Raw genomic sequence first — 288,358 nt, 5'->3', positions numbered from 1 at the left:
TAACCTTAAATATCATTTGACTTTTTCTTAAATATAAAAGACCAACTTTTCGTTAGTAATTGATTAGTTTTTATTATTATTAATCTGCTTTCATCCAAATTGTCCGGCTCCATTATTTTTTTAAATTCTAATAATTAAACATTTTTTTATTTATACTTGTTTTCAAAAAAACATATCATTAGTCCTAACTCCTATCTACCTATGTTAAAAATGAAAGGAAAATGTTTGTATATTGTTATAGTAATCACCAATATTTTTTATCGAAGATCCTCAATAAGACAGGACCCGACAAGTGGGGTGATGGTTGATCCTCTCGATTGTATGATAAACTCCCCCGATTTCTAAATCTAATTTATTCTCTCAATGTTACCGCTTACCAGCGCCGGCCCAAGATACGGGCGAACTAGGCAGTTGCCCGGGTCGCTTCTTTTTTAGGGGCGCTCTTAATATACGAATATTTTACAAATTTTAGCGTAATATTTATTCAAATTGACAATAATATAGCTAAATTATCTATGACGGAATATTCTGTTATATATATTTTTTTTTATAGATTTTACTCCACTTTCCAGTTTTTATCATTATATTACAAATGATTAAAAAATAATATACAATGATATAATATAATCATTATCTCGGGAAAACCAAAAAATTATTTGTTACCTACAGCCGATAGTTCTATAAATTGTATCCAAATAAGTTTTGCCGTCCTTTACCTATTCATAAATATAAGAATTTTAAACAAAATATGTAGGTAAGTATAAAAAGTATTAAATGTATTATGGAGCATTTGATTAAGGGCGTCTTTTAAAAAATTGCCCGGGGCGTCAAAATACCTTGGGCCGGCCCTGCCGCTTACGCTCTACCGGGTCACCGTTTGATAAACCTAAAAGAAACATGTAAATCATTTGGAGTTGTTTTAAATGTTATTGCCACTAAATTTTATATGTTCGTATAGTTATAAAATGAAATTTAAATATTTATTCAATTTTAAATATATGTATATTATTATTATTATTACCAACTATAATATTATTTATATTATATTTTTTTATATAAATATTAAATTTAAAAATATATATGTTCATATTAACTTCAAATTAACATTAAAAAATAAAATAAAAATTATAATGTACAAAATAAGTTATTATAGACTTAGAATTAGTAGAATTTACCCGACAAGAAGTAAGTACTGAAATAAACCCGGGAAAGTTTCCATGTACTCAATAGGTGACTAAAATCGAAGTAGACGCCAAAGAGTTTCAGATATTTAAAATGGAGAGAATATTATTAATATTTACAATCGTCCAACTAGTGAAGTAATTATCTAAAATAATTCAGGACCAATAATGATACACCTGTGATCTACCCTTAGTATCCAGAAACTGACATGTACAGCTTAAATCTATAAAGAACTGAGATATATTGATACATTATTTACAATAAATCGTTTACTGTCTGTACTTTGCATAATGTATATTCGTATATAAACGAATTGTTTATTGGTATAAAAATAGCTCCATATAGTTGTATGGTTAATTTTTATACGAATATCTACTAAATTGAATTAGCCATAAAATTCAGTGAGGAAGTGTAATATTAGTAACTAAACGATTTATTTCAAAAGGATATGTTTTTCTTTAAACTATACATCAAGCATTTAAACATACTACTTAAAAGTTATAATTAAATGTATATAAGCAGAATCTGATTGACTTATCCATTTGAAAAGACTGAAACTCTGGTTTAAATTATTTTCATTAGATTTATGTTGTATTTAAATGAATAAAATATAACTAAATAGTCTAGAAGGAAATAATGAATTGGATATATTTAAAATGTATGTTACCAAACATGGTAGAAAAAAATGTTTAAGTTAATTTAAAGTATAATATAATATAAGTTTTATAAACAATTTCGGGGAATGTCTGATTCATATTGTTAAATCCATAATATTGTGCTTATACTTTATTCCAGCACTCAAATGTTGATTACGTTTTGAGGCAGCTATTTTACCTAAAAAAATTACGCTAATTATGGAAAAAGATACTTTTATTTAAGAAAGCTTTCGGAAAATGTACAAATGATATTTTTGTATGTTAAAATAATATAGTTTCACAGATATACAATGTAATAATTTATTAAATAATACTTAACTTATATCATTTGTTAGGCGTAGGTAAGTATAAATTACATATTTTATATGATTCCTCACAGTGGCGTATTTAGGTTTTTGTCATGGGGGGGGGGGATATGACTTTTTATGATAATTTCTAACTTGAGGGGGGCTACGTCCCCCCCCCCATAAGTTTCCAGGAATTATAAAAGCTTATTAAATATACTTTCTACGTTTGCCAAAATTATAATATACAACACATTACTTGAGATTAATTATTTTATTAAACCAAAATCATGTTAATCGTGTTATTACAATACAAGATACAAAATATGAACTTCAAATGCTCATAAAAATTTAATTTGACTTCCAGTAGAGATTTTTTTCGATAAAATTTGGCATACTTATGAAGAAACTTATATTAAATTTTTAAATTTTAGATTCAAAAAGAAAAATTTTTATGAATTTCTAACTCAAAATAATTTGCTAATTTTCGTGTTTTTCCGTATTTTGTCAAGATTTGAACTTTAAATGGTTATAAAAAAAAACTGTAACTAAGGATTTTTAATATTTTTCAACCACTATTGTAGGTAACAATATAATAATAAGAAGCATCGTATTCAATTTTCAAGCTCTTTTATCCAACAAATAAAGTATTATTGACATTCAAAAAAAAAAACCTACTAACCTAACCTCCAAAGTATTCTCCATATTAAGAATTTTTTACTTTTGACCCCCCCAAAGTACCATATAGGTTCATCTTCCTATCAGAAAAGATACTTTTGAAGAAAATCTAAGCATTTTTACTATCCTAAAACGTGATGACAGACACAAAAAAATAAAAAAAACTCACATCATTGTAAAATCAATACATTCATCGCTCCGCTCAGAATCTAAAAAAAGTATTTGATTACCTATTCATATTATTACATTTATTCGAATAATTAACAATTTTACAAGACTGAACTGCAGTATGCAAGCATAAAACGTTATTTTCTATTGGGAATAATAAAAGTCTAGCCCGTCTGACTAGCAGCGCTCGGCGGTTTTATTCTTGCAAATTTAATTAATTATTGATAAAAAAAAAAAAATAATCATAATATTTTAAATAATAATCTCAAATTATAACGAATAACGACTATAATTAATTGTGTGTATACAGTCTATGGGAGGGGGGGTTGATCCCCTTGATCCCCCCCGTAAATACGCCACTATTTCCTCCACACACATTATATATCTTCAATCATTACAATATTATTTTGAATGAAGACCGTTAGATAATCGATTGTTTAAACTCATTAAATAAATATCCTTCACCAAATGGTAAGTTAGACGAACGAGAATAACTCGTATAATTATAATTTACAATACACACTTATTTGTCTAATATACACCGTCCATAATATAATTTGTAGGTATATGTTACATATACTCGTAATATCTAGAAATACTTAAGAGAATGTCAGCGTAATTATTGCTTTCTCCAAGACCCACGATAGATAAAATAAAATACATTTATGTAAAATATTTTTATTTGATTTTTGAGTAGTATTTGAGCAAAATTACCTTATAAAAGGATAATAATTTTAAAAGTTTGATATATTGATTTATTTTAGTTGTCTTTTTATTCAGCTTTAAAATAAAATAACGTTTTTTTTAAATTCCATTAGGTCTTAAATTACTTTGAAACAAATCGATATTTTATCTCTCAATAACATCATTCTTTATAATTTTTGCGATGGGTAATTTTACTCTAAGGTTAATAATATTATAACCTAACGTTTTTTCAAAAAAAAAAAAATGTTTTTGCATGATTGCATTTATTAACAATATATGGAATGTATTTTCCTAAAACGTTTGATGCACCTTAGCAACTTGATATGCTGGAAATATGATATTAAATTAAAACCACTCTCATATTATATGAGAGTGCCTAAACAAACTAAAAATGTTTACTCCGGGGTGAAACTTTGTTTAACAGTTAATTCACATGTAACCCTGATATGTACTCAATATAAATTAATTGATTTTACACAGTAAAACTTTTAAAAATGTAAAGTACTTTATAGAAAGACGAAATATTATATTATGCGTTTTCTTGGTTGTACAATGACCCTGGACAATAATATATTATGCATATTATATTAAGAGGAAGTTGCACCCGCATTTGTTGTCTCAGTCAACTATAGCAAAAGTAAGACATAGTAGCTTACCTACTGAGCTTAAATTTGCTATGTTACGTGTTTGTAAGACTGAGACAACAGATGCGGGCGTGGCGTCCTCTTAAGGGCCCTAAAATACTATATTACGTATATTATAATAACATCGTGTTTTTCAATTTTAACAGTGTTAATCTCAGACTGATAATATGACTGTGTGGTCAGTCTTTCCAAAACACATTTATAATTATGATTGGAGGAACAACTACTATCTCCAACTGCAACAGCCACGAAGGAATGCGGCAGAAGTGATAGCAGCAGTAAGTCCATCCAACTTGCAGACACTTCCGAAGGCCACAGTTCCTAACCGGACACTTCCAGATGGGCCACAGGGAGGCAGAATCCCTGAAAATTAGTCGGAAAATATGTTAACCAATAAACATAAATTAAACCTATTATAATGCCAATCTCGTAGTCAAATTGTTTTAATGTCCTTACTAATGTTAATACCATGACACTACGACAGATATCAATAAGTTATTCATTTCATCTTTTTCAAGATTCGTGCAGAACTACAACAACCCCATTGCAGAAAATATCATTTAAAAATAACCAATTTTGGTTACTAGTTATGATTGTTAAACATCATCCATATATTTGTATTATACGCCTACTGTTATACAATAAGTAGGCCGTGATATCCTTATATTGATATATTATTTTATGAATTTTAAATTTGTAAACCGTGATATTACATTATACTACCAGCTCAATACTTTGCATGAACATAAAGTTTTCATTAATTCTTATCCAATAAGTACTGTCATTTTTTATAATGTATGAAATTCTCCGAAATTATATAACACTTAATACTACTCTGGATAATCGTTGTACTTTTATCCATACATTTTTATAATTTCTTATTTACTGGTATTTCTGTGAGTTTGTGAACTATTTATGTTTCATACTATTAGAAATTTCAATTAATTATATTTTATGGATGAAAAATTATTTGTTTTGATTGATTTAAGAGTTTAAAATTAGTAAAACAATTTTAAAGTTTAAAAAGTGTTTTTTTATTATTAAGTTTGTTAAATTATTAGTTACGGTAAATTATATTTGTTCAAATAATATTGATGAATAAACAACGCGCAATTAAAAAAAAAAAAACTATGACCAATATATGGTCAGCCCATCATAGAAGTTTTCATTGCAATAGAACATTCCTCCTCCATATTTTTAAAATTAAACATTATAGACACATAAAAAAAAAATGTATTCATATTCATATAAATGTTTAAAAAATATGAGAGGGAAGGAAAATGTCTGAGTTAGAAAATACCTCTGTGTAAAATGCCCTTCTACACCTAAAATAGTCAGAAAATAATTGTCCATGATTTATATATTATAATATAATATCTACATTTTGTGCAATTCATAATAATATTATACATAATTCATAAAAATCCTAAAATTACTGTTAAAATATTAATTTTTTAATATTTTAAGAATATGATTTATTGAAATATTATTATTAACAATAATTTATTGATTCGATTAGAGATTTGAATAACTGTAAATACTTTTTAAACTTACATATTAAATTTGTATATTTTTTCCTTTTCAAAAAATTAATCGGAAGGTTTTTGTGCACACAGGATAATTCACCAAGCCTGTTCTGGCTGTTCTTACTTTTTTTTTCTTCAATGGTGTTTTTTGGTTCAATTTGAAAACTCATTTTTGAAATTTTTAAATATACTTAAATATCATATTTTGAAATTCTTGTAAGTTTATGTACTATTTAAAGAGAGTCTTATGGAGATAAATCTTCTTTTTTTCAACTGAAAACTCTCCTTCATCCACTATCTTTTCAAATGTACATTATTCAATTATTCAGTAAATAATATTTTGAGTATGCGCACCATAATTAGTGCAAAAATATTCATGAATTTGAAAAAATTCCGAAAATCTAAATTTGTATAAAATATAAATTCATTATTCAAGAAAAAAATGGGGCGAACATAATTTGTGAATCACCTTGTTTATACGCTTATTATTAATATCCATAATTATTCTTCAATTGTATCTTTTTATGTAGAAGGGCGTATATTTCGATTAATAAAATAAAATAAAATAAAATAACTTTGGGCCAATAGTTCTAAGACAGAGCGTTAAATTGTATCCGTAATAATATGCTTTCTCTATTTTATTAGTTGGATAACATAAATACAATTGAAGTTATCGTTTTGAGAACATAAGATTTTTTTATGCAATTAGTAATGCTGATTCATGAGTTAAGTTAGTAATATCAATAAAATAAAATCTATAACAAATATAAAGTTCTTCCTCGTGCGTTGTTTAATTTTGGTAATTCTATTATAAATACAGAGGGAGTTAAGTTGTTAAGTTGGCCTGCGCAAAACAGTTTTTGAAATGTTGTAGGTTTGTAAAAAAGAGACGAGCTGGTCTCAATTTTTGCGAGGTGATGAAGGTTACAAAGAAACAATAATACGTATCAACATTAATTGTAGAATAGGTAGACTATTTAATAATTTTTTTTACTAGTATTTTTCCTGGTTTGTTTATCGAATAATAACCAACTATAATAAATAATACTAAAATAATAATTATTTTTGGTTTTTTCTACTCAGATTTCAATAACATGAAAGATTAAGTTTCATTATAGTATATTAGTAAAATGTACTAATTAATGCTTATTTTTTGCTATCTATTTATCGAATAATAACTAACTATAATAAATTATACTGTAATGCCTTGAATAATTTAGGTACTAAAAACATATGTTTTGAAGAACGGACGTTTCAAATTATCGGCATGTAGTAGGTTTGATGTTTCATAATTATTCAAAGCAGCGGTTCCCAAATTTTTGTTCCAAGATGCTCTTTTATGGACCAAATACAGCCATGGTGTCCTGCTATGAACCACATGGGAGACAGGACAAATAAATACTCAAATTTTTACTACTTGATATTTAATATTATTGAAAAAAAATTCTATAAATTTTAAATCATTCCCTTCAAAAGTGCTCGTGGTACCCATTTTGGGAACCACTGAGTTAAAGAACAGTAGTGGAATTTTTGAAGCAAACCCTAACACGTTCAAATACACAACATTTGTTCAAAGATGGACACTTAGATATTAAGAAATGTGTTAGTTATATCTAAAAGTAGAATCAAACATAAAATTATATACAACGAACATACATAAAAATATATTTTTAGCAAAATAGGTATCTTTTGAAAGAGAAACATCTGCATGACTGTGTTAACTGTATAAACGAGAATATAATACAATATAAATTGAATATATACCTACCTACTATTTTAATGTCAAAGTGATTTATAATTATTAGAATACTCATTTTCCAGGTAAAAAGGTGGGCTCTCTCAAAAACTACCTACCTACCTGTTATAAATAGGTATATGAGTACAATTGTACAATACATGATGTTATACAAAAATATCAGATAAATATATAAATATATCACTATGCCACTCCTTAAATAATTAAAATTCTCTGGTCCAACAAGGGATACCTAACAACCACATGTTGAGAAGGACCCGAGAATAAACACATAATAAAATGTTAAAAAGGGTATATATAATTCGTAGAATTACGAATTCGCTTAATGCATAAATCCCATGTCGTTTAGATAATTTCAACAATAGAATAATTAAATGTACCTATTTAATATGTTACTGGAAATATTGACATTTAGTCAATTAAAATAAATTTCTGGGAAATGATGACATTTCCTAAAACAATAATTATATTATACACATTAAGTACAGAGTAAATAGTTTAAATAACACATAAAAGTAATCTGTTTAATTTTAAATTTTTTTCCATATTTTAATTTAATTTGTGTAATTTAAATCTTGCTTCCATCATACATCAATACCCAACTCAACCCAAACTAAATAAACGCTAACCAATGTTTTTTTTAAAAAATGAATTGATTTATTAATATTTTGTATCCTTTTTAGTTTTTTGTTTGATACCAGAGAGTTTTAATTTCATATTCCAAAATAAAATATTTTTCTAAATATTTTAATGCATATATTATTGAATTCACAATCAAATTTACTATTAATAGCTTAAAAGTAATGAGTATTTAAGTCTTGATATATGGTTTTACAAATTGCAGTATAACTGGGTACTACTCCACTTTGACCACTCATCTAAAATTTTAAACTTTAAATCAGCGGTTCCCAAACTATTACCCATTGCGTTACATTATTATTAATTATTATAAGTCACGGCACACTTTTAATAAATATTATCTATTTATTGAATAATACGTATGTAATGATATGCCGGGTATTATTGTCATTATTAGATAATAATAGTATTATCTCTCGATAGCTGTACTTGTATATATATATATTATATATATATATATATATATATATATATATATATACAGGATGATTCATGAGGCATAAAACAATCATTATTTATAAAAACTATTTACTTTTTTAAAAAATTTAGATACATGCTGTTCTAAAACTATATACATTTTTAATATTTTTCACCATTATATTTATTAGGTAAACCACCATCAACTTTTGATTTTTAAATGGCAACCTATATTAAAAATATCATAAATTAATAAGGCTATTTTAAAAAAAAAAATGTTCAGGTTTAAATTTTCATATTTCGTTAATCCATTGACGAGATATAGTCTCCCAAAGTTGGATGGTATTGGGGTGGTGTTTGTCCAATGTAAATATGTTTACCTGTTTTGGGGCACAAATTAGGCTTAACTATCGTACTTACTGAATTTATTTGAAAAGTGTATTATGTTTTACGATAGAGTACAAAAATCCCAATTGCTGCGGCTGCGGTACTGACATAGTGACATGGTATAACACATTTATACACAAACACCACCCTAAAACCATCCAACTTTGGGAGACTATATCTCATCAACGGATTAACGAAAAATGAAAATTTAAGCGTGAAAATTCATTAAAAAATAGCCTTATTAATTTATGATATTGTTAATATAGGTTGCCATTTAAAAATCAAAAGTTGATAGTGGTTTACCTAATAAATATAAGGGTGAAAAATATTAAAAATTTATATAGTTTTAGAACAGCATAGATCTAAAATATTGAAAAAAGTAAATAGTTTTTATAAATAATGAGTATTTTACACCTCATGAATCACCCTGTATATATATTATATATCAGTTGAACAAGAAATGCTGATTTGTTTATCGTCAGTTTGTCCTAGAATTAAACTATTATGCAAACAACATTAGGCACACGTTCCACACTAAAATTTATAATTATATATTTTTTTTTTTGTAATTTTAAAGTTAATTTTTGTATTAATTATTTTTACTTGCATTATATATTTTAATAAATTGAAAAAAATCATTTTATGTTTTTTTATAAAAAAAAAGTTCAAGTTATCGTGGCATACTATTTTATAAATTATAAATTTATAATACATTTTCATAACCCAGTACTATGGATAATAATTTTTTTGGGAAAACGCACACTGCACAGACTACCTATCCTGAATAAACCAGATGATTATAAACGAGTCCTATGGGACAGCCGTAACTGATCACTAACCACCAACGTCGTGGTATATTTTAGGTAATATACCTAGGTAGCTATACATAACTTGATCCCGGATCTTCAAGGCAACGCAATCAATGTACATGTAAAATGTATAAGAGAAGTGATTAGGGTTTTTGGGTATTAGAGAGTATATAAAATGGGTACATCATAATAACTATAATAAGCCACTGGAGTGAAAATTATATAACAGCGCAATTATTACGCCCGTCTGCACGACTCCACAGCTTGTTATATACCACTTCTTACATACTATAACTATAAAGTAGCCGCAGGAGGCCAAGATAAAGGGATAGATACTGGGTAAAGATCGATCCAAACCCTGAGTCAGTTTTTACTTCTTTGTATGCACATCGCCATATTCCAGTACAATAAAATAATAATAAGTACCTATATATCATAAATTAATATAATCTGGCATTCAGTTTTTGCGACCCCGACCCTCTCACACAATACAACTACACACCATAATGCGTAAAACCATTATAAATAATAATATCTTCGTATCCCGTCTATTATTGGTCCCTCGAAAAACACCGAAACGAATTGTGATGGAGAATACAATTATTTACATTATAACCGAAGGTTTTTTTCTTATAAAGATATTATATATAGATAGGTAGGTAAAGAGTTTCATGTATGGTAAAATTTATTTGACCAGACACCAGACTTCCCTCGTGGTAAATACGAGAAATAAAGGTATTTTTTTTAACAATCGGTCAATGTGTATTATGGTATTAAACATGTACCTATATAGCTATGTGACTACACAGTATTATAAATTATAATAATTTGTGTTGAACTGTGGCCATTGTACACTATTTTTTAGATTTGAAGAAAGTACCAATGTGCTTACCACATACCAATAAAAGAAAAAATTAAAAACGTTTAAATATAAAATATAAAACTTCTATAACGATTTCTCCTAATTAACATTATTTAACATTTATATATATAATTATAATTATAGTATTATTTTACAATCATGTTAGTAATAAATAAATACCCACACTCTAAAAATTAAAAAAAAAAAACGTAGACAATTATTTTAGAACCTGAGTTCAGAATTTCAGATCGATATAATATATCATTTGGGTGTCACATCAGTCGAAAAAATATACATAATTTACCTATCATAATTAAAAAGTACCTACCTACATTTATTATGTTTTAATAAATTATTCGACTGAAATATTCAATTTAGCAGCTCAGCATTTATTTCTTAGTTTTTTCCCGTGTTAATTTTTTCCTACTACTTTTGAATACATAACATTTGCTTGCAATTTATAAATGATTTCAAGTGAAATTAAAATAATTTAATAAATCTGATATATATTTATTTCCTGAATAAATAACACAATACACTTATCAAAAATGTATTGCTATGTTTAAGGTGTATAGTCTATACTGTATAGATAGTTTGCTGTATATAACTAGTACCAACAAATAATCATATATTATTTTATTACTGAACTATAAAAGTTATTAATATATTACAGTAGGCGGGTTAGATTAGTTACCAATATCGCACCTAAATTCTGGAAAACAAAATTAAATATAATGCTCATTTCGTTTCAATATTTAATATTAGATAATTGACAATTTTCTATTAAAAATCTTTAAAAAAAAAGAAATTAGAACATAATAAGAGATTAAGAGCATTTAAAATGTTTTCAACATAATCTTAATCATTTTCCATCAATAAACCGGTTAGTGCCTAGAGCGTGACAAGGTATTGATTCGGAGTTAATCGATTGCGTATACCGGATTCAGGTAAACGGGTTTTTCCTACCTATTCTATCATCTATGTTCCAAATGCATCTTATTGTATTATAGTGGGTTAGCATTAATGTTACACATAAATTGACATATTAAATCTTATTTATTTCATCCATATTTTAATATTTAAACACGAATTGGTTTTTAATTGATAAGTTTACGAACATTTTATCTTAAGGCTGGTGCTCTCATCGATTTACGATCACGTAGTGATTTAATATATAAAATGCTTTAGAGTCGAGAGATAATTAAAAATTATAGTTTATATTGAAAATTCAAACGAATAACATTTTTATTTAAAAAAATATAAAGATAAAACAATAGCCCCTTTACAATATTTTAAAACTATTTCACGTACAAACCATTTTTTGAATGACATATGAACTGTTGGACTGGCTAGAAATGTATTACTTAAATTATTTAATAATTATTATTATGACTATTTATTTTCCAATTTATCTATCTTAGAACAACTACTATATTCAATATTAATTATTAAAATCATATAAAATAGTGTAATTGAATGCTTATACATTATACAATAGGACGCAATCAAAGTATAAAAGGTAAGAAAAAAAGTTTTACCTATCCGACTTGTATACGGAATCAATACGCTGAAAAGATTGAAAAAATTGAAACAAGACGTAGTCGAATGACACCGGTTGGTTTTTCGTTATTAAAAGGGTAAATGTATGGTTTTTGTTTTGAACAAAATAACTCTTGACAATGGGCATCCAATATTCACATAATATAACCATTATCATAATCCGTGGCGTAGTTCGAGAAACATTTTTTTGTTAAACATCTGTCGTCCTACATTCGACAATAAAATATACTATACTATCGTAAATGGACTACATACAAGCAAGTAACACCAAAAACATGAGTCATATACATACAGGGATGGACTATACCAATGTGCGGGGGTGCGGGCGTATATCGATTCCGCTGATTTTATATCGACTCCGCCGGCTATTGATTCCGACGGCTACTGTTTAAAATATCTACATATCGACTCCGCCGGACACTGTTTATCCAACCCTTCCCCATTGTACCTACTACCTATATATAATTTAAAACGTATAGTCTATTTAGAAAGTTACTAAGTTCACTTATTTAAAATACGTGGCCAAATATTATCAAAAGTAGTTACTTATATACATTTTAATTTTATACCTACATACAATTATTACTATCAGTTTATTCAATTTAGACATGTGACCAAATTTGATCAAAAGTAGTAACATTTATATGTTTTTATTTTGAACGATATAATTATTATCATTTTATAAAATTTAGATTATACATTTTATTATATATTCACATTAATTATATTATGCATTTTCATTTTGAATTATATAATTATTATAGTTTTATTCAATTTAGACGTGTGACCAAATTTTATGAAAATATGATAAAATTATACATTTATACATTTTAAAATAGACATATACAATTGGTGATGGGGGGATGAACAGTGTCCGGCGGAATCAATGTGTAGATATTATAAACAGTAGGTAGCTGACGGAATCAATATAAATCTTTTTCCTAAGCAGGTAATTTCGGTGGAATCAATAAATCCCCCCAAAGCGCTACTGTGTAATTCGACAGTGGGTCGATTCCGTATTATGTCCCTAGGTTGATTCAAAATAATCCACCTGGTATAATATTATTATTTTTGGCAATTTTTTAGATTTCTGTATAACACCTTAGTGACCAACATGGTCCACTATATTGAACTAAAATTAAAATACTAGGGCTAAATACTAAATAATTTTTTAATTAAAAATGCATTTTTTTTTAATAAGTTCCCAGCAATGCTTTTTAAATACAAATCCATTTCGTACTTAAGGTAATTGAAAACTTTTATTTATTAATTTTCTAGTGTTTAAGTATAATTTGTATTGTATATTTTTACTATATTCATTATACATTTTTAAATTGAACTTAAGAGAGGATTGGACGTCATCGAAACTTTATAATCGATTGTCAAAAATTAAGGTACTTAAAATGATTAGATTTTAAAAATTTAAAGATGTTTGGATTGATGTACGAGTTTCCATTGAATAGGTCGAAGTATATTATTAAAATATTGAAAAATTTTATCATATATTATTTAATAACAAAAATTAACAAATTTATAAGATTAAAACTTATTATTCTGTTCAATATTTTGTTATCTTGAATAAGTGCTCCAAGTGATGCAAATAAATTTGTTTATACATTAAAAAATATTGAGATTTTTAAAATCAAACGACTGGAAGCACTTGTTAGACGTATAGCATCCTTTGAATTGGCTTTGTATTATATTTTGATCTTAAAACTAAAGGGCATGTATAAGTGGGTGCGCTTATAATATGTATGATACTGATGATTGGTGGAAAGTATACACACACTAATGATCATTTAGTGTTAACTACGCACACACTTGCTCGTATCAAATGTTAACACCTATAATATTGCATATACCCCTTAAAAAATGTTCGTTTGGCGTTTGCAATTCCCTTTATTGGCAATTCAAAACATTTTGCTCAAAGCATTTATCACATTTAGTAATTCAACTACCTAGTCAAAATATGTGTGAGGTGTATAGCTGAAGCCAATCAATAAATTGTCCTTAATGTAGTCCGATGGAACTTTACCTCTGCATTCTGCTAGTCATTATAAATCGTACCTATATGGTTAGGTTAGGATAACAGCTCTATCTAATTAAGAAATTGGGAAGCTGAGAGTGTCAGTGTTAAACTTACGCATTAGTTTAAAATAGTTTGGCAGCAGTAGATGGCGTTGTCGTTATGGAATTAATTTAAATCTAAATGATAATACCGACCAGCGTCGTTAGTAGGGTTAGTTTAGATATAGTAGGGTGAATGAAAAGTGGCCGCTGGCAATATGATAGGAACCTTTTTTTGATAAGCCATGGGTTCTCAAAGTATTGGAATAACATGTTATATGCATTATGATTAATAATTCAAAACGCGCACGCTTTTTTCCATAATTTTGCGGTACAATGATGAAAATTCACAGTTAGGTGTGTAGGCATCAACGGCCACTTTTCATTCATCCTACTATAGTTAAGTCTTTACTCGTAAACAATTATTGTGGGCACGATTGTCGATACGATTACGCGCAGTCGTAATCGGCGTACCTTATTAGTTATTAGGCGTACGATTGAGCACACTACGGTCGATGGCAGTTGTCCGAAAAATGATAAGGACCCGAGAATCGAAGGGCTACCAACAATTGCAATCAAAATGTTGTAATATAAATTATTATTATTATTATTAAATTTCTATTGATAAAAGTTATACTATGATAAAAATTATACTATGATAAAAGTTATACAATTCCCGCGTATTTCACTTTTTCAGTTTTTCACTGTTTTCACTCAGTTTTGTACTGTTTTCACTGTTTTCTCTGTTAGTTACAGTTAGTATAAGTTAGTTAGTATACAACTTCTAAAAATGGATCTTGCAGGTAATTTATTTGACCTTTGTAAAACATTGTAAAATATTGTCAACATTTCAGGTTATTCTGCATATTATATAGTTTAATGGTTTAAAATAAAATAATACTACTTCAATAGTAATCAATAATCAATTAACAATAACCAAACAATATTTTACCAATATTTACTTGATGATTTTTCTAAATCCCCTTGTCAATTGTCAAATACAATTAGATTTAGATCAATTTGTTGACAAATGACATTTATTAATTAATTGGTACTAAATGATAAGTAGGTTTACTTCTAAATGTATTCACAATAATTCAAAAGGTTGTTATAAGAATTGTTTCTGTTACTGTTTAAACATCATCATCAATCATGATCATAATTATTTTGGTGTACAAGAACCCGTTGTTTATCATAATGGTATGTATATACAATATACACATTTTTAATTGTAAATAAAATATTTTAAATGTAAATCCTTCATCTCCTGAACTTATTGCAAGTATTAAACTATTAATTATTTCTATTATTAACCAACTATAGTAAGCAGGGTCATATTTAAGAGGTGGTCTGGGAGGGTAATAGTCCACCCTGGCTTATGTTAGGGGCGGCAACATTTTTACGGCGATTATAAAAAAGTAAAATTATGTTTACGAATAAGCAATGGAAAATTATAATTAATAGTGAGTATATTATTATAAATAAATTGTGTAATACTGGTTCCCAATCAAGAACTGCAAAATTTTTTTTGGCGAAGTGAAAAATTGTTTTTTTTTTTAAATGATCTCTTGTTTGTCTAAGTACTAAATTGGATACCACAAATCCATATAATTAGTTTGTGGCTTATACCACATAGGAGTATGCTATAGAAATATTATTTTATAATACAATAGGTAGGTATCTAAATATTTAACTCTGAAAAGGTTACTCGGCAGATTTTAGTACAGTTATGTAATAGTTAGTTTATTCATATGGTTGACATTGGTTACATAATATATTACTATTATAATTAATTGAAATGTGGCATATACAGTTTAATCTTCTATAAAAGTTTGTTATATATTATAATTTACAATTATATTTAATTAATTATAAGACACTTATTTTTGATTTTGTGTGAGTAATAATAATTGAGTAAAAATGCTGAGATAAGAAAATATTTCCAAAGCCAGTAGCGCAAAAATATTGTTGCCAACAGCGACAACATCTTAAATACAGTCCCTGATTGTAAGTATTTTTCTTTGATTAAACCATTAAACCACTAGTACAGAAGTTTTATAACCTATTTATGATACGGATTCCGGATGGCCATTTAGTATGCTTCTAAGATAACATGTTATTTTTAATTGTTAATATTAGAACCTCTGCTTCCGGTTGCTGTAGTAAGACCACAGTCCTACACTGTAGTTCTAGGCATTCAAAGAGGCACAGAAATTATAAGAGATGATCTTGGGTACATGTACTATAAGAATAAAGTAACAGATACTAAAATGTGAGTATTAACTATAAAATTTATTATTAAACAAAAGTATATTAAATTAAACATACATTCTAGTTACTTGTCATGTTACAAAAAAAAATTGGAAGGACAGTGCCATGCAACTGCTCATATATCTCCGGACCGCAACAATGATAGGTTGACACTGTCAAAGCGCCATTGTCATGAGTTCAACCTCAATGTTCCACTGCTTCGACAGGAGATAACTGAGAGAGTTTTAGAAAAAAAAACAAACTTATATACTCCACGTGGAATTTATATGCAAGCAATTGCAAAGTTAGTACCTACCTATAAACTAATTTTTTGCTGATTTTGTAAGTTTTTTTTTGTACAGTTTTTACAAAAGGTATGCAACTATGCATAGGTGATGGTTAGTTTTGATATCCTTATTTACTTGTTTTTGATATGATGTATGAATTAGCTTTCCAGAGGCTGCAGAGAACTATACATTTGTACAGAGTGTAGAGAGGATGCGGCGTTTAAGACGTACGTTTTTCCCTCAGACACCACGAAACATGGCAAACTTGCACGATTTGTTGACGGCTGTAGATAATGAATGTTTTGCCATGACACTACAGAATCCTCCTAACAGGTTAAAAAATATTAATTATTTTCATTTATTAAACAAAAAACATAAGAAAAGAATTAAAACAAACCATTTTAATAGGTTTTATCAAGGTCCATTGCTGATAGAGGGAACCGTGAGTGGAGTGATTTTATGTAATGTAGCCAATATAAATGCAATTGCACCAGATTTGAGAAATGTTGGTCACAGTAAATCAATAATGTATATGAGTGCAGTGGCGTAGAAAGACTTGTTAGCGCCCCTGGCCAACCTAGGAAAATGCGCCTTTTAAGCGATTAAAAAATTGACGAAAATACGAAATGATATATTTTTTTATTTTTTATATATTATATAATTAGGCAATACAACATTATATAATTATAAGTTATTATTACAATGTAATTTTGAACTTTAAAAATTTTCTTTTCTTGCTTTAAGGCTAGAGAATTCATCGATGATTTCGTCATATGAAATTTATCTAGAAAATCCATGTTCTATGGATAAAAGTTCCATGCTTGTGAGTCTCTCTTGTCCAATAGTTGATCTATTTGCGCCCCTTCATAATTTGCGCCCCTGGCGTAGGCACAGTTCGCCATACCCTTGCTACGCCACTGTATGAGTGTTAATTAATGAATTATTATTATGGATTTTTAGGTCTGAGTAGCAGGATGCGATGGCACATTTAAAACTGTACCAAAATTTTTAGAAAATGACGCCTATCAGTTATTTTCTTTTCAAGTTGTATTCAAGGATGTTGTAAGTTTCAATATACCTGTGTAGTGTACTAGGTAGTATATTAATTTATTATGACTAGCATAATAATTTAGTATGACTCAAATTAAGTAATAATAATAATAATATCCATATTATTTAAATTAATATTTTATTCCACTACTCATTGGTTAAAACGTTATAGTATATCCTGTTAATTCAACAAATACTAATATATTTAATGACAATTATTTAATTATTATTATTTTTTCATTAAAAATTATTGATTATCTCTACACTATGACTATACAATAGACTTTTTGCTACAGTAGATCGACTCGCATACCGCATACATATATTAAATTATATTGATGAAAGTCACCATCGTAATTTTTAACATTATTTCTACATTATTATCTGGCGTATAATATTATGTATAGTCGTATAGATACTACTGGTGATGATAACCGCAGCAACGGTAATGACGATATCCACAGGCGCCCTCAAAAATTTTTCTAGGGGTGGGCAATGTTAGGATTTGAGGATAAATATTATAATTAGGGCTCCGATTTAAATGCCCTAAAAATATCAAAAAAACGCCCTTTCAAAAAATGCATTTATGACCTAAAAATATCAAAAAATGTCGTTTCAAAAAATGCATTATTTATTAAATAAATTCAAATTTAACTATTATTAAAAAATAATCCGATAAAGTTTAGTTGTGTGCAATAATATCGGCTAATTGGATGGTGTGACATAAAGGTTGTAAAAACCGGAAATCCTGATGTTAAATTAGTTCAAATAGTTCAAAATGAAAATAATTTTTATTACGTAGTACTATATTACTATGTAGTACTTATATTTCAATGAGGTCAATTTTTTTAGTCATAATACGACAAATAGGTCATAAATGTATTAAAAAATTAATAAATGCATTGAAACCGTCTAAAAATGATGAAATCCGCTAAAAATGCAAAAAAAAAATACCCAAAAAATTATTGTGGTTAGATTGCGAAGTACTTGAAACACATTTGTAGCTTGGAAAGCATCGCGTAAGATATCCCAAAAAAAAGATGCAAATGCATTGAAATCCGAGCCCTAATTATAATTTTACTTATTATTTTAAAATAATAACCTTTTTAAATTTTTATTATACTCGTATACAATATATTATATTTTATTATATTACAACTTATTTTATATTTTAAATTTGTTGTTTAGTACATATATAGTAATTTATCTTAAAACATTCAATTAAAAAAAAATATTTTGAAAAAGCCAGGGGGCAAATGCCCCAGCTCCCCCCCCCTGCGGGCGCCTATGACGATATCACTTCGGTTGCTAGTGCCATGGTGTCTCGGTTGACGTTCATTACAAGCGGGACAAGACCCTGCGAGTCAGACGAGAACGTAGAATACGAGGCCCATAACGTTCAGGTGACCACCTGGATGACAATGAGACATGACAGCGTCCTCTACTTGGCCGTAACGTGCATGTGCATTAGCACCACCAATCCATCCGTGAAGCTGTAACCTGTCCGCGTCCACCTACCGGAACTGCACACGGCCCGACTCTAGTACTGGTGCAGACTGAACCTTGATCAACGTGGCCAGAGTACTTACACTTGGACAATGGCGGTGTGATGTAGGCACTGGATATTGGTATGTGAACCTGCTCGAGGACGGAGTAGCCGACATCTTCAACCCGTCAATGATGTTTGCATTCGACATGGATACCAAAATTAAGTGAGTACACCAATACGACAATACTGCAATAAAATACCAGTGTCTTCACCCTAATGGATGAGTTTGTGCAGTGGCGTATTTTGGGGGGTTGTCCTCCGTGTCTTGACCCCCCCGACATTTAAAAAAAAGTCCTAATATATTGGACATTAGTGTTGTCATTTATTTTATAGTATACTATTTTTATCAAATGTAAAACTTCTTGTCAATTCCTAACATATTAATTTGTTAAAAAATTAATTCAATGTCTTTTTACATTAGTAAATAATACTAAAAATTTTGTTTGTGAGGTTCAATAAATGTTGACACCCCCCGAGAAATCACCCAAAATACGCCACTGAGTTTGTGGTCACCACAAAGTTATATTAATTAGACTTTATTAGACTTCAGCATGTTCTATAATTTATATCCAATTTAAAATCTTTAAAATTTAAAATTAAAATACTTTAATAAAATATGAAATGTTAGTAGATAGTTGGTTTTGCCCAACCAGTTGCTTGTAAAATTAATAATTAAATATTATAACTAATCGTATGCGTCATTCAAATAGCATAGAATCGATAGGATCCTACGCGCATATCAAGTAATATTATGGAGTCCGACAAATTTATTAATACAACATAAAAGTTTATATTATTGATTTCAATATTTAAACCTTACGAAAACAAAATGTAAAATTACTTATCTCATATTATGGTATTACAATAAATTTAGCAAAAGACTTGACTTTGATAGTTCAATTTCAAATAAGGATGACATGCAGTTTTGTTTTTGTTTTTGTTCATTATTATTATTTATTATTATTTATTAATCTCTTATCATGATCTACTACGATTCAATGTGATTTTACTGAGTTCCGATATCCTTATATCTTGTTCTAGATGACTGTATCCTCGAATTAAATACATCAAGAAATGGAGTTTTACTGAAATTTGTATCTTCATATTTCCTCAATAATAAGAATTATATTTTATAGTTATATTAAATAAGTTCTAATTTACAAATTTGGCAAATTGTTTGTTATATTATTTTTACTATACAAAAAAAAAAAAATAAAAAAAAAATAAAAATAGATTAATAATATTCAAATGGGGTACCTACTCATCATTTTTGGTATCTTGAAATACGAAATTTAATAATTTAAATCTATGGCGAGAGCCTATTCTTTGAACGTCGATTTGCGAGAACGGCCAAATTATAAACGTTGTTTGAAAAGATTGACGATAGTATTTTTGGTGATCGAAAAACTGGTACGATCCAAAATAACCGGTGTTTCCCAAAATGTTATGAAGAAATAAAATAATAAAATATGAACTAATATGAACCTAGTCTAACCGATGGGAAACCACGGGTGACTGCAAGTGAAAATAACCACTATTTTAACCAGTTTTGAATAAAATATATACAATACTGTATGTAGCCCCCCCTCAAGTTATTTTTTACAATGATTAAGGCGTGTACCCATAAATTTTTAGGACCTCTTAAAATTAAATTTTAAAGAGTACCAATATTCCGCGTTTTTTATTTCTTTTGTTATAAATTCTATGGACCATACCATTACTCCGACTATCAATATTTTTGGCGAGTCCGCGAGTGAATATAATTCAATTTATCAAAGGAAATGTGAATTTTCGATTGTATTTTTTTCTTGTTATTATAATAGAACTATATGATCGTACCTTGATCAACCACGATATTGTTTTTGTTTTCGTCATGAGAATTGTTTATTTTGTGTTCTCTGCTGAATTAAAAAACAATTTACATAACTATTATCTCATGTGTTTAAATATCTGGGTACAATGATCACCCAGTCAAACAATATAGAATATGAGATACTTATAGGTTTCAAATGTGTAACAAGTGTTATTAAGTAACGGGAAATTTAAATCAAGAACACACCCAAAGAAACAAAAAGTCCAGCTATACATCACGCTAATCAGATATATAGTACTAATATAAGTAGGTACTATGTAAGACTATGAGGAAAAGTGACGAGTCAAAACTGAGGGTTTTTGAATGAGAAATATTAAGGATATATGGACCCTGTATTGATCCGCAAACAGGGGAATGGCGTAAAAGACACAATGAAGAGTTATGTGACCTGAACATCAGGCCGGATATAAAAGCCCCTTGGAAGACCCCAAATGCAATAGGAAAATTGTGTCAAAAAGGATGTAGCACACTTTTACCAGGGTGAAGATTAACATATGTTGGCGCAAAATCGTAAAGAATAGTTAGTTAAGTTTTAATGTGTGGTCTAAAAGGTTGTAAATAAAAAAAAAATAATTAAATTAAGAACTAGCTATTAAAGCTATATTAATAATGATATGAACATCATACTCCACAGAAATTAAAAACTAACAAAATAAAAAATAATAACCAGAAAACATAGTTTGAAAACCTCTCCTGTAATATAAATACTGCAATGTTTATTTTTAATAAAAATAACAAATAAAAAAAAAGGGGATAAGTGGGTATTGCTCTGCTGTACATTGGGGGTTGGGTGAACCTCTGACTAGGGTAGGTTAAATTTGAATGCAATGATAGGTATCATTGTATACGAAAAACGATTCTGAACGGAGACGGTTTATCTATCTAGGATACATTATAGATTATTAAAAATTTTCAAATCTTAGATTTAAAAATAATTTTTTTATGAATTTCTAGCTTAAAATAATTTGCGAATTTTCGTGATTTTTACGTATGTTGTCAAAATTAAAATTAAAATGCTTGTAAAAAAAAATATGACTATGCATTTCTTTTATTTTTCAACTGCTATTGTAAAATATGATAGGAGCCTTGTATTAAATTTTCAAATCTTAGATTTAAAAAGAAAAACTTTTATGAATTTCTATCTAAGATAATTTGAAAATTGCCGTAATTTTTACGTATTAAGTCAATATTTCAACTTCAAATGCTAATTAAAAAAAATTGTGCCTATGTATTTTTATAATTTTTTAATCATTATAAGAATAACTTATGAAGAACTTTGTATTAAATTTTCAAGTATTTTAATAGGGCCAAAAAAGTTTTATCGACATTTAAAAAAAAAATTTTAAGAAAAATTGAAAATTTCAGTTGTCTATAAATATCTCAAAAAAATTCAAAATATTTTGAAAATTAAATCATGTAAAGAAAATGCCAATCTAAATAACTTGTGAAATTTTCAAGTATCTACGACTTATACTTTTTGAATAATTACAAATATTTAAAATCGTTTGAGGATAAATCGTTATTGTTACGCTATTTCGTAAAAATTTAAAATTCAAACGCAATTAAAATTTTTCCTATGATGATGTTTCGAGTTTTCTCTATTTCGAAGGAAAACTAATAGAAAACTTAGTGTTGTATTTTTAATCCTTAGTTATAAACACAAATAAATATGATATGATTTAAAAAAATGTATTTAATAAATTTATATTCAAAAAATAAACATTAAATATTTGAACAAAATATTAAAATTGTATGCAAATAAATAAACTTATTTGTGAAATTGATTTATTTATTTTAGTATATAATTTTTAAAATTACAGCAAATTATATTTAATTTTAATTATCATATTATTATGTTGGTTGTGAATCATTTGTTTTTTTAAGTCTTCTGAATGGCACTATGTGAGGTTCTGTAACAAAATAATGAGATAGCATAATATAATATATAGTGATACAATATTCAATATTTATAATACGTAATCAACATTAATAATCTTGATCAAAATTCTATAAAATATTTTTATGTAAATAATAAAATAAACAAACATTTAAAGTATTTTAGTTCAATATTTGATATTAAATTTTCCATATTTTATTGTTTAAGAGTAGTTTATGGGAGTAATGAAACGAGAAATGTCCACAATTTAAACAAACTGAAAATACAAAGAAGAAAGTTTAAATAGCATATGACTGCCTACATGATATCATTTTAATGGTCAAGTCGTATTGAAAGAGTTTGGCATGTTGAAATATATCTATTTCATAAAAATGTGATAAAAAAGTTATTTTTTGTAAATCACTTATGATTATTTTATTTCACTGGAAACTTATTTTTAAATATTTCAAAATGAAAAACTTATTTTAACACAAATATAAGTACTTTATGAATATTAATAAAAAAAATCAATAACCAACTGATAACATCAATTCACCAAGAAATTGGGTACAATACACAATATATTTATTTTAATTAGTCTAAATAAACTGAACTATATTAAACAAAATTTATTTTAACCTATATAAATGTATGTTTTTGTAATTATTACAGTAGTCTTGATAATCCGAACGAGATTGGGGAAAGGGGTCATTCTGATTAGTGATTTGTTCAGATTACCTAGGGCTTAAAAAAAAACATCAATTTTACTGTAATTTAAACTATAAAATTTAATTTTTATTTCTATTAATCGTGTAAAACTCGTAATTTCAAAATACAATGAAGTATAAAAATATTAATATAATAATTATGAGTATAATAATGAACTTCAGTATTTAAAATGTTGATTTTTTTTTTTTGGACACTAGTTCCTATTATGGATTGGTATGCCTTGTCCCGAATTATCAAAAATTTTATTACAGACTGGAAAATATTATTTATAAATACATACATGTGTACATATTATGGCGATAAGATAATTTTCAAGCCCGTTCTCTACTGTACCTACATTTGAATTATTGTAGAATTTATTCTATTATCAACAATTTATTTAATTTATCACTATAAATTTTAAGCAAATTCAATGCTTTTATGTTTTTTCAATAAAATAAACAGTATGCAATATTTTGCATATTATTATTACTTAATATCTTTTATAACATATATTAGATGCAATTGTACTTCAAAGTTTTTTTTATACAAAATACCATTTAGGGTTTTGTCAAGGGGGGAAATATGTTGGCAAACATTTAATTTCTTTAAGGGGAGGGGTAATTCATTCATGATTGACATCACAATCTCATGAACGAGAAACAAGTAAGGGACAAGGAAGGGAGGGTCTATCTCCCATATCACCCTTATAAATACGCCACTAATTCATATATCATTATTTGTGATAGTAATTTTCTGAAATTTGATTTTAATAATTTTATAGCGTTCTAAAAAAAAATTTTAGAGTATAGATTATAAAGAATAATATATCTAGTATATTATTTAAGTAAGCATAATATCATTTGTGTTAAATGAGTTCATATTTCATAATTTTTTTTTTTTTTTAAGGTGAAATTAAAATATTATATTATATTATCATGTCTATTATTTAAAATTAAATTATAGTACATAAATATCTTATTTATTATAAACCAATAAAATCAACACTAAAATTACTATTTATGCATACCTGGATCATATCTCATGTAATGCATCCAGCCAGATGTCATTTGAATACCAAGATTTCGCCATTCAGTTTCAGTCATCAAATGAGTCTTAGGTAAGAGTTTGGCCATGTCTTCTGGTAAGATTACATGCCTGCCATATAAGTTGTTGAAGGTTATCCAAACACAAATTGATACATGAATAGTCTTAAATTATGTTACATTAAATACACATACCTGTAAATGTACATATTGTCTTCATATTTTGTTGAATATTGTATGTCTCCTCTAGACATATTGGCTGACAGTTATTGAAATATGATTAAGTCACAGAAGCGTTAAAATATTAGAATATATTTTATATAATGAATTATGGTAGCTCCAGTAAAATAAACCAGTAGATGCTTACAGCTTATATTAAATTATTAACACCAAATTATAGCACCAAAAAATATATCACAACAATACATTTAACTTTTAAGTAAGATCATGGTTGAAATATACCATACCACCATGGATAAGACGTATAAAGCATAATAAACATTTTGGCGGCAAAATGAATAATAAAAAATGAAACGCACTGCCGGAACTGATAATAACAGCTGAACACGTGTTGTTATTATGGTATCACATTTGTGAAAAATTGATAGTATTATCAGATATTTGAAAAGTGAATGTTATGCATTATGGTCAAAGAATTAAGATTACAATGAAAGCATAAAGCTGAAGTTCAAACTTCAACCTTACCACAGAAGACAGAACAAATTGACCTTAATAGTTACTTATAGCTTATAAGTAATATTATTTTAATTATTAAAAATCGAGGTGTTGTTTAGATTATTAATTTTTGGTATCTTTCAAACATACTGCCATGTTACGTTTATGTTGTATTAAACAAATAAATTTGTCAAAACTACAGTCTTTTATTACTAGGTAAGTAAGTTACATTTTGAAAATTTCAAAAATAGCTGGGGTTATATCTATAAAATATTAATAAATAATTATGAATTGTTTAAATAGTCCTATTTGTACATTTTATGTTTTGGTTCTGGTAAAATAAGACATGGATATCTGAAATATTGTCACTTACCCTATTACTGGACAAATTACAAAATACAAATCCATCACTTCAGACCCAACCTATTGCTCGGAATTTTTTTTATTTTGTAAATTCTTGAATTTTATTTTATTTGACTCAGCATTCTAATAATTTAGAGACACCTACCTATTCTAAGTATTTAATTACTTAAACTATTAAAATATTTTATTTTTTGTTATTTTATAGACAACCAACTAGGGATTATTCATCCTTCATAAAAAATGTAACAAGTAAAAAACCAATTCCAGTATCATCAATTAATTTAAGCAAATTTAATCCAAGGTGGATGCTTATGGGATCTGTTGGATATATTGGATATAGATATTTACTTAACGGAAGTAACATAGTTTATTGTCAACATATAGAGCCAGAATCAACATCTGACAACCATTTTGATTGGAATAAGTTGTTGTCTTATTTGTCACCAGATTTACTTAGCTTAATAGCTGCTATTGCTGTAGGTATATTAGTAATTTTCATGGCTATTTGATAAAAGATACTGTTACTACATTTGTATACTTAAATATATTTATTGTATGAAGTGTTATAATATTCATATACTTAAGGACCACTGGATTTTTTAATGATTTATTATTTTATTCATTTTTAGACTGCGTTCATTGTTGCTCTCTGCAATTTAAGTATTCCAATAAATTTACAACATGTTATAAATACTATACTTCAGTTTGCTAGAGATGAAGTACCATTTGATTTTAAAAAACTTAGTGATCCATTATCCAAACTGTTAGCACTTTACATAATGCAGGTAAAATTGTAGCTAAATATTTTAGTTCAAAGCACAAGTAATTTTTTAACAATCTTTTTCTTAGGGCCTATCAACATTTATATGTATAAGCATGCTGTCAAAAGTTGGAGAAAATGTTGCTATACGTATGAAATATAATCTTTTTTTATCTATACTTCAACAAGAGCTAGAATTTTTTGATAAAACTCGTACTGGAGATATTTTACAAAGGTAAATACACAACTCAATTAAAAAATAACTACAGATTATGTTGAATATAAACATTTTTTGTTTATGAAAAAAAAGTTTTTTTTCATAACAAGTGGGTTACTGCATTAAATTAGTAATATAATTTATGATAGTAATGTGTTATTTTCATACTTTTTGTATTTTTAAGATATTTTGAACTCAATCTTAAAGTGTATAGAAAACAAATTATTATTAATTCTAGACTAGTATTATTACATATGTTTTAAATATTTTTTCATAGGTTAACAACCGATGTACAAGATTTTAAAAGTTCATTTAAACTTGTAATAATACAAGGTCTTAAAAATGCTACCCAAGTACGTAGGTTAGAAATGAGTTTCTTTCAAAGTTTTTTTTTTATGATTTTGTTACATAGTCGATATATTTTGAGATATTATTTATTGTTTATAATTTAGTTAATTGGCGGAGTATATGCTCTATATAACACATCACCAGAAATGACTGGAGCTGTAGCTATTATTTTACCAACTATTATTGTTATAGGCACATTTTTTGGTTCTATTTTGAGAAAACTTAGCAAACTGGCTCAAGAACAAGTATTTACATTTAAATAAAATAAAATGGTATATGTATATTATGTTTATTTATTATGTAAACAGAGTACTAAATCCACAATTATAGCTGAAGAAGTAATTGGAAATATGAGAACTGTTCGTGCCTTTGCTTCTGAATCTACAGAATGTGAAAGATTTTTGACAGAAATTGAAAATAACGGATTATTACATAAAAAGTTGGGTTATGGTATTGGGCTTTTCCAAGTATGTACATCAATAAATTCTTAAAAAATTTAAATCGTTGTTCAAATTTATTTTTTCTTTTAGGCTAGTAGTAATGTGTTTCTCAATGGCATTGTTTTGGGAACAATATTCCTTGGTGGACAACTTATGACAACAAGTAGTCTTGATCCTGGACAGCTTATGTCTTTTCTTATGGTTACCCAAATGCTTCAACATTCCTTAGGGCAATTTTCATTATTATTCGGTCATTATGTAAAAGGTGTTGCTGCAGGGTCCAGAATATTTGAAGTAAGCTATAAACATTTTTCAGGTTTTTGCTATTGAGCTTCGTAACCTATATTTTATTTAAGATAAAATCCCACTTGACTGGCAAAACCCTAAAGTGTTCGCTCATACCTGTTGCCAAGGTAAACACTGTTGTGTACCATAAGTAAACTACCAACAACCATAGCTATTTAATCTTGTAAAGCAATGAATATTCTTGTTCAGTATACATATGCAGGTTTAGGCGTTATCAAACTGAATAGTCTATAGTTACTGTATAGTCAGAATTTTTAAAACTGTTTATTTTTTATTTTTTCTTCTTTAAATTAATTGCATGTATTTATGTTTTTCAGTATATTAACAAGAGTCCTAAAACACTGATTAATGAGGGTATTAAGATTCCACATCATTCTTTTAAACCAGAAATTGTGTTTAAAGATATTACATTTTCATATCCAACCAGGCCTGAACAAGTAATGTTGACATTGTTATAAACAGAATAATGAATATTAATACTTTTACATGATTAGGGTACAATATTTTGAGTCATAATAATGTATTGAAAGTGAGATAGTAAAAAGACAGATTTATGGAATTCAATTTCATGACAAACACTCAAACACTATTATGTAATAATTAAGTTACCATAAACACAATTATTACATATTTTTTGTGGGAACTAAGTGTCTAAATAATATTTTTTAAACATGATTATTTAATACAAAGAATTAAATTTTTAATTAGAGGACCAAATCCACTCCAGCCCTATCCAAATTTTTAGTATCTGAACTTCAATACATTCCTATCTCAGCGCATTTTTCAATTCAGAAGATACCTTTTCATGCTTAAATATGATTTGATAGGTTATATTAAAAAATTTCAATCTTACTCTCCCTCCTGGAAAAGTGGTTGCTGTTGTTGGATCTTCTGGCAATGGTAAATCTACTATTGCTGCACTTCTCATGAGGTATGTATTTTTGTTGTTTTTAATTGTTTTATTTTAATAAAATACATTTTTTTTTTTTAAATTGTTCAAAGATTTTATGATGTTAACTCGGGAAGTATAATAATAGATGGCATAGACATTAAAAAGCTTGATCAGACTTGGTTGCGCAAAAGAGTAATTGGATTAATTAATCAAGAACCAATATTGTTTGCTATGTCTATCCTAGAAAACATACGCTATGGAAAGCCTGAAGCAACAGACATTGAGGTAAAAAAAATAAATATTGATTAAGTTGACAATTAAAGTCTTAATTGTAATTTGAAAAATCATAGGTTATTGAAGCTGCAAAAATAGCAAATGCTGATTCTTTTATCACTTCTTTTCCCAATGGCTATAATACAATTGTTGGAGAACGAGGTGTAACAGTTTCGGGAGGACAAAAACAAAGAATTGCCATTGCTAGAGCTATTTTGAAAAATCCAGCTATACTTATATTAGATGAAGCAACAAGGTCTGTTAAAATGCCAGTTATGTATTTTCATATGTAGGTTAAATATGAAATGTAAAATTCACAAATTTATAGTCTGGTAAAAATGAGATCAATCTTCTTTGCTAATTGTTTTTTAGTGGTCAGGTTGCACCATTTAAGAGTGCACTACTGCTGGCAATACTGTACGTTGTTTTCTTAAATTGTTGTGAAATTAAATTTATAATTAGATGCATCCGTTGGTAGCTTCAAATACAATGTGTTTTTGTATGGTCATGCTCATCAGCCATTTCATATTATATGTTATCAATGATTGACCTGATTTTGAACTGACTTAAGAAGACGCCATACCCACATATATTTTCTCTGTCTTACAACTGTGTAACATACCAAATTTTTGCTCAGCAGATCATGTTTAGCTCCTTTAGTTTAAAAATTAAAATTAATTGATTAGTGATGGGCATATTCAGATTTCAAAATTACATAATTATCCGGATTATTCAACTTGATTTTGCTGTTCAATGACTCATCTTTATATACCAATAATATTTTAATACTATAACATAATTTTTGGACATAAGTAGGTATATCAAATTTCAAACACATTTTAAGTACCGGATAATATAGAACTTGATTATTAATTTATTGATACATTTTCATTGTAATAAAATAATTTATTTTACCATAGGTATATTAAAATTAATTGTAAGTCTGAAGTCACAAAAAAAGCAAATTCATAAATCTGGATAAGAATTTTGATCTAAATCCAGATTTGGATATTCGGATATATCAGATATTCATAAATTTTAAGACAAGAACATGATCTGAATGTTGGGTTTTTACAATAGATTAATATTTAGCAAGTTTTGCGTATATAATATTATGTAAATTATAAATTCTCATAACGCACTTAATAACTGAACTATCGTAAAAACCTAACATACAAACACAGATAATGTTCTTACCTTATCAAAGGTCAATTCACTTTAATTTTAAATTAACTAAGCCAAATGTGATCTGCTGAGCTTAAACTTGCAATGTTATGCATTTTTAATTATATAAGGTAATTACTGATTTCAGCACGAAACTAACTACCGGTTTCAAAAGCAACAATTAATATAAGTATTATTAATAAAATCAATATTAATATAATAAAAATTGATGATACACCATATGTTCTAGTGATAGTGAGAGTTTCCTAATAAACTGTATGCTAGTTTATTAATGATCTGGTTGAATATGTTATGAATTAAAAATTCTATTTTTTATTTTATATTATTAGAGTTGTAAATTATTATACAACAAAACAAATACATTATAGTTATGAAAAATGTTTATATTTTTACTTATAGTGCACTTGATACAGAGTCTGAAATGCATGTGCAATCAGCATTAGAATCTGTATCGAATGGAAAAACAGTTTTAGTTATTGCTCATCGATTGAGCACTGTGAAGAATGCAGATGTGATTGTAGTTTTGAATAAAGGGGAAATTGTTGAAGTAAGTAATTAAAATAATACTTAAAATTCATAAATGCATAAATGAATTTAATGATAATCCTCAAAGTTTATACATAAATTTAATTTTTAATGTTTTCCAAAACAAATGTAGTTACTAATCTAATGAATATAAGCATAGATTTCTATTAATTTTATTCATAATTTACTTTAATGTTGTTTCTTTTTTTAAAGATTTTACTGATTATACATATTGAAGGTTGAGTACCTATTTGATAAAAACTTATATTTAAAAATAAAATTACTGTAAATAAGAAATGGGTAATTGTTTAATTGACACCTACATAGAATATATTCCCTTACAACTCATATTTAGTTAATACCCGCCAATTAATTCTCTTTATTTTATTTTTAATTTTTTATCATATATTTTTCATCCAGATAGAATACCTGTATTATTATATTTTCAAAAAAATCTAAAACCTTAATTTTTTCTATTACTTTTATTTTATAATTACATTTCCTTGATAAATAATTATGTTTTGTTAAATTAATTAACAATAATTTTTTTATTCTTAGATTGGGAACCATAATAGCTTATTGAATAAGAAAGGTTTTTATTGGAATCTGATGAATCAGCAAACATCCGACAAAGCAAATGCTGCATAAATTGTTAGAAATAGAAAAGTGAAACTGTAAAGAGACATTGTTTAAGTAGGTAATATTGTTAATTATTTATGGTTCTAAATATCTTAGTAAATTTAGTTTAAAATAATTGTGTTTAAATGAGTTATATTTAGTTATATTTTATTTTATATTTGTTATATATCATTGGTTGTATAATAATGCAATATGTTCTTTAATATCATAATTAATAAAAATTATATTTACTGTAATTAAAATAACATGGAACATCATTAATCATAAATTATTTAAGATATTATTAGTATAAATTATACTACTATTTTTGATTTTGATTCTGCAATTTTGTCTTATCTCATTATATAACCTTCCAAATTATAAAGTTAAGTCGCGAACACCGCTCACTATTCTGTAACACTTTTAATATTGTATTTTTGTATTTAGTAATAGTGAAATAAACGAATGGTTTTTATAAATACATCAGGTATTCATTCTCACATTGATATATTTATTTCCATATTGGTTACAGTTGAGACGTAACAGACATTTGGAAACATTGGTTTCAATATTTATGCTGCTGCAGGATGGGCTCCCTTATATCCTTAAGCAATCATAGGAAAATAACAGTACCTTTCATTATTCTACAAGTAGCACCTATCCTCACATCAGTTGATCGGTAGTGCCACCATCTAGATTCTAGAGGATTAAAATAACTGTTAATTGTTGACTAAATAATTATAGTGGAGGTAGTTCTAAAAACACGGCACCCGTCAAATTTTTACTTAGCGCCAATATACATGTACTATACTTTTTTTATTGGTCTTTAGCGATTAAACAATTGTAACTGACAACCATAAGTCCATAACCATTAACATTAATTGGTTTGTGTTTTGGTGGTTTAGGTATATATGGGGTAAGGAATCGTCTTTAAAAAACCGGGCGGTCATAAAACCACCTATATATATTTTATTAATGGAGTTACACTATTAATTTCTATCTTTGGTAGATCATTGTGAAATTCATCGTAATGATGTTTTGTAGAAAGGCAATAATTAGGTTATCCCTATAATTCTAAGATTATAAACTTTAAGGTATAATATTATTTGGTAAATATTTTGTTTATTTTTTAAATTCATTTAGTTTTGTAACTAAATTAATGTGATTATTGTGTGTCATAACTGATTAAATTTTTCTTACTCGTTACTCGCTAAGTAGGAACTATTATTGTTATGAGTCCGTTTAGTCAACAAACCATTACCAATTAATGGGTATGACTTTTTCTATCATAGTCCAAATAGACCTATCTTCAATAAAATATTGACTCGGCAGGGTTCAATAACTACAAAAATCAATCAACTTACATTTTCAAATTCATATTTTATTCTATTAACAGCAGGTTTATAAGATCACATTAATTTCAAATCATCATTATTATTATTATTAATATTTTTTTTTAGGTTTCATTACGCATATTACGTATTTATTTTATTTTATTTACACCATAAAATTAAATTAAAATCTAAAATGAATCAAACTATACTATATATTGATTCAAATAAACTATAAATAATACAATGTACAAGCAGTAATGTCAATATTCTATAATTTTGAATAATAATAAAAAAAAAAAAACGTTTATTTACATTTATACGTTTCTTTCCTGTTTGTCTCAATTAATAACCTAATATTCAACGCTATAGACATTTTTAATTTTACATTTTATGTCAATTTTTGGTATAAAATTACCTTATTCGTCCAATCATATCATGTGGAAAAATAAAAGTCAATTAAAGATTGCATGAAGTTCAATGGGTATCCCTTTGTGTATCATTAGTGGTATGTGTTTGTGCCTGGTTTTTCAGGTTTAATAGTATCATCAGTTTGATATGGTATCATTACAGATTAAATAAAACAATTTTAAATTAATGAAATTTTATTTGATCTGTGTTTCGATCATTAAATTATCACAAATTGTGTGTTAGTTTTTTTTTAAATCCTCGCTCTAATATGAATTATTTTAAATCTTTTATTTATTTTTCATAATTGATTTGTATTTAATTGTTGCTATTATTTTATCTGTAACTTGAAGATAATCAAATTCCAAAACTAGAAACTACAAATTCTATTTTTCAATTCATAATTCTATTAAACTTATTAGTTATAAGTTATAACTTATAACTTATAACTTATAAGTGATATTAAGTATTATTTATTTACAATTTAGGTATATTGTGTAATAAAATTTAACTGATGGAGAGGGGGGGTATCCTGTATGATGTTCCCATTATGTATAAAAACAAACTTTTAATTTGGATGTTATAGATTTTGATTGGAATGTATCAGGCATTTATTAAATATTACCCTGATAAAAATTAATAATTTTTTTTGGAAATATTACATTTTCTTAAATTAGTTAAAGTCGTATTAAAAAAATTGAGACTCCCTAATGATGGAGGCCATAGGCGTGCGCACGGGGCGAGCCGGGTGAGCCCCGGCTCGACCGGAATCTTTTAAGGGGCATATAATAACATAATTTCAAATGTATGTAGGTATATATAAATATTTAATTATAACAAAATGTTCGAGGAGATCATTACAACTTGACGATTTTATTTGTCGTAATAGTAAAATAAAATTACAAATATTTGTGTACCATTAAATCGATTTTATTGATTTATTCATTTAACAAAAACACTGTGCAAAGTAATATGTACTATGGTCTATGAATAGCGAGTTAGCTGGTTGGTTAGCTTAGTTAACTCGTTAACTGTACAATTAGTTCAATCTGTAGCAGGAATGATTTGTCTAGAGTTTACACCTAAAATTATTTCAATTCTATCAACATTTGCTAATATCCCCGAAGAGATGTTAGTATCTGAGATAAAGCTTTTAAAATATTTACCCGCTACCGATGGTAAACCGAATAGTAACACTAATAATGAATCAATTCATGAATGGCTAGAATATATGAAAGCAAATAATTACATAAAATCATTTAATGGATTTTTTACTCTACTGAAATTATTCAGTGTAATACCAGTTACAAGTTGTTCCAGTGAACGGGTATTTTCTAAATTATTAACAACAGTAAAAAATAAGTTAAGGAGTACTATGCATCAAGACCGACTTAATAGTTTATTATTAATGTTTACTGAACAAAAACTAACATCTGTAGTATTAATATTGACATGGTCATTGATGAATTCAAAATTATTGGAAATAGGAGAATTAATTTATAATTCTTAAAATATTGAATGTATTAAGTAATAACTAATAACACATTGTAATATATGTAATATATACAATATATGTAATATAATGTTATGAATGTACAATTTTTTGTTCATTAAGCCAAGTTTTTTTTTTTAATTTTTAGGTATTGTGTTTTCTTCATAATATTTTATTTAAAAAAAAATATGTCTAGAAATTAGCTTATTAATGTTGAGTGCACGTACATTGTACGTCGTACAACTTGATTTTATTTACTCAGTTTTTAATTTACAATTATAGTATAAATTAATAATGTGTTTTAAAAAAAAATATATATATATATAGGGGCACTGTCCAAGTATTGAGGCATTAATTGTTGCTAGGCTCAACCGGAAATTGAAGTCTGCGCACGCCTATGATGGAGGCAATAGACCAGCGTTTCCTAATCAGTGTGCCGTGAAACAGTGGCGCCCAGACAGGTTAGCAAGGAATGGAACTGCATGTGTTCTCGAGGGGGGTGGGTGTTTACTATTGCAGGTTTCACAGGGAAATTAAAAAATTTGTAACATAAACTATAGTCTATACTAATTGATTTCTTTGAATTATAGTGAATAATAAGTGAAAATATTTGTTATAAATAAAAAATTGGGTGGGTGGGTGGGTGGGCAGCTAACTTTTTTTAACTGCATGTGCTCTTAAAATACCTCTGTGCTCCACTGCCGTGAAATACTCTGATGATCAATACGCTTACTTATAATTTCGATTAATAAGTTAAAATATTTTTAATGATTCTATTAATACTCTGATATGAAGGTGTTCTTCTTAACTATTCGACTATCGTACGTTGGAAACTTATAATGAAGGGAAACCAGTCCCTAATTTCTCATTATAACTAAACTTGTTTGTCTATAACATGTAATGTAATGTCTCTGTTTTTCATTATAAATAAATTTCATATTTTTAATTAAATTAAAATATAATTTCAAATGAGTTTTTCAAAACCTAAATACTAAATAAACACACTTTTTTAAATTATTATTTGCTAGTAATTTGCTGATAATCTATTTTTTGTATTAATACAAAAAAGCCTATTAATAATGATATTTAAAAAAAATATAGGTATGTATTAAACATATATAAGTCAGTGTCAAGTGTGCTACGGCAAAATATTGGATAGGAATAGTGTTCCGTGAAGGAAAAAGGTTGGGAAACACTACAATAGACAGTTGCCTATGCTGTCTAATGGTAAATATGATACTGGTTGTGAGTTCATTCCTAGTTCCCACGTTACGTACGTTTAACTTCTAACTTTCGATACAAATATATGACTAAAGATTCCACACACTTAATCATCGCTATACTTCACTGCACTATTGTTGATGATGTGAAACTAATAGTAATTTTTTGTAATAGCCGGTATGAAAAGTTGTTAATATTATAAACCAATAATATCTACCAATCTACCTAATTAAAAAGTTAAAAGTTAGTTATAAATAATATTGAGGAACCACGTTAAGCAATATTTTTTATATTTTTATTTATTTATTTGTTATTAGGTACTTGAAATTGTATTAAATTTATTTTGTTTTACTAATTGTTTACAAATTCTTAAATAATAAAATTATGCTACGATGGTCGATGAATGCATGAAAAAATGCAATCAACAATGTCGTGTATTTCGTTTGGTCGACAGACCAACATATTAATATATTATTGTTGACTTAATACCTACTTAAATTATATATTTTTGTTAATAAATTGCATCTTATTCAACATTTTTTTACCATAAAAACTTACCGGAAGTTCTGTAATGTATTAAAGGTATATATAAAACGTCTGACGAGAACAAAATATATTAAAATATCAATATAATACCATAATGTATAATTCATAGTAATATATTTCGGTTTACAAAATTATTTATCAATAACATTACCTATGTATTGACGTTAATTTCATTTTTGTTCTAATAAGCCTAACCAAATGTATCATGTGATGTGATTTCATATAAGGAAGTTCTTTCAAAGAACCATCGATTATGTTACAAAAAATTTTATTCTCATCAACTTGAACACCAATTTTGCATTTTGCAATTTAAAATATTATTTATGACCCTGGTGCAACATGATAATTTTATATTTTGTTCATAACCATTATTATTATGTAATAGATAATATATTATTGATATCTATATATGTTTAAGATAATATATAATATATCATATATATTTAATGTTATTTGCATTTATATTTTACTAACGCAGCATGCAAATGGGTAGATAGATATTGTAAATTCATGATATTGAAATAATTTTCAGTCATAATATTTATTTTTTATTTAAAAAACGACATGATGAATTCAAACTAATATAACAAATATGAAAATTCGTGACAGTACAAAACATTAACTAGTATTATAGGTATATAATATACCTATATGAAACAAAGTATCAAATTATTACGAACATCTAACTAAAACAGTTCCGTGTGCCATGACGCAAATCGAGGTTAGTGATCGCTTCAATACTTCTTGTATTCGCTGCTGCCTGAATAGCTTGTCGACGGTGGTCCATATGAGGAACTGATGCCGGATGACGAGCTGTATCCGTTACCAGACTGGACACTGTAATCAGATGAAGCTGAAGACGACGAGTATGATGAAGCGGGTGCGCTGTAAGATGTGGAAGAGTAAGACGGTGCGGCGGCACTGTAAGATCCTGAGGAGTAAGACGGTGCGGCGGCACTGTAAGATCCTGAGGAGTAAGACGGTGAGGCGGCACTGTATGATGCTGAAGAGTAAGACGGTGCGGCGGCGCTGTACGACGCTGAAGAGTAAGACGGTGCGGCGGCGCTGTACGATGCTGAAGAGTAAGACGGTGCGGCGGCGCTGTACGACTCAGAAGCATAAGATGGTGCGCTCAAGGCGATGCTAGCTGCTGGTGCGGAAGCGTAGCTGATGGCTGGGGCTGGTGCGGCGGCGTAGCTGATGGCTGGGGCTGGTGCGGCGGCATAGCTGATGGCTGGGGCTGGTGCGGCGGCGTAGCTGATGGCTGGGGCTGGTGCGGCGGCGTAGCTGATGGCTGGGGCTGGTGCGGCGGCGTAGCTGATGGCTGGGGCTGGAGCAGCGACGGCGTAGGAAACCGGAGCTGGAGCGATGACTGGGGTCGGGACAGAGTATGGGACAGCTTGTTGGACTTCTACTGGGTATGGCTGTGGCACTGGGTATGGCACTGGTCTGCTAACGGAGACTGGAACTGGGTGGGGTACGCTGACTGGGACAGCCCTGGGAACATCGACTGGGTATGGCTTGTTCACAGTGACTGGTACTGGATGAGGTACGCTGACCGGGACGGCTCTGGGTACGGACACTGGCACGGGTTGGGCGACCGGTACGGGTACGTTGCGGGTCACTGGAACGGCGTATGGCTGTGGTACGGATACGGACACGACATGATTGGAAGTGGTGACTCTAGTTGGCACGGCAGAAGCAGCGGAGATTCCGTAACCGTAAGACGGAGCAGCTATTCCATAACCGGAAGAGGCGGCGTTACCAAGATTAGCCAAGGAAGAGTATCCGAGTCCAGCGGAGGAAGCGTAACCGAGACCGATCGGGGCGGAGTAACCTTGACCAGCGAAGGAAGAGTATCCGAGACTAGATGGAGCGGCGTATCCGTGACTGATGGGGGCGGCGAGGCCGATGCCTGGTGAGTATGAAGGCAGACCAGAGCCGTATCCGTATGATGACGACCCGGAGTATCCGGACAGACCGGATAATCCTGAAAGGCCTAAGCTTCTCTTGTTGGTCTGTTTGTTATCGGTCTTTGCATCCTCAGCAGCGACACAGTGAGCTATTAAAGCCAAACCGACAATGCAAGCCTGAGAAAAAAAATGTTATACAACAATTAATGATAGCTATGATTCACAAAAACCAAACGTAGTATTCGAATCGATTTATCAAACACAAATTATATTAAAAAATCAACCGAAAAATGTTTGGATTTGAAAATGTATTCAATACTATTCTGTTTTACTAAGTAATTTTGCGCAGTGCACAACTTACCTTAAAGAATTTCATGATGGTGGTTATGATGGTATCTGTATGATTTCCACTGATACAACTGATGCCAAACACTTGCTCGCTGGGGTTTTTATAATCCTGCCAAAATACCGGTATTGTTTTTTTCTTTTGCTTCACACTCCCCTCTGACTTAGTTAATCGGCCGTAATCGCCAAATGACACTTTCTCCGCGACAAGAATAAACCTATATGTACACATTATAGTTACGTCATGGTGGGGTGGTCAGTTTAGAACAGGACCAGTTTTTGCGATTATAGCCATCGCGGCATCGCATTTCGAAGATGTCACCCGGCTGTATCCGAAATTGTGTAACCGATTTATTTCAATAGAGATTAATACGTATATACAGACATACAGTGTTCAGTACCCACCTTCATATCTGTCCGACGAGTTTGGCAACAATTTCACATTTTGTTTTTTTAAACCTAGTAAATCGGTATTCCCATTATGCTTATATCTTAACGTGAATATGAAATTATTATGCGCGGATGTTTTAATGTTATAAGCTGAGTAAAAATTATGTTATTATTGATAAAATACCATGCGAATTAATCATTAATTTATGACTATGTGGAGATAGTTAAATTCAAACGATTCGCCTAATATTATACCTTATACAAAAATTTTGTTTTATGTTTAACAATACCGAATTCTATTATATAATTGATTCTATAAAATTTAAAGTTAAATTATCGTTTTCTTTAGGAAGTATTAGCATTTTTGTAAATATTTTTTCTCCATTTTAATTTATTATTATTTTAGTTCAAAACAACATATTAAAAAAAAGGTATATATTTTAAATGACAACATAAATTATTTATTATTTATTCCAAGGAATATTTTTCTAAGAATATGAAAATTCTATTCCGAACAAGTAATTTTAATTAGTTAGAAATTTGATATTATAATTGAATATAAGTACATCAGTACATTTTACATAAACTGCATATGTAAAAATAATTAAAAATTAAAAATTAAAAATAAGTTGTAATCTAAAACTTGTAATAGCATGCACATTTATATGCTGAAAAATTTTAATTTAATTTTTTTAAATTTATAAAAAAAATTTATTAAGAAAAAGACAATCTATACACATAATCTGTGCAATAAGTCATTATGATAACAATTAGAAATAAACATAATATGATTCACATGATAGGGGAAAACACCCACTGGTAATACCCCTCACACAAATATTTAGGTTTTATTATATTATATTATATATCTAGGTGTAAAAAAAAATTAAAAATTTTGTAACACAAGACGTATTTATACAACTTGTAAGAGATGAAATACAAATTCAAATGTATTCTAATGTGTGATTTGTAAAATATTTTTTACTAATTGTTTGTAATCATGCATAGGGTTTTAATACAATAGTGCATGTCTACGCAAATCATACTTAATATTTAATATGAACTATAGATAGGTACTTACACAAAATATATTGACGGATAAATTATTATTACCTATACGGTTTTAAAATATAAACATTTGTATTTATATATTTCAAGTTGAAATTTTTAACCTACATAAAAAAATATGATATTATCATATTTTCTGATTCAATTATTATTTATTTAAATCGACATTATTGCTACTAGTACCTATATTATTTTATAATTTTACTACACAAATATATATTAAAAGTCGACGATTTCTAGCATTGTACCACTATAGTAGAAACAATCAAGTTCTAGTGATTCCGGTCGGAAAAATACAAGTTTAGGTACAAATAGAAAAAAGTAATATGTTTTGTAATGTGGGTTTCCGGTCTGTTGACTTAGACATAAAATAATATTATATAAAAACTAGAGAGTAGATTCGTATAAACTGACATACGACGTTATGTGTCAACATGATGATATACATGCACATCTATTTACTAAATATATATTATAAGCAAAATTAACACAAATTCAACAGCTGTAATTAATTATTAATGATATTAATTTTACACAGTCTTTGTCATATTTTATCACTTGTTAATCGTTATGATAATATATTATTTCAGTAGAGTGCAATTTAACAATGTATTATTCATCTAGAACCAGTGACTTAATTAAATATTGGTGAAATTCATTACTAAAAAATATGAAATTATATTTTATGATAAATTATCAATTGAATATTGGTATTACAAGCAACACCGAGAAAGACTTAAAATGTCGTATTTTATTCTTTAACATTTTGACTTTCCCAGTTACCTATGTCCTATATCTTTTTTGTTTCATATTTAAAACTAAATAAAACAAAATAGAATATAATGTTCAGTAAATATAATAATATATTTATCGAATATTTTATCAGTCGTATATTTTTTACAAATTTCACACTTTTATCTACTCAGATACCTATAGTATACATATAAGTACCTATAAAGACAAACTATACCTATGTAACTACATTAATGATTAATGTATATTAATTAATCAATATATATTAATTACAAAATTATATATATTATATATTTAATAGGTATACCTATCTAATATGGCCATTTTTATGCAAAACCATATTGGGATGAAATTTATATTGTTTTTTTTATTATAATTATAAAAACAAAAATTTTAAATACTTGAAAGTTTCATCAAGAGTTTATATTATTATCATATACAATACACAATACATGATAAAATGTTCTAAATATTTTGACTACCTATTTTAGAGCTATCCATAGGCATTTCAAATATTCAAATTTTTTAATTCTTTTTTTTTAATGTTGATATCAAATTACTCGCCAGAATCACAAAAATGTGCATATAAGTTTGTAGTTAAAATTGAATAAAACGTTTAATTTCCATACCTAATGATTGAAAATTTAAAACAAGGTTTCTCATAATCTGAAAAATATGTTACAGGTGGCCAGGCCAGATGGGTTATCTTATACTACTTTTTGCAATAAAAAAATATTTTTTTATCAATGTTATCAATAAATTGCTTCAATAAAAATTAATAGGTATAACTCACTATCGTTTATATATAATATATATATATATATATATATGAATACCAAAATGCTATATCCCATATATCTTAAAAAAAATCTAGGTACTCAAACGTATTTATAAATTATATAGTATTTTTAGCATAATTTATTAATATTTTCTCATATTTACTGTTATTAGATATTCAACTTTTATTTTTTTAATCCCGTTCATTATTTATAACTTATTTGGCATTCGCTTGTAACGAGCGACTTGTTGTATCTCTTTTTGAAAGACAAAACAAATACATGTATACGAATATGATGTTTATGATCTAAGGAAGAATTTAGTCTTAAATCACTTTATATAGTTGTTTCATTTTCACCGACAGCATAGGGAATGGTACATATAATAGTGTTTCGATTTCACATTATGTGATAAAGTAGTTAATATATAAAATACCTCAGTCAGGTTGTCCAAATAATGGTGAGTGGTGAGTTTTATGAACATGATAAATACGGTATTCATTCGTGCAAGCAATTTTTTAGTGGACGATGTTATACACAATTCGCATACCTATTTTAACTAAAAGCTATCAATAGCCCACATTATATTATTACTTATATTTACCTATATTTTAAAGGTTAGGACTCGTATTATATTTTAGTATTTTACATCATACCATAGTTTGCGGTGCAGGTCGTCTTATTATGTGCTCCTGCTTGGTACGGATTAGTAATGTAATGTATATTCGAATAATCGAATTCGAATAGTTCTATCGTAAATAATTCGAATATTTGAATATTCAAACATTCGAATATCAGTATTCGATGCTACAATACCTAATTTTTTTATCCGTTTTTCCATGGCAAGCTTTTTATACTATTTATTATTAATAACTAATTCATATCTACACAACTAAAGGTAATGTATGTCAATGATTAATCGACATAAATACGAAAATAGTTCTTACTATCTTGCAGGTGCCATTCGTAGTTACCATTTATTTATTATTATTTTTTGTAACTTATACATTATTATTAATAATTTAATTATGATATTCCAGTATTTTGCACAATTTTTATTTTTGTATTTTAATAAATTGCCCTGTCAAATAGTAAATATCACTGGCTTCAAATCCACTTCTCGCAGGCCTTTATGCGCCATATTATATTATTATTAAACGTTTTATGTTGCTCGAAAACTTAAACAAATAATTTTCGTTACGTAGTATTGTATTGTAGCATCGAATACTGATATTCGAATGTTCGAATATTCGAATTATTTACGATATACCTATCCGAATTCGAATATTCGAATAATTATTCCCATCACTAGCTAGTACGGATTTCAGAGAAATTGTATCCCCATAATGTAATCTCAAGGATTGCTAAGAATATGTTATACTAGATTTTATTTTTTTTAGCATTGTATTATAAGTATAATAAATTATGTAATATGATATCGATTCGTTTTGTATTTGTAGTGATTTAAAATCCATTATATCTTTATTCGATTTGATCTCTAAACATATTGTGATGATTAGGTATACTGGGTCACTGGGACACACTATATTCTTTATCTTATATACCTAGATAAAGATCCGTATATAATCGTAGTTCAATTTTGAAAGTTGAACTCATATTTCTCATTAATTTCCCAGAATATATTGATTTTATAGTTTTACAAAATGACTTCTAGACGATCCTCCACTATGCGACTTGTGCAATGTACTTTTAACGGTCAACCATATCATTACAGAATGTCAAAAATATAACCAGTATCGAAATCAATACCACATCTCAGAACAAATTTGTCAAGCACTATAAGAACCAAACCCACAGGACTTAAAAGCTTAATCTTATTCTTAAAAAAAAAACAGAATTGTACAAATTAATTTAATGTAATCATGTAAATACTAAAATACTAACAATTTAATCAAAATTCGTGAACTAATGGCCTAGTTGTCGATGTATATTTCAGATCAATAAAAAAAAAAAATATATATTATATATTTATATCGCATATTCTTTTTGTGCCCAAGGGTACAGATTGTATATTTCTTGTTAAAATGTTTAAAAAAAAAGTTTACAAAATAGTAAAAATTAAAGTTAAGTAAAAATAACTGTCCATAGTTAAATTATTTTAAACCATTAAAACCATTGAAATACATTTTGAAATTTATAAATTTTAAATAACATCCGTCAAAAACGTATTTTCAAGGAATTTTTAGATAAGTGCAATGCCCCCACTATGCTAAAAAAATATTTTATCGTCTTATTTAATTTCGTTACTATTTTTATTGTAATTTAATTCATCTAATTTAGAACTTATACATATTATATATGTATGAAATTAAAATGTGAGCTATATAATTATTACTTAATATTTTTCTGTTTCCGTATATCGATAGATAAAAATCTAAATTTCAGAACATTAACATTTTTACAAGTATTTCGTACATTATATTATTTAGCCTGATTTCACCCAACAGGCTCATACAGATTTTTTTCCCTTAAGTATTAAACTTTCAACCTAAGATATACTTTTATTTTTGAAATTGTTTTAAGTTTATTAAATTATCAATTATTAAATAATTTAGACTTTTATCCCTTTTTTTTATATATTTTTTAATAATAATAATTTAGTTTATTCGATATTTTGACAATTTTATTTTGTACATCAACCAATCATAAATTAAACTTTTTATAATTGTTTCACATTATTATACCTCGATATCCATAATTTATTAATATTTTAAGCTATAAAATAGTCATTATCTAATTAATGAATGTGATAATTCAGACGACTTTTTAAACATAGACACAATGGCATCATTATCGTTTTGAAGTATGCGTGTTTAGTTTTTAGTGAAAGCGTAACTGTTAACAAGATTTATTGAAAAAATTCGCTGAATTAAAACAAAAAATAGTGATGACCTTCACAATTTATTTCATTTTAATATTATAAATTAATATTGAAGCTGATGTCTAACGACCATATTTACCGTGCTTATGATCAGTAAAAAAAAGTAATACATTGTATTGTTTAAATTGTATTAAAATTTATATTCTTCTTGACTTTTAAGTTAATAATTAGGTACCTACCTACATATCTACTCAGGTAATATATCGTAGTATTATACTAACATTAACTTCTAAGTAAATTTAAATATCACTTTCTAATTTATATAAAAAGAATGATTTTTGTTTACTTATGATAATCTAATTTGATTATACGTATACTAACAGAACTGAATTTGATTTGCTATCTAATATAAGAATAATTTATTTAAACAAATTTTCTATTTTAAAGTATTATACCTATACCTTGTATAAAACTCAAAGAAAATATTGCACTTTTTAATATCTAACTATTCAGTGTAGGGTGCCTATATGGAGAATGTCTGGAACTTATATTTTACAAATAAAAACTACAAAATAAATGTTTTATCAAAATTTAAATCTGAAAAGTGAACAGTAATTCTTTTTAATATTAATCTACAATTAAGTAAATACATTCTCATCAATCGATATAGAAATAACTAAAAATGTATATTTACATGGTTGCATATTTACATGATTTTGAGTAAATAATTATTTATATTAGTTATAATTTATAGATATTAAAATAAGGGGTGGTACATTTGAATCCCGCATATATAGGTAGATACTAGGTAGTAGGTATACAAAGTATTATGTAGTTATATTTTGTTATAGAACAGGACCTATTTATACAAGCAATGGTGAATACCAATGAAATTGATTTCCATCATTTCGAATTTTGTATGTTCGAATGTCAAGTGTGTCATCCGAAAGTATAATTTTCACGACCTGTTATAAGATTATAATACATAATTTATAATTACACATACTTTCATCGCGTCATGCTAAACATTATAATTATGGATAATATTAATACTATCGTAAAAATATACAGTCAATAGATGTCGAAAATAAAATAAATTTAACACTAGTCCTTGAATTACGGTCGTCAGCTTCTTTAATATAGGTACTAGGTAGTAGGTACTCATTCCGTTACCGCTGTTGATCGGAGATGAAACGGAATTAGAAGACGCACCATAAGAGAAACAAGATATCTAAACGCACTTTTATTTGTATTTTTATACTTGCTTACATCTTCATTCTTTATATATAAGGACATACATTGAAGTAAGGGAAAAATCAAAGGATTAGATCTATTAGTTTTACAAAGTTATTTTTTTTTTTGATTTTTTTAATTTGTTGTCTGTAGACACTTTTTCTGATAGCACCTAAACTTCTTCTAAGTCGCATTCAGTCACTTTATAAAGATTAGAAACTTAAAAATTATCCCTTTGACAAATATTCAAGTGCAGCATTTAAAACATTAAACTTAATATATCCACAGTACAATGTTAGTTTTATATCTTTTCATAATAAATATGTTTCATAATCTATGTATGCTTAATATGTTATTCAACAAAATATTATTTTATTTAAACTATTTTGCATGGGGCCCCGTAATATGTAGCGCCAGCCCTGCTTCAAAAGTTCTTTTGTATATTATGTGGATAAAACGAGTGACTTGTTAAAATTCTGTTACCCGTTTTCTGATTGTAGATGACCATAATCGTCGGAAACGCAAAATCCACTGCGGATGTCACGTCTGTTAATCATCACACGTTAGTTGATCTTCGTGGCCAATAAATAAATATTCATCCCAACGTTAATTATATGTTATAGGCTCAAGCTCGTATAGACACCATTTGGGTTAAACGTATGGGGGATCGAGATGTATATTGGCTAGACAATTATTTTTGATGAACGTCTGAAGTTAGAATTTTGTCGAAAACCTTAAAATAACCAACATTTAGAAATTATTTTGAGTTGGAAATTCATAGAAAATTTTCTAAGATCTAAGATATATAAAAAAATGTCATAGATGATTCATCATAAGTTTTCCTACACATAACAAAAATAAATATTTTACGGAAAATTAAGTAAAATTAAATTTTTTCGAGCGTTTTAAGTTCAAATGTTTACGACATTCGATTTTTCAATGAAAGATTTGCTTATAATTCAAAAATGAATAACCTGCATAGGTACTTGCAATTTTCAACAAATGCTTATACTATAGCATTATTTATACGCACTATAATTTTCAAAAGATTTTGAGCTGTTTATAAACATTTTTTATTTTCAATTTTTCGTAGTTTTTTTTCTATAAATATCATTAAAAAAATTGTTATTAGATTTAAGATTTGAAAATTTAGTATAGATGCTTTATACATTTTTATAATAGTAGTTCGAAAATATTAAAGTATAGCCACATATACGCATGATTTTTTTTTTAGATAAGCATTTTAAGTTAAAATTATATTCTATGGCACAAGAATTTGGTAATTATTACATACACAACCTGACATACACTGAAGATTTGCAGCGATGGTTTATAGAAAATATTTGAATCTACAAACATTTACTTTCAGCCGAGAACTTTATTAGAACTTTACAAATAAAAATCAATCTTTCTGAAGCCACGCTTGATATTATAAAATAACATAATATTAAAATTATAGCTTATAATGTATCTATTATATAACCTATAACATACATATTACGTAAAATTGGTATAAAAAGTATTTAATTACAAACGATTATTGATACACGACGACTGGGCGTCGTAAGCTGGAAAACTTATAATATAAAATATAAATAATAATAATAATAATATTGTGCAGCGTATGAAAACGCAATCAATGGTGGATAGCGTAGCTGCTGCTGTAACCGAAACCATGGTCGTGGCCGAAGTCGTAGGTACCGTATCCATGCCCGTGATGTTCTTTGACGTAGACGGGCACGTGTTGTTGCACGTACACTGGGTAGGGCACATGGTGAGCGACAGGCACCTTAACAGGCACCTTGACCGGGTACGGAACTGGGCGGTCAACGTGCACAGGGACGTGCTTCTCGATGTGCACGGGATACGGCACTGGTTTCTCAACGGCCACTGGGTACGGCACATGTTTCTCGACCGGAACGATGACCGGTCGGTCAACGATGACCGGCACCTCTTTGGTGACGTGCACAGAACTTATGTGCCCATAGCTGTGGTCGGCGCCTAGCAGACCGTAGTTGGAAAGACCGTCCCACTCACTGTGTCCACCATACCCATAGCCCAAGCCCCAGAGACCTCGTTTGCCCTGCTTCTTTTCCGCGGGCTTCTCATCGGCGGCGGGGGCGGTGGCCTTCACGGTGTCGGCACACACTAAGGCCGTGCCAACGCTCACCAACAACAACATCGACATCTGTGATAGTAATCAACACAAACAATCCATCACAACATTTTTCACGGATTTAAACAAGATTATCAAATATTAATATAATGCATGGTTATATATTATTACGCGGCTTTCCAGTATAAAATACTAACACTTAACATCACTGCATATAAAGGTTCATATCCTCCCCCTCCACCTTACCAATATTCAAACTACATGATAAAATTAAATTTTTTAAGTTAAAAGTGAAGGATGCGATGAAATTCGATCAAAAAAAAGACGAGGAAGTGGGTACCACATGTTGTGGTACAACATAAGAGTCTGGAGAGGGTCTATTTAATGCATGTATTAAATTTGAATTCAATGATATGAAATTACTATACACGAAAAACGAAATATTATGTAGGTACTATACTATACTGAGTATACTTTTAGATATTGTTACGTTCAAATAATTTATTTTCCTATTACACATTAATAATACAGAAGATTTATTTAAGTTTTTCCAAAACAAAAAAATCACATGTGAAAATGTCATTGCGTGCATACAATATAATTATTTACCTTAAAAATTTCAAGTATCAACGAGTAGCTTTTTTGAATTACAACAAAATAACTTAATTCTTTATTTTTCGTTAAATATCTAAGTTCGTATAAATTTGAAATTAAAACATTTATAAAAAAAAATCATACATAATATTGTACTATTTTATTATGTAGTTTTGATATTTTTCAACTGCTATTATAAAAACTTTGAGAAACTTTGTATTAACATTTTAAGTTTTTAATTATAAAATAACTAACGTTTTTGTGATTTCGACGAATTTTGGTAAAACACTAACTTCGTCATAGTTAAGTGTTACAAATTATTGTGAATTTACGCTCAACTTTTTTCTTAAGCTTTACACTAAAAACCGATCGAAAACATTTTTATCGATATAGTAATTTAAAAAAACTCATAAAATTCTTAATTTTTTCATGCCTATAAAAAGGTAGCTCAAGAATAATTGAAAATTTTGAAAATTTTAAATGTTTAAAAATAATAAAATATACTTTCGTAGAAAATGTCAAGTATTTACGGTTATTTGTTTTTGAGTTACACCAAAAAATAAAATCGATTTTGTCGAAAACAGATTATAAATTTTAAAAAAATGTTGATCTGTCGAATCACCCAAATGCCTACAGACAGAAATCAAACAAACATTTTTGTAAAATCAGTATCTCTTCTATGAATTTAAAACTTAAACTAACCTACATTTAATATGTAATTAGCATTAGTATATAAAAATAGATTTAAGGTATAACGATTTTATCGATAATTAGAAGTAACAATAATATCTATATACTTCTAGGTGCTATAATTTGGATGTTTTTTTTTGACAGTTTATTAATTAATAGTCAAATAACTCTCCTATCGGGTATAGGGATCAAGGAATACAAATCTAAAATTGTAACTCGAATATCTAAATTCTAAAGACTTAAAATAACATAACATTAACCTATTTTCTAGTTTTCTATAATTTGTAGTTCTTTTTCTCTAACTATTCTATGGAATGAAGAAACAAATATTATCTTAAAATTGAAAAAACTATATTTTACAACATTGCAAAATATTTTCTTTAAATATTGTGTGCATTTACTAGCGAAAATCTTATCATTCCCATGTCGAACACCACTCAACAGGTCATATTAAATTATTGATTTATTTTTTTTGTTTTTATCAAAACTCAGTTGCCATTGACATATTTTTATTGAAACGATATGATTTTACAAGAGTCAAGAATATATATTATAAATATTTTGTATAAGTATAAAATAAAAATTTCAATAATTCAGTTAAAAATATTTGTTTATACTTCTGTGTGTTAAATATATTTTTAAATATTTATTTGTTGTATACTATTTGTGAATTGGTAATTTACCTGTAAGATCTCGAGCCTAGAGTTTTGATACTATCATAACTTGAGTAATCAGTAAAACTGGAGACGCGTACTTACCCAAAACTGCTGCATGTTCGCGTCTTGTGATGTGTCTATGTATATATATATATATAAACCACCGTAGCTACGGGGGTACGGCTATTGTAATGTCGTGTGTTTCAGGTATGCCTCGTACTGGTCGGTTGGACTTGTGTGGTCCAGATCGATCGAGCAATATCCATTTTATACGGACTTGCCGAGGCCTCGAAAACGGTAAACGACGTGGCTGGGTGGGGATGATGTTCAGTGCAACGCATACTGTGTAGTGTATACAATATATTGTTGTATATACTTCCACTGTGTCGGTGTACTTTACTGCAGTCCAAGGGACATTTCCCAACACGCGCGCGGGGCCGTTCACCGCTCGCTCCCGGTTGACCTCTGCCGCAGCGCTTCGGTCTCTTCCAGCGCGTGGCCCCGGCATTGTTACTTCACGGTTCGTTCTCTCTCGTCCAGATTGCATCATCGCCCTCAGACGTATACACGATATCATGCCCGTGCTATTATTGTCATTACCATCGTCCTATTATACGTTAGAGGTATAGGTACTGCAAGCTGCAACGCGTTTCTATGAAAAAATACAATGTTTATATGCACACGCCTTCGAGTATATAGAGTCCACGCTGCATGTATACATTATTAAAGTATAATATCTAGCCTGATATGGCGATCAGACATTGTAGTGTGCACATACCTACTTATTAATATCATTTTTCTTACAGTCACGGCGCGTTATTATCACTAGCTATAACACGGCCTTTTGACCATTCAGCTTTGGTCCGGTCAGAAAATGTGGTAACCATTGACAAAAAAAATATTGAATGAAACAAAAAATTACAGTGATTTTACAGACAATCATGTCTTCTTGGCTTCAGGTTATGGTGTTTTCGAAACCTATACGACTATTACCTATTATTATTGAGTATTATCATATTATACACAACTCGTATGTAGTAGGTACAATAAATATTGAATGATAATGCATTAGTACCAATCGTTATATTACATTGTATTCAGTCAGATCCTCACAATTATACAATTATGTCCATAGACATCTTGACCACGATTTGTGTACGGTGCACGTTAATACGCTCGCATTCATAGACCACATTGCATGCTGCCATTAGCTAAAAAAAACCCAGTAAAACACGATTGCGCACATTTTACCTTTTTCATAATACGATTGTGTACGTTTTAATGGGACAATAGAATATACATTTTGTGTTAGATATATGCACGATTGTTCGTAAAGTCGTAAAAATTCATGCAAAGTTACCAAATTAGGTGTAATTTAATTTAGTGATTGTAATAAAAAAAAAATTCAATGTGATTTAATTTTGCTCAAACTAAGTGTTATTAATAATTAATATATTGATATAGCTACTTCGTGTGTGCTCTGCTCTGCACAGTTATTAAATACCTATAGCTCAATTTTGTCTTCTTTTTCATGTTTGTGATCTCCATTTGTTCATAGAACTGTGTAATTCGATTTTGTTAGGATATAGTTGCTGAACACATTTTTCTGGAACATCTTCATTTCATCAAATTATCTTTTCGTTTATTAATTAAACAATATTTGAATTCTATTACCACGAGTAAAGTTTTTTTCTTTCAGACAAAATAACACGTACTTCGTTTACTGGTTCCATGTTGATAAATTACATTATTACTGCAGATATTAGTAAGTAACGCATCTTCATATATGTGAGTGCTTATATGTACGTATATTCTACCCAGAAAAACGTCGTAACCCTGTGTTCGAAGTTATTTCGTCAATATATAATAAAATAGTATTATGATTATTGTGCCATAAATAACTACGTATCTGTGACCTGTTGGCTATTCTATAGATACCATATACAATAAGCTAAAGATTATTTCATAATATTATTATGTTATAGCTGAGATCATAACAGCATAAAGTATACCTATTATATTCTTAAATACACAGTACATTTATAGTACAACATTTTTGAAATTAATTATAATATTTCTTCAAAATATAGTAGAAAAAAGCTTTTATTTTTGTGAGGTACACAATTCCCATATTGTGCAAGGTGTAACCCCTTGTTGTGGCAATAATTTTCATTCGTATACACTTTATAAATAATGTATGGTATATGTAACAATATTTGACTGTTGATGTTTGTTTATCCTTAAGAAAAATATCTTTCAGTAGCCATTGGTACCACCTATACTAAATACTCGTATACTACAATAGCACAGTTTCCCTTTTATGGATCGATATTCGATATTATTATACAAAGTATAAATGCATAAACGCTATAGGTACCGTATACTGTTGATGGACCTTATGAACCGTGGGCGACATTATCGTGACTCTCGATTAATAATGACCGCCGCGCGCCGATAACAACGGTGATTAATAACACGTATTATATTTATGCATTACAAGTATTACCGTGTTACGCACATGTTCATCAATCACATATTGAATAGCCTAAATTTAGTTGAACTTAAAATAAAATATTTTGTATTTTAGGATCAGTGTACCAATAATTGTGTTAATTTTATGGCCACTAATGAAACAAATGGCATATAATTTTTTACCTTCAGCTATTGAAATATGTTTTTATCCAATTGAATTTCGTCAACATTTATAAAAATTAAAATTACTGATAAGTGATAGTTATAGTCATTTAACCAAATATTGTTGTTTTATTTAAAAAAAAGTCTTGAATTTAAAATTTTGATTTTAATCTACATTTTAAATGAATTATAAGGTAGGCTGTGGCCAACTTTTTATGACAGTATTAGTACTTTTATGAAACGTTACTAGAGCTAGGATTTATCATTTATATGCACATTATTGGCATATTTTATGCAACATCTTATTACTAATTTTGATAATAATGTCCATGAATCAATTTAATTATGAGGTAAATGCTGGTATTTTTTTTTTGCATATTTTTGCATATTTTGAAAAAAATGAATATAATTGCATATTATCTACATGTTTTAACTAAGAAAACGCAAAAAATTCACGTTTTATGGTAAACTTCGTTACAACTCGTTTCATCGCCATACAAAAATACTAAAAGTATTAGCTTTAAAAAATATACATGCTTTGGCCAAACGAGATCAAATTTAATATAATAAAGTTTTTTATTTTTAACTGATGCTGCGCCATATGCATGGTGAAAACTGCCGATTCTTTAACTGTATTGTATCCAAATATAATGATAGGTACACAATTATTATAGGTACATGTAACATGCAGTGGTGTGCCCAGGAATTTGGTATGTGTGAGGGGGGGATGTCGTGTATAAAAATGTATTATTTTCAATCTTTATAATTATACAAAAAAAAAAAATTAGAGATCCAAAATTCAGTCATATTTGAAGACTAAAAAAAAGCCCATGGGGGATATATCCCCCATCATCATACCCCCTGCGCATACCACTGGTAAAATATGTAGCACACGGTTTTCACAGATTGTGTGAAACAATCAGGCTTTATTAGTTTAATATAGTAAGTTGTATGAAAAAAGTATTTTTAAAAGCTCCTAGTCGTGTGTTCAAATTTCGAGAACTATTTCCAGGATTAACTTTGCCTCTACCCATATACTTACCCGAAACATGGTTAGAAGCCATATAATGCATATGCTACGAGTAATAAATTCAACCTCATAAAATCGGCGGTTTTTTCTTTAGACGAAAGTTCTGACAAATCGATAAAGAATGTTATAGCTTTATTTAAAAATATAAATATATATAAAATGACATGGTTAATTTATATAAAATTTAACTTTGGCTTTATCACTCAATCTTTATTAAAATTAGAAAATGCCTCATTTTTATTCAACAAGAGTTTGGAAATCGCTGAAAACACAAAATTTGAACTTAGCACAAACCAAGGACCCATTGCTGAACAAATCGACAAAAAATCAAAAAATGTGCAAGAAAAAACTATCAACCCTAAAAATGACCAATTGAAATCAACCGTATATATATATTGAGTGCTATAAGTATATGAAAAGGTCGTTTTGACGCGATTGATAGACTTAATGTTGAACAATTTACAAAAATATCAGTTGTTGTTAGAAAAATGACTATAAAATAAATAAAAATTTTAGTCTTAATTTAATTGATAGTAATTTTGAGCAAATTTAAAGCAAAAATATTTATTTAAAAAAACTGTATTAATTATTTTTTTTTACAGTATGGACTACTTTTGATGTAACAACTTTGTTTTAAATTTTTAATTCTTAACTATAAAATTGAACATTTTATAAATTTTCAATTAGGTACAAAATAATTTCCAAGTTTTCATGATTTTAACAAATGTTTTAAAATTCTGTCTTTAAACGCTTATAAAAAATATTGACAATATTTTTTCAATATTTTTTTATTTATGCATGAAAATACTATCAGGAATTTTGTATTCAGTTTTCAAACTTTCTAACCAAGTAAAAAAATGTTTATCCACATTAATAGAAAAAAAAAATCAATATGTCTATAAATACCATTAAAATATTATAATATATACCTTGTAAATTAAATTCTAACATCAAAATTTGATGACAATTTTAAGTAACTACGGTTATTTTTTACTGCAGAGTTACACACTAACGCCAAAAAAAAACAAAATCAACTTTGTTTTTTACAAAAAAAACTGGTTTTGCGTGAAATTGCTGTTTTCCTTAATTTTTAATTTTTTTCCGATTATATAAAAAATTAAATTAAAATATTACTAAATAGCTCTATACTAATTTTATTATTCTTTTTTGGATTCAAAACTCAAATATGGTGCGATCATGCGCCATATTTATAAAATTATAAACATGACAAAATGAGTTGTTATATGTGTATTGTAACATTTCAAATTACTAACTAAAATAATTATTGTATAATTATTGCTATACGCTAGTTAAAGATGATGATAGCATTGTGTTTTACGTGGTAATATAATAATATGTCGTGATTCCTTCGACATCAGTTCACTCAAAATAAATGTCCAAAAAAAAGTCTAGTTTCTAGAATGAAATAATGTAAAAAGAAAAAATACATACTTTAGATAGGTTCTTTTACTAATTACTATAGATTTAACCTACATAATTCCTAAAATATTTATTTATATAATATGAAATCAAATGATAAAAAGTTATTTAAACTATATTTATATTTATATAATATGCAATAAAATGTTTATTCAAAAAAATTGTATTGCTGCTTTTATTAACCACCGTCGAATATTAAAATTCATTAAGCCGTCGCACACACTTCGTTTAACCTTCACTATCCACACGACAGCAAAGTTATGATTGCTGTTCACATGGAAACCTAATAGAATTTTCTAGGCAAATGATTAGGTACTGTGTTGCTAAATCAATGTGTGTTTGTGTGAATTATCGTGGACCAATTTCCCACAACACGCGATGGGAAAAATATTGCAATTGTGATTGTACGCAAGTACGTAAAAAGTAACCGACAATGTATATTATAGGTCATGTATAGTTGAGTAATCCAGTATAGGTAGGTATATATGTGTGTGCGTGTATAATAATTTTTTCGGAACGATCGTATGCGATAGGTAGGTATGAAGGTGATGTACCATAATTTTTATTCAATAATAATAGACTTCGAGTTTGACAAAAGTGTGAAGAAACTGTTGAAACCTCCAAAACCCTATTCCTATTTAATATGTATACTACAGTATTAAAATATACGAAATTAAGATGTTTTACTGCCGTTAGAAACATAATAAGTAAATTATTACAGATACATTTTTTTTACTAGTAAGTATATCAAAATATGCCTAGTCTAATAAATATTAAATTTTGCCATTCATAATGTATGATCAGTATGGTTCAGGACTTACTTATTTTACTACTTCTATTTTCTACTATATTCGAGTATATATACACGACACTTGTCTAGGAAAAATTCATTTTATGTGTATACACTATTCGATATTATAATTTATAATACAATTTTATAGTTAAAATATTTGTATTTTTAAACGCTACAAATATATATATATATATATATATAATATATAATATACACACTCTAACTCGAAATAGTGTCGGTCATCACATATAATAATGCGCCAAATAGGTGGATTCTTTATTTCTTTTCGATCAACTTGGACAAACAATGTATATTTCGAGTGCTTCGCTTACTGCACGTGCAGTGATGATTGATCGCGTAGGCCTAAACAGGTCCTCATCTCTCGTTTTAACTTCGCGTGGTACCAAGGAATGTGCATTAATGTGATTAAAAAATATTAAGTATACAAAAATCGTGATACTCTATAATACAGTAAAGCCGTGAAGGCACTCATGACCGCCGAATTCGAGAATGAATTTTTAAAATGCACCGTGATACAGCAATAATTATTATGTAACGAGTATAATAATACTATAATGATATTATAATACCTATGGACTATGACCCCTGTAAGCGCAAGCAGATCGATCGACGAATGCCACGAATCGTATCGATATTCTGAGGTCTCCGACCACACATATTTCTAATGCGCTGGCCACGTGGTGAAGGACGTACGATTTTTGTACATTACAATATGCGAGTGATCCTCGATCGGTAAATTGATTTTCAACATAACATAACATTCTGTACCAATATCGTACCTACTTGGGAATGAAGATGAAATACAAAATAATAAAAATTGTTGTGTATTGTTATTTATTTTATAATTGTTTAATTGGTATATTGAAATATATAGCAATGGGGTGAGCTATAGTTAGTATGCACCACCTCGTGCCACTCGTTTTCTATATATACGATGGGCATTGTTCATTTGTTGATGACAGTTGTGAATCCTGTAGTCTTGGGCCCCAGATAGTCGTTGTGTCCGGTCGCGTAACCATTGACGCTGCCACCAGGAGATATCAACGCTTGCATCACGTTGTACGCCGCTCCTAACAGGCTGCCTGCCGCTCCTCCGATGAAGCCGGTCCCACCGGTCCCATCTGTTCCACCTGTCCTACCTGTCCCACCCTGGCCGCGGCCACCAACGCCAAGCCCGATAAGAGCGTGGTTCACACCGATGCTATAACCGGATGGGTATTGACCACGTTGGTAACCGGGCTGGTTACCTCCATTGTACACGGGCATGCCGATATAGTTTTTGCTGTTGTCCACGGTTGAGTAATATGTAGGCTGCTTCTGCCACTGCGTCGGTGGCTGTGCCGTCACGTATACCGGATATGGTTGTGGCGCCGAAACCTTCTGCCAAAGAACAGGTTGCTGTTGCACCATCACCGCCGCTGGTTGCTGCACCAGTACGGGATAAGGCCGGGACACCTCGACTGGTACCTGCTGTACCACTGGAACCTTGACAGCCACCTGAACGGGATAAGGAACCGGCCTGTCGACCGGGTATGGTGTAGGGACAGGCACTTTCACCGGATATGGCCGGTCCACCGGTACAGACACTTTGTAGGGAACGTGCACCGGATACGGCACCGGCCGGTCCACGTGCACCGGGTACGGTAGAGGTTTGTCAACTTGCACTGGATACGGAACGGGTCGGTCCACCGGATACGGCAACGGCTTCTCTACTTGCACCGGATACGGCACCGGCCGGTCCACATGCACAGGGTACGGCAGTGGTTTCTCCACCTGCACCGGATACGGCAGCGGGCGGTCCACGTGCACTGGATATGGGAACGGTCTGTCCACCTGCACAGGGTACGGTACCGGCCGATCGTATGACACCGGATACGGAACCGGTCGGTCGTATGTCACCGGATACGGCACCGGATATGGTACTGGTCGTTCAGTTTGCTGTACCACCGCGTATCCCTGCACCGGCACAGCAGACACTCCATATCCTTGCACCGGCATCGTAGATACTCCGTATCCTTGTACCGGCGTGGTGGGCACTCCATACGAACCAACTCCATGGGCACCCCACCCCATCGGATTGTAATGACCGATACCTCGTTTTCTTGTATTTGATTCTTTAGTTATGGTGGTGTGGTTACCATTCTTAACATGAACTTCATCGTGGCACCAAACGTTGTTGACAAATGTCAACAGGCATATATACAATACCTGTGGACAAAATTATGTTTTATATGTTTTAAGAATTATGTGCAGGTTTAAGTCTTGTACAATATATTTATTTATTATTCCTATTAAATTATTAGCTAGATACGTATAATATTATATTATTATGTACATTATACATTTATTATTGGCTCGATATAGGTAAGTTACTACAGCATTAATCGAATATATAATGATTTTTTTATCGTGTGCTTTCATATAATACTTGTAAACTTTCAACTGAATTCAAACATGAATCGAGTGCAATTTAAAGCACACAAATATCATAAATCCATCAGAATTAAAAGCAATATCGGTCCGACGGTTTGGTTTCAGGTATAGGTATACACGACTGCAATGTTTTGGTTTATGTTTCAGTTGTAAATACATTAAAACAATAATAATGATTTTCATTTTTATTTTTATCGAGATGCGTCCAACGTAATTTCAATTGTATTCAATGCCATCGGCAATCTATTATAGTTGAAAGAATTCACTTTAAACAATATTGTTTACGGGTCGTTTTACGTTTTCGTACGCTCAAAACGAATTGTAGCTGCTTACATAACGACCGGTACGGTATTAAAAACGAGGAAGAAAAATTAATAAAAGTAAATAAGAATTGAAGGTCAATCTCTAATCTGGGTGACTCGAGTAACTTTTAACACTTCACTAATTCACTGACAATTTTATTATACCTAATCATATTATACTTAACGGATTAATTGACCACGCACAGCAAAGCTAATCATTCAAACGAGAATAAAAACTATCAGAGGATATTTTCAAAACATCTTACTTATTAGTAGTATTACTTATTTCATGTTTTTGTTTTTGAAAATCCAAACATAATGACCGCACCAACATCAAATACAAATTTTATATTAACATTAAATATTAAAATTAATATAAATACCTATTAATCCTAAAAGTTATCACACAATCTCATAATACTGACTGATTCTTTTTTCGAATAACGCTCATTATTTCAAAAACTCTAAACATTAAAAAAAAAACATATACGCATTTATTTACCATACAAAACAACTTATTTGGAAAAAGATTACACTATTCACATTATCTATCGTCATCAATTTATCATATTAGAATAAGTAATTACTTTTTTAAATGACAGCATATATTTTACTTACGACTTGTACGCATGTACATTTTTTTTAAATTGTAAACATAACGTAGCTAATACACTAATACGTAATTTAAAATATTATTATCCAAACAAAGTATCTAATATTTATTTTATAAAATGATTCACTGAGCATGAACCATTTTTCTTTAATAATGCAGTTATTAAAAATCCTAATTTTTAATTTTTAAATATACTTATTACTATATTATACTTAAAAGTTAAGACCATATTTTAAAATTTTAGGAAAAGTTTATTTTACTAAAGAAATATTCTCTAAAGCTACAAACTTCTGTTTTAAAATATGATCCTCTTACTTCTACTGCTAAATATTTAGTGGATTATTATTTTCGAAAATTGATTACGTATCAGAATCCAAGGATGAATGAGTACTTCCTCAGGAGTTATTGAATTTTGTGTACTAATATAAAGATAATAGGTCCAATGTGATTATGGTATTACCCTGTGTTATGTATTAAAAAGATATGAGATTGTCAATATTCCTTTATTAATTTAAATAAAAAAATGTTCATAAATTATCGGGGTGTCAGAACATTCTATCACAAATTTAAAATAGCTTAACTTGACTAACCAAAAAAATTTAAAATTAAAAAAAAACAATAGATACTTAAAATAGTTATAGTCACTAATGAGTTGCTTCTTCCCTCTAAATATTCAATATTCATGTAAATTACTCTGTACACATTTTCTTATTGTTCTTGATAAGAATAGATTGTACATTTCTTACAAAAATTAAAAATTAAATAGATAATCTTAATGTAGAGGCAACTGGTAAATAGGTCTCTTGAAAATTATTTAATCACCAGGTTAGTTACTTTGCTCATTAAAACTCTAAATAATTATGTTATAACTACTTAACTAATCATCCAAAATTCAATTTTTTTCTTTATTGAAATATTTCAAATAATATTTTGCTTAGAACTTAGAAATATGAAATTTATAACATATGTTTTTATTCAAATGTAAAATGATTAAAACATTTTAAAATGTTGATATGGTATTCTAAAATAGCATTTTAGTATTAAATGAATCAATTGGTGTAGATTGCTCTTGAAACGTCCAGTTTTACATACAAATTATATAAAAAAAACCATAAAAGAAAAACTAGAATTACCTAATTACCAAAGTTTCAAAAACTAAAATAATATTTGTTGGATAAATTATAACTGTACTCGTAGTATTTCCATTAAATTAATCAAAACAATAATAACGAACATTATACTGTTTAGTGAAATTTCAGTACAAAATTGATTTTACTACAGCAAAATGCATTGTTATTTACGAAATATAAACTGAAAAAAAATTGTCTACTTACTTGTAACCTCATAATGTACCTTTCCCGATGATGTCTATAGGAAAACTACGGTATTGCTATTTTTACTGTGGACATTATAAACAACCACGGAATAAAGCTTTATGAAACCGTGAAAATTTCAATTTCCCGGCGGTTATGTCACCACGAGGTCCTTTTTTGTTCTTATCGGATTACACCTGAAGGGTAAACGAATTGTGTCCTAATGCAAATACAACGTTTGCTATTACCATTTAGTTTTAAATGTCACCATGGGTACCTTCTTATAATCCCACAAAAGTATCCCGCTTGATTCGTTACTGATGATCTAATATATCCATATAATATTTTTAGTCTTATAACATTGTGCTAGTAAACATAAAAGATATACCTAGTTTGATTTGTCGTATAATAGATCGATGAACATCTGTTAATTTAATCGACTTGACTACTCGAGTAAACATTCAAATACTGAGTGTTATAAAAAGATGAGTATAACTGTATAATTGTATAACTATTATTGTTATTAATTTAATTAAAATGTATGTTTTATATAATACTATCTGAATATTACCCAGCTTCACACGTGTGTAGTTTTTGCTTTCTCAAAATGAAATTGTTAAATCAATACGCATGGCGCATTGCTGTGTTTTAAAAAAAAAAATTATTTTACTTATTAATGCTATCAAGTGCTAAATAGTAGAAGTAGCTGAATTATAAATAAAACAAAAAAAAAGCGGGTAAGTCGTGGATATCGCTCTGCTGAACAGTAGTTTACAAGTGGGTTACTGCAATGGATGAAATTAAATTTAAATCCAATGATATTATATCATTGTATACGAAAAACAAGTCTGGGCGGAGACGGTTTATCTGCCTAGGATATATTATAGATTATTAAACATTTTCAAATCTTAGATTTAAAAAAAAAAACAATTTTTATGAATTTCTAGCTGAAAATAATTTGCGAATTTTCGTGATTTTTACGTATGTTGTCAAAATTAAAATTTGAATGCTTGTAAAAAAAAAATTGTGACTATGTACTTCTTTTATTTTTCAACTGCTATTGTAAAAATATGAGCCTTATATTTAATTTTCAAATCTTAGATCTAAAAAGAAAAACTTTTATTAATTTCTATTTAAGATAATTTAAACATTGCCGTAATTTTTACGTATTTAGTTAAAATTTGAACTTTAAATGCTTATAAAAAAATTCATATTTTCAACTGCTATTGTTACAATGTGTAAGAAGCTGGCTTGTATTAAATTTTCAAGCTTATCTACTCAACATATAAATTTTTATCGATATTAATTATAAAAAAAAAAATTAAAAAGTTGAAAAATTTAAATGTCAGTAAACAGCTCAAAACAAATCTAAATATTTTTAAAATTGTATCAAATATAGAAAATACCTATATATAAATTCAGTGAAAATTTCAAGTATCTGTGGTCATTTGTTTTAGAGTTACGCCAAAATAAGAAAATTGCTAAATTTAAAATCCAGTGAAAATCCAATATTGTAAAAATTTAAATTTCAAATGCTCATAAACATTTAATTTGAATTTCCGGTGGACATTTTTTTATGATAAAGATTGACAAACTTGTAAGAAATCTTGTATTAAATTCTCAAATCTTAGATTTAAAAATAAAATTTTTTATGAATTTCTAGCTTAAAATAATTTGTGAATTTTCAAGATTTTTACGTATTTTGTCAAAATTCAAACTTTAAATGTTTAGAAACAAAAATGTAACAATTTCTTTTTAATTTTCAATTGCTATTGTAACAATATGTTAGGCGCTTTGTATTAAATTTTCAAGCTTTTCTACTCAACAAATAAATTTTTATCGATATTAATTTAAAAAAAACTAATAATGATTGAAAATTACAAATACCTATGAATAATTCAACTTAAGTCGAACAATTTTGAAAATTGCTTGATGGATAGAATATACTTATATAAACATTCGTTAAAAATTTCATGCATCTATGGTCATTTGTTTTAAAGTTACATCAAAAACCAAAAAAGATTTTGTCGAAAACTGATTGTGCGTAAAATTTCCCGTTTTTCCCTTAATTTTTTGTTTGTTTATCTCGTTTATTTAGAAAAGTATTAAGAATTTTTTGCTTTTAACCCCCCCCCCCCAAAAAAAAAAAAAAAAAAAGTACCAACTAGATTCACTTTCTGATCGAACGAGATACTGATTTTCGATTTTTGAAATCGATGCACTTTTACTGCCCCAAAACGTGATGACAGACACAAAAAAAAAAAATAAAAATAAAAACACACATCATGGTAAAATCAATACATTCATCGCTCCGCTCAGAATCTAAAATAATATCATTTTCAAATGATTCTATTTCGTATTTCGATAGTAAATGTATTTATTTTTTTTTAGATAACGCATTTTCTTTAATAATTGAGCTAGTCGGTGTTTTCTATACAACTCATAAAATATATAGCTTCGGAAAAATTCATATCAAATCGTTGATAAATTATACACACACAAAAAAAAGGTCAGAGTATAGGTAGATGGAAACCCTCGGGCCACCGTGTCGGGCGTGTCGTACTCTATTTCTCGTTATCGGTCGACTGCTATTGTTATTATTAAATGAATATAGATCAACAAATTACACATAAAAATTTATTTTTGCTGATTCGATCCTTTAAATTCAAAATTTTGAAAATCGGGCGACATGGTGACACTCAAAAAGGGATTTGGAACAACTCTGTGAAAAAAAAATTGGTAAAAAGTTAAACAGCGCCGTCATAAAATTGGTACATAAAAAAGACCTGTTCTTTTGTATATATATATAAGGATTAATATAGTTGAAAAATAATATATTCAACGACTTTGTTTTGTTTTTATTTTAGCTTTTGGTACTTTATAGATTAAAAAGACTTGTCCTAAAAATGATGGTATACATATACATCTGCATAATCGATTATTATTTATTACTTATAATTAAATAAATATATCAACCTATCTAGTGTCTTAATTTTAATTTTGAAAATAATCCAGAAATATCGTTGAACTTTCTATGTATAAATAATATAATAGGGAGCTAAGCAATGTAAAGGAGCTAAGCAATGTTTTTGGACCTAAGCAATGTTAAAACAGTTCGGCTCCCATGTGGTGATTTAATACGGAAAAAAAATAATATAATAGTAATAATATGAGTTATGTGACATTTCAATTTCATATTTATAAATTGACGTTTAATAGATTCAGTATGTTCTGGTTTGTAAGCCTTATAAGTCACTATTATAAGATTCAAGTTTTGAACTACTTTTACGAATTGAATCTCACTGTCTTTTGTGTAGGAAGTAGGAACTGAGTGTCTGAGCCACAGTATCTTATAAACTATAGTTTATAAATAAAAACTATTCATTGAAATAAAGTTGCAAATCTATACGCTATTATATAATACCTATATTGTATTGAATGTACGAGTATATTGAATAAAATATAAAACGATAAAATATATTTTATACAATACACCAATATACCATGTTAGTTATGTTAGTTATTAATGAATTTTGTCCAAAACATAAATAAATATTAAGAAATTAACTAGACTACCTAGTCATTTTATAGTATAATAGAGTTCAAGGGTACTTTGTTTTGAGTAGGTCATATATTGTAGATGTAACTGATGTAAGTAATGCTTACGCTGTCCTATCCTCAATTACATTAACTCAGCGGTTCCCAACCTTTTTAGTTTCGCGGACCACTAATTTTGTAAAAAAATATTTGAGGCCCACCCATAGCATACATATATACGTTTTCATAAAACTATAATATATATTATATACATATGTATATACATGTATGATGTATATATAGTTATGAGGAATAAAAAAATTAAGAAAATTTAAAAAAAATTTTATTAGAAAAAAACTTAATTATATTATATATATAATATATAATATTATACCTATGGCTCACGGCCCAGTGCCATGCTGATTGGGGCCCACAAGTGGTCCGCGGCCCAAGGGTTAGGTCGGTATATATGATTAACTAATCACTAATGTCATGTTTTGTAAATTTAATGAATGTATTAAATTTGAATTCAACGATAAATCGTTGTACCTATACGAAAAGCAATTTTGAGCGAAGAGTTGGCCAACAATTTTAAGTATATTTTTCTATGTATTTATATTGCTTTAAGTTTTCTGAGAAATTATACATAAATATCTTAAAATATTTTTAAAAAAATATTTTGTTTTTCAATTTTAGGTATTAAAACTCGCACGTAAGTTTCGGTTATTTCCTAAGTATAAGAAAAACTCGTGAATCTATAAAAAGATATTTTGAAGAATCGTGGTATGAATAACTTTTCAAATGCGATTAAATATAAAAATAATTATATATTACCTATATCACTATTAAACCGAACGAAAATGGGAAGTTATATTCTAAAATATTGCTGTTTTAATTGTATACAAGAATATATTATTTATTAATTCATGATTAACATATTATCTAAAACCTTAGAGCTTAGAGGGCAGGATACGTATAAATAAGTGTTTAACAGTATAGTATTGTGCTTAGTTTGTATAGATTGTAAACTTTCAAAATAAAAATAATAATAAATAAAAAATAAATAAAAACAGTCGTATAGTTCCGCAAGTATACAAATCAATATTATATATTATTTTGAAATGATTCATTATTTAAAAATAGATTAACAATAAAAACAATTAATACTAAAATTTGAAATTCCGTATAAATAATATATATAAATTATTTTTTTAGTTTTTATTATTTTTTATGACTATCAAAAAATCCTCAACCTAATTGTTCAATGTCAAATTAATTTCATACTTAATTATAAAGTCTTTAATTAATTAGCTTAAGACAATGAAAAAATAGACTGTAATTTTATAGAAACTATATATATTTTTGTTTTTTTTATATGAAATATTCAATCTGTACCCTGAGGCACAATAAGAATATGTGTTAATTTACAATGACATGAATGAGTTGTTGGAAGAAACCACCCAGTAGTGACAGTTCCCAGTAATGACACTATATATTTTTTAAATATTCATGCATTTTACCTTTTTTGTATAAGCTTAGTAACAATATAATATACAACTGTTATATTGGTACAATATTTAAATTTTTTATTACATCATGAATGGATCTTTAGAACACCTAATTATTTTACAATATTTTTTATGTTTTAATTGTGTCTGAACGTTGAAGTCACTTTTTAGTAAAAAACATGTTTCGATTTTCAATTTCAATTTCTTTAATATCTAAACATAACACCATGTTTGTATCAGTATTTTTTTACATATTATAACTTTGATTCTTTTCGAGCTATTTATATTTATATACAATTTTTGACTAGATATAGGTAATTGGTAAATAATATTCAATTTTTACAAAAGTTAAAATAATATTATGGGCAAAAATATATGAGTAGATAGGAACAATAATATATAATAACAATACAACATATTATATAAGATATAACAGACAACTGTATGCACTATATCTATAATATTAACTATTAACTATGAGTTACCTAGTACCTAGTATATTATACATAACAAAATGCAATTGGAAATATCGGAAACACTTTTTTTTGGGTTTAATGTGCCTAAAATTGGGTTTCTTAGTTGTGATAATAGTAATTATATGAAATATTATTTAAACCAATAGGTACAGATATTTACAATCAAAAGACCTAATATCTTATAATGATATTAACTCTATGATTGAATTGAATAGTTGACAGTAATACTTAATGTTGTATAATGATTAATGGCTAATGTTTTAATAATTTAATAAATATTATTATGATTATGAATTGATTTTTTTTTAAATCATATTCATAACAGTTTTATTTGATTTCATCAAAGATGCGTGTAGCGTGTAACATATTTAGCTATTTTTCTTATTCGTTTATTTAATATAATTATTTATTACATTATTTATAAAACCATAAAAATGAATAGTCATGATTCAGAATTAGTATAGTTATGCAGTATGCGTTAACTCTTATAACGATTATTTCACCGTAAATTATTTTAATTATCACTGGTTCTCTTTAATTAAAGTGTACTATACTAACTACTAATCATACTAATATATAAGTTTTTAATGAATTAACATTTTGATGACTTGTTTCATCGCAAACCATATTTGTGTTTAAGTAGGCATAACTGAGGGTGTAGAGTACTAGAGTTACAGAAATTATTATTATGTTAATGAAATGAATTTATGAAAATGCCTGTGAGTGATTAACATTTTTAAGAGTACCTACTTTGTTCATAGTTATTCGATGATAAAAAAAGTTATGGAATTCTATGCAAGTTACTCAACTTTATTCCCTGTACGCCTCAAAGATTAACTAATTGCAATATCCATACTTTATTTTCTTAAATATAGGTACTGTACTTATTTACATTCAACTTTCATCCTACAATATAGGTAGATACCGTAATACAAGTTATAATTCGCCTACTTATGAGTAAGTTATGTAAGTATACATATTTTATATACAAAAAGTAATAATGTTTTTCTGTGCATTCGATTATATATTGTACATAATGTATGTAGTGCGGTATTGGCTTAGTAATATGTACACTATACTATTTTAATTCACTTTTACGCCAAGGTTTTTTTTGTATTGAATATCTAGGCAAAATCAAAAATGTATTACTCAAAGCTATGTGTTGCAATAGACAAAATGTTAACATGCTGTCCCAATTTTTCCCTGGATTCTGACCAATTAGAATCCACTAGTACGTAATATTAAGATAGGCCTCGTTATTTAACGTCATTTGAGCATGAACGCTGACCCGGGCGGATGTCCCGCAAGGACTGTATACAATTACGTATTATTTTTATAACTTGCATTAATTTCAGACAAACACATAGAGTTTATTTTTTAATAAAATTTTATTCAAATTGTATTGTACAATTAACATTTTATTCAAATATAAAAAGTGTAATCTAAGTATAAAAACATAATAATATTCAATTTTAAAATAGTAATTTAACAGGTTCTGACTTGATAGTTGAGCAATGTCAGAAGACTAGTCTCTTAATTAATTAGAGTTACGTTTTACGATTGGAGTCCAACCACCGCTTTCGTATTTTGAATGGCTTCCGTGTCCATACGAAGAGGAGGATATATCTGATCCGTAAGATCCATATGAAGAAGAAGAATGAGCTGGTCCATAAGATCCGTATGAAGAAGAAGGCAAAGCTGATGCGTAAGACCCATATGAGGAAGCAGACGACAGTGCTGGTCCATATGAACCATGTGATGAAGCTGAGAGTGCTGGTCCGTAAGATCCGTATGAAGAAGCGGAAAGTGCTGGTCCGTAAGATTCATATGACGATAAACCTGATCCGTATGAAGAGACACCGGATCCGTACGAAGATAGAGATCCTAGAGAAGCGGATCCATAACTGGCGTCGTTAGCGGAAGCTCCTAGACCGTATCCTCCGTATGCAGGAGCTGAAGCAGCAACAGCGATTGGCTGAGGTGCTTGGACAACAACTGGTGTGGCAACCGGCACAGGAACGCGTCTTACAACCGGAACCGGTACTGGACGGGAAACTGGTACAGGTACATTCTGGACGACTGGGACTGGGTAGGGAGCGGGAACTGCTTGTGGTACCGGTCTGTCTACTGGGTATGGAACAGGCCTCTCAACTGGCACTGGGTACGGGGCGGAAACTCGGACTGGATATGGACGTTCTACTGGGTAAGGGACTGGGTGTGGCACTGGGATGGCGACGGTCCTCTGCACTGGAACTGGGAACGGGGCAGAAATGTGTTGGGCATGACGGTTGATGATGTGTATATCCTTGGAGATTGGGATCAATGGGCCGACAGTCGGTGCTGGGGCAGCTGAGTATGCGGAAGGAGCGGCAGCGACTGCGACTCCACTGTATGCAGGTGCAGCAGCGACTGCGACTCCGCTGAATGCAGGTGCAGCAGCGACTGCGACTCCGCTGTATGCAGGTGCAGCAGCGACAGCGACTCTGCTGTATACAGGTGAGGCGGCTATTGCAACACCACTGTAAGCCGGAGCGTATGAGGATCCATAAGCTGATCCACCGTAAGCTGAGTAACCAGAGGCCAATCCGGATGATAAGCCAATGCTGGAGCCCAATCCCAGACCAGAACCGTAGCTTAGACTGGAACTATGACCCAACCCGGCATCGAAATCGTGTTCAGCGACGATACCGCGTTTTTCGGGTTTGTGCGTCTTGCCGTCTTCTTTTTCGGCCCTAACGAGGGCTACGGCCACCAAAACAACGACTAAAGCTGATGTCTACAAAAAAAAAAAAATTTAGTCAGATGTTGTCATCTCCAACGAAAAACGGCTGTGCGGTGTATATATTGTGTACTAATGAGCTGAGCTATTCGTATATTGTAATATACGGCAGCAAATATTGGTATACAATACAAATGCATGGTTACAAATAAATGACACTGTTTGTGTTTTGTTATCCAAATACTTACGAATTTCATGTTGACTGTTCTGTGTTGCTCGGTTGAATGATGATGTTTTGAAAACCAAATTGGCTATATATAGGTAAAGTCACCGATGGCACTCGTGCAGACGTTCAGGACGCTAAACCAAGCATGTGGCTGTTACAAAGTATAGGTAGTGGGTACGTTGTGTTGCGACTATATGAAAAAAAAAATATCGCGAAAATAACCAGTTTTGAAGTGTCAATAGTCGTAATACTCAACTGCAAAACTACTTCCTCTACATAAATAGGTACCACCGATGTGTTGTGTCATCGTCGTCTTGGTCACAGACGACAAAAAATAAATGTGGAACTATAATAATATAATCATATAGGTAATATTGGGTATGACATTTATATTGTATAGGTACTCTCGCTAAGTGAATCATCTTGGCAATCACGTAACATAATATGCAATACAATATTAGATGTATTTTTAAACGCTAACTTGTTCTTAAAGTATTTATATAGATATAAACGCGTTACATAATTACAAAACACAACATATGTGACTTACTCAACGATTTATAAATTATTATTAATAAATAGTAGCAAATATATTATTTTGGTTTTTGTAGATTGTATCACGATTTTGACAGTTGTAGACTGTAGGTTGTGCATAGTTTTTCTGCGCTATATATGTATAATGATAATAATATGTGATAAAAAAAGTGGAACTATAGCTTGGTATTTATATCGATTTATGAGAAAAATCAATCAATCAGATATATTAGTTATATATATTTATCTGCAGGTCTGTTTTTTTGTTTTTTGGTTTTTCAATTATAACCAATAGTATTAACGTAATAATAATATCATGCATTGATTGTTAGAATAAACCTACATAGTGGTAACGTGAAATTACAAAGTTTTAGCGAAAGATCCATCAAGATTAGGTAGGTACCTACGGAAAATTTGTATCCAGCACAAATACATCTAAGTTATTGTAAATAATTCACAGTCATATTAACTTTATACTTTTGTTACATGTCGTTAAATCAAATAAAATTGATCAAATGTCAATTGATTTATAATAGTTTAAATATAATTGGTAATAACGATTTAGGTAAGTGGTAACGATTAAGAAAATATTAGAAAATATATTATTATTATTATTATTATTGGCGAAGACATTTAGACATTTGACCACCGGTGGAAATCCATTCAGTGGAAGGAACTGAGAATTTAAATTTGCAGTATTTAACTAAAATATCACGACAACAACTGTAATTTATACGGATTAGAAGTTCCCAGATAATTTCGATGATTTAGTAGACGAGAGTGAAATTTTTTAAAATTATTTCATGTAATATAAACAATACCTAGTAATTTGACAGTTTGTCTCTGTGATTCAATTAAAAAATACATAGTTTGAATATTATACTAAATAAATTTATTTGACTAAATATCTAATTATAGGTATAATGAGTATTGAGTATATAATATGACATTTGAAGTTAAATTGTTAATATTACAGACTACACTATATCTGAAACATTTTTTTTTTTTAATGTGTTAATAAATATATTTGTTTTTTGGATTGTTAAAAATATGAAAAAAATATATATATTATATTATATGCATATCCAAACTTCCAAACACAGAACTGCACGCGTACGATACAAAATAAAATAAAATTTATGAATCTAACATAAATTGAAAATATAATTTAGATAAACATACAATTTTATTATTAATTATTAATGATATTTTATTTATTATTATTAATTAATTCTTCCCAAAAATGGAAATTCATGGCTCAGTGACTCACATTAATCTTGTGTCAATATGATATACAATATTATGCGGATGCGGATTGAGCGAAGCTGCAAATGAGAAAGACAACAAATTTCTAAAAACTGGTCTTTGGACTTTGACTTCTGTATAATATACATATATTAAAATTCATCGTTTTTCTTTCTATATTTTTAATAAATATTATTAATATTTAAAACTAATATATTTTTTAAGAATATACTTTTAACTTTTTTTCTAATTGTGATCCAAAACACACGAATTCAATATTTAACGATTGTATACGCTTTATTAATCGTTTATTTTAACCTGAACCATTTCAATCAGATACATGATATATGTGATGGATTGCAATCTCGTCGCTTAACCGACATTAGTACCATATTATCAATGACCCTAATTATTCTAACACATACTTAAAAAATATCTATGATATGGCACCTTGGAGTATACAAATGGAATATTAATATATCATTATTATTGGTACACGGAATTTATATATACGTTCTATATACTTGTAAAATCTTAAAAAAAATTGAAATGCTTCTTAAAATTGCCATTTAGATAAATCTACTTATTAGTTATTTAGCAATGGAAACTGCTAAATGAGAAAATATTTTTTAAGAACATCCTGTACCAGTATTGTCAGATTTAAGTATTGTGACAAATATTTGCATTCATTATCATTTTTAATAGCTATTGTACAGGACAATTTTTTTAATTTTTTACAACTTAAAAAAAAAGCGGGTAAGTCGTGGATGTCGCTCTGCTGTTCAGTAGGTTACAAGTGGGTTACTGTAATGGATGGAATTAAATTTGAATCCAATGATATTATATCATTGTATACGAAAAACGATTCTGAGCGAAGACGGTTTATTATCTGTCTAGAATATATTATAGATTATTAAAAATTTTCAAATCTTAGATTTAAAAAGAAAATTGTTTATGAATTTCTAGCTTAAAATATTTTGTGAATTTTTGTGATTTTTACGTATTTTGTCAAAATTCAAACTTTGAATGCTTAAAAAATAAAAATTGTGACTATGTATTCCTTTTATTTTTCAACTGCTATTGTAACAATTAATATGTTAAGAAGCATTTTTACTGCCCCAAAACGTGATGACAGACCAAAAATAAAAACACACATCATGGTAAAATCAATGCATTCATCGCTCCGCTCAGAGTCTAAAATTGGTTTAATACATATTTCATTATTTCATTTTACTTCTTTTGAAAAATTTTTAGGAAATATTTTCCAAACCTATATACTATTTTTACGACTGTAGTGCTGTAGGCTGCGTTTACTTATTAATACCTATCGGACTATGATTGTTAAGAAATTAAAAAAAATATCCATGATATGTGTATATTTTGGAACATTGAACAATTTAAATTGAGTAACGAGTTCAGTTTTTACGAATTTATTATAATATGCAACAAAATATTATTTTTTTTTATGAAATCACAGAATATTATACTTATAAATTAAATACTTTTAATTTGAACTTATTAATCAAAAAAAAAAAAAATTGCAGCATTTTTTGAACCTTATTTGAAAAATGTATTTCACTTATACCACAATCACACAATTAATTATGATGAACTGATTCATTTATATTCCAACAATAAACTATATGGTATAGTAATATTGTCTATTATACTACTTAGGTAATATTTATTTGAATATATCGCAGTAACTAGCGGTAAAGCACGATTGAGCATATAGGATATTTTATGCGACGTTGTCTTATTCACAATGCCGAAATGTTGTAATTTATTATTTTCATATATTATTATTAGTACATAAATTATTATGATACTAAACTTAATCGAGCCTCGAGCAATGAGCAGAGCTCAGCTTTATAAACTGTAATGTTACTACTTACTGATTAACAAAATATAGATGTATATTTTTGACCATTGTTATTAGAAATAATACAATTTGGTATTAAATTAAAAAAAAAAAATAATAAGTTATGTTTAATAATTTAATACAAGTATTATAATACAAAGTATTTATATCTATGGCATATTTCAATATTTGACATAAAAATTAAGGGAAAAGGTCATTTATCAAATAATACAACAATAATTTTACCGGAGACTTTCGACTCTTACTATATTTTGTATATTTTGAATTATTATAATTAAATTATACTATATTAACTGTAACCTAAATATTTTCGGTATAATATAGTTCAAAATTGCTAATGAAAACATTGAAGAGTTTTTTATGGTCAACCTTGTTGGCTATCTTTTGTTGTTATCCTTTAATACACCGACAAATTATTAGCCATTATTAGGTACCTACCTATATAAGCAATATATTATAATATAAGTATGTAAAAGTTATAAACCAACCCACAGGATGTAAAAAACTTAATTTTATTCTTAAAAAAAAAAACAGAATTGTACAATTTAATTTAATGTAGAAAATGTATGCTTAAAATACTAAAAATGTAACAAAAAAAATTATTTTACTAATGGCCTAGTTTTCGATGTACTTTGATCAATAAAAAAAAAATATTATAAATATTTGAGAACTTCTCATAATCAAGAATGTGCCTTTAATACTGTTAAAAATTTAAGATTACATAGAAACAAGAAAAAGCTTAGAAATGCTTGTTAATCTCTTCGGAGCCTTTATAGTCCAATCAAAGACAACATCAACAAAATCATCTTATTACCTACTTAAATATTGGAATATACAACTTAACCTTAAAAAACCTATTCTATTTATATGAAACTTATATTTATTTTGTTGAAAGCTAATAACTTTGTAGTTGATGCTGTATCACGAATAAAAAAAAGTTTTACTTTTTGTTAAATCATTTTATAGGTATTGTATAGGTATAATATTTATTTTTATTTTTATTAAATGCACGATGTACGCTATGACTGTTTCAGTAAAATGATTAAAATAAAATTATATTAAGTTTAAACCATGATACATAGTGAAAATTAAAAAATCTAAATTAAATTTGAATATTAACCAAATTTGAATAATGCTTACGTAATTGAATGCACTATACAGTATACATTTATACTGGTTACACTACATTATAATATATTAAGGAAAATTGATATGAATATTAAAACGTAGAAACGTAGTCTTATCTTAAAAAAATGAAAGTATTTTAAAGAATCTAAATGTCACTGGAGTACTTATATTATTAATACATATAAATGCGAATAAATAAAGTAAGTAGCTCTTCAATAGTTTAAACTTGTTTTATAATATATTATTATAGACATGATCATATAAAATGCAATATTATAATATAGTCTCAAATCCCCGTTTTGTGGTTTATTTATTATGTTTATAAATGGTAGATAATATTGATCACGGATTCACGGGCATGCTTACACGTAGGTACCTTTAATAAACAAAATATTTCCGAACTTTTTTTGAAGTTAGTGATCCACAAAAACAAAAACTGAGCTCTATTTCTGCTGTATAATATATAGTTGCCTGTGTAATGGATATTTTAAGTTAATTTTAATACGAAAAATCATTGTGAACGAAGTGATAGAGTGAACTTATTTTGCCAATAACAATAATTGCATAGTTTTTAATAACTAAATAATTTGCAAACTTTTGTGATACTAGCGAAATTATTAATGCTAGCATGATATTAGGTGCTAGGAATTAGGATGATACACGAGGGTTCTCTTAGAATCATTTTTCTTATACAGTGCGATTTATTAAAGTATTCAAATATCACATATCCATTACAATGACATATGCACTTGACACCAGAGGCTGCAACTTGTTTGTGCACAATCTATAATTTTTACCTAAAAAATCGGAACTAGTTTTCGCACATGGTTATATTAAATATTTAAACGTACAACTGATTTGCTCACACGAGAATAATTATATTATTTTATCTCGGCGACAGACGCGCATTGATAATTATTATCGATAAAGAGTACGGAAATGTAGACCAAATTAAATATATACAAATAATGCGGGAATCTGTTATTATGGAAAATAATAGACACGTACCTATATTTACCAATCTTGTTATATTAAAATTAAAATTAACATGTATTTTTAACTTGAACAAGTATTAAATATTATATATTAACAATTATTAATAAGCAAGTGCTTACATACATTTTTAACCACATCTATGAATACATTAATAGACAGTACTAACTACTAAGTCTGATAAAGGGTAAGGAAAACTCAACTGTTCCCAAACAAGGTAGTTTTGTGCCCAAACCATGACCACCCACACCAGAACGGCATCTACTTATTCTTAACTTGTTTTTCTATTATTTTAGGTACTTATTAAATTTTCAAGTCTTAGGTGTTAAAAAAAATTTTTATTTCGAAATAATTTAAAAATTTTCATAATTTAAATATTTTTTATTTCTTGTTTTTAAATTCTGAGCGGAGCGATGAATGTATTGATTTTACCATGATGTGTGTTTTTATTTTTTTTTTTTTCGTGTCTGTCATCACGTTTTGGGGTAGTAAAAGTGCATCGATTTTTGACTTCAGTACCTCGTTCGATCAGAAAGTGAATCTAGTTGGTACTTTTTTTTTGTGGGTGGGGGGGGGGGGGTTAAAAGCAAAAAATTCTTAATACTTTTCTAAATAAACGAGATAAACAAACAAAAAATTAAGGGAAAAACGGGAAATTTTACGCACAATCAGTTTTCGACAAAATCTTTTTTGGTTTTTGATGTAACTTTAAAACAAATGACCATAGATACATGAAATTTTCACCGAATGTTTATATAAGTATATTCTATCCACCATACAATTTTCAAAATTTCGACTTAAGTTGAACTATTTATAGGCATATGCAATTTTCGATCATTATTAGTTTTTTGAAATTAATATCGATAAAAATTTATTTGTTGTGCAGAAAAACTTGAAAATTTAATACAAGGCTCTTAACATATTGTTACAATAGCAGTTGAAAAATAAAATAAATTCATAATCACAATTTTTTTTTATAAGCATTCAAAGTTTGAATTTTGAACAAAATACGTAAAAATCACAAAATATTTTAAGCTAGAAATTCATAAACAATTTTCTTTTTAAATCTAAGATTTGAAAATTTAATACAAGATTCCTTAAAAGTGTTCAATCTTTATCACAAATAAAAAGTCCACCGGAAATTCAAATTAAATTTTTATGAGCATTTGATAAAATTTTCAAAATATTTAGATTTGTTTTGAGCTGTTTACTGACATTTTAATTTTTCAACTTTTTTAGTTTTTTTTTCTATTAATGTCAATAACATTTTAGTGGTTGGTGTAAAAAGCTTCAAAATTTAATACAAGGCTTCTAACACATTGTAACAATAGCAGTTAAAAAACATTAAAAATACATGGGCACGATTTTTTTTTATAAGCATTCAAAGTTTGAGTTTTGACAACATACGTAAAAATCACGAAAATTCAAAAAATTATTTTATGCTAGAAATTCATTAAAAAATTTCCTTTTATATCTTAGAATTTAAAATTTTATATAAGGCTCCTAACATATTTTTACAATAGCAGATGAAAAATAAAAGAAATATATTAGCACAATTTTTTTTTACAAGCATTCAAAGTTTAAATTTTGACAACATGTGTAAAAATCACGAAAACCACGGAAATTCGCAAATTATTTTAAACTAGAAATCCATTATCATTTTTCTATTTAAATCTAAGATTTAAAAATTTTTAATAATCTATAATATATTCTATATATTCGCTCAGAATCGTTTTTCGTATACAATAATATAATATCATTAGATTCAAATTTAATTCCATCCATTACAGTAACCCACTTATAACCTACTGTACAGCAGAGCGACATCCACGACTTACCCGCCTTTTTTTATTTTGATTTTTAATATTTTATTTTTTAATTCACAATACTTGATACAAATCTAGATTCTAGATAGTTAATAATAAATAAAGTTAGATACTAAACATATATTATATACTATTAATATATATTATAAATATAAAAGGAATAAAAGGATGTATGATATACATTCACAGTAAGTTGTAAATGTTGGGGAACTATTTTGTTAAGTATATTCCAGTCAATGTTGTTACCTATATAATTTATAAAAATCAAACATATTCCAAAAAATAATATTATCCATAAGAATTCTAAACATACTGTATACTAAACACAATACTTAAATTTCCAATCTATGAGTTATGCCACTGCTATATATTATTATAATAGTTTTTTCAAATAATATTATATATTATATATTAAATAGGTGATTTTCAACGAATGCGATCAGTTGCGTATAAAACTGAACAGAAAGTATATAATATAGATATAATATTTTTATTTGGTTGTGTCATTGATGAACGAAAAAACGGTGGATGTCTGAACATCTTCGTCGGATTCTGCACAAGTATTTTTTTCTTCTTTTCCTAGAGAAATCGTTAAATCAATAAAATTGTACAATATATAATATTGTTATGATATTGGATGCGGACGGACCGTAACTCGTTAACATTTGATCAGACATAATTATTACATAAACTATCAACAAAATATACCTGGCGGGCACTTAACTGGCGCGCGTGGACATAATAATATTAAAATCTTTAAATGTCGCGCGTGGTACACATGATTTAGAAACGTAGTTACAACTGATACAGCTATAACATACAAACATCCGAGTATTCGACTGCAGATTATTATTATTATTAATGTGAATAAAAGAATACATCACATCCTCGTGTCTACTTCGTCGTCTAGCGCCTACCATTATAATATATAGGTAGGTAGGTAGGTAGTATTATACATATTTTATACATTTTTGTCCGTTACGGTTACCGGTTTGTGGCTCTCTTTCGTTTCGTTTTCGCCTCCGCCATATTATATACGAATATTTATTTGTATTTCATAATATTGCATAACAAATGCACGTCTGCCGCTTGTAGGGCACTAGCCACTAGCCAGTGTTGATAATCTTTTCATATATTCGAGTAATCGAGTCTGTGACTCATATATAATATGTAGTGTACGAGTGTACCTATACAGAAACCCGAGGAAAATAATACAGACGATCGAGAAATCAAAATTGTCACACAAATTGTGTCTGCAGCAAATGTAAAATTATCGATGAGCTCCACTTGAATCACTTTTTATTGTTTTTATTTTTTTTTTAATCAAAAATCTCATTAGGGCTGCACTGCACCATAGTCCTATTGGTTAATATCCCTGTATCATGTTCAGATTCCCTTATTTTTATAAATAAGATCGGACTCGAGTTTAAGACTCTGAGCTGCAGATTAACAAAATATGTATATTGGTCTAACAATCATACATATTTTATTTTTTACTATTATAAAGTTGTGACAAAAATTCATCTGATTTTAGTGCTATATAGTACAGTATTTTTTTTTGAAATTTTTAACAATTGATAATATTCAGGGGCGTCACTTCACATTATTTCATAGGATGTAAAACCAATATTGAAAATCTATAAAGTAATATCAAAGTTGCTCACTTCGCTCGAATGATTGTGTACCATTTTATTATTTGTATCACAGATTATATACCTAATGTTATAAATTATAATAATCTGGTTGAATTATTCATGTGAACAATATTATATTTTTTATACGTAGTGGTGCTCCACAAAATATTGTGATAAATGAAAAAATAAAAAATAAATACCAAAATTATTGTTATTTGTTTTAAACTATGATTCTATGAAATGATCTATACAAAAAGTGTGCTAAAAAAAAAATTCATAGGATGCATTTGCACACCCTTATTGCATCCCGCAAATGACGCCACTGATCAAAGCCGTATATGGTGGGAGGGGGGTTTAGGGGTTCAACCCCCCCCCCCCCGTAATATTTTACAACTAATAAATTTAATTGTATAAGTAACTTAATTATAATAATTTGCTATGTAGCCATTTGGCCATTTGGATACCTAATAAAGTAATAATATAGTAACTAAGTTTGATGGCGATTTCTATAATACCTATAGGTAATATAATATTATTATATTATACATAGATAAGTCATACAAGATTAGAGACGTTTTGTCGATAGACGAAACGTCTATAAATACTTAATATATTATCAAACAATAAATTATCGATCGTATTGTCAATTGTCATTTTATCTCAAAAAACTCCATGACATTGTCCATAGTGTCAGTACTACACAGTTAAAGCATTATTAATAATTTTATCGTGAACATTAAATAAGTACACCACTACAAATATTTTAGTACAAATTAGTATCAGTTTTGTGCACGCTGTGTAACAATCAAATATTTCTGTATACTTTTTTATTTGATTATTTTAATAAAATGTCAAATCGTAAACGTAATAATTCCCTTACAAATTATTTTTGTAAAAAATAAAAACAACCGAGAACGATTACAGACATTACCACTGTGTAAGAACTTACAGTCTGTAAATTGTGATTTGACCGAAGCAATGGAATACGTTGGTACTGTGTTACACGAAATACATGATATGCGGAATAATATGGATACTACATTTTCCAAGATTTTGGAAAAAGCAAAGGATCTCATAAAATCGATTGACAGTGAAGAAGACATAAAAATACCAAGAATCGTTGCACGTCAAAAACATCGAACTAACGTCATTACAAATTCACCTGAAGAATATTACCGCATAACAATAGCTATTCCTTTTTTCGACGATTTCATTGAACAACTTCAAGCAAGATTTAATAATCATAAAAAACAAATTTCTTCACTGCACAAGTTGTTACCAAAGATATGTAACAAATATGAAATAGATGCAAACGACTTCGAAATATATTCTGAATTTTTGGATATGGAAGTTTTGCCAACAGAAATTCAACTTTGGAAAAGAAAATGGTCTAACAAACCAGAAAAAGACCAACCAAATTCAGCTATTGAAGCATATATTAATTGTAATTATTATGAATATTTTCCAAACATACCTATCTTTTCTTTTGAAGCTTTTAGCTACATTGCCAGTTTCGACTTCTACGCCAGAACGTACATTTTTAACTATGAAAAGATTAAAAAACTATTTACGCAACTCATCAGGCCAAGAACGACTTACAGGTTTAGCTCTTTTGAGTGTTCATAGGCAAATTCATATCGATCCGGCTGAAGTTATTGATCGTTTCGCCAAAGAAAAAAACCGACAAATAGATTTTGTGCTATAAAATATTTTTAAAATTAATAATTGTATATAATATAAATTTACTTTAAAATAATTATAATGCATTAATAACATAGTAAAATGTGATTTTTTTTTTTAAATAAATGTTTTTTTAATTACTTAAAATGAAAATATTATTTGATTTAAAACCCCCCACGAAAATTTGTTCCAGCTACGGCCCTGCCACTGATGATATTATAGGTACCTACGATTATTAACAATAATTTACAAAGAGTGATGATAATATACATAGAATAAATCATACCTACTAAATATTAAAATAATATGATGTACGTTACAATTTTTTCAAATATAATATAATATACAAGCACATACATTTTCATAACGCCAAAACAATACATTTCAGAGCTTAGAATCATTTTCCTAGTAGGTACAATACAATTTGTACTGCTTTCAGAAGTTATTTAACGGTAACACAACACCGCCACGCCTGCATAAAATGTATAGTGTTATGAGCCTCAAGGAACTAAGTGAGACAACTATACGGTCACTATATAGATGAGTGTCTAATGCCAATAATTATCTTGTAGCCTGTAGACTATAATATGTATTCCTGAACAGACATTTTATTTTTAATCGTATCTATATATAGTTAGGTGTGTAATATTGGCATAATGACTGATACAAGATATAAAATATGTATCATAGGTAGGTATATTATCATCATAATAAAAGTTATCAAGTAAATATACCATATTAAAACATATAATATAATAACACTAGTAATGTCGTATAATATAAGACTAGTTCCGTAATTGTATTATATCACGTATATACTCACAATTTGTACCCATTTTGATATTTATCACTACCTGCTATATAGGTATTTATCATATTAGGTAGGTACGTGTATGCGAAATTTCTACAATGCGTTTCACGTTATTTTCTAACGAAAAGTAACTTCAATAGCAGTTATACACTCACACGCCTGCACAATATACCTACATAATATTACATAAATGATGAAGAACCTATACCGAGCGTGAAGTGTGGACGCACCGGTCAACTATAGTGGACGCTCATTTATAATAAGCATAAATACAAAGATATTACTGACATTTAACTACACAAGAGCGTCTGATTCGAGAAAGTTTGACGGGTGAATATTATAATGTACAGGACTGCAAGACAGTACGCGATATTAAATCGTAGAGCGTTATACAACGTTTCCAATTTTCAAATATTATGCACAACTAGATATATTATATTTATGGTGATATTATTATCATTTATAGTTTATCGTCCATCAATATATGTTTATATAAATATCGTGCATATTTCGCAGGTACGGCCATGATGCTATAATGTGATACATGGACTACGGAGCATCGAAGGTAATAAAATATAATGTCGTGTATACTATGTATATATAAATATTATAATGCATAGGTCCACGCGCGCTCACATAATTTTTTAGAAATATAATTAATAATCCATAACAGGTGGTCTGAGTCGGCAACAGATGACGGTTGCATAATAATTTATCATAAAACTCGTGCTTTCCCTAAACAGTAAAATACGTTCATATTATTAAAATATAATATAATTTAGTATAGCAGGTTCAGGTTTAAACGTTTTAAAAACTATAAACGTAAAACGCATTAAAAAAATTACTGATTACTCCAATAGTGCCATTAAAAAAATTACTCAATAGTAGTTTTTTCTATTTTTTTTTATTTTATTACAAAAAATCATCGAAATGCATATTTTAGTAGGTATACTCATGGAAGTTGTTAAAATAATTATAATATAAAAAGAAAGATTGATAAATGCATCGGAAATTTCTTGTTAATAAGCATTCAGAACGGTACCCATCATCATCTATATTGGTATTTTGGATCATTATAAGTGATTATCTATTTAATTGTATACTAAAAACTCGGTAAGCGGAAAAAATGACCACGGAAAAAAAACCCCAAAAAAATCCAACAAAAAAAAACCCACGAAAATAAAAGTGTGTTTTATATTATTTTGTTGATTAACTCAAATACCTATCATAATGCAATCATAAAGTTATTTTACTTTGTGATAAACAGTAGGTACATAATATTCAAACTATAAATATAATAATATTAACAAATGTTATCACAATATTACAGATAATATAACATGATCATAATAATAATCGCAATAGTCGCAAAAATAATAATTGTAATAGTAATTGTGTAGGTACGACAATTACAGACAACAACCAAGTGTATACTAATGGAATGCTAAAATGCTAAATACTACATATTATTTTGTTAGTACCTATTTGGATGGATACAAATACCTGTCATTTGTCAATAAATTTCAATTTTATTACCCAACTAATATTTTGACTGGTTTAAGCAAAGTTCAATTAATATAAACTTATATAAACTAGATAAAAAATTAAAAAAATATTTTATAATAATTTTATTAAATATATAGATGTATTAACATTTATTTTTAATTTTAATTTTTTCGGAGGGCTTTTTTTCTATGGTTTTTTTTTCCATGGGCTTTTTTTCCGCGATTCTAAAAACTCGCATACAATACAATAATCAAAAATGCATACAATTAATAATTCAATTATAAAAGTTTCGCGTTTTGAGTAGGTAGGTAGTAGGTACCTGTTTGCTGTTACATGAATCGAATTACTGAACAGCTCTTGAAAAGTAAAAAGTGTCCTAAAAATTAAAATTCTCTTTGAAATCCAGCCTCTATGAATAAATATTACAGAACAGTTTCGTGTAAACTGTAATATTTTATAATAAACAATATACTAAAATACATATATATATTTATGTATAGTAATAGTCTAATATAGTTCATTATTATGTGAACCCTAGCTGGTGGACCAGTGGAGGTAATGACATTACAATACGTAGGAATACGATCCGAAAAAACACAGAGGTGCCTATAAATATTGATACAGCGTTGTCAGCATAATATGTTAATTATTATTGTAAATTACATTATATATGATAATTAATAATGAAAGCACATTGCCGAGAAAGAATTCAAAGAAAAAACAACCTGATGGGACTATAAATAATTATTTAACTACCTACCTACATCAAAACATTATTATATAAATATTGCCTATACACCGCGAAATGTTCTAGAACTGCAACGGCTTGACAGAAGTCAGAAACTATTAACCAGTAACCAGCCTATAGATATATCTTGCAATAAAATAGGTTACCTAACGAGGTTTCTCAGCCTTCCGTAAGCATAGGTAAAATAATATTAATATAATTAATAATTATAGGAATTATTGTTGTAATTCTTATTTGTTAAAAAACGATTTAAAATACGTGCTTTGTAAAACGTACGATACCTGTAACTTTATAACGAATACCAGTTTCTTGTATATAAACTGTGAGCTAGTTAAAAGTAAGTACTTATATTTTGCTTTTATAATTAAGTTTTAGCATCAATAAGACAATAAGTAGTAACTGCCTGTATTTACCTACCTTTAACTTCTGAATATAACTAATAAATTATTCAATTTATTTTTTTAATGCAATGTTATAAATGATTCATCTCATATTAATTCATTTGTCATTTCTGACTAAATTTAAACACTTCAATGTACAAAATGAATAATATTAGACATTTTTAGGTAACTTTTATAGGAGCAAGTTGATTCAATTTGGTTGGGGGAGGGGGGCTTAAGCCCGGGCTATTAATACATTGAGTTTTTAATAAGTTGTGGGACACTATAATAGATTGAGAGGCTAAGCCCCATTAGCATCCTGTGATTTGCGCTTACAGGAATTTCCTAATCATATTTGATTTTTACAACATTGCCTATGTTGTCAGCTGTCAGTAAATAACCATATTACCATAAATAAATGTCTACTAATGTTAGGAGTTCATGATATTGGCAATGCATTTACGGATCTACGAAGTTACATTTAACATCATCAACTTTAGGTATCTAATATACTGATAATAGGTATATAATATATATATATATATATATATGATACATACTATATGTATAATTCGCCGATATTTTAGTTGTGACTGGTGAGAGTACTAGTATACCCATATGCTTAAATTGATTCAATTATCAGCGGACTGACATTGTGAAGGTATAAGAGTCAAAATAGTTAAAGCTAGGTATCACATTTCAAGAAATACTTACCGATATTTTTTTGCTGAGGGCAAAACATATTAGTTTATATTATGTACTAAGTAGGTACCTAGTATATCTGTTATAATTTATTATATTATTTACGATTTTTGAGTTTATGCCGTTTATGGTGATATTTAAAATACAGTGAAACTCTCTATAACAAATCTGAAGGGACCATGTGATATCTTTCGCTACCTATTGAGAGTTTTCGTAATAGAGAGTAATTAATAGGTTTTAAATCAAACCAACCATTATAATATGAAGTTAACTTAATGTTATTTACGTAATATACAGGGTGATTCTTTTATCAAAGAACACTCATTATTTTAAAAAGTATTGACTTTTTTTACATAGTTTCAAGTTGTTAAATCCAAAGTTTTTATTAAAAAATTATATTTTTTATCCTTATAATTTTTTGAGTTTTTTACTTTTTTGAATGACAATATAGAGTTTTAATTTCATATTCGAAAGCAGAATATTTTTCTAAGTATTTTGATTCATAAAAATCGAATTTAGGGCTAGTAGTTTATGAGTTATAAGTATTTTAAGTTTAGACAAGCGGAGTAGTGGACAAACATTTTGCAGGGTACCTATAACCCCGTACCACTCCACTCTGCCAATCTAAATTTTAAATACTTATAACTCATAAACTACTAGCCCTATAAATTCGATTTTTATGAATAAAAATACTTAGAAAAATATTCTGCTTTCGAATATGAAATTAAAACTCTATATTGTCATTTAAAAAAGTAAAAAACACAAAAAATTATATGGATAAAAAATATTTAAAAAAATAATTTTTTAATAAAAAAGGTTGGTTTTTTAACAACTTGAAACTATTTAAAAAATATTTTTAAAAAGCCAATACTTTTTTAAACAATGAGTGTTCTTTGATAAAAGAATCACCTTGTATAGTTTTTCGTAGTAACGGGTTTCCTTATAGAGTTTTCACTGCAATACAATAAAAGAAATAATTGATTGCGTATTTTTACTAGCAAAGTAATGTAGGTATTTATATTTATAAGTAAAGAACCCAGCACGATTTTGTGCTTTTAATTATAACATCTAATGAATTTTTTACTACTCAATGTTACGAGTGGCCTCTGTGACGCAATGGCTAGCACATTCGGCTGTTAACCGCAAGGTTGGTGGTTCAAGAGCCACCCCCCCGGGGGCGTTAATTATTTTGCGTATTTTTTGAAAATGTTTAATAAAAAAATTGCGATACAAATAACCAAACGACGCCAATTTTTCCATTTTTTTTTCATTTAAAATATTATACCAACATGGAACTTGTCCGAACATTTTATTTAAATTTTTAGGAACATAGTTCATTTTTCATGTGAAATGTGAATGAATGAATGCATTATGTAATTTCGTTTGTGTTTTGGATGCACATCGCACATGAACTACTTTTTTCATATATTATCCTTAAATGTAGGGGCATTTAAATTTTTATGGCAACAATAAGTAAGGAAGAATAAATAGTATAGGTAACCACATTTTTGAATATTATCAAGTCTTTAATTTAACTACTCAATTATTTTTGAACTGATTGAAATATTGTTTTTGTTGTACTATTTGAATTTATAATAAATTTAATGAATCTAGTTTATATAGCAAAATATACTAAACGTATGTTCAACTGAAAAAACATAGTAATTTAAATACTTAGCAAATCAAAATCTTACGGATGTAATACATCAACAAAATTATCATACTGTTTATCTATTCTGTAATACCGAATATATTCTATTTATTTTAGTAATGATAAATATTTTGAAATTTGCCACATTCAATTTACAAAGATGAAAACGGTAGCTTTATTTAAATTATAAAAAAAATTGACTTAACTGTTGGGAATTAGGCAGTAGACAGTATTGCATATTTATATATTATGTTATAAACTTTAGGAAATGCATAATATAAAAGCACAGTATAAAATTTTTTTTTACTATTAGAAGTATTTTGAAAATTAATAGAAGATATATAATATATTATATTATATTTTATATTAGCTAATGTATATGTATATAACTGGGAACATGTGTAATATATAAGAATATGATTGTTGCTAGTATAGCATTACAAAAATATACATAATAAAATAGAATAAACATATTTTTAATAAAACAATTTTACAAATAAATAATACCAGACAAATATCTGGCCAATAACCACATAAAACAATATTTTAACTGTGTATATACTACTTAACATTAAAAATCATTGTACAATATATTAAATAATTTTCTTTAATTTATGTACAAAAAAAGAAAACAACTAATTATAAATCAAATAATTTCATATTATCTATTTGTAAAACTCAATAAAATAAAATAACAAATAATTGATGGATTATACAAAATACAAATTTAATTTATATCATTATCTTCAAATAAATATTTATAAAGGAATAAAAAAAACATTAAGGTGTATATTAAGCATCGATAATTTATTTCAATTATTTTTAATAATACTCCATTACCGAACTTGTTGACTGATCCGTTGTAAAAATTCATAATAAGATAATGATGATTCAAATTTATCTTCTATTAATCGACTGTAAAAACGTAGTTTATGTGGTCCATTGTCCCTAAAATAAAAATAAAATAAAACTTTAATGATGGCCCAAAAATACTTATCTCAGTAATCGTGAAATTCCTATTTTTTTCCTGAAAAATGTTTTTCACTCCAAAATTCTTTAATATTATCATTAGTTTTCCAAATACATTTATGTACAAATTGATATAATGATATTATATCCAACATTTTACCATTAGAATGAAAAATTGAAAACTGATAATTAAGTCTATTGAGCAGGAAAATGTTTAACAAGGATATATCTATGAATCAACTGAGATGATATTAAAACATTTCACATTCTATTTTAAAGATAAATATAAATATCATTGTATCTGTTAACTATTAGAATCCGCTTAGATGATTAATTCATTTTGTACTTTCATGATTCATTTTTATATAAAATATTAGTTTAAGACGTTACTACCACAGATTATATAATCTTTGTTACTACTCTAAAACCTAGGTTTAACAGAATCGCTCAGTATCAACTTATTTTTCTATTAGAAAGACTTAAATATTCAGAATATAAGTTATATGAGACTGTTGACATTTGTTGTAAGATTTTTATCTAAAGAAGTTTAACTGAATATGGTTCTGAAACCAAAATAAAACAAATTCTTAATGTGTTTTATTTAATTGGAATTTAACATTGAATACAACTTCATAATATCTTAACACGTTTTACTTAACATGTTCAAAACCTTTGAGAATTATTAAAAAATATTTACAAAAAAAACTACTTACTTGATAATTTCTATTGGTAATGGATATGGCTTAAAATGTTGGAGATAAGAAATAAAACTACGTAACAAATATGATGGTTTGGAGTCCACTTCTGCCAATGTAGTCTGTAAAAAAAAAAAAAATTAATTAAATACAAATACCATATAAAACTAGACACAAATATACATTATTTGTCAATAATCAGTTATATTTATTTAGTATTTATTATTCATATATTAATTTATATTTTTTTTTTTTTTTGGGGGGGGGGGCCTTTTATACAAAGATAGAAATATACAGTTTGTATTTACATTTATAACATAATATCCTTAAACAATAAATAGTTCAGAAATAGAACAAAAGTAAAATAAAACTAAACAAAAAATAAAAATGAACATCAAAATTAAATATTAAAAGAGTACGAAATTTAAGTTTGCAATGTGTTACACATTACTCGCCTCAATGTAAAATAATTGATGGTAACATGTTGGACATAAAAAGGATCAATGAATCAGGTTGAACACTGAGATGCCTTTAAACAAATTAAAGATAAGATTGAAAAAAGGCGTCATTCAATTGCGTCATTTCAACCTTTTATACCTTTTCTTGATTAGGTTAGGTTAGGCACCCACAAATGTCAAATAGGTAAATTATTTTTTTTACCTTTTTATTTTTCGATTGCGACCTATTGTATAATTTATAAGCATTCAATTACACTATTTTAATATGATTTTAGTTATGACTATTGAATACATTTTTAGTTCTAGGATTGATAAATAAATAATCATAATTCGTTATTATTAAATAAGTCATCAGTCGTCAGTGTTATAAATGCTCGACATCATTGGCTAACATATTGGGAAGACAAAATTTAAACTAATCAATGATTCAAATTTCATTATTTTTTAATTAAAAATGGTATTCATTATTGATTTTCAATACTATAGCACTATAAAATTCAAAATATCTTTTGACTAAGGAACTTGACATACTGAATCATAAATCGATAACCAGCCTTAGGATAAAATTAATGTAAGCTCATCAAGTAAAACCCAATTCATGTTTAAATATATCTGCACAACATAAGTGACAAATAAATTAGATTTATTATGTAAATTTACGTTTACCTACTATACAATTACTTAATCAGAACACAGAAAAGGAAGGAAAAAAATTATTTACCTGCGTCTGAGACGCAATCGATGAATTCTGTGCAGAAGAATCGACTTTGACATTCAATAATCTTTTAATGAATCTAATTCCCATAGATGTCTTAGGTTAGCTAGTGAAAATAGAACAAGTACATTGCTACCTAAGTATAATCATCATGTGGAGGACAGGCAATTTTTAATTAGTCACTTGTAAAACGCAAATGTTTTATTGATTAAATATAGTATTAGTTTGTACATCAATATTTGATTAATGCTACTTATAGTGTTTTCTAACATCCTGCACTGAGTTGCAGCAGTACATATTTTTATGTTCCATTGGCAAAATTAATGTGCACTGAGTGGACTTTTTATGTTTCACCTCAATGCACTATGCCAGTTTTTTGCACTCAGTGCATTGATAATTGCACGAGCTCCAGGAGCAGCTGAATTATCAGCCTTTTCGTTATCATGATAAGTACCACAATAACCATTAAAAATTTTATTATCTTTAAATATCATTTATAAGTATAGATTTAATGTTTCATCTACACTTGCACCAGCCTGCACTAGGATGATTATTAGTAAATTGACTAGTGCTGGTGTGGTGGAAAACACTATTAAATTGTATATTCAATAATAGTATTTAAACGTGATAAGATGATACTAAAGAATATCAATTATTTATTTATTCTTGTAACTATTGTATACTCTAAGATACTAAGATAAAATAAAATTTGTTAAGTGTTGTGTATTACTTACAATTAGTTCTGGCATTGAATTAACATTTACATAACCAAATAATTGTTGTATAAGTTTATCTGAACACCTATGCCCAATAAATATAGTTAAAGTTTCACTGTCATCCATTAAATAGACACCATTAGATTCAACACGTTCTGCAGATAGTTGTATGACTGGTGGAAGGGGAATTTCAGTCAACTTTTCATAATCTATTTTTGGCTACAACAAAATATAATATTACTTAACATAAATAAATAATACTTAGTTATACATTTTTACTTCTATTAAAATAAATAATAAAAAAATATTAAGCTTTAAATTAATTTTTACCTGTTCTTCTAAAGCATATATAGGATATAAATCTGGATATATGTACTGAATAAGATTGTTTAGAGGTAAACTTTTCATTTGACACATACTAAACATTCTTTCATCAAGTCGTGTTGGTTGATTAGTTCTAAATGCCGCCTGTATTTAAATAATAAATATGAATTATAGTATATAACAATATAATATATTATAGTATTTGGTACTAAAAAGATATACAGTCGAACCTAGAAAACTTGGACCTCATGACTCAAAAAACCTTTATATTTTAAATATTTTTTTTGCCAACTAAAATATCAGTTAGTAAAATTTATTTTATGAAGAATTTAATTTGAAAAAAGCATTGTAAAATGAATTTGTTTCCACCTTGAGATTTGAATTATTCACGCTAGACTGTACTAATATATAATGGGACCTTCCGTTAATTCACTACCACTATTTTATTATATATTTTTAGTTTTTCCGTTTTTTTTTTTTTAGATGATTATATATATTAATGGAATGATTCACGGAAATATGTTGATAAGTTAGATCAAGCCTTTGGTAGGAGCGCCACTCATCAGCAATTATTGTTGTGCCTGAAGCAACATGTTCAATAATAATTGGCAACAATGTACTTGCTGATCTGTCGGGAACAGGAACTAGAAAAGTTTCTTTGGCTTATTAATTTTGTAGATCCTAATACTTTGGCTCACATTAATACTATTGGGAGTTCTTGGAGCAAAATAAATTTCGAAATAAAAACAGTACTATTGACCAATGCTGAACAGCTAGTTGGTCGAGTACATGTGGTGTAAGCGTTATGGTCCTAATAATTTATTTGAAACAATACTACAACATATTGTACACTTCATGCCCCAAAATCAAAATAATATAATATATATATTATTATCTAAAAAAAAAAAAACAAAGAAACCAGAAAAAAAAAAGGTAGTGAATTAAAGGAAAGGTCCATATAATGAATGAACCATTTTTTAAACCATAAAATAAAATACTCACGTGTTTTAATGTAGCTAGAATATATAATGGAAACACTTTTAATGACAAAGGAGACAACATTGTTCCAGGACCATTGTAAGATGAGCAACCATTTTTGAACGCAGAGAGAGAATCTGAGATAGCATTGAAAAAGGCTTCACGTGCATCAGACAGTGATTTTTCTGTACTCCGGTCAACAGCTTAACAATAAACAGTTTATAATTATTATAATTTTTAAATTGATAGAATTTATTTTTTCTTTACACTTTTTGATATTCCTTACCCATTTTAGCTATCAAACATGTTATTGCTTGTTGATCAGCATTGTGAAAAACATCATCTAAATTTTCGGTTACTGGTATGCAAAGTGTATGAACTCGAATTCGACGTTCCGCTGTAACATAAATATTTTTATAAAATTTAAGTGTAATTAACTTAGGAATAGAAATTTTTACCATTACTAGAAGTATAAAGTAATGCTGCCTGGAAACAAACAACAGAAACACCATCCAAACTGTCTTCAATAGATAATTGCATACCATATGCATTGTCAGGATTAACATTGGGCAACATAAGCAAATCAGAAGAGCGTACAAAGAAATTTCCATGGAAGGAGTGTATTGCCACACCGCGTGTACATCGTAGTCTCAACAGAGCTTCAAAACCAATTTTACGAGACAGGTATCGATCAAAACAATTTATGAAACGTGTAACTATAGTTGGAGATTTTACATCAAATTGAGGGAAATTATGTATACATCCAGATGAGTATTTAGATATTCCAGCTAAAAATAACACCATTCAAATGTTAGAATGTTCAAATAAGAATTTTGTATTTACTTACAGATAGTAGCAACATCTAAATATTGCGAAGACACAAAAAACAAGTCAACAGCAATCTGTTCACCACTACATTCAAGAGCTAGTTTTTTATAGAAGTCAGTAGATGGAGCCATATGCTGAACACGATCACCGGTGTGAGGATTTCCATCATCTCTTGATTCTAAGCTTCCTGGCCCACAATTTGGTAAACTAGCTTGGAATACTGTAACACGGCCTCCACGAGGAGCCAATATTTTAAAAGCTGCCTGAAGTGCAGCTCCTAAGGCACAACCAGTATTGTATGACTCTCTATAATTATTTGGTAAGCTAGTCAACAAATCTTTTATAGCTGCTTTATTTTCTTCCAAATTCACCATAAGACCATCAGGCAATGGTAAAAATATTTCTAAAAATTAGAAATATAAATAGTTAAAAATCTAAATTTTACAAAAATATATATTTTAATGCTTACCAGATACATCACTAACGATAAGCTGTTTAGGCTGTCCTCCATCACTATTTGCTATTTGGTAAAAATGAACAGATGAATCATATGTGATGAAACCTATGTTAGTTCTGGAATCTCCAGGTATATCATCTGCTATAATTTTATTTAAAATTCGATCACATACAATTTCTAAATATCCAGTCAAAGTTGCAGTACGAGATACATCCAAAAGAAATAGATATAATGCTGGTTGTGGAGGTCTAACCTAAAATTAATAAGTAAAACAAAAAATTAATATATTGTATAACGCTGTTATATTAAGTACACTCACTAACCATATAATCTTGGGAAGCTATGTATTCAATAGTAGCGTTTTGTATTTCTGGTCTTCTAGATGGATCACCAAGTGTTTTAGTATACGGATCAATTTGAAACTCTCCAGGTACTATAAATAATACATAAAATATTGTATAATTTAAAAAGGTTTATTATATCATATTTTACAGTATACATACATTCATTAACTCTATAACATAAGTTACATTTCCAATGGGCATTATCAATAAATTGAACAAATGGATTAATATATGAACGACAATTCCGACATCTTGTAATAGTTTCACATTGTATCACAGTTAAACGCTAAAATAATTCAATTCAATTAGAAGACAATTAGTTTAAAATAAACAAAAAATAAATTATACTTACGGAAAGATCTTTATAAGGATGTATTAAAATCCCTAGTGGCAATCGACTTTTATCAAGCAAATTTTTAGAAGACGGAAACTTATTTAGTGTACATCGGAATATACTAGATTAAATAAATACAAATAGTTAATAATTTATATTTAATACTAATTTAAATCTAAAAACATACTCTGGAGAACAGTTATCACAATTAGCATATCCTTGAGGAAGTTTTATCTCTGGTGGATGAACTCCGTCACCTGGCAGCACATCTCTTGATTTTAATAAGTCCAGATTGTCATACCCCTTTTTTAAATACATATAATTACTGTGGTTAGGTTGTTTAATTTAAAATATACCATAATTTACATTCATTGCATACACAAATATATAAGTAAATAATAGGCAAAAGTTATAAACTAAATCTTTAAATGTCTTTAAATTTACAATAAAAAAATTATAACACTTAATGTAAAAATGTAGTTTTTCAAAAGTGTTAATTTTTTTATAACATATTTAATCTAATTATCTGTATGATGATTCAAGAAACAGATGCAGTGAAAATGTTACAAACCTAAAAAAACTTACCCATGCCTTGGAAAAACCTTGTTGTAAAACTGAAGGATTCTGTTCAGGTCTATACTGGTCTTGCTGTTGATTATAATATCCTTGATGTCCATGAAGAACGTTTGGTTGCTTGTAATTCATTTGACTAGAAAAGCCCATGTTACTTTGTGGTGGATACCCTTTTGATGCTAACTGTGCATGCTGACTTGAAGACTGAGGCTGTTGGACATTTCCATTTCCTTCAACTTGATTGTAATAATTATTAGAAGGCAATGGATTTGGTGGCAACATATGAGTGCCAAGCCTTTGATTTTGTTGATTAACACTGGGAGGCACAATAGACAAATTAGAAGCTGAGTTCATAGTTATTGGCTGCGAAGAGATTAGGCTAGGCTGGCTTGGAAAATTAGCTGGTGGCCACTGATTTTGAACTGATTGGGTTGAATTTGATTGATTACTAAACTGATTACTGGAAGCCTGTTGAAGATTTTGTTTTGATAATACTTGTTGACCAGGTTGTTTACTAAATGGCTGTGAAGGATATTGATTTTTGACTGTTTGAGAAGGTGGAAAATTGCTTGGTTTGGTTTGTTGATTAAATGGTTGAGATGGATACTGATTAGTTGCTTGTTGAATTGGTGGAACACCTGATACAGATTGGTTAATTGATGGTTGTAGCTGATATTGGTTGGCCGTCAGTTTATTTGATGAACTGGGGTCTAATCTAGGTTGATTAGTGAATATTTGAGAAGAAAACTGATTTGCGGCAGACGAAACTGGTGGAATAAAATTTGGTGTTTGTTGATTATTGGGTGCTTGTAAGTTATACTGATTTGATATTGTTTGAAGAGGTACAATATTTGATTTATGTTGATTACTGAATGGCTGTGGTGGTAATTGGTTAACAGCTGATGAAACAGTAGTTGGTGTATGTTGACTATTAAATGGTTGGAATGGATACTGGCCAGTTGGTGATCGAATAAAAGCAGCATTTGATTTAGGTTGATTATTTATTATTTGCGAAGGTAAACGACTTGCTGCTGAAGGAACATGTGGACTCATATTAGAATTTGTCTTGCTATTGAATGGTTGTGATGTATACTGATCAGACGATGTTTGAAGAGGATAGACATATGATTTAACTTGACTATTAAATGTCTGTGGTTGAAATTGATTGGTAGCTGAAACAGGCCTTGTTGAACTTGGTGTGGATTGATTAATAAACGATTTTGCTGCAGTTTGAGGAGGAAACTGGTTAATTCCTGATGGTTGAACAGGTGAAACTGTGTCTGGTTTTGAATGATTGTTAAACATTTGTATTGGATACAAATTTGATACAGTTTGAAGAGGTGGTATATTATCTGATGTTGATTGATTACTTAACATTGGTGATGGAAATTGATTAGTGACCGTAGAAACAATTGGCGTTGAACAAGAACTTGATGCAAACTGAGGAGGTGATACAGTATTAGATGTTGGTTGATTACTGAACATTTGTGGCGGCAATTGATGTGATGCTGATGAAATCGTAGTTGGAAATATTTGTTTATCAAATGATTGTGTTGTATATGGATTTGATGCGGACTGAAGAGGCTGTATAGTATTTGACTTTGGTTGGCTATCAAACATTTGAGGTGGCAACTGATTAGATGTTGATGACATTTCATTGGATGTTACTTGATTATTTAAATGTTGCTGAGGAAATTGATTAGCTTCTAATTGACCAACTAGTTTATTATCTGGTACAATTTGATTACTTATTGACAGAGGAGAAACCTTATTTGTTAGTAGACCTGAATTTAAAGATGGCAAATTTGTTTGTTCACTTGATATTGCTTGAGATTTGTTAATGTCTGATAGTTTAGGTGCTGAATTATCATTATCATGCATTGTAGAAGTGAGGTTTTGAAATGCAATAGAATTTTCTTCTTTAACAAGAGATATGTCTTTTGAAAAATAAGAAGGTGTTGATTGCTCTTGAACATGTATTTTATTATCAGAAATATTGTGTTGCTTATCAATGAACATTTTGGAAAATTGATTATTAGGTGTCAATATTTCCACATTTTCTAATTGTTTAAAATTCAAATTATCTGATTCATTAAAAACATGTTCTGAAGAATCTACAGTTTCCTTTGATATTACATCAGAATCTAATTTTAAACTTTCATCTGTTTTGAATTCAGTTTTTACTGACAATGGTTGCTGGTTTGAAGACAACAATTTTAATGAGGTATTTTGTGCATTGGAAAATGTCATACAATTGTTCAATTTGTCTGAAGTAGGATTAACTGAAACAGTAGGTTTATCCTGTATTTGCACGTTTTGTAGTTGATTACTTGATTGTAAATCACATGACTGTTGATTAAATACAAATTTATTATTTTCATTTGATGAATTAAAATAATGACTAACACTGTGACCTGTAGTAGGTATAGATTGTTGTACAGTCACATTTTGGTTACTAATTGATGGGGATACAAAATGTATGGGTTTATTAGAAAATTTATCATTTGAATTATCATCAATCATAGATTGTTCTGGAGAAAATTTATTTCTTGATAGTGGCTGATTATTTAAATCTAGCTGAGAAGTCATACTATTAGAACTAAAGAAATCATTAGACTGAGTAACATTTTTAAAAGATGGCGGAGACATCAATTTTTCTTCATTATGTAAGTCTTCTTTAAATTGTGTATTTTTGGGTTTAGATTGATCAACTGTCGTTTCTTGCGGATTTCCAGGTATGATATTACTTGGAGATTGTGAAAGTTTAATATCAAACTCAGATTGTACAACTTTTGTAGAGTTTTGATTTAATACATCAATTGGACTATTTTTAGTAGCATTAGATACATTTAATAAATTACTTGCCGGTTCATTTTCTGATTTTTGATACAGTATATGCTGATTATCTTGAAGTACTATTTCAGATACAGGAAATGATTTTTTTGAAGGATCTGCAATGGTAGCTGAAGTCATTGAACCAAGAGACTGAGTATATAGTAATGATGAACTTTGAGTTTTAAACTCTTGGCTAGCTATAGGTTGATTATCGTTCAACAATTCAGATACAGGTGGTTTTGAAGAATTATATATAGATTGCTGGCTAGTAGATTCAATACCTTGTTCATTTTGGTGATTATACAAATTGGTACCATAAGAATTCATAGATTGACTACTAGTCTGATAATTTAATGCTTGAGCTGATGATGTTATCTGTTCAAAAACTATTTTGTCTTGTGAATTATTAGTAAAATTGGATTGTGATTGAGAATTAATTTGGGGAGCAATTAAATTTTGAATATCAGGTTGAATATGTTTATTTTGTTGGTTAAAATGTTCTGACTTAGGGTCATTATTATAATTTTGAACACTTAATGATGCTTGTTGATGATTAAATAGTTCAGTATTGCCATTAAGGAATAATGGTTTGCTTTGTGAGTGTTGTAAAACTGAACTATTTGATGAACTAGTTTGATTCGAAGTGTTAGTTTGACTAAAATATGAATTTTTACTAAACTGAGAATCATTCTGAATGTTTGAAGATTTATCAGTATTATAAGACAAATAATTAGTAATACTATTATAAATAGAAGAAGATGAACTTTGTTTATCCTCATAATTAAATTGTGTCTGTTCAAAATCGTTTTTAGTAGGGTAAGAATCAAATGTTTGAGTTCTCGGCATGTTTAAACTTTCTTCATTACAGCGAGATTCAAGATTTTCTATGCTTGGTTCTCTATCATTCTGGTTAATATTGTCAAATAAAGGAATGTCTTCAATAATATCATCATCATCTTGATTATAAGCACTATGTAAAATAGAATGTTGGTGATCATCAACATTATCATTTTTTTTAAGACTCAAATCAGCAAATTGGCTAGGTACAGGAAACTCATGATTTAAAGTTGTAATTGTTTTTGATTCCTTTGTTACATGACACTCCGTACCTTTATTTAACGTAAGCTGTGGAAATACATTACTTGGATGTGTACTTTCTGAATCCTGATCTGTACTTTCAGAGTATAATGAAGAAGTATGTTGTGGTGAACTTTCAGTAGATGTTTCTTCCATATCATACTCAATAATGTTGGGTTCAGGATAAGGCTTATTTGAAGAAAAATAGTTTGTATTCATATTTTCTGCTATGGATCCTTTACTAGTATTGTATTTAGTTACTGGATAAAGTTCTGGAACTCTTTTAGATTGTTGTGGTAATAAAGCAGTAAGATGAGGTTGTAGCTGAAAATCTGGATTTATTGAATAATTTTCAGCATTATTAGATTGAGCTAGATTTAGAACATTCTGAAAAAAAAAATGTATAAAAATAAAATATTATAGATGGGTAATTGAAAAATTGTCAACACAATTTAATATTTTATGAACAAATAAATTGTACCTAATTGTAATTATAAATAAGTTAATAAGTTTCTTTTTATTAATTAGAACTAAAATAAAAATACTTAGGAATTCTTTAATAATATGGCTAATGAATGGTGTTTATTTAACATAAAATATATGTTGTGTAAAATATATAGAATTAGCCAGAGCTATGAAACTCAGATGCAAGGTAAAAAACTCTGTTTCACCATTAATTAAGATTACCTAGTATGTAAAACCATTTCAGATCAGGAAATAGTTTCAAAACTCACCTAATAATAAAAACACTTTAGATAGTTTATGATTTAAAATACTTGATAAATAGTATAACTTAATTGTCAAAATTAACTAAATTTTTTAGTTATTAAAAAAAAAAATTGGCAAAATACATTTTACCTATTTGGGTACCTATTAAAGTATTAAACACATGAAGTCTAGTGTTTATGTGCCATTAACATTAGTGAATGGGCATCCATAGTCAGTGTCTATGTATTATTTGTCTACATTAAATCAGTTTTATATTAAGTCCTGATTAAGCGGCAACATTTTATAGGATTACAGAAAATTTGAAAATCTGGGATCAAATTAATAGGCTTCATTGTTTTCAATTCAAATTAAGAACTTACTGGAATTGAAGATTGAGAATTTTCATAAATTCCTTTAGCATTAGTCCTAGGTGGTCCAGACGAGTGCGGTGGTTGATCAGCTGAATCCATTTGATATGAATAATTATTAATTAATGGAACAGCATTAGGATTTGAATGTATTTTCTCATGAAACAGTGATTGATCTGAGGGAGACGTGGATGGCATGCTTGCTAGAATGATAACATTTAATGTAGGTTATTAAAAAATAAAAACTCAATAGGTACTTATTATTTAAGTTGAAAATTGTATTGGGTATTAGTTATACAATGTTGATAAGTTTTTTAAATAAAATACATATATACCTAGAAAATATTTTTATTTAAAACTTGTAAACATTAATTAGGTAATCCATTCAAAATCGAATGAAATTCTATTTCATGGAGATAAATGGTTAATGAAATATGGCTACATGAGCTCTGCATAACTACTAACTCGACTGACTTAAAATATATTAAAATTAAAATACGTAGTTAGACATAGATATATTTAATGAAGATCACTAATTAAAATGTTGTCAATAAAAAAAAAAAAAAAACAGGCAGGAGAACCTATATATTAATTTTTTAATTATACATTTTTTAACTAATAAATATCTAGAATTTTCTATCTAGTAGAATCTACTCTAGAACCTTTTAAAAATTATTGTATTGTACTGATGTCATTCTTGATTATTTTCAATAGGAAAGTTAAAAAGTACCTAAGTAAAAACAATGTCAAGTATCTACCATGATCAAAATAATTTAACAACATTTTCCCATACCTTTGATATAGGATTAGAATTAATTGAATAAATATTTCTGATGTTCAAACCAGTGAGATCTATATTGTATGATGAACATGATCTCATCATAAAAGTACAAAAAGAACATTTACCTAGCATATTATTCAATTATTATAATATATTTGTGTATTGATTGTATCTAATAGGTACAATTAAATATAAAATTAAAGGTAGGTAAGGTTTGGGTACCTATGTATTAATTAGTGACAAGTATTACCAGCGTTATTATTGGTCGACTGAATCCCATCAGCAGATGATTGATTGAACGCTGACTGTCCATTAACAAAGGAATTAGCTGAGTGAATAAAAAAGAAAATGTTTTAATCTAAACAAACTCAACTCTAAACAACAGTGACATTATGGTACTAGAGTACTACTATTATAAGTTTTGCATCAGTAGGTAGGTACACTTACGGTTTTGCTGGAAATAGTTATATCTGTGTTCCATGATGCGTCCGTGGTACTAGTCGGAAACCTGAAAAACGTCCAGGACACGCGAACTTGACACGGTTTGACAGTACTGTTTGTAGCTCAAGGTTTTCCAGTCGCCAGAAGGGAGAGAACACAGAGAGTAGAAAAATCTAATCACGTAAGCAAAACGCAGTATCCGTCCACCAACCACTGGTGATCACAATATCACAAATTCACAACATGCCTCTACTCAAAATCCACACGTACCGCTTGCGCTGCCTAAACCTTACTATCTCCGAATCTCCGTTTCGTCACACTGATAATGATAAAAGAAGTATGTGCCTAATGCCAATTTCTTATTAGTAGTATTTTACGAAAACAAGTCTGCGGGTGTCGCTTCTGTACTGGGCCGTACGCGGTGCGAACGGTGGTCACGTAAGACAAGACGACGATGGACAGCTGATCTCTGCGCGACGAACAAGTAGCAATCGACGACGACTTCAGTGTTGTAATACCGTGATAATTAATACAATAACGGTTATGACATTTTATGCAACGACGACATTTTAATAGTAAATAAATACCATGTATCTATTGAAAGTTGTAACGTTAATAAATCGTCGTCTCCATCCGTCGCAACTTACAATAACAAATTATTTTTGCTTTTGCAACCTGCAATGGTCGATTAGGATTCCGTTTTGCGCTATCTATTCTTTCGCATGTGTGTGCGTGACGTGTGTGCGTAGACTATAGAATATACTGTATAGATTCAATGTATTAATTGTATTACTTCTTTTGGTTCTTTATCTCTGTTGGCATAGACACGTCACGTTCACGAATCACAGGTTAGTATAGTAATATTGTTGGTCACTGCCCGCTGGTGATAAGAGTGGCGGCAACTGAACGCGCCCACAATTTAATTCACAGATGTTACGTGGAACCCTCGAATTATATTATATTATATCATAATACTATTATAGAAAGAAATCACTAAATCAGATTATTATTTTGTAATGATTTAATTTATAAATTATAGTATTATACAGTATACTGTATACACACATTTCTATATTGTGCATGGTGAATAACACTGTATAATTGTATAATATTATGTCCCACGGTTTGTATTTTTCTGTGGTACAAGCACGATTTAAGATATATTATATATATTATATTTATATTATATAAGGTATGTCTTAAATCGTGGGTACAAGGTATATCTTAAAGGTAATGTTGGTCCTAACTTTGTTTATTTCATAGACCTTATACCATAGAACATCTTAATATACTAGTATTATTAAGGATATGGTTTATTTAAAGCTAAAGATACTAAAGTTAGCGATTAGAGGCAATTATTTGAAATATTTTGAATTACTCAATCCAATCTTATAGATCAATAGATCAGATCATAATAATATCACATACTATATATGTGCCTATTACGATTTAAGATTACATTATACTGTAAGATATAATAAATTCTTAAAGTGATGTGAAGTAATAGAGCCTCAACTGACAGCGCTTGCTAAATAATGGGTATTGTAACTTATTGTAAGACATGTTAAATATACTAGTATTTTCTTTATTTAATTAATTTTTAGGACTGAAATTTATAGCCACCAAATAAAATAAAAAATGGAGATTGTAATTCTAGGGTTACTAGATTAAGTAGAATGACGATGAATGTGTTTTTGACTCTTTTTCTTCGTATTGCCAATATTGCTTCAAATAAGGTTACCATTTATGGTTGACAATAAAAGAGGACATTTTTTTCAAGATCATGAAGATTATTAATAAGTACATTTTATTTTATTTATAGGTAATGTACCTATACACCTACTGTAATAATAATATGATATACATAATATATCATTAGGTATAAATTATATTTAATTGTACACATTTATTAGTTGATATTTAGACTTAAGAAAATAAATTAAATACTATAGAATTTCTTCGTGATTTAGAAATAAATAAGTACTAACACAGAATAAGACAATTATATAACCTATTATAATACCTATTTACTGATATCGAGGTGATTATTAAGAAAATTCACATTTCATGAAAAACCCTGACATTTTCCAATATTGAAAAAAAACTCCCCAACATTTTTATTTAAGCTTAAAAAGAGGACGTCTGGTAATCCTAGCTTCAAAGCATGAACAGTTGTGCTGAGAAACCCGCTTAAAGTTGAGATTGCTTGAACAATTTGTTAAGTTTTCAACTAAAAAACATTTTAGCCTATATTCAGATAAATACTATCAAAATGGAAGATTGTGTATTTGTTATTTATGAAGTATACTTTTAACTTTTAAGAAGAACCTATGCTATCAATTATACACTGCACTACTGCATTTGGTTAGTCAGTTTAGATTATGTAACACATATTGTCTATAGCCCAATAAAAAAGGTTCATCCATTAAATTGGCCAAGTGCTAACAAATGACATTTGGATTCAGTATAGATGTATATATGCATAAATTACTGCATAAAACTGCGGAATGTGGTTGTTTTTTACTAATGTCAGCAAATCAGTCTTTTTATTATCTTTAATTTTTAATGGCACCCTGTATGCATGCTTTAAATCTGCTAGGGGTTGTATTGTCGAGTTCCCTTTACTTCTGTTTAATTTAACAGTTTGAAATTCTTCCGAATACGAATTCTTAAAATAAAACGTATGAATTGAATCCTTTTCAATCTTCCACGCCTTTACGGGATAAATCTTCACCTGATATCTTATAATGATATCTATCATATTCATCATATCTATTAACATCTCCTATTTTTTATAGGGAGTTTAAATACTATATTTTTTCCTTATAAAAAATTTGATTTTTTTTGTCATGATATTTTTTAGATATATAAAACTTTATTTTCAAAATATTGAATGGTATGTAACATTTATTAATTATTTTAATTTGTATAATATTTTAAGAACTTTATCAAAATCAACTATTTGGTATAGTTCTTAACATGAGGGATATTCAAAAGTCTTAAGTCTCATTGGACTTGGTAATTCAGACATACCATATATGTAGTTTGAGAGGTAAGCATATTATAAAGCCAAAACATATCATTAATTAAACCTTCTATTCCTTCAAGTAATAAAATTTTTTTTCAGTTCATAAGTTTTGCAAGTGAAGATTAGAAATAGCTTTTTGATACCTGTTGAAATGAAATGAAATATTATACATTTAGCTATCAAGAAGATACTCAATAAAATTAAATTTAACAATATCACTTTAATTGCATATTTAAATGTACGCTATACATAAAAATAAATAAATTTATAGTGTTATATTATAATAATAAAAACAATTTTTTATTTTGATATCATCAAATATAAATAATAAATTCATTAAAAATATAAAATAGCTATAATAACAACAACACACCAATATTTTAAAATAATGAGAATTTTAAATAAGATGTTTTATATTCCATTATAACACAGAACATCTTAACTGATTAATAATAGATGGTGTGGAAAAATAATATATAGACAAAAATATAAAATAATATGTTATGCAAAGTTAATAAGTGATTCACAATTATAACTATATTGGGCCCTTTTAAGAATTTTAGAAACACCAAAAAGTTTCTTAAGGAACATTGTTTAAATACTAATAAAAAAAATCTTATAAGTACACCTTAATAATAGACAAAATCCGTTAATATGATAAATAAAAATACATAATTTTGGTTCAATTTATTGGACTTAACAGGAACTATAAAAATATATTTTCTTTTTGTCTATAAGATAAAAAGATAAAAATAGAATAAAAACATTAATTTCAACAGTAGAGTTTAAAAGATTTTTGTTTTTAGGTAATAAATACATAAATAATAAATAAATTTAACTATTATAAAAATAGTAAATACTGTTTACAATAAATAGCAAACTTTAATGTTGTTATCTTATCCTTTGGCGTTGGCTGCTACAGGTCTAGATCTTTGAACCAGTCTTTTACGTAAGGATTCGGTGGGCGCATGCTGGGTAGGCCTCAATAGTTGTCGGAAGTCAAACCCTTCTGGCAGTTTATTAATGTCAGGAGGAGTTAACCTTTGAGGTACAAATAAGGGGAAATAAGATTAATTATTATTATTGTTTAATAAATATTATAAACATAATGTTTTCTTGTTATCTCACACGGGTAACTTACCTTAATGGAGAAACCCATTTTGGTTTATTTACTGGTTGGACATTATTTGTTTTTGAGTTTATTGAGTTCAACCTAAAATGTAATGTAATTAAAGTAAAGATATAAGTTAACAAATTTAGTTTTTTTGATGATAATTTTACCTGTCATCTGAGTCAAATTTACAATAATTTTCGCTCACAAGCTTTTTAATGGCATTGTGTACCAAACCCTTCTGTAAAATAAGAAAAACAATTGTTTAGTTAAAAATCAATAACATTTGCTGTGGCAATAGCTATATATACAGTAATATATTGTAGATAAAATTACATTCAGGAAATTGGACGAAAAATAAATATCTCATGAAACAAAAATACAGTCAGGTGTTCTAGATGTTCTTGTAGTACATCTACAAGGTAATAATAATTTCTAATTATAATGATTTCAAAATATTTATAGGTACTACTGGACTAGCTTATAAGTATACAAATTAAGAAATATAATATAAAATAAATCAAATTACAAGGAAATTAGAAAGCCGCTATTCAATATAAAAATTAAAAATGTTTTAGTAATTATATTATGACATTATGAGCAATTGAATATTGAGAATACAAATCCATATTATGCTTAAAAAGGAATACTGAAATATGGAATAATATAAATTTCTGTATATATTTATGTTTAAATTTAAAAACCACTGCATAAAACTTTTTGAAGGACTCTAAGTTTCTATTTAAATGTGGAAAAAAGTTAAATAATAAGTAACATTTGTTAGTATCTAAAATCAGGTGTAACCAGCATTGTTGATTGTATTACAACATTAATTCGTATTTTGTTTCCAATTCGAATGTATACATAATAGTTGAAATATAATTTTTGAAACCAGAAGTTTACTTATATTTAAGAAAATTAAACATAATAATATACTCAGTAATTCACCAATTATTAATTTTGATTTTTGGAATTTTTAGTTTTTACGTAAATACCTCATTTTTAGATTTTTTAGATTTTTTGTACAACTTAGGGCTTAAGTTTTAAGAATTTCTTGTTGAGAAACAAACGTAGGTTATTATTTTATTAATACCATTTTCTACTGTAAATTATTTAGTGGAAATTACTATTTATTTTTCTGAAATTCTTATGCACCAAATTAAAAATTAGAATGAGTATAGTTTCTTGGTTATTGAAATGTGTATACTATGATACTAGTTGATTAAAATTGGTTTTACAAAATAGATCTATTGTTAATTTGAAACTAATATTTAAAATTCTTGGATCATTTTGACAAATAATAAATGTTAATAATTAAAATGTTCAAATCACCATACCGGCTATATTTTGCAAATCCATTATCATAAACCTATTATATTCGGCACACAAAATTAAAAAACTCAAAACCTACTCATTTGATTTTAATACGTCAAAACTTATAACTATTAGAAGAGTTATCTGCTAGAATTTACAGTAAAAAAGAGGGGGGGGCTTCATTAGAAAAAAGAAGTTTATTTAACCACTGAACGCATTAAAAATTCAAAAATATTGGAATACCTAACAGTTTTATTAAAGAAAAAATTTGGTGAGCATACTTGTTGAATCGTCCTGTAGAGAAACACTAATTTCCAAGATAAATAAACCAACAATTTTTTTGGTTCATTAGTATTCATTTATTTTTAACAACCAGATATAAAATTTCTATCTTCACTAAACACTTAACATATATTTTTAGACCAAGTTAATTAGTAAATAAACAATAGTTCTCACTCGAACATAAGACTGAGCGATAAAGAACTCAAATTTTAAACAAGAGTAAAATTATAGCATTGTTGGGGTTAACAATATCAATTGGGTTAGTGAATATATTTCAAATAATGCTGTATTTATAAGTTCAACATAATATCAATGCATATTATTTAGACTTAAAAGTCTGTTAGGTTTTCAAATTTTAACATTTAAATCTCCATTCCAAATATAAATTTTTAAAAATCCTTAATATTGTGAGTTATTACCATAATATTATTACATTTGATATTATTCAAAGTCCTACACAAATAGCCAATATAATTATTATTATTTGTTATGAATGGCTTGAGTCTACTTTTCTAATTGCGCACATATTACATGCATCAAATGCATCTAATTGAATTATTTACCATAATTGTACAAGTGCGTGCATACCTGACCAGTTGTATTAAGATCTTTCAAATTGTTCAAACAAACAGAAATGTTTGTTTTCTTAATCAACTTGAAGAATTCTTTGTTGCGAGCGTGAACCTTTTATTATTCACGACATATATGTATTAAAAATAATAAATTATAACCATGATAGGTTTAATAAAAAATACTTACATTTTTTGAAAAATCAATCAAATGCTTTTCTCTTTCCACTTTTTGTTGTACTTTACATGGCAACACCTTAACACCATTTTGCTGAAAACACATTATGAATAGCATAACAACTAGCTTAATTTACAATATTCATACTACTCACTTGGATATAGGTTTTTTTATTTTCTGCTACAATAACTGGGCTAACTTTATTTTGATTTTTAATAGGATGATCGTTTTCTTTAGGTTCCTGCCTGTATATTGGGGCCACTTCACCAACAGGTATTTCTCCTTTCGACTTTTTCTTCTTTTGTCTGGCAAGCCATCCTCTGGTGTGTTTCTGTAATGTTAATGCTCCCCATGACATTTGTCTAGCTAACACAGTTTCCTTATAATGTTTCATTGCTAGCCACCGCCGAACACAACTTTGTACAAATATTATGTGACGTAGCTAAGGACAACAAACAATAAGATATATTAGTATATCAAGAATACAAATATACCAAAAATATATTATTTCTTACTTGTTTTTCATGTAATTTAGTTAAGTGCTCAATATGATAATACTTTAAGAATACTTTTGTTTTTCCAATTGCCCAACCATCTAATTTTAACTTGACCAACAAATGTCTACAATTATCTCTAGTTGGTGGAACTTTCTCATACAATCGAAACCCTAAAATTGAATACCTAAAAATTGAAAATTAATAACGGATATACATCATTATTACTATTCATAATTATTACAATGTAATTATTAAAATTATTTTAAAGAGTATAATTTACCTGTTTATAAAATCTTTAAATAGTAGCCTATGTGAATATCCATTTCGTCTTATTCTAATCGTTTCCATGACTCCACTACAGCGTAATTGTGTAACGACTTTAAGAGGATCAAATTGTTTTGGTTGTCGTTGATCATTTGGTTTGATACAACGAACAAACCTAGGCAAGCTTATACCAGAATTGTTACAGCCCATACGATGTAACAGTTCAGCTAATGAATGTCTAAAATATGTTGCTGCAGTTTGCTGGCCTCGAGATTGTGAAGCAAGTCCAACTAACCCTGTAGATGAATCCTGAAATTAGATGAATATTATTTATATACTTCATATTGTTACAAATTATGAAATTAAAATATAAGTATTATTACTTGAGAATAAAGATTGCCAGTTTTGGTAACTGGACTTTGGAATAATGCTCGAACAGTTTTATTGCTGGATTTTCTTAATACCTGAATAGCTTCTATAGCTAACAGGTGCCTATTCTTTTCTAGCATCCCCGAAGCTTGGTAAGTAACATTGCCAGCAAAATGTTTCACTTCAAATTGTAAAGCATTTGATTTTGGCCGTACATAATAATTACATTTGATGTTGCAATGGAATTTTTCTAAACATTAAAAACAATATAAGACATTATAGGAATTTACATAAATCATAAATTTGGCAGATTAATACTTACCAACTAGTGATCGATCTGTTGCTCTAGGAAAACGACTTTCCTCGTCAAGTAATGCCAGTAAGCCCATTGGTCTACTTACAAGCATATCTAATACAGGTCTGTTGTCACAAAACCCAACATGTTGAACAGGGACACCCTCTGATTCGTATTCCTAAATATATATAAATTTACATAGTTATAGTACTGGTTATCATAACCATAAAGGAATTTAATTTAGTATACTCACAGCTTGTTCCAAAGCAAAAACATGTTGGTTAAAAAAATATTGAAGTTGCTCATTAGCAATATTTATACAAAGTTGTTCAAAAGAATTGTACGTAAAATTTTCAAAACCGAAAATATCAAGTATTCCTATCACATTGTATTCTCCTCTGAAAAAAAAAATTATATATTTACCTACTTACTTATTATTTAATATTTCCTGATAAGTTCCATTACCTGGTATTATAAAAAGACAATAAGCTATTGATTGAGTTAACCAACCAATCAAATAATCGACTGTACAAAGCCCGGGCAATTGCATCTCTTGTAGCTACAGCTTCTGATACAGAATTATTCCTTTGAATAATCTCACCTCTTGTTACTACACTGTTAACACTCAAACATTCTAATAGATCTGAACTTTCAATGTCTAACAAACACGAAGCTAAAAAAAAGATACTTAAGTATATAATTTGAACTTATAGATTTTATTTAAAAAATTGATGATAAAATTCAATTACTTCTATGGATTGGTGTTAAATCAATAACAGTACTTTTGTTGTCTGTATTGTTATCAGTGATGATTTCTCCAAATTCTATATCACCCAAGTGCAAGATCGCTGCTAAAATGCAGTATATAGAATTTACTTCTTCGTCTTTGAAACCAACTTGTTCAAAAGCATTTTTCAGTTGAGCAAACTTATCCACATTATTCTAAAACAAAATAAACATAATAAAATATTTAAATATCTACTTATATAAAAGACTAAATTAGGTAAACTAATAACCAGAAAAAAAAAATCCTTACTTGTTTTGTTTTGTTGTCTTGACGGTCAGATGGAAGATAACTATGCATTTGCCGTAGCTCACGATCCAAATGAAACTCTTTGAGCCTTTTATCGTGTTCTAATCCGTCGTAAATATAGTAAAAAGCATGGAAATTACTCTCTCTACTGCAAGAAAAATAACAAAATGTTAAAATGTATTATAGTTATAAAAACAAAATGGAAAATTTACTTCGCTTGTTGAATGACTCTTGACTGTTCTAGTAGGTAAACTGACACTCTAGCTCCTGTCAATTGGCCGCTTTTGGTCATGCTCAGCTCCAAAAATTTACCGAATCTTGAAGAATTATTATTGATTCCAGTTCTAGCATTTCCGAATGCTTCCATAATTGGGTTCATCTGGAGTATTCTTTGTTCTAGATTTCTGTTTGGTGCCTGTGATTAATATTTATTTAATACTGATTAGTTTATGTTTTTTGGAGACTGTAAAATTTATTTCAAAACCTAAACATGCTTAGAAAACTTTTAAAAAATCAATTATGTTTTAGTAGAATAATGTAAGAAAAAGTACCGACAAAGCAAGCATTTTGTACCTACATGGATATATCATATTATATTGAAGTGGTAAAATATTTAAAAATAAAATACTAATGAATAATGATGTCAATCAGAGAACTTTATAAACATTATAATTTTCCTACATTACACTTAATCTTTTTTACATCACACATTTGAAAGCATTAGTTCTACCTCACTAACCCTCTTATACCTGGAACTATAATGTAGACTCCCAGGTTATTAAATATGTACTATTATTTAAATCTCTCTAACAATTTAGTAAGAAATAAACTCCTTCAACATTACATAATATATGATTCAATGGTTATAGGACATTTAGACTCACCTTGCCAAGGTACACGAGTTGTTTGAGCAACAGGTTACCAGATTCAGTTTTTCCGGCACCACTTTCTCCACTGATAACTATGGATTGGTTGGCCTTTTCATGGAGCATAAATTGATATGCTGAATCAGCTATCGCAAATATGTGAGGTGGATACGCTGCTCTCATTTGGTTACAGTATTTCATTTGCTCCTGCATAGAACTCATATTATACACTTTTTCCATATTGATTAATTAAATACATATGTGTACATTTGTTTCGATAACTCACCGCTGACGTGTATAATGGAAGCGGAGTGAACGGATTTATGGCCAACAGAATATCTCCAATATAAGTATAGATTAAATTCATCTGATATCTTTTTTTCAGTTGATTGACTATTCTCTCCTATATGAACATGATATTGTAAAAGATAAAACATATTTAGTATTTATTGAGATAAGTATAAGTGTAGCAAATTAATAATACATAGTGAATAGGTACTATGCTATACATCAGTGCTTCTCAACCTGGGGGCCGTGGCTATATGATTGAGGGGCCTTGAAATATTTTTTTTATTTAAAATATTTTTGGTTATTCAGTTATTATATAACCATTATAACCGACCATATGATTAATCATTGTCGATAAAGTCTAATGTTAGATTACTGTTATTAAATAATAATAAAATTGTTATTACATCGGGAAAGTTTATCTCACATTAGAATTATTAGATTACTTTAATTTTACTTACTTTAACTTTTTACCAATTCTTTTTTTGTTTATAATATATGTTTTTAAGTTTTATACATCTATACATTTTAATAATTTATTTGTGTGAAATTGTGAAATTAGTGCATGTAAGTATAGTATATTAGTATATCATTGAAAAAAATAATACTGATGACCTTTTTTTATTTATTTTTTGCTTTTACATCCATGGAAGGGAGCCTTGACAGTTTTACATTAAATTTAGGGGGCCCTATAACAAAAAAGGTTGAGAAGTACAGCTATACATGATGTAATATACTATACCTCTGACAGACTGTCTAGCGCGGCTAAGTCATCGACATAAATGGTAGTTGGAGGATTTTTGCGTTTACTTTTTAGTTTACCATGTTTAGTGGTCACGTCAGGATGCTTTTGCACTCTACCGCTGACTTCTCTTTGATATCGTATTTCAGCTTTGAGTTCTTCACGCACCTGTAGATAAATAGATCAGTAGAAAAACATTTTTTAATCAAGAACAAAAAAAAATGTATAGCTAAAAATTAAATTTATTTATTTAAATGATATTCATATAAAGAGTGATTCACCCCCATTTTTATCGTTAATAATAAATTAATTTGGATTTAGATTTCATGATTTTCCGTTGGGTACTTAAAGACTACGTCAAACATGACGTATATTATGTTAAAATCGTTGAGGTGTTCTTCTATTAGGTGCTTATTTAAAGAATTTCTTATGGCGATAAAAACTTTAGTTTTTCAAATAAGAACCATTTTTTTTTTGAAACATCTAAATGACTTCGTTAAAAACACGAGTAACTTACAAACTTAAGATAGAGTAAATTCACTGGCATTATTTAATTTGTCACAAGCAATGCATACAGGATCAACTAGTAATATACATATACATATACCCAGGCACGTAGCTAGAAATTTATAAGGGGGATGTTACTCAAAATTAATTGAAAAAATTATAAACACAAAATTAATAACTTTACGTAGGTATACAATACTTCATCATGATAATCAAATAATCAATAATTAAAAAGTTGTAAACGTTTTCTTACACGCTGCATAAAAAGATATATTAAATCGTGCATGAAACGAGTAATCGATAAAACGTCACAGAACAGTCTAAAATAGTAATTAATGCCGGATCCCGGCTTTAGTGCTTTACATTATTGTTATCGTAATATAAATTAATATACTTAATTTTGATAAATAAGTGTAAATCACGATTTAAGATAATTCGTGCTTATGATGCATCTTTATCTTGATAAAAAAATATTAAGTATACCACGGCTGAGGGGGGGGGGTGTTATTACACCTGTAATACCCCCCTGGCTACGCGCCTGCATATATCTAATATAAATTAGGTATACCGTGATGTGTTAATTAATTGGAAAGTCAGGAACCCTAGTTAAGGCTATAGTGCAATTTTTAATCATTATATGAAATAAAAGTATGAGTTTTACAATAAGTGTCTAAACGACATCCCCATGACTGAAAACATACAATATTTTGCGCAGAGTCAAGAATTATGAATTTTGTTTTATTGTCTAGCTCAGAGGTATTCAAACTGTGCGTCGCGAGAGTTTGCAAAAGGAGCCGCGTCAAAGCACCGAAAACCATCATCATACCCTAGGTCTTGTATAATTATTATAAATATTATTTGCAATCATTATGGAAATGAAAACGACACACCTTACTATCCGACCATTTGAGTTTTATTTCTAGTGCTAAAGTCGCTGTTATTATCACCCATATAACATATTTCCCATATTGTATATCCGTTGTTGTTTCAATTTTTTCATAATAATTTGGGAGCCGTAAAAATATTGTGAACACCCAAAGGAGCCGCGTGCTGAAAATGTTTGAATACCTCTGGTCTAGCTAGCTGTTATACTTTGGAGTTAGGTCAAAATGTTTTTCTGTTAGTTGGATATACGAATTACATATATACTTTATTAATGCATTAAAATAATTACAATGAAAATTCGAGTTACATAAAAGAAATTTAAGTATGACTTTTTCAATTAATTATTATATTCTGTATAATATATGATATAGGTTATAAAACTATCTAAATTACTTATTGTATATTTTTAATTTTTTCTACTTTAATAAAAAAAAAAAAAAAAGGTTATGAAATGTACCACACAGCACGTACCCTGTGGATGCACTTTGCCCCGTGAACGACGAAAGGGTCGTGTAGCAGTATGGCGGTGGTCGGTCGCTGTTCGAAATCTTTGATCAGACATCTCGCCACGAAGTGCGTCAGTTTGGGCGCATCCGGTCGAGCCGACAACGGCAAGACGGGTGGCGGTTCCCGCGGTATTTGAAATAAAGCCCTCATCGGATGCAATCCACTGAGCGGAGGATCTCCAGTAGCTAATTCTATGGCCGTTATGCCCAACGACCATACATCACATCTACTATCGTATGACGAATCCCGTTGTTGTTCACAAGCAATCACCTGGAAAATAAATCAAACGATTTATAATTATTTTTATACCAACACTCCAAAATTTTATTATTAATAATACGTCAAAATAGATATATGACCAACAAGAGAACTATATTTTATTGGAAAATAATTGTTTGAAACGCAAGATTTCGGAAAATGTTATCTATTAATCATATTTATCTATATAACTGCAGACCTAGGTACTTGTTGATTTAGAAATGTAGTAATTGTAACCACATATATATCTATATCGTAACCCAATAATATAGGTACATTTTCCACAAAAATAAGAGTCTAAACACGCGTTTCCAACGAAACATTGTTAAGTGTAATTTATTATTACAGTTCTAACCAAATATATTAAATCCAACAGAATATTTGAAATTTACTTATGATATTTTGAAGAATTGTTGTTAAAAAAGAAGGTTAAAAGCCAATGGTGTTAGTTATATCATCATATAGCATATAACTTATATAAAATTTTAAAGTATAAACACTGCAGTATACATATACCATATGATCACATTCTATACAATGAACTATGAAGTTATCTAATATCTATTATGCACCGATATTCATCTAATTAATTAAAAATTGTTGAATACAACATTAATAATTAATGGTAAAAATGTATATACTCTATACTGTATAAGGAGATGGTGTACATAAAAGTGAAATTCGATTAAAAATAAATAGTTTGACACGACCTCTTCAAATTATTTTATATTAAATATTTATATAATCTCCGTGATTGAATTTTCTAATATTTGCATGACACCGTGAAAAAACTGTTTATTAAGATGCTGATTATCATTTTAAAAATTACCACTAAACGTGTATTAAAATTAAATTATAGGAAGTATATATAGTGTTATATGACTTTATCGATAACGTACATAATGTATGCAAAAATACAGTGTTTTTTTATTCACTTTTTCGTCATTAACTCACCTACCACGTATAATGAGTTCACTAAATTTGAACTGAAAACTATAAAATTAATCAAATACAGAAGATGCATTGCATTTCTATAATTTATAAAAATTATGGAAAAAAATTACCGACAGCCTATACGCAATTAATATCCCATACAATAATATTTCGTATTGATTGAACGCTGTAACCTAACTTAATTAAACAATATACATTATTTATAGATTACTATATATTATATACTATATTATTACAATTTATTTACTATATATAGGTATATTATAATATAATAAAACTGATGTTTGTTTTAGTTTTGGTTGAAAGCGCTAATCTCTAGAAGTATGCCGGTCGGATTTGAAAAATTATTTTTGCATTTGATAGCCCAATTCTTGAGAAAGGATTTTAAACTAATTTTTAGTAAAAAAATGTCAGAATGAATGCTAGGCGAAAACGAAGTAATATATAACATGGGTTAGCGATTCAACGCTGCAGTGGATCGAAGGTCAACAATGTCCCAGATGCTCATTAATAATGAATTTAAGACATTTTAAAAAGTGGATGAAGTCTTATTTGATAGTCATGGATCGACCCTACCTGAGTTAAAAATGTATTAAATAGGAGAGGCAGATGTTTACGAAAAAGTTTATTCGAAACATTAGATAGGGTAGTCGTGATCAATAAATTAACCCTAATATTTTTTTTCCAAAAGTTTTTTGTTACTGATAGTGCAGGAACAAAGTTTTAATATTTCCGGCTTGGAGAGAGTTAGAAGTTAGAACATACTTGCGATTTTTATTATATATATATGTTAGCGATAATATATGAATTTCATTGTTTTACAAGTTAATATATAGAATACCATTAGGGTTTTCATTAATACTTAATATGTAAGTTATTCAGTATTCTTTGTTAAGTTGATAACCACCACTGGAGTAAATAACATACGATATTTGTAGCCGTTCTCTTTATATTAAGAAAAATGGATAATACGGATTCTATCACTAAGGATTTTTTTTTTTTATTTATTTATTACTGGTTTGTTATACTAATACAAAGAATTTTTTTTAAAAACTAAATATAGTATATTAAAATAACATTACTTGAAGTCACAGTTTAGCATATTATAATAATAGAAAAATTTATTACAGTGACGTCTCAGATGAAGATATTTGTCTTCGAAGGTATCTGAATCATTATCACTAACTATTGGTCAAGTGTTTTTAAAATGCACATGCCAATAAAAGTGCACCAAAAATGATATATATATGTTTAAGAAAAAGTACTTTGTAACTCCAAATGCCATCCAAAAAATTTGTATACTAATAAATAAAATAAAATAACAATGTACATTGTGTTTGACTTAATATTGATAACTGATTTTTTTATTTTTTTTTTATTGTAAATTGCCAAACATTTTAATGATTTAATAAAATGACGTAAGTAGCACAAATCAAATATTATTATATTATAAAAATGTATACATTTACAACATACTAAATAATTTGTGTTGGAGGTGTTCATGCAAAATTGAGTTGTTAAGTTAGTTATGAAAATGTAAATAATTTTTCGAGTAGGTACTACTACATAGATCTATGAATACATTTATCTTTTCAATGGTAAGTTGAAATCAATGTATGTAGGTACTGTAGTATAATAATAACGTAGAGGTTGTTCACCTACATTTAAGTCGCCGTTTTAATGATCAGCAACGTATGGTATTAATTAATTTTTAATTAAAAAAAAATCTATCTTAGACCTGTTACATATTCCAAAACCGGTCCGTGCATCATTTTACGCGGCATTTATAAGCGCACGTGAGTTTCTCTAAGCCATTGAGGTATTGCGCGCACTAATGATGAACTATTGATGCCCACATTTGAAAATAATGAGATATCAACAAGAATACGTGAGTATGTGAGCAGTTAGTAAATCGTGACAAGATGAATCTTTTTATAAACCATTGATATTTTATCGATGACAAAATAACAGTATGTATCTTATAACATAATTTCGTTTAAAATGTATTATGAAAATATAATATAAACTCCGTCAACCGACAAATTAACAAATTATAATATATTATAATATTATATACCTATACTTCTTATAATTAAATCTATATGGGTACTATATCTGTTACAGAAGGGCATAATTAGCATGTGGGTGGGTATTTGAGCTTTAAAAATAATTATGTCATGGGCGTTTTAAAAGACATCGGCGATTCTGTAGATTACTATTGGGTACAACTGGTACTCGTATGATATTTTATCGAAAACATCATACCTATGACTATAAGTGGTACATGAATTTAAAAGACAAGAAAAAATCGCGAAGACTACGTGATGATAATTTAATACTTTGTTAAGAGTAATAACAGAAACTGTATGGAAATATAAGTGTCCAAGTACTTGTATGTCCAGTACGAAAAACAGGCATTATGCGCATTAAAAGTTGAAAATTGATGAAGGTACCAATGAATGTAATTATTTTGTTAATTTGATTGTTCTCCATAACATTTTACTAATAAATATGTACGATTAGGTCAAGTTTATATTTTGGCACATTAATTCAGTGATTTTTTTACCAAACATCAGTTTATTTTAAGTATAGGACATAGGTATACGGTTGTTACCGTTATACACTTATATACTTGGACATATACACTGAAGTATTTTCGACAACAGAGTAACATGTATAGATACAAGCAAATCGTAATATCGCGCACACGACCTACCTACTTATATAGGTGGGTAGGTATATGCGGTAAACGGCCACGAATCTTTTCATTCTATCTTCGAGGGAATCTTGTGTGCTGACAGTATAGTTATCCACGGTCGATTATATGCGGAGGACATGATGTATTGTTAATATTATTATATTTTATTGTGTAAAATATACACTAGGTATGCGGCAAATTATATTTTATAAAATATAGCTGTTCCTATCGGCTATCATACAGACGCGCATCAGTAAGGCAGCGAAAGCGATGAGCAATTTTCACTCAATTATCCAATCAGACAGGTTCGAGAGAACTGCATTGTAGCCGATATTTAAATTGAACGGCACGCACGCGATATGAATCATGAAAGACGTATTTTAAATTTTTTACAGCGGTGGCGGTAAAAAAAACAAAATACTACCACGTCTCTCGTCGCTGCAATAGCAATTTATAGTTCGCCTGCAAGTAATATTTATTTTGTCAGTATACATAATAACATAATATATCGCCGTGAAACGAGTAAACGACCGTTGTCGAAAGTAGGCGCGAACGGAAACCGTAAAAAAAAATTGTGATTTTGAAAATTATGCAGATGAATATCAGACAGTCGCGGCCGCGTTGTGTGAACTGGTACATAGCTGCTGCTAGTCTGCCACTGCACCGGTCTCGTCCCCTGTAGGTATATTAATCGTCAGCCAAACTGGTCGTAATACCTATCATAATATTACTCTACATGACGAATGATAAGCTACGATGATGCGAATATCGAAATATTATATTTCATTAATAATAATATTATATTATAATATGCTATATGCACTGCAGCTGTTATTGCGCTCACGCAACATTTCTGTTGCAGTCAGAACTCTCGACTATCGTATATATAACAATAATCATTTACTGCGAATATAAATGTGGTTTAGCTGCCAATTGATCCTCTCACCGACGACGGCGGCCGCGTATTAATAATATAATATTAGCAGTGAAACCCGAAAAATATTAGGAAACCAATTATAGTAAATTAACCTACGTCGCGCGTCGTGTTTAGGACGTACCAGCGGATTTCTTTTTTATCCGTTGCGTCTCAAGAAAAGTTTTTTTTTATTTTGACTTATTTCTATCTTTTCTCTACTTCGAACGCTATAACGATTCACGTAACGATTCTTAAACAGCTACCACCTCAGCCCACTGTTTATATTACTGTGGAGTGTAGGTCGTCGGGTCGTGAGTAAATAAATAATTCAACGGCGATAACCTAAGTATTTACGTTACGAATATTATATTATACTATAATATATACGTACTGTATTATGATTACTATTATCCAAAGTACGAGAGAGTTACAGGATACACTAAAAACGACGTTTACGACACTGGAAAAACGCAGCGACCAGATTGAATGAAAAACGAAACGGCCAAGCACAAAACAATAACAGTTTTTTCCGCCCGTGGACTTGATTACAAGTTATTAGTTAAACAAAACACATGTAGACTGTAGATCAGGAGTCGGCAAGTAATTTCTATTGGAGTCCTAAAGATTAAAATAATAAATCAATGAGGTCCAGTGAAAAAAATCTTTTTCAAATCTTTATATATTAAAAATAGCAGTATAAAAATAAAAATAATTATTCAGTTATTACAATTAATTTATATTAAAAATTACAATACTAAAAGTATGAAAAAATATATATTTATTACAGTAAATTATTTAACCGATTATTACCTGCCCGATAAAATATTTTTCAATAAATTATGATATAACTATAATCTGAGTTTGATAAATTAAATAAAATAAATGTCTGTATTAATAATAATACTATTACAGAAAATAACATAATGAAGTACAATGTGTTGACAGGGTCCATAGTTTTGCCTTCCGCGGTCCGGATCCGGACCGCGGTCCGCCAGTTGCCGATCCCTGCTGTAGATCGTCGTACCACAATTGGTCATAGAATCAAAACTTTACCCTTTTATACGCAAACCTAAAACACGCCTCACTTGGGATCCACATAGGTACTTAAAAACCAAACGCAAAGCTCTCATTCGAGACTTCACCTTCTTACATCTTTACTCCGCTCTAAGCTCTCCCTCAAAATCAAACGAACAATCGACATGGTTCTTCTAAGACCTATCTGACACTATTGTATCTAATTTCGGGGCTCAGTCAAACTATCCAATACTAGAATAATAGCTACAGGCTTTTCAATCTATTTGTTTATGTTTACAAACAGGCGCTCCCTGGTACATCATTAATGAATCATTACATAAAATCATTTGTATTCTACCTTTAAATAATCTATTTACAACACTTTCAATACTCACACAAATTCCAGATAACCCACCCAGACACCTTAAAAGAAACTGGTGTAGCCGTGTAGGGATCTAGTCTCTCCCTAAAATGAGGCCGCTACGGGATGCCACTAATGAGCGACTATTCCCATTCTCATTCAGACTCATTAAATTTACCTTATACCTTATATACCTAATTGTATAACATTGTAAATAAAAATGTTGTTAAAAACTTTACATTATGTAATATATCTATTTATTTGTCTTTAAAAACGTTTAACTCTTGGTACAGTACATCGTTTTTGATTTTTTTTTTAGCCCCCTTCACCCGAAATAAAAAAATTATTTCTATATCTATGAAATTAACGGCAAATATACATTTGGTAGAGCCGTACAAGAATCGAAATCCTAAAACATAAACATTGGCATCAGTTTGCTAAACTATAATTGGAGATCCTATAGGATACTATAGTTAAACCAACTCTGTGTTAACACATTATCAGCATCTCCCTTCCCTCAAAAAATCCTGGCTACGCCATTGAAGGGACGAAGAGAAGTTATTTATCTTCGAGAGAAAACAATAAGAAACGGAAAAATGATAATATAGAAGGAATTTTTAAAACGCCAAATAACTATTTGTTTGTAAAAGCAAATCGAATGTTGGGCTGGTCATGTCTGGCGACCTGGTAAGACTCTCGTACCTAAATATCTAAATGTTTTGATCAGAAACTCAAAAAAAAAAAAGATAATAAAAGGGAAAACTTTTCCAGCGTTGGTTAGATAGAGTGAAAAAATAAATCTGAGACACCGACGAGTCATGGCATAATGCTATAGATCGGAATGGATGCAAAAGTTTGGTAGAAACGTGCAAAAGGTTGTCTGAATAGCACTAAAAAAAAAAAGAATAAATATGATTTTTTTAAGTTTTAATAAAAAATAAACTTAGAAAAACATGTTATTGTATTTGTTTATCTATAGTGTAAACTGTATAGTTAAGTATATGCAATTAAACTATATTAATTCTAATATAGGTACTGGTTTTTTTAATCACGAGTCATAAATCATTTTAAATCAAAAGAAAATTATTAATGGCACCATTTCCAAGACAATTTGCATTCATTTTTCTAACAGTTTATATGAATATATTATATTTATATGGTATGAAAATGAAATACATCAAACACTCGAGGAATGTACAAAGAAAGACGCCAATTCACAGTAAGTTGTTTGAATCCCGAATGAAAAATTGACGATTTCTGTTTTTGTTTTCTGAAGAGTCATTCAACTTTCACTATTTAAGTAAATTCCAAAAATCGTTGGTTCCATACCAGTTATTTATTGAAATTAGACAATATTGCACTTAACTTATAAGTTAGCAGAGTACGCATTTAAAACATTGTAATTTATTAATACAAGCATATAAGAATAAGGGATGATTATTTATTCTGAATTTTATTTGTAAATAGAGAAATCATTAAAAATTAGCCTCGCCAGTAACCAAGAAATGACGATTTAATTATGTATTTCAATATTTATCGAAATAAGGACGATTGTTAAAATAAATTGTTTTTGCTCTTCAACATCGCCATAGATACTGAGAATATAATTCGATAATACACTTCAAAATTGTTTATTGTTGTATTTAAAAAAAATAAATATCTAAGTGACCAGAAAATCAGTTACTTTTGGGAAGGAATTGGCTGTAGTTTGTTTTTAATAATATGCATACATTATTTAATTTATGTATATTGTGAGAATATCTTCATGATTGTACATCTAACTTATTTAGAAATAAGACATTTCTTTTTTTGGGATCACGTAACTTGCGATGAGATAAAATCGATAAACAACTTCAATGAAACTGGGAAAGACTTCAACATCCCTGACAACTTGTACGAAGCAATTGGCCCATTTTCAAACTCCCAAAATATAATTGTATACCTTAAAAAAATCGAATTGTACAATAACACGCAACGTTGTAAAAATGTAATACTTTTATTAAAGCTAATAACCTATGTATAACTGATGCTAAACCAATAAAAAATTAAAAAATCGATAATGAATGTAGTAGGTATATAATATCACACATCATGTCATTATAGCTGTACAATTAAGTAATTAAGTAATTATGGTTGATGAATTATTATTTTTAAATTTTGTACCGATATTATAAGGATGTGCATTATTATTTAAACTGTTAACTGTTGAACGATCATAGATTATATTAGTATGTACTAAAAGTTCTGAAAATAATAGGAAAAAAGGATGGTATAAACTTTAAGTACCTACATATACTTCTTTATAATTAATTTATTAGCACAGTGCAATATGAAAGTTATTATATAATGGTGAACAGTATTTATAAAATTACAGGAGGATTTAAATGATTTTCACAAATATAATTACTCTTAAAGAAAACGATTACTTAAGTTTTTAATAACAATTTTTTTTAAATTGCTATATTCAGAAAAAGGACGATAAACATATTTAATAAGAATAATATGTTGATTAAAAATAATTTGATTTTTCAAACTTCAATTAATTATAATATTTTTATTGTAAATAACTTTTTTTTTTAAATAAAATAATCCTAATAATATATGTAAATAATTAATACCATATTTTATAAAGTTATGATGGATTTATTGATCTTTGCTTATTGGATTTAAATAGGTAGATAAATAACAATATTTTAAGTAGGCAGACTGATCCTTATAAAATATAAACTATTTCTTAACTCATAAATAGGAAATATAATTGGATCAAATAAACCCAATAATATGACATTTAATTATATATTATAATCCATGAACTTATTTTTTAATAAAAATTTAAAAATAAAGTTAGTTCCCAGAATGAAAATTATGAAAACTACTAATTTGTCATTGAGTTTATTCTAAAAAATTTTCTTCTGAGGATTTATTCAAAAAAATTGATAAAATACGCTATATGATTTAAAATTAATTATTTTAAAAAGAGCATAGCCCAAATATTCATCTATAAGTATTCACTAAATATTAATGCGAACAAATTTTAAGAGCGAATACAGAGAAGCCTGTCTTAACGGACACCTGCATGGCTGTATATAACGGATAAAATAATAAGGTCCCTGTAAAAAGATTTGCACAGACAGAAAACTTTCTATAACGTACATCTGTCTATAACAGACACTTTTGTTGGTCTAATGAATGATCTTTATAAAGATAGGTTTCATTGTACCACATTTAATATTAATAAATATATGCTCATTGGTTATTATGTGAGCTATTATCTATTATTTAAAATGTTTTATGTAAACTGTCGTATTTGTTATTTTGTACTTATAGGTAATCTATTTTTATTATATGTTTTATCCATTGTAATTATAATGAAAAAATATTTATTATATAATTCAATGCTACCTCCCATTCAAGCTTCACTTGACCTTAATATAATACCTGATGTAATATTATTTGTATGATATTAATAAATGATTTTATTAAATAAAAAAAATTAAACTTTTAATATTAAGATGACCAGAAAAAAATAAGTTGGGGCTTCAATCAAATTTAGTTATAATTCTTGATGTAATATTATAATAACTAGTTGGTAAAACACATTTCTACACACCCATGACTCAACGAAATAACTTTTTAGAATTATACTTCATGAGTAATTAATTAGTAACAACAATGTTTCTACATCAGTCTTATCAATTTATTTTCTATTTTTTTGATACAAAATTTACTAATAGTTAGAACGTCTGAAAAGGAGTAAATCATATTTTATATATTTTATGGTTGATATTAATAACAATAGTAATAATTTTTAACAGCCCCTCTACAATAACAACAAATATATTATAATGTTTATGTTGATAAATAAATTTGTATATTATGAAAATATTAACTTAGTCTGGCTTCAAACACAGTTTAACCTGCAGAGAAAGTTTTAATGCATAGTTGATATTTTCCGGTGTGTTTGAGCATACTTTGAGATTAAATAGTCCGTCACCGCACGAACATAATTTTACTATTCTAGTAACCTAAATTTTGTTTTAAAAATGTATATATCTACAAAACAAAAATTAAAAATAGTACTTAACTATAATCAAGAATAAATAAAGTTTATTCGTCAATAGTTTAAATCTAAATATAATACACTATAATATATAGTTACAATATGTATATTGTGTTATAAACCACGAGATATAATATAATAAATAATTCGATTAAGTACGCTACCTATCCAACTAAAATTAAAGACTTATTTTAAAGTCATAGAGGACGTAAAAAAAGAAATGAGCATCATTAGTTAATAGTAAGGTTTCTAAAAATAAAATTTACTAGAATAATATGTTTGTGTAATATATACCTAATATACAATTTACATAATACGAACCTATATTCATATAATTTTAAATATAAAATTAAATACACAGAACACATTGATACACTATATATAAATAATAAATATATATATTTTTTTTTTACTCGTAAATAAAATGGTAGAGAATTAGTGAGAATTTGCAATGTTGATTTAAATACTGACTGATTTATCATAAAACATTTATGTTTAATTTAGTAAAATTATTAATCAGGTAAATCAATTAATGTTAGGTATTCTAAAACAATTATGGAATAATATTTTCATCAATTCATAAATACTTAATAAATAATTAGTGTTTTATGTTTAATTATTATAGAAGAGTATTGTTTTTTTATTAACTTTCTTTAGTTTGCATGAATTATAAGAAAGTACAATTTTTAGATTATGCAGGTCAAATATATACAATTACACAAAAATAATTAAACCATAAAGCGTAAAAACTGTCTGTACATTATCCAAGCTATAATCTTATCTGTTGAATTATTAAAATATTCAGTGAACCTTATCTTAATGATCTAGCCTTAGACTAAAATAGGGCTAATTCAGTAGGTATATAGTATATTAGTATCTAAACTAGTAATTTTTAACACCATGCTAAAAACATTTAAAAAAAATAACGGTGAATATCAGTGTTAAACAAAAATTATATGCAATATAAATATTTCTTTGTTATGTTACGATTCTAATTAATAAAAATGAATAGTTAAGAATAGTTAATAATCCGTACTAAAAATATTTTCGATACGATATAACTGTTTCAAAATTCATTTTTTTTTTTTTTTTTTTTAATGGCAGTTTAACAATTATAATTCTAAATTTTCAATTTGAGTTTTGATTTTAGATTCTGAGCGGAGCGAAGAATCTATTGATTTTACACATTGATGTGTTTTTTTTCTGTGTCTGTCATCACGTTTTGGGGCAGTAAATGTGCTTCGATTTTCGACTTCAATACCTCGTTCGATTAAAAAGTGAATCTAGTTGGTATTTTGGGGGGTTAAAAGTCAAAAAATGTTCAATATTTTTCTAAATAATCAGGGTAAACAAACTACAAATTAAGAGAAAAACTGGAAATTTTACGCACAATCAGTTTTCGACAAAATTGATTTTGGTTTTTGATGTAACTTTAAAACAAATGACCATAGATAAATGAAATTTTCATAGAATGTTTATAAAAGTATATTCTGTCCTCCATGAAATTTTCAAAAAAATTCTGATTTCGACGTAATTTGAACTATTTATAGACATTTGCAATTTTCGATTATTTATAGTATTTTTAAAAATTAATATCGATAAAAATGTATTTGTTGGGTAGAAAAGCTTGAAAGTTTAATACAAGGCTCCTTACATATTGTTACAATATCAGTTGAAAAATAAAATAAATTCATAGGTAGTCACATTTTTTTTTTACCATATACGTATACTATTTGTTTAGGGTGATTATATTTTAAACCAAGACAATAGCTAAGTACCCTATAATAAAAATCTAAATACCTACAGAAAGTTTATAGAAAAAAATTAATCTATTATAAATTGTAATTAAATAATTTTTAAATAATTATAACCTAAGAATGATTAATATAATTAATCGATAATAATAACTCCGTATCTGTACCAAAGCCGAGAGTGATGGGTTAGTTTTAGTTGTTATTGTAACATTATAATAATTATGCAACATCAAATATAGTTAATAAACCATAAAATACCATTGATTATGTAATAATACGGTATTATAACCAGGCAAACACTGCATGTATATACCTGTATTAATATATATATATATATATATATATATATGCATATAATATGTACGTATTCGAATAATGTGTATTTAATACACAATGTATAATATACTGTTTTTAAATTTTTTATAACATAGGTATTGAATAACAATGTCACAGCCGTAAAACAGCTTTTAATAGTATAGAAATTGTTTTTGTAAGAACGGGCATTGGCGAGTAAAAAGGGTAGGTACCTATACATTATGTATCTTAGAAGTGAAATTTTGGTGGAAATGTGTCACGATCCTGAGATAAGTAGAAATGGTATAGGGCAATGGAGTTAAAGTGATACAATTGAGGGTTTTTTCAAATGGATGATATCGATTAGAGATAACTGATAAGGAGCTGAATTAGGTATCGATAACAATTTTAATGGTTACCCTTCTGATAACTCTTTACTCCAGTAGTTCAGTACCTTGAGTTCGATCATTACGTTATACTTTACACAATATACGATACATAACACATGGCAATATACAATAGTATGTGTCACACGCACACACATATACTATTGTATATTATATTATAGTATGCATTAGGCGAGTTATGCCCTATATGGCTATATGTATACTGTATATTGCACGGTGTACACGGCCACATGGGGGGAGGGTGACAATTTAACAGACCGATTAGATATTGGAGGTTTGTTAAAATCATAGATTTAATATTAAGTTGTACAAAAAGTAAAAATCTTTTGAATTTAAATGTAACATAAATTACGGTAGTTAATCTTTTATTATTTATCAATTATAATATTTTATGTTCATATTTTATATATTAATGTTCAGTTTTCATAAAATTGTTGTTAACTATACTTGCAATTTAAATTTTTAATTAAATTATGTTAACAATACAATCAAATTCGCTTATTATTATGGCATACCTATATAAGTATATTATATAACAATATTAAACATATATCAAAATATTTTCTTATTACTTAGAAACAATATGGTAAAATTTTCAAACGCACATTTTTTGGCATGTGTAATTACAATATAATATATATTTATAGAACGTGGCTAATTAGCAGTTCGTAATTATGTATATTATTAGAAATAATGTATAAGTTTTGTTGAAATCTACCAAAGTATTCAATAATTAGTGGGTAACATATTATTATTTTTTTAGATGCTTTTTTAAAAATTTATAAAAAATAAAATAATAAATACAAATTACGGACTACTGACTACAGATGATAAAACAAAAATATAATAATAATATATTTTACGGATAATGTGAATTTTACCCCTAGGAATCTTGAAGATCTGGCGGAAACAGACAGAAGATGATGATATTGGTAGGTATATGTACCTAATATAATCCACAGAGATAACCAGCACGGGAAAAATCACATTCACACAAACACAACAGTGAGAATATAATACGACGAGTAAAATATAATAAAAAATAAAGTTATTCTATGTGGAAGAAAATCTAATAAGTTACAAAGATGTGCCGACAGACGAGGTAAAAGACTTCAGTCGCGAAGACAACTGTACGCGGTGGACGACTGTGCGATAATATTACATTATTCACATCGACTGCGGTCTGCATCGAAGAAAAAGAAACGCGTGGCGGTAGCGAAAACCAGTCGTCCGATGGCGATGATGTTCTATACCGATTTCTTAGCAAAACGGAATAATGTACGCACGCGAATATTATTTTATTTCCTCTTATTATTTTCCGCCATCTAAACAGACAGGAGGAGACTCGATGACCTGTTTCGATCGCTAAACACTATTACCGCCGCTTGCGCGGCATTTCCGTTTACCACTACTTGAAATTTTCGTAATTGGTAACTGGTAGTTGGTGTTATTACCTACTGCTATACCCTCCATTTAGTTTAACTATCTTTTTCGTCATTGATTATGTAAATATAATGTTTGCCGCTATGGTTTCAAAAACTGCAGGACTATTTTCAATAAAATATAGCTCTTTTTTTTCAATCCCTGATATATAGAGTGGCTCACATAGGAATTAAGTTTTGACATACAAATATCGAATATTTTTTTAATTTAACTAAACAGTTGTCATTGGTTACAAACATGGCTATATTCAGGTGGGGGGGGGGGGGGGGGGGTACAACAATTGATTCCGCAACAAATCATTGGAACAAATTATTCCAAGTAAATGTATACATTCCACTATTGAAGAAATGAATGACTGTGTACAGTTTTATTCCCGGATATTGACAGAACCTACTGTTTTCAAAGCTGAATTTTCAATATGGAAATCAAAGTGGATTAAAGAAGAGTCACGCCCTAATACAGCAATTGAAGGGCTTGGCAATTGTAATAACATACTTTTGTGAGTTTTGTTTCCAAACATATGGAAACTATTACAAGTCTTAGCCACTATACCTATGTTAACAGCGACACCAGAAAGAACATTTTTTTCTTTAAAAAGATTAAAAACGTATCTTAGGAACTCGACTGGTGAAACTCGTCTCAACGGATTAGCATTAATGTCAATACACAGGGAAATAAATGTTGATCCAGAAAAGGTGCTTAATCGATTTGCAAAACAGTCGAGGAGAATGATGTTACTTTGAAAAATGCTGGTTTGTTGTAAATTTAATTAAAAAAATGTTGTTAAATACAGTATAAATAAAAATAATGAGGTTAATTTATTCTTGTATTATTGGTACCTTGAACAATGACATGGTTATATTAAATTAAAATTCATAAAAATGATGGTGTTTTATATTATAATGAACCCCCCCCCCCCCCAAAAAAAAAAAAAAAAAATGAATCCTGGATACGGCCATGCGTAACTATTATAATTATTATCAGTAGAAATAAGGGGCATCATAAACATTTAAAAAAAATATTAAAATTAAATATTTATGTATATGAACACATGCAAGTAGAATGATTACTAAATACTTTACTTAACTTATACAATCATGATTTGCTTTCTTAATTCTGTAAATATTTTTTTATTTAACACAAAAAAGATAAATACCAATTTTAATGATATTAGATTAACGTCATCTTAAAGGATTTGTTGAATCAGTTTTTTTTTATGTTTACATAAAACATATTTCCAGAATTAAGAAGTGGAAATTCATAAAATTAATCATAGCAATATTGAGTTTATATTATATGTATATTCAACTGAAGAAAAACGGAAAACGATAGAAAAATAGATGATTAATCATTAACCACTATTATTATACTCATTACTTATTATATATAATATAAACGTGTGTGCGTATTGTTAGTAGAGCGAAAATTAGAACTACCGTAATTTACGAATACGGCCATAAGTCTATTCGTGTATGATAAGTGTTTTAAACCATCCTCAGTCTTTATCGACTTAACGGTCTGGACGACGCGTATAATAAAAATAATTAATAATAACTTGGTGCTATATTATACACAGAGACTTTCTTGATAGAAGTCAATAAAAAATATAATTTTTTGTTCAATTTCACTCGTGTTATCCTATTAAGCGTGTTGCGTATATACTATACATACAGTAAGAAGAATCTCTACAATTCTAACGACAGGAGTGAAATTTAACAGATATAGTTTATCATAGTATCATTTATATATAATGGAATAAGGGGTGGGGCTATGGAAGCTTACATTACTTAGCCTTCTTTAAAATCCTAGAATATCTATTAGAGAAATTTAGTTTGTTGTCCAGTAGAAATGTCCACCAAGCTGCATAACTTGTACAATACAATCCTCAAGTATAATTAAAATTAATTCTTTTTAGAATGAGTAGGATTCTTTAAAATAGCAGCAATAGTTTGCACATAATTATTTGATGAAATACGTACGTACAGGATAACGATTTTTTTAAATTCAACCGTTAACCCTTATTTATGAATTTACCTACAACTTGACTTTTATTTTGATATGACATTATCATGTAGGGCATAGTAAATGGTATCATGTGTAACATTAAAATAGATACCTAACTGTTATATTATTATGTATAATTGAAAAATACTTAACAATTACTTGGAAACATCATATACAATCAAAGCACCTATATATATATATATATTAAAATATTATAAAAATAATAAAAATAAATTATTTGGCGTTATGCAAAATATAGTGTTGGTATTTTAATTAATAAACGTAAATTAAGAATAGAAATACTTAAATATAAACTTTAAGTCAGTTCTATAGTATAACAAAACCATGACTTCATAAAATCTAAACGTAAGTCATTAATATTTATCGTTTCCGGTGAGTCAATATGAAAAATATAGAAATTAAGGTATTTTAAACGCTATATTTTTAACAGGAGGAATAAATAACATGATTTTTGTAAGTAGCAACTGGCAAATTAATTAAGTTTTAACATGTTGATAAAATAGTGGCCTATTAATTGAGTAAAAAAATACAACTACAATACGAATTTACAGTAATGTAGGTAAATAATAAAGAGCAGACGTGCAGAACACTTCCGTTAATAGTCATTTTACAATAACTTAGCGTACCTATGTGTACTAAAATAAAATACAGGTCAGCTGTTAATTTATAGAAAATATATATGTATATATATATATACATGCATTTATTACACATAAGCTTTAGTTAATCATTTAGACAGCATAAAATAAACATGCGCAAACTAAAAACCAAATAATATTACGCACACAGCAATAATTATATCACTGTTATGGATTAGTTTATTTTTTAAATAGCTATTGGAAATTTAGTAATTTAAACGTATTCAAAGTATCATCAGCAGTATCCAAAATTTAATTGTTGATTAATATGTAATTTTTAGAATAGGTACTTTATACATAGGCGTATCCACGTATTACTATCACTGGCAATTGGATTTAGATGAAAACAAAGAAAATAAAACGTTATAATCTTATTTTTACATCGAATTTAAATTTTATACTTAAGTAGGTATATAAAGTAATCATAATTTGATTTCCAGGGTTTATATTTAATTATACTTGGCATCACGCACAGCACTATAAGGAGGGAGGATCAGCAAGGATTCTAACTTTCTCCAAAATTGTCCAGCTAGTTCTGCGATAAAAAATTATTCATTTATAGTGAATTAACCTCTTATAAAAATTAAAGGGGTTACATTATTATCTAGGTTATCATAGAGGCTTTTTATTATATCTTAAAATACTCATAACTCACTTTAAAATTAAAATATAATTAAAAGCTTCTGGGATAACTTAGATAATATTGTTATCCTTAATTTTTATTAGAGGTCAATTCGTCAATTCACACTTAATTTTAAACTAACGGAGCTAAATTATAACAACTGAGCGTAAAATTTACAATGTTATATGCACTTGTAAGACGGAAACAACACATGCGAGTGTGGAAACGATTAATGTTAGTATATGTTGGTACGATTATCATGCGCAATTTTACAGAATACGCATTGAACATTAATATATATACACTATATGATTAGTCTGAAAAATTATATATTTTAGATTCTGAACGAAGTGATGAATGTATTGATTTTACAATGATGTGTGTCTGTGTACAGCATAACTAGTTGAAATAATGCTTCAATTTCAAACTTTGGGGGTGGTTTCCGATGTAAAAGTGAATATCCTTGGTGCATAATAGAGGTCAAAAGAAAACATTTTCCAACAGTTTCCAAATGTTTTATATAAGTATATTCTATCCACCATGCAATTTTCAAAAATTTTAAAATTTTGTATAAGGCTCCTAACATATTTTTACAATATCAGGTGAAAAATAAAAGAAATATATTGGCACAATTTTTTTTTACAAGCATTCAAAGTTTGAATTTTGACAACATGTGTAAAAATCACGAAAATAAGCAAATTATTTTAAACTAGAAATTCATAAAAAAATTTCTTTTTAAATCTAAGATTTGAAAATTTTTAATAATCTATAATATATTCTAGACATATATGATATATCGTATACAATGATATATCATTGGATTCAAATTTAATTCCAACCATTACAGTAACCCACTTGTAACCTATTGTACAGCAGAGCTACATCCACGACTTACCCGCTTTTTTTAAGTGAATAAATAAGTGGTTGTGATCTTGTGGAGGATTACTTTTCATATAATATCAGATGGGAGCTATAGCACCCCCACCCCAACATTTTAGCCCTAGTTGTGTCACTAGTCCAGATCTAAATGTGCACTACTATAATAGTAATGTTATGTTCAATTTAATTATATTATATATTTGAGTAATTTATTAGTAATCATAGATAGTTTTGAAAAATCCTTAGTTCAAATACAAAACGTATCTACTCCAGTCCATACTCTGGGGAACAAAATTCTAGCACTGTGCCTGATTGGCATTTAAGTAGTCGAAAATGTATATTTTATCTTGAATATAAGTTTATTTGTGATCATTATAATAATCATCCGAAATTTATCAGAAAACAAATTAGTAACATTTCATCCTTAGTCAAAATGTTTACAAATGTATTAAAACAGCTTTATAATATTAATTTTTTACTTAGCTTTTATTATTTAAATGGATATTATACCCAATAGTACAATTTATCACAAAATACATATACATTTATGATTTATGGAACAATTTAACTGAATAGTATACACTATACACATGAAAGTAATACAATAATTATACACAATCAACAAACAAACAAAATGTATTGTACATTAAAGACAAATTTTAATAATTATAAATTACAAACTGAATAATGTAAGCAGTGCTGTAGTCCTAAAACAAGCAGAGGGTATACTATGAGTTATAATATTAAACATTCATACTATCATTAGGTATTACTTTAGTAGAAGGTAAATAACACAATACACATATTAAATTAATTGTACAAATTAAAATTAAAAATAAAATTTTTTATTTTAATTTTAATCTGATTGAATACTTTGGTAGAGGGTAAATAACACAACACACATACATTAATTGTGAAAATTAAAATTAAAACTAAACATTTTTTTCTAAATAAATTTATTGAAAAATATTCCATAAATGTTGTCTGGATTCCGATTTTGTTAAATTGTTTCTTTTCAATATTAATAATAATCTAATGACTTTTATATTTATATTATTTGGTAATTTCATTACAACAGAGAGTATATGACCATAATCAGCAGGTATACGGAGTTTATAAGAAATAACCAGAAAGTATACGGCGTATACCGTCGTATACCCTCCACTACAGCACTGAATGTAAGGGACTTATATTCCAAACACACCAAACGATCAATTGGATTATTCTTATCATAATGAATAATAATTAGTATCATAAAAATGAACAACAAAAATAAATCCAGGCTAATAACCTATGTTGTTGAAGCCTTTTCCTTTAACTAAAAAAAAAAAAAAACCTGATTAAGAGGAATGATCAAACTTTGAATGAAAAGAAGTATCTACCAACTCTTGCATAAACACTCTTTGCATTTAATTTTTTAAATATGTACAAACTAAAGATGATTAAAAAATGCCTCTGAACCCACTTGGAATAAGTTGCCGTAAAAGGACCACAATTAACTGACATGTGTTTCAGTAAAAGCCGAACCAGAGTACAGCACACAGTATGAAGTGAAGCAGACAGCTTGAATATTTTAAAATTACAAAACATTCTACGGTATATTATTTCTGATATGAGAAGATAAGATCCCGACAGAAATTAAAACCTAGGCGTTTTTAATGACTAAATATAAATATATATATATAATATATATATAATATATACTTAATAAGATAAAAGCGCCTATTGTGAAAAACATGGGCTTATAATTATCAACTGTAAACTAAAGAACAAGAGTATCCATCTTCTCCAGTAGTCAAAGTCAGTTATAATATTGAATTTATGAAAACATTTTAAATTATCTTCATCATAATTCATAAGGAATCTACTGTCAGGGCTCAGGAGTATCAGACTTAAACTAAGTAGATAATAAAGGTAATAAGTGCCTTCCTTGAGAAACATTCAAAAGAACACTTTTCTTAGAGTTAGTATAATCTCAAATGTATCTTTAAAAATCACCAGCGTTAAGCTCTCATACTTTAATAACCATTAAATATAACTAATACATATTAAATTTGTAAACTTAAAATGTTCAACCTTACATATTTCAAATACACAGCATATTTATGAAGTAATGAGATGTTTGAAATAACTTATTTGATTAAGAAATATTTTTCCCACATTTTAGAAATAAAATTATTATTAACCATCATGGTCAGTCATTATTTAGTTACTATAAGGTATAACTAAAAATGTCTAATATACCTTAATATACCTTGTTTTCTAGTAGACCCTAGTTTTGATGGGATCTGCATGACATACACATAAACCTTGTAAAATACTTGTCTTGAAGTAAAAATATTCCACATTGATTAATTTTAGTTTATCGTTAGTTTTTATAGTATGTATATAAGATATAGATGAACCTATAATATGTTCAAGACGAGACTGTTCTTAAGCAGCAGTCAGTTGTATTGACAGACACTTATCCTAACAAGTGGATAGAAGTGGAGAGAAGTATTAGGTGTTTTATGCGATAGAAGAATCTCAATAGATAAAAGATAAATTTTATAAAACAGTTTTAAGGCCGGACATGATGCAAGATCAGAATTTTAGAATATACAAAAAACAATGGAGAGGAAAATGAGTGTTGCAGAGATAAGAATTTTAAGGTGGATGAGTGGAGTGACAATAGAGGACAGAATAAGAAATTATTTTATTAGAGGTAGTATAGGAGTGGCTCCAATAATTGACAAATTTCATGAGAATAGGTTGAGGCTAGGACATGTTTTAAGAAGAGATAAAACTGTGACGGTGACAAAGAACAAGAGTGCGAATGGAAAAAGATGAAGACCAAAAAAGAGATGGTTTGAAATTATATAGTGTGATATGAGAATGGACTGGTGTCAAATAGTTGGGAGAGAAGGTAAAAGAAAAGAAGAAGAAGATATAATTATAACAATATCACAAACACATTGTTATTTGTAATTAGAAAAGTTAATCAAACTTGTGATAGCATGTAATATGCTGAAACATTTTTAAATTAAATAATTAAATAAAAATAAAATTATGTTTAACATATTGTATGTTCAGTATTTTAAACGGTGAAACACACAGAAAACTAAAAGGCCTACTATATTAAATAATTACTTATCAGCGTCATAATCCTTTTAAAAAAACTATTTGAGCAACTCTACTTCAATAATTTTCAAATTAAAATTTATTGTTTATATATAATATGAAACAAATATATTTTAATTATTTTATAATATAAGTTATAATTAATTAACTGATTGTTCGAAATTTAATTTTTATATTTTAAAATTATTGGACAATTATTCTGTTGCAAAATATGAAATAAAAAATTTGCAATGTATCGGTCAAAAAAAAATTTTAAAATGATAATATAAAAAGTTAAAAAAATATATTTTTTAATAAATTACATTGAATTTTATAAAAAATTACCATAAATATTAATTCTTACTTTTCGAGAAAATTAGTGTTCACCCTTAAAAGAATCATCCATAAACAGGATAAGAGGAAAGTATCATATTTTAAAATTCTATACTAAAATTAAATTTGAACACATCTAATCTCTCTGATACATTTTGTTACTTTATATCTTGTTAACACATATCAATATGTAAATAATTTTTTTATTTATTTTTGTAGATTAAAAATTTGAATGAGTAAAAAGCAAATACTTTTATCTTTTATGTGTATTGGACTGGTTTTTTTTTTGTGTGGGGGGGGGGATAAGAATAGAAATGCTAAGAGCGCTTCATGTATTTTGTAACTTTAAGATATTGTGAATGTGTACATCAATAAATGGCTCAAAAAAAGTTAATACTCTTAATTTATAATATATAAGAAATATTAATATAAAAATTTCATGAAAATTGCAAATTTTTAGTTAATTGATCTACACCAAAATCTTTTTTGTACAAAACTGGTTTTTCAAAAATTTCAGTTTGGTTTTTCCAGGGTATTTTGAAGTACACTGAACATTTTTTCACATTTGACCTCTAAAAGTAATAAATAGATTTTACAAAAGTTAAACTTGTTTTATAGTAAAAATATTGAAAAATGTCTTTTATAATAAATTTATATTCAACAGTTCACATCAAGTTATTTTATTTTTAGTATCAAAACTTATCAGTTGACATTACCAAAATAAATTCTCATAAAGTCATAACATACCATTTTTATTTTTTTTAAATTAAAAATATAATAGTTTTACTGTTTTTTTATCTAATAGAAAATGTGAGATAAAATAATGCCATCAATTGTATACTCTATTCAAAATAATAATGGTAGTTGGCAGCAACTAGTTTTCATCCGCAAAGGTACAGATGAGTTGTCAAACGCGTCTCAGACGAGTTGACACACAAGGTCAGCACTTTGGAATGAGCTACGTCTCTGGCCAAAAGTTGACTGTCGACACCATTCCTATTTTGAATGGAATATAGTAACATTTATAGTATGACATAACGTTAAAATATTTTGCTGTCAAACCAAATCAAACTTAAGAGAAGTGGGTGGTTGATACATTTTTATGTAGATAACATACAACACGAGTTCCAAACTTATAACATAGAGCTGCAAAGTAGTGCAAACATTTATAATTTTAAGACACAACTAACAATTTTTATTTGGATATTACTAACCTCTGGTGCCATCCAATAAGGTGTTCCTACTGATGTATCACGCCGTCCCATTGTAGCTCCTAAATGTGAAGAAACTCCAAAGTCGACTAATTTCACTTGTCCATCTTCAGTTAAAAGAATATTATGTCCTTTTACATCACGATGCATACAGTGATTACGATGTAAGAATGCTAAAGCCTTATGAAACAAAATAAATATAATCAATAACTTTATGATATATAATAAAAATTAGATAATATCTAACTAGTAGATTAACTATGAAAATTATTTTGCATCAAACAAATTTACCTGTAATGTTTCATGTAAAATATATGCAATTTGATCTTCGGTTAATTGTTTTCCTTGGGCTTTTAGTCCATGTACCAAATCGGTCACCGATCCTCCTTGACATAGCTAAAATCAAGTTTAAAACTAATATAATCGATTTTGGAAATAATATAAAAGAAACTTAATTAATTAAATTTGTTACATTTAAGCACATATTACCATATTTTTAAATCAAAAATGTTTAGTACGGGGATCACCAAATGGAGGCCCATAAGTCTTAGATTATATTTACCTACAGTATATGTTGAAATAGATACATCTAAATATCTAATGTGTTGTTTTTAAAATGATAAATTAATTCAATTCAAAAACCAGTGACAATCTTTGGATCATTACATTTACATATAAGATCATTAAAATTAACTGTCAATTTACTTATTAATCACTAAACTGAAATAAGAGAATGCTATTTTTAATGTAACATTAAGTTTATATTATAATCTTTGTATATAAAGTCAAAAAAGAACACATATTATTTGAAACATCTCTTTGTATTACTGAACTTATCTAGTAAATAACATTCCTGGAATATTCTTATATTTTAATTTGATGAAATTTAAATTAATTTTAATATTAACTGAAATATTTTAAAATATTAAAATTTGCTATTTATATTTATTAGTATAGAATATGTATGTAATTAAGGACTAAACAAATTATGATTTAATTAGGTACATTAACCTAATTTATTCATAAATTCAATAAAACCTAATAATATAATAGTTTATTCATTATATATTTAAAATTATATTAATTATAGGCATATACATGCTATTATGCCAATATGTTAACAACTTTGTGATACACTGCCCATATGCCCATATACTGTATCTATCTTAGTTCTTCATTTCCATATTATAATGATAATTACAATCAATCTTATGTGGAGAATTATGAGTAGAGAGATGGTATCAAAAATAATGGGGATGTGCTAATCAAACAAAAACTAGAATTTTCCTAATATACATATCAATCGTACCCTCGATTATACCATAGGCATATAGTAGAAGGTTATTTTATATTCCAAATTAAATCCTTATTATTATTTCACATATCAACACATTATTTTAGTAATCAGTCAAACTGCCAAACATAATATAATTGTTTTACTAATTATAGATTTGTACTTCGGTTTATAAAAACTACATTTGTTAGTTAGGTAGGTAAAAAATAAAAATGTAGGTATACCTATTTTAAATTAATAATGAAGTTGGTACTTTCATAATTTTATATTTATTTTATCTATGTAAAAGCTTATCTACACTTTTCAAACTAAAGTATCTTATAGGTAAATTTTTATGGTAAAATGTAACTAAAAACAAGTATATACTCAAAATAAGACTTACTTCCATAACAAACCATAGTTGGTCATTGAGTTGTTTAGAACCTTTCACAAAGTAGATTCCATGAAATGAAGGAATGTTTGGATGCAGACTGAGGTCTCTCAATGCTAAGTATTCATCTTCAATTTCTTCTTCGTTGCCCGTAATATCTTCTAATATTTTAATGGCAACGAATTCTCCTATAACAATAAAAAAATCAATTTAGTATCTACATAATCATTTCTAAATATGACATTGTATCTAAGCAAAAGCGTAAAATAAGATTAAATTACATACACTCTATGGTATTGTATAAATACTATACCCTATAGGTGTGCAGTGTGCATACTTGGCAGATATGGTTGATGGGGATGTTTGACCAACTCCAGAACTTAGAAATATTGAAGACCATTATTTTATCTATTGTTATTAAATAGAATGCAATTTTTTTTTTAAATAGATAGCAGATAGGTAGGCATGTTATAAAAAAATTAACATTAGAATAATTGTTCTGTGTTACCCACTTAGTATTGAGTCTAGATACCTATTATATTATATGATGAGACTTAAACAGAATACTTTGCATATCATTATGCATCTAAAATCTATCGTAGGTACAAAAAAGAGGAAATACAATGAGCAAAAACTGTTTGTAACAATTTATTATATTTATAAAACAGTAACTTTTAATCTTGATTTAGATTTAGTAATTTAATAATTAATATGTCTCTAGGTGGAGCAAGGCCTAAAATGTCATACAAATGTGTGAGCTCTGGGGTGAGGTCTATTAGTATAAATATGAATTTAACACTATGAATATTGCCTAAAATTCAGGTTAACGCTTTCCTCAACTATTTATTGGCTTAGGTCAATAATTACCAGTAGTTGTGTCTTTAGCTCGGAACACTTCGCCGTAGGTGCCTTCGCCGATAAGCTCATCAATAGTGAATCGGCCGTCAGGACTGGGCACTGAGCTCAAGCCAAACCGTTGACACATCCTGTAATAGTCCATTAGAGTATCCGCTGTAAGAAACGATAATCATTTAGTACGACGGAACAGCGTATGCTACGAGGACCAGCGGAATACAATGACGACTACAAACGACGATGACCATTGACAGTAAAGACATTAACGATACATTAAAATATATAATATAAATATTTTAACAAGTACTCAGATACTGGTGTCTGTTGTTATTAGTAATCTATAGCTGGGGGCCAAAGAAGCGGAGACGTATCAGTTATCACAAGTGTCACAACTCACAAACAACGAAAACACTTATGGTATTACGAATATTACGATTTACTAGAATATTATAAAATATTTAATTTCAAATATTATATTATCATCAGACGAACACAGATAAGTGATTACCCACGATATTATTATTATTATTATTACTATAAATGAAACTGTTAGCGCGTATGTGTGTGTGACGACTGTGACGGTCCCGCATGTTTAATATTATTGTATCAACAGGAGGTTTAAAGAGGACATTGTAAACAAAAATCACCTGGCCACCGCGGCTGGTCTGACTGTGCGTGTGTGCGCGCGCCGCCGTGTGCGTATTTCTCTATTAACTACAACGAGTGATGTACGACCTCGCACACCCCCACCACCCACCACCCGCGATGCACATCACAAAAATTGTTGGCGCGGAACGCATTACAGTGATGCCATTGCGCCGCCGCGAGCGCCGGAAGTGCATTGTACGCGATTTGATTTTGTTTTGTTTTTCACCGCGAATCGCACGTACCAGCTACATAGCCATCACGGACTAAGTACTATCTTAGTCCGTGATAGCCATATTATAATATAGTATAATATGTTTGAATTGTTAGTTTATAACAATACTAGCAGACTGTACGTGCGTATTCATCACTATAGCCTATAGGTCTTAACAGGGTGATTTTTTTACAGGAATCGGTCAATATCATATTATATTAATATTGTCTCCGTACTACAGTGGCGTAATTAGGAATTTGTCTTAGGGGGGGATAAACATTTTTTTCCACACAAAATACTTAGATTTTCAAGTGCAATATCTGGGAAAACTATTTCATCAAAAATTCTTAAACTAATATATATGTACACAAAATGTATTAATAAATGTGCTTTAAAATTCTACACAATTTAGTACCTATACAATATTATAATAATTTCTTCAAAATGTAGATTTTGAATATATTAGAATTAAAATTTACTTTTAAATTAAATAATAATTTATAGATTTCTTGATATTAATTATATTTAATATATTTCGTCGTGATGTCAGCACGATAAAACATATAATTCCATAAGCTTAAAATTAATATATAAATATACACATTATATAGGCTCTGGGGGGATATATCCCCCTCATCCCCCCTTAATTACGCCCCTGCCGTACTACAAATATACTTAGATAATTTTAATATTCTACATTTCTTATCTCACATAGTCCCTAGTATAATGCAGTGTTGATTCCCGACTTTCAAACGACTCAATTTTATGTTGACGATAATAACATTTTATGAAAAATGTGTTTAAAAATATTATAATAAAGTAAATGATTAACTTAACTACAGTCTGTAATCTACATAGAATAATATTTAAACAATAAGGCACCAGGGCTCTGGAGGATATAGAGAAGTGTCACCCAAGTAAGGTATCGGGTCACTTCCCCATCAAATACACTACAGTACAATCATATAGAACAATAGTACAATTTCACATGATAAAATATTTGATAACAAAAACAAAAATCAATACCTTATATTTGTAAATTATGAGTAATAATTATAATAATAAAAATTAATGCTACTGGTATTCGTATTAGAGGCACATAAAATAATTCGAAAATACTACTTAGATTAGTTAAATATACCATAAATAAACCAATGACACTGGTCGGAAATTAATATTTTAAAATTTTGTTCAGTTGAAAACAATAATATTCGATTAACATTATCAGAACCACTATCATAGAGGAGGAAGGTTTTATTGTTTAATGTAAGTGTATACGGCTTAATAATAGATATTTCTGATAACATTAACGGATTTACGGAGGTGCATTTTTACAACGCCTTAGTCTTTGGAAGGTAAAGCGCCAGACATTGCTTGAGATGATAATATAGTAGATATAATATTAGCAACTATTTGATGAGGAGTTGAAGTTACTTGACTGGATGCTATCCTTTTCAACTCGTTAATAATAGTTTTAGTACTAATTTCTGTTATGTTGCAGGGTGTTTGGTTGTGAGTGTTTTTATGCAGAACAACTTCATCATTTACCGTAAGTGCCCGTCCACGACACTTGTACATATTATATTTGAATTTGATGCATTTCCAATATGTAGTTTTTTCATTTTTCGTAAATAGTCATTTTCAAAAATATATTCCGCACATACTTTTTTCGTAAGTCATTTTAAAATAGTGAGTAAAAAAATAATAGGTTAACTGAAAAAATCTTATGCAACTATTATGAATGTGATGACGGCGTAACGGCGAATAACAAAAATATAACGACGCGACAGTTATTATCGAGGGATCGTTAAACTATTTCAATTTCAATTTGTTAGTTTTATTACCCGATCCATTTTAGGATAATGTATAGGTATTGTACATCGATAACGTATATCTTTAAACGTATATGTTTAATTAAACATATATATATATATAAGTTGATTTGTCCGTGTACAGGGTGCTAGGGTGCAATTATAAGATATATAAGCATATTATACAGCAAGAAATTAAAATAAATTGTGTTATATTTTCGTTATTTGTTATATCTTATATCCTTCTTTTAACGGGGAAACGGTGACGGTGAAATGTATTACGGGGATCTGGCCAAGAACCCCCCCCCCCAGTATAACTATGTTCGATGTGGGTATAAGTACTACTCTCAACTTCATTACCTAGTTTCAAATATTAAAATTTAAAACGGTGTTAATAAAATAATAAATATCTATGTCCTTATGTATCATTATAGAGTCCATAATAATTAACTTATGAAGCTTAATCTATACTTTGTACATTATTGAGAGTACGAGAAAAACATTCTCTTCTTGAATATAAAATTTAAAACTAAAATATATATATATATCAATACGTACTCTATACGTACAGGTTTCTAACATACATATTATACATATAAGAAAATTGAAAGCTGCTGCACTTCTTATATCAAAATATAAGTGGAAGTGGGAACGTATAATAGTTATGAATAAAACATTAAAAGTCAATTTCGGCACACAAGTGTTTTAAAATTATTATTAAAAAAAAAAACGCATCTCCTGATAATGTAGTCCCATGAATATGTTTACGTTCAAAATTCAAATTAGCTTTATACATAATTATAATATTCATACAAATATTAAATTACAATAGAAAATGTAAGTAACTATCGCCATTCATCTTACGACACTAGGCAGCGTTGTTTTATTTATGCAAACTACCAAAATTCTCATGGCATGGTTTCGTTTTGATGAACCTTAATTATTTAAATTTAATGACTGGATGGCGATCATTTTTTTTGTGTTCTAAATTCTAATTTTTAGTAACAGCTGATTTCTGATATTATATACATATAGACGTACCTATGCAGAATACATCAAATTATGTTGTCAAACCAGGGTAATATGTACAATGTATATAATAGTATAGTAGCGATGGCGTACACATATATTTTCAACGATGATTGGTAGGGGTTCATTAAAAATTCTATGTCTACCTATATTAAAAATAAATATTTGTAAACAACATAATTTTATATGTTTATATAGTTTATATACCTATATATAAGTAGGTATCTATATCAGCCATCTGGCGTATAATGCTATTATTGAGAAAAAGATACGAGTATACAACTTATATCACTATATCAGTTATATCACTAACTTGCAAACCACTTGAAACAGTTGAAACCTTGAAACGTTTTAAAGTTGAATAAATATGAAATATTATTCCTACTAGTAGTGAGTCATTACTCGAAAGGGTGTCTTTTAAGTTTTAATACTTTTAGTACTGCTATAATAGAAGTAATTTAAATGTCTAAGATCTTAAATGATTTAAACATAATGAACAAAAAGAACGAAACGTAAGGCAGGTAATTATTTACTTAAAAATTCAATTCGCAGTTGTTTTGAAATGTGTTGTGTCTAAACTCAAATTTAAATTTATAAATATTATGGTATTTAACCACGTCATGTCCACGTCAGAATTATTATATACAGTGCATAGGTATATAATATATATCTATAAAATATTAAAGAAATTATTCGAATATATGTTTTTAATGTCTTTCAGTTATAGTTAGTAATTACAAATAACTTTTATATTAATAAAAACATTAAAAACTTATAATTTGATCAACTTTTTAATTTGTTCTAAGTTATAAAAATAGGATTGTATAGTTGTATCGTTGTATAAAATCTACTTGTGGTATTAATAATATGTTTATGTATTATATGTGAACAATATTCGATGAGTCTAGATGTAATTTATTACTTTACAGTTTCACATATTATAATATTTGATTATAATTTAAAGAACTCAATTTATTAGAATATTATCATATTGTATATCGTGTTTCATAGTCAGTCCTACGAACTCAATTATGTATTTCGCTTTATTTATAATTTTGTAAAGAGTTTAAGAGTTTTAAATAAATTGTATATTTAATTAATAATATTTCAAACATTGAAATCACGTGATCCATAATTCAAATAGAAAAATTATTTATTGTAAAGATTTTATATTTTATAATTACACCGTAAATAGATATAGCAAAAATAAATAGTATGCAGGGCACATGGTGATCCATTTAAATGGGTACACTAGTTATCTTGAAAAATGAAAAATTAAAAGTATTAATTTTTTTTTTTAACTTTTAGGTTAGGTGTTTTTTTCTAAAACCCTTTTATTTTAGAAAATTTTTTCACCCTTATATTTACTGTTGAAACCCTTTCAACTTTTGATTTTCAAATGGTAACATATAATAAAAATATCATGAATTAATAAAACCATTTTTTTTTTTATGAATTTACGTGTCAACATTTTTATTTTTCGTTGATTGGTTTGCGAAATACAGCTCCTAAAGGTATTGGTGATTTTTATTATTTTTCCAATAGTTGTAAAAACCAGGAGCTAGTGATAAATTCGATATCGTTGAATCCAAAGTAACAAAATAAGGAACAATTAATTAAAGATTAATGTTGTATTTTGAACCTTAATCATTTATTAACTTATCGACTAAGACACTAGGTTAATAGGACATTAAATTAATCAGGTACACAGTACAAAAGTCATTAATATTGTTACCTTGTCTGACGGTATCGAATTTATCAGTTATTGCTCATAGATTTTACAAATGAAGAAATACTATAAACAATGCCGTTACTATAACACCTCACGATTTTAGAAAAACATAAACCTAAAAGTTTAAAAAAATAAAATAAAATAAAGCTAATACTTTCGAGATAATTAGTGTACCCACTTAAACACTGAATAATATATATATATTTTTAATGTACACAATTAATGATTTAAATGTGTTTTAAAATACTGTATACTCACAACTCTGAAGTACGTCGACGTATGACATGACACTGCAGGATATTCATTGATTTTGCAGAAGTAAGTAATAATCTGAGTTCATCAGAATAATTGCATTATTTGTTTACAATTACCTAGAAAGTTAAATAGTACTGGTATAAACGATGGTCGCTTGAATTAATTAATCATACACACAAGAACAATGCATTTTATAAATAAAATAAAATATTTAAATATAACTACGTATTTTTTTAAAGCTGATGATAAAACTATACACAATAAACTGCAGGATACTGATGACAAAAACATTTAAAATTACACAATAACTGCACTATTATTGTCGGAGTTCATTATAATAATAATATTTGGTACCTGCATTGCCGACGTCCTTTGTGCCTCTATCCAAATAAATCAACTAGATTACTATAGAATATAGATTCTATATACAAAATAAAAAACCATAATGTAGGTATTATTTCAAGGTGAAATTTCATTATAAAAGGTTAACTTTGCAAAGTTCATACTGAACAAGTTTTGTTTAGAAAAAAACATTCAGACTGTTGTAAAGCGTCGCCTGTTTATTAGATTATCGTCAGTTACAAGGCTGCACTTCTATAAGAGGCTTATTGTACCTAAATACTGAGGTCTGACACGGCACATGTCAATGGTAGTCTGTTTTTTTAAATTATTTCCAGAAAAATGAAATTTATAAGTATCTGCTTAAAATATAAATAAAAACTTTACAAACTAAATTGGTTAAAACTTGAATAGTTATAGGTATACAGGCGTACAGTTGTAATTATAAAGCATACTTATTGTAGTAATGTGCACCATGAAAGGTAGGTAATTAAAACTGGTCTTGTGAAATGTTTTTCGTTCTCTATCTATCGTTAACCCCAATACACAGGCCCAAACATAAATATATTATATTATATTATATTACCTATATAATAAACCTATTCACATAATCCTATTTTGTTCACATGATCCACCCATATTAACTATATGAGCACCTATTGTGTCCACAAGACTCGGAAATGGGATTTGGCGCCATTGGTGTACGGAACATAAATCGAATACATGTTAGTAACAAAAAATTAAGTATTTCTATTAAAAGATATAAGAATCCATTTGTTTTTTTTTTAGGAATAAAATGTTTCAAAAAAATAAAAAAGCAGCCTATGCGTATAAATTAATTCTTGAATCAATATATCATAACTATACGGCTATTATACGGGTATATAAGGTACGGTCTGTTATTACATACCATATAGATACATACCTACAGCGTAAGCCAGTGGTACAAAAATCTATATCCGAGTAACACAGATGACAAATGCCCTAGCTCATAATAATTGAGGCAAATGGTCCAATGCTTGGTTGACTGGTTGTATAAATACGCAGTAGGCTTATTATTGTAAAATATATAAATGTATAATGTATTATAAAGGTTTTTTTTAAACACTTATTATCTATTCAGCATATTAACGACTCACGTTTGTCAGTTAAGTTAGTAGCACATTTGTTTTAAAAATCAAACGAGCTTCAAATATAACACTAAAATGAAATTAAAAATATAATTTGAATAACATTAGAATTATTGATGAAGACTGAAGAGTATCAAAGCGGTACATATAATACGCGTAACTTTTAAACATTATTTTTAATACGACAGATGAGGAAACTTTCTAATAAATGATTTGAATGTAGTTATATGCATTCCATTTAAGTTATAAAATCTACGTGGCTATACGTTTACTTGTAAGTTTGTTAGAAATATTTAAGTGCTTTTATTTGTATACAAACTACAAATCAAGTTAATATACGTTTATATTAATTTAAAAAAATGCTAACTTAATTTTTTTCGTAGCGAGACAAAAGTTTAGGTTCTTTTAAAAATAAATTCGATAAAATCATAAAGTTCAGTCATCAAAAAGATATTTAAAATTTCAAGGTTAGTAAATAATAATTATTGTTTTAATGTGAATTAAAAATAATTAGTAATAATAATTAAAAATTTTATGTGAATACACGCTATATAATAACTAACTTAGATAAATAAATTATATTTTACTTAGGTAATTAGATACTTAAGTAACTTATTAGACTTATTATTTTAAATGTTTATAACTACAGAAAATTAACAGTTCAAATTTCGATATTGCGATTACAAAAATATATGTGTGTGAAAATCACGAAAATAAAAATCGCGAAAAGTTATAGCGGTTAAAACATTTATAGCGAAAAGTAATAAATTATGTAAGTTAGTATACTTTATTATTACTAATGATAATATTATAGTAGCTGTGTAATAATAATCAATGTAATTTTGTACTTTTGCGTTTCGTATTATAAATCACGTATTTATGTACGAAAAATAGGTAAGATAATATTGAACATAACCATTACCGAGTCACCCACTTCCCGATCTGTTACCAATGTCGTATCAAATCATGATTTATATTCTATATTATACTATGAAAGCTTACATATTATATTATTATATTAAGTAATCAGAATGTTAGTAAGTGGATCAATAATAAATACTATATACAATACACGCATAATATATAACAAAGTATTGTTTATGCAAGCTGTTTGCTGAACATAAAATGTTCAATAGTTACAAGACATTATACACTTAAAGTCAGTTAAACTCGAGTGTACACAATACCAACCTGGCATGTAAATTGCCTAGATCTCTAAGGTTAGGTTGGTCCTCTTCCTTCCACTCACCACCAGCTAAAATGTTAAAGAATTGTATTTTGTAAGCCAACTAATTGGTGTAATGTCAGAATTCAAAGTTAAATAAATATGTTTGTAATAAATAAAAATAAAAACACGATTTAAATAAAAATGTTGTGTTCGTGTATGTGACACTCCTAAGGCCCCACTTGGTGGAGGCACTGCTTATAAATTAAAAAGAAAAGCTCAAGCGCTCGTGACCACGGTGCCCTGGCCATGCTATGCTGAAACTAAATGTAAGTATAATAATGTGTTCTATTATTTATTAAGTAACATTGTAAATTAGTAATCATTGGGGAGTAATTGACTTAAAAAGATTTATTTATGTATTAATATGTACCTAATATTTAATGTTTTGTATTTGCAAAGTCGATTTTTGACTTAATGATTGACTCATAGCAATTACTTGATTTTAATTGACTTCTACCGATTACTTGACTTAACTCAACATATTACTCAAATTGTTATAAGTACTCAAAATATTTTCATATATTTTTAGGTATATAACAACCAAATTTGATCTATTATGATATTGTATTCCTCATTGAGATTACATTAGAGTATGGTGAATAGATATGTTTATTACTTGATAAGTATATATGTAAACGAACGTTGGGAAAAAGAATAAAGAATTTTCATTACATTTTATTTTTTTATATTGCTATATACATATAGCTAATAATTTATACTGAATATTAAATATTATGTTGCTATTGCATTTAATGCTAATCAGTTCTTTGTTACTGCGCACTCAACTCGATTCTGTCGTGAGAAAACTACTCACGAAATTTTACCTTCATCATTTCTTTATAATAAGTATTCGTACATGATTCGGAAACACCAATAATTATCAACTAATATTTAATAATTTGTTTGTTACGTGTAAAAGTCACAAATCACAATGAAGAATATAGAGCTGTACAATTATTTTAAGATGTAAGTCCTTTGATCGAAAACTGCAAATATACCTCACATGCACCCCAGTACCAAAAGAAACAAAAAAAGGTCGTATGAAGTGAATATACTTATAAAGTTATAGCCAAACAAAATCATGACTTATCAATCGACTTTCAGTTACTAAATATAGACATTAGAGTTTAGACGACTATTGTGGTTAGATTCGCGTATAAGAAGTACTTGTTGATGCAGAGATCGTGCGTAACGATGTGTGTGACCGTAACCACAATATTTATACTATTATTATAAATAGGCAGGCAGTTACATTATATTATTAGTATAATATATAGTATTATATAGACGGGCATAAACAGATTACGGATAACAAAAAAGAAAACGCAAGCACCACCTCAACAGAGATCGTGGTGATGGCAGCGGAAATTCGACCGTAAAAATCAGATAATATTATAATAATATAATATAATTAAATATGTACATATATGTACATAGTTTCTATTCAAATTGGCCGAACAGCGGCCAAAGAGAAAAATATAGAAAATAAATCTAAACTGTAGTTTTGGACATCAACATTAAGTACTTGTACTTTAAAGTTAATGAAATAAAAAAAATGCATTCTTAGGTAATCAAATTTTTTGTTCATTAAATTTAACCAACAATATAATTCAACAACAACCAAAATTCTCATGAATTAAATTCCAGAAAATGATCTATCCTAAAAATACTAAAATCCTAAAAGTTTCCAATTAAGAAGACCGCTAAGTGACTATATATTATGAAGTAATATGATTAATCTTTATTTATAGTCATAAAGAGCCATATAATTATCATATATACAAAATATATCTGTAACAAATTCGAAGCTTTTTTTTCATATCTATATAGGTACACTTCATTATTATAAAACGAACATCGTCATTGATACTCTCAAAATCTAAAATCTATATTTAAATGAAATGTAATTATTATACGCATACAATTATATTATACCTAATAATGATTTATTTTATTTCGTTGTGTTCTTTACTATGTTGAGAATAAATTAGTTATAACAATTAATTAAAAATTACTATTGTACTTTGAACTCTAATCGTTTATTAACTTATTATCGACTAATTGGACTGATTGGATTTCTTTTGTTACTTTATGGATTCAGTGATATCGAATTTATTACTAGCTACTAGTCTTTACGATTATCGGAAAAATAGTAAAAATCACCAATGCTATGAGGAGCTGTATCTCACAGACTAATCAACGAAAAATAAAACTATTAACACTTAAATTCATGACAATTTTTTTTTTTATTAATTCATGATATTTTAATTACATGTCACCATCTGGAAATCAAAAGTTGATAGTGGTTTCATCAATATTATACGGTTTTAGAAAAAACATAAGCCTAAAAGTTAAAAAAAAAAAATCGAAAAAAGTTAATACTTTAAGAAATAATTAGTGTACCCATTTAAATGAACCATCCTGTATACCTTATGCTAATATCAAGAAATGGAGCTCATCTGGAATGCTTTTTAAAGTATTAAAAAGCTACAAAAGCTTTTCTTCCTAATTACGTACGGCACTACTGCGCTATATATACGAATTATAAACTCACACTTCGGGAACTCAAAAACTTCGTATCTAGGTTTATATTTTGAAGTCCGCGACTCATTTATTATTATTTTTTTGCACGGTGTAGTATGCAGTTTAGTAGTATACCTAACCTGTACTTAATAATAACATCGAGAAATTGAATAGACCTATCCCAGATGGTCTCTTAAATTTGGTTTATTTCATTGCATACTTCACTGATGTAGTATTGTATAATATTTACGAGTAAAATCCGGGTTAAACTCGATGAAATAGTTGAGGTATGTAATAACTTATTTTAAAGGCATACCTACGCAGTGGCGTACCTAGGATCTTAGTACTATGTGTCCGTCTTACTTGTACAAAAAGCCACTGTGTTGAAACTTCAACAAACTATGTTCTACAAAGTCGCTCGCTGCACTCGTGATTTACATCTACCTATTAATATTATTGTTATAACGATTAATTGTTAAATAACTAATTAATAGTTGGAATTTATTTATATCTAGACGCATGCGTGGATTTTTATGAAATCTGATTATATTATTAATATTTTATGAAGGTAAAAGAAGTAGAAACATATTATAAAACATAAAATAAATTAACGAACATATCCTTGCGAATGTAGCTACTAACTTGTCGTTTCTTTTGAGCTACCCATTTGTCCTGGATCCTGGTCAAAACTTTGCCCCTCTATTAAAACCCGAAATGACGCTACTGCTGTTACACATCATAATATACTATTATAACTTAAAAGTATATAACTATGTATTTTATATAAACATTTTTGAGTCAGTGTATATATTAAAATGATTATTATCTATTTAATAATTTAATATTACTTTATTATTGACTAGCTGAATTACCCGTCGTTGCCGGGTTTATTAATGTATGGTAAGATTAAAAAATAGACTTTGTCCAGTTAAATTACATTTAAATAAGATTTTTTCAAAAAATATGTCATATTATATTAATTGTTTATTAAGCTGATTTTTATCATTAATATAATATTTCTCGATAAACTACATTAGCTGTAATTTCTGTTGGTTCCGAAATAACTAAACTCGTGGGCGTACTGACTCTGGAGCATGCCACATACAATTGGCCATGTGAAAAACAATCTTCTCTTATATCGATCCCACCAAATTTCAATGTTTGCCCTTATGATTTGTTTATTGTCATGGTAAAACATACTTTTACAGGAAACTGTATTCTCTTGAATCGGAAAGGGTAATCTGATGGTATCATTCGTATGCGAGGAATAAAAACTGATTCATCTTTTTCATATCCAGTCATAATAATAACTTCAATCAAATTCTTTTGTAGACCAATAATTCGTAGACGTGTCTCATTGCACAATTTTGGTGGACTAAGATTTCTGAGAAGCATTATAGGACAACCAATTTTTAATATTAATAAATGTAGTGGAAATCCAGGAGGATTGAGTGAATTGAGAATTTCAACTGGATAATTAATTAACTGCATAAACTTAAAAAAATTCAATAAATCTACATTAGATATTTAAAAAGAGTTCTTATTTTAAACGGTCAAAGGTTTAGTATGTAACAATCAGATAAATATAACCTCGTGACGTTACCCTTACACGATTTGGAATTCAATATACAAGGTCGTCAATTGTCACACTAGGCTGAAAAGGAATTGCGACGGAGTACTAAGGACATTTTTTAAATATTTTTTATTATAGGATATCTGGGGAATTTAAAAGGAGGGTGAGAGCAAAGTAAAATGAAAATAAATAATAATACTGTAATAATGAATAGAGAGTGATCGAATGTTAGGAAAATTTCATTATAAATGATTATAATATTATAATTTTTTTTTTTTTTTTAATTACTTTAAAGCCTCAACAACTAAGGTTATTAGCTTACATATTTTAAAATATTACTTATATATACAGGTACAATTTACAATACATTTTACAATATTACAATAAAATTATTCTTGGTAGGTATGTGTAATTAAAGTAGGGGAATATCTAGGAAAACATATGAAATTATATGAGGTTATAAAGTTTGGTTATTTTTAGGAAAGTTAGAATATTAATAGAATTTTCATAGTCCGGTCCGAGTGCTTCGTAGAGGTGTTCTGGAATGTTTAAGGAGGTTCTGGTATCTGTAAAATTTCGGCAGTGTAGAAGGACGTGTTTGATAGTTAGAGCTTCTCCGCAGGTTGTACATTGGGCAGGATCGTCGTGTCTCATGAGAAAGCTGTGTGTAAACCACGTATGCCCGATTCTGAGTCTATTAATTATGACTTCGTGGCGTCTCTTGGAAGTGTGTGTTGGCTAAGGGTTGATGGAAGGTTTGATTTCATTTAACTTTGTATGTGATGATGTCCAACGATGTTGCCACTGTTGCAACGTCAAGGACTGTATTGCTCCCCTGATATCTCCCAGAGAACAAATTTGCACTAAGGAAGCTTCAGGGGAGGTTATAGCTCTTTTAGCGTAGGTGTCTGCTGTTTCGTTGCCATGGATTCCGGTATGGCTAGGGATCCATAGCAGCATTACGTCTTGGTTGTTGTGATTTAGAAGAGCAATTAGATTTTGAATCATACTGGATATGGCGTTGGGTTGGTTTATGTTGCAGATGCTGTTTATAGTACTAAGAGAATCGCTTAATATGATCACTTTATCTATATTGAGTTGTTGAATTGTTTCAAGTGCGTGGTAGATCGCATATGCTTCTGCTGTGTAGATTGAGCAGAAATCGGGGAATTTGATCATTTTGGATGTGTTGTTGAAGTATACCGATGCCCCTACCCCTATTTCGGTTTTGGATCCGTCAGTGTAAAACTTGGTGTAATCCTGGTAGTCTTCGAGTAAAGAAAGTGTCAGATTTCTAAAAGTATAGTCCATGGTCTCACTTTTGATGTGTTGAGAAAGATCAGTATTGATGTGTAGTTCCATTAACCAAGGAGGAGTGGTAGCGTGCTCATGTTTGAATATTCCTGAACAATTGAACTCGAAGTTGTTGAGTTTTATTGTGTTTTCTAAGTTTGAGGTAATGTTGTTTTGTATTCTTCTAGCTTCTTGAAGTGCAAAGTTTTGCGTTCTCCTTAGGTCAAGAGGAAGTGTGTTTGCTATATTGAGAATGCTTGAAATCGGACTAGAACGGAATGCACCTATGGCAAGTCTTAGACCCGAGTTGTGAATAGTCTCTATCATTTTGAGTGCAGATTGTTTGGCGTCGGTGTAGAGGAAAGCACCATATTCCAATTTGGACAGAATGAGAGATTTATATATTTGTTTGAGAGTAGTTCCGTTTGCTCCCCACGTAGTGTGAGCTAATAATTTGATGATGTTCAATTTTATTAAAGTTGCTTTTCTAATTTCTTTCAAGTGGGCCTGCCATGTGTTCTTGTTGTCAAAGGTAATTCCGAGAATCTTAATGGTTTTGGTGTATGGTATTGGAGTGTTGTTTAAATGTACTTCTAAATTGTTGTATTTTCTGAACCTGGTAAAGAGGGAGCAGCGAGATTTTGTGGCAGAGAACGTAAAACCGGTTTTGGAAGACCATTCTAATAATGAGTCAATTGTATCCTGTAGAGCTGGTTGGATAGAATTTGGGTTTTTTCCTCTGCAAAGGATGTTTAGATCGTCTGCGAAAAGTGTAGATTGCACTGGAAATTTAATGTTCTCACATATATCGTTTATAGCGATAAGGAATAGGGTGACTGATATAGTAGACCCTTGGGGGACACCGTTTTGTTGACTAAAGTAAGGGGATAGATAATTGTGGATTTTCACTTGGAATGATCTATCCGATAAGAAGTCCTTTATGAAATTAAACATTCTGCCATTACATAGGATGTTACGAAGTTTTTCCAGTATGCCGGGTCTCCAGGTAGTATCATAGGCTTTGGCTATATCTAGTGCAACTAGTCCTAGAACTTGTTTGTTTTTGAATGTTATCCTGGATGTCCTGCAGAGAATTGTATGTGCTTCTGTGTTTTCGAAAGCCATTTTGTTGAGGGATAAGATAATTTATTTTTTCTAGAAACCAACGCAATCTAATATCGATGATTTTTTCAAGCAGTTTGCACATGGTATTTAATAATGAGATAGGTCTGTAACTGTTTAATTTGAATTTGTCGTTGCCGGGTTTGAGAATAGGGACCACTAATGAATGTTTCCAGGTTTTGGGAAGCCTGCCACAGTTCCAGATTTTGTTATAGATGTGAAGAATGTAGATGAGTGCTGAAAGAGGCAAATTGTGTAAGAATATGTAAGGGATGTCGTCGGGACCCGGGGAGAGACTGGAACATTTTCCCAGTGCCCAATTCAGTTCCTTAAGAGAGAACGGAAGGTTTAGGTGTGCCTGGTCTTGTGAAGCAGGATCAATTTCGGAAATATACTGACTGTTTCTGTTTTGGATGTTGTTAGTCAGAAAGGTCTTGTCGTAATTGTCATCAGAGCAGTTTGTTTGGAAAGAAATTCCGAGGTGATTTGCCACATCAATAGGATTCGTGTGTATCGTGTTGTCGAAGATTAAGTGGGTGTGTTTTTCTCTTCTTTGTATATAATATTATAATGTATTCATCACTCAGCTGTAAATCAGCACAAGTATGATGGCTATCGGCATGACGCAATGAGATCTTTACAGTTTACATAGGTACCCATTTCTGTATAATAATAATAATAATAATGGCATTATTATAGCTGGAACATGTAGCTTAATATACGTACTTGTCATCCCGATAATAATTACACCTCGTTTGCGATCGTTAAAGAATTAATGATAATGTTATAACTAGAACACGTAGCCGAATATACGTACTTATCATTCCGATGAACACGTTTCGTTGTGATGTGATTATTGGTACATATATTATATATATAATAATAATAATAATAATGTATTTGGGAAAATAATGATTATGATCTCGTATAGGGTTAGAGCGCAATTGGTTTTCAAATATTTTTACGGAAATCAGCAATATCAGTATTTGACAAAAACGATTTTATTTTAATTCAAAAATGAATAACAAAGTATACTTCAAATTTTGACAAAAAATCTATCAAATTGTATATTAATTAATCATGGTTAAATTTTTCCCGGTTATAGCTTAAAAAGACAAGATAGGTATTACTATACAATATTTATTATATAATAATAATATAATTATTTAATAATTATTATATAACTGTTAAAATGAAATGTCAATTTGACGAAACAATTAGTAATGAGGTAATTATATAGGTACAATAACAGGCAAGAAAGATAACTGTACTTTACGTTATATTTTATAAATTGATTGCCGAATTTGTAGACGTCGAAGACCACATAGAGATTTATGTGTATTTGAGTTTTCTTCGTATTTAATGAGTTAACTATTTCCGGAAAAACTAGAGAATCAATATAATTGTATGCAATTTTGTAAGAAATTGTTTAGTAGACCGCTGATTTTCATCATTGAAAAGAGTAATGCCACATTATCAAAATCGAGTGATAGATCTACCTAAATTAAACGAGACTTTATTGATATAAATATAGACTATAGAATCTGAGATGTTTCTTAGTATATACCTAAAGTCGACAGTTTACATGAGTAATTACTAATTATTAAGATTGATGATTTTGCATCAAAAAATTCTTCACTAAATTGTTATTTCTTATACATTTAACTATAGTATTAATATATATATAATTGCTATAATTATTTATATAAATACTTAAGTTGATTCAAAATTGTGTTTATAAATTCTTAAATAATATGTTCTTCGCGTGTAATTTCTTATCGTTTATTTTAATTAATTTAATTTGTTAGAACTCCTGCAAATTTATTTGAGTAATGAGAAGTTACATTTTTTCTGAAGGGTGGCATATTTAAAAGGGTCAAGGACAGAAATGCAATCCTGCGTTCGTTACTTTATGTATGTATATTGTATATAATTTAATGTACGTTACATTAGCTAGTGCTCAGATATCCGGGCCTCACAAACAGCGACGTCGCAGTCTTAGGTGCCCAGCAGCCTATACAAGCCACTCTATCGACGAAGTTCGGTTCCTGAAAGCTTACCGCGATAACTCTTGCCACTCTTGGAGACCATCACGTCGACATACAAGTTTTGTGACGGTTCAAGCACCCGGCATTAGCTGTTGATTATTATATGAACTCTAAACCGGACAAGGTTGCAAAAAAAAAAAACAGTTTGAAAAAAAAGTTTTAAACTATGTTTTTTTTGTTTAAAACGCTTTTTTTAAATTTTTTTATTAATGTGTTTAAAACATTAAAACGTTCTAAACAACGCTTTTTTAACATTGCTTTAAACGCATTTTTTGTGAAAAATGTTTTTTTTTTGTTTACATTGAACATACATTTCATCTAAACTATAAACAACTTTTTTTAACAATCTTTTTTTTACTGCAAGGCAGTAACAATAAATTTCAAAAATCTTTGTTGGATTTAACTGTAAATAATTGTTGTACCTACAGAAGTACAGACGTACAGTATACTAACACTAAAAAAAATAACAAAGTTTAAAACATGACCAAAAACTGTATGTATTTTAAATTTACATTTTGTATAAACGATAGTAATTAACCATATACTCTATAGTCATTAGTAGAATTAGGATGTAGATGACCTAAAAAACAAAAATGCAAAAATTCCCTAAAAACAGTGCAAAAATTACCTAAAAACTTGTTTATCGGATTTTTTCCATACTATTTATAAATATAATACTCGATAGCGTTACGTTTGATAAGAGTGTATGATCGGAGTATGTTTGAAAGAGCACTTTTTATCAATATTATATTGACAACATATAACACCCAAAGTCTCAAACAATATATCCAAATCCAAAGTTAGATTTTAAAATTTTAAATAAATAAAATTTGTTTCCAAACTTGGGTTTAACACTGGTTTTAATTTAAAATTTGAGAAAAATGCTCTCATTGTATAAAAACTACAAAATAAATTACCTAAGAGATGAAAAAATTACTTATAAATGTTGAAAAATGACGTTAGAAATTAAAAAAATGCATTTATAGATAAAATTGAAAAAAAATGCTAAATAAAAATTAGAATATTCTGCATCAAGGGAGCACGAAACAGATTTTTAGCTAGGATAGCATTGTATAGAATCAAAGGAAAAAAATTCAAGTCATCAACTTCCTAACTCTATTCATTAGTCAATACTCATAAGTTTAAAATTTAAATAAAAAATTGTTTTAACACTTTTAAATAACATTCAATATCAACAATAAGTAAAAATAAAAATAAAGAATTATAGTTACCAGTTACCTACATGGCTACATTTACATGGAAATTAACTAAGTTACTTTACTATGTGTAAACAGTAAACACTAAACATTGTATACTAACTATGTAAGGTATTAAGGTCTATTGTTATTACTTATAAGTTATTTCCCATACTTAAACAAAAAGCAATAATAAAGAAACATTTAATATTCTTATCAATTCTGCATAGTTCATACGAATAATCTCTACCGAAATACAAGTTATAAGTTACATAAAATAAAATTTTTTGTCATTTTTGTTTAAAACACTTTGCAACCCTGAAACCACATGAGTTGTTTCACAACAGGCATCGTGTTTCACCATCATCACTACCACATAAAATCGATAAAATCGAAGATGACGACAACGTAAACGATTTCATCAGGAATGGGATCAATAAGATCGAATAATAACCTGTACACCTGCCGTCCAAATAAACTATGTTTCTATATTTGTCTCGACGATGTGTTGACATCTTATTCTTAACATCGATTCTCAATATTATCATCTGTTAATTTAATTTTATATTAGGTATCCAAAGATAACAAAGTCAGATCAGGCTGAGATACACATTTATATATTTGCAATGCATTTTAGGTGCTTTATGGTTGCTCAGATTTTACGATAATTTCACGATACATGACTTTAACATAGTGGCATAACACAATAATTGCTATATAAATAGGGTGGCTAAATACGTATTAACGTGTCAATAAAAAGTGACCAGGCCAATGTGCTGATCTTAACCACATTAACATAAAACATCTTAAAAGTAACTATATAAATAATTGTATAGATAGCTATCATGTTATTGAATATAAAAAAACATATTCAAGAAAATATAATAAAGTGTTGTTTACTTAATTTTATGAAAAATTACAATACGTAATTTAAAAAGTGATGATGGAATGATTTCTAATGATTAAATTGTAATAATAATAGGGTTGCATAATAATTATTATAAATTAAAATATCCATGTCTCCTTATTATGTAAAATAATGACACTAAAGACGATACTGAAAATGTGTTTGATTAATACATCTCTGCGTCATTGAATCAGCTATTTTTTAACTATAATAGGCGTGTTTGTTTTATAACGGTGTACAATTATTTCTAATACCAAAATTGTGAAAGAACTGATAAAACCGATGATCAGTAAAGTTAAGAGTGATGCTATGTCTTTAATTTCAACGCTAACTAGAGATTCTTCGGTTGTAGTTTTCCCAGCAGTGCATTTCGGTTTTTCGGCATGCCATATACGGAGTTCTCTATCCATAAGACCAGTTTCCCGTAAAATACAATTTCTGAAAAATGATATATATACATTGATATTTGTTAATTATTTTATCATCTCCTGTCAAAACATTTTTTGCAAATATTACGCGTAATTGATCAATTTTTTATACGGAGATTTTTTCTGAACCAAGTAGCCAGTAGTTTCCGATCTGAGGAGTGGCAATTCCGTTAAATCACATTTTTCCTTCTCAGTGAAAATATCGTTTATTAGCCAATAACTGGTTGCTGGATCGGTGAAAAATGCATAGTTTCCTTTTTTAATTTTTTTCACTCCATCTTTAGCCAACAGATACTCTGATTTTGATTTAATTTTGCTGTCGATAATTTTTTTCAAGTAAGGATTGACTTCCCCATTCACCTTTATGCACATACGTTTACAGTTTCAAACATTTTAATATGATATAGGTCCTCAATATAAATAATACTTAATTTAAATATCAATCAGTTAATGTATCTATAATATAATTGAACATACTTCAATAGCTTTGATAATAATATTGAAATCTTCAACGCCAACGTCTAATCCACTTTCTTCAAGTTTTTGAATCGAATCGATTTTCATTACGGTCGGGCGCAATAATCCAGAGACAATGCTGGATGAATAAAACTGATACATTACCAAGCTGAACACGAACATTAAAATGACAATTAGTCTATTGCTGAGTTTTTTAGGTTCCATGACTGTGCCTAAAAACAAAATATATTAAACAAAACTCTTAAAAAATACATTTCAATAACAAATTAGGTGGGAAGGTGAGTGCCACGATGCATAGTGAGTTGATTTCCGAGACCTCCTTTATGTATTAGTTGATTCCTGGGTCATCATTAAGAGGTATGTTCGAGTTAATTCTCTATTGTTGTACATCAATAAATTGCACGACGGTAATGAGTTCGAACGTCACTTTTGTGAGAGAAGTGTTGTCATAGTATACTGGTAATTCAAATTCAAATGACCAATTTTTAAAAATAATCTGCTATACATTTTTACCAAATTACTAATTTGTTTTAATAATAATTTTTTATAAAAAAAATAAAAAGAACAATCATTTTGAAAACTTGTCAGCCAACCTCCTAGTGGTGTTTCTTGACTTGCGCTAATAGGCTGGATATTTGACTAAATATTGAAAAAAAATATTTAATGACCCGGGAATCAACTCAACGATATCGGTGTAGGTTAACAGGTGCCCAGGAATCAACTCGTACGCAGCCCCACGATGCATCGCGATGTAGAGTTGTAAGATGTTGCGTGTCACTGCAATGGTGTGTTTTTTTATAGATGGAACAACTTATGAGGAATCTTGTATTACATTTTTAAATATAGGATATAAAAAGAAATATTTTTATGACGAAATTATTTTTTAAATTTTTATGAATTTGAGGAATTTTTTCAAAATTCTAATTTTAAAGTTTAAACGCTCATATACATGTAATTGTGATTATTTTTTTTCGGTAAATAAACAATTGAGAAGTATGAGACTTTGCACCAATTGAGCATTTTTTATTGAAATTTAAAGAATTGAAAATACTAATCAAGCCGTAAATGCCAAAGGTAGGTAAGTATATGAATATTTTAAAAAGCGTCAGATTTGTTTTAAACATTTTTCTTGTAAAAATAATGCTAATATAAACAATTTTTCAATATTTTAAGTAATTACTAGGACAATTAGGTATCTGTATTAAATTTTATATCAACATTGTTATGGCGTGCTCGTCGTTAATGTCGTTAGTATGAATATTCAAAATTCAGATGAGGGGGGTCTGTAGAAACGTTTCTACAGCTCCCTCACCATGTTTTCAATTTTAAGCTTTACCTGGTATCAAGCAAATTTCAAAACCATTTTCGAAATTTGAGATGGGTGGGGGGCTGGAGAAACGTACGTGTTAGTATTGTGTTTAGTTTATACGCAAATGCGTGATTATATTTTTTTCTTAACTGTTCACATAATGTAAAAAATAAATGAAAATTTATTTAAACATAATACTATCCAACTATTTTACCAATGGTGATATATTTTACTGTAAGTCTTGTGAACTCAAGGTAAGCGCTGAAAAAAATTCACAGTAATTCAACATATTAGATCAAATAAATACGAACGATTACTAGTTCGTCAAAATATACCTACAGAAAATAAACAACAATTTATATCACAGTTCTCAAACAAAAAATCTATTCTTTAGCATGATTATTATGCAAGGATATAATGTGTGCAAACATTCTTTCACATAAAATTTCTAACGTTCAATTCCGAATTTCGATTGTTTATTTGAAGATATACTCTTATTGACATTCCTAGTGTAACTTCGTTGAGAAAATTATATAAAAATGATTGCTATTTAGAAGCTATGGATCAAATTAGAAAAGACGTAATTGGAAATAAAATATTATTTTCTATAGATGAAACTACAGATGTAGGTACAAGGAAATGTAAAAATTGAAACTTTGCTTTCAAGGATAGACCCTGGCAAAATATATTTAATATATTTATTAAACACTGACATTCTAGAAAAAGTCTGTTTATATTTATATGCAGCGCTGTACATATAGTTACGGTTATTCGTTTCTGGGTTACACCAAGAATAAATAAATAAATAAATGTTATCAAAAACCAGTTTGTAAAAAGTAACTTTTAGATCATGTATTATAATGGATGGAGCTACAGAGTATTATTTTGAAGCCACGATATTGGCGATGAGTCTCTGAATTAGGTGTTCGATATGATCATGCGCGATTTATTTTGTCGTATAATAATTATCCATAGGCCGTATCCAAGTTCAAAATATAACAATATAACATGTGGATAAATAAGCGACGAATTACATCGCGCATGCGCATATCGAACACCTAATTCAGTGACTCGTCTCTAATATCGGCTTCATTCTATTGTAGGCTATACCGTATAATATACTGTAGCTCCATCCATAGTATATGATCTAAGAAAAGTAACAGCTAAATTCAATTCGTTATCAGAAACTACCCCTAAATTTGAAAATCGAAGCATTATTTCTACTACAAATCGTAAATCCATGAAAACACATCGCATTGCAAAATTAATACATTCATCGCTTCGCCAGTAGGCAGTTAATTATCATAAAGTAATAGTATATAATTATAAATAGTAGAATTGAATAGAATGAATAAAACACCTGTGTTATGATACTATGAAATTTGAATATTACCTTGTTGACATAACGTGCCAATTTTTAGTAGGACAATATCACTTAACACTCTCAACGAGAACATTTGATTCGATTCATAATGCATAATTGTACAATAAACAAATCCAGACAATATCATTACACATATTATTGAGAACCAAACGGCCGATTCAAATGGACGCAGGAATATGTTTGTTGACGCCGTAGATGATCGAGGATGCCGAAAAATGAAACAAGGTCTAAGAAAAAACTAAAAAGTTATTTTTAACAACGTAAAAACGTAAAATTCAACAACATTGTATTCACCTTAAAATTTATAAATACAGAACGTGTTGAAAGTTAAATTACTAACACTATAACACTAAATATATTTAGTTACATTACATACAAATGTTTCCAAGTAGAAATAGCAGAGTAATCTACGACATCATATCTTTCAGACCTCAGGGCATTTAGACTTATAGAAAAATCGACCTCTCCAGACATCAACATTCCAACTATTCCGTCCCATTTGTTATTAGTTATGTAACCCCATGAATTTGTCGTTTGAATATTTAATCTAGTATGATACATCTTATATTTTATTATATGTATACATAGGTAATTATTTATAGAAAACAATTTTTGAACGCAATATTGTAAGTTCTAGTACATATAATACATAATAATATCTCTAGCAATACTTTACGTGATGTTTAGTAAAATTCTTGTCAACGGATACATTATAGCATAGCTAAATTTTTGCACAGAGTTCAAGCGATCCAAATTAAAAGTTTTTAAATATTTAACCAGTTCTTCACTAGATGGTTGAATATCTGTGTCATTTTTCTTAGCTAAAGCACCGTAAGGGTTGCCCTAAAATATTATCATAGCCATATTATTTGACAAGTTTATTTCCTTTCAACCCATTATGAATAAAAAGTGTATATTAAGTAAAATGCACCTGCACATTCAGGTATACATTTGATTTAAATTAAAATAATGACATATTAAAATAAGTGAGTTATTCATTTTCACTGTATGTGTTTATTATTTGGGTTCATATTATTTATACCTTTGTAAGTGTAATTTTATTTTATTTACTAATAGTATCTATCCTCCTATCTTAACTTCCTATCTTATCTTGATGGCCTAGACCGAGAATGTTTTGCCTATATTTAAAGATCTTGGATTTAACCACTTATCTAATTTCTATTTTAGTCATCACGTCGGTGGGGTAAATAGAGCACTTAAAATTTTTGGATTTGTCATAGGTAATACTAAACTATTTAAGTTTGTTAGATGCTTCTGTACCTTATATCATGCTATTGTTCGTTTTTACTTGAATACGAATCCTTAGTCCGGGAACATTATTTAGTCATAGATCAGATATTTCTTGAACGTATCCAAAAATTAAAATGAATATTCATCATGTACCTCGCGATTATTCCAATAGTATACAGATCCTAAATATTTTAAAACATAGTTTTCATTGCGAAAAAGTAGATTTATATTTCTTAAACTCAGTACTAAATGGTTCGCTCAACATACCTAACTCTTTGCAGACAATTGTAGAACCCCTTCTCATTATTTTAGAAGACAATCTCAATTCTATGAAACGTATAACACTTTGAGTTATGGGCTAAAAATCATACTCAATATCATAGAAAGTACTCAAAGCTGTAAAAATAATTTATTTTTATAGGCTACACTATAACACCACCACCTTTATATTATTATTGTTCAATTGTTATTTGTACTTAAGATATTATTTTTTTTTTTAGTAATTTATTTTCTCGTTTTCATAACCCAATTCCACTGGTATGTTTTATAGTGAAATTATGATTTAAAAAAATATTATTATTAATTTAATGTAATTAGCAGTATTGATATTAACAAATAAATAAAATATATATTATAATAATATACAATAATACATAAAAATATTTATAATGATCAATAATAATAGATTTATTTATATACAGATTTAACACATACCTATATTATATTTAGGTAGGTTCTTACACCTTTTTACATTTATTTAGTAATATTTTTAATAATTAAAAATGATCACTATAGAGTTGGCCAAAATAATATATATATATATAATTATTTTGAATGGTGATTTTAGGTAGTTTTAAAAAAAATAAAATAAAATAAAATTACTTGAATACAATTTAAAATTGAGTTTTATAATGATTAGATGCATTTTTGACGAATTTCATCATAGAAATATTTTTTTCTTGTATGATAAAATTATTGCGTTTAAATATTTTTGATCTAGAATTTTGGAGTTTATAAGATTAATTTTTTTCAGGCGAAAAAAAAACGCACGGGTGGAATTCATATTTTTTTTTCAGGTAAAAAAACGTGCCGGTGGTATTTACAAAAAAAAAATGTTGAAAAGGTTACAATCGGTGGAGTTTACATGCACCTGATTCAATGTGTAAGATTATTATATTACATAATTTCATTGAATAAAGAATAATTGTTTTTTAAATTTAAAACTATACTTACTACAGTAACAACATTTAATGTTAAATTTCCTAAATTTGATCTTTTATCAAATTTCCATAATCGAGTTCCCCATTTTCCGAAAGTTGTATTGACAGCATCTATTATTAATTTTCCTCTTGGTTCGTAAGCGGTACGATAAATGTCAAAAATATGCCAATTAGTGTCATACATTTCATTATGATATGCTAATAAAATTTCACTGCTGACTGTAAGATTAATTTTTTTTGAAGAAACGAAACTTTGAATATTATTATTTGATTTTTTGCTCATCATCATAAGCCAATGATAACTAGCGTTCCATAACCAACTTTCTGAAAACTTTACATAAATAATCAAAATTTCATAGTAAAAAATGAACAATTTTTATACGGTGACTTAATTTTGTATAATTTTATACTCATATTTAGCATGTTTATATTTTTTAAAATATTCAAAATATAATTAAAAGAATGATTGTATGATATTAAACAATAATTAATTATGTCAATTCAAAACATATTAAAATATAGTTTTATGCAAGTCCATACGGTTGAAAATATGCAATAAAATCTTAAATCTTGATCATTATCAAAATATAACAAAGGTAATTAAAATTAATAAATAAATGCTTAACTTTAAGTAATTTTTGTGTCTTACAAATGTGTTATAAAATACATTTTTGAGAAACAATTAATTTGTTACATTTGAAAAATACCTACCAGCTACCACCCAATTTTTGTTTTAGGTATAAAATATAAATTTATTTTTCAAGTCTGCAGGGCATTAACAAGATAAAAGTTTAAGTTAAATTACTTTTAACTGAATAAATAAATTATTGATTTTTAAGTAATTTGAAGTAATTTGAATTAAATTTGTTTCATGATTTACCGAAATCAATAATTATATAATATTTTATTTTCTATACATGATAAGCTGTTTTTTCCCCAATATGGTCACCATAGATTTCAAATTTATTTAGTTATGTTCTTATCATTGTTATAAAATTGGGGGAGAAATGTAGGTAACCATTATACCATACAGTAAGAATCGAGTATACTTCGTTGTTGAGTAGATGTAGGCCACCGAATAATAATGAATAAATGTGTTAAATTTGAATTAAATTATAAATCTTTGCTTATGAAAGAGGATTCATAGGGTATTACGCCAATACCACAAATCCAAAAAAGCGTATGTCAAAATAGCGAATGTCCAAAACAGCTATAGTATATTATTAAAATGATCATTATTACACGTTTTTATTAATATGTCAGAGTTTTAATTTTAATTAAATTAAATTTTAATCCATTGAACATTAGTATAATGTTATTCATGTAGAAACAATTTTCAATTTATTGAAATAATGTTTAAATGTTGAGATTTACTTTTCTTTCCATTATAAATTTGAATGAATATACCTTTTCATTAAACAAAAATAATACAGTTCATAAAAATGAAAATAATATACATTACGTTACCTTGAACAGTGGATCATCATTACAAGACCAATCGATAATTACTCCCAGTGAAGGAGAATACTGTGTTATTGTAAACAAATCATTCAAACTAAAATCCCTATAAAAATCGTCTTTATTGCGGTGTGTGACCGCTATTTTTTTTTCATTGAATTTTTTCATATATCTGACTCGATCTAATATATGATACAAATTCAACTGTGACAATTTTAACAATATATATTAATTAAATAATATTTATGCATTACCTGACAATGACCAGCACATGTACAAAATTGCAGTGTCTATATTTCTAACCGTTAAAAATTGTTCAATCAATTTATGTTGTGCATCATAATTTTTATCAGATAGACTCACAGATATTACGGATGTTGCCAAAAACGGTAATACAATATTAATGTAACCCATGGTTCAACACAATTTGCCAAGCATCTGCTCTGAAAAATGTTGGTGAAATATATTATTTTTTTATATACGGTATACACTATACACATTTTATAATATGTATTATACACTATATAACATGACTATGTACTATAATTTGAGTGATATTATACAGTTATTTTTGACAGGATTGCCATAAAAAATACATCAAAGAGATTTTTTTAATGACCATTTCAATGATGTTTTTTTCATATATTTTGTGCTAGATTTCAAATAAAATAATCAGACGTGCAATATCGAATTGAATTAAGTGGGCGATTTTCGCATCAAAACATTATTTAAGTAATTAATTAATGAATGTTGTAAATATTGCATATAGATACAAATATACAAATACCTATACATTTTTATAATATATTATGAGTATTTTTTTGTATAAACTCATCATAATTTATGATTTAATATCTATGTACAATTTGATACAATGATTTAAAAATACACTGTAGATGCTACTATAAGTAAAGAGATAATAATATTGAACCTATGTACAACATATTATATTATTTTATATTTATAGTTGATTAAATATCAAATAATTCAAATATAAATATATAAAACTATTCATAATGTAAATGTATATCAATCAATTTGAATTCAAAAGATCAATTTTGATAGTTTAAGATTTTTTCGAAGACTTAACAGCATAGGTGCAAATTTCAGGAGGTTAAGGCAGCTTAGTGTCCACAAAGTCATAATTATCCCCCCACCCCCCATTTATAAGTGTCCCACAAACTATTAAAAACTCAATGTATAAAATATAAATAGTCAGGACTTAACCCCCCCCCCCCACCGAATTGAACCAATTTGCACCTATGCTTAACTGAAATTAAATTGAAGATTTAAAAATAATTTATTTTCTCAATATTCCGATATTAGGACATGCATAGATTCTAAAACAAAAGTAGATCAGTAATTATCTATAATATATGTAATTTTTTTCAGGATATGAAACTAAACATTTATTACTTATTTTTTACTAACCTAAAGTTTTAGTGACGTAAGATAAATTTAAAATGTAAATTGTAAACTTTCTCGTAGTTTACGATTTTAATGAACTTTTTGTTATATTGCAATTTACAAGTACCAACATCGACAAACTAAATTCGTATCATAATTGCAATCTTGTTATGTTAATTTACAATATTTTCCTTAAAATAATTTGCGTAATAAAGACTATTAGTTTTATATGATAGAATAATGAAGACAAATCATACACCAAAATATTAGTAAACAAACAAAAATTTTGAACAGAAATAAAATAATCAATAATAATTAACGATATAATAGTAGAAAACTCAAATACTAAATATTTTACTATTTTTCTTTCTTTTTAATATTTTATTATGGTATAGGTCCCTGGTTGAATATTATTTGCATAAATCACAATCTAATAGAGTAAATATTGATTATTCATCTCACGTTTAAGTTTCATCATAAAAAATATAGACAATAAGTGATTACCGCTCTAGTGTACAGTATGTTTAGAATGAGACTGCAATATGGATGTATTACATTTGAACTCAATAATATAAAACCATTGTATACAAAATACAATTCTGAGTAATAAAACTCCGTCAGTCTACATTACTTAATATGTTTTATGATATTATCACTACTAAAGTTTTTTATTTTATTATTAGCCATTAGTTATACAGTACCTAGGTTGCATTTTTTTGTTCAAAAGTTTTTTTTAAGAACTTTTAGTCTTTGGTAGCCTTGTTGAAGTTAGGAGGTGATATGTGGATTCAATGTTAGTTTTCTGTCCAAAATTATACCAAGGTATTTGATATTAGGTGACCAAGGAACACTTTTACCGTACAATTTGAAATTACCAGGAGTTTTGAAACGATAGTTGCTAAATTGTACCACTGTAATTTTTGTGGGTTTAATATTATTTTCCAACTTATTATCAAGTAAGCACCATGAATTAAAATATACTTACTTAATTAAATCTTAGTTTGTGGTAAACACTAATAATCATAATAATTTTATATATGTCCTAAAAAGATTTTGTTTTAATCAAGAAAGAAAAGAAGTATTATAAAACTATATCGATTACCACATATTTAACTACTGTTTCATTTTGTACGTTTTATTATTTATTTAAACAATACAATATTATACACAAAATGTATGACTTATTACTATAAAAACAATTCAAATTCATTAAAAAATACATTTAATTAAAAATTCCTAATTAAAGTAAATATATTATATTATTCAAATGTACTGGGCTTTTAAATGATGAAATACACATTCATTTTGCACTCTTGTTAAAAAAAAATATATATATATATAGGTATTTATACATCTTAAGTTCAGTACAATTTTAGTAAAATTTAAATTGCTTAAAACTTGACAAGAAAATTTAATAATCCCGGCTTTTCTTTTGCCCTTCGCAGCTAACTATAAAGGAACCTTCCACTCATAACCTCTCTTTACCACCCTTTATCACTCTTAATCAAGTAAATTAATTCAACTAACAATACCATAATTATTCATATTATTTTATATCAAATTTATCCGCTCTAGATCTAGCTGACACAACCCGTCGATTAAAAATGAAATAGCGTAGAAACATCTGTTAACATAATTATTATTTATACTCAATTTCATTAAAAATAAATCAATACTACTTCAATTATGATATTATCTATATTAATTGTAATGTACCTTTACTACTTCTATACAACACGAGCCTCTTGTAATTTTTATCTTCTTCGATAAAATTGTATTATTGTATTAGGCACTTGGTATTGGATATAAATTAATATAATTTAATAAAAATAATAATAAAAAAAAAATACAGCAATTAATTATTATTTTTTATTATTAGAACAACTAAGAACATATTATATACAATTTATATGTAATAAAAATGTATAAGATAGCCTATTAAATAGGCAATATTGGATGAGAGTACAAATATACAGGACTAGAGGGTATAATGGAACAGGGGTCCAAAGATTTTATACTTCATAATTATTATGTTGTAATTGTACATTTTACAAGAGAGTTCGCCCTTTGTCACTTTGTAATGAAATGACAACGCAGTATTTTCTTTGGCCGTTATTCAGTACTTTTATTTTATAAATAATATTTATTTATTAAATTTACAAACTTTTCTTTTGTATGATTTTGTCATATAAAATATATGATTTTGTCATATATTTTGATGCGGCAACTGGCATGTTGAAATATGATTGCCTTGCAGTGTACTTTTTTTGTTCCAGTTGAGTGTATGCCGACAAGTCTATAGTTGATACGCACTCAATAAAATTATTCATGCATGTAACGCCTAATATATTCATGGATATGTTCTCGGAAAAATTTGAATGTAACTATTTCTCGTTAAATTTGATACTCTTACAAAAATAATTGATTCGTTGAATATCAAATAAATATTGGTGAAGAAAATGGTTTTGTAAAAGTGGTAGAAAGTTTGTTTTGATCGGAGTCTAGATCCATGTCTTCTGGATCGTTGACTACATTTTTGGAATCTTCGGTTTGATTTAAAAGCGGTAAAAAACGATTGTTTGAAATATATTTTATTTGTTTTTGATGATGAAAAAAAAGTTTAGAACCTGTAGGAGTGAAAAGTCCGTTATTTTCAGCGGATTGTGTTGGCGAAGAAAGGGAGTAATTTGACACACTCTGTATTATACGAGATTTTGGAATTATTATTTGTGACATGGTTTTAGAATTATTTGTCAGCATATTGTCATTGAGATTTGTTATCCTCAGATAACGTTATTATACCGACTGGCCGTCGGATTGCCGCGACCGTGGGTGGTACATACTGAATGACAATTAGTTTGATTAGATAACTAATCTAAGTTTCTACTTCTAAATGGAAGAAAGCGAAGCTCCTTTCAGTGTTCAAGATGAATTGTTTGGCTGAGTGGAAATTTGGTACTTTTTGGAAATGGTTTGTTTTTGTTTGAAAAAAAAATATAAAATACGAAACTTAGTCAAAAAATAATAAACAGCAATGGCACACACTATTTTATTATCTACAGTCGAAACCGAACTGTTAATAGTTGTAATCCCTAATTTTTTTTATAGTTGAGATATTAAACTAAAAAAAAAAGTGAAAAAATCTATTATGAACAACTGAAGCCGATAACTTTATAGTTTCTTTTATAGTTTGTTACATACAGAATTAATCCAAGTCACTGAACTGAAATAAACTGCATAGGAAATTTGTTTAAAATTTCCATCAGCATAAAAGTTGAATATTTGTTAACAATAGCTATTATTGTTAACTTTTTATTGCATTCATGATATAAAAAAATTATGATATTGCTTCACCTATCAGAAAAACGTTTAATTTTTGTATCTAAATACTACGAAAGTCAAGACTTACATGGAGAAATAGAGACATATATAAAATGTTAACATGAATTTATACAATTTATGTAAAAGCATAATTATATTTTTATTAAATATTATGAACCTATGTAGGTAAATGAAATCATATAATATTATGTAGAGTTTATACTTAAAACTAAAAGAACAATGTAAAAGAATAGATATTTTATAGAATACAAAAAAAGATTTATTGAAATAAATAGTACTTATGGCGAAGTTTCTACCAATTTGTTATTTTTAAATAATATACCTACCTACATATTGGCTAATACCTATTACTGTTACTATATTGTTAAAAAGTACTATTCGGTAGCTCTGAGTCCTATTTTCGGATCCGCTTTTACGAAAAATATAACCGAGTAAAAAACTTATCTTAATTTATTATTACGACTATACAAATTGTGAATTTAGTGCCATTGTATGGTCAAAAAGTATTGCCCTAAGTACTTTTTTTAAAAGTTCGTGGTGGTAAAATTAATAACTAATATAAAACTTTTATTTTACAAAAGGGTTTTTACTTTTAAGAAGATTAAATAATGTATATTAATGTCTTCATGTCATCCGCTCGTTATGACCGAAGATATACAATGTGTATTTATTTTTAACATTCAATAATGTTTCAATTGTTAAATCATAAATATTAGCAATTGTGTAGAAATATCAGCTCAAAATGTCATAAGAAGTGGAAGATGGTGGATGGTGGATAGAATATACTTTTATAGAAATTCGGTGAAAATTTCATTTATCTATAGTCATTTGTTTTAAAGTTACATCAAAAACCAAAATCGATTTTGTCGAAAACTGATTGTGCGTAAAATTTCCCGTTTTTTCCTTAATTTTTAATTTGTTTATCCCGATTATTTAGAAAAATATTGAGAATTTTTATTTTTGACCCCCCAAAGTATCAACTAAATTCACATTCTGATCGAACGAAGTACTGAAGTCGAAAATCGAAACACTTTTACTGCCCCAAAACGTGATGACAGACACAAAAAAAATAAAAAAAAACACACATCATGGTAAAATCATACATTCGGACATTCCTCGCTCCGTTCAGAATCTAAAATCAATAATAATAATATTATCCTGTTCATTATAGTTAAATCCATTTAACTTTTATTAATAATTACATACCAGAAATAATGATTCATAATCTTTCATTCAATGTTAAGAGAACGTAGCACTGAATTTAGACCGGTATCACGGAAAAAAGTTACACAGATGTTGTGTAGTTAGTAATTACTATTTTTTTTGGTGTGGGATTAGAATATTATTTTTTTATTGTTCTATAATATTTTGTTTACATTTTATGTTAACTCCAAAAAACTTATAACATGTATATGTATACAATTATCTTGCTCTGATGTCCATCGCTGATTACCAATACTTCAAATATTACATACACCTATGACTTAAATCATTATATTGAATTTCATCGAATCCATTTTATTTTTAAAACGTAGTATGAAGTATAAGTATGTATATATAGATATTTATTACTATATGGTAGTATCATGTTACAAGTATATTGCACAATATGCGTAAAATCATTTATTTATATTATTGCCAAAAAATAAATAAATACAAATAAAATTGTAATTCTCAATAATTTAGTTCGCTTCAGCCCACACGTAAATACAATAATATACTCACAATAGTTCAGTAACACAATATTATACATAATAATATACACCCTGTCATCTACGATCTACATAAGTTACAGATGTATTCAATACAATATTTACCAACATATTTTATACCCTTGACAAATATACAAATAACAAAACAAAATCATCGAAACCAAATGATTCTCATGATACCCGTACACTGAATAATATTAAGGTAATTAATATTATTAAAAATTAAATGATTTTTCTCTAGCTGGGTTCGAAAAATATAAAAATTATATTTTAATAAGTATACCTCCTTCCTTACTAAATATAATTTTTTTGCGAACCATCCGTATTTATAGTATTCGTTAAATGTTAAATATTTGATGTTCTTCGTCATATGGCGGTGCGATATTATTGTTTATTATTAATTTTGTGGAGCGTCGCGCTTATGATGTGGGCACGCCCTTACCGTTTTTATGTGATCTTGTACCGTAAATAATTTTAACACTGTGATTTTCCTTACTTATTGAAACACCGCAGCTGTCTTCGACGCTAGCTGGAAATACGAAAATAAGATTATTGAATCTTATGAACAGTGTCCTAATGTGTACAATTTAGTGTATAATATAATATGAAGGACGAAAAAATTAAAAAAACTGATATTCATCGAAAACCACGTGTGGTCGTGCGTTAGTAATCTTACATAATATATTATAGTGTAACTAACGACTCTACTTTGCGTTTGCCGCCCTGAGAGCATTGACCCCCGAGTAGGAGACCTTAAGTACGGACAGGAACAGTGGCAGGTTTGCTATGAACACCTTGCCGACAGTCAACTGTAACGGTGTTTGCGTCCTGGACATGACCATCATCAGCGCCCGGCGGAATCGGACAGGCTGTGCGTACCACGCCGCCGAGTACGAAGATCTCAGCAGGCCCATGTGCGTGTCCTCGACCATGCTGCCATACATGCAGAATATGAACAGCTCGGCCAAATAGTTGGATAGAGTCAGCAGACCTTTGACCATGACGAACCGGTTGCCCACGAATATCATGTTGAATGCTGACAGACAGAAGTAGAGCGTGCTGAACATGAGCTCCAGCAGTATAATGTACCCGTAACTCTCGTTCAGTTGGTCCTTGAAGTGAATCAGCCTGTTGTGAAGCATCACGCAGTTCTTCACGTGCTCCAACAACTTCTGCTCGGTGGTCTTGTCGACAGATTGGTCGTACTCGACGATCTCGACCGCGTGCTCGACGTAGGCGGATAGTATCTGGAACTCGGATATCATTTGATTGACGAAGAACGAAAACGAACACATGATGCCGGTTATGATGAACTTTACGGTCACGACGATCAAGAACTGTATCACATACGAAAACGCATACATCTTGACCTGCAAAAATTCATAATAAAAATGAAAGGTGCTAGAAAAATAGATTATACTTTTATGGCAGGTATATATTATGGAAATATTATAGCACCTACATAACTCTGTCGTATAATAATATTTTAGTCTGAGAATTTTTTTTTTAAATTGTTCATGTACCCTCTGCAACATATGCCATTGTACTTAAAGCTAAATCATTGATTAAATATTAATTGTGTAGTTACTAAATCTAAGTTTTGATCATATTTTTGTTTAGATTTTGGCGGCTGTAATGAATGGGATGTTATGATTACTAAATATTTCTGGTAATGTTTCGGGAAGGTTGTTTCTTGTTCGAATATTGTGGTTTTTCAGTATTCGGTGAGGATATGGCTGGTGGTGACTTGGACACCACATGATGGGCACATTTGAAGTTCTTCCTTGGCCATTAGGAAGCTGTGAGAAATTTGAGTGTGGCCGATTCTGAATCTAGTTATTGGGACCTTAGTCTGAGAATTATTATACTGGTAGAGTGGTAGGTATTAATTTTGAGTAATCATTAAACTATTGGAAAAAAAATGATATTATAGGGACTCTTTGTTTTGAAATATTGTTATATATTATGTACGATTAAATAAATGCTAAAAATATATACTTTAAATGATATAATTTGTATTTTTTTAACATCTCAAAAGCAATAAACTTATATCATATTTTAAGTAGGTACAGTCATACATTATGAAAAACTGTAAGATCATTTGTGAGGGTCTTGAACCATTGTTTTTCTAAGAATAATAATATATAAGTTTAAAAGATGAATTTAAATAGAAATAATCCAATCGGCAATTACATCAAAATTTGATTCTCATATATGCTCATAATTACTGTTACCGTAAACTATTTTTTTTAATAATTGCTGTATTATAAATGTATAATTTATAATTTATAATATTATTAAATTTATATGTATTCTATTAAATGTATTTAAAATGACAAATTATTATTGTATAAAATTCGATAACTTTAATACATAAACATAATAAATAAGGGAAATGTTTTCGGAACAATATATCTACCTCTAATTAAATATGTAGCTAAATATATTTTTAAACATTACTATATATGTACATGGCATACACTCATAGATCATACAATTTCGACTTCAGATGCTATTTAAACTGATTAGGTATCGAGCATAGAAAAACATAAGTAATTAGTTGATGAAATAAAATGTCAGTATATTACCTTTGGGAATCTTGATACAAATAGCTACAAATGTATTATTTTTATCTATAGATACCAATATAGTTGGTTTATCTTATTTAACTTATTTGTGTTACATAGGTATTTTATATTAATAAATATGTATCGTTCATACCATAATAAAATTAATTGAGCTATGTCATGATTTATACGAAATAGTAAACATTTATTATTAATACTGCCTATGTAAACAACATAAATTTTTTTTATTGTATAGATTCACCTGACTTGTGTCAGCCGGGAACCACAGGACCACCATCTGCGTGCTCTGTGAACCCAACTTGACTTGAGTTAGACCTGCGGCTGCCAGCGGCACCATCGCAGTGGCCGGTATCTCGAACAAGACCAATGTGAGATAAGAAACGATTACCTTCATCGTAAAGTCACTGTAGGATGTGCGTATTGCCGCTATCTTGCGCTTGAGTGCATCAGGCATGGGCCTATTGTAGCTGGGGAACTCGTCGATGACCATCAGCAGCATGGTCCGGTTGAAACGTTTTGTCCTGATGGCGAACGTTATGATCGCCAACATGAACACACATATAACGAAGTACGTGAACGATTCGAGCGCTTTTTTGTTGTCAGCGATCAACACCGAAGTCATGGTCATCCCCGAAGTGATCATGATCGTTGAAAACTGAATAGTTCTGAGCACTGTTTCGGTTCTGGACAGACGGTCCGAGGACGAGTCGAAAAACACGCTCCATCTGATGCAAAACTTTTGGAACGGCGTCAAAACGAAACTTTCAGGCTTTTGCATCACGTCTATTGTGCCAACAAACGGCTGACTTGATGACATACAATAAATAATATGATAACCTATATAAGTATATAATATCCGTATGGTCGAGTACCAGATACATATTACTATATTATACATAGTAATGTATGGTATAAACAATTTACATATTATTGAAAATGTTTTCTGCTGAATTCACTGTATCGTATATATATATATCAGAGTAGGGCGTTATTCGAATAAAATATTATTTAGATGATTATTTAAATAACATTTTATTCGGATGATTTTTTCACAATTATTCGAATAAATTTTTATTCCAATAATTTTCAAACATAATTATTCGAATAAAAATGTATTCGAATAATTTGAAAACAATATTATTCGAATGAAAATTTATTTGAGTAAGAAATTATCTGAATAATTTTCAAATATAAATATTTTAGTAAAAATTATTCGAATAATTTTCGTTCATTTTGTTTGGGTAAACATAGATTGTTTGAGCTAATTTAAGATAGGCATTTATTATTATAAACAATAGTTGGCATTCTATTTTGAGTTACATAATTGTAAATTTTATTTTATTCGGAAAAACAAATTAAGTTATTCTACCTAACACCAAAAAATCTGAGACTATAGTACTGAAACTAGATAAAATAATAACGTTTTCAATATTGATAAATAATTACTATTAAGGTATATATTAAATACATGTGTAGTACTAGTATAAGAGTATAACTATTAACTATGTTTGAAAATTATTCAAATACATATTAATTCGAATAATTATCTAGATAAAATTTTGCCCAACTCTGATATATATACATATAACTTATACTAATGCGGTACAATAATTATAATATTATTATATAATTGCATATAATATTATATTAAAAATACTTTTGCAATATATTTAAAATAGTTAACATTACAATTTAAAAATATGTTCAATACTTACTTTGTCCGTGACAGTTCACCAAGAGCAGAATATGTTGAAAAAAGTCTTTTATTGGTTTCAAATATATTTTTTTAATTGAGTTGAGACATAGTATCAAATATCAACAGACATTCCCCAGAAGATTTAACATATATACTAGTATATTCAAATCGATCATCAGTTTAATATTTATACTTAGTTTTGATTGTCCCTTAAACTGTAAAAATTTAAGAATTTCAAACCTAAATTAATTTAGTATAATATTATTCTTTAAAATTTAAAAGTGAGATGTAGTTACAAAAACACGTATATATCAACACTGCTTTTATTTCCTTTTTTTTTTATAAAATACTATGTTATGGAATTAATCGAAGAATCTTAGTCATTCCAATAAATAATAATAAAAATATTTTATATTATTTACTATTTTGAAACACAATAGAGTATACTTACTTTACAAGTATGATGATAATACCCACCTTTTACGAACCACACTGCCGACGAAACGATTGCAGACCTAGTTATTCGACCATTTACTTGTAATTTTTGAACATTTATTGAATTCCGTGACCATATGAGTTATGTATCATATTTTCTGTTTGTAATAATATAAAATAATCAATGTAATATTATAGTGAATATAATAGTCATTAATAAATATTCTTCGCGTGGATATTATAATATTATACACCCACGAATATTATTTGTCTTAGTTGTTTGTCTTTGAACATTTGTATTGTAACACGCGAATATCTTGTAAATTATTCCGTAGAAAAGAGTTTGGGTCAAATATTTGGTGCGTCTGAACTCAAGCTGTATTCTTACACTTAATGTAAATAATAAGACTCAAATAAACATATGACACTATATGCGTCAATGCCTCAAGGACATAATATTATATGTTAATTATTAATTTAAACGTATACAATTATCGAAAAATTTTTTCACCAACTGCGAAATGTTTACTTTCCATATTTTATACGCCTATAAACAAAAAAAATTAATAATCACATGAGTTTGTACAATGTAAGCATTAAATTTCGTCTCAAATGATTCAAATTGTTTTTGTTAACGATATTATTACGTTTTATTAACGTTATTAGTTACTACATAAATGTAAATCTATATATTATATATGGATTTCTGTCTGTCTGTTTGTTTGTCCTTTATGCATTCGCTAACGGCTGGACCAATTACAACGAAATTTGGTACCGAAATATATTAGACCTATGGGCAGAAGATAGGCTAAGTTAAAAAGTGATAAACCTAACCCTGGGAGGTGCTTAAACAAACATTTTGAGATTTACGATGGAAATTTTTGTTAATTTATAAATGATTGCTATTAGTGATGGTTGCTTATTATTATTATAACATATATCCCTGAATTATTGTTAACTGTGCATTTAATAATCCGTAAAAATTTCTTATGACTCTCCAAAAAAGATCGATTGGTAGTTGTACGCCTCAAAACCATTCAATCGAATACTTGAATTGACAAACATTTCTCGATAAAACGAATAAAATTACATAATGATAAATTAAATTAAATATCGTTCTAAAATTATTACTTAGTATATTCTAACTATTATCTATCTATATGTATAAAAACATACTGCTAACATAATCACAGGTAATGAATTTAATACACAGTTTGAGACATATAAGAGATAGAAATTTTAACGGGCTACGAAGTACACGGGTTCAGCTAATAAATAAATACAACTAAAATATGGCATACCAATCATTTTTGTGAATTTATTTTCCACAATTTTCAAGCTAAATACTAAATCTTTAATTTTACAATCAAATAAACTTAAGATAAAAACATTTAATGGTATTTAGCAAACAAACAACACACACATTATATAATATATATATATATCTTATTAGTTATTAGTATCTACATAACTATATAACCTACATATTTTTATAATAGTTGTATCTACTAGATAATAACTACTGATCAATATGTGGATGGGAGTCTACATGAAGTACATCATCGTTGTACTAAACGCATTATTGTAATACTAACTGTTTTAAATATTGTAATTCATTTTAGATTTTAATGTTTACTTATATTATATTAATTTCCACTGTGTTTAACAATAAAATAAATTGAAATTTACATTCATCGTGTATACAACGGTTTTAATTGTATTATGATCATTAATCATAAAAAATAACTACAATGTTATTTAAATTTGAACCATCTCATGGAGATAAAATATAAATTACTTATTTAACGTGTTATATTTGTTTATAAAACATTCACGAAAAAATAATAACAAAAGAATCATTTTTTCAACTTCAATGGCTTTGTAACACAATATTCAAACACAAAAATCCATATTTTGTTAAGAACATTAAACCTGCCTATTACTCGTATTATAATTAGTTTAAAAAAGTATATATATTTATAGGAGACTTAAAAAGTAGTATAACCTTTATTAATACCAATTATATTATGAGAAAAATGTATAAATTATGTGTTTAATTAATAGGTATTGTGTTTCTATAAACTCAAAATTTAAAGTTAGAAATAATATCGTATAATATAATGCATAATAACTGTAAACATTATATAGATACGACCAGATATTCACACAGTTTATTTTTCTAGTGACTTTTTGATGGAAAAATATGATATCCATGATCAAAATGCATTGATTCGTAATTAGTTCACAAATTGTACTGGATTATCGTGTACATGTGTATAAATAAAAACTGGATTTTTGAAAAGAATAATTATAACTCGTGAATCTTGTCACTATTTCGCCTTTAAGTATTCTTATCGTTAATATCGTTGTCGTTGCACAACGTCGTGGTAACTGTGACGTTTTCGTTTACCAAAATGTCATCGTTTGTGTTACCGTTCTGAGTAGATTTGAACAATGCCGCTTTGTTTCCAATAGTAGATTTTCGATTAGCTTTTGATCGCATGGTTAATTTATGCCACGTGACCACTCTTACTGAGGCTACAGATTCTCCCACACCCTGTAAACGTAAAAAATTCATACAAATGTTTAATATTTGTTTTGAATATTTTGTTTGTTTTATATTTTAAAGCTATTATATGTAATTTGTGTTTTTAAATCATAATCAAAAATAGGTAATAAATAATAATTTTTTTGGAGTTCGTCATAGTAAATATTATAATATCATTATTATTTATTACTAAGGAAATGGAATATGGATTTATGGTAAAGCGCATGATATTTTAGCTGTAAAATGTAAGTTAGTTAATACTTAAGACCTAAGATATCCGCATAATTATGACTACTTAACCCAAAGTATAATATACATATAATATATATTATATATATATATATATATATATATATATATATATATATATATAAATTAAATAAATCATATTATTATTATAAAAGACCATTATTAAAATATATCAAAAAGATTAAAAATTAATAGTTCTGGTTTATTTATAGGTGTTTATAAATTATAAAACCATTGATATTATATGTTCATAATATGACTATTGGTATCGAATATCATATCGAACCTTATCGATTATTATTGAATATTACGTAGACATTACATATAAATTGAATTATATCTTTTTTACAATATTCAGAAATATTAGGCACCTATAATAACAATATAATATATATTTAACCTAATCAATTGTAAGCTAATAACCATGATGTTGATTCTGTACCAATAAAAAAAAAATATATATATAATATATAACTTATTGGCTATTACAGCCCTTACATATACGTAGGTCTTATATACGTCACTTATCCACTGAATTCAATATATCTATGTAATCACCAATTTTTATTCTTATTTTATTCCTTGTATTAATTATACTACCTACTTATATTGAATTATTTAAAATGCGTTAATTGTCAAATATTATTTAACTTTTATTGTTATTGTATATTGTAAATTATACATTGTCCGTATAAATATTATTAATATTTTAAATAAACAAAAAAAATAATTAGTATAACTAACTAATATAATTTGTTTTGGATATACTTTTAATTTTTACATTTTCTATTTTTATAGATATGTTTAATATAATATATTTACATTTAACTATTTTGTATTCGTTGTTGACGTATTATAATATATTATAATAAATTAAAATATAAGTAACTTATTAATTTTATTTACTAATTTATATATATATATATATATATATATATGTATTTTTTTTTTTTGACATCAAATTGTCCCCACGTTCAAACAACTACTTATACAATATTAAATTCAAAACAATAATTATTAAGTACTTACATAATGCGTAATTACATAATATTATGTTCATAAATTGATGCTATCAAAAGCTATGTTGGGAGAATTAAAAATTTAAAAATAACAATATTCGTGTATCGTCCATATACATATTATTATGTGGTAAATGTAGTACCCATTTATAATACATTGTGATTTGGCTTAGTAAATTATAATTTACTGGATTATTTTTTATTATAGAATAATTATAATATATGAATCATATATGTACAGTATATGGACAATTTAAACATTTTGACTAGTCGAGTAAAATCAGAATATCAGAATACTGAACAGCCATCATATAAAAGTAATGCATTCCCATAGTTTCCTATAATAACGAAAAAAAAATCGAATAAAACGTTCCAACACATTTAATAATTTCGGTCATAGCTAGATACCATGTTTTTTTTAAATTCTCAGTATATGACCGTATGGGTTTATATTCATTTTATTATTCTTATGGATCTGTATAGTAACGATATCAAGTTAAATGTGTCATTAAATTAAATAGAAAATACCTATATTAAATGAACAAACGTGAAACATCCATATTTATTTTATTTATATATTAACCATGTGATATTATTGTTAAGTATGCGTATTGCAATGATACGTTGTATACTGTTTAAATATCTATCTAACTATAATATGATTATTTTTAGGGACTTGAGTACTAAAAATAAAATGGGACATAATTATATAACAAATGACTACCCTCGTAAACTTAAATGGAAACATAAATAATTAATTAATAAACTATGATTATTCATATAAATTGTAAGGATTAAAATATACATTTTTAAAAAGTAAGTACTTATAATGGCTATTGCATTATGATTTTTTTTAAGTGGATACGCGAAATCATACGATGGTTACAAAATGTGAGCCTTTGCGGGTCACTCGAAATATCACATATGTGAAACATCGACATTATTTTGTATAGAAAATATGCATGAGTATTGAAAGGATGGTTTTTTAAAGAAAATAAATGATTATTCTTTATTTTAAAAGCGCGTTAAATGAGTTAAGAGACTACTAACTACAGTGCTACACGTGTCACCAGTCCAGTGCCGTAACTACTGAGTGTGCAAAGTCTGCAACGCACACGGGCCTCCAACTCTAAGGGGCCTCTAAAACCAAAAACCAAAAATGAAAATCGTCTATTTAAATATTTTTTTATTGCTCTACCGTTCTACGAATATTATTAGATTTTATGCTTAACAATTAAATTAATTATAGGCATAATTATTAAGTATAGTATAAATAGTATGCAATACGTCAATACAGTGCTAAATAATAATAGTAAAATAATAGTAGTTACTATTTTTAAGCATTTTACAATGTCTGCTCTACCCGATGGGAATCTAGACATACTGGAGTATTTGCATTAAAAGAACGGTTTATTGATGTAATCAAATGTTTAACAGTAATATCACTTACAAGTAGTAAAAAAGATGAACGAAATATGAGTAAAGTACTTAAAAATAAGATAGAATCGAGTGAATTTGTATTAATTTTATATATTTGGGAAAATATTTTAAGATATTTAAATACTGTATCTAAAATTTTACCAAGTACGGATATTGCATTAGAGAATGATTCTATGCTTCTAGATAAAGCTATTCAAAATATGCAACGCATGCGAAATGACTACAGCACAATATGTATATTTAGAATCAAAACGCTTATATGATGAATGGGGAATTGATATTTCATTCCATTCTTCGAGACCTAAGTTTCATAAAAAAGTATTTGGAGAAGTTGACGGTGACCGGAGATTTGATATTTCTGAAGATAAATTTAGGATTAAAGTATTTTTACCAGTCGTGGATTGTATAGTATTTAAACTCAAAGAACGATTTAATGGAATGAAATATGTTTCTGATCGTTTCAAATTTTTAAGCCCGAAATCACTTTTGAACTATGAACAGTCTTCTCTAATTAAACCTACCTATGATTTCATTCAATTTTATAAATATGATATTACTTCAGATTTCACGCGACAAATTATAAGTCTAAAAACAAACATTTCATCTCAAAATCTAAAATCTATTAAAGATGTATGTGTTATATTATTGAAATGGATTTGTCTATAAGTTACCCAGATGTATTATCTGCAGCATGTTTTTTATTTTTAACTTTACCGATAACAGTCGCGTCTGCAGAACGTAGCTTTTTAAATCTTAAATTAATAAAAAATTATCTTCGGAATTCATCTGGTCAATATCGACTAAAAAATATAAGTATTTTGAATATTGAAAGTAAACGTACCGCCGAACTTAATATTGATAAGATAATAACAGACTTTGCCAACGCAAAAGCCCGAAAAAAAAATTTTTTGAAATAATAATGTATTAATGTATTCATTATAATGTTTTAACTTTATAATTCTAACTTATATTTTAAAAACAACTTATTGTTCATTTTTATTATATTTTGCTAAAATGCCTAAATGAAATTTTATAAAACTGTTTTTTTTTTTAAATATATATATATGTATATATATTACCTATTAGATATTTTCTTCTGTTTAATTATAAATAATATACAATTAAATCTACAAAAATATCATGCATTGTGTTTAATTTAGAGATAACATAATTAAAATTGATTTTGTTATAAAGTTTCATATTAATAATATAATAACTAAATTATTTATTTAATAATAAAATTAACTTCTTGTCTAATTAGTATAATGCACATATAACATTATCATTTAAGTTAAAATACGAAAAAAATACTGATTGATAATATTGCTGTAATAATACAAAAATCAAGTAAAAAATTATTAATTTGGGGCCTCCAAACAAATTTTGCACACAGGCCTCAGAATTAATATAGTTGCGGCACTGGTCACCACGCCAACAGCCGATTTCACCCGTCAGCCATCACATTATATGTTTCATATAAAAATAAATATATTATATGTATATTATACTTATAAATTATATCAATACAATAGTCTTCTTCACTAATTATTGTAATATAGAATTTTGTATGTTTTTTGAATAGTATATTAAGATAAAAATGCGTTACGCTTTTGGAAGATAAAAAATAGGTACTGTTTTTATTTCCCATATTTTTGCATATTTAAATATTAATATTTATTTTTTAAATGCAAATTTTAGTTCTTTGTCGGTTTTTGAGCATAACATTATATCTTTTGCACTTATAACAACTATTCCTTAGAAAAAATTAAACAAAAATAACAATATTAAAATTATTGATTGTGTAATTTCTAATACATCAGTTATATTTTAATAATACATTATTTTTGATCTATAAAGTATAATTCAATAACACTGCTCCGTGATAGAGGTCGTTCAATACGCACGTGCGTAGTGCGCTCTAAGTAATTAGTCGTTACCACTATAACGTGTTTTTCGTTATTTTTTTCTTCTCTAAGCCGGTTAATCAAAGATGTGACTTAGTTCATTAAATATTTTATTTAATTTTCTCTTTTAACTAAAGTGTCGCACATTAACAAACGAAATAAATGTTCGTCTTCTGAAATATTGTCATTGTCCTATTTGTAATATTGTCAACGCGTGCAGCGCATATCGGCGGCCGCCTCAATGGTCTCGATATTAAAACAATCTAATTACGCTATCGCAACCCAACGTCGTCTTCATCATCGTACTATTGTACGTGCTATTGTTTTTATTTAGAAACTCATCAATACTTTTTACATTCTATCAAAATGAATTAGTTTAATAATAATAAAGATATCAGTAAAACAAATAACACCGTACCACCGATATTAATTGTAAATACAAATAAAAGCCCCAATTCATCACTCATCACTAAATACAAGTAATAATCAATCAGATGCAGTATGGACCGCAGAAACATCTAAAATAAATCTATCCAATTCTACAAATTCTGAGCCAAACTCTCCACTTGAGCAACAACCTAAATCAAGAAAAAAAATATTCACGTCAGTAAATCGTTTTGAAGTCCAAACAAAATTCATGATTCTAATAAGCAGGAGGATTAACTCGACTTCCCACTCAATGATTCTACCGGAAACACTACCACTAACATACCGACTGATCATACAAATAATCTACCAATTAAACCGCCTCACCCGGTTTTCGTAAGAGGCGTCGAGGATTTTCCGGAACTATGCACAGTACTTATAAAGTTGATTGGTGTTGAAAACTTTGTCAGCAAATCATCTACAGATAGTAGATAGTTGTCATGTTTGATAAAAAAATCTTATCAGACTATCAATTTGGTTTTTGTGCTTAACTCTCCTCTATTCACTAAGTCCATAGAGTTGTTGACGCTGTCTCTTTTGGCCTCAACAAAAAATGTGACTGTACCTGCGCATTCCTTGATGTATCACAGGCCTTTGATAGAGTGTGGCATGAAGGTCTGCTATACAAATTTAAAAAAATCCTACACCAAACATACTACATTATACTTAAATCATATAAATCTCGCAGACCGACACTTCCAGGTCCATCATAATGGTTCTTCAGACTCTAATATAGCAGGAATTGCGGCAGGTGTCTCGCAAGGTGATATCCTCTTCTTGATTCTGTAGAATATTTATACATCCGACCAACCGACCACGCCCAACACATTAGTAGCAGACTATGAGGACGACAAATTCATAATATCATCAAGTCTAGATCCCATTATAGCCTCCAAAAACCTACAAAACCATATTTTATTAATGGAAGACTGTTATAAAAAGTGGCGTTTTAAAATAAACCAATCCAAATCAGTACATACTACATTTACACTTAAATTAGCACCATGCCCAGAAGTAATGTTTTTTTGGTACTCAGATAGTCGGATCCCCCCATCCCAAAATGTTGAATATATAGGGCTAATTCTCGACCGCCATCTTACCTGGGCTCACATACGGACATACAGCCTACAGCTATGGGGCAATGCAAACATTTCTATTTCAAATAAAATTAAATGGTTCCAAAATTAAGCATTAAGAAAAATTACGAATTCTTTGTTATACGTATCAAATCATACCATGAACTGAAAGTAAAAATGTAATCACATTTGCTAATGTATTAAGCAATAAATGAAAACACATAAAATATACTACCTACTGATTTAATTATTTTGTGTTCAAGAAAATAGGTAAGATACCTATATCATGTGACGATGTTGAGTTACAATAAATTATACTTTATATTAATTATGATTTAACAGATGGTAAAATTCAAACCTTTTATAAATAATGTTTGAATATTCATATACAAAAGGATTTTAAATAGTTAAAAAAGGTATCAAAACCTACATGTAGGAATAAAACACCAAATTAGATTTTCATTGGAATTATAAAGCATAGCAATTAAACATATCCATGGAAATAATAATATAATATGACACATGTTCTTGAGTAGACCAAACATTTTTTCGTAAATTCTACTAACAACTTCACAAAATCACTGTTTAAATTGTTTAAAGCAAAACTTTAGAAATTTGGCTTTTTTCAAATATTTAAGATTTTTTTCATTAATAATACTTGTCACGAATACTATGGATACTATACGATAGGGGCGATCGCCCCCCCCTCCCCCGAGAGATCTTTGAAAATTATATTTTTTATTGTTGAACTTATAAGTGTTTCTAAATATTCTAATTAATAAATAAATAATTTTTTTTGGATGAGAAATTTTTGTGATAACTGTCAACTGATAATACATATTATATCGAATAAATCGGATTACTGATTAGTGATTGCTCTATGGTACGCAAAGATGGAACATTTGGCCCGAGGATTGGGTGACGGTTATTCGTACACTAGTGACTTGCAACTGATTTAACATCCCGAATTTAGGGTAAACGAAGTTCTAGGAGAATAAAAAAAAAAATCAAGTTGTCAAGTTTTTCGAATTATCGCAACTCGACTGTATAAAGCCTTACTAACAACCTTGAAACAAATGTTTTCATTATTCGGAATGTGGCATCTGCAATTAATCTGTATTTAGTTTTTAGTAATAGTAGTTATATTCTCTCTTTGTTATTTTCGTTTACTACTCTCCTCGACTTCACACATCCACTTTTTGGCTTTTCCACTTCTTATTATTTATATTCTTATATTAGCCATATCTGCTACTTTATATCATTTTGTCAATAGGTTAAAAACTTGGCTGAGATCAAAAATGGGCCAGGATCGGCTTACAGGGTTGGCATTATTAAACATTCATAGATCTATAGAAATAAATATTGATGATGTAATTGATCGATTCACAGGTTTTTAAAAAAGAAATATAGATTTTGTTTTTTAAATAAAAATTATTTAATAAAAGTGCTAAATAAATAATAAAAAAACTTTGTTTTTTTATATGTCTAAAAAATGGTTTTTAATTATTGGGGGTGGTTTATTCCTCTTAATATTGCCCCCCCCCCCTAGGTGAAGGCTCAAATACGCCACTGAATATATCAACGTACCATGTTTAATATGAGTAGATTTTTTCCGAAGTTGGGTTATACAGATACTTTTTATTCGCTTTGAACACTCTTACACCGAATATTAAAGAACGTGACAATTTATTATTTAGTTGGCATTTTTTGAGGAAAACTGTGTGCAAGGGCTCAGATAATATTAAATATACATTTAATACAACTCATTTAAAAAATAAATAAGAAGTTATTTTAAAAGAATAAAATATTATGCCAGGAGATAATGCACCTGTGGAATTTAAATTGTATTTATATTAGGTATGTCAGAAACAATAATTCGTTATGATAACGGCTGTTACATTTCATGCTAGCTTTACATATAAAAGAAAAAAATCGTATGGATTAGCATGCACATTTATACAAACAACGTGAGAATCTCCTAACAAAACTTAACAATTATACGCAAAGTTAATTAATTTTTGTTTGTCGATTTAGTGAAATGAACCAAAACTTGCACTGACAAGCTGTATATTTACAGAATTGAACAGTGAACAAAAATTGACAGGATTGAAGTTTTTGAATGTAGAATGCTCTGTGATTTATGTAAAAATTAGATATAAACGAAGATACATTTTATCAAAACCAATAAAAACTACACAGTCACAATGCCAGATATCCAGATTCTTAGTTGTCAATAAATATTTGATTTGATATAAGCCGTTCAAGTTGTACTAGGAGGTCAGGATTCTTTTATTTGTTCACAGATCTTTTGATATTAAAGTAGCATGAAATGTAACAGCTTAATTTGTGATAGCTCATTGTCTTGCATAAATTCAATAAATTTAACCAAAAAAAAATACAAATTACAAATACTTATAGGTATACAGTTTTTTCCAACTGTTTTTAACAAGATGTATTTACATTTTGTTCGTAGATGAAATAAAAATGTATGGCCAAATATTAAACACTATTATTTATAGTGAATTTCAACTGATTTTTAATCAATATGTATAAAACTTTGCATAGTTGTATCGTATTAAATATGTCATAAAATAATTTATATAATAAAAATGAAATGCTGTATGGTGGTGATCGCATCACTTGAGAACGGCTGAACCGATTTAGGTAATTAAAAAAAAAATATTGGTTATAGTTTGAGTGAGGTTGTGAAAATATTAAATCGTTCTTATATCAGGGCAATTAAAACAGTAGTTTGAACTACGTTCGGTTTAAACCGAGTGCAATGTATAAAATCTACCTCAGGAAAATCATCTGCTTCGATTGAATTAGTTCTCAAAACGAGGAACATCAAAGCTTATTTTCTCATGAACTGTGTAATAATAAAACCATGATACACCATATTATATCGCATTTTTTTTCATTTCTTCATTGTTGATGCTAGATAAATTGATTAGATGCCAATATTGGATATTGGATTAACCAAAATCAATTAATTCTAAAACGACTAAAACTATTGGACCGTAATCAATAAAAAATAGTACTAATATAGTCCTTTTATTTTTCAATCCCGAAAGGGTAGCTTACAAATAAATCTTTTTTTCAGTTTACGAAAAAATATTGAATATTATACATTTATAGACGATGAATATATTTTATAAAACTATATTTATATTAAAAACAAAAAACAAATCTTTGTCCCGGTGGCGCTGAACAGGAAGCTAGTAATTTATAGTAATAGTACCTATGCGTTAAATGTTTTATTTAAAAATAAGAACGACGTGCATACTCTGAAAAAATTACACGACGTCAAATTGAAGATTTTTTAAAATATTTTAATATTTTACGAAGTGGCTACAACATAATATATTATACCTACAACAATTTTTATTTCTAATAAAAATTAAAAAATTATATTTTTGTACATACATGTATTTTAACTTATTAATGGGGTTTATATTGGGAAAAAGTTAACTTAACGGGATTATAAAGTTAATGATTAATAGCATATCATAATGGAATCCGTTTTAACTAGTTAAGTTAGAGGTCACTTAAAAAAAGCCATTTCCTGTATAACATAGTTAAATGTAACTTAACTTTTTAATTTATTAATGTCTTGAAAAACGAAGAAAGTGAAAAGTATTGTTATTTCCAGGCCATATACTTACCGACGGTGGGCCCAGATTCCAGGACCTTGTGTTTTTAAATCAGATTTTAGTCTTCGTGTTCAAAACACATGTTTCAAAATGTATTTTATTATGATAAAACATATCAAATTATAAACGTTATAAATACTAAAATATTGCATGATTAATTATGCTTATCTTCATGTTCAGATTTATATTGGTAGCTTCTTCGTGGTTATTGGTTTTGTTTTTTTCAATTTAAAACTCTATAACGCACATTCCAAATATAGTGATCGACTCCCTCTTAGATTTCTATTGATTCGTCTCACGTAATTTTATTCAAACCAATCTGGCGAAGGTTATTGTAAGTATAGTATAGTAAGTATTCGCTACTCGGATAACGATTCAATAACCAAACCAATATCATTAATTTGAATAAATGCGTATGTTATTTTCACTAAAATTGAAAAACTAGAAGTATTTCAATAATTTTAAAATCTTTAAATCAGATATTTTTTCAAAAACACTTTTTGTTAGTTAAATGATAAAGAAAGCATATATTTTAGATTTTAATTCATATAGATTTTATTATTGTTTGATTAAAGTCTCAGGATATTGAAGTCATATTTAATTTAGGTTTAGTTAGTGTAACTTTTTAAATAAATTATGTTTTTTCTTGTTTAAGGAGCGTATATAAGTGGGTGTACATTTTCCAAAACTTCGTGAAGTATACCACAAAAACTTGAGACAAAGTAGCTGAAACGATTTTAAACGTTCCTTCATGATACAAAACTTTTGAATTTTACGTAACTCCTAAACCACAGTTTCTTCCAAAGATTAATAGAATATCTTCTCATCTGGTTCACTATCGTCGACGACTAAAAATGGTTCATTATAATACCTTTTGATGGTAAATATACATTGAAAGAGTGTAGTATTTCTTAAGTGGTATATATTTCCTGTGATACATTGGTGCTGTTTAAATTTCGTTTCGTTTTTGTTGCACTACATTTATCAATAATAGGCTTGAATGCTTGATAATAAAGCTTCCTGAAATTAAATAAGACATCGTCAATCATCAGAACTTGTTGAGTGAATCCCATGCATCCTCCTATGATGGGAAGGGCGTGATTTAACGCCATTCGATGTGTTGCAATCGGTCAATATTTTTTATACACGCTTATTGTGAATAAATAATAATATCTTATATTATTATATTGTTATTGATAGTTTATTATAGTAATATTACCTTAACCATTTCTGATAATCTAGACATACATGCATACATCCATTGAATACAATGAATAATTCATTATGAATTCCATTTTTTCAACCGTACTATTTTTCAAACCATTAAAGCAATCACCACCATGTTTTTTGCAACTTCTGAATTATGATTATGTTCATAATTTCGTTTCAGAACTTATAAATGGTAAATCCTTGTGTAATGTGTAAACCCTTGCTTTACAATTGAATTTCTATTTAAACCGCTAAATATTTATAAAACATAAGATGAATGACCCGTAATTACCAAAAAAAAAAATAAAAATAAAACAAAATAGACCATATTATGAGAAAATATGTAACAGTGGATTATACCTATGGTGTAATTATTCTGAAAAATAATACAATTGTTTAATCTTAAACAGAAATGAGAAAAAATAATTAGTATAATATGGTTTGTAACGCTTAACAATGCTTACATTAATTGTAAGTTTGGCGTTAAACTAAACGATGTGGATGGTAACATTTTAATGTGGGTGTATCGTTTGGTTATTCCATTTACATCGTAAGAATATAAAACTACTGGAAGAATTACGTAATACGCGTAATTTACTTATTTGTTATTTCAATCATCTAATGTATACACATTTCTAACTCTTAAGCGTGTTAGGTTTCTGACTAAGTATCTCATATTATTCCATAGAAAAGCTTTAGACACTTGTTATGTCAGAACTTAGCATTATTTTATTAAAAACATTAATATCCTTTGATAAATGAATACAGTATACGCTTTAAGACACAGTACGTAGAATCAAGTGTAAGTCATATGAATATATAAAAATAAATCATAGAGATACAGAAAAAAAAATTAAATATTATCTAGTAGTGACCACTTAAAAAACCGTTTAAGAACAAATAAATTTCCATATAGTTCTAAAATTCTTAGCACGTGAAATTATTACTGATTATTAATTTTATTTTTTTTCAATACTAAAGACTGTCAATAACAATAATTGGATCTAGCTAAATAATTAATTTTTAAATGAAAACTGTAATCTACAATCATATTTATATTTTATTTACGAATTTTAAATGTTAATAAGCAAACCATATATATAGGTAGAAAAAATACCTAATACACAAGTTAACATAAAATTTTATGAATATTAATTTAACGATTATAGTTTCATAATTATTCATATTAAATTTTACCTCATGGTATTTGTTAAATTACTGGTTTCTAACAAATTATTAAGATTACCAAAATATGATAAAAAGAAAAGTAAAAAATACTCCAATAGCCACGGTTACTATAGTAATTGTATCGTTTTGTTTAAGACACACAGACACATGGAAATTGTTCCAATCATCTGAAATTGAAATATCAAGTAATTGTTTCAAATGTAAGACTTTCCAAAAAATGTATTGTCACAACTTAGAAATATAACAAGAATTCGAATCAACCACACAACTACTCTAATGATTTGCAAACATTAAAAAAAATATGTTTGAATAATTTTAAAATACCTACTGAAGTTCTACAAATTGTATATTTTATTTAATTATGAATTTTCATTTTACATATTGGAGTAGTTTGTGATCAGACATCGTACAGTCCACACGTATATTGTCTCACACACCGCTCTATCTGCTTCCGATAGCAAAGTCGTTAATTCTCGCCGTCGCGCTCAGCGCTCATTGCGTTATCTCAAGCTGACGGTAATATATAACATATCTTACGTCCCAATTCTAATAACATCATTAATTCTCTATTGAAACCACCATGAAAAATAATCAACCAAACAGTCCTAATAATATAATTAAAAACAAAACAAATAAAACCGTCCCACCGCTTACTACATCAAAAACAATTACAACAACGAATTTAAATGCTAACATTTTAAATACCGGATGTTCAACACAATCAAATAAACGTCTTTACTCCAACTTCTCAAACACACTATCCGAACCTTCATCTCCGAACATGGATATAAATATTAAAAAAAAAAAATCTTTGTTACTAGTAACAGGTTCGAACTACTTGCCCAAGACGATCCATTTGACCCACCTACTACTGAAAATACAATTACCAAATCTCATCAAAATGATGCCGAAAACGATGTTATAGAAAATGATAATACACCCAATAAACCTCCTCCACCTATATTGGTCAAAGGTGTCGAAGATTTTCCTGAACTATGTACCGACCTAATCGAGCTTATACGTGTTGAGAATTTTATATGTAAATCTTCAACAAATTCATTGAAAATACAAACTGTGGACCCTAATGCATACAGAGCATTAGTTCATTACTTAAAATCTGAAAAATCCGAGTATCATACTTATCAGCTCAAGGAGGATAAACCATTCCGGATACGTAACCTCCACCCCACCACACCTCTAAAACTAATAAAAGACGAGTTAGAATTTCGTCTATTTGAGGTAAGGCAAGTTACCAGTGAACTACATAAAGCCAATAAAAAACTCCTCCCGTTATTTTTCGTTGATCTTGAACCAACACTGAAATCCAACGAATTTTTAAAATGTCATCACTACTTCATTGCCAAATAAAAATCGAAGAGCGATACAAACCGAAAACAATCAGCCAATGTTTCAATGTCAACAATACGGGCTCACCAGAACCTTCTGCGGTTACCTTCGCTGATGCGTTCGCTGTAGAGCAGATTATCACACAACTGCTTGCCCGAAACCAAGCGATGCTCCATCGAAATGCGCTCATTGTTCTCAAAACCATGCCCAGCCAACTACAAGGGCTGAACAATTTATAAATAACTCCAACGTCGCAAGATATACACACAAGTTATCGAATACAAAATTATTTCAACACCCAAACCACGAATGTACAAAGTAGCCATTCACCCGATCGCACTTTCCCTAATTAACCCTCTCCTCAAGCGCAAACTAACGCTCAGGCCACGTCCAATATACCAGCCAACCGTGCTCCACTTCCTACTACTACTACTAATATTCAGCCTCCTGATTTAATCAAATTATTGACTAACTTTTAGATTAGACTAACTAAGACGAATTCAAAAATGTCATTAATCCACTAATATCCCTATTAACTAAAGTGATCTCCAAGCTCCTCGACAAATAATGACTAATAATAACAATAATAAATCTGTCATTGACAATTCGCTTTTAATATTACAATTTAACGCCAATGGACTAAAAAACCATGCCCTCGACCTAGAAACCGTATTAAACAATAAACGCATTGATGTTGCCCTCATTTCTGAAACCCACTTTACTAAATACTTCCATATACATATCCCCGGTTAAACTTTAATTAAAACAAATCACCCCGACAATACCGCGCATGGAGGTGCTGCTTATTAAATCCAATATTGAATTTTATCCCTTACCTAGATTTTCTTAATCCTTTCTCCAATCTTGTGCTATTAACCTAAAGATAAACAATACCATAAAACATAACATTAAAAACACTCAATTCGCCGACTTATTCAACTCATTTAATAATAACTTTATCATAGGCGAAGATTTCAACGCTAATCATCAGTCATGGGGATGTCGCGTGAATAACCTTCGAGAAGTCATCTTATACAATTATATAAACACAAAGAGATTTAAAGTTCTAGCCCCACCTGATCTAACCTACTGGCCTTCTTCGGCCAAGTAAAACTCCAGATATTCTTGATGTTTTTGTGTCCAATTTACCGAATAACTTATTCCACACTACTAAAAACTTACTTAATCTAAATTTTGACCATTCATCGATACTCCTAACTCCCAATACTTCTTACTGAATCAACCTCCATTAAAACCAAACTCCTGTTTACAAAACACTTCTCAAACCATATGGACATATGGACTCCAACTTTGGGGCAACACTAAAAAGTCTAACATATAAAAAATACAAACATTTAAAAACATCGCTCTCAGAAAAATAATGAACGCCCCACCGTACGTGTCTAATCACACTCTTTTTACTGACACCAAACTCAAACAATTAACGACGATGCCAAATCATTTTATAAAAGATTCCATTCCAAGCTAAATAACCACCCTTACGAACTCATAAAAAACTTAGCTATTCCTACCATACCTGGTACCTAATCCTCCAAAACGTCTGAAGCGTATGTGGTGACGTTATCTCTTAAGATAAGCATTAATTAATTAATTTAAAAAAAAAAAAACATAGAAAGTGCCATCGAAGGTGCTTCTTTCATCAAATTTTCCATGTCAATCAAACTCTCTGCAAATATGCTTATTGTATCTAGTCTGATACAGATTGTGTATAACGTTTAAAAATTAAAATTAAAAAAACATATTGGAGTCACCTCTTTAAATTTAATAATGTATATCATAAATTGCGTAAACTGTGATTGGGCGTTTGGTTTGGAAGTTATTTTTTTTTTTTTTTTTTGAGCAAACAAATATTATTTTAACTTCTACTCGTAAAATGTTAATTATTTTATTGATATTGGATTTATATCGTATCTTAAGTAACTATTTTTCAAGTTTGTATTTTTTTTATCAGTATGATATTATAAAATCCAAGTAATACAAGTTAGTATATTTGTGTTATTGCATTAGTTCACAACTAAAAATTAATTAACAATTGTTTTCCATTAACTTATCTTAAGATTATAATTTTTTTTCACAAATACTTTCAAATTGAAATACATACAATAGGTTATTCAATTTATTAGTTTAAATAGACAATAAAAAGTAAAATAAAATAAAATAAATATTATATAAATTATGATACAAAGATGATTAAATGAGTATGAAATAATTGTATAAAAATAAGGGGTAAATTTTCTTTTCAATTATACAATTTATAGTATAAATAACGTCAAATTGAAAATTACTCAAGTAAAACAGTTTAATTAAAACATTATTTATTGGATTTTTAGATAATTTCTTCGATTTTCAATTTAAACAAATTAAAAAATAAATCGTATTATTAAATTCTGTAAAAAATAGTTTGAATTTAAATAAAATAAAATAAATGATCAATTATAATTATTAATGCTTAAATATTGATTTATCTCATTCCAATTCACGCATCCCCTGTAATTTCTATTGTTTTTAGACTTTAGTTCGAAACTAATATTAGTTAAATATTTAAATATAAATGAAACGTTTGATTATGAACTACATTTAAATTAGGTACCTAGGTACACACGAACACACCATAACAATAATTAATTTAACTCAATTAAACTTACACGTTTACATAATTAAAACTAATTTAAGAATTGCTTATAGGGGAAAAGTAAAACTTCTGTATATTATCAAGGAACAAATTGATGTTTCGTACTTTTAATTTTATATGATTGAAATTATCAAAAAAATCAAAAATCAATACTATTAACCAAACAAGAAGTTTTTCTTTTATATCTCAGTCCCTATTTAATTAACAAGAAGTTTAAAAATTAACTGCTATAGATTACCATTAAAAATTTGGTATGCACATTGCACACTACTAAGTAATAAAATACTGCTAAAAATCGATTTTAAACTGTCTCGCGTGTCATTACGATAATTTTTTTACGTTTAATATATTACACCATGGAAGTAATAATAATGGATATTATAAATAAAGAAAAGACATAGAATTATCTAATTGTTAATATGATGTTATATTAAATAAATTAAACTATTTTATAGTATGCAATAGTTCTAATATTAGTCAAGTCAAATAAAAAATAAATCACTCATAGGTACATATTATTTTAATGGAGATTAATTTTAACAGATTATATTTATGATGGCTAGTGGTGATTGAGGAAGATCAAAGATAATTAATAAGGCTTATACTTGCAGTTAACTGAGGATGAAAGTACGAAGAATAGATATAGGTAATAGTATAATAAATTACTGAATTAGATACAATAGACATAAGCGATTAATTTACAGCAAGAATATTCGGGAATTATGTTAATTTGATTTTTTTAATGGTGTTAATTTTTGTCCAAATTGTTAAACAAAGATTATGTTGAAACAATTAAAATTAAATGAATAAACAAAAAAATTAAAAAATGTTCGTCTAATAATTTATTACATATTTTTTTTTTAATTCTGAGCAGACTGATAAATTTATTTATTTTAAAACGATATATGTCTGCTCTTTTTTTAAGTAAACTCCAGTTGAAAAAATGGATCTATAGTTAGTAATTAAGACTTATTATTTTTTTTGGTGTTGAACTTCTTATGTTTCTTATTATGTTCTATTATCTAATATAAAACTTGAACAATTTATACTTTTTTAATTACAATATTATTTGCATGTTTTCGAATTAAATCAACATTTGAACTGCAATGCTTAAAAAAAATAATGTTTATGTATTTTAAATATTTTTAATAGGTACCTATAATAACATTTCATGCGGTAATTTTAAGCCTACACTTTTAAGCTTATTGACCGAGAGAAAATTGTGTATCAATATTTATAGAAAAAATTTAAAATCTCTATAAATAACTCAAAAAGAATCAAAATATTTTTAAAAATATACCATTTAGATGAACAGAGTGTCACGTCAGGATATACCCATTAGCCGTTAAGGGGGACTTGCCACTCGGATATAAACCAGTATTTTACCGTTTTATCTATAAACTAAAAAAGTATTAAAAATCATGTGATTAATGAAAATAAAATGTTGAAAGATCAACATTTCCAGCAAAATAAGCTCTATAATAAGGTTATGTTAGGTTAAAATTTATCATATCAAGAGATATCGCAATTGGTAATTCCTCACGGAACACCCTATAGAAAATGGGATCATGGAAATTTAAAGTATCTTTGAATATTCGTTTTTAAATTACGACCAAATAAAAAAATTAATATTGTTGAAATCTGGTTTCTTAAGCGAAAAGATGTCCATTTCTGCAGTCGTTTAGAAAAATACTGAAAATGTCTTAATTTTTTATCTCCTTTGATACTTTAGTACTAACTAGATTCACTTTCTTACCAAAAAAGATACCCTTGACAATTTAAATGTTTTCTATATTATAAAAAGTGTATATATAATCAAATACAAATTGTTGAATCTATTAATTTTTTAAATAATCACTCCACTTAGAATTTAAAATTATAAAACATTAAACATTGTAATATACAATTAATAAAATTAATAAATCAATTACATTTTATCTTATAACAAGCATAGCTTAATCTGTTCATTAAAAATATCTGCCTTCAAATGTTAGTGTGCAATGACACAATATAATATTATTAACATGGTTGTATTGAAACATTTTTTTTTTCAAAATATTAGGTACCTACGCTTTCTGCATTTCTAGTATAAATTACATGACATCGACATTTGATTAGATGATTTTGTGTTAAATTCAAATATCAATAAACAAATTCATTTAGTAATAGTGTTGCTATACGATTATCATTAAAATCGTACACGCATGATACTTAGCCACTCATCTTCACACTCGTTGTCCGATTGCGTGTCTATAATAATAATTGCACCGAATGTGTGGGTACACTGCAGATATATTTATGGGTGATAAGGTCCTACCTTTGCGTATAATTAACAAATGCACGTTGTGCGGCAAAGCAAAAATCACTACACCAACAGTTGAGTGCACAAGCGGTCTATTATAAAAAAATATCAGCAATCCACGCCAAAAAAAACACAACAAACATCAAAGAACTTCCGAAGGATTGCCTTTATTTTTAATAAAATACCTTGATTATGACTTACTATACCCACAGGGTCATTTCGTCTTCGGTATTTAAGAAATAAGCCAATGTTAAAATTTTGTCATACTTCTATTCTCGTATAAATCCAATTATTAGTAAATACTAATATCGATTTTTTTTCTAAGTTTACATAGATTCAAACTCAATAGCTGTCCTCTTGATTTATATAGAAATAAATGTGCAGTTCAAATCAATGTTATTTGTTTATTTAGATTTAACAATTCGCTTCCATTTGAAAAAATATTCAGGTTATAAAAATAATAATTTTCTAAGAAAATTATTATCTTCTATTCATAATAAATAAGTATAGATACTACTTATAACACTTAAAATTACAATTCTTTCATTAAAACAAATCAAGTAAATAATAAAATAAATTATTCTTATATTTAAAAATAGACGTATTGTATAAGAAGTTAAAAAAATCTATGTTACGATATTTTAACTAATCAGTTTAGTATAAAAAAAATTAAAAATTAAGTCGCATTGTAAACTTTACTATATCTACATCTGTGATCTATGTAGTAATTATTGTTAATTATTTGGAAATACAATTATCTTGAAATTTAATATTAAAATGCGCAAACGTATATTTGGTTTTAAAATGTGATACCTATATAAAATTAACTAAAAGGCTAAAACTCTATATAGTATAAATACAAGTATTTTTTTTTTTACGAAAATTCTAACTACCTTTTAATTTTATAAAATATAATGAAAATTTAATTATTATCATCCAATTATTAATCAGCATTAATATTAATATTAATTTTAAAAATGATAAACCCTAAATAAATTGTTTAAAAGTTAGTTTTGTTTAAGCACGACAATATTATTATACTTCTAAAATATAATCGAGTTATGTAACAAATTCACATCAACTGGTGTGCAGCTCAGTCTGAACACCATCTGTCCGTGTACATACTAAAATTAAATGTAAAATACATGATGGTGAAATACATACTAGACGTATGTTTAGTTTTCATGTAGGAGAATCGGCAATTATAATAATATGTGAGTGTGTGACTTTGGTGTGCAGCTATAAGCTACTGAACACAGTGCACACTCGTCAGATGGTCGCACACGATAAATAATAATACACATATACACAGTAAAAGATATCAATGCAGATCGCACCACGAATTCTTAATATTTTTCTAAATAATCGGGATAAACAAACTAAAAATTAAGGGCAAAACGGGAAATTTTACGCACAATGAGTTTTCGACAAAAAATCGATTTATCGTTTTTGATGTAACTTTTTAAAATTTTAACAATAGCAGTTGAAAAATAAAAATAAATATATAGTCATAATTTTTTTTTATAAACATTCAAAGTTTGAATTTTGACAGCATACGTAAAAATCACAAAAATTGGTAAATTTTTTTATGCTAGAAATTCATGAAAAATTTTCCTTTTAAATCTAAGATTTGAAAATTTTTAATAATCTATAATATATTCTAGACAGATAAACCGTCTTCGCTCAGAATCGTTTTTCGTATACAATGATATACCATTGGATTCAAATTTAATTCCATCCATTACAGTAACCCACTTGTAACCTACTGTACAGCAGAGTGACATCCACGATTTACCATTTTTTTATGTATATATTTTGCAATTATTGCACATTACCTACTTTGAAAGTTTGAACACCATGGGCATACCAATAGTGGCCTCTAGATTTATTATTATTTTTGTATTAATTTATAGTTGTCATTAGTTACATATTATATTAGTATATTACTATGATAATTACTAAAATTAATGGCTAATATTACATGTATATAAAAACACAAATTTTGGTACTAGCGTCGCCGGGCGAGACTGTTAGTCATTAACAACTCACAATATAGGGGTTTACGAATAAACTTAAAATTGACATCTTTCAGCTACCACTCATCAGCGGAGTGCGCTGAAAATGTTATATCCAGTAAGTAGTGCACGAACAATTAAATCATATTGCCAACTTCAAAGAACCTCTGTGAATAAATTGTATGGTAATTTTATCGTATCAATCGACACACTATTCAACTGTGTTTATGTTTGCACACACATCCAATTGAATCATATTAGTATATTTAATGAAAACCTTTAAACATTAAGTCAACCCTTATTATAGGTCTATTAATTTTAATTAACTATAAAGTATTTTATTTAATTCTCATTTTTTTTCTCACTCAGCATTAGTGTAGGACTATATTATTTTTTGTAAATATCATCATTCTTATGAAAATAAATGTTAAAAATATTATTGATAATTTTTTAAAATAAATAAATAAACAATTATACACTGAGCGAATGATAATAATACTGTCGTAATACTGCTGACATGAAAATAAGTTCTCCAAAAATCATTGTTCAAACTTTATATTTTGGAATAAATAATTATAAATAAAATATAAAATACAAATATAATTTCTAATGTATTATTATTTTATAACTAAAAATCTTACAAAGCAATTATATCTTATATTCTGTACCTATTAATTAATCTCATCCTTTTTCTTAGATATTATCTATATTGCCTTGGAAATATCTATATAGGTGTAAAATAAGTTTTGACTAACATTTATTATTTTTCATTAATCAATGTTATTTTTAAATATAATTTTTCTTCCTTTACGATTTTTTTTTTTTATACGTGGTTTCACATTATCTATTATACTATACCTAGTAAATATGTATATATTGAACACATAATTATATATTTGTATATGAGTTGTAATTTTATAATTTTTCATGGTTTTTTAGCCATTTGTGGTGAAATGATTTTTCTAGCTAGTTAATAACGTAATAGTGTGGAGATTTTAGAAAATAGACTTAGTTTTTATTATTTTATTTCCTAGTTGTAACGTTTGGTATATCCACTAGTATCCAGTAGTTCAATAATGTTAATAAAAATGTTAACACAAAAAATGATTGGTTCACTCTATTCAGAACATTGAAAATAAATAAAACAAAATCTTTTATCAATAGAATACCCATCTAAAAGCTTTAGATTTTTATCCCGTTCAAAGAACATTACTCGTAAAATGAATAAATTCTATTTTTTACCATACCTTAGAAAAAAATATCAAACATTAAATCTTATATAGGTACATTGCGAAAAATACTTTGTTGGAATACTGATGTTATTTATCATTATCACCGTCGAAAAATATGAAATTCAAATGTGAATAAAAACAAAATGTTTATCAAAAATGACTGATGTTAAGGAAAATGGGTAGTAGGTACAGGAATATATTTTGAGACGGAATTTTTTTCTTACATTTAATAAATGTAATAAACTAAAAGTTTAAAATTTCAGGTGATTTAATGATAATGTCGAAACTGAATGGAATTAAATTGGTTTTATTTTCATAATAAGCTAGAAAAAATTATAGTTTTATAAAATATTTTTAAATAATACACATATTATAATTTACAACACATACTTGTACAAATCATAAAATAATAAAAGACACCAAATTGTATTTTTTCTTGAGCAAATATTTAACTCATATCAGAATAAAAAAAGGATTTTTTGACATATAGCAATTTAAAACTGTTGCTCCTGTAAATTCATTGCACCGCAAACCCGGTATTTTACGCACGTGCAAGATAAAAGGTGTCAACCATTCAACTATTAATACAATTATTATTTGTGCTGCAAATACTAAGCAACAAAAATGGTGCGGGAATTTTTTTTACCAACAAGCTTGTAATTTTTTTAGTTATATAATATGTATATTAACGAATTTGATATTAAAGAAATTAATTGTATACGTATATACCAAATACATAGTAATATATTTTATGAAGTAACTTGGACCATTCGCTGTTAACTATTGTTACAAAATTGTACACTTGATTTATTTTACTACAATGCCCCACATAAATCAAATGTTTGTCAGCACACAATCAACTAACTTGGAGTGTATAATTTCAATAAACAAAAAAAAAAATACAACTCTTAATTTGTAAATTTATTTATTTTTAAGGTTCAAAATCATTTTATTTGTAATCATAAACCAATTAATAATGCAATATAACAAGTGTATACAATAAGTTACATTAAAGCTATAAGTTCTACACTATTTTTTCTGTTAAGTTTAAAGTATTCATTTTTAGAAAATTTTGTTTTTACATAATTCGATGTCATTGGAAAGCTATATATTTTTGAAAATAATTACCACTATACATTTTTTTTTCAGATTCTTTGAATGATAACATACATTTTTCATTTGATTTTTTAAGTAGGATATTTTCTGGAGTAGTTTGAATCATATAAATTCCCTATGAACGAATGGTTAATAAGTTCTAACCTATAAAATTTAATATTCAGATTACTAATCTGAATATTAAGTAAGCTGAGTAATAAACCAATATTTTACGGGTTATTATCTCTGCGCCTTCTTGCAGCTGCCCCACTCAACAAAATTCAAAATAATTATTGCTAAAGTATATTTAGAATTAAAAAAATTTTAATCTATATTTTTTCATATTGTCATAATATATTATAATATACTAATTTAAACTTAACAAGCGTTCAATTTAAAAGTTGATAAATATCATATTATTTTCAATATAACGTTGTTAATTAATAAATACAATGAAGTTTTTAGTACTATTTGTACTAGAAAATTAGTTTTAAATCAATACATATTATTTGTTTCGTGATCACTTTAATTTTTATCATTTGAAAAACAAACAGAAACTATATTTTGAAACTGTTGATTTGCTTTTAACTTGCCATAATTGTTGAAACTATCCAAATCGATAAAAAAAAAAAACCAAACACAAACACAAAGTAGTATCTATACATTTATATTGAACATATAACTTTAATGTCGAAATATTTATTATAAAATAAGTTAAATTTATTGTAATTTAAAAAATTGAATCTCTAAATGTTGAAAGGGGTCTATGCATTTTTTTCAAAAACCTTTTTTTCAAAAACCTTTTTTTGTATATTCTTATAAATAATAGGTACCTAGAATTATCGATTGATGATTAAAGAGACTTTTGCTGTGAATAACAATTATGTAATATAACGCCATAACGGTGATTTTTTCATTTGCCTATACTGTTAAAATTGAAATTCTGCAGTACGGTTTATCTTTCTTCGGTAAAATGTTAAAATTGTTGAAATTTCCCTTTTAACATTTAGCAATTCCTTTATTATATTATTTGGTGATTTTTTTTTGTCCTAATTTCTATATAATAAACTACACAAATCATGAATATAATAACTCTCTACTCCATCACTAGCATTGGCTTAAAGATATAGATATATTTTTTATCGATATGAAATGTATTTATAAGATATATTATAATTAATGAAAAAACTCGACCAATATTTGTTTACTACAAAAAAAAAAAAAATGGAAAATATCTGAAAAATCCTGATTTGCAATATAAAATTTAAAAAAAAACGTATTATTCATAAACCTTTATATTGTTAGTTATTAATGACTAACAGTCCCGCCCGATGACGCTAGTACCAAAATTTGTGTTTTTATATACATGTAATATTAGTCGTTAATTTTAGTAATTATTTTAGTAATATACTAATATAATATGTAACTAATGACAACTATTTAAATTAATACAAAAATAATAATAAATCTAGAGGCCACTATTGGTATGCCCATGGTGTTCAAACTTTCAAAGTAGGTAATGTGCAATAATTGCAAAATATATACATAAAAAAAAAGGGTAAATCGTGGATGTCGCTCTGCTTTACAGTATAGGTTACAAGCGGATTACTGTAATGGATGGAATTAAATTTGATTCCGATGATATTATATTATCATTGTATACGAAAACTGATTCTGAGTGGAGACGATTTATCTGTCTGGGATATGTTATAGATTATTAAAAATTTTCAAATCTTAGATTTAAAAAGTAAAATTTTTATGAATTTCTAGCTTAAAATAATTTGCGAATTCTCGTAATTTTTATGTATTCTGTCAAAATTAAAATTTTTAATGCTTATAAAAAAAAATTATAACTATATATTTCTTTTATTTTTCTACTGCTTTTGTAAAAATATTTTAGGAGCATTGTATTAAATTTTCAAATCTTAGATATAAAAGGAACATTTTTTATGAATTTCTAGCATAAAATAATATACGAATTTTCGTGATTTTTATATATGTTGTCAAAATTCAAACTTTAAATGCTTATAAAAAAAATGGTGACTTAACATTCGGTGAAATTTAATATACCTAAGTTATGGTCGTTTGTTAAAGTTACATCAAAAATCAAAATCGATTTTGTCGAAAACTGATTGTGCGTAAAATTTCCCGTTTTCCCCTTAATTTTTAGTTTGTATATCCCGATTATTTAGAAAAATATTATAATAAATTATAAATAATTTTTTACTTTTGACCCCTCAAAGTACCAACTAGATTCACTTTCTGATCGAACGAGGTTCTGAAGTAAAAAATCGAAGCACTTTTACTGCCCCAAAACGTGATGACAGACACAAATAAAAATAAAAACACACATCATGGTAAAATCAATACATTCATCGCTCCGCTCAAATCTAATATAAAAAATATTTTCAATAAACTTAAAATTTTTCCAAATGAGTCTAGGCACTTAATATATGTATATAATACCTTTTCATTTTTACAATGTAAAAATCATCAAATTTATTGGTTACATAATTTGCTCAAATAAAATATATTTAAAAAAATAAAAATTGGAAAAGATTATTAGTTAGTTTATAATAAAATATGCCTATTTCTATTAATGGAAAAACATAACATAATATTATTTTATAAAATATTTTTCCTGGTTCCAACAATAAGATTGACAATTCAAATTCCCCATTAGTTGTACCACACTCCCACTATAAGAGGCTACAATTTTTTCTCGACGATATGTTTTCTGATAATACTATGAATGTTTTTGTTGTAATAGTATACGTTCTTCATAGGATAAATTTGTGGGGAATATTATTAATAATATATTTTTTCTAAAAAACGAATGAAATTCAATTTTGGTAGGTTTTTTTATAAAGTCATTTTAGCAATTTAGTAGTTTGCACAAATCGTATTCTCACATAAATCTTTGGAAAAATCTGACATTTTAAAATTACTTGATTTACTTGGAATAAATAAATGTTGTTTTTTAAAACTTGGTTTACGGTTCACCAATCACCCATGTTTGGAAATTATTAAACGCTGTGAAACGGTAAATCTTTTATCAGAATTAACTTTAATCGATCAAACTTTACAAAAGAAAATAGGTATATATAGCCATCTGTACAAAAAAAAAAAGTTGACCAAATTATTTAATGTGTTTCTTTAATAGATACATTCACATTTGGTATTTTAAATGAATTTAAAATTAAGAAACTAAATCTAAAATTCACTATCTGAATTTGTAATATATTCACTATTGACTATAAACTAATGAAATTCCAACAAAAATAACTTAAAACGACGAATCTAGATGTTTTGTATTCAGTTATTATTTTAACTTTTAAGTATCGAATTCCATTAAAAGTTTATAATTTTACTAGAAAGTTAATATTCATTTGCATAATACGTATGCACAAAATACCATAAATATGTAATTTTTAAGAAAATGATCAAAACTTGCTAAATTAAAATATCAAATATTAACTAATTAACTAATAAAACATATTTTTAGTTCGCCCAGTTATGAATAGAAGACACGGAAAAAATATGAATATCCTATAACAACTCATTCCTTATTAATATGTATGATGTATATTTTATATGATATAATACATCATTTTTATCTACTTAACGGGCACCTCCGAATAGCAAACAAATTTTAACGACTGAGAACTTCTGGTATTTAGAGGTGTCACTCAATATAATAAAGATATAAATTAAAAATATCACACTTACCAGTATAAAATTGGTATCACTGGTAGGTATCCACTATCCATGTATATATATATATTATATATCTCTAACTACAACATTTACAATATGATGCTCAGGTTAATTTTCAAGTATAATATGTAAAATAAATTATTATTTCTTAACCTGAGCACATTCAAGTAATTTACCAAAAAAAAAAAAAACAATTTTCTTATAAACGTGTACCAAATATTTTAATTTGATAAAAAAAAATAGTTTTCAAGTAAATTAATATTATTATTATTATTATTAAATAGGTTTGTAACTACATTTAATGTGCAAAATTCATCTGTAGGTTGTTGGATAACTTAATTTAATTTAATTATTGCTCTAAATGTACGATTTCCTTGCATCGTCTGCAGTCTAGTGACCCTACCGATCCGGACATAGATAGGCATCTGGCACTGTTGAGCTGTTTCACTGTTTGACAATGCAGGTAAACCGTACTTTTAAGGTTCAAGTAGGTCAATAACTTTAAGAATATTTTAATTAGTACCTAGTTAAAATGTTTTTATGCGAAAAATTTAGCCTAAATTATCTATTTGTAAATACGTACCAAGCACATAACTATACACGAAAGCATGTCCACTTGTATGCTTAAAATTTAAATAAATATATTTTTATTTATAGATAAAATTATTTTAATAACTTAACATAATATTTGATTTATTATTTTATAGGTGTATACACTTTATGTTAGGCGATATAAAGGCCACATGCACATGACTTTACGTTGCGATATAATACCTATGGTTCAATTAATTATATTATTTTATTCATATTATCCGTCATGTTGGATTTAAAGTTAAAATTAAATAGCATGATACCTACGTATTATACATAGGTACTTTACTTGTACGGTATACACTATTTGTATTTAGGTTCAAGCGGTGACTTATGGTAGTTTCATCAGTTAGGTATTGATATGCATAACACTATTACAGTAACTATCAATAATATTTTACAATTAATTGTAAAAACTGTAAGTTACTACGCAAATCGATATCAATATTAAATATTATTCCCGCTTTAGTTATATCGGTTAGATTTAAAGGGAGTTTTAGTTTGAATATTTTATTGGATAAGTAGAGGGAATGGTGATTATTATTATTATTTATTACATGTTAGCAATCGATGATCAAGTTCACCAGAGGTACTCAGAATTAACGTCCTACAAGCTATAAATAATAATAAGAAGAAGATAAATAATACAACTCGATACTGTTCAATACAGATAAATTCATGATAACCGAACATTACCTTGTAAATTACAAGTAATATATTATTATTAAATATATATAATGACAATAATATATGGTTAGCGGTGGGCAACGGTAGTGATACAAAAATAAACAAAACAAATATAACAATATACGACTTAAACATTCTATGGTAATTGGAAGAACAAATAAATAAACTATAGATATAATATTAGTCCTTTTCAGATGTGCGTATAGAATTTTTTAGGGAATACTGAATAGAAGATTGTGGTCTCGAGTTATTGTAAAGTATACCTACATATCTATCATATATATCACATATTAGTATATTTCAATATATCATGACGAAGAATAGCTAGAAGGTAGCCCTCTTTGGGATATGCGCATAATATTATGTATTCTACTATACCGATATTTTTATTAATATGGTTTAAAATTATCGTAATTTTATATTATAGAACCTATATCTCTACTGTTTAGGATAGAATATAGCTCGTAGGTGAATAGGTGAATCGTTATTATGATTACGCGTTAAATTGCATAGCGGCCGCCACAGTTATATTATTTTATGTATACAGCATATTTAAAATTTAACAATTTGTTAATTTATTATTCTTATCTGAAAAAAAACCATTAGTATTATTAACAAGATTCTATTGTTAGCTGTTAACAATCCTAAAAATTGTCACCTCAATAACATTATGTCACCGTAACAAAAATAATTGTTCAATTAAGAACAATATTATCAAAATTATTATTTTAATATTAATTATTAAATTAACAATGTATTATTAAAAGTACAATTTAAATCTGATAAGAATCAAATGTATGGTTTATGGATAATAACTGATTTTGATTCTATTAATAATCTATGTATGATCTGGTTTTTTTTATAAGCAACAAAAATCTTTTCATCATGATAATTAATTGTTAACATGACAATATTTTGCAGCTCGCGGAGACGTGGGCACAATTATAATTGTTATCATTTGGTTGTTGGCCGTTGCATCTTAACGTGTATCAGTTATTCCTATTACTTATTGTTTTTATTATTTTTCAAGTTGATAGTGTTGTGCTAGTGAACTTATGTAAACTTAAAACTAAAAATTCGAATCATAAGGACATAATGTAAGTACGTAAGTATTTAAATTGTATGAAATAAAATGATTTGTTATATGTGTCAATCGGATATTCATAATTGGAAAGCATTAGTTATTCATTTTAAAATTTTTCATTTTCTTAAATCTGATAGTACTTACAAATGTGGCGAAGAAAATTGTACACAAACCTTTGTGTTTAGGGTCTTTTAAAAGACATATGATTATTAAACATACTTCTAATGAAACTGAACCTAACAACCTTTCACACTTTGATTCACACCCACATTATTGCAGTATCAAGATGTAATTACTATCATAGAGGTCGGAGAACAATTTAATATTGATGCAGCTATTAATTCTTTTTATAAATCGGCTGTAGAATTTATTGTTGGATTACATGATAATAATAATTTTACCAAAAAAGATGTGAGCAATATTCAATCTGGTATGATACAAAGTTTACTTACACCAATGATCTCTATACTAAAAAATGTTGTTAAAACTGAAGTTAAAGAACCATTATCTTTGTCAAAATTTGATAATATTCTAACAGCTATGTCTAACCCTTTTCAATTTTGTACTTCAGAATACATTTTATTTAAATGGTTAGGTGCAAATGATCTTATATCTGAAATAAAACAATTTACTATTCATAATGAAATTTGTCCTGTTCAACACATCGGTGAGACTGTATATGATGAAAAACAAACAAAGGGTGCTCTATTACCATTGAAACTTCAGTTTAAAAAATATTTTGAGCATGGTAACAATTTTAAAAATCAATTATAATAACTAAATTATTTACTTTAGATACATTGAATATTCGAAAATAAAATTTTAACTATGGCCCAATAGAGAATGATTATATTTCTCCTGCAATTTCAATTAATAATTTGAATAATTTTCATTTGAAAATGTCTGCTAGGGAAGTAATGACATTTATACATTTTTTCCCACTTATGGTAGGAGATTTAGTGCCAGAAAATGATGAAGTTTGGTCATTTTTTTTAATATTACTCAAAATGGTTGATATTTTGTTATCGTATACTTTTAATGCAGATTCAATTAGTTATCTTAAACAATTAATATCAAAGCATAACAATCAGTATAATATACTTTTTAATGACACCCTAAAACCAAAACATAATTTCTTAGTACATTACCCAACTGTTATAGAATATTCAGGCCCTCCTCGATTGTATTGGTGTTTTCGATTTGAGGGAAAACATAAAGAAAAAAAAATGAATTCAGATCAATAACATCCGAAAAAATATTACCTTAACACTAGCTAATAAATTTCAATTAAAATTTGCCCATCTGTTATTACAACTCACCAAGTTAAAAATTGTATCAAAAGAAAAACATAAAATACAAACTAAACATATACAGTTGATAAGTGAAACGTTGAATTTATCTCCATCCAAGTATTCTTCTTGCAACTACTTAGAGTTTAATGGAATTGTTTTTAAAGAAGGTTATTATTTAACCAAATTTTTTAATGAAATAAAGCTGTTTAAAATAACTGAAATAATTGTTATTGAACATAATGATGATACAGTTTTTATTTTAGGGAAACAGATATTGTTTGAAAAATTTGATCCTCATTATGAATCCTTGGTAATAAATGAAAATAAACATGAACTTAATAATTTTTCTATTTATAGTGTTTATGATTTTAGTGGTCCACCCATTAATATTACAAATGTGGCTAATGGTAAAAAGATGCTCAGATTAAAATAATTTTATTAAAATTGTATTAAAATTATTTTAAGTAAGAACCAAGTATATTTTTATCAAACATTTAACATTTATAATTTTGTAATTTATTTGTATGTTTTATTTAAGAATTTATTGTAATTATATAAATATAATAGTATGTTCATTTTCAGAAATAATGGCACACAGTAGTAATAATTTTGACCCATCTAGAGATGATTTTACCTCAGAATCAATTAGTTTTGTATAAGTTAGACCTTGTATCGGCTAGATTGTAATAAAGTTGTATAAAAAACATAAATTATAATTATAATTTATAAATGGAATATTTTTTTTTATCATTTTATACTTAATATATTGTATCTATATTGTATTTATAAAAAATTATAATATAATTAATAAAATGGGCCAAAAATATTATTTACATTATTTGTTTTTAGTTTATTAGTTTATAGACCATTTAAAAAATGTATTTTTACTGATACCTATACCTTCCTACTAAAAATTAAATTTGAATCAGTAGTAATATAACATAATAATATATTTTTATAGTAATTTTATATAATATAATGGTATAGATATGTCTAAATATGCATGCTAAATGTTGGGAGGCATGTTGGTCGGTATTCTAACTTAGAGCAATAGTAAAGAGTATAGTAATAGTAAGAGTAATAGTAAAGAGTATTCTCTATGCTGCATATTGATACATTTCATTGTTGTATTGATAATTAGTTTATCAATAGCTATAAATAGCATATTATCATAACTTCAGTAAAATATACTGTTAATTTGACAAGAATTTTGTTTGTTAAATAGCAACAAGATGATTGTCAAACAAACAAGAATTATTGTCAATACAACCAGAATTATTTTTAATTATTATCTCATCATAATTACAATTTCACATAATATGTTGGTTTGACAAAAATCTTGTCGGCTAAATAGCAACAAGATAATTGTCAAACCTACCTAGTTTTTTTTTAATATGATCAGGATTTTTCTTTCTATAGCTAGCTATATAGATAAAATGAAATCGTAACCCAACATAATCATCGCAGTTAATTATCTCGTGATAATATCGGCCGATGACCCATCCATAGGCATTTTATTTTTATCTATGACCTACACTACTTGACATAACAATTTTGGTCTAATTTATTTTTATTCTTCGAAAGCTACGTGATTACTTGCAATTACCTCGTACACAATCTCGACTTAATGTAAGTCCCAGCAACGGAGCATTATTTTTTTTTTTTGTAATCGAAAAAGAAATTTATTACATATTATTTTTAAACAAATATAATATTTTTGATTATCCATCTCTTTTAAGCTGTGCTTGTTTTGGAGATAAAGAGTTAAAAGATTAATAATAAACTATAAATAATGATAATTGGACGAAAAAAAATAATTAATAATGCGGCAACTGTACGGTATCAAAAAAAAAAAAAGCACGCACAAGTATTTTGATGTTTAAATTAATAGTAATATAAAACGTTGATACATAATTATGTTTAGTGATTTTTAATTTTAAAATTAAAATTTTATCAATTTGTAGAAGGTCTGGCTTGAATAATATAATTATAACATTATTAAAACATACGCCGTCGTTCCGTTACATGGAGAAGGGAGAGACATTAAATAATTTTGTGCAGCAGCCAGCAAATATCAATTGATTCGATAGATAACTGATTTCCATGATTTTGAACTGAGTGCTATATAATGCTATTTTAAATCACAGAAATTTAACATTGAGCTTGACTTATGTGTTAAACAAAAAATTCAATGAGTCTAAAATGAAATCACATCGAGTGCGTTAATTTTTTTAACGTACACCTTAAGATATGTCCAATATTTATATGTATATCATTTTACTTTCTTAATTAATTAATTATAATTCCTATCATAATATTGTACATCATTTAATTTTATTAGCAATGTTGTATGTTGTGTGAAATACGAAAAATAACAACAAACAATTAGGTAATAGAACTAATATTTATAATAGTTTCACAGTAAGTAGATATTTTTAATAAGATGTTCTTACGGTGTAAAAATACCGAAAACACATTTACAAAATGGTTTTTTAAATTATGTTTGAAGTAAAAAATTTTACAAAATTGGCTAGTCAAACGTAAATAACAATTTTTAATACTTTGGTTGTAATTAAAAAATATTAATCATACATTTTTCACCTTTACGTACATTATTATTTTTTATATAATGTCCAAGATATTTAGTCTATTAATTACCTCATTATGTTTGTAGTATAAACCTGTTTAAATATAGCTTTACTGTGTCTATATATATATATATATATGTCAAATTCAAACTATTAACAGTAATATATGATACAATATGACAAAAATAATATAATATTATCATAATAATGATTTTTGGCAATATTAAGTTCAACTTCCTGAATTGTTTTACGTTTGAAATGATTTATCTATGATTATAATTAATTACACCCACTGCTGCAGTAAGCGTCAACGACCTATTTAATGATAAAATATGTCCACTAAAAATCTACTATATAGTGTACTCACAGAGCGACTTCCATAGTTTTTGTTCTGTAATTTGCAACCTAGCCAAACTTTTGGCACCACAACACATATTGTCATATTGTCTTCAACTATCTCTATTTTTTGAAATAAAAGCAAAATATTGTTATAGTATATTCTATTACATTTTTATTATAATTTTGAAAACCAGATATCTTAGACTGATGTCTTATAATGTCAAAAAAAACCTTTTCTTTAGATTATTACAAACTTAAATTGATGGTCTATGAAATCGGATGTGAATGAATTTAATACGCTGACAAGATTATTACGGTGTAACATGAAAAGGAAATGAAAAGGAAATCATCAAGATATTAAAAAAAAAAAAACAAGAAAAAGAGTTTTTTCATCCATTAATTTAAATTTAGTTATCGAATTTAAGTTGTTTAAAGTTATTGGAAGTAATCTAATTTGAAAAAATGTTTGGTTCAAATAAATTGAATTCTTACTGATAGGTGTTGATGGATCATTTATATTATATCAACAATTATATAATATTTCATATAATTTAAAACTTTACTAAAATACAATTTTCATTTTGTACCTACTACCCACGTACATTTCAAACTTCAATTAATAATCATTATTGTTGTTTCAAACAAAAATTTAAATATAAGATATAAACATAAATATTTTTGGTATCTAGTGTTAAAATGATACAACTTTAAGTAGGTATATCGATTATATAATACAAAGAAAACCAGCTTTTTATGAAATATATTTTATATTATGCTACATTATAATATAATATAATTGATGCTTTTGTTTAATTCCACTGTTTTTGGTGCTAATATCGTATATAATTTTTAACATTGTTCTTTGATATACATAGTGTACTCATAGTAATAAGTAGGTAAGGCAATCATATTCATATAATAAGTCAGGCTATCATTTAATCCTATACCTACTTTAAAATTTGAAACCACTAAGACCATTAAAATAGGTAGTTTTAACATTTAAATTAATATTAAGTTCAATTTAAACACAGATCAAGAACCTCTATTTATTCTAAGAACCACTTTTAGGCTTTTAAATAATCTTAAAACTTTCAAACACATGAACATGACATTAACACTGATTAGAATTTTTTCGATTCTAAGCATTTAGGATTATAATAACAAATATTTCATATTTCAATGACATTGATTTAATTAAAATAAGCTATTTAATAATGTTTATAATAATTGCAAATATAATAAATATTAATCATATTCTAATAATTGGTGATAAATTCATCTGTATTGTGTATTAACAATAGAAACACTATAGTAATAATAAAACTTATAACTTAAATCTTATACAAACGCAAATTATGTTCAATATATAAATTATGTTCATTATATCGAACTAGTAAACACAAATTATGAATAAATAATTTTTTTATAAAAATCATGTATCGTAATTTTCAAAGTTAACTTATATCATCAACATAATCTGTACAATTAATGCTAAAAACATGCAATGCTTTAAAAAAGTTTTATATAAAAAAAAACTGCATTAATCTATCAAGCCAATGCAATCAAATTAAATATTTTTTCTAAGCAAGCACTAAACTACAATAGTATTTATTTATGTTCTACTTGTCATCATCAATGGTCCATATAGCATTAGAAATACGTACTCTAATAAGAATTATTCACATGTATTGGGATGACTGTCCATGGGAATTAACAGTGATAATGAATGCGAGATGAAAAAAATTGGGATAGAATATATTATGCTTCTACTAACTATATAGAAACATTGAATCATTAGGACATCGCCAAACACAATTGTATTGGCAGAATTAAAAAGTACGTATTACTTATTATTATCACTTAGTAAAAGACTAGGTACTATAGCTAAAAAATGTATCGTATCTTATATAAACTTGTATAGAACTTTTAAATATATGTGAATGTACTTCAAAATAAGTTCAAAAAGATGAAACGAAACAAATATATATGATGTGCTATGAAAGAAAACATGTGTTAATGTATTTTCCAGTCGTTAAATTATCTCTAAAGCAATTCCACCTGCGTATTTTGAACATCGAAATTTCATTTTATCGCTTTTTTTATTCTTAAGCCTCTCTAAAGCATGACCGTAAAATTGCAATATAGGGGAATTTAATAACAAATTATAGACATATTATAAGTAGAAAGTATTTAAAAGCGGTTACAATAGTTGTCATTTACAAAATAAAAATGTTGAAGAACTGCTTATTTCTTTTTTAAACTATAATTTCGAACGTAGTAGATAAATTTTAATGTATGAAATATGTCATACACATTGGCATTATACACAATATTTACCTATATGACTAGCTTCGGTTTTAAAATGTAAATAGCTGTACATATAACTACATATTACATTATTACAATATATTATGTAAATACTACTGAAAAAATTCACAAATATCAAGTTTGATATTATATAATATAAACTCGAGCATGTGTGCACTTATTTGTTCATATTATCTACTGCACGCGTAGGGTAGGTATCACAAAATTAATATCAGCAATTTTAGAGTATATATTATTGGTATTACATTTCTTTCATTTAAATTAATTAATATTAATAATAATTATGACCGAAATAGTTTTACAACTAGATATTTTATTAAAATATAGTTAAAATTAAAATTAAAATTGAACGTTTAAACGTATATATATATATATATATCATCACCGTCCATCTGGCGGTCTTCAAAAGTCCAACAATCTGGTTTCAGTAGAAGTTTTAGAAATCGTGGCCTAGTATAATATATAATAACAGCAAAATATTATTATAGTATATGGTATAAAAAAAAACTTGAACCAACGATTTTTTTCTCAATGTTCAAAATTTAATTTTTAAAAGTAATAATTAAATAAATAAACAAATAAGTAAAATAAGACAAAGCATTATATCAACATAATTTAAATGTTAATCAATCGTTAATTCAAGTATGTATTTTATTTTAAAATTGTTTTATTGTTAACAGAACGAAACAACTTTGTTAATTTATAAGGCTAAACTGTTAAAAAAAGGTTAAGTTATTTGTGTAATCAATGTGATTAATTAGTTAAATATTATTTTCAATAAAGAAATCACAGCTTGAATAGGTACTATATTTAATAAGTTGTTTCTTAAAAATATATAGTGGTGAGGTTTCCAATAACTATTTAAACATTTATTATTTTAGTTCTTACGTAAACGCCTTAACAAAACTATTAAGAAAAAGCTTAGAAAAATTATAATCAAATTTATACAAAAAATCTTAATTTATTAACTATCATACACTTAAACATATTTTTAGATTCAACATATCATTATTAATGTCTTTAATTACGTTTAAAAGCAAATAAATCATACATTTAATTCATTTAATTTCCGTTAAATTTAAAAAAATTTAACAAATACGTACAATAATATGTTGACCTATAAATATCTTTATATTTACACAACAAATAAATAAAAATGTCCTATTGCCAATTAGTATTAATAAATAATTTTTATACCGTGGAGCTACGAAGATATAGACAGATAGTAGAGAATGAGAGAGAGAGGTACCGCATCATTCATATTCATTTACCGAAAGCAAGTTAAAGCAAGCAGTTTAAAAAGACCAATAATAATAATTATAGTATATGAATGTATATTTTTGGTTTTTTGAGAGATAACCCCTAATCGATAAGTCTCATCAAAGAAATTCATTGAAATATTTGTTAATTTTCAATATTGCTTGATTCCCCCCCTCCCATTGTAAAACTGTTAAGGTTACAAAAAAAATTTGAAATATATTATTTAGTATTAAGCTGTGGTAGGTACAAGATACAGAGTCCTTAAAATATCCAAATTTTCGTACTACACACATAGTCCAAATCAGTTAAATCTAAATTATATATAGTACCTATCAATTAATAATATATATTTACAATAAATGATTTTTATTTAAATAAAGTAAAACCTCTATTTAAAAAAATTGAAGGTGCTTTAAAAAATTTTTATGAAATTTAAATTTTGTTGAAAACAATTTTTTGAACACATTTTTATTGTACAAAATACATGAAAATAATGATACATAATATCAGTAAGTAAATAAAAGTACATTTAAATTACCTATTCTAAATATGTGAAATGTAGAGTATAGATTTTTTTTTTTATTCTTTTTGGTCGAAAAACTTTCTGATATCCTAGGTATTAATATTGTTCTATTAAAATTGTATATAATATTTTTAAAAGGTTTAATGTGTATAACACATTTTTAAATTTCGTACTATACCCACTGCACTTTTCATACTATACTATATATAAGTGTGTCATACTACACACAATTTTAGGGACTGAAGATACGAGTGCGAGTGTCCATCAAAATATTTAATTTTTATGTATAAGTGTCATAAGAGTATATTGTTATTATATTTTACCACGACTCTTTTAAAAAATAAAAATACAGAAGTTCAATCCTATTGTACTGTTTGTTGTAGTGTACATTTTATTGGGAATTCCTATGACTCAACTATACTCGATATTTGAGATTATTGATTTTTAGACTTATACTTATAAAATATTATTATTGCATACCAACGATTTTACGAATGCACAAATAGTAAAAGGAAAATTTTGATTTCTAACAACAATGCATGCGAAAACTTATACAAGTATATAAGGACGAAAAAATACGGATAGCTGCAATGTGTGTGTAGTATATTTTGTATTAGCGTTTTTATGCATTACTGTTTAATATGTGATGACCGAAGATTGAATGGACGGCTGGGGGATTATTATTGGTTATTACTCATTATTATTATTGTCATTCGACCCGGCGAACCGATATGGAAAGCGCAGGCAGCCGTATTTCAGTGGTGCATGCGGTGGACGCCAAACTAGCAGTGGGTCTCACCTGGGTCACCAGCGTCCTCCTGGTGCGTATATTGAATGCTCCGTATACGATCGGGTTCATACACGAATTGGTGCACGCGAACATGAAGAGTGCGTGCTGCACCTTCTGATCGACCATCTGCGCCGACTTGTGGTCCGTCCAGTACCTGCACAACAAAAACCACTATAGTACGACCAATTTATAATTTTGATTATTAATAAAAATGTACTGTCATAAACTCATAACTAAAAAAAGGTGGGCATTAGTTATTAACACAATTTTTTGTTCAGTTTAAAATACGGTTTATAATTTAACTATAGTTTACATTTTATATGCACATATTTTCCTTCTCAATTTTATAGGCTTAGGACTGTCAACTTCAAAGTAAGATTGGTAAAAAATGTGTGTAAATGAGTGTTAAAAAATCTATATGTATAAACTATAATAATATATATAAAGGAATTTGTCCTCCGGAGGGATCACCGTAAAGCCCAAACCACAGGGCAGATCTGCTTGAAATTTTCAGGATGGATTAATATTATAATTTCGTCGTGCTTTAAGAAAGGATTTTTGGACATTCAACCCCTAAATGTAAAAATTAAGTGGTTGTAAGTATACAATATCAAACCATCTATATCAATCAATATCTAATATTATTAATATCATTGGCTATACGATTGCCTTTGATAACAGGTGGGTTGTTACATGCAACCCAATTTCTTCAACCCGTATTTTTATTGCTCAAATAAATGTTGAGATAATCAGTTCAATAAAGTCAATAAAATATGTCACAAAATGTAGCGATCACGCAGTGTTTGGTTTAAGAAAAACTGACAATACAGATGAAATAAAAAAAATATATGAAAGTGGCAGGTATATCAGTAGTTCCGAAACAGCTTGGAAAATTTTAGGTTTTCATATACTCGATAGATATTCAGCTATTACTCATCTTGATGTTCACCTAGAAAATGGACAATGTGTTTACTTTACAGCAGATAATGTCATAGTAAAAATAGAAAATCCACCTACAACTACTCTTCAGGCTTTTTTTCTGATATTTCAAACTGATGATTTTGCAAGAACATTGGTTTATCCGCAAGTTGTTTGGTATTATGTGTTGATAAATAAGAAATTTGTAAGTCGTAAATGTGACCAGAATGTCGCGGGTTGGTCAGGAGTTAAGAAAGATACGGCTTTGGGTAGATTTAATACAATCCACTCAAAGAATGTTGAATGTTACCATCTTATTATTAACGATAAAAATCAGCTTAATAAACAATTAATATGACATATCTTTTTAAGCAATCTTATTTAAATTTAATTTGACCAGACAAAATGTAATCTTATCAGATAACAACAATTAATAAACCCGGCAACGACGGGTAATTCAGCTAGGTAGTATATATAATATATGTATAGTATATAATCGTTGACGTCAACTAGTCATCGCTTGGGTTAGGTGAACAAAATAAAAATAATAAAATATAATAATTACATTTTAAAGTTGTTGGTTGCCAAATTGCCAACAAATATTTTAACTGTGCACTCAGCATTAAATGCTATTGACTGTACTACAAACGAAAATGAACCTTTTTTTGTTTTTCAATGATTCTATTAAGGGTATAGTAATGTTTACATGTAAATCAAATTTAGAGTTTTTAAGTAAAATTTAAACAGTGTATGTTGATGGCACGTTTGAATATTGTACACATTTTTTTTACCAATTATTTACAGTTCACGGCCTTTTTAAAAATTATTACGTTCCTTTAGTATATTTTTTGTTAAAAGATAAACAAACAATTACTTACTCCGAAGCATTTAAAGCTATTGATTTAGAATGCTCAAAAGTGTGTCCAGAATTTAAAATCGATACAATTTATGTTAACTTTGAAGTTTCTATTCACAAGGCAATTCAGAAAATTTGGCCAGAAACACTTATAAAAGGATGCAGGTTTCACCTATAGGACAATCGTGGTGGCGAAAGATGCAAGACCTGGGCTTAGCTAGAGAATATGAGTTGAATGGAGAAGTTGGCTACTATCTATCATATATTTTTGGATTATCGTTTTTGAGTCCAGAAGAAGTTGGTGATTTTTTTTCATTTGAATTATCAGAAATACAACCAGTTGATTCTAAAGTTGTAGATTTCGCTGACTATTTATTAGTCAACAATTATATTTCAGAAGAATCACTTTTCCCTCCATCAATATGGGCAGAAAAGAGTTCAAGTTTACAGCGAACGGATGCGAGTCTTTTCATAAAAAAATTAATAGTTTTTTTTATTAGTTCCCATCCAAATATTTATACATTTTTAGATGTTTTAAAGATAATGCAAACCGATAGTGTTATGATAATAAGAAGCTCGCTAATTTCTGTACGTCAATATATAGGAAACCGCGCCGAAACAATATTTTATTTGTTGAAAATCAGATCAAAAAATTACATGAAAATAAAATAACAAGGTTAGATTTTGTAAAAAGCTTATCTAATAAATATAAACCTAATTTTTAACTCCCATTTTTACCGACAACATTATTATTATTATTTATTAATTAACTTATATATTTATATTATGGCCTATATTTATAATTTTAATTTAACGTTTATTTACGTTTTTATTATATTTGATAAACAATGTTTTGATTGACATATATTAGATTTATAATTGTTATTATTTATTAATTAACTTATTTATTAATTTAGGTATGGCCTATATTTATAATTTTGATTGAACGTTTATTTACGTTTTTATTATATTTGATAAACAATATTTTGATCTTATTTATTATATTATGGCCTATATTTATAATTTTGATTTATTTACTTTTTTATTATATTTGATAAATAATGTTTTGATTGACTTATATTATATTTATAACATATTATATATGTTTAGAACCCCTGATTTCAATACACGAATTGCGTCCTATAATTTTTAGGACGCAATTCGTGTATACCTTTTTTACCGGACGCAACTCGGGTGATCCCATTTAAAACAAACCTTCTATAAGTATTCATTTCGCGAAAGCTTCTAACCAATATACTCAACCATACAGTTCCCTAGGTATTGGTATTTTTTTTCTTGTTTGATAGTAACTTATAAGTACGATGTAAGTGTATATCTCAATCGTTATCTTAATCGACAGGGCTATCAGCAATAATTTGCTAAAATTCTAATACAACAATTTATTTACATTTAATTGTATACACTGCATATAGTGTACATTTATATTTTATATTATCTAGTTTATATTTTGTATCAATTAATTAAAATTATAACTATTTTACCTAAACACAAAAAGGAACCAAAACAGTTCTGCCTAATAAAACACCTTTTTTAAACTAGAAACAATTTGGCTTGACTTAATAAAATGCCTTTTTCAAATGGGAACCAACTTGGTTACTTCCAGTTGAATATGTCTCGTTAATACAAGTTATCAGTTAAATTTTGGGTGGAATTCAATATTTAATCCAAGAATAATGATTTTTGTAGCAATTCAAAAATATTTTTCGCTAGGACTTTAAACTTTTACGTGGGTACAATGTACATTGTCATTTACTTCCCCATATTACCTTTATACAAGTACGTGATGAAATTTTAAAAACATTTCGATAAATTGTATATTCTTGCATATTTGAACCTCAAACCTATTCACATTAGTCTACAGTTAGTCAACGGCATTAACTTAGAGGTTAATAAAAATAATATAATCTGATAAAATAGTTAGGAAAGTGTGCTAAATTCTCAGTTTCTAAACTTATTTTGGTAGAACGCAATAAATTATGATTGTATATACAATTTATGTAGAGTCGTAACTACTGGTAATAAATAAAGACCTTAATATCAACAATTGTAAATATACACTGCTAACTAAACGAACGGACGGACAGACACGATGGAGTTAAAGATGTTCTAACATATGATTAGAAACCTAAACATTTATATTATTAAAATAATTTAATAAGTGCAATGTTTTTGATGGAATTAATTCAACCTACTGAATTACTTAACAATAAAATATTAATATTCTAGCAATATTTTATATTTATTTACCTGTAAAATAAAATATACTTATTAATATAGCCTGACAGACAGTCTACACTGAGAATAGTTTTTCTTATGGAATGATTGAATTAAAATATAACATATACGTGTGACTTACTCAATGACAAGCTACTGAGTGTACGTGTTGAGTACGTCTAGTGCGTTAGATATTATATACAATGAAATCTTAAGAAAAAAACATTATTTAAAATGGTTATGTCTTGAATTAAATATTACCTATCTCATTTCATTTCAATTCAGAATAGAATTCATCAATATGTAATTAAATTCACAGCTTTGGTAATCAATAAATTAGAATTCATCTAACTATTTTATAACTAAGGAGAGGGATATCGATATATTTAAATATTTAATAAATACCATTTGAGATTATTTATTTCTTTAGTTAAATGTAGAAATGTTATTTTTTTGCGATAATGAACTAAATAACATCTTCATTTTTATGTAGACAATAGACAACTTTATTACTGCTATAATATTTTTAAAAAAAGTTATAAAATTCTTTGATTTTGTTCATTATTTTGTAATTGGTCAAAACTTAAAGAATTCATTGAATTTAAAATTTTATTACTACTACTATTTTTACTATAATAAATTACTAATTATTAATTTTAATTTTCAATATAACTGTTATAAATATTCACTAGTAATTAGAGAGTTTACATGTAATGTATATAAAATATATTAGCAAAAAGAAAACTTTTCGACAAAGTATAATTTTAAATATTCAATGAGTAAAGTTTTATAGCTTTTAAAAATACTAATTATTTTAAGACCAAACTACATTGTTTTATATTTGCTGAACATAAATTATTAAAATACACAATTATCTGCAGGTCGTTTATATTCACGTATTGACATAATTTTAATTGACATTGTTTAAATTTTATTATGCACTGTATTTACATTAATTTATTTTAAATCAAATAAATGTGTAGTACTAAGACTATTTGTTTCATTGATTATATATAGAATGTAACATATATACATTATACATATTAATGTCTTTTCTTGAACTATTGATACGTATATTTGTAAAGTAAATTTTTATATTATAAACGAGGTAAACATTGAAACCGTAAAAAATACTTTATTAACAAGCCAGTGTCAATAAAAATAAAAACAAAAACAAATTGATTAGAGGATTGAGTCAAAAAAATGTGCCCCCACTGGGTATTATCCTATCTATCAACATCGCCTCTCTCCACGGGGTAGCAATTTATTGATCACGCGATTCTTGTCAAAAGTGTAATCTATATTTATTAATGTTACTTTAGAGATACCTATTTTTATGTAGCCATAAAAAGTCTTCGAAAACAACAACATTAGACAACTGCAAAATAGCCACATCGGAATTTGTCATCTGTATACCTTACCGAAATTGCTCACTTATATGACGGAAGACGACAGTATAAAATCTGATGGTTACTATATTATTATCAATCGTTAAGAATGAAAACTGAGTATTATTTCGAATGTCCAACAGGAAACAGGTGCCATCCTTAATGGAACGATCTTATTTCATTATAAAACGAACACGGAGTAATATAAATAAATATTGATAAGTTGTAAACTTACAAACCATATAGACAATAATAATATTATAATCAAGTTTATCAGAAGCATACGTAATATCTGCTGGACTTTTTAAACTACCTTTGTAAATGAAATAATATACATGATTAATTAATTCATCAAATACCAAAGAAAATAATTGTCCATGTTACGATATCTAGAAAAAAATTAAATTATTCAAAATAAATTTATTAGATTATCATGCTTTCAATGTTGTATAATATACCTATCATGTTGTTTATATAACTCATAATTATCCTTATAAAGTTATAACACTTATAACGATAGTTTTGTATAGAAATAGTTTATTTTAAACAGCAATTTATGCAACTTAAATTGAACATTTTCTACAAAATATTGAATAATATGATATATGATCCTAAAATATAGATAGATTGTCATACATTTTGAAATGAATCAAATATACTATCGAATTATAGATCCGTGTAATGTATAACACGTAGGTACTAAAACTATGTACTGCAGTATATTATGCTTATTTAATATTTAATCATAAATTAAATGAATGTCTGCAATTAACTATTTTTGATTATTTTATTAAATTTGTAATGTATTTAATAAAATCTATATATTTTAATGTTTTTCTTTATATAAGTATAAATAAATATTTAAAATATTTCTAGTGCATAGAAAATAATACTATATGTAATTATTTTTCATATAAATATCCAATTTTATCAAAATTAAAATTTTATTGTTGAAACGCTTGTTTATTTATAAATAAAATTATAACAATCTACAATAAGAGATAAAACAATGTCTCAGATATACTTAGTGTTGACTAGGTAACTAAAGTTATTGCGTTCGATTAAAGTTTAATAAATTAACTAAAGTCGTCCGCTACGATTATTTTTGAATTGTACATAATGTCCATACTAATTATTAATTTATTAATGATTTTTCATATTGCGCATTCATCAAAAATTATTTATTAACGTTTATCGTAAACTCTAAATTAACAAGATAGAGTATTTATTAAGTACTTGAAAAAAATTGTAAACGTAACAAGTTCGCTGTTCGATGAAATTATGAAATGTCTAGTTCATGATGTCTTACAATCTGTGGCCTAATTTAGTTAATTCACGATACCTATAAATAGATATTAATGTTTTGGTGAATCATCACTTAGCTCTGAAAATAAATGTATACAAACATTAAATTTAACGACATACGTATATTATTTTATATTAATTTTGTTGTTTCTATTATGTTGTGACAAACGTACCTCGTACTCAACACAAAAATCATTTTTATCATATAAAAAATAGTAAAAAATGATCATAATAATATATAAAATCCACTCGTAAAATGTGTATCTTCCTAATGACACGTTACGTTACATCATAAAGAAAGTAGTACAATATATGTATTATACTATTACAGTTGTACTTGCTCGATTTTACGCTATCGTTGAAACAAATCTACTATTATTGTAAAAACGAAAGTCCTTCATGATGGTTGACGGCATGAATTTTCGAGGTAATTCAATTTTAGGTAAATAAGAGGACATTGAGGAAATGAACAACTTGCTGGATTATCCATCAACTTTTTGCACTGAGTGGAAGACATGGAAATCGTAAAAACCGTTTATATTATTATAATTGGCCAGCATCAGTTGGATTTTGAGCCCGTTCATTGTTTCAAACACCATTATTATTATTATTTTTAAATTGTAGTTTTTCAATAATCGTGTGTGTGTGTGTGTGTGTCCATCTTAGTTATCAAAGTTAAACAGATCTTTAGTTGATTGCTGTTCAATCGTTACCTCACCATATTATATTATATTTAATATACATCATTACAGTTTTCATTATCATGATCATTTAAGGCAAGCAATATTTTACTTTTACAACATTATATTATTTTTTGATGTTATAAGTACATGTTGTTGGTATGAAGTCTAGCCATAGACCTTATAGAGTATTAGGTCTATGAGTCTAGCTATATCTTTGGTGATACAAATATTCAGGTTATAGAGGTATACACGATTTTCTTATATTGTTATAATTAAAAAACGAATAATCGTAGTTACTTGAAATTTACACAAAATGTTTATTTTATCATTTTCTATACTAGATAACATTTCCAAAATATTTTTACTTGTTTCGAGTTTTTGACATTTTATTATTATCATTATTATTTTTTTTTATCATTATTATTATCGACATCATCAACTTGACAACTTGTGTGGATTTCAACACGGATTTGATCGACTGACTCTTGTGGATCGGAGCAGTATATACTTTTAGGTAACACTAAAGACAATGTAGTGTTCATAGAACAATAACAAAAAAGTAGTTATTATTATTTTAGATTCTGAGCCGAGTAATTAATATATTAATTTTAGTATTTTACTATGATATTGTGTACGTGTTTTTTTAAAATTTTTTCTTTTTTCTGTAATCACGTTTTGTACTACACCGATAAACTCATACTTTTAAGTGTGACGAGTCCACTAAAATATATTTTAATATTTTATTGAGATTTGGTTTTGATTAGATACGTAACAAAAACAAAACAAATGTTTAGTAATCACGTGACACCACGATTTTGCACAGTGAAACCATTATTTTGTTGAATTAAAAAATCGTACTTTTTAATGCTAAAAATAAAAAAGCGGGTAAGTGGGTATCGCTCTGCAGTACATTTGGGGTGGGGTGGACCTCTGACTAGAGTAGGTTAAATTTAAATGCAATGATAGGTATCATTGTATACGAAAAACGATTCTGAACGGAGACGGTTTATCTGTCTAGGATATATTATAGATTATTAAAAATTTTCAAATCTTAGATTTAAAAAGAAAATTTTTTATGAATTTCTAGGATAAAATAATTTACGAATTTTCATGATTTTTACGTATGTTGTCAAAATTAAAATTTGAATGCATGTAAAAAAAAATTGTGGCTACCTATATATTTCTTTTATTTTTCAACTGCTATTGTAAAAATATATTATGAACCTTGTATTAAATTCTCAAATCTTAGAATTAAAAAGAAAAACTTTTATGAATTTCTATCTAAGATAATTTGAACATTGCCGTAATTTTTATGTATTTAGTCAAAATTTGAACTGTAAATGCTTATAAAAAAAATGTTATGACTATTTATTTCTTTTATTTTTCAACTGCTATAATGTAAAAATATGTTAGGCGCCTTGTATTAAATTTTCAAATCTTAGATATAAAAAGAAAATACTTTATGAATTATGAATTTCTAGTTTAAAATAATTTGCGAATTTTCGTGATTTTTACGTATGTTGTCAAAATTAAAATTTTGAATGCTTTTAAAAAAAAATTATGCATATATATTTCTTTTATTTTTCAACTGCTATTGTAAAAATATGATTGGAGCCTTGTATTAAATTTTCAAATCTTAGAATTAAAATAAAAACTTTTATGAATTTCTATCTAAGATAATTTGAACATTGCCGTAATTTTGACGTATTTAGTAAAAATTTGAATTTAAATACTTATAAAAAAAAATCATGCCTATGTATTTTTAATATTTTTCAACTGCTATTGTTACAATGTGTTAGGATCTTTGTATTTAATTTTTAAATCTTAGATCTAACGTATGTTGTCAAAATTAAAATTTTGAATGCTTTTAAAAAAAAATTATGCATATATATTTCTTTTATTTTTCAACTGCTATTGTAAAAATATAATTGGAGCCTTGTATTAAATTTTCAAATCTTAGAATTAAAATAAAAACTTTTATGAATTTCCATCTAAGATAATTTGAAAATTGCCGTAATTTTTACGTATTAAGTCAATATTTAAACTTCAAATGCTAATTAAAAACAATTGTGCCTTTGTATTTTTATAATTTTTTAATCACTATAAGAATAACTTATGAGGAAATTTGTATTACATTTTCAAGTATTTTGGTCGTCCAACATTTTTTTACCGGAACTTCAAAAAAAATTGAAAATTTCAGTGGTCTATAAATAACTTAAAAAAAGTCAAAAATTTGTGAAAATTAAACTGTATATAGATAACATTAACATAAACATTTGGTGAAAATTTCAAGTATTTACAGTGATTAGTTTTTGAATTACAACCATAAAAAAAATCGATTTGGTCGAAAACTGGTTTTGCGTATAAATTCCCGTTTATCTGTCATTTTTTAACACAGAATAGTCAATCATACAAAGTTCATTACCATCGATATCATTTGTTAACCACGTTTCAGTTAAAATAAAATAATCGTAATGGTCTGAGGAAGCAAGGTTTATATGAACTGTAGATAGTTTTGAATTTAGGCCGCGGACATTTTGATAATAGCCAGATAACGTGTTACAAATATTACTTAACTTATGGTTAAAATTTACATAGAATAGATTATTTATATTACATGACGATTGAATGAAGGGTGTGCTTGAGCCACAGATCAGTTTTTTTGAGCCAACGTTAATGAACCGCGAACATATTTTATGAACCAAATCCCATTATTCAAACTATTTCTTCTATCCAGTTCTTTTTTTAGGTCTGATAGATTGGACCTTTGTAGAACAGTTAAATCAGTTGTAATCCAAATGTTTTTCCAAAATTGGTTAGTTGAGAGTATTTTCTTAGATTTTAAGACTGCAAAGACCGACTCAGGACACTCAAATTTGATTCTAATATGTCTCGGTTTATTCGACTGCTTTCCAAGACGAACAGCTGAAGTGATAGGAACATCAATATGTAACGATTTTATAAGATCAGTAGCAAGCTTCGTCTCGTCATCTTGAGATTCAACAACATTAAATAGTAATATGTTACGAGACTTATTTTCTCTTTCTTGTATTTCTTTAACAAAATCAAACCCAGGAGTGTTATTATAGCAGTGTTAGATGAACAAGTATGGTCTAGAGAATTTGTTTTCAGTTTTTCGATGTCTCTTTTTAATTCCGCTTTTTCGTTTTTTAATGAAATAATTTCGGTTGAGAGAGTATCCATTCTATTTAAAATGGCTGTTGACGTATTTTCTTGGGTCAACAGTTTAGAGTTAATCGATTGAATGTCATTACGCATTATCTTGAGGGTATTCATAATATCTACAAGAGAAACATATTTTTTAATGTTAGTTAAAGGTGGCTTATTAGAAACTGGCGATTTATTCATGGACATATTGATGAGTTATATAGACATAAACATGAATGTATATAAATATAAGTATATTGTATAATATACTATGTGCTTTTACAGTGTAAAATATGATTACCTCAATCAACAAAATATAAAATGATTAAATGATGCCGTTCGCGATGGTCTAGTAATCAAAAGTACAATAACGATAACACTTATAATTTAATTTAACTATGCACATGCCGACTCAACGTTTAACGAGATAAGATAATGGATTACACGTGTGAAGCGTTGCGACACGTCCGTTCGATACAACGGTATGTACAGTATTTCGGTATTACAGTTATTCGGTCGGTCCTGCGAGGCGTTCGAGAAGACGACCATGGCAGCGGACGGAGCCCGACCACGACGGTTGCGAGACGAATGACGATTGACGACAAGCGGCCAGTGCGCGATTGTTATGCACTTGACGATACTGCAGGTGCTTAATACGATGACTGTTGTGCCGGCGACACCGGTTCCCTGAACTCCCGGAGCGAGCGACGAAGACTATAAAATATGATGGATACTGCGGAATCGGCGGTGACCTAACCTAGGCGTCGTGACTAGGCCGACAGTGTCCGACCACTGAACGAAAAGGGGAAAGAATCAAAAAATCGGTAGTGAGACTCTCCGTGATTTTCGCACTGGCTACACCCGTCGGCAACGTGCAGTCTGCCGCGGCCAATGGTCCCGTCGTGGAGTCGCGCACCACCGTAACTTTGAAACGTTTATTTTCTTCGAGCCCAGTGCTATACTGACATCCTTGTTCCTGTCTACCCTAGATAAATTATAGTCATCCATCGCCTGACCACTTTAGAGCTCTGCGGCAATCCGTCGTCACCGTCGCAACGAGTCGTATTCGTGCATTGCACTCATCAGTGGTATCGTCGGGACGGTGTCGTTTCCCCCGTCGTTACGGCACGCCTTTGTCTGCTGCCCTCAATCAGGGGGAGGGGGACTTTCGTACGGTTTCATTTCGGGAAAAAAACAGCCAATTATTACGCGTGCGGCTCTTGATACGCCTCTTCACACAGTAATCATGATTCTCATCAAGATGTGCGAGCGTGTGTGTGTGTGTGTGTGTGTGTGTGTGTACACCTACATAAAAAAAGTGTGCAAAGTATATATACATTGCAGTGGTTCTCAAAATTGTATTTTTTGCCCACGGTATTTTCAAACGTACAAAACATCTCAGATTTAAGGGCACCATTAATATCTTTAGTTTTATATAGTTATATTTTAAAACATTTAATTAAATTTCATTCTACTAGCATACTTTATTATACATTGCTAAAAAAAAAAAAGTTTAACAACTTGTTATTCAATTGTTTTATTTTATTTTAAAAACCGACAAAAATATTTATGGATGCTTTATATTTTCAACATTTTTGTGAAATCCCTTAATTATTTAATGTATTTTTATTTATATTCTTATTAAATAACTACATCACATTAAATTCCAAGCTAAGCGATGAATATATTGATTTTACAAACAAGATTGTATTTTTTTTTTATATTATTATATGTTTATGTATTTCATAAATTAATTTATACCATCCGATGCCTCGATGATAATACGGCGTAATACGGATCGCAACTATAACCACCGCATATTGGCATCACGCTCATATAATATATATTTATATATAGCTGATGATAACAGTGTTTTTCAGTTTCATTGGTAACGTGTAAAATCAGGCGAGTAAGATTAGAATAAATAAATTATATAATATCATACAAATCACATCGCGCATGGCTGTCGCTTAGGGTAAATTGTATTATAACAAAATATAGTAGGTATATACCATGTGGTCAACGAGGGATGTGTGGTTGTGTGTAACAAGCTTCATGTTTACTATGGAAGGATATGAAGATAGCAATAAAATAATAATATTATATTATATCGCGTTAAAAAAAATATATACGAGTTTTTTTCTCGTAATCGAAGGAGTAACCTAGTACTTAAAACCCATGGGAACATAAGGACATTTCCCCGTGGCTCGGCCGTCTATACTAGTGAAATTAAATTATTCACTAGAACCCATGATTTGTATTCAGTCCAACTGAAGGAAAATCTGAACTATAATTATTTTGAAATCGTATATGTTTGTAGTTTTGTACCGTACTAAATTCAAATTGTATTTTCAGTAGACCGCAAAAGTAATGTAACATCGAGTAGGTATTGGAATAATCCATACAATTACTTAAAAATCTCACATATTGATGTGTCATAATTGTTTGTATAAATCTGACAGACTATAGACAATAATATAATGGCTCCAATCTACAAACTTTTAGGCTATATAATATACACTATAAATGTTTACCGCTGTCTGTATTACGTGACAGTTCAACACATCATGAAACATGAGCTTTATGAAATATGTAGCTCACAAGGTAGACTAAGTTAACAACAATTTTAATTCAAGTTAAGTATGACTTGTAAATTAGTGTAATAAGCTGAAACACCAATACCACATTTATCTTTTATTATGATACGAGTACATAGGTGTTTACTAAAACAGATCAAAATTAGTAAATTTTTAATAATAACAGATACAAATTAATGTGTGTGTCAAAGCATCACGTTTCATCACTTGATCTTTTATTGCTACCAATTCATGAGAAAAAAATATTATTTAATAATTATCAGTCTTTTGATACATAGTACCAGAGCTAGACACAATGTTTTTTAGTTACACCCATGTATTATTAAGTATTATTTAAATATGTAGGAATTCTTTAGTGAATTAATAACACGCTACGCTAAAAGATCAGATGCTTTAATAGGTAGATATAATTCTAAATTTCCAACAAACAATAATAAGGTCATAAATATGTAAAATGTATTCATACTTTAAATGTTTACAAACAAAGCAGCAAAAAATTAGCAAACTTTATAAATATGTTTGAGAAACAGTGGCATGTGTATTTCATATAGTACAAGCATATTTAATATGATAAACTATAATTTTGTTAGATTAAAAGTTCTTAGAAAGTATACCTTATAAAATCTAACTTAGATAAATTAGGTATTTTACCTTAAATCGCAATTGAAGATCGATATGATAAATTAATTTGAATAAAACTCAGTTAACCAAAAAAATAAAATTATTATGGTTATATTAAAATAATATTTTCATGATTATAAACTTTGAATAAATCTAGATAGGTATATATATTGTACATAATATTATTACTAAAATTATATGAATGTTATATATTATTATATAAACTATAAGATTACATAGGTACATGTATAACCACGCTCATTGTTATTTTTCTGAGTTTCACATTATCCCTTGATAACTACGAGAAATTAAAAAAAACTTTTCTACTTTTTAAACAAAATTTTAAAACCATATGGTTATTACGTGAAAGTTCTAGAGTTCTTTAATTATTTTAATTAGAAAATAAACGTGAATAACACCCTTAAATCTAAAAGTGAGATTTTATTTTGTTGTACATAAAAATATCAGGAATACCATTATAATATTTTATACTAAATAATTTAGATTATTGACATGAACTTTTCTTCTTTCAGAGGCCATGTTTCAAATAAAATATTATATTATAATACTAAATTGCAATCGACAACTTATTAATTCTCTGGTAGTTCAAAATTTTTTTGCCCAGAGTTTATAAGTTATATATTTTCTTTAAAATATCAGATGAAATAAATAAATAGTATATTTTGAAAATTGTAAGTATTATTAGTGGATACGCGTGTCTTTATTCAAACTTCTAACGAAATCAATCGATTACTTATTATTAGTGCTTGTATTTTAAAGGTTCTATTTACAGACATTAATTAAACATAAAATCAAATTAATCATTGTATTTTTTTTTATACAGTAAAAAAAAAAATATTCTTAAATTATGGAAGAAAATAACCAAATAATCTTGTTTCGTCTACAAAATTATAACGCAGTCGATAACATTATAGTATATTTAATAATATGCATGAACTACGATTATTATACATCTAAATGCCTAATTTAGACAAATATCAATTAATTCAATTATATATTTTTTTTTAAATCTAGATTTTATACAATCTGTACATAAAAAAAGTACAATATGCATAAATTATGTTTTTTTAAAAATTATATTTTTGTATTAGCTTGAGTGTCTTGAGGGAAGAACCAACCAGCGAACACTTCAGCGTGAATTTACAAATTATTTAGGATTTTTTTTTTTAAATTTATAAAATCTAGAAGCCATTGTCGTTTGACTTTTCTAAGTGGTTCTCCAGGGATGGTGATTAATAATAACTTTTTAACGTGAGGGTAAGTGTGATTATAAAGGTGAATTCTGAATTTAGAGTAAAATAGCTTGGCTGTTTCAGTGACTTTAGGAATATGGAGATAAGTATTGAAGAGTGTGATTAGAGATATAAGGAAGAGCATTGGTTATGAGTCTGAGGATTTTGGATTGGAACAGTTGTATTTTTTGAATATTCGATTTTTTGGTAGTGCCCCACACCTGTATACCGTAAAACCATATTGGCTTAAGGAGGAGAATGTAGATGTGAATTTTGGTTTTGAGAGATAGTTTTGAGAATTTACCAAGGATAGGTCTGAGACAGTAGAGTCGTTTGTTTAATTTTATTTTTGTTGTATGAATGTGTTTAGCCCACGTTAGATGTTTGTCGAAAACTAGACCTAGATATTTGGCTATGTTGGAATTTGGTATAGGTTTGTTGTTTATATGTACTGGGGGAGGTTGACTGTGAAGGAGAGCAAAGGTAGTGTGTATAAATTTGCTTTCGTTTATTTTGACGTGATAGGTAATTCCGGTGGTTTTGGTGGGAGGTTGAAACTAAACCCAGGTTGGTGTGGAGGAGTATATGACTTTGTCGTCGGCATATGCGGCAATTTGAGTATTCCGATTGGTGGGCTGACCTGCCGAGTACAAGTTAAATATTGTTGGAGATGCAAATGCGCCTTGAGAAACGCCAGCTAAGATTGGAGAGAAACTAGAGAATTCTATTCATCATCTAACAAAGAAGTTTCGCTCGCTTAAATATGATTTAAAGAATAGGTAGTATTCCGAGGGTGGAAAAGATTTTAATTTGAAAAGAAGGCCAGGGTGCCAGACTTTATAGAAAGCTTGTGAAATTTCAAGAAACACTGCTGAGGTGTAAAGTATCTTTTTTAGGGAGCAGGCGATATAGTATCAGCCTGACGGTGTATTTGGTGGATAGTTGAGTGATGTTTTCTAAATCCGAATTCTGTGTCAGGAATTAGTTTCTTTTCCTTGATGATTGGATAAATTCTGATCAATATTAATTTTTCAAAAAGTTTTGCGAAGAAAGGTAACAAGCTAATAGATCTGTATGATGAAGGGTTATCTATAGGTTTGTTTGGTTTAGAGGAAAGAATAATTGTGGTGAGTTTCCATTGGATTGGTAAGTAAGAGATTCGGAGGATAGTGTTGAAGATATGGGTGTATTATAGCTTTATCGGGAAGTTTCCAGGCTTCAGTTATAAATAATCAAAGATTAAGATGGAATATTTATATAAAGCATCTATACTTAACGTTCAAACAATTAATTCATATCATAAAGTAAATTGATTTATCATGTATTGCATTCATTAATAATAAATGGTTTAAAATTATATGAATTTGAATTATTCCAATAATTATTCAGAATTCCACTAAAAGAAATCGATATGACTAATAATAAAAACTATTTTATACCATATTAATAAAAATTAAACGATATGTTAAACGAATTATTTGTCAAATATAAAATTTAAAAAAAAAACAAGTGTTTCTCTCACTCCCTTTAATCGATTAATTTAAGTATTAATGTAGCTGCAGACGTATCTTAACGTAATTATGATTATTCAAGTCACCTGACGGCAAATAGAAATATTTACACATAATAAATAATGTAGTTTTAACTTTACACCGTAATGCGTATTTAAATATCGAGTATAATATATTTAAATAGTTAATTTACATGTTTTTTTTTTCAAATTATACATAAAATGTAACCGAATATTTAGAATTCATACACGATGGTGTGCCGTTTTATTATACACCGTGGTTACAATATAAAATAAATAAAATAATATGGATACAATATTATTTTTTACTAATCCGATAGTAACATATTGTTATTTATTTGATTTTGAAACAAAATGTTAGACGTTAGTTCACAAGTGGGCGTACCACATATTATGTAAGGTACCAAGTGTTCAGTTCAGTGATTCATAAATAATTTTATTGATTGCCACGGAAAAATATCACGCTATCAAAAGTTTTTTAAATAAAAGTATAGTACCCATCCATAGTTTGAATTGTATATTATTCTTAATTTTTTAATAAAATTAGTACCTATATGCAGTGTAAAATCAACGTATTGTTTATACAGATGCTTGTATACGTTTGATTCAATCAATATAAACAGGCAAGGGTAAACCCTAAATATAACTCCATACGTTCTAACCTGTCTAGGAGTGGAATATATATCAATCACCAAGAGGCAAGAATACATTCAAGTACACTATTATTAATCCATAATATCAAATTGATTTTAGTATTCTGTAGTGCCATACTTTAAAACGGCGCATTGCGTATGCAAAATGACTACATGAGAGATAACATAAACAATAATAAATTAAGCTGGAGAACAATTATTATTTGAATACTGATATCTTTGTGTTTCCCCATTACTGCTGCTATTATCAAATTAATTGAAAATTAGATTTTGAAACTATAATTTAATAGATTTTATTAGATTCATATAGTTATAAATTAAAAAGCTTTAAAATGTAAGCAATACAGTAATAGTTTACTGCTATATAAATTGTATATTTTGAATGTTTCGCTTAGAAGCTTATATTAAATTAAACAGGATTTACATGAACTGAGTATTTCCTTTCGCTTATATGTTAGAGCAGAAAGTCATGGTTTTGTATCTTGTTTATTTAATTATAAAGTCTAATAAATACCAATAAGGAACAAAATAGGAACTATTATAATCCTTTTGAAAACATTTTACATTTTAAAACAATATGCTTGCTTTAAATAAGTTAATTGTTAAAAAATAAATTTAAATAAGTTAGAAAAAAAAAATGTTGGTAACCATTCTATCATATAGTCTGCCATAAGTGTATCTCGTCATTAGTAGGTTATTGTATTAGGATATGTTAAATTTAAATTCAAGATATGCAATAAATCATTTTAAGCTACCCGAAACACTATATGAGATACTAATACCCACTCTCGAGAAGTCCAAAAACTTATCAACTTTGTTAACAAAACAACATTACGTCACCGTATTTAACATTTTTAGAACTTAAGATAATAATGTACAAATATAGATATAATTTGGTAGGTAGTGATTAAGTAATTTCATTTAATGTGAATTCTTTAAAAATATAACACCTGTTAATAACCTTGTTGTTGATGCCTTAAACAATTATTTAAAAAAAAATAAGTTTAAACCTTTTGATATTTATATATATATATATATATATATATTACTATAAGTAGGTTTATTTTATATTGTACATTTATTTTTCCAAACAAGTAATGTATTTTAAAATTAATCATAGCGTATGTTAAATTAATTTTTGGTAAATATATTGCGTTTATCATATATAATATATAATAAAATTAATCTAATTGTTTTGATAATTTGATTATGTACTAATCTAAAATATAATAATATACGTAAGAACTTCAAACCCCCTCAAATAATATTTTTGAATTACATCAAAATAAGATTAATAGATATTCTGATTCCACACAATTTTAACATCAAATTACTATTAAAAAAAAAAAAAAATTGTGATGGTAATTTTTTAGATTTTTAGGTTTTATTACCTAAAATTTAGTTATAACTCATAAGATACAAGTAATGTATTACATTTATAAGGCTTAGCTATAAAAATCGAAAACTTTTAACGATCAAATAATTTTTTAATTTTCAACATGAATCGAATATAAAATATGCTACCTTTTTATCGTAGATAAATAATATGCTACAGACAAATATCAGTGAATAAATAATAGTAAATCATTTTTAGAAAAAAAAACTTATAAGACTTTTAATAACGTTTATAGTTATTTTTTTTTAATCATATGAATAATATGATTGCAATTGCTTATTTTATTGATTTGACAAAATAGTATTTATAGAAACAATATTGATTTTTTATATTTTTAAGTACGTCAAAAACTGATATTATAATATGTTTCTTTTTTTTCTCACTATTTAATATTATGTAAATAATTATGAATATTTTAAAATGTATTATTACGTCCAATGGACTCAGATGCCACAGTTTATTGAATAATAAAAAAAAAAATCTAAAGATATATATATTTTTTGTATTTAAACATATGTTATATTTTTAAAAAAAATTACTTTATTAAGATTGTTTGTTCGTATTAACTAACATAATAAGGTCTCTTATACAATAAACATTGTGTGTATCAACAAAAACACTTAGTTTCTCCATGTAAATATCCAACTGATATCATTAACGTAAATATGTTTTTGGGCTGGATACAAGGTTTTTGTTGCTGACCATTAAAATTAAAATAAATTATTTTCGTTCTCATGGTCAGGTACTTATTAACAAAACTATATTTATTAAATATATCCATTTCATAGATTTTTATTTATTAATTTAATTGATAGATTTTCGTTAAAGAGGAAAAATATCGAGTAGCGTATTTTGGTTTTGAGATGTATATGCGTTATATGGCTGGGGCCATTTTATAAATTTTTTCGACACCGATAGCGTTACCATTACGTAATTTTGTTATATATGTGTCCATAGCAACCTCATTATACTTTTTAGATTCTAAGCTTAACGGTAATTATTCATAATTTATAATCATTATATTAATTAATACCTACTTCATAATACGTCAAATGAAATCAGTAGTCGCATGGTATACATGTACCGATGTATTTACATGGAGTGTGGATACTGTCTTATTTTGAAGCGTGTTTTATCTATTTAGTTAATATAATGAAATGCTGTATTAAAATTATTAAAGGCTATTTATTTTTTTTTTGACTAAAACTCAATCTCAGTACGTTATTAAGTAATATACTATTCATTACATTCAAAATATAAGAAATTTGTTTATCACAATGTATATATTTATATTCTATAAGGTTATAGTTATATGTAGTATATATTATGTTTATTACAGTATTCTAAATAATACAATCAATTAATATTCTTTTATCAAAAAACAGTTATGACGATTCTATGTAAATTATAATTATAGACTAATGCTAATAACAGTAATGTATTCAGTTAATTTGAATTTATATATATATTATATATTAATATCAATCTCGTAGTGATGGACGATGTTATTACAAATACTATCTTACACGAGTATAGTTTTATTTCTATTTAATGGGAAATGATAGTTTAACATGAATGACGTTGGATGTTGCATTTTATAAAAATATAAATAAATAAAAAGCGAGAATCTTAATAGTTTTATAATCCGTTTTTTTAACAAACGGATTAAACTCATTAAATGTTTAATGGGAATTGATTTTTAAAAATATATCACTGTTATTATTTTTATAAAAACAGATAATATAATTTTCAAGTTATTTTTTTTTTATAAATACTTACCAAATAGCCATAATGTAGTAGGGAGTCCAACACACAACAAACACTATGACAATAATGATTGTCATTTTTAATGTTCTGCTTTTGGCACGTCCTAAAAATCCCAGACGGCGCACATTATCTGTACCTACAAAAATAATAGCATTCAAAATATAAATACTTAAGTTTGTGTTATCATATCATTGGTTACATGAATCATTATTTTAATGCGATTAAATTGTGTAAAAAATCATATATTAATTAATCGAAATCAACTGAATAACGTTTCTTTTTTCCCCAATTTAACTACGTCATCTGGCGAATATTTTCACATAGACCCCATACTTTCGGAATAAAATGTACAATGGCTGAAATTTTATTTGTTTTGTAATTCTTTTGTATCTCATTTCTTAATTTCTTAATTTCATATTTTTTTGTTTTACAACCCTAAAGTTTAGTAGTAAACTTCAATATTCAAATAAATTATGTTTACCAATTCCAATACGATGTATGTATAGACATACCACGATGTGTGTATTCACCTAAATTGTAATATGTTATATTATAACAATATTAAAGAGAAGAACTTAAGAATATACAATATACCTTGTGTATATTATTGTTAAACAAAATACTTATTTGTTTATGAAGGAAACAAATTTAAACTTGCATTAAAGTTACCGTATTTTCGTAACGTACTGTTCAATTTAGAACCAACCCTTATGAATTTCTAATGATATGATGATTCTATAGTTTTCAGAGAAATAATCCTTGTATCTAATATATTATTATATATTTGTTTTAAACAAATTTACGTCATAAGACTATTAAGACTTTACTTCAGTAAAAAAAAATAGAATTATGAATAGAAAATGCAATGTGTAAATCTTACCAAAATATAAAAATATTCAGGGAACAAATAATTCTCAATAAACATTTTTAATTCTAATAAACTAAGCAAATATCAGGTTAAAAAAGCAGGAAAGTGGATATCGCTCTGCTGTACAGTAGGTTACAAGTGGGTTACTATAATGAATGGAATTAAATTTGAATCCAATTATACGAATCATTGTACCTATAAGAAACACGATTCTGAGCGGTGACGGTTTATCTGTCTAGAATATATTATAGATTATTATTACTTATTAAAATATTTGACTTTCCGGTGGACATTTTTTTGATAAAGGTAGACAACTTATAAGGAATCTTAAATTAAATTTTCAAATTTTAGATTTAAAAAATTGTGACTATGTATTTCTTTCATTTTTCAACCGCTATTGTAAATTTTGAAGCTTTTTGACCCAATCAATAAAATTTTATTGACATAAATGAAAAAAAAAAACTAAATAAGTTAAAAAATTAAAATATCATTAAATAGCTCAAAACTAATTAAAATATTTCGAAAATGTTATCAAATATAAGAAATACCTATATAAACATTCAGTGAAAATTTAAAGTATCTGCGGTCATTTGTTTTAGAGTTACACTAAAATAAGAAAATCTTTAAATGAGAAATCTAGTGAAAAACCAATGTTGTAAAAATATAAATTTCAAACGCTCATAAGAATTTAATTTGAATTTCTGTTGGACATTTTTTTTTTTTTGTGTGTGATAAAGATTGACAAACTTGTAAGAAATCTTGTATTACATTTTCAGATCTTAGATTTGAAAAAAAAAATTTTTTATGAATTTATAGCTTAAAATAATTTGTGAATTTTTGTGATTTTTACGTATTTTGTCGAAATTCAAACTTTGAATGCTTATAAAAAAAAATCGCACCTATATATTTTTAATATTTTTCAACTGCTATTTTAATAATGTGTTAGGAGCCTTGTATTAAATTTTCAAGCTTTTCTACTCAACAAATAAATTTTTATCGATTATTAATTTAAATAAAAACCAATAATAATCGAAAATTGCATACGATTATATATGTATAGTTCAACTTAAGTAAAAAAATTTTTTTAATTTTATGGTGGATAGAATATACTTATATAAGCATTTGGTGAAAATGTCATGTATTGATGGTCATTTGTTTTAATGTTAAATCAAAAACCAAAATCGATTTTGTCGAAAATTGAATTTGCGTAAAAATTCTCGTTTTTTCCTTAATTTTTAATTTGTTTATCCCAATTATTAAAAAAATATTGGGAATTTTTTATTTTTAACCCCCCCCCCACCCCAAAAAAAAAAAAAAGTACCAACTAGATTCACTTTCTGATTGAACGAGGTACTGAAGTTAAAAATCGAAGCACTTTTACTGTCCCAAAATGTGATGACAAACACACAAAAAAAAAATAAAAAACACACACATCATATTTAAATCAATACATTCCTCGCTTCACTCAGAATCTAAAAGTATCTATAATGAATATTTTGAACTTTTTTTATTTTTACTCTGAAAATTTAACATGCCTCTTAAAAATGCTAACCTCTTGTATTCATTTCAATTATCTTGTGCTCTTTAACTGACAAGAAAACAGAAATTGGCATACGATTCTTTCAAAAATTAATTAATGGAAATATTGACTCTTTTGAACTCCTATCTTACATAGAGTGTAAGGCTCCTTTCTTTTTCTCATGGTCTTGATATATGTCTTGAGACTTGAGATATATATATTTGTTTCATGTGTGGTAGATATACCATCAAAAATGCACCATGCACGCAATCATCCTATCAAGATAATGATGTAAATTTCTAACAAGAATACATTTAAGCTAACCATTGAATATATTAGTTGATATATTCGTAAACCGTTTCTATGAAATTGTGAATTTTACATCTAATTTTGGTTCCAGCTCGTATTGTGATGGCAAATAAGATATTTAATTATTTAACTGTATTTAAACATTGTTGTTTAACTTATACATTGTTACCAAAAATCATTTTTTGAGAAATATTGAATAATAAATAGTTTAAATTTTGAAAAGATTACTGGGGTTGAATGCCTGGATAGATTACTGGGACAGTTGTCTTTTACTTGAATAAGGAAATCAATCATTTTGATTGACCAGTATTTGTTTAATCTCGATAATACTTGCATTTATTAAATTATTTCGGAAATTACATTTGATTCACTAAGGTTTTCAATAATTTCAATAATTACTTCCATATAAATCCCACATGTATTTGATTTTTAATACAGCAAATATAATAAAGGGGTGAGTAACATAAGTTTAAAATGTCCTATAGTCTTAAAGATGTGTTTTTTACAAACTAAGTCAGACCCATTTTTCTACCCATTTATGTTGTAAAAATAAGTAGCTTCCCTGCTTAAAACCAGAGTCTTACAACTATTTCTATAACTTACCTTGGCCGCAAATCGATTCCCTGGACCTTCTATATATTTCAATGATGATTGAAGCGTAGCAGAATAGTATAACGATTAGAGGCAACCAGTACATCATGAACATGCCGAAATATAAGTAAGCCAGCTCGTGCAATTTGGACGAAAAAGCGTTATAAGTGACGCACTGTTCGTACCATGTGGCATTAGGGTGTCGTTCCACGTGAAATATGTAAGTCTACGGTGTAAATAAAGCAAAAATTTTTATCTTGTTAATGAGTTAAATGTTCAAATTTTGTTTATAGTTCATTGAGTGATCCTATAAATGTAGACAAATATTTTTCCAGTGATATTATTATGTAATTTAAACTCATAAATAAAATAAAATCTATAACATTCTCAATCCTTAGTTTCATTATTGAAGAATATAATTTAAATAGTTTTGAATATTTTATGTTTCAAATATTTTTTAATCTTCACTTATAATCTTTAAATGAAGATTTTGTTTAAAACTATTTATATAATAAAACAAATAGCTGTATTATATAGCATATTTACAAATGCGTAGAAATATTAAATTATAATTGAATAAACAAACGTGGGCGCTAACGATAACCTAACAAAACAAGAGTTACCTGCGGTAAGCTACAAATAACTGATGCAATCCAAGCCACTGCAATCATTAACTTTCCCCTGCTATCCATTTGATATAAACGCATTGGCTGCAAAACAGCCAAGTATCTACAAATTATAAAAATACAAAGCTAATTAGAAAATTAAATACAAAATAGGTAATAACTTTTAAAGACACAAAATAATACTATATTATTTAACACATTTATTATTATTTTTCTTTGCTATGTTTAAAATTAAATTTTTTTTTTTTTATTGATCATTTACAACTTCGGCAACAAAGGCCATTAGTTATTTTATTTTTTACATTAATTTAAAATTTTATTCTGTACTTTAAGGTTACTTGAGTAATATTGTTTACCCACTAAATTATTTTTATATAGATTTAGGTCAATAATTTAAATTTAAATTCAGAGTTTTATTGTAATTTGTACATAACGATATCGCTGAAGCTATAATATATCCGGCATGTCGAACTCAAAATATTAACCGGGACAAATATATTGAATATGCGGGCCGCAAATAAAAATTCATCGATAAAAAACAAATTACACACTTTTTAATTGTATTTAGTTATTATAGCCATTTATAGTTATATTGAACACGCCATGTACAATTTAATTTATCATTTAAATTATAAAATTTAAAATAAATTATTTATTAGATCTACTTATTCATAAATGATAATATGTTATAATATAATATATATATTATGCAATCGATATTACTCTAATATCTCATTATTTTCTGATGATAATAATATTTTTAAAGCTATAAAATCATAAACTGGTGATGTTAACAGTGGCGTATTTTGGTTGATTTCTCGGGGGGTGTCAACATTTATTGAACCTCAAAAACAAAATTTTTACTATTATTTACTAATGTAAAAAGACATTGAATTAATTTTTTAACAAATTAATATGTTAGGAATTGACAAGAAGTTTTACATTTGATAAAAATAGTATACTATAAAATAAGTGACAACACTAATGTCCAATATATTAAGACTTTTTTTTAAATGTCGGGGGGTGTCCTCCATGTCTTGACACCCCCCCAAAATACGCCACTGGATGTTGAACACCTAATCGCTGATAGTGATAGATAAATATCAGGAAGGTCCATCCATGTTTGTCTACCTATGTGTAATTCCTCTAATTTTAATGTTCCTTGAGTTTCTTCACATTGCAATGCTTTATTTATTTCTATTATCATGTCTCGGTTAGAGTATCCAATAATAATATAATTTTTGTATCAATTTATTATTAAAACCGTTCAAAATATTTGAATTGCTCTTTTAATTTTTTCTTTTTAATGCAATACTGTTTAAACGATCTCATTTTGGATAGGAAAATATTTTTAATTTTTGAATCTAAAATCTCAGTCAAACAAAATAAGAAATTCGAATGTACTATGTATATACCTACCGTGTGTTCACCAATTTAAGGAACACTGAATTTCTCGGTCGAATTATGTTGGAATAAATCTATTTTTTTTACAAGATGGTAGTATATAAATACAAATTTTCAGATAAATTTCAAATTTTTAACCCTCTCGGTACGCAGATTTTATGTACTATATATTTTTTCTCGATTAAAGCATAAATACACGGTTAATTTAATAGTTATGTATCATAATATTATTTTATCACAGTACCTACCTACTATTGAAAATAAAAATAAATAAATATAATATTTTAATTTGAATCTTAGTTACTTATTGGATAATTATTGTGGAAAAAAATGACTATATACTGGTAGTTTAAGCAGCTTATTAAAATATAATTGATATTTTTTATATTAAACCCCTGATATATAGGCAAAATTAGGTGGGGACTAGGGGGGCTTAGCCCCCCCCCCCAATAAAGCCATGACTGACAAATTTTTTATTTGTCATAGAATAAATATACAAGAGTTAAACGTGAGTTAGTGTGACTTATACAATTCTAGCTCCCCCCCCCCCAAAAAAAAATTGACCATAGTTGCGCCTATGCCCCTGAAAGTTATTAACTACAGCGTATTAAATTTATAGCCTAGATATAAACCTTAAATTATAATAGGATATAAATGAAAAAATGTTTTTTCTATATGTTCAGAATAAACCTATAAAATATAATCTTAAGACTAGCAGTATGTAATATTTTAGATGCCACTTAAATTTCAGTTATAGATATGTGCTGCATATCTAATTTCTCAGATCTTAAACTCTATTATTAATATTTCTATTGAAGATCCGAAACTACCTTGAAAAAAAAACTCATCATTTATATTTTATACCTACTAAGAACGCCGTAATTAATAAAAATGAATATGTCATAATTTGTAATCATTGATTGATTGTCGTATTTGTATCAAAAGGAACTACATAATTAATAAAATAGTCTTTTAACAGTTATGTACAAAATAATATGGCCAAAAGTATTTCTAATTTTTTTAAATTATTCCGTACTATATTAAAAATAATGTTTATGTATAAAAATATCCAATTAACTAATGGTGGCCATTCGTTCGTGATTTTCCTTTACCAGTTAACTTATCATGTATCAGTGTTCCGAAAAAGTTCTTTGGGAATAAGTGTTGTACCGAATTCAACCATTAACATGATAATGTACCGGAATTTAATTTATTATTTGAGTAATATGGACTTAAAATTTTAAATATATTTATTTGGTTTTGATAAATGTGTATTAATGATTGACCACACACAAATACGTATTTATAATAGCTATTTTTAATGTAGGGATTTACATCATATACTATGTATGCACCAATGGTAGACCCATGTCCCGATAATTTGAAACAAATATTAAAGACAAGTCTTTGGATTAGATGAATAATATCGCATATTATTATCTGTTTAAATTATATAAATAACACGACAGACGCTGAAATAGTAAAAATTAAATTAAAATCACCCATTTTTTAAAAACGTTCAATGCGCTCAAATATAATATATAGTGGCAACAGAAGAAAAATTTATATTTAAAATAAGTATATAAGTTTTTTTGAAAATAAAAGTATGTTTTCTCATTTTATAATTTTTAATATTTTATATTTTATAATAAAATCAATCCGTAAAAAATGGTAGGAAAACAAGGTTATGATTGGGTAAACATGAAATGTATTATCCCGGATTTCTTTAAATTGAATCTGGTGAATCTAAATTAACATTGTGATGGAAATTAAAATTAGAAAACTATATTAAAAAATATCAAATAAGAAAAAACATTTTAATGCAATGACAAGTATCATTGTATACGAAAAACGATTATGAACGGAGATGATTTGTCAGTCTAAGATATATTATATTAACTATAATTAAATTATAATATATTTTATACGCGCATAATATTTAAATATAAACTTTATACGCTTACAAAATGTTTTCTATATTGACCCTGGAGTTTATTTTATAGTTATTCGAAGAAAAAGTTATTGAAAACCTTGTGTTGGGTTTTTAATCTTAGGTATAAATCACACAATTTAATAAATTTTTAACTTCATTATTCTATAAAAATGTTCATGATTTTGACATATTTCGTAAAAATTTTAACTTTAAATGCTTATAACCAAAAATTGAGAGTAACGGTTTTTGATTTTTTTTTCTACGATAAGTACAACTTTTAATAAACCTTGTATTCAATTCTAAAGATTTTTGGATAGTCAAATTTTTTTATATACATTTCAAAAAAAACTTAGAAAATCGAAAATTTCAACTGTCTATAAATACCTTAAAAAAAGTCAAAAATATTCGGAAAATTTAATCGTAAATAGATAACACTAGTATAAACATTTGGTGAAAATTTCAAATATTTACAATGATTGGTTTTTGAGTTACAGTAAAATAAAAAAATCGATTTTGTCGAAAACTGATTACGCGTTTCTGTTTTTTTCGTTACTTTTTTAGGGTTTTTTCTGATACTTTTGAAAACTACTGTACATTTTAAACTTTTGACTTCTCCAAAGTATCAACGAGATGATGAATTTTCCTTTTCAAAGGGAAACTGAAGTCAAAAATTAAAGCATTATTTTTACTCCATAACGTGATGATAGACACAAAAAAAAAACATACATCACTGTAAAATCAATACATTCCTCACTTCGACCAGAATCTGACAAAATAAAAAAAAGATTTGTTTATGATACCATTAGATATTTAAATATACATAGGTATTAGGTAATATTATATTAAAATATATACAAACAAATTAACTTATACTAAATTCAAACAAAATAAACATGACGAGATATTTATTATTAGTTTATAAAATGTTGTTAGACGGCTTTTAAAAAAAATACTTATAGATATTTATTTACTGTATAATTATTAAGTATAAAGAACGACCTTACTAAAATATCAAAAAATGGCTTTTAAGTGCTAAACTGAGACTAGGCTTAATTTTTCTAGCCACATAGTTCACATGATGCCGATGCATAAAATATTATTTGTCAAAAATTAAACAATATGTTATTATAAAAAATTAAAAGCTTAAATGTATTTATTTTTTTTTTTTACATAAACTTGTTAACTTTATGATTACCAACTGTTTACAAAGTCTAAATAAAATTTTTTGTTCAAAAACTAACAACATTAAGCGGAAAAAGAGGAATAATAATAGATAATAATATATAATGCAATATTTTACGGCGAATATGATGTTTAACTACTACAAAGTATAAAAGTTTTGAAACTAAAATGAAGTTGCATACCTATCAACGCTGATACAAATCAATATGAAACTGGAAAGATATAGTCCAAATATTCGGAAAAATGACATGATACGGCATAATGGGTCACCGAGTATCCATTGCACAGTCCATGCCCACATTATCTCCAACGGCATCATCAAAAACGTTACCTACAACATAAAAATAATGTACATACAAATTAATTTCAATTACATTTTTTAAACACATTATACATTGCGATGACTAATAATTTTTAAGAATATTATTCTAAATAGCATTTTTTTGTTATAAAATACATAAAATAAATTTCAATCATTTTTAATATATTTATAACTTTAACACATGCACAATCTTAATAAAGCAAATTAAATACTAAACTATTTTATTTTATTTTTATTTTTTAATAAATCTAACCTTACTTAATTACTGTTGTAATTATTTATTAGGTTTGCATTATATACATAATTTAATGTAGATATTATCAGTGTCGGTCTGGCTATAGCCGCTAGGCTGCGAACGCGTCGTAGTTATGTGTTTTTGTAATATGTAAGAATTTAAATAAAACCTATACCTTTTCAGTACGAAAATTTTGTTCTTGAGGATATTAGAGTATCACATTTAACTGTATAATAAATAAAATAATTGGTTATATTTTTGAAGTCAAATGATACCCAAGTATACCAAATTCTTGTTAGTCAAACTCGTATTCCAAATTTTCCATACTGATTTATATGTATTTTAAAGCTGATCTTGTAGTATAAATGACAATTTTTATCACATAGTTTTGGTTCATTTTGATAAGTAAATAAACTTCTAAGCGATGCGGGATTGAGTAGATTTGACTTTTCATAAAATATAATTATAGGTATATATAGGTAATAAAAAACTGAATATAATTGATGAATTGCAAGATGTATCTTACCAACAGATCAGCGATGGCCAGGTGCATGAGCATAGCGTGTATCCTCGTGCCAGCCTTTCGTCTGCGTTTCAGTATGATCGTCAGCACCGTGATGTTGCCTATGGCTGAGACTACCATGAGTATGCTGTAAGTGACTATGGCAACCACGTGGCCCTCGTTGAATTTCATTTCATACGGCAGATTTGACTCGTCGAACATGGAAGCGTTTGTAACATTGTCCATCCCGGGCCAGGTGACTACAGGTGGCGGACCGACGTTCACGCCATTGGTGACCGAGTGCAACACAGTGTTGGCATCGGAATCCATCACTTCCATGATGGAGTTGTCGGTAGCGGCAGTGGCAGTACCGGTGTAGGTACAATTGGTAGTATATCGCTTTCAAGTAATCGGATCACGTCAAAACTTTACTGATTCCACGCGGGTGACACAAACAGACGACACACACACATACATACGTGCATGCACGCGTACACACTAACAGTCTGCAACTGTCGTCATCAAATGTTCCACAAATTAGCTCAGCACATCAAAAACATTATCTGTAAAATATAGGTTACAGTTTCTCGTTAATTATACTTAAATATCAACATATAAACACATTTTCTAATAAAATAATACATCTCGAAATATCCTACGTAATACGTTTGTTAACAATGATGACAATTTATTAAGCTTAGTTTAAAAAAAAAATTCAATATGTGACCACCAGTCACGTTGACATAAACAAAAAATGCACTAAAACACATTTTTGATACCTATTTCAATGTTTATGATTTAATCAATAAAACATCAAATATGTTATAATGACACATAAATTAATATTCGATAGTATCGATATCAATATTTTTCACGCTTCTATATTACAAAATATTGATTATTACAAAATATTCTGATTTAAAAAATATTAATGTAAATAAATAATTGAAAAAAATTATAATATCTATTTAACAAAAAAATTTCAAATTGGTAATCGTTTTATTTAATTCCAATAATTATATAATAATATGCACAATTGATGTATTTAATACACGTATACAAATATTTGTTAAAGAATGCACTAATATATTATACATTGTTTGTAAATTAATAGTATATACTATCTCGTCAAATATTATCCGATATCGTTTAAATCATTTTAACCCAGTAAAAATAACATTGTTCTTAAATTATTAGTGAAGCAGTAAATAAATTGATTTTAAAATGTGTGTTTATTTTTAGTGTATACCCAATACCCATACATAGTAGAAAAATGTTTTGATCTTCAACTTTGAAGGTGATTTCATATAAAAATGTTAATCCAATCGATACTTTCATTAATACAAAATTTATAAATTCTTAGTATTTTCCAATATAATTATTAAAAATAAAAGAAACCGAAATTTTAACGCAAACAATTTTATCAATTTTAATTTTTAAATGTAACTCAGAAAAAATAACCATGTGTAGATATAGGTACTTGACATTTTTACCAAATATTTTTATTAGGATTTTTGTGCACGATACAATTTTTAAATTTTTAATAATTTATTGATGTTTAACATCTGACTTTTTAAATTAGTTTTCAATAAATGACAAATTAATTAATTCAAAATATTTTTTATGAGCATAATATTATGATGTATACAATTTGAAGAAAATTTACATACACGTGTAAAATATTGATTTATTATGGCAAGATTTTACTATTTTGCTGTAATTCAAAATCGAATGACCGTAAATACTTAACATTTTTACCAAATGTTGTTATCATTATTTTCTACTCGTGGTATGATTTAAAAAATACTTTGACTCTTTTTGAGTGATGTAAAGACGTTTGAAATATTTTGTAATTTAACTATTCTCTATAAATAGTGATAACAAAAATTGTAATCGATTGAAAAATTTGAAAAAATAATAGAAGTTTCCTCGTATGTTTTAATTATAGCTATTTAAAAATATTAATGATACATTTGAATAAAATTTTTTATAAATATTTCAAATTCAAATTTTGGCAAAAATTTCAAAACCATGAAAATTCGCAAATTATTTCAATGTTAAAAAATGATTTAATTTTTAATTTTTTAGCTAACACTTAAACATTTTATACAAGGTTCATTATAAGCGTTTCATACTACATTCAAAAAACCTAAAACATAAAAAATTGTATAGTCATTTTAAGTTAACATTTTTAAAAATTCAATAATTATAAACGAAAAATAAAGATTCTAGTTTTTATTGATTTAAAAAAAATATTTTAGTGGAGAATCGAAACTTTTGCATATATTTTTATATACACAATGGCGTTTTGTTGTAAAATAAATTACTATAATATTTACCTAGTATTGATATAATATTTATTTACTCTGACTTCGCTAAGAATTTTTTTTATTTTTTTGTATGCAATGATTTATCATTAAATTCAAATTTAACATAATATCCATTAGAATAACTTCATTACGAGGTATACTCGACGCCTACTGTACAAAAGGCGGCGGCCATCCTCTTTTTTTTACAATTCAAAGTTTAAATCATTTTACTACATCTGAAGACAGAGTTATAAGCCTTTAATCTATTGTTTAGACATTATCCAGATATTGTAATCATTTATCAAAAAAAAAAAAAAACTAATTTTCTTTTTAAACTCTATTTTGCTACAGTATTTCTATGATTATGACTTACTGAATTCCGTCAATATAAACATAAAAATAAAAATAAAATGTCTGCAATATTTTTACTTTTATCGAAATCGAAATTCGTCAATTTCAATTACAAATGTATATATTATATACTCTCGTATTCTATTGCTAATCCAACGGCGTATTTCACATTTCTTGTAAAATTAATGATCCGTCGTCAGTTAATGGAAATACGATAAATCATCACGAAAGCACGTTTTTGATTCATACTTAATTGCATTTCTGATCAAAATAGGTTGGCTTGATAAACGGGTATTAACTACTACTTCTTTAAAATTGCTACTTTGTTATAATTTACACCATTAAATTACAATACAGCAATTTATTTTTTATGCATTTCAGTCTTCTAATATCTCACATTCGTCTGTCTGTATTTGTAACATTCGCTCCAATCCGTGATCCGTCACAACTTATAAAGATCAAATACTGAAATGCCTCCAACTAATAGAGTTCTATAGCCACCGTTTGTAAAGATCAGAAAAGATTCACAATTTTGTGATCAACCACAAAATTATTATATGTTGAGTTAAGATAATAACATCGAAAATGTTTGTGTTACAATATATTTAAGTTAATCTGATATCAATACATAAAGTATGAAATAGACAAAATATTACAATCGTCAATCACGTATTAAATGTCAGTAATTAGAAAGAGAAAATTCTTAGCTTCCTGAATCACTGGTCAAATCACCCAATTATAACTCTTATCCCCCTTAATATAATTCATCGTTACGGCCAATTAACTCAATTAACTCTAATATCTAATAGCTGTTTATCAAGTCGTTTATAGATTGTCATCCGTGTACCATATATCCATTTTTATGTAATTTGTGTAATATAAATTATATTACACATACAAATAAAATGTAAATCTCTCTCAATGAACAATGTCCAAAATAAAAAAAAAATATCAGTGATATCATTTAAATCATACTACACAATTCGTGGTTACAAACATACTACATACCTATATACAAATAGTTTATAATATCAATATGATTAAAAATAAAAAATAATTAATTTATTGTCTTATTAAAATCAATGAACGACAAATGGCATAATATTGTAATACCCACCTCCTTCCTATTATAATCTAGCATGTTCCATTATATTATGTGTTTTGTAATAATTATAATTAGATAAATCAAAAACGTAATGCTCTATGCTAAGCTTAATAACAATAATAATTATTACTCGTATTTATTTCCATGTAATGGTATTATTATGGTAATTCCATAACAATCTCACAGTCCAATACTCCAATAAGTAACTTAAACTAATGTCAGAGCATTAATTTAAATATCTTTAAATAATACAAAATGCATGCCACAAAAATATTAACTGCTATATAAAAAAAAAGCAACAAAAAACTGCAGACTAATTTGTATTAATATTGATCTTAGCAACAACATAATAAGCATAATATCATCTATAATATAATATATACCATAAAGGCTATAACTTTGACGACAAATACATATTCAGAAATTGTTATCTTCTATTTTCTATCTAGTATCTATATAAAAATGGATTTCTGTCTATATTTTTGCCGTTATGGATTCCTAGACGGCTGGATTGATTGCAACGAAATTTGATTTAAGGGATGTATTAGACCTATGAGCAGAAGATAGGCTAAGTTAAAATTTGATATGCCCAACTCCGGGAGGTTCTCAGACATTTTGAGATTTACGTTGGAAATCTTTGCTTATAGATGGTTGCTGTTAGTTTCAATAATAATAATTAGTGTGAAAGAAATTACTATCCCTTAAATTGTTATTATTATTTTTATGATTTGTGTTCATGGCACTAAACTAAATTGAATATCTTTGTAAGATTATTACTTAGTATATTTTAACCTTTATCTATCTATATAGTATATATATATATATATATATAAGTATACTGCTAGCACAATCACAAATAACAAATTTGAGACATATAAGAGGTAGGTTTTAATGGCTACGAAGTGCATGGTTTCAGCTAGTTAATATATAAATGAGTAATACAACTTATCTTTTGATGTGTGAATTATCTATATATATATATTGATTGTACGTTTTAACAGTATGTACAATATTATTATATTTTGTACCATATATTAAAAATAAGTAATACACTCAGTCCTTTATTTGGTATGCACGTATCATGCTCGTTACCATTGTCACATAAGTCACGGTGCCATATTGCTATGTGATATTTCCGACGAAATAATAATGGTATAATAATATTACATACTATAATGAAACAATGAATCGGATCATGTTTCGGAATAACATACCAAAACAAAATTTATCAACATATATTCTTCACCTTCCTCGTCAGGATGAAATGAAATTGTATGTTTCTTTAAATTATAATTAATGCTTCTCTCTCCTAGAAAACAGTTTTTTTTCCGGAAGAATTTAGTCTTTCTTCTATTACGGAGCCGCGTTAAATTCAATGAGTGGTCACGAATAACACGGACATTGTGTATTTGTGTCAATTGAATACAACAATCCTGTTGTAGGTATTACTTCTACCCCATCAAATAATTATTTAATAATTAAAACACCTAACTAAGCTTCTCTCAAGAAAATTTTGAATAATATCAGTACTTCAAATACAATCTATAATTATATTGAGAACAGTGTAAATTATCATCATTTACCACATCGAAAACATATAATGCCCTTTGTCCCCCAGAGATTTCTACAAAACCCCCTGGGTCAGGTTAGGTCTAAATACAGTTATTTTTTTTTATACTTGTATATAAATCAATATTTACATAAAATTATATAGCTAGACCAGATATGACCACATTTATTTTGATTATGATCTACTGAAAATATTTTTTCCTTTAAGGATCGACTAACGTTATTAATTATTTTTATTTTTAAGTCTTTATCACTAATATTAATAATAATCATACTTATAAAGTGTTAATTTACATTTGAATTAAGTTGTCTAAAAGTTAGTAGTGTTATCCTATTAAATATATATACTATACATATTACGTTTAAATAATTATTAATACTTAGCCATAGATCAGATATATTTTCCATTTATTGTACAAAATATATACTATACCTACTATAAATATAAAGTATAATATACAATGTGTGTGTCTGTCCAAAATTAAAAACTAAATTATCATTAGACATTAATGAACCCGATTTGCATATATCTATGAAACTGTATAATATATACTCTAACTTTTTCTTCCAAATAAAAGTAAACATACCAATTGCCTTCAATCCTACATCAAGGATAACATAATTCAATAGAAGATTTGACTTAATACACGCCAAATTGTAAGTCTGACATTAATTTAATAACCACTTGTCATATCCAGCCTTTGTAGCGTCATTTTATTTATTGAAAACAAATCCGCTTGAATATAAAAAGTTATTTTAAATAATTTCAATATAAAAATATTGACTAATAATAATAATTTTAATACATATAAGCATTATTCATAGCTCTCTACTATATATAACAATACAGAAATTGTTTATTTTATGCAAATAAATTACCTATTTCTATTCAATGAAAAAAAAATATATTTAAACATTTTATAAATGACAGTTATAAATTTAAAATGAGAGATGTATAGAGGAGTAATTAGATTTTAAAGCTTCCAAGCTTATAATATAATTAAAAAAAAAAAAAAAAAAAACAATCCAGAGTTATTGTTTAATTTTGAAATGGTGCTAGCTTTGCTTGAGATTCCATTTATTATTGAAAGTCATAAATATTAAAATTATACATGTAATAATATATTTTTTATAATTTTATTATATTAAATCTTAAAATTAAATTTCCTGTTTTAGTTTTATGATTAAATGAAAAAATATAATAGCACTTTATTGTTATATTAGGTATATAATAAATTATGTTTTTATTTTGAAATAATTACTCTTAATTTGAAAATAGTGATCCTAGCATTTCATAATATATAGTCTCATGATAGATTATATGTTCCACACCATTGCCGTCGGTGTAGTACTCTGAAATTACTTTTTATTAATTATACATACAATTGGTAACAGCTTAGTTCTGGAAAGTTTCAGAAATTCTTAACAAGCCAAACTCCACTTGGAAACTTTTTTCAAACGTAATATTATTGACGTGTTTAAATCTAAAATACAACCAAAAATACGTCGATATATCCTGCAATTTTACGAACTTAGTATAATTTAGTAATTTATATTTTTTTTTTTTGTAGGTACTCGGTTTTTTTTTTTATTGATCTTAAGCCCAGCGACTAAGGACATTAGCTGTTGGGATTATGAACTGTGGTAGGGGTAAGGTTTTAGTACGGTAGGTTGTTTTTACGATTGTTACGATAGGTAACAAACACGCGTGTATGTGTGGCAAGGTTTTTAACTACTAGGAACCCGGGTGGTCACCCATCCAAAAGCTAGTAGCTGTGGCCGTTACTTACTCCCAGTCGTATTTCGCGATTGGTAGCAGCCAACGCGCCACGCCAAACCACGTACTCGGTTTATACACTTTGGCTGTAGATATAATATTACAATCAATTATAACTGCTTATGTAAATTAATGTGTTTTATTTAAAAATACATAATTCCGTATTTTATTAATATATTTATGTCTTTTTTTATTAATAAACAAAATATTGTTTTTATAAAATATGAAGCCATTCATATAACTCTAAAAATCTTCAGTATTTTAACATTTAAAAATAAAATAAAATTTTCTTATTCTATTGCTATATAGTTTTTAAAGAAAATGTTATTTTATAACGTCAAATATAAATCAAATTATACAAAACATATTTTTTACGGCATTCGTCGGCTTCCGTAATTTTGTTTTTATAAATTATCAAAATACTTTTAATTAAATCATTTTTTTTTTTTTTTTACGATAAATAAATTTGAATAACTGCAAGTAGTAGATTTCATAATAACAAAAGTCAACAAACTTCACCATCTACAAATATTATATTGGCTATTTTGTGTGTAACAAACTATTACATCGGTTATACAAAAGTAAACATTTTCTTTACTCTACTTATAGTTACTTACATGGTGTCTTTCGAAATCTTAACTAAAAAACTAAATTATAACAATATGTACTTCCCATGAAGTAAACAAACGTCATATTTTATAATTTAAAAGTTTTTTGAATAGTCCCTATACCTTAGGTTATATTAAACCCTTGAAAAATATAGGTAAGTAAATTAAATTAATATAAATTCTAAACACAAGTTTCTCTAACTAAAAATTATATACATACCTAAAATTATCACATATTTATTTTCAGAATATAAGTAAGTGTCCAAAACTATTTTAAGTAACAAAACATGTAGTATTGTCAAACATATTTTCAATTTTGTTCATAAATATAATAATATACTATGCAGTATTAGTATAACTATATTATATTATTCAGAAAATATAGAAACATATAATATATGTATTGGTTATAGGTATCTTTAAGGTCTGAATGATAGAGAATGAAACCAATAAATGACCATGATATTGATATCGTGGAAAATATATACATTCGATATCGCGAATGTTATTCATAATATTATTATTCAATACATCAAATTTTATCAATTTTAAGTTGTATTACAGGTTTCGTGAATTAAAACGTTTATTCGATGAACTTAAATTGTTGGGGAACGGATTTAATTTTAGATACCGTCTTGAAATTAATTCAGAATCCATGCGAAAAAATAAATATTATGATACTAATAAAGATAAAATAAACGGCATCAAAACAGATTCAGATTTTGTAAAAGCATATAAAACTTCGAAGCATTTAATTTAATATCATACATATTTATATCAAAATAAGGACTAAAATTGTATGTTTGTTTCACTTGAATTCAGTTTTGAACAAGTCCAATTGTAACGAAGGTTAAATTAAAAATAAACTGAAATATCGGTTTGTTACATTCATGAATTGCATAAAATTCCTTAGTTTTTTTTTCGATAAATAGCCTTATAATGAAGAAGAAAGAGAAAAACCTAATATACCAACAAACTTATACGAATTAATCGGACCCGACTGTCAACCCGAAAAAATCATGTCATTCCTCAGGACAACCAAAAAATAGATAAATACATTTAAGTAGAATAAATATAGTCAACAGCCCTTATTATTGTAATTAAATTGTCACCTAAAACATGTAAGTTTTAAGTAATAGTGTAATGTAAATTATGTATAAAGCTAATGGCCCATGTCGCCGAAGCTATAAAGGTCAATAAAAAAAAATAAATAAAAAAATAGCCTTATTTTATTAAAATATATAATAATAATGTCTTATTGTTGTAGCGAACTCTTCGATTTGTTTTCAGGTCTGTTAATCAGTTTAATCAAATTTTCGTACATTGAGTTTTCGACTGGCTGAACATTATTCTCATTACAAAGGTTCAGTCATGTCCATTTTAGACTGATCCATTAAATAATTCACTGGCTTCAAATTTTGAAATATTAACTTGACATGCAATTATTGATATTTTAATTCCAACTTAATTTATAATTTATTTAACTACATATTATTATAATTTATATCATTTTTATTACAAAAATAATATAACACATTAAACAAATATTTTTTTATTTGTTATACTTAAATATTTATTTAAATTTAAAAAAAAAATAAATATTTTTACACCGATTTAATTAAAATAAAAATCATAAATAATATTCGCATATATTTAGTTAGTACCTAACTACTAACTATACCTATCATTTTTAATTATTCATTTTAACGTATTTCAATAGAAAGCATAAATGTTAACATTCTATTCACTGGTATGTGTATTTATTTATGACTAACGTACCTAATAATCAATATTGTACATAATACGTAAGTGGACAAAAAAATAATATATTATATTATTATTGTCATATTTTTAACAAAAACAGTTTTTCGATAAATTAATATAAATTTGAGCAGTATACCTACATCATGAAATTGAATACCTATATTAAGTTTAACTATATGTGACAAGAAATGTATAGTATTTATGATTTTTAACTCCTTTAAAGTTCATAAGTATAACTTGTACCAGGTAATTGTATCAATAATAAATATTTTTCTTGTACCTATGCATATTATATTTAAGGCTATGATGTTTAAAAATGAATTAAATATTCAGTCAATAATTAAATAAAAAATGTATATTACCAAACTTATTACTATTATTTAAAATTTAAATGAATAATTACTTAATGAAAATTAAAAATATAGTAAACAATGAATTCATTGTTAGTACAAGTAAAAAAGTTTTCATTCAAAATACAAAGATATGAAAATATGGATAATATACACAGCAAGTTTTTTAACAATGACTAAACATTTTCAAAGATAAAGTTAAACGCATTTTTTCTTTGTTAATAGGAATAAATCATTTTTGTTCCTGCGTATAAATTAAGAACGTATCATTTTATTTTATTTACTTTATGTTAGTCTGAAAAGTATTTATAAAAAAATATTTTTACTTTGTATGTGAACCAAAATACGGGTTTAGTTATCCGGCTAAAATATCGAAAGCTTAGTTAATTAAATCCAAAATCGTATTATTTATTATTTATCAACTACTAAAAATACCAATTATAAAAACTACATAACCTGAACTTCAAACTTATCAACATTCTAAGTACTTATAAATATTTATATATATATATATAAACCACCAATGAATATAATGATACAATTAATGTAATGTATGTACATTATGTAATTTGGTCAAATACCAAAATTTGGTCAAAACTATAGTACCTTTAACAACTTGTAATATACTAAAATCTCATAGAAAATACAAATAAATATTTACAACAAAACATGTTGTTTTAAGTATTTTAATCAATATAAAAATATTATATTATTTTTTTGTTTTTTCTCTTATTTCTTTGCTCTGTTCCTTATTATATGTATAATTAATTTGTGTTTATAGTGATATGCTAATGGCCTAGTAGTTGAAGCAGAAATTGTATAAATTTCAAGACCAATAAAAAAAAAAAAATAAAAAATATTATCTATTACTAAATAGATATATACCTAGATGATTTAGTTTTATTCTTAATAACTATATTGTCATTCAATTTTCGTAATTTTTATTTCCATATTCAATTAAACATTTTCCAATAATAATTTAATTCACAAAACAAATTTATATTGGTTTTACAATGAATATAAAAAATTATTCTAATACATTATAATATAGCAGCAATAATAAGAGTTGAATAAAAACAGTTTAAATGTCAAAATAAAATATGATTTTAAAATGCATAAAAATTATTAGTTTTATGTATTGACAAATCAGATGATGGGACGATCGAATATTATAACTTTAAATAGCACTGGCATTTTATGCAATCTTAAGCCTAAGATTCCTAGATGATGAATCTCCCAAAAGAATCATCAATGTGCAAAACTTAAAATCGTGACTTTTGCAAAATGAAATTAATGATATACAATAAAAACAATAAAATACCTAAAATTTGTATATTATGACGTACTCAAATGGCAAACATTTATTTTAAGATTCTAAGTGACGTATAATTATTATTACAGTGATACTTCTCAAATATAAGAAAAATTTCAAAAATAATTTGGAAGTTATTTACATTCCATTAAAATTTAAAAATGCAATACTGCAGATAACTTTAAATAAGTATAATCCAATTATTATATGACGACAATATTGAGTATTATTCACAATCATTTACCAAAAGAAGTAAAAACTGTTATTGGTTTTATAATATTATAGTCACACTGCACAGAACTAAAGCTCGTATTTATATTGTTTTAAGATAAAATAGAAAATAAATTGTTTGAATTGAACAGGAATGTACAAAAAAGTTATTAGGTCTCAATGTTAATAATAATTGTTCTTGTATCAGTAAAATTTTAAAAACAAAATCCCAATACTTAATGCTAACATATTAAATAGTACACCTAAGTATTCGTTACATTACAATAAAAGAAAACTATATTTTAAAATGTATGATTAATAATGTTACATTTTATTATGTACCCAAATATAGATATAAAATCACATACTTTTATGGTTTGTGTCAAGTTAACTGTTAGATTGCACCTACATTTTACTACTGTCTTAGAAATATTTCATCAAAATATAAAATCATATTCTTTATACATTAACATAAATTATATTCTTTTGTAAAAATAAATAATTATTGTTTCACAATATTAAAAATGTATTTTCTCTTTTGAACTAGAATTATGTTAAGATGACTACGCTTGAAAATTTAATCTAAAAAAGAGGTGTATTCTAATTTTAGCACACTCTGTCAGACCAGTTTCAAAATTTAAGATATTAAACACATTTTTTGATTTCAATTATCATTACTACATTATATTATCGATTGTAATTAAAATATTAGGTATACTCTGAAATCTATAAAAAAAAGCTATAGTAGAAACCTATACATTTTTAGATTCTGAGCGGAGCGATGAATGTATTGATTTTACCGTGATGTGTGGTTTATTTTTTTTGTGTGTCTGTCATCACGTTTTAGGGCAGTAAAAGTGCTTCGATTTTTGACTTCAGTACCTCGTTCGATCAGAAAGTAAATCTATTTGGTATTTTGGGGGGTCAAAAGTAAAAAATTCTTAATACTTTTTTAAATAATCGAGAAAAACAAACCAAAAATTAAGGCAAAAACGGGAAATTTTACGCACAATCAGTTTTCGACAAAATCGATTTTGGTTTTTGATGTAACTTTAAAACAAATGAACATAGATACATGAAATTTTCACCGAATGTTTATAATAAGTATATTCTATCCACCATGCAATTTTCAAAAATTTTTGACTTAAGTTGAACTATTCATAGGCATTTAAAATTTTCGATCATTATTAGTTATTTTAAAATTAATATTAAAAATGTATTTGTTAGGCAAAAAAGCTTGAAAATTTAATACAAGGCTCTTAATTTATTGTTACAATAGCAGTTTAAAAATAAAAGAAATTCATTGCCACAATTTTTTTTTATAAGCATTCAAAGTTTAAATTTTGACAAAATACGTAAAAATCACGAAAATTTGCAAATTATTTTAAGCTAGACATTCATAAAAAAAATTTATTTTAAATCTAAGGTTTGAAAATTTTTAATCATCTATAATATATCCTAGACAGATAAACCGTCTTCGCTCAGAATCATTTTTTGTATACAATGATATAATATCATTGGATTCAAAATTAATTCCATCTGTTACAGTAACCCACTTCACACTTGTAACCTAATGTACAGCAGAGCGACATCCACTTTCTCGCTTTTTAATTTCTAAATCAATGATAATACTAATTAAAAATGAAATAATATTAAAATTTCAAAGATTTCACAAATATAGGTATAATAATAAACAACACAATATTTTTTTTTTATAAATAAGAAATAATCTTATGTTTTACTACCTAGCTGCATAATCTTTAAATGTATATAGGACATATTATGTAATGAGACAACAAATCATTGATAAATAATATACTGCTTGACTTTTTCTTATTTTTGAAGTAGTTATCCCCCCCCCCCCCCACACACACACACACATACACACATTTATTAAAAGTAAAAAAAAATTGTAGTTAACATTGACTGCTTTAATCTGAATAAATTTCAGGAAAACACGCAGTTAAAAATCAAAAAAGGTGAAATTATATAAAATATAAATGAAAAATAAAATAAATAATTTCAACCTAAAACAATGATAATTTTATAACTATATCACTGTTATTTTGAAACAAAAAACAAATTCATAGGTCGGTGCCCATGTATTTTCCTATCGAAGTATTTTCATAAACGGAATAGTACATACAATTAGGAGGTGATAGGATAATCGAACCTCTCATAGGGTTATCCTCATTGTATAATGTTATACAGTCCTTAAAATTAAAATAGTTTGTACCCAGATTCCACGTAGAGTTTATAAGCCTATAATTTAAAAAAATTTCGCGTTCGGTTTACATAATATCAATTTTTTAGTGGCTAGAATACGGTTCTCCGATATTGTTACAAACATATTATGATTTTAGCAGATATTTTTATTTGTATACAATTTCGCCGATGGAAGAAATAGGAGCATCATAAATAGTAGTATAAATATTATCAGCTCTGTCCCACCTACCTTTCGGAAAAAGGACCGCATAATTATTTTCCGACCATCGTCCAGTGCTGAACAGCTGTTCTTCGTGTGCCAGTTCAGCGGTAATTGTTTTTTATTTTTTATTTTTTATTTTTGACAAGAATATTATTACCATTATATCGTAGACATGATCGAGTACCTGCCTATACTTTACGGTCGGATAGGCTTATAGAATTTCTCGCGATTAATTCGCGCGGGTAGACGACGGACTCGTGCGAGCAACGGAACGATGATTCGGTCGAGACGCCGTTCCCATCAAAGTACCCTGACGGTTCTGTTATCAAGCTGCCAATAGAGAGAAGCACACTATCGTGGACCCGGCGGCGGCCGTTTGTCTTGCACATGCGTTTGTCGCGAACCGCAATCGACGAATACATATGCATCACCGTACGTAAGACCGCAGCGTTATATTATATTTTATATAAATTTGGTGGTTGATTATTTTTTTCCCCTTCTTTATCAGATCAATCGAATATTTACAATATTATTTTACTTCCACGCCGGCAGTATAATAAATTATCTGTCAGCCGATGTGTTTAATCGCAGGCGGTATCATCTGTTTTCTTTTCGTATTCACATTAGTAATATATTCTGCACGATATAAACATTTACCTACCTACTACATAATACACGTGTACATATTACACGCGTCGTATATTTTAATCTACAATCAAATGTATATTTGACTACAATAAAAGTCCGTAAAAAATTAGACGGTTAATATCGAATAATTTATACGACCTAATATTTTTTTTTTTTTTATTGTATTTTATGCGTATATGTTATAATCTACATCATATTAGTACGTTTATCAGTTATTGTACGTTAGTATACGTATATTATGTTCCAGCAATAACAAAAAATAAAAGATGCCAACTTTGGTTTTTGTATGCGCTTAAAGATTATCGTTTCAAAAACAATCGGATATTTAATAATTGTCTTAAACGTTGAAGAGTTTGAATAATTTTGCATAAATTCCATAAGATGAGTCAAATATATTCTAATTGCTTGGAAAATAAAATGAATTCTAACTTTTTGAATAGATACTAATAGTATATAACTATTCGAATTTGTTTCTAATTTTTAATTTTTTTAATTTCCATTTATTTATTTTTTTATACGTTGAATATATTTGTTGACAACTGTTTTTAAAGCAACATAAGTGTTTCTTTATGTAATTAAATCCATAGCCATACACTAAACTCAGTAAAATTAAATAGCAGTGATTATACCCGGCTTTTTAAAATTCGGATTTGAATAGTTTAAGCTTTAATTTAAAAAAAGTTTAAACTAATTTTATTTGCTAACATTTTAAATGTTTTACATATACATTGAAGTGTTTATGCTTTAACTTAAACTATTCAACATTTTAAACAATTATGTAATTTGCCAACTGTTTTTAAAAGTGTACAAAGAACAAACATAGCAACTTTAATTTTTATATTAATCAAAATAACATTATATTATTTTATATTACATAGTAATATAGTATACAACTATCAAATGAAAATGTTCCAACAAAATAGCTAGTATAAAAACAAACTCAATTGAAATTTCCTAATTTTAATAATCTGTTTTACACTTTCAAAGTTTTAAACTTTGAAATGAACGTACATACAAAATATTGTAGTCGTGTTATCTTTAATATAAATAGTGAAGTTCTTCAATTTTATTTTAAATCTCATAATATAATAAATGCATATAAAAACAATGTCTTTTATATGTTATAGATCAATTTAAATTGTTCGTAAATTTTAAAGTAGGTACTTATTACTTGTTTTGAAATCAAATTAAAAGAAAATATTCTATGAGGTTCACTAGATAATGTTCTTACTTCTAAATGTTGTAACAATAGGTAAATTTGCTCCAATATCAAACATAGCTAAGTTAAATCGATTATTCAGAGCCTAAAATTTATCATATTACGTGTTTATAAGACAGAGACAACAAAATATGACCTTTTAGTAAGTATATTTCAATATTCAAAAAATCAAAACTATAATCAGTTCATTATTAAATGAAGAAAACAGGAGTAATAATACTTGTAAATCCATCTATATACATTAAAGTATTAAACAAATGTGCCTATTTTTATCTAACTCACCATCTTACTGAAAACCTCAACATCGATATGTTCTCAAATTCCTAAGGGATACAGAACTTCATAAAAAAAATTTGATATATATTATAAATATAATGTACCTACCATATTTAATGTAACTTATCTATTGTTTACATAAATACTATGTAATTTTTTTTGTAGCCAATGGACCATAGCTGCCGAGGCATTTGTTATAATAAAAAAAAAATGTGCCTATTTACGTAATATGTATAATGCCATTTTAAATACTATCATGTTTATGTATTTTTTAACACTGTAAAACGCTGATATTATATAGTTGTTTACAATTTAACTTGAGCATATTATTACAATAATAAATAATATAATTAAAAATATTTATGATTTTAAAGAATATTATACTAAATATATGGAGAGGTTATGACTTTGTGAGGAATGTGAAAACTGTAACCTAATTTATTACAAAATATAGATATATACAATTTATTGGCACAAACGAAAAATTATATAATCTCATATACTCTAAAAATCATCCAAGTAGTAATATTTAAAATATGTTACACTCATGACAATGAATCGATATGTATAAAAAAATATTCAAAATTACAATATTTGTAGATTACAGAAAAAACCAATTTTCTGTATTTAGACACCAATATTTACGTTCGACATTTACGTATTTCTTATCACAGAAAAACAGTTTAAGTATTTTATTATATAATATATTTATAACCATAAATAAGTTAGTTGAAAATATTTATCATAAAAATTGTTCAATGTTACAAGTTGAATTTTAATGTTATTTTTTGATTAATGATATCCGTAGGTAACATTCTATATAGTTTCAATCCATTATCGACATTAGATTGATCATTCTTAATATATTTTTGGTGTTTTTTATACAGGTTTATAAATATTTTACATAGGTGATACGGTTTCCTCAAAAATTAGGTAAAAAATAATATTATTACTTTATACATAATTGGTAATGAAAATAAAATAAAAGTGGAACTAGATAAAAATGTATAGGAAACTATTTATCGACTGCAGTAGTACCTAATATGCCAAAGTTAACGATTTTTTGAAAACCAGGGTAGTTTAAATTTTAAATAAGTTTTGGATACGCATTATTATAAAATCAGTATTTCTGTACTTTATATTAATTAAAAAATTTCAAAAATATAAGTTTCCAACCCCAACTGAACAGTTTAATCTGAAAATAAAAATATATCAAATTTGTTTTTATTAAATGATAAATATTTTTTTTTAAACCTACGAGTATACTAGTATAGCGTATATAGTCATATACCTAGAAACCTAGATATACATAATGATTAATGTGAAAACAAAATAATTGCATTATAAACATTAAGAAGACCTAGGGTAAGCTTTACAATACCTCCAACCTAATCGGCTAATCCATTGTGTGATTAATAAATTTACTTAAATAATTACTTTAACAATTATTAAACATATAATACTATTTATGTTGATAAATTCGACTACCAGTTACCACTTTCAATAAACGTGTCTTATCAATTCAACTAAGTCATTATTGATTATTAGTTTAGATACTCTTTTAATGTGTCACATTTAAATTTGATCATAGATTTAGATGAATCAAAATGTAAAAAAATACTATTATACAATAATGTATAATTAAAATACTTTATGATTATATTAAAATATTAGGTATTGTACATGGTTATTGTCTATTTAATGAAATAATTATGTAGAAATACTTATTAAAAATATTAAATAATAATTGTTCTACCAAAATAGTTGTATTATTATAAAGCTTTAGCTAACTTCGTACATATTCAAACGATATGTTTTGGTGTTTGAAATCAAATGATAACCAATGATAAAAGGTCGTATTTAGTTAAACTTCTCAGAATTGTTGTGATTATAACAACAAAATGACTAGACTAATTATTTGAATTAGGTACCTAGATTACTGAAGGACATACATCGAAGTATACCAACACTAAATATCATTTTATGTAAAAATGATAATAATTCTAATAAATAAGATTTAAAGAGAAATAATCACAAAATTACGATAATAATATTATACAGGTTTATTAACCATTCTTAACCACTTTCTTCTCACATAATTCAATTACCCATAATCTAATTTTCATAATTTTCAACTTAAAACTGTACTTTCAATTTTTTTTTCTTTACTATTAGGTACTTACTAATTGAAGATATATCCTGTAAAGTTATACATTTTTTTCAAATGAAAGCTATTCTACTTAAAATTATTTATTAGAAATTCATTTTAAATATTTTTATGCATCAAAATCAAAATTTGAATGAGTATAGTTTTTAATAGTTATCTGTTTTATATTTTTGTAATACCATTTGTAAACATTAATACCAAGTAAAAACATTTTAATAACTGAGAAATCACTCATTCAAATTTTGAACTAATAGTATATTATCAACATTTTAAAAATCATTATCTACTAAATTATTTACAATAAGGAGAGAGATTCTGATTTGAAATTTATTTTTCCAACAGCTAGTCTTTAAGACTTAAGTATAGTCACAAAATCTCGAAAATTTTAAAATATAGTCATTAAGTAAGTATATTTAAAAATTCCAGAAATCAGAATTTGAATTAATTAATCATTATTAAAGGAAAACATTGAAAGATAATGCTTAATGAATCGTCTTGTTTAAAAATAAAAATGTGAAGACAATTTGTATTTTCAACTGTTTCTGTTATATTGTGTAAATATCATTATTCCAATAGATATAGGTAGTACCACATATATTACATAAATAATATATTAATTAAATATATGAATAATATTGATTTATACATCGTATAAATTATTCACATATATCTTCGTATTTACCTAAGTCTTTACGTTTAATATTAAAATAATAATGTTTAAAAATAAAACAAAAGACTACCTTTTTAAAGTAGAGATACTCTGCTTTAGAATTCTGCTGCTCTAATAGTTTATGACGTGTGCCACGGATATGTAGAACAGCCGAGTTTTGATAGTGATGACTCCGGAATCTGGAGGAAGAGTTCCGAGTCGATATTAAGGACCCTAGAGATATATTCTGAATCGATACCTATAGCTTCATGATCGACCAAAAAATATCCATACACCATTTCATTATTTCAACCATGTAAATTAAGTTTTATACAAAGGTAGGTATTCAATAAAATTAAAATAAACTTCGGAAAGAAAGTAGGAACACCAGATATTTAAACCCGTCATGCCGAGTATACGTATGTTGGATATACAATCACTACAAATATAATAAATTAATAGTAAGCTGATGGTATCTTAAACATGTTTTAGTTACCTACTAATGATTGGTAGATTGATTTGTTACGTTTTATTAAATCATTAAATAAATAAATTGTATATCTAACCAGACAGTGTACCAAGTTAACCAGAGATCTCACTCTGCTGTATCATAGATTTCGAGTATCGCACATCAGTACATCACTGAGTATGTCTTTGTAATGGATGTGATAGATTTGAATTCAACAATAACTCATTGTATATTTATAACTTTTGAGATGAAAAAAACGGTATCTATATAATTATATTTCTAGGATATAATACAAAAAAAAATAGATTTTTATAATAAAAATAATAAAAAGTATGTTGAATTTGAATTAATTTAAAACATTAATCAGATATCAGAATACTATACTATTAATTATTTTAATAGTACCAATACTATATAATATTGATATTTATTTTTGACTTTTAAGTCAGTACCGAAGTATCATAAAATTGTATAAATATTTTCGTTGAACCTATTACCTAATAACTTAAAAGTTAAAATTGTTCTAAATATTTAAAAAATGTTATTGTGTAGATTTAATTTAAGTAATGAAAAAATGTTTTAAATTTGTATGGTAAATACTTTTTGGATTTCATACAACAGAGAGATTAAATGTAAGTCAACAAAAAGTCGTTATTTATTATTTTTTTTTTTTATTAAAGAAATAACTCTCGGTAACTTGGCTATTGGGATACGATACATTTTTTTTTCGAAAGGTGTTACATAATAATAATACAAAAGTAATAAGGTTGTGTTTTTTTTTTCAATAATTAAATATATTTGTCCAGTCCTCGTTATTTATTATAAAACTATGTATTTAAATTCGTCAGCATTTAAACTTCAAACGATTGTAAGACAAAAATTGTGTATTTTTAATATATTTTTTTAAATCATTAATATAATAATTGTTATAAGAAAAATACTTATGATGAACTTCGCATTAAATTTTAAAACTTTTTTCACTCAATAAACATTTTTATCTTGTTATCTATGTAGATATAGAAATAAAAATTAAACAAAAAATTAAAATATCAATAAATAGCTCAAAAGAGAAAATATTCTGAAAATTTTACCATGTTTAGAAAGTTTTAATATTAGGTGAAAATATAAAGTTTCTAATGTTTCTTTTTCAATTGATACAAAATTGAAAATAACAAAATCGATTTTGTAGAAAAATGTTATTACGGATGTTACGAATCCCAAATAGTATAGATATGTACAAACTACTAACTAAATCCAATTTGTTATCAGAGACCACCATCAAACTTCAATGTTTAAGACTGAAACATTTTTTCTGCTCGGAACAGTTATCATAATTTAGTATAATTGCTTTGTGGTATACAAAATATATACAAATACAGCTGGTAGGTAAGAAATATTGTATCTAGTTTTGTTGTTTTAATATTATTCTATTTTGGTAAACTAACACCAACCTACCTATGTGTATTTTTAATGTTCATAGAATTCATCAAGTGTTAATTAAATCAGTAAATTACTACAATAAAATTATTTATAAAAAAGCAATCACAAATTGGAAAAATATCCATATAAATACTTATTATGGATTGATAAAAGTTAATAACACTGTTAAAATATTATACTGTGTAAATGGCTATGATATCATCGATAAATATATAATGTTAGTAAGCCATCTATTCGTTTTATAAGTCTGTGGTTAAAACCATAAAATGAATAGCTGTTATCTAATGAATATAATTACACAAAATATATAATTATTATTTATTTTTTATAAGGTTATAATGTCCACGGCAAAAATTGTCTAATACAAAAATAGCCTAAGTAAAATAGGCCACGGAAAATTAGTCCAAAAAAAAATAATAAAAAAACATAATAATAATACATATATTGCATAAAGCATAAACATGATAAATCATTACCTATAATTAAATACAACTCAATATCAATAGGTAATTTAAAATAAATATTTAAAAAGTTATTAAATATTTTTATCCCATAAATAGATACCTACATCTATACTATAAACACGAATATTTGGACAACCTCCAACCTCTTCTCATCCTCTTTGGCAATTCTTTCTGTTAATAACACATAATATTATTATTAATAGTATTTTTATTTACCTAGTTAGTTCATTTTTTAATTAAGTGCAATATTACCTACATATAATTATATATTACAGTTTTCTTTACATAAATAGTTATTTAAAGTAAAGTCTTTCTGAAAAATAAGCGTCCGTCAATTTCAGATTATATATGATATTATTCAATAATTCGTTCATATTTTATGCCAGTTAAATCAATCACTGTACATTTGTTAACCATTTAGTTTCTGTAAGTACCCACCGACCTTTTTTATACATGAACCTCAGCTATTATGTATGACTTGTGGCGTCCTCTATTCCATCAAACAAATATTCATCCCCGAACAACACTAACCGTGAAATTATAAAAAGAATACATAACTAAATAGTCAATGACTTATCCGAAACAATCGAAACACTTGGGTCAGAATTATTATCAATAAAGAATAATTTTCTCATTATTCCAGAATTGGGGTTAGATGATGAATTTGATTGTAAATGATAATTATTATTCAAATTTAATTCATGATTTATTCATTATTCTTAAATAATTAATAAAAATTTGACATTATGATATAATATAATTTATTTTTATATTATAAAAATAAATTTTAAGTAGATATAATATATTCTATTATTATTGCCTATTGATACGTAATACGTAGAATTGAATTATAAAATGCTTTAATCAAAATGATTCTTAACTGTATTATTGATATAAAAAATCTATTTTTATTGCAAAGTATTTTTCCATTGAATAAAATAATCAACAGTAGGTATGTAAATGGAAATTACTAATATTACAAATTATACCTTCTCAAAAACAATTACAATATGTTAACCACACCCTAAATAAATGTCAATAAAATTCATTCAACCTACAAATATCCAATATGTGACATTGTAACAAGTGTTTAAAATTGAGAAGTATATTGTTTAGCATATCTGGTTATTTTAAAACTACAATTTCAGATAATGTATATCATTTGTGAGTTTATTAGACATGCGGATTAGGTTTAATCTTTTTGCTGTTCCTTTAATTGGATAATCAATCCAACTAAACTATAATCGTACAACAATAATAATCACACATTATACCTGGAATTTAAGCTAGACATTTTACAATAGACAAGTACAAATTATCAAAACCATAAGAGGTAAATAAATAATATTATTAAATATAACACATTTACAGAGCAAAATTCATTGAGCTAAAACGGCGCGGCATAGTACGATAGTGTTGATATACTGTTGTAGACTTGACAACTTGTAGTGTATGAACAAGAACTGCTAAAGCATATTTTACTTCCGTAGAAAACATATATAAGATAAATATTTATGTAGATAGCTATGATATGATAAATTAAATAGATAATTAGATAATTTACTTAATTAACTCTACCATTACTTATGGTGGTACACATTACCATTTTTATAAGGTAAAAATGCACAAGTTGTTATTTGAATAGGTAAGAAAAGGCACAAAATACATATTATATATATAATTATATATTGTATTCATCTGGCATTTAAATTTAAGTTCTGAAAGACATAAAATACTATCATCAAAAAAAAAAAAAATTAATAAATACCTAATGATGCAGAATCAAACTAAAATTAATATTTAGTATTGACAATTCACAATTTAGGAATTAAGTTCTAGTTTAGAAATCTGAAGTACCTACTTATTCAGAAATTTATTATTTCTTGTAAAATGGGGGTTAATAAATTACAGCCAACCATAAATATTTATGCTTCCTGAAATTTATACAGTCTTCCCAGTTATATCAAAATACAAAATATTGATTTAGGATAAACAGGAACTACATAAGTGATGAATGTAAAGTAGGGTATGATTTTAATAACTTTTTTGGTATACTCATTAGGCATTTGAATTATTATTGTTAAACTAAAACAATTTAAATTAATAACCATATTAGGTACAAACGTGACTTTTACTATAATATTATTTTTATTTCTATAACATAGAACTCTAATCATAAATTTTCTATACCTACAATTTAAATATACAAATTATTTTATGATAAAACTCATTAATCGTAAATTATTATCTCTCCAACTCGATGCTTTATGTACCTAGGTATTGTTTACAATGACATTTTTAAACCCCCACTTAAGTGCCGAACTTGAGCATCAATTTTATAATTTTATCTAAATAATCTAAGGGGAACACTTTGTATCAAAGTTACTAATCTTAATTTTAAGCTAACATTGAGCGTGTGTGTAACTTAATTACATGGTTAAAAATTATTTAGATTATTGAATTATTGTATAAATTACTTACTAATAATACTTACTTCCATTGCATCTCTTAAACTACAAAATTACAATTACTAACAGCTTTTCTAATGAGTTCATATTTTTTTATCATTTCATATATCTACCTAAATCTATTTTAGTATTCTAAGAGCTATTTTACACTCTTACATAAATTTCCTAATATTTAATAACATTTTAATTCAATAAATAGTTGTTGATCCATATACAGTATTATTATCCATTATAATGAGTAATGTATCATATTACATTGCATCATACAAAAGTAGGTAATTTACTGTTTATGTATATTATATACAATCAATATAATCAAAAATATAGTTTAATATACTATAGCTATAGCAGTTTATTTCATTGTATAATATTATTAATATTAACTAAAAAAAATCTATGTATTTTAATAATACTAATGAAGTATAAATTTAAGTTACGTATTAAAGTAGGTATAGGTTTATTTAAATCTAAATGCTTAAAAAATAAATGCAACTATAAATAAATTTGTATTTATATTCTTACACATTAGAATTAAATAGTAACATTCTATCAAATTCTAATATAATTAATAATTATCAAGCAAATGCCATTGCTGATTAGTCATTACTCTCATTAGTTCAAGGAGACACCCAATAATCTGATTCAAACGAAATAAATCGATACCAAAAACACCATAATACTAAAAAACTATTCGTTTCCTGTCTTGAATGATATTTACTAGGTATGTAATAAGCAACAAAAGCAAATACCACAAAGAAATAACAATCTTTGTAGATTATGTTTTAATTAAAACGCTGATAATAGGTATAATAGAGTACAAGAATGAAGCCGTGGGTGTACCTACATAATACATATGTACTAAAATGATTGATAACGTGTTGGATGGTAGACCAAAGTACAATAATAAAGCTATTGAAGAACGCATTAAAAGACTTGTAAATTATTTAGTTATAAAAACGTATGCCAACGTATAAATTATTTAAATGATAAAAGAAGATTGAATGCCTTTATACATAAAATTCATCTTTTTGATGAAAAAAATCAGACTTCAGAAAAACTGAATAATGTTTATAAATTTCACTTTCAAGTATAATATATATATATATATAATTTTTTTTTTTTTGAAACAGATAATATATTATTTTCTAATGAATAAATAATAAAAAATATATATTTTGATAATTTTAATCCTATGAAAAACATGATGAATTCTACAGTACTTACCTAATATGTATGTTATAATGATATATTTAATAAGGGATCCATCAGAGTTTATTCTAAAATTCTAAACTTATAATTTAAGATGATTAGGTATTTAATTGTATAGAGTAACAACCTATTTGTTTTCTTTGAATTATAAACTATTGTCTATCTAGGGTTTGGTATTATTTAACATTATTCTTACATACTATTACATATCAAAATTAATTTTATACTAGAGGCAAGGTTTAAATCAATTATAATTAAAAAAAAGCTTAATTTTTTAAGGAAAATGTTACCTACTATGAAAATCGAAAAATTACTATTTTTAGGTAGCTTTACCAATAAAACGTTTATTCTATCTAAAAAGACATAATTTCTTAATCTTCTAATGAAACTTTATGGATAAATTTGTCATCAAATAAATTTTAAAAATATAGGAACACATATCAAACTAGATAAACATTTACAAAGATTTTTCAATAAACAAATCTTTTATCTTAGAAGGCCGTTTCTGAAAAACCAGTTCAACTAGTTTTAATATCTACAGTATGGATAGCTCTAAACACTAAAAATATATTTGATTTATTTAAACGATTGAAAACCACATTACAATAATAATTTAATACATTTTAATTAAACAAAATCATTCATGGATTTCAAATTAGCATACTATATTTTTTACAATATACCTATTACACTACCTAATAACCTACTAAGCTTTCCTTCCGGTTTTCCCACCATTTTTACATACTTCCAACAACTACTGACTGGTGACACGTAAAGGTCACTAAACACATGTTATTTACGCAGTTTTATACGCTTATCGATACAAATAATAATGAGTTTATTTTAAATAGAATTAGAATTTAAAATAAAATATATTTTAATGATCTGAGTTCACTGAGTCCAGCATTATAATTAACATAAGCGTAATTGATTGCAAATATTACGATTGCAAATATTTGAAGAAAAAAGTGGATACGCTATAAGTACAGTATTATATTTTGTATTCTTAAAATATTTATTTTTTATGTTTATTATAACCATATTTTTATAGACCATATATGTAACAATGAGCTGAAAATAACTGTTTTCTGATTCCTTAGAGCTATAATCATATTCTTTAATAACAAAATGTGTTTATTATTGCTTGTTGAATTCACTTTTCCTATTTTATAGTATATGAACTTAATTTGTATACAGTGCGTCCAATAAGTTTTGACAAGAAAGTTACTGATGTTACAAAAAAGTTTAAAAAAATGTTTAAGCAATTTTTTATTAAAAGTAGTCACCGTTACATTCTATACACCTTCTTGCACAATCGCTCAATTTTTCAGTGGCCCGTAAAAAGTCAGCTTCAGTAATGTTCTTGAATTTTTGGGTCGTCGCTTCTTGAATCATTTTGATGGTGGCAAAATGGTACCCCTTGAGCTCCATCTTCAACTTTGGGAACAGGAAATAGTCCGGAGAACTCAAATTTGATTAATAAGTTGGGGGAGGGGGAGTACTGGAACCATTTTTTTAGCCAAAAATTGAGTGACAATCAACGCGGTGTGTGTTGGAGCGTTATAGTGCAGCAAGAAAAAATACCGATCTTTCCACAAAGCGGGCCTAACGCGTACAATCATTTTACAGAGGCGATCCAAAATGTTTTTAGGTGTTATCATAATAACTTCGAGAATTTCATAATTATCTAGATACTAGTACTAATTTTAGCATGATTATCTCAAAACTTATGGGACGCACGTCGCACTGTGTATTGTCAACAGTTCACATTTAAAAGGATGGTGGCTCAATCTCTAGCTCCTAGCATTCTTCTTTCTAAATCAATGTGTAACAGATGCGTTAGATATAATATTCCTCCAAAATGTCTTTCTTACTACAAAAAATCCCTATCGACGACTATTTCGTTCGAGTATATGATAGTAAATACATTAAGTATTGTCGTAATAGCTAAAAACCTTGTATTTATATCTTTTTCAATAACATTTTTCCTTGTGGAATGTATGAATTATGAACATATAAATAATTATATTGAGTTCAAATAGTTTTATGTTTTTTGTATATATTATATATTGTTGTGTAAATAAACAATACTTAATATAGGTAACATAAAATTACATTTGTACTAATAGCGTATATTTTCAGATGAAGATAATTAAAAGCAAATAATAATATTATGCTTAGATTATAGTTTGGCCTATTTAAATTAAAAATATATAGAAATGTACATAATGATTTAAATAGAATAAAATCTAAGTCTGAAGCTTTAAATATTTTGTTGGAAAAAAATATATACCTGCAAAATAATATTATTAGTCGTTAGTTTCTTTTTATCTTCTATCTGAATAATTAGTATCAATTATGTTTTTCCTGTACTAAGTTTATGTCAAAACTAGTTTTGATGATATAGGTAGTAATAATTCGAAGTTTTAAACTATCGATGTTTAACTGGTTTTAATGTAAGACTAAAAAATCACACATTATTATAGTGTCTTATTTCAATTAATTACATAAGTTATAACAAATTGTTTTCCTGAATGATAATTTAAATGGCTGTAGAGAAATTTTTATGGGTGGTTTATTGTTTAAAAAATGTATATATTTCTTTAACGACAATAACTATTACATAACTAAAAATCATATACATAATAATCACTTTTTCAGCATTTCTATGATACAATCTTATAGATAAAGTTTCAATTGTATAAAAAATATCATGTTTATGTGTATGGTAAATTTAAGTGATACTAATCCCGATAAAATTATTAAATTATAAAAATTAATAAAATCAAAATTTCTTAAAACAAAAACTGTTTATTATCATTTAAATGATTTTTTTTCGACATGGCAGTTCATAAATATCTTATTCGCATCATAAAATTAGAGTTAATTACATTTAATTAGATAACGTGTACCTAACTAAGTTAATGTATTGTTGTTGTTCATATTGTTATTACCTAAAGTTACCTATTGAAAGTTTTGCTTAAATGTAATAGTCAAATACGAATTGGAATTTTTAAAATAAGCTGTACAAATAGTTAAATTAAAAAACATAGCAAGGTAGCTATATATTAAAATACTATGATCGATATAATGTTTACAAGCTTATTAAAAAACTATTCTATGCATATAATTACATTTAAAACGTCAACACGAAATACGATTATGAAATATAATAACTTATTAATTTCATGCAATAATATGATTATACAATTTAAAAATTCTATTAGATTTCATTGCATATTCCTATACAGTAACAAATCCATGTGGCTTGAAATTTAAATAATATACGATTCAACACAATTGTATTGTTCTATGCTGTATATAATCATGAGGCTTGCAAATATAAAATAGGTACGTATAATGACTAGTAGTCCATACAGTATTAATGTATTATACTATAGGCGGATCCAGGAGGTGTGCAGGGTATGAGGTGACACCCCCTAAACGTACAAACAATTTAGTGTGGAGTTCAAACGTCGTAGGGAATGATATTGTGATTTGGCATTGTATATCATCATTATTGCGTTGTAATATTATGAATATAATAAAATATTGTATTAATTTTTTATTTAATTTTTTTTTTTTTTTGGAAGGGGTCAAAAATATTCGCACCTCCTGAACGTGAAAGCTGGCTCCGCCTCTGTATTATACTATTATTCGATCGTATAAGTACAATAATTCAACTTTATATTAATATGCAGCAGTGCATATATTTGTCACATGTTAACTAGGTAGCTATTTGAAATGGCTTGAAATCTTTGTAACTATTTTTCAGAAATTATTATTCCATATATTTTGTAAAGAGTATTCAAAAATAACATTAAAGAAGATTCTTATAAAAGAACCTACCTATATGGTGTAGAATTTAACAGTTATTCGGTGGCAAACGCCTACGGTGATAGTGCGCTTATATTATTACAGGAAAAACAATTTGTAAAGGGTAGTAACGTCACGAACCAGGAATAAGTTATTGAGAAGCCCATCGTATACCTAGTTTACCGACGATGATTCCAATTTTAAATCGGCCACTATAAATCTATCTATATTCCATGTAACACGTGTGTACATCATATCATAATAATAGTATGTTTTATCTACGTTTAATAATTTAATATACCTTTTCAAATGATAAAATCATTATGACAGTTATTAGGTAATCAGACGAAATTTTTAAAACAAATAAGTAAAAATTTACGTAATTAGGGTTCTTCAAACTGTACATTACAAATATTCAGAAAATACCAACAACTATTATATATATGGCATTTCTGACTTATATGGTTGCAAATGAAAAGATGATTTTCATTTTTCTCCATAGTATTTAAAATGCAAAAAGCGCAGTTGTGTTCTTTTCTCCACCATTGCTGATTGTTTTGCTTATTTAATTGGTTATCGGTGATTTTCATCAATATTCATTTTTTTTTACTTATCATAATAATATATACATTATAAAGTTGATCAAAAGAAATGAAACTAATCTATAAAAAAATATACATACAAATTATGATTAAATTATCTCTCCGAGAGTTTTAATTTATCAAACTAAGTATTATTTAAATTATGTTATTATTTATTTAAAAATTAATTATGACAAAAACAAAGTACTGAAGACATTTACACGTGTGTACCTAATAATTGATAAAACAATGTATACGAGACTGAAATTTAACCTTACAACTTTGAAATAATTCGTAACATATGATGTATTTAATCATATATATATATACTAGGTAGGTACAATACTGCGATATATAGACAAACTGTATAATAACTTTATATTTACATACTATACACTCTATACCTACAAATATATATAGTATGTTGTTTTATTATTTGATACGTCATTGGTTATAAGACAAGTTAAATAGAAACACATTACTAAAATGCATTAAATCTAAGCTGGCATAAAGTTGTATAGACTTATATTCATCGGGCATGTTTTTCAAAAACAATAACAAGAAATACCGAGTTAAAAATCTAATTTTAACCTTTGATACGTTACCTCCATGGCCATATTATATACATAAACTATATTCTAGTTTTTTCAGAATTTGATCGCTGTATAACGCTATACAATAACGGGAGGAAAATAGAATAGTGCTATGGTTATTATATTATATTTTATTAACAATTACCTATAAAATTATTGGTGAATTAAATCGATGAGCGATATAGTAATATTAATAATATACCTGCGATTACAAATAAAGGTGGCGTCTTGCTGGACAGCAGGAACTGATTGTTTCACAAGTAAAATTGTCCGTCAGACAAAAAATTACAAAAAAAAAGTGAAAAGAAAAATACTAAACGCGCACCACAATAGAACCAACACATACGCGCACCACGCACTGTCCGCGGCGATAAAATATTATTAATTGTGATTATTATTATTATTATTATTACTATACGAGGGGTAGTCACCAAGGAGGAGTGGAACCACGGAGGAACTTTTGAAGATGATGACGGACAGTGGTAGACGGTAGTGCATGTACGTACGTTCGTAGTTGCGTACACGCACAACGACGTTTAGGAAACTGACCACACGAAAAATAATATTATTATTATATCAATCTCCCGGCGCGGTCTGTTGCCGCCATCGCTGCCGCTACTGCCGCTGCCGACTGATTTGGAGGTCACGCGGACGAACCGGGTTCGGGTCAATTCGATATCGCATAATAATTTATACAACAAAAAAAGTAATAATAAAAAAACACAATATACATATTACATATGTGATTATAATAATAATAACAACAACAATACTATCCCGGGTGAATGGATTTCGCGTTGAGCTTTGACTGGATGTCTGAATACCTGCAGCGTATGAATAAGATTTTCATAAATTTGCAGTGTTTACGCTCATTAAAGAGGGACGGTGATACAAGTAATAAATATAGTAGTATAATAAAATAATAGTAAGTTGTTACAAGTAATTATAATAGGTAAATATATAATATTAAAAAATACATATATTAGTTATGAATTAATAGTTATTTTATTCCATTATTATTATAAATACAAATTAATGTTATCTTTCTCTGTACCTACATAGCACCCCTTCCCCCATTTTTATAATTTAACCATCAGATGTAAATCAAAGCGTCTATACAAATAAGTAATGTAACGTTTGACCGTATATTTTTATGTTTAAACGTATATTCTGTGTGCAATACACGGCAGCATCTCATAGTGGGCCCCCATCTGAAAAATCTACAATGGCATACCTATGTCATATATAAATTGGGTGATCGGCGCTACTGCTTAGGTATAGATACACTTGTATCGACCATAAGTATACGACCTATACTCGTATAGTAACTAAGTTATTATCTGACACCAAAAAATATAAAACATTAGATATGTATATATATATTATATAACCATTACCCATGTTAAGTTGTTGTGCGGGCTCGTCATTCAACAAATTGGTACACCTACACGTGAACCGGATAAAATTAAGATTGCATTCTAAATACGTAGTTTAGCTCGTAATCATAATATAATAATAATAATGTATTATGCAGGCAAATAACCACCACGCGAGGAGGTACGTAATAGATACAATCGATTTTAAAGTTCGTTGTTCTGAAAATATTATTACAAGTGGGTAATATTATGCCGATTACCTATCCGAGAATACCTACGCTCCACAAACTGTCGTGTTCTCGTTTTGTTAGCAATATTACTTAAAAAAAAAAAAAATACGCACATATTAAATGAACCTACCTTAAATGAGATGTTTTACCACTCAGCGTGATTAATACCACTCCACTTCGTGTGTACATAAATTTACTGGAGGAACGTAAACCAACGGCTGACTGTACACTGTATAGGTACACACGCTAAGTGCCTACATAAAACCGTTGTTGGAAAATTGCATTACCTATATATTATACACGTCACGAATGTCCAAATTCAACAATAGCACGTTTAACCAATAGCCAATAATTCATCACACTCCCTAATATAAACAACAACAATATTTCAAGTCTGTTACTTATAACTTATTTTAATATAATTTATATTATCAAAATAGATAATAAATAATAACTAATAAGTTAGGTAGAGTACCTACACACTATGATATGCATATCACCAATGGCTGTCAAACGGTGGAAGGGGGTGGGTGTGAGAAGAATAGATCCTCACGACTTTTGTTGACGTTTAAGATCTGATAAGCATAAATTATATTATTATTATTATTATTATCAATTAGTGCATGTTAAAAAATCAGCTATACGCACCCCCTCCTCCCCCAGAAAATACATTTGATCACCAATACATATCATATACATGATATACTATAAGTACATATATATATACTGACTTTCAAAATAGAAAGGCAGGAGGAGTCAAATTTTGAAAAATTAGATTATTTTATATTCTTTTAAATAGCAAATTGTATGTCTCTTTTATTAAGGAGATACACAGTAAAAAACCATTATTAAATTCCTTAAAAATGAAATATCTATAATAATTTTAAAATATTGTCTAAAACAGCGTTTCTCAACCAGGGGGTCGCTATCACCTTGACTTGGGGTCACGTAGGTCAAAAATAATAAAACGCTGATTTAAAATTGATATTGATAATGATAAGATATTTTTACTGTTCAAATTTTTTCCTATAAAATAGATAGAGGGGGGGTCGCGAAGTGATTGACCATATTTTATACCTATTTTGGGGGTCGTGAAACTAAAAAGGTTGAGAAACGATGGTCTAAAACTAAGTAAAAATGACATCGTGTTACTTATCCTATATAGTAAAGTAGCATATGCCACGGACATACTGCGTATTTTTTTTAAAGTTATCGGTTATTAGTTTATTGCTATAATTTCTCTTCACACATGCCGCGTATTTACTTAGATAATTGCTAAAATGACTTGCAGTATATATACCTACATGACATATTTTTTTAATCCCGTCTTTGTCTCTATTAAAATGCAGGTACTTAACTGTTAAATTTTATGTTAAGTCTTAACATAATAATTTTATACGAATTAATTATATAATTTTTGTTGACTGTTGCCATCTATAATATCTTTGAAACACTTAAACAAAAGCAATAAAATAATGTTAAACGGAGATACTACATTCGTAAAATCTAACTCTTTATATTGTCATAGGTACCTACTAATAAAGTAAAATGCAGAATATCCTAAAAAATCAACAACTATGTAAGTAAACATAATGAAATAAGTTTTGACCAATTTTGTCAAAATTTGAACTTAAAATGCTTATAAAAAACCCGTACTACCTATGTATCAATATTTTAAAACTGCCGTAAAAATAACTTATGAAAAACCTTGTATTAAATTTTCAAACTATATATGACTATGCAAAAAACTTTTCATCAATATTTATAGAAAAGACTGAACAGTTTAAAAATTTCAAATGTCTATAAATAGCTCAAAAAGAGTCAAAATATTTGAATATTGTACGGTGCTTAAAAATACTAATCAATGAAAAAAACATAAATCTACGGTTAGCCACACCACTACACCAAGAAACTAAATCAATTTTGTCGAAAACCGACATTGTATATAAAAATTACGGTTTTTCCTTAGTTTTAAATTCTAATTGGAGTAATGAAAATATTATTTTTTTTGTCTGTCACTATTATAAAACAATTTTCCTTAAAGTTAAGGTGACAAAAAATTAAAGAAAAACTGAGATTTTTAAGCAAAATCAGTTTTCAAAAGAATCGATTTGGTTTTTTAGTGTAACTATAAAAAACTTTCCAATGTATATTTAAGATTAGAAAATGTTATACAACCTTCACCTTTAATTAACATTATTTAATAAAAATATCGGAAACTCAAATTAATTTTTTACGAGTGTAAAAATATTTTTTTATTCAAAAACTATTATCTGTATAGGTATTTAATTTTTATTAAAATTTATATCTTATCATTTTCTATAAATTATAATTTTTTAAAAATATTTTGACTTGTTATAAGTTATTTATTTAATTTTCTTTTTTGTAGTAAGAACATTTTTTAATTCGAATAGCTTAGAATTTAAAATTTAAAAGAACAATTCTTAAAAAATAGTTCATACTATCATCAAAATATTTTAACATCGTTATTTTTTAAGACATTTTAATTTCAAATTTGAACAAAATTATATATTAAAACTAAAAATAACAATTTTAGTTAATTTGGTGTAATTTAAAAATATTATTCGTGCGTACTTGAGACTTTAGCACATGATGAATACATTATTATTATATCGTATACACTATTCAGTATTCACTATGCACACAATGAAATTTTCAAATGCAATTTTTTTAGAAAAAACTAAATTAATCTACTATAGTACTAATGGCTAAAAGTAAAATAAATTACTTTAATCATCACAAGACCGTCTTCCCAAAGAATCGTTTTTCATATTGTTGAATACAAGTTTAACACATCCATTACAATTTACAATGACTCTTTAGATGCCTAATCCTAGTTAGATAAACTTGAATATTATAATGTAGCTCAAAATTAAGAGTTAACACATAGACATAAATTACAATAAACAATACCTATAGTGGTAACCATTAACAAATAATATTCATACAAATATTTGAACAAATTTAATCGATTCAAATAAAATAGCTATCACAATAACGATTCTTAATAATATTATGATAATTAATTATCATTTTAAACAGATAGGTAATGTTATCGTTATGTATTCGTTTATACCAAAAATACTACATACCCATATATAATTGTATAAGATAATATTAATTTAATTTAGACATGTAAGTATGTTTAACATAATACTAGCAATAATAATAATAATGAAACTGCCTAAGTTTTAATTAATATACCATATATAGGTACCGAAACTAAAAAGTATGTAATAAAAAAGTACAAAGCCAAAAAAATACAACAGAGAAAAAAACTGATTCATATAATAATTGGGTAAAAAGAAAAACAATGTGGTGAAATATTAACATTCCTATAAGTGTTAATAAACATTTTAATTAATTGATTTACCTGACGATATCGACAATTAATCTTGTTGAAGGTTCCTATTAATATCGGCATTATTACAACTTTTTAGTATAACTACTTTCCTTGGTCTTTGAATACTGCTCGATTTTTGGGAACACGCAATATTGAATTATTGGTTTTATTTAAATTATCTAATAGTTTATCGAGTTTTACTCATCAATTCATATTTCTATTTTTATTTTTACTTTTTTTTTTATGAATATTTAATTTGAATTATTGGTAGAATATAGCTTAGTATTTATAGTAATTTTATATACCTATACATATGTAAATAATTTCTTATCTTACAAGGATAGGATGCCGAACTTTTTAGTCCACAGACTTAAAAACAATGAACTTTTTCACTGTGATTTGTTGTAACACTATATAATATGAAAGCAATAATAATATATTTCACAGATATGTTACTGCCATATCATATATCCCGAAAATAATCATTGAAAACATCTATCATAACTTTAAATCATGAATATACATCGTCGAACCTGAAACACATAATAAGATTTCCTTTTGTGCTTGAAAAAAACAATAACAGAATGAAATCATTTCACTACTGAAATATATACTCAATAAAAAAATTATCAATATACCTACAACTGATTGCAAGTTTATACGAATAAAACATGAATAATTTTATTATTCCATAAATACTGGAGTAAATTAAACTTGGGTAATGAACAAATATTTTTATCAATTTCAATTGTATATTCATCTGCGAGTTTTGTAATAAAAATAATATATTGAAAAACGAGAACATGAACAAATCACAATTTCTATCACAGAAAATAATAAAATCATAAAATGCACAATGATTATGGCATTTATGTCAAGTTTAAATCAAAATAAGTTTACAATAGATACCTACATTAAAATACACAAAAACCAATCACTAAAGAACGTTAAAACGCTGAAATATCTACCACAAATTTATCTTAAAAGCAATTGATAGCACAATAGCAACATTGTGCTATTATAAAGATAAATGTAGTCAATGTAGACCTCTTTAACCTACGACGTACGTAGTCTTAGTATATAAGGGTTTATCATAGTAAACAATGGGGAGCGTTTAATGTCTTCCATTTGATGGGACTTTACTCGTCTAAAGCTCGGTCCAGACCGAGAAAAATTTGTCGGGAACATATATTGCTGACACTGTCGTCGACAAATATTTATGTTACCGCTTATGACGGGAAATCAGAAACATTGTCGACGACATGTCGGAAACACTTGTTTTCGACAAATTTTTCTTTGATCTGGACGAGGCTTAAGCCTAATACACATACGTGTTAAAATTTCATTATTATTATTATTTAATTGCTTAGATTCCCTCCCTTACTTGTATTTCATAATTCTATAGGATAATCCTTCTCTCGGTTGGTTAAACTTGGTTTGAGACTCTTGTTGGATGCACATCGTGATTAAAGCGAGTTAAATGTACTAACATTAAGATATAATAGATTGTCAGCAATAATTTAATGTTAGTAAACCTATTCAAAACCAGAAACACCAATTTTTTTTTAGTATAATCTTCCGTCGGTCACGAACTGAGTCTACCTGCAGTAGTGACGTTACGCAATACCATAATCCGTATAATATTTAAATGTTCTAAATTCCTATTGATCCTATTGGACTGCTCACAAACAATTCACGTGAAATTAATTAGGCATTTAAGCATAATATTATTAACGATAAACTATCAATACAGAGTAAAGACCGAGTTCGGGGTTAATAATATTAAAATAATTATATTTATATATTTATTTTCGTACATATCAGCGTTGGTGATTTAAAGATAAATTGCGATGCACAATATTTATCTGAAAAATCAATGAATATTGTAACTGTATACAAATAGTAAAAATACTTCAAAATTAACAGTAGGTATGAATTAATATGAATAATTCTTTAAAAAAATATTTTTTTTCTGTAATTTAACATGATCATTACCTATAACGACTTGGATTCTCAATCTAAAATGTAAATTTTCAATACAGGAGGGTGCAGAAAAATTAACAATGTATTTTGGTCAATCCAGGATAACATTTATAGGGGCAGCAATTTGTTTAATTTTTAATTTAAAATTTATCAACATATGACATGTTATTAGAAGACATTATAATAGGAACATGGTGATAATAATATACAATACTTTCATAACGCTAATAAAATTTGAGAAATGATATTATATTCGATAACTGATAAGTAGTTAGGTTAGGTTAAATATTGTATGAAATAAATATAGATACCTATAACATAAATTGTCTATACAATGAATTGCAAAGTGTTATCTAGTAGTAGAAGTAAAATTTATCACTTATTATCAGTGTCATCGAATACGTCTGTCGTCTTGTGATCGCCGGGATCGCAGGCATTTATTTGTCTTAATTGTACGGTTTTTCGAATGCTACAATAATATTTGTCGATGCTTCCAATTTTATTCATATAGACATTATACACCCATGACCTACCTATATCTACTACATATTCAGTTATTAGTTATTAACTTAATATTGTTTAATGTAGGTAACTAAAAATTAATAACTATAATTTTATTCTATAAATAAATAATAGAGTTTCATTGGAGTATCTGCATAAAAAGTATAGGTCGTGGAAAAGAAATATTTGTTTAAATTCCTTACATCATACTTTGCATGGCATGCTAGCGTTTTACAACTAACAGGTATATAATATGATATTCACATGTATAGGTTATACATGTATTGTACATGTATATATATATAGATTATATTATTATAGCCTATAGGTAAATATACTTATAAGTATATATACATAATATGTATATACCAGCAACCAGCCATCATCAGGCGGTAGATAAAAATCTAACATATTGTATACAATTCATTTGTACAAACTTATATGTTTAATAAATATTGAAGTAGGTGCAAGTAATTTTTTCATTCAAGGTTTAACTAAAACGAAATAATAGATTAATATTTTAATATTACAAAACATTAAAACATGATAACTGATAACCGATACCTAAGTATTAACGTATTAAGGAGTCAAGGTCGTGTAATATGACTATATGAGGGTCCTCTGGATTTGCATCCACCCAAACAAAAAGAAACTTCTACATTTTACTAAAAAAATTGTTGATACCAATATAACAATTTTCCCGTCATAAATGGTCGTAATAAATCTTATAATATTTTTTTATCTAACCAAACTTCAAAACTTAAATTCATTTTTGACTACAATAAAATCATGTACCTAAAAATATACCTGAAAAATTATTTACCTACATATATCTGACCAGTATGTATACATACTATAGTGCCTACAATAAGTAAATAGTACAAGTAGGTACCTCCTGTACTTATAAATGCAGGTATTATACGGTCTGAACTATATAATATTAGACAAAAATTTCAGTGGCATATCTAGGATTTTTTTCTGGGGGGTGATATGACCAAAATTATTTAGCACATTAGGAGCCGGCCGTGAGGAGGACAAATATCTAGGATCACATTATGTTATCTTACCTTTCGCTAAAGTACACTATATAGCCATATATAGGCCATGTCACCATGATGTTACTTAAACCTATACTAACATTTATAATATTATACATTTATTTCATAAAAAAATCACAAAATAATATTCATTCGTCTTGGTTTTTGAGACATTTCATTCAACACTTCGTCTACATTAATTTCAATATCACGATGAATGTTTAACATTGCTAAACCATTTAGCCTCTTCTAAATCGAACAAATAAAACATTACAAAATGCATAGGTTATATATTATTTCAATATTACTTCAGATATTGTGTTGCGTAGATATGATTTAATCCTTTTAAAACTTTAAAATGACCGTTCCGGACAAGCTGTATAATGGGTAATGCGGGGTAAAATAAATCCTAAATAAAGGCTCTGGGGGGTGATATATCACCCATATCACTCCCTGTAAATACGCCACTGGGTAAAATTAATACTTACTTCATTTATTAATTAAAACTTATAATGAATAATAATTCAATATCTATATATTATTCAAAAGATATGGCATAGATATTTGTTATCATGAAGAATTTAAAAAAATATACATAGGAACAAAAAATTTTTATTTTTTTGAGTACAAATAGATAGTTTTCGACCAAACCGATTTTTTTATATGGTTGTAATTTAAAAACTAATCACTGTAAATACTTGAAATTTTCACAAAATGTTTATTTTAATGTTATCTATATACAGATTAATTTTCAAAAATTTTTGACTTTTTTTGAGTTATTTATAGACCACTGAAATTTTCGATTTTTTTTAAAGTGTCGGTAAAAAAAATTTTGGAGGACCAAAAAAGTAATTAAAATCAAGTAATTTTGAAGTTGAAAAATCATACAATTTTTTGTGTTTATAACTAAGGATTGAAAATACAATACTAAGTTTTCCATAAGTTTTCCTTTAAGTAGCTATAGAGAAAACTCGAAGCATCATTATAGGAAAAATTTTAAGAGCGTTTGAATTTTAAATTTTTACGAAATAGCGTAACGATAACAATTTATCCTCAAATGGTTTTAAATATTTGTTATTATTCGAAAACTATAATCCCTAGATACATGAAAATTTTACCAGTTATTTAGATTGACATTTTCTTTACATGATTTAATTTTCAAAATATTTTGACTTTTTTTGAGATATTTATAGATTTGAAGTGTCGATAAATTTTTTTTGGCCCTATCAAAATATTTGAAAATTTAATACAAAGTTCCTCATAAGTTATTCTTATAGTGATTAAAAAATTATAAGAATACATAGGCACAATTTTTTTTTATTAGCATTTGAAGTTCAAATATTGACAAAAGTTCGTCAAAACCATGAATATTTGCAAATTATTTTGTAGTTCAAAATTCATAAAATTTTTTGTATTTATATCTAAGTTTCAAAAATTCAACACTAAGTTTTCCATAAGTTTTGCATCAAATAGATATAGAGAAAATTGGAAGCGTCATTAAAGGAAAAATGTTTTGAGCGTTATAGTTTTAAATTTTTATGAAATCGCGTAACAATTACGATTTATTCTCAAACCAGGTATATGTATATTGTATATCTATGATATACAAGGTATTATAAATCATGATAACTACATGTAATGTTTTTGGAAACATTGATTAACCATGCATTATGCAAAATGTGTCTTAATTGAAAAATAAAATATTTATTTCAAAATAGAATATATGACAATATTTAAATATAATATATCTAGGATATATTTAAATTTTGACAACATACGTAAAAATCACGAAAATTCGCAATATTATTTTAAGCTAGATATTCATAAAAAATTTTCTTTTTAAATCTAAGATTTGAAAATTTTTAATAATCTGTAATATATTCTAGACAGATAAACCGTCTCCGTTCAGAATCGTTTTTCGTATACAATGATACCTATATCATTGCATTCAAATCTAACCTACCCTAGTCAGAGGCCCTAGTCAAACCACCCCACTCTTTAATGTACAGCAGAGCGACATCCACTTACCGCTTTTGTTTTTTAAAAAACAAATACAAGTATTCTAGTAAATCAATTATTAATTAACAACCAGTTTTTATTTATTTCTATTGTTGGTTAAGTTATTGCTTTTTAGATTAAAAACTAGGTTAAATATGTGCAGAATTACTAAACAAAGTATACTTCTAAAAAAAGTTCCACTCTAGTAAGACTATAACTACGTAGATTTGCACCCTGGTATAAAGTTTTAAATTACTGTACAGGTACACCGCAATGAACACAATATTAATATTAACGTAATAACATAGATAAAATTATTGATTGCTATTAACTGTCGCTGTTTTAGAGAGCCTGCTAGCGACAGGATATTAACTGTCGGAACTCAGGGTTGTTTGTGAGTTAAAGGCTTTGATTATTATGTAGGTACATATTATTAAAGTATAGTGTATCTGATAAAATGTCACGTAAGGATGAGCAGAGGGGGGATAACTAAACCCCAACTTTAAACTTTTGAAATACGTAGGTATTATAAAAAAAAACGGGAACGTCGTGGATGTCGCTCTGCTGTACAGTAGGTTACAAGTGGATTACTGTAATGGATGGAATTAAATTTGAATCCAATGATATTATATCATTGTTTACGAAAAACGATTCTGAGCGGAGGTGGTTTACCTGTCCAGGATATATTATAGATGATTAAAAATTTTCAAATCATAGATTTAAAAATTTTTTTATGAATTTCTAGCTTAAAATAATTTACAAATTTTCGTAATTTTTACGTATTTTGTCAAAATTAAAATTTAAATGCTTGTGAAAAAAAATTGTAATTATATATTTCTTTTCTTTTTCAACTACTATTGTAAACATTTTTAAGGAGTTTTGTATTAAATTTTCAAATCCTAGATCTAAAAAGAAAAACTTTTATGAATTTCTAGCTTAAAATAATTTGCGAATTTTTGTGATTTTTACGTATTTTGTCAAAATTCAAACTTTGAATGTTAATAAAAAAAAAGTGTCTATGAATTTATTTTATTTTTCAACTGCTATTGTAACAATATGTTTGAAACCTTGAATTAAATTTTCAAGATTTTCTACTCAAAAAATAAATTTTTATCGATAGGTATTAATTTTTAAAAAAAAAACCCATAATGATCGAAAATTACATATGCCTACGAATAGCTAAACTTTAATCGAACATTTTTGAAAATTGCATGGTGGATAGAATATACTTTTATAATCATTTGGTGAGAATTTTATGAATATGGTAATTTGTTTTAAAGTTACATCAAAAACCAAAATCGATTTTGTCGAAAACTGATTGTGCATATAATTTCCCGTTTTCCCCTTAATTATTAGTTTGTTTATCCCGATTATTTAGAAAAATATAAAGAATTTTTTACTTTTGACCCCCCAAAGTACAAACTAGATTCTTTTTCTGATCGAACGAGGTACAATGGAGTTAAAAATCGAAACACGTTTACTGCCAAAAAAAACACATCATGATAAAATCAATACGCATTCATCGCTCCGCTGAGAATCTAAAATATAGAGAAATTTTTTTTAGTGTAGCTGTATAGGTTCCTCATCATTGAAAAGGCACTGTTCATCAGTATATATTATGTCGATGCGTTAGGTTTGAATTCATTGACAAATCATTTTAAACGGTTTTTTAGAGGATATGATGGGAAATTGTCTAATCTATACTTACGTACCAACAGAATGACCTGGATAGGTATGAATAGGTCCGTGCCTTTGTTGCTAAGCTTTTTAATGCGTCAAAAAAGTGATACATAAAAAAAGGTCTATTCTTTTATGACATTTATAGACACATTTTGTAAACTTTAAACAACTGTCAGTTATTGATTTATTATATGATTAGATAATTTATTTCTTATTATAATAAGTAAGTATGTATCAAAAGTTTCTACAAAGTATTCTGCTTATACCTAGTGTCAGAGTTTACCATTAGGATTATTGAAACAATGGAATGCTTAGGTACTTTATGTACCAACTTTATGTTGGTAGCTTGGGGGAAGAAACATTTTAACTACATGTCTTTATATTACTGTATATTACTTTTTTGTTTGTTACACAATGATGATATAAGTAAAAAACCAACTAAATAACACATTCACGTAAGTACATAGTTTACTTATTTATTTCCTTCACAGCCAGCTCCAGTTTCAAATCATCTCCATAAAAAAATTAGTTGAATGCATAGGTATAGCTTTTATGTGAAGTTGAAAAAATTTGATACCAAACATTTTTTTAATATATATATATATATGTATATAAGTATAATATTAATAGGTACTTAAATTTAAATCTCTATTACCTAGTCTCTAGTTTATTTAGTTTAGACATTTTAAGTGCCAAA

General features: G+C 27.3%; 12 protein-coding genes, 1 long non-coding RNA gene and 2 pseudogenes across 19 annotated transcripts; 3 read left to right on the top strand and 12 right to left on the bottom strand.

Moving 5' to 3' along the window:
- Nucleotides 1–15,008: 15,008 nt before the first annotated feature.
- On the top strand, nucleotides 15,009–19,372 carry LOC107170538 (uncharacterized; annotated as a pseudogene). Its single transcript, XR_016190242.1, has 7 exons — nucleotides 15,009–15,143; nucleotides 16,480–16,612; nucleotides 16,676–16,894; nucleotides 17,040–17,210; nucleotides 17,286–17,382; nucleotides 17,838–17,939; nucleotides 19,240–19,372. The product of XR_016190242.1 is annotated as an uncharacterized LOC107170538 (transcript).
- LOC149058709 (uncharacterized) lies at nucleotides 16,687–17,414 on the bottom strand. Its single transcript, XR_016190243.1, has 3 exons — nucleotides 17,275–17,414; nucleotides 16,907–17,203; nucleotides 16,687–16,824 (listed from the first exon to the last, which is right to left on the bottom strand). It is a non-coding gene; the product is annotated as an uncharacterized LOC149058709 (long non-coding RNA).
- A 3,652-nt stretch (nucleotides 19,373–23,024) lies between the features above and the next one.
- On the bottom strand, nucleotides 23,025–25,466 carry LOC107170535 (cyclin-dependent kinases regulatory subunit-like). The gene is made up of 3 exons (XM_089219417.1): nucleotides 25,175–25,466; nucleotides 24,964–25,091; nucleotides 23,025–23,259 (listed from the first exon to the last, which is right to left on the bottom strand). The coding sequence occupies exons 1-3, from the start codon at nucleotides 25,231–25,233 to the stop codon at nucleotides 23,201–23,203; spliced, it is 246 nt and encodes an 81-aa protein (XP_089075543.1). The 5' UTR covers nucleotides 25,234–25,466; the 3' UTR covers nucleotides 23,025–23,200.
- A 151-nt stretch (nucleotides 25,467–25,617) lies between these two features.
- LOC107173691 (mitochondrial potassium channel ATP-binding subunit) lies at nucleotides 25,618–32,060 on the top strand. Its single transcript, XM_089219415.1, has 14 exons — nucleotides 25,618–25,870; nucleotides 26,223–26,493; nucleotides 26,647–26,802; nucleotides 26,867–27,012; nucleotides 27,272–27,347; nucleotides 27,447–27,587; nucleotides 27,651–27,809; nucleotides 27,873–28,076; nucleotides 28,406–28,525; nucleotides 28,916–29,019; nucleotides 29,091–29,265; nucleotides 29,331–29,509; nucleotides 30,838–30,985; nucleotides 31,522–32,060. Exons 1-14 carry the CDS (start codon nucleotides 25,809–25,811, stop codon nucleotides 31,609–31,611), a joined length of 2,031 nt encoding a protein of 676 aa, XP_089075541.1. The 5' UTR covers nucleotides 25,618–25,808; the 3' UTR covers nucleotides 31,612–32,060.
- A 5,044-nt stretch (nucleotides 32,061–37,104) lies between these two features.
- On the bottom strand, nucleotides 37,105–39,012 carry LOC107170536 (uncharacterized). Its single transcript, XM_015520680.2, has 2 exons — nucleotides 38,854–39,012; nucleotides 37,105–38,669 (listed from the first exon to the last, which is right to left on the bottom strand). The coding sequence occupies exons 1-2, from the start codon at nucleotides 38,866–38,868 to the stop codon at nucleotides 37,314–37,316; spliced, it is 1,371 nt and encodes a 456-aa protein (XP_015376166.2). The 5' UTR covers nucleotides 38,869–39,012; the 3' UTR covers nucleotides 37,105–37,313.
- Nucleotides 39,013–47,257: 8,245 nt separating this feature from the next.
- Nucleotides 47,258–50,216, bottom strand: LOC149058708 (uncharacterized). Its single transcript, XM_089220742.1, has 2 exons — nucleotides 50,058–50,216; nucleotides 47,258–48,087 (listed from the first exon to the last, which is right to left on the bottom strand). The coding sequence occupies exons 1-2, from the start codon at nucleotides 50,070–50,072 to the stop codon at nucleotides 47,536–47,538; spliced, it is 567 nt and encodes a 188-aa protein (XP_089076868.1). The 5' UTR covers nucleotides 50,073–50,216; the 3' UTR covers nucleotides 47,258–47,535.
- Nucleotides 50,217–56,690: 6,474 nt separating this feature from the next.
- On the bottom strand, nucleotides 56,691–60,588 carry LOC107173689 (uncharacterized). Its single transcript, XM_015524317.2, has 2 exons — nucleotides 60,556–60,588; nucleotides 56,691–58,081 (listed from the first exon to the last, which is right to left on the bottom strand). Exons 1-2 carry the CDS (start codon nucleotides 60,565–60,567, stop codon nucleotides 56,819–56,821), a joined length of 1,275 nt encoding a protein of 424 aa, XP_015379803.2. The 5' UTR covers nucleotides 60,568–60,588; the 3' UTR covers nucleotides 56,691–56,818.
- A 6,836-nt stretch (nucleotides 60,589–67,424) lies between these two features.
- On the bottom strand, nucleotides 67,425–69,183 carry LOC107173694 (uncharacterized). The gene is made up of 2 exons (XM_015524322.2): nucleotides 69,023–69,183; nucleotides 67,425–68,831 (listed from the first exon to the last, which is right to left on the bottom strand). Exons 1-2 carry the CDS (start codon nucleotides 69,029–69,031, stop codon nucleotides 67,593–67,595), a joined length of 1,248 nt encoding a protein of 415 aa, XP_015379808.2. The 5' UTR covers nucleotides 69,032–69,183; the 3' UTR covers nucleotides 67,425–67,592.
- A 16,997-nt stretch (nucleotides 69,184–86,180) lies between these two features.
- Sec24AB (Protein transport protein Sec24AB) lies at nucleotides 86,181–99,894 on the bottom strand. The gene is made up of 17 exons (XM_015524330.2): nucleotides 99,328–99,894; nucleotides 99,131–99,208; nucleotides 98,112–98,302; nucleotides 93,124–97,410; nucleotides 92,726–92,841; nucleotides 92,557–92,659; nucleotides 92,364–92,490; nucleotides 92,184–92,293; nucleotides 91,873–92,113; nucleotides 91,423–91,806; nucleotides 91,034–91,363; nucleotides 90,862–90,972; nucleotides 90,600–90,778; nucleotides 89,604–89,741; nucleotides 89,292–89,492; nucleotides 87,403–87,506; nucleotides 86,181–86,668 (listed from the first exon to the last, which is right to left on the bottom strand). Exons 1-17 carry the CDS (start codon nucleotides 99,359–99,361, stop codon nucleotides 86,557–86,559), a joined length of 6,846 nt encoding a protein of 2,281 aa, XP_015379816.2. The 5' UTR covers nucleotides 99,362–99,894; the 3' UTR covers nucleotides 86,181–86,556.
- A 2,834-nt stretch (nucleotides 99,895–102,728) lies between these two features.
- On the bottom strand, nucleotides 102,729–143,273 carry LOC107173701 (myosin-IIIb-like). Of its 3 annotated transcripts, XM_089221467.1 has the most exons (24): nucleotides 143,231–143,273; nucleotides 137,554–137,697; nucleotides 136,699–136,874; nucleotides 135,314–135,418; nucleotides 135,026–135,202; nucleotides 112,021–112,326; nucleotides 110,158–110,325; nucleotides 109,414–109,530; nucleotides 109,146–109,334; nucleotides 108,474–108,676; nucleotides 108,265–108,409; nucleotides 107,978–108,170; nucleotides 107,694–107,901; nucleotides 107,482–107,626; nucleotides 107,256–107,406; nucleotides 106,948–107,183; nucleotides 106,581–106,873; nucleotides 106,319–106,484; nucleotides 105,958–106,245; nucleotides 105,816–105,896; nucleotides 105,645–105,740; nucleotides 103,631–103,701; nucleotides 103,491–103,562; nucleotides 102,729–103,390 (listed from the first exon to the last, which is right to left on the bottom strand). In XM_089221467.1, exons 1-24 carry the CDS (start codon nucleotides 143,256–143,258, stop codon nucleotides 103,246–103,248), a joined length of 3,903 nt encoding a protein of 1,300 aa, XP_089077593.1. In that variant the 5' UTR covers nucleotides 143,259–143,273; the 3' UTR covers nucleotides 102,729–103,245. The 3 variants fall into 3 exon arrangements, with proteins under 3 accessions (XP_089077593.1, XP_089077594.1, XP_089077595.1); XM_089221468.1 differs by lacking the exon at nucleotides 105,645–105,740 and having other exon boundaries at nucleotides 102,735–103,390; XM_089221469.1 differs by lacking the exons at nucleotides 135,026–135,202; nucleotides 135,314–135,418; nucleotides 136,699–136,874; nucleotides 137,554–137,697; nucleotides 143,231–143,273 and adding an exon at nucleotides 125,654–125,918 and having other exon boundaries at nucleotides 102,740–103,390.
- A 7,485-nt stretch (nucleotides 143,274–150,758) lies between these two features.
- On the bottom strand, nucleotides 150,759–152,438 carry LOC107173688 (uncharacterized). Its single transcript, XM_015524316.2, has one exon. It carries the CDS (start codon nucleotides 152,436–152,438, stop codon nucleotides 150,759–150,761), a length of 1,680 nt encoding a protein of 559 aa, XP_015379802.2.
- A 2,657-nt stretch (nucleotides 152,439–155,095) lies between these two features.
- On the bottom strand, nucleotides 155,096–164,527 carry LOC107173686 (ionotropic receptor 75a-like). Its single transcript, XM_089219832.1, has 9 exons — nucleotides 164,368–164,527; nucleotides 164,123–164,295; nucleotides 162,669–162,986; nucleotides 160,861–161,027; nucleotides 160,561–160,731; nucleotides 160,194–160,411; nucleotides 157,492–157,703; nucleotides 157,103–157,374; nucleotides 155,096–157,024 (listed from the first exon to the last, which is right to left on the bottom strand). The coding sequence occupies exons 1-9, from the start codon at nucleotides 164,525–164,527 to the stop codon at nucleotides 156,781–156,783; spliced, it is 1,935 nt and encodes a 644-aa protein (XP_089075958.1). The 3' UTR covers nucleotides 155,096–156,780.
- Nucleotides 164,528–170,480: 5,953 nt separating this feature from the next.
- LOC107173684 (4-vinylanisole receptor-like) lies at nucleotides 170,481–175,080 on the bottom strand. 2 transcript variants are annotated; one of them, XM_089219320.1, is made up of 3 exons: nucleotides 174,878–175,080; nucleotides 173,404–173,968; nucleotides 170,481–171,944 (listed from the first exon to the last, which is right to left on the bottom strand). In XM_089219320.1, exons 2-3 carry the CDS (start codon nucleotides 173,938–173,940, stop codon nucleotides 171,279–171,281), a joined length of 1,203 nt encoding a protein of 400 aa, XP_089075446.1. In that variant the 5' UTR covers nucleotides 173,941–173,968; nucleotides 174,878–175,080; the 3' UTR covers nucleotides 170,481–171,278. The 2 variants fall into 2 exon arrangements, with proteins under 2 accessions (XP_089075446.1, XP_089075445.1); XM_089219319.1 differs by lacking the exon at nucleotides 174,878–175,080 and having other exon boundaries at nucleotides 173,404–174,042.
- A 1,532-nt stretch (nucleotides 175,081–176,612) lies between these two features.
- AkhR (Adipokinetic hormone receptor) lies at nucleotides 176,613–276,096 on the bottom strand. 3 transcript variants are annotated; one of them, XM_015524326.2, is made up of 8 exons: nucleotides 275,695–276,096; nucleotides 245,735–246,273; nucleotides 244,834–244,982; nucleotides 240,130–240,235; nucleotides 239,519–239,732; nucleotides 236,232–236,355; nucleotides 215,858–216,002; nucleotides 176,613–177,850 (listed from the first exon to the last, which is right to left on the bottom strand). In XM_015524326.2, exons 2-8 carry the CDS (start codon nucleotides 246,047–246,049, stop codon nucleotides 177,635–177,637), a joined length of 1,269 nt encoding a protein of 422 aa, XP_015379812.1. In that variant the 5' UTR covers nucleotides 246,050–246,273; nucleotides 275,695–276,096; the 3' UTR covers nucleotides 176,613–177,634. The 3 variants fall into 3 exon arrangements, with proteins under 3 accessions (XP_015379812.1, XP_015379813.1, XP_015379815.1); XM_015524327.2 differs by lacking the exon at nucleotides 275,695–276,096 and adding an exon at nucleotides 259,521–259,797; XM_015524329.2 differs by lacking the exon at nucleotides 176,613–177,850 and adding an exon at nucleotides 212,115–213,725 and having other exon boundaries at nucleotides 275,695–276,094.
- On the top strand, nucleotides 180,723–181,466 carry LOC149058707 (uncharacterized; annotated as a pseudogene).
- Nucleotides 276,097–288,358: the final 12,262 nt, after the last annotated feature.

Source organism: Diuraphis noxia, unplaced genomic scaffold (assembly GCF_037042655.1).
Source record: "Diuraphis noxia isolate RWA-SAM2 unplaced genomic scaffold, SU_Dnox_SAM2 contig0002, whole genome shotgun sequence".
Taxonomy (NCBI): domain Eukaryota; kingdom Metazoa; phylum Arthropoda; class Insecta; order Hemiptera; family Aphididae; genus Diuraphis; species Diuraphis noxia.
This window is presented reverse-complemented; position numbering and strand designations above follow the sequence as displayed.

What these genes read in the sequence shown, in the direction of transcription:
- LOC107170535 (XM_089219417.1), bottom strand. Translation starts at nt 25,233, where the DNA reads ATGTCTAGAGGAGACATACAATATTCAACAAAATATGAAGACAATATG. An exon ending in GACAATATGTACATTTACAG is followed by an intron (nt 25,092 to 25,174) that starts GTATGTGTATTT and finishes CTTATATGGCAG; the next exon opens with GCATGTAATCTTACCAGAAG. An exon ending in TTACATGAGATATGATCCAG is followed by an intron (nt 23,260 to 24,963) that starts GTATGCATAAAT and finishes ATTTTGTTACAG; the next exon opens with AACCTCACATAGTGCCATTC.
- LOC107173691 (XM_089219415.1), top strand. Translation starts at nt 25,809, where the DNA reads ATGTTACGTTTATGTTGTATTAAACAAATAAATTTGTCAAAACTACAG. An exon ending in GCAAACTGGCTCAAGAACAA is followed by an intron (nt 27,588 to 27,650) that starts GTATTTACATTT and finishes TTATGTAAACAG; the next exon opens with AGTACTAAATCCACAATTAT. An exon ending in ATGGTATTGGGCTTTTCCAA is followed by an intron (nt 27,810 to 27,872) that starts GTATGTACATCA and finishes TTTTTCTTTTAG; the next exon opens with GCTAGTAGTAATGTGTTTCT.
- Sec24AB (XM_015524330.2), bottom strand. Translation starts at nt 99,361, where the DNA reads ATGGAACACAGATATAACTATTTCCAGCAAAACC. An exon ending in TATCGTTAGTGATGTATCTG is followed by an intron (nt 91,807 to 91,872) that starts GTAAGCATTAAA and finishes TCTAATTTTTAG; the next exon opens with AAATATTTTTACCATTGCCT. An exon ending in ACTTTATACTTCTAGTAATG is followed by an intron (nt 90,973 to 91,033) that starts GTAAAAATTTCT and finishes TTTATGTTACAG; the next exon opens with CGGAACGTCGAATTCGAGTT.
- LOC107173701 (XM_089221467.1), bottom strand. Translation starts at nt 143,258, where the DNA reads ATGTCATACGTCGACGTACTTCAGAGTT. An exon ending in CTTATTGGATGGCACCAGAG is followed by an intron (nt 112,327 to 135,025) that starts GTTAGTAATATC and finishes TTTATTTTCCAG; the next exon opens with GTGATTGCTTGTGAACAACA. An exon ending in TGATTGATTTTTCAAAAAAT is followed by an intron (nt 105,741 to 105,815) that starts GTAAGTATTTTT and finishes GAATAATAAAAG; the next exon opens with GTTCACGCTCGCAACAAAGA.
- LOC107173688 (XM_015524316.2), bottom strand. Translation starts at nt 152,438, where the DNA reads ATGGCTTTCGAAAACACAGAAGCACATACAATTCTCTGCAGGACATCC.
- LOC107173686 (XM_089219832.1), bottom strand. Translation starts at nt 164,527, where the DNA reads ATGGGTTACATTAATATTGTATTACCGTTTTTGGCAACATCCGTAATA. An exon ending in ATGATGATCCACTGTTCAAG is followed by an intron (nt 162,987 to 164,122) that starts GTAACGTAATGT and finishes ATTTATGTAAAG; the next exon opens with TTTTCAGAAAGTTGGTTATG. An exon ending in AGAATTTTACTAAACATCAC is followed by an intron (nt 160,732 to 160,860) that starts GTAAAGTATTGC and finishes GTATCATACTAG; the next exon opens with ATTAAATATTCAAACGACAA.
- LOC107173684 (XM_089219319.1), bottom strand. Translation starts at nt 173,979, where the DNA reads ATGTCATCAAGTCAGCCGTTTGTTGGCACAATAGACGTGATGCAAAAG. An exon ending in TCCCGGCTGACACAAGTCAG is followed by an intron (nt 171,945 to 173,403) that starts GTGAATCTATAC and finishes GAATTTTTGCAG; the next exon opens with GTCAAGATGTATGCGTTTTC.
- AkhR (XM_015524326.2), bottom strand. Translation starts at nt 246,049, where the DNA reads ATGGAAGTGATGGATTCCGATGCCAACACTGTGTTGCACTCGGTCACC. An exon ending in ATTTGTATCAGCGTTGATAG is followed by an intron (nt 240,236 to 244,833) that starts GTATGCAACTTC and finishes TATAATTTGTAG; the next exon opens with ATACTTGGCTGTTTTGCAGC. An exon ending in GGAGGACGCTGGTGACCCAG is followed by an intron (nt 177,851 to 215,857) that starts GTGAGACCCACT and finishes TTACGTTTACAG; the next exon opens with GGTGTGGGAGAATCTGTAGC.